Raw genomic sequence first — 262,557 nt, 5'->3', positions numbered from 1 at the left:
ATTAACTACAATGACCCCGAAATGCATTAACCTTTTATAACCGACACGATACTCGAATTGTAAATAAAGCATCTGATTTAAATTAATTGTTTTAAGTCTTCACCCATTTGAATATCAGAATTGAAACATTTAAAATAAATTTAAAGTATTTAATTTTGTTATTTTTGCTCCAAGCAATTAATTAATGAATAATTTTGTCGATTCGTACCGTTTACAACATTTATCAAAGGAACGATATCCATTTTTATCTAAACTTTTCCACCGACAAAACTACCACTCGAATTAAAAAGCCCTCTAAACCTACTGTCGAGTGAGTCTAGAAAGTAGATCAAATAACTTGTTTCTAATTGTTGTCTACATTGTGGCAAGCGAGAAATGCCGTCTCCGCAATGAAATTTTTCTGAACTGCGGTCTACCCGATCTGTAAAACGCCGTCGGCCTCTAAACGTTGTCTCTGCAATCGGCTGTGCGAATTCGGTCGTGGGTTAAGGACGGGCTGGCCACGTGGAGGTTCCCGGGTTTTCTCGACGTCTGTAACGACTAAATAGGGGCCCGGTTACCCATGAAAAGGCCTTCCGAAAAACATTCCCCTAGGTAGATCGCCCAAGTGTTGCGTTATCATAAATTAATAAAACAAACGAACAAACTCAACTCCGGTTAAATTATCATTTGGGACCTGCTTTTTATTATTACAAAATACGTTTATAAAACTGTAGATATTATTTTTTATATAAAAGAGTGGGTCCGAAAATCGGTCCGCACTTTTTGTCGGTCCCCACTAAAAACGGTATATTCGTTCATCGATCCTTATAAATCAGTTCTGCCAACACCTACGTACACACAGACACACCAACATCTATACATACAGAAATTTCCCCAGAATTTTTTTTTTAATTTATCCTAAGTCCAAAAATGTAAATGTCTGGGCGTCATTTTTTGCAGGATCTCCAAACTTTATCTCTGTTATAGCAGCCGGGAAAGTAATAACGCAAAAAACTAACATACGATAATACCGAGATCCGAGATAGTATTACTATCTTCATTGTTTTAAAATAACTTTTATTTTGAAAGTTTTTTAAATAATATACTTTTTAAAATTAAGTTATCATATTTTTTCCTAATATTAACTCTAAGAAACTCCACTATTCGCAGCCGAATATCAAACGGTAATCTGCCAATCGATCTAATTTTCGGAAAAATCAAACCAAATATTTAAACTTGGCATCCTCGGAAACCACTGAAATCATATTTGCAAACCATAAGGTCTGGAAGACTTATGGTTAGCAACTTCAAGTGTACTAAGTTATAGCCATGTAAATTTTTTAGTAAAACAAGTGTACTAAAAAGTTATAGCTATTCTGTAAAGTGAGCGGTTTCTCAAAGGCCGATCTCACATAATGTATCAAAAAACTGTGCTTTTTTATTACATTTGGACTAAATTAGTTGTCCTGTTTTGATTTTCTTTTTGGTTCTATGGACACTAAAAAGGCCTTTAAAGTCATATTTCTCATAGGTTTGGAATGTCCCATAAAGTATACAGTGTAGTAACTGACAGATATGACATAACTAGGAAACATCGCCTATGAAAATTTCTAGGAGTTCGATGCGATCCCGACTCCTACATCGGCTGGCCGAGGACATATAATTGCTTTGATTATCTATACATTTATACACTCTAATGTAAAACTATTTAAATGTTTAGTTCAAACTCTTTTTTTAAATCATATTTTCTCTAAGACGTAAAATAATTCTATACGTCGCGTGAAATCATTTCATTCTGAGTAATTGATTAGACTAGTTTGAATTACTGTGCTCGTAAACATTTACGCGTTTTAGAATTTTTAATGATTCCTTAATTTTTTAAAACGAATTCTTATACTGCGGTATTATGATTGATATATGTTCAACTACCATCATATCTTTGAAATGAATTGTATATTATATTAATGTACGCCTCTATTAAATTGTAAATATAAACAATGCATTCTATTTATTTTCAAATGTGTCTTCATAAATTAAATTTGTAAATTTACATAAACATTTTCTTTAATAATTTGTTAATTTCCTAAAATGAAATTTCAATCGAATTTATGATGAAACAAATTATTTTTAACTTTTTTCATATCGTTCAATACGCACTCGTTACTTGTGACAGTTACTGAAGATGTTCAACGTACGATTTGCAAACTGCAGTATTTGCGTTTCGGGTTTTAAAAACATTAAAACAGAAAAAGCAAATATTTTCGCTGTTCCCCGTAATGAAAGCAGTGTTAATTTTAGTGAACAATATAGACATATAAATAAATCATAATCCTTTATGTCTTTTTACAATATATCTTACGAGCTTATATAACGGAGCATTTTTCAGTCTCCAGGTGTTATACCCCGCCACACCCACTAAAAAGAACTGATGGATGGATATACGGATTTCGATTTGCAATTCAAAAGAATGTTCAATCTCATGTTGAATCATACCAATTGCTCGGTGAGCTTGACACTTTAACACGTGACACAGCTTTTCCAGTGTCACATGTCAATCAAATTGAAGGTATTTGTTCACAAAACACTCTAGCTGACAATAAATCACAAACAAATACAATGAAAAGAAACAGCTCTTGTGTTACTTATTCTTTATTTCAAAATCTCATCTAAATAATACATTGATTTAACCGCTACATTTTATTTTCTTGTGAGTAATACTTTTTGCAAAGAAAGTGTTTGGGTGTTTGATTCGTATATTTAATATATATAGATGTATGAATTAATTAATTAAAATTAAATATAGTATCGAATAATGCAATACAATTAGTATCAAAGTACAACATAAATGGCTAATATCTATGGCTATATCTAACGTTTTGATTTTCAATGAATATGATTGTTGAGCTTTTGATGAAAACATGTATGAAATAAGACAACACATCTGTAAATAGAGTGCCTCCCGGGAGGACTTTCAATGAGAAACTGGCCCCTATTTAGGTATTAGACACGTGAAGAAAACCGGAAAACTCCACGTGGCCAGCTCGTTGGTCAAGTGCAAACCAACCACAGATTAAGAACCTGAGTCCTATTGAATCTGTCGTAGTTATTGTTGTATTGACGTTGGACTTCAGATACTTGGATATATCATCTGTCTAGGTTCACTGGTTGCGTAGTGCTTCCAAAGTAGACGTAATGCTTTAAATATTTATATTACGCATATTTTACTTTTACTTGCTTCGAACTGAATGCAGTGACTGATTTTCGTAATGTCGGCATTCGTAGTCTCCTTATCCTGTATGAATCTATGACAGTCGGTTTTAGGATCATAGTGCCCTCACCAGTAACTGGCGGAATCAGGCTACTCTATTAAAAGAGTTCATTTCCTTCAAAATAACAATTCTATTAATTTTTAAACATTAAATCGATATTAAATTAGCCTTTAAATTTGATAGCGTTAATGGTTAAACTGATGTGTTTTAAGCAATCAGATAAATAATAATATTTTGCTAAATAATTCACGACTTTGTTATTTTTAGGCTCCAGTTTAAAAAAAATTGTATACCTATAAATTTCGACTACTGTTTGTCCGCCTGTTGTCTCTTAATCGCGAGAACAGGTAATACAGATGAAAGCTGACAGCATGTTTGGAGAGCATCGGGCAGATGGCCTCTTTTAAGTCTACAAGGACCTCCCATACAAACAGAAAGTGAAGTTATTTCAATTCAAAAATTTTTCCCTGTCAGGTGTTAGATAGATGACTCGCACGACTCTGTTGTTAAAGAAAAAGCATGATGTACAGGGGAAAGCCACTACTAACTTGAGGTGGAAAGCATATATTTTAAATTAAAGTTAAAATACGAATAAAAACTACAGCCCAGCATCGTGACGATGTCACAATATATAATTGCTCTTTATACAAAGTAATAACTTTGATTTTGTAAGAGTAAATAAAAAACATGCAAACTAGTATCATTAATTAATTTCAAAATAATATACAGTATACTGTAAGGAAGATAGTGTAAATATTATTTTCTGTTAATAAGCTATAAAGTAAAAGACATTGACTATTGAAAGGTCAATTATAATTATGTAATTTAATTATATTAAATTTCGAAATCCTAAAAATATGCTTTAGTTATTAATAATAAAAGTTTATTAAGATGTAAAAAGGGTATTTTTAAAATCAACATGGCGGTTTTCGCTAGTCACTACGTTCCAGAGAATAACCATATGAAATCCGATTATAAAATCATACAATGTGATTACTATCAGATTTTATGTATTTAAATACAGAAACCTGTCTACTGAGTAAGATGAGTATAAAATGAGAAAAATAAGAAATTAGTATATAGACTTTATTGAAATTTATAAGCCTATATAGTAATTTAAATTTAAAACGGATTAGTTATTTGTGTTTTATCTGCTATGGATCGTTGAATCGATCTAAAATGTTATAAAAGTTAAAGTCAATATCATATTTGTTAACAATATCTTCTATTTATAGCCTATTAACACGTCTACGATCCTTAAATGAATAAATTATGCAAAGAAATAAATTGTTCTATCTGTTACGGTGATGGCGCTACGAACACGTTTTAAGAGCCGGAAATCTAGTTCTTAATCGTTGGAACCAACTACCAATGTTAAGATATTTTGTCCACAGGGTTATTGTTGGACCAGTGTAGAACCCGAAAACTTAAAACTCTGCAAAACAATGCAAAGATTAGGATAAACACAAATTATTTTACAATTTATAAATGGACTGAAGTAACTGCAATGTGCGAAAATCGTTTCTAACTTTATTCTATAATTATTAATGTGAAAAATTCTTCATCTTGTATTGTGCCATACGCTATTTCTACTCTGATTTAAATTGTTGCTATAATTTCTTCTTCGTTTAAAATTAAAAATATATAATATTGAAAATAACCCCATTCAATAACGCATTTATTATTTCATAAATATATGTAATATAATCATGAAACCTTTGAAAGGATATTTTTCTTGTGATGTACGAATCGCAAAGACATCAGGCACATTGTTGTTTGTTTTGTTCCACGCTTCTCAAATTCAAAAGGTTCGAATATATCGAATATAGTCAAACCTGTTATGCGCATCTGTAAATAGACATAATATTTATTTTGACATCAGTTAAAAAACTAATAAATGTGTTTCTTTTATTAACGTTGCTAGGAATAAATTAATATACGGGCCTGAATTACTGCCAGCCCTTCAATAAGATTCTCACCAGCTGCCGTTCTCTGATTATCAGAGAACGGCAACTGGTGAGACTCTCATTTGATATTAGATGATAGAAAACGTCAGCTTCAAAGATATATAAATGAACAGAACTATTTAAATTAGTAATAAATAATTTAATTATTCAAATATTTCTAGAAACAAAGTCTACTGTATTATTTTACCTAGGTAAAAAATTTTAGAAAATTCAAAGTTATAATTAAATCCTTAATAAGTTTGTTTACATAATAAGCCCAGAGCCAGATTAACCCACTTTGGGCCCCTTGACATTTTCTTCTTACCAGGCCCCCTCCCTCTCCCACAAGAAATAGAGCACACAAAAAAATATAATAAATAAATAAAACGAAACTAAATAATGTGAAAAACTAAAACAAATCTTAAATATTTTTTATTAATAAAAATTTAATATACAACAATAAATTTTAGTTTTTTAGAAAAGTTTGAACAGTTAGTTAATAAATTTTAAAAAAAATTGAAATTTATTTTATTGAATGTCTAACAAAAGTTGTTATACAATAACAATATTATCTTAAAATATTGTTTAATTTAACCTTTTTGGTTAATATTGAAATAATATAATATTTTACCCATGAAAGATAAATTGAATAATGAAAAAGATAATTTAAATAAACGCCAAGACAGTTTAAAAAAAGTAAGTATATAAATATGGAAAACCTTTATTTAAAAATTCAGAAAAGTAAACTATCTTATTTACAAATCGTTTCAAAATAGACAGTTTGACCGGGCCCTTCAAAAAACCGGGTCCTAGACATTTATCTCATTTGTCTATGCGATGATCCGGCCCTGAGTAAGCCAGATTGATTTCAGCAGTTTTTCTGTATGTACAGTACATTCTATTTATATTCTACATTGAATATGTATATGTTATCGATCTAATATTATAGGATGATAAGTATTTATAATATATTATTGACTCCCGATTTCTAATGTGATGTAGATTTCAGAATTTATCAAAGTATTTTAAATTAACCGCAATTACTTGCTTTTAAGCAAATTATTAGACCGGGTTAACCAAATGGCGTCGACAAAATTCTCATAGCAGTTCAAACAACAATAACAATTACATAAGTAGAAAGACGAAATTCGTAAACTTATGTGAACTACTAACTCGAAAAAAATTTTGTAGAACGAAATAACAATATTAATTAATCAGCAGCTTAGTTTAAGTACAGTTTATAATTAATTCTCTCGAGTATTGGAAATATATATCCAATGATTACTAAGCTATAGAAAAAATAGTATTTATCACATCGCGGATATTTCTGTGAGATTTCGACCTCTTTTTGCTTTCTACTGTTGTTTTGATCAACGTTAGTTGAATATTCAAGGTTATAATTAAATATTTAAAGTAATATTCTAATCTAATTCTAATATTATACCCGAGAAAAGGGCGACCGAAAGGTCAAGCGGTAAAAAGATGACGATATGGAAAAACCCACACATCCTTTCTGTTGCGATTCTCCTATAGATAAAACCGATCAAATATTCCTCCAAGACAACAATCACTACGATGTTTAGACTTGAGTTACATCCTTAATCAAAAAATTCAATTACTAATGATAGCAACCTGTCAAACCGACGGAATTATGAGATAAGACAAGTAACAATTACAATTAATTCGTCGAAACAGCCGATTCTTGACAGCCCGTTTCAGCAAAACCCGGACCCAACTCCAACTTAAAATGCATTTAAACCAAAATAATTTGAGATCATTCTCACGCGGGACGCTTATAAAAAGGGCTCGCACCCAATCATCGGAGCAATCGTCGATAGAAATTTCTACTACGAAACCTCTACTGCGAGCCTTATCCTCTTTGTCTCGGAACTTCGTCGTACAAACAAGAGCAATTAGAGGTATTAATTAAAGTTTTATGTAAACTCTCCGTCTTGGTCAACTTAGATTTTAAATTAGACTTAGGTTTAAGGAACTAGCTATTTTCTTCGTATGCGGACGTGGCTTTGACCGCTCGAGTAGGGTACGGAACCTCTGTTATTGTTATGTTTCCTTACAGAAGTAACGTAGTTACATTGGGTTGTAATTTTTCCTTTTTTTTTGTAATCTATTTCTGTATCAAATGTGTTACGTTTACTTTAAATGAGTGTCATCCTTCGTGCGTTGCCGACATCTCATCAACGACATCGCTAATTCTCCCATCCTCCGACACCGACTTCTAACATTTCTATACAATTATATCTATATCTCTTTTCCAGAATGTTTTTCGACAGATATCAAATTTTATAATGTACAAGGCCTAACGAATACACGGCTGATGCAGTCTAAACAACAGTCGAAATTTTGCAGTGTTGTTTCTATTGTTTGCAAGCTTTTCAATTTTAAAATAATTTTGCACTTAATCATACCACTATTTGTTCTATTCGAATAACACTATATATCAATACTGTATCTATAAATTTCGAAACGAAATTATACACTAAAATTGTTAAATTGATTTAATTTTTGTAAAAATTTTTATGAATTTTATTTTTACATAAATTAGGTGCACCCAGTAAAACATTGTTAAATTACAAACAAATAAAAAAAAATATGAAGAGAGAAAAACAATTATTCATATAAAACTAATTAACGTAAAAGATATAAAATTTTACGTATGCAACATTTTTTGTGTAAATAATTTACAGTTCGGTCTCCAATTTTTGCGTGCAAATTTAGTTGATGGTCTTTAATCGAGCGTTTAAACGACATTCACGTTTCTTTTCTCCCAGTTATAATAGTTTATATTTTTTTTAGAGGTAATTTAGTCGTAAACCAAGAAATATCGAAAAGAAATTACGTTAGTCCTCCTTTACTAAAATCTAATTTACAATAACGATTAAGTTAAATACGCAGAATCAAAGATAATAATAGTAATAATCGAAAATTAAAGAAAGAGCCTGATCGTGAAAAGCGATTCTGAAGGAAATAAATTCAATAGCGCGAACGGCAGCAGGGATTAGACTGACAAGAGCGAAATTGGGCACATATTCTCTTCTATCTATTTTAAATATAACTGAACAACACAATAAATGTAATAAGTGAGGATTTTTAAATTAAAAAAATAAATATTATAATGATGTTATGCTACATTAAAACGTTTTTACCTTGATTGGAAATTTCTTAGTTATACAGAAATAGTCCTTCATAGAAATAAGTAACGAAACTTTCCCGAATCTCTTCATAAAATTCAAAATCTGTAATGAAAAAATTTATATATTTAAAAGGGGTATTTTAGTCATTACCGGAATGATTTTTGCAAAACTTAATTAATTTATGCATTTAACAGAAGAAAATATTTTTATCCGAATTCTTACTTTCAGCTTTTGTTCTAATGTCAAGTTACAATCAGCAAATCTTCGTATATCTTGGAAATTGTTCTGCATCTAAAAATGAAATAATTAATAAAGAATAATAATTAAGGAAACAAAATGTAATGATTTAATACTTACAGCAGCAGTAAATCGGGACAATAAATAAGCAGTAAGGAGGCAGGTCAAACATAAAGCGTAGGCAGTAAGTAAGAAAACAACTGTTATTTCAGAATTTATTTTTATGAATAATAAACTGTATATTGATAAACATGTATTTAGTAATAGAGAATAATAATTAAGAATATACGATAAACCGTGAGCGTTGTTTACATCACTAACGTAAGTCCAAAGTTGATGATGAGAAATTATTATAGAGTCTATTTCATAAGATAATTGTCTATTATTTCTTTGTAGTAATAAATGTTCTTTTGATAAATTAATAAATGCAGTCTTTACAATGTAAAGGATTATTGCAAAAATTAAAGAATTGTGATACAATCCTCCCATTAAATAATTTATAGTAATTTCCCATACTGTGGAGCAATAAGAAACTTCCCAAGAAGAATAATATCCTTTTTCAAATGCAGAAAATATTATGAATGCTAAAAGAGGTTGCATTGTTATAATCAAAGAGAAGTAAACAACAACCTCAAGAATGCAAATAATATTTATCATGCCGTCGAAATGCTGTTTTTCGGAATTAGAAAAATTTCTTAATCTAATTATTGGATTAAGTTTATTTCTTTTCGCAGAACTGTTCAGCGACACATACATGAATTGAAAAATAATGAAACATACTTTTACAAAAATAACTTCGTCTCCGAATACGTTGAATGCACCAAGGCAAGGGACAATCTCATTGATAATCGGTATTACAGAACTAATCAGTATAGAGAGATAGGTCCAGGAAATATATTCGACTAACCCACAATAAAAAGTTTTAAAATACTTCTTTACAAAGATGGACCTACTTCGATATTGACAGTTGCATTCAAAGAAAGGATCCACACCAAACACTAAAGCAATCGATAGACACGGTTGAAGTAAACATCTCAAGCACACTTCAGTTAATTCTTCCATTTTCTTTTCGTTTTTTTTTCCTTTTCTTTACTTTTTTTGCTGTCGGGATTTAACAAAAATTAGTTATTTCTGTAAATTAGATGACTGACAAACCTTTCGCAAAATTTCGTTCAAAGGAACTTCGTCGTTGTGTCTAGGAACAAATGCGAAACAAACGCGATTTTATAATGCTATTATTAGAAATGTGCGTTTTCTGTAACAATACTCAATGCGGCACGCATGCACATATTGAATTTATAGATATTTGTAGATATATACAAATATTTATAAATTCAATATGTGCATGATTGTTGCATTGAGTATTGTTACAGAAAACGCACATTTCTAATAATAGCGTTATAAAATCGCATTTGTTTCGCAATTGTATATATCTACAAATATCGTCTTGATTAGATCTACAAATATCGTCTTGATTAGATCTACAAAGTAACATCAAGTTATTAATAATGCTAATTTGTATTGTGGCAATATATTTTGATAAATCTGACTCTAATTGGAAAAATATTATTGAAGATAAAATTACATCCAAGTATGAATACAAACTGCTTGATATTCTGGAAAATTAAAATATTTATGGCATCTATAGAATACGAAATTGACATATTTATTATGACAGCTGTAATACGTATCAAGATGTATGTTGCTTTATATCTTGCTCTTAATTGAGACATATAATAAGAATAGATAGATAGGCGTAGTATTTGTTTCGTAAACTATACGAGATTTTGAATCAAAATTAACGAAGAATTCGACATAATATTTATTCTGTTCATTTATTTATCACGAGAAGTTTAATTAATCTTTTCCGTTTTATTTTATACTAGCAGATAAGTCCAGGCGTTGCTCGGGCAAAAAGTAACGATAGCGAAGATTAAAATTATTACATTATAGCCAATCGTACCCGTTTTCACAGAATGCAAGAATTAGGTCCCCCTGTTTCCAGACTAATTAAAGAATTTTTAGATGGGTTTAAAAATATGATCGATTTCCCGCAAAAAACAGCATCTGCGCCTGTAAATCTTGCACACCGCATTCTCTTAACACTTCCATTGTTAAGGAATAAACTTCTTTCATCCCCAGGTGGTATTCTAGTAAAATGCAGTCAAAAACAAAACATTGCATCTAAAATAGTATAGTAGAAGCTGAATTCTTCAGGATAAGCTATAATCCTGTCCCTCTCCCCGAGGGGAGGAATTTCGAAAAATCCCTTTTTAGTGTGCGTTCTCGTGACCTACCCTAACTGTGTACCAAATTTCAACTTTCAACTCTTAACCGTTTGGGCTGTGCGCTGGGTCCAGAACATTCGAGTGTGTTTTGGAAAGTTTCACTATTATATGGAATGTTGTGAAATGCTCTCGAATACTCTCGAATGTTCTGGACTATTCTAGAAATTTCTAGAGAGCGAAACTTCCAGCTTTTATATCTTCAACAGCCCTCCCTTCAGGTAAAAACGGGAACCTTCTTCATGGATGGGGGATAGAGGGCTACCACACCATATAACTCCATTGATCGTACTGGGACTCGTTTTTGAGTTTGAGCGGCACGCACATTGTACACTTACTTTTATAATATATATTGATTTTGTAACCTTACATTTAGAATGAATTTAACGGATCACTTAAATATTAAGAATAGCAAAGTATTAGAGTAGTTAATACTTAATTCTGTTTTATTAACATGGTTGAATTGAAATTTGCCTACCTAAAGTTAGCATGCTTTTGTATGATGATACGATAGTATACGTTAATATGTCGTATGCACCATTTATTCAACGACAGCTAGATAATGAGACCTGTGCTCAGGGAAGTAGAGCTAACAAGAGTAGCCATAACAATTCGATGCCGATAGGGAAGCACGGGGTTCAACTTACTTGTTAGATAATTTCTTTCTCTTTTTATTATTTGCACTGTATGTATCAGTACACGGAAAGTTTATCTCCATTCTTTTCCGACGTTCGGAGGCTAAAAATTCTAAAGTATTCTAATCTGCTTTTTTTAAAAAACAAATCCGAATAAAATCAGAAGATAAAAAAGTTGTAAGACAAACAGGTAATCTATAAGAGAGAAAAAAATTTTATTTTTTTTTTATTATCATCCATATTACCCCAAATGCATTTTGCCTTCCACGGCCTCTTCAGTAGGGCTTTTTTCTTTCACAAATAAACATAGATACAAGTTATCTAACACTAGAGACATCATCATCCATACAGTGACTACTTCGCGTACAATCTTTATAACCAATTAAGCTATTCCAGCATTCCGCTACAATCACGCCGTTATTCAAATTCATTGTGCTGGTTTGCATAATGATTGCGTAATGTTCTTTAAATTTACGTTTAGTTACATTTTTTTCCCGATGTAATATTTTAATGTTATTAGTATCAATAGAACAATTATTAGCCCGACAATGTAAAAATATTGGAGAAGTATTAATTTTAAGGCGAATCGAGGCCAGGTGTTCCAACAACCTTACTTGCAGTTTCCTTTTCGTTTCACCTACGTAAAAATTAGGAGTTTCACAGGAACACGGAAGTCTGTAAACCACACCATCTTCTTCTAATAACTCTTTTTTTACATTAGGTCTTGTCACAAGTCCAAATAACCTGTTTTTTTGGATCGGAGCCAACTTAATTAGATTATTACATAAGATTTTTTGATATTTTTCAAAGATACCTTTAACGTATGGGAAAGAGACATACTTATCTACCAGCTGTTTTTCTTCTTTTACTTGAAATCTGTTTTCTAAATATGTATTATACCACTTCTTCAAGGAGTTTTTTACATTGTCGGGCTAATAATTGTTCTATTGATACTAATAACATTAAAATATTACATCGGGAAAAAAGTGTAACTAAACGTAAATTTAAAGAACATTACGCAATCATTATGTAAACCAGCACAATGAATTTGAATAACGGCGTGATTGTAGCGGAATGCTGGAATAGCTTAATTGGTTATAAAGATTGTACGCGAAGTAGTCACTGTATGGATGATGATGTCTCTAGTGTTAGATAACTTGTATCTATGTTTATTTGTGAAAGAAAAAAGCCCTACTGAAGAGGCCGTGGAAGGCAAAATGCATTTGGGGTAATATGGATGATAATAAAAAAAAATAAAATTTTTTTCTCTCTTATAGCACTACCAGGTTGCACTACAGCACTACAGATGCAATAACATGTAATTACAGAAGATATAAAAATTAACATAAAATGAAAGAATAATGCAGTAGAACATAACGCGATAAATATAAACAGACAGCACAATGGCAAAGTACATGTACTGTACAATCTACAATAATACACATGACGAGTAACAATGCTGCCGATACATAGAAACAATGCATGTTATACAATGATTAAAAGTAGGAACCTTACATTTGTATACATTAAGAGAATCAGCGATGACCACGATGAGATACAGAGGTGAGCTTACGGTAGACCTGAATGATGATGTTAAGGTGAGAGTATAGTTCTTTATTGTTGATCACATGATGGCAGTCACACGGCCAGTTGAGTTCACTGTTCAAAACGGCACAACGGAGAAAATTCTGTTGGTGACTTAACATGGGGCAGTCAAAGATATAATGATGGCTGCTGTCAGGAACGTCATGTAATGGGCAGAGGTCAGAGTCTCCAAGGGAGAAACGATGTATGTAACTATTAAAACGTCCATGGTCGGTAAAAAACTGGGTGTTGAAGTGATTAGGGGTAAGCCAAGTTGCACGCAGAGTGTCTTTGATGGATGGGAAAAAGCAGAAGGCAGTCTTATAGTAGTTGTTGCTCCAACGTTGCTACCAGGTGTTAATTAGGTCCTCCCACAGCTTGCTGAAGTAAACAGCAAAGGGGATCTTGTCGTAGGTGATAACGAGGGTGCTATCAGCAGAAGCAGACTTGGAGAACCATGTCAAATTTTGTTTCTTACTATGTACTCCTTCCTGAGATATTAAACGAAATAGATGCCAACACACACACGCGCGCGCGCGCATAGACATTTCAAGTAACAGGTTTTTTGGCTATTTTGGGGCTCAGAGGTATCAAAACAACATGATTCCAAAAACACGGAGGATCAAATGTCACACAATTACAATGTTATATTATAACAGTTGGGACTGTAACCCATGTTACGTTAAACGGTCAGGAAGGCAGCAAGAAAGTAAACATTTGAAATGTTTCAATACTTTTCCGACTGTTATGTTATAACAGCCGGAAAAGTAAAAGCCATAGAAACAATTAGAAATAAGACAATGGGGTGGGAAAAGGTTTCTAAGGAGTTTGACGTACAGTACCTAAAACTACATCGATGAGACTCGTAAATGAAAAGTACGGGTAAAAAAAAGCAGCAAGCACAAAAATGGAAGGCTTTTTATTTTATATTCACTCTTACTAACGAACCAACTTAGATAACATTTTCACCAGAGATAGGTTTTGTCACATTTTCTAAAGAGCCTTAATTTAAAAATCTGACGGGTTGTAAGTTAAATTGAGCTGTGCTGAATATCATAAAACATATTGAAAAACTCATTTTGTTAAAATCCATATAAAATTGACATGGCATGAAACTGATACAAGTAAAAACAAAATACTTTGACTACTTTTTTTACGTTAATTTCTCTGAACTCTGAAATTGCCTGGATCTATCTCCTATTTTGTTTATGGCGCAGTAAAGCTCCAATTACGAAAAAATCGATTAAAGTTAAATGTTCTGAATTATAAAAAAATAATATATCAAAGTAGTCACCGATAATATAGTCATATTCATCTTCGAACGTTTGTCCGTTTTCCCTTTCACGATCCAGAACCGTGGAAAAAATAAACAATAGATAAAAATGTCTTTCTTAGAAGCATTACTACCTTTTTAAAAGTTAAATGAAAGGTATGAACTTTAAATAGACAAATGTGTCGATATTTATGTCAACGAGATTGAAAACACCGATAGTGTTAGGTCAGGGTAGATACATCCGCACCTAACACTATCTGTAAAGATGTAAAAATTGATTTAGTTTATCATTCCATTTAAATGAAACTCGGTTATTTTCTTCAAATTTTTCAATTCGATGCTAATAAAACTTGAGTAAATATGCAGAAATTCAATGTTTGACTAGCTTTACTATTTAAAATATTTTATAATCGGCGCTTGTAGTGGCTATAAGTAGTGGATGAATGAAGAATGACACAAAGTTAATTATTTCCTTGTTTACCGAAAGTAGTTTTAAAAATTGTTCATCGAGTTTCCTAATAGTACTTTAATATTTATCTAGGTGATTTAAATTTAAACAGAAACTTATTTTATTGTTTTCATTATTTTAGATTACACTAATAATATGTATTTATATACCGCTTTTACTCGAATCTAAGGCGCACCTTAATTTCCACATGTTCATCCTCGGTCTTATTTTTGTTTTGAAAAATACACAACTCGAGATAACAAATACTGAACAAATAGACTTTACGGTTAATATTATCTATGGTTCTAAAATGGCGGCTCGTCTCTGATTCTAGAAAATAGAAGAAAGGAAACACTGGGGACGCACGTTCTAACCTAACCTAACCTATTCTAATAAATTACCATAATTATTACCAACAAAATTATTAGAATAGGTAGGTTAGGTCCCCACTGTTTCCTTTCTTCTATTTGCTGGTATCAGAGACGAGCCGCCATTTTGGAACCATTAACCGACTTAACTTTGTTCAGTATTTATTGTAAGTAATGTATCATTGTTTTTCATAGTATCGAAGTCGGAAACTTCTTCAATTGCCGTATTAGTCTCTTCTGAATTTTAACCTTAGATACTGTTTAATGTATTTTATTATTATTTTAACATAAATATTAATATATATGGTAGCTGAAATTTATTTGCATTTAAAAATTTTATATTTTACAAATCAGTATCTTAAATTGTAAAATTAATAATTGCATATTGTAAAGTTCAAAATAAATTACGTAATACAGCTGAAGAGGGCTAGAAAATCGCCGAAATACATTCTGGAGTACTAAGTGTTAATTTAAAAAACGGAAAGCTGTGAGATCTGTCTAAAAATTGTAATAGCAATGCAAATATGTTTCTATAGTTATTATTATTCTTAATTGTTTACAGACAGAAAGCTTATATTGCAGCTTATATATACAGACAGAAAGCAATAACACGTGCAAATTAAATCTAAATATTGATCTGAATAATGTTATGCGAAGAAACTAATTAATAATCTATGAGTTACAGATTAAGTTTATTTGTTTTCAATGCTCATCTTTATCTACTTTCAGAATTACTATAAAGAATAATTAAAATTTTTTACTCATATTATTATATGAAAGTACAGTTCTATTATTGCTAAAGGTATTAACATAATTTAAATTATTTCACGTTTTATACTATTAAAATATAGAATAATACAATGTAATATTCATTCATCAATTAAATTTAACAAATCATCTTCAATCGATGAGCAAATTTTAATTAATATAATTATATAAATTGTTATGACTATCGTTTCGGTGAAATTATTATTTCTTCTGTTTATATATTTGCATTGTCTCTTAAAATCATATCTGCAGCTTTCTCTGCAATCATTATTGTTGGAGCATTGGTATTTCCTGAAACTATGTTAGGCATTATGGAAGCATCGACCACTCGTAATCCTTTAACTCCTTTCACTCTGAAATTGTAATATAAATAATTATAAGGTAAGGTGGGACATGAGTCAGTAGTTTAAATATTTTCATTCATATCTTAATTATTTAAAGCGTTATCTTACTATTTATTACACCAAAAGACAGCAATATTCTAGTATTAAGAAAGTAGGGCCTATTTAATGTAACTGTAAATCAAAGCAAGTTACACAAGAAAAATAAAAATTTAAGAGAATGCAACTGCAAATTCTTGTCTCCAGCAGAGAGCAAGAATCCTCACCTCTAACTAAGATCACATACAGTATAAATTCTCCGATTTTTTCATAATACGTGAAGAGTTCATGTCACCTCAGATACGAACATTTATCATTTGGCTTTTTATTTTTAATAATTGTTATCACATAGATGTCATTGAACCAGAAACTGATACTGATGAATGTCAGTTCTCACCTTTATCAATCTATTTCAAGTTTCTCTCAAAAGATATCTTTATTTCTAAGTGAAAAGAATAAGATACGCATGGTAAGTATGGCATAAATTGATGATATGAGAGTACAGAACCAAACTCTTTAATGCATAGCATTAAAGAGTTTGTTTCTGTACAAACTATGTTCATCTCATATTGTATATTTTTTGTGATAATTTCTTTTTAATTGTAGTTGTAATAATAACAACGTTTGAGGAAATAATATTATGAAGTGGGGTAGGAAGTATTAGTGACCAACATTAGCCTACAGGAAGATTCACTTTCGGATTACAAGAGAATTTATAAGATTCAGGGCCATTTTTAAGTCTTGTTTTAGAAAACCATTGCGTCCTCTATGCCATTAAATATGATGTATACATTTCTACAGTATATGACTAATTTAATTAACTTTTTAACATTTCAATAAATATTTGTAATTTTTTTACAATATTAGTAATATTTTTAAATCCAATCAATTAAAAATACGTACGAAAACAAGATTAATTTAAAGAAAGCAAGTTTTACATACCTTAATCGAGGATCCACAACAGTAGTCGGATCCTCGATGGCACCCATTTTGCATGTTCCCACCGGATGATACAACGTAGCAGGAAATGATCGAGCAACACATTCTAAGTACGAATCACTTAACAATAAAAATTTTTCACAGCCAGGAACGGGTGTTGTATAAAACCGAGCTGAAAACTTGTGGAATGCTTCGGATAAACCTAACTGAATGGTTGTTTTCATTCCTGGAAATTATTTTTGATTTTAATTAAACTATCATTAAAATAAATTTCAATGTTTGTAAACTAAAAAATGTTATAAAAGATGGATTAAACAGTACATTTACCCTCGATCATCGTCAAAATATCTTCATAACGTGAAAAGTAATTAGGATGAATAATAGGATGATCGTAAGGATTAACACTTTTTAATTTCACATATCCACGACTTTTAGGACGAAGTAAAACGGGATATATCGAAAAAACGTCATTATTTAATATTGGTCCATAATATAATTCCCTCACCTAAATTTTAAAATAAATCTATTTTAACATAGAAAATATAATATATAGCATAATGCAATAAATATAAACATTAACTAATGTAACTTCTGAAAGAAATTTTACAATGTAAGCATTACAGAAACTTTGCTCTCTTTCCAGATGATAGAGAGATATTCATATATTATAAAATAAATATTCCTCTTGAAACAAATATATTTTTATGAATGCTAGAGTATAAATAGCAACAAATCCAGCAACGAGTCGCTTAACTTACTCGAAAACATTTAATTAGCAGTTCAAATGCAATTAATTTCGTATTGGTGATATAGTAGAAACTCGTTAATCGGAACCCCGGTAATCGGAATCGCCGGTAAACGGAACGATTTTCAGTCGGACTGTGTCGTGCTGAATCGAACGTTTTTGATACTAGATTTACTTCTAAAGTATAATTTTCATGTTTTTATATTCTTCAATATATTTATTTTGTTTGTACAAAATGCAGAAATAATTTTTAACAATACGATAGCCTCGATTATTATTATAAAAATTTTCGTTAGGCTTAAAATCGAAGAAAATTCAACACGAAGCGACACGCAACAGAGAAAAATTCAACACGAAGCGACACGCAACGGAGAAAAATTTGAACATCGGACAGGTTAACATATTTATTCGTACATAATCGGTAATCGGAACAAATCACTAATCTGAACAACCCCAGTCCCCAATTGATTCCGATTTTCTGTTCTCTACTGTACTTCAGAACGTTAAAAAATTGTACCAAAATTCATCACTAAGGCACTTTTGGCGCTGCAAGCAAGAGAAAAGCATTATTCTTTGCATAATTGCGTATTACAGCTAGTTCTAGGTATAAGAACGTCTTTAGCTGCTGATTGTCATCACAGCGGCAATGTGTCAAGGATGAATATCATCTGGAGAAGCTTTCTACGGGAAAACGATCCTTATTTAGATGTTAGAGACATGAATAAAACCAGAAAAAATCCATCATGGTCAGCCTGTTGGTTAGGAGCGAACCCACAGCCAGTGTTTAGTAGTTTTATCTACTCGACCACCGGTAGACTCGATTACATTTAGGATGCTAAATATCTTTCAAGACAGCATTGAATAAGGATACTTTAATTACGATCGTCCGATATTATACTGTAGTTAAATTATATTAAATGTTCTGTTGAAAAATATGTTGATTAAAATAGTTTTATATGCTTCGTGTTCAGCTATTTTTTTAAAAAAACTTGAACCTAAACTATTTTGTTTGCCTATTACAGAAGTGATTCTCAAGCTAGTTGATGTGGCGGATCGGACGAAAGAGAAATTTAAAAGCTATTCGCTTCTTTATCATTAATTGCACTTGTTACAATATTACTACCCATAGCCCTAATTTTACTTATTTTCTCACAATCCATTTCTAAAAATGAGATATGCTCCTTTAAAACAAAGGAGAAATTACCGTCAAACATCTTTACACTAAATCCTCTAATGTCTCTTTCCCATGCCTATATTTTAAGCAATATATTTTTAGTTTTTTGCTTTTAAATACGTAAAAATCATCAACTTGATTTCTCATTGAAAATTTAAATAATTGTTAATAATTTTATAAATAATTTTATCAATTTTTTTCAGATTTAAGGCGTTAAAACTGCACAGAATACTGTAGCACTGTGTAAATATTGAATAAAAATTTTATATGTATTGATACTTTGCAATAATGAAATTGAAATTTAAATTCTGCGAATTGTTTTTCTAATTAAATAAATTAGAAATGATTATGCATTAAAAATTTATGTGGTGAATAACTGTGCAATTCTGAAATTACATTTAATTCAAAATTATATCTAATAAAATTTGCAATACTAACATCTTTATTTATGTTAAATGCAGGAAATAAAAACTCTCCTCCATCGGAAGTCAAGCTACCAGATATTAACAACAGCTCAATATCTGGATAATCGTCAGAAAAATTTGCATATCGAGTTTGGATGAATCCGACAGCTTCTTGTCCTCCAATTATCGTTAATGGACCTGTAATAATATGGTAAATCTATATAACTTTGTCATTTTCCAGTATGTTATATTATATAGCCTATTATAGTAGTAGGAAAACAGACCTTTTCCAAATTTAAAATACCGAACGAGGTTAAATAGATTAAATGTACGACGAAACATAATAGATACTGGTTTATCTATTATGAAATCTAATCCAAGAGGATGAATATGATCTTGAAGGTTAAGGCCTACTGGAAGGTCTGATATCACAGGAATCTATATAACAGATTCAGATTTACTTATCATTTTATAACCTATATAGAGTGGCCATAATTAAAGTTTCCCTATTCAGAGCACTCTTCAGCTGTAACCAATAAGCGAAATGACATCATAAATTGTATACAGACTATTGAAAGGATATGGAAAAGGATTATTAGCGAGGTTAAAGCCGAAGTTTTAAACGCGAAAACGTGTACGTCGGACGTTCGGCACCGCTTTCCTGTAAGTCTAGAAATTTGGCAATGGCGTTTGGAAAGTCAGTGAAATCATGCTCGCCATTGCCAAACTTCTAGGCTTACAGGAAAGCGGCACCAAACGTCCGACATACACGTTTTCGCGTCGAAAACTTCGGCCTTAATCTCGCTGTTAGTTACAGCTACAGAGTACTCTGAACTTTATGGCCACTCTGTATTTAACAATTAATAATGTAATGTCAGATTACGTTCAGTTTTTCTAAATCTTCTTTAATTCCAATTCCTGATAACATTAACAACTGAGGCGAATTGATTGAACCAGCTGAAACAATTATTTCTTTCCTAGCATAAATTTTATACTTTTGATTGAACCGATCGAAAATAACTGCTCTAGCTCTCTTGAAATCATCGAAAATGATCTAAAGCAATATTGTTATTTAAGATATTTTAGAATCAAATATTACGAATATGCATTAAGCTTATATTTTAATTATTCTTAACCGAATAAAATTAGCTTTATATATTGAAATTTTCCTACCTTAGTAACAAAAGAAAATAAAAGTATGGATAAATTAGAGCGATGTCGAATAGGATTTAAAAATGCCTTATTGGTACTGCATCTACTGCCAAATCTTGTCGTAGTTTCAGAGTAAAAAAATCCTTTGAATCACAGAATAAGTTATGTTTTATTACGCTAGTTAAAGATTATTATTTTTAGATTTAAAAGTGTGTAAACTATAATAATAGTTCTGTGTATAAAAAACAAATATAATTTATATTCTTAAAATGTCAGGCTTATTTAATATAACTTTTATGCACATTCTTAAAATATGAAAAATACCTGTTTGAGTAATACCACTAACATCTTTAATAGGATAACCAAGTAATTTTGCCGCTTCCAAAAATGCATCCCTTAAGGGTGTTGCGTATCGTGGACCAGAGACTGTTTGAAAACCACCTATGCTATGAAATCCTTCGAAAGATATGGTTACATAAATAAATAAATAGATTTACTATTATAAAAATATCAATAAAATAACAAACACTGTAATAACTGAAAAACTACAAAGTAAAAAAAATAGGATTCAGAGGAAATTAGACCATAGATTTTCTTATAATGTAATATATCGGTAATATTTTGCCTAAAGGAGTTACAAACATAGATTACACATTTAACTATAAATATTTTATGAATTTTAGATAATTATTATTGAAATATGCTCAATTTAAGTAACGGTGCTTAATAACTTTTCATTAATAAATTTTTATATAATAAAACTATGTAAATTAGCCATTTACAGATAACTTTACCATTCGATAGTACATTTATATCCGTATTATCTTCAGATTTCAGAAAATATGGAAAGACTTCTTGCCAGTTCCAACCGTAAGCACCTTGTTGAGCCCAATTATCATAATCTATAGGATTTCCTCGGGCGTATAGCATAAAATTCAATACACTGGAACCACCGAGAACTTTACCTCTTGGCCATCTTGCTCTCTAAAAGAAATATATATCGAAGTTTTATTATCTTTGATACGAAACAATATATTTTTATACTTATCGGCATCCATATAAGGTATTTTAGGCGTAGTATCGGTTGGTATTTGTTATAATGAAACAATCACATATGTTAATTCTATTAAAACAGCCCGTTAGATGAGGTTTTTACTCATCAAAAGCAATTATTTTGAAATAATGATGGAATTATGAAACAAAATATCAGCTATTCTTAAAGAAATTGATTGTTAGGTTGTCTTTGTAAGTGTCTTGTTTAATTTCTGTGATAAATCAGATTTCTTTGTTAATATTTTATATTTCTTCGTTAATATCGATTAAAAGTATGCCTCATTGCTCTTCTGTATCAAACTATAGAAATACTGACAGTATTGACAATTAAAATATCTCTATTAATTATTGTGTCTTTTATAAGTTTAACAGCGTTTTAATGTTAAGTACATTCAGAAGACCTGTTAGCTTATATAACTCATTATTACATTCTATTGCGAATGCGCTAATGTGCAAAAAAATATATATAGGCCTATATCTATATATATAATCGAGACGAGTCGATAATAATAATAATAAGATTGACATAGTTAACCTTTACTACAAACAAATACAGTCACTGCGAGAGTTTTTCTACAAAAAATAAGAAACATCACAGTTACATAAAGCAGTAACTCTAGCAGACTCAAATAACAGACCATTAAACTTACACTCACATCATACGGACACAACACAACATATAAAAAGCATAGACACCATTAAGCAATCGTGGGCTCGAAAGGCACTCTATGGCAGGTATCCTTATGATCTGGCCCAGGATTTTGTTGACAAAACTGCGTCAAACAGCTGGTTAGCTCGGGGATGCCTCTTTGGAAAGACGGAAGGATTCATGATCGCCATACAGGATCAGGTCATAAATACTAAAAACTACAGAAAACACATACTCAAAAATGCAACACTCACAAATGACACATGCAGAAAATGTCACATCATGCCAGAAACTATACAACACATCACCGCTGGTTGCAAGCTCTTGGCACAGACAGATATTTACACAGACATGATCAAGTAGCAAATATAATACACCAAGAGCTTGCAAAGAAACACAAATTAGTAGACATCCACGAACCATACTACAAATACATTCCACAGACAGTATTGGAAAACAACACGCACAAAATGTACTACGACAGAGCCATAATCACAGATAAAACAATTTACCACAACAGACCAGACATCACACTCATTGACAAACACAATAAAATCACATACATTATAGACGTATCCATTCCAAACACTCACAATATACAAAACGCATGCACTGAAAAAATTAGCAAGTACACAGAACTCGCCCAGGAAATAAGGCATCTGTGAAGGATGGATAGGGTGCTTATTAAACGTGTTGTTCTCTCCTCTACAGGTGTCATACCACACACTCTGCACAAAAGCCTGGGCACATTACAATTGAATAGAAACACATACATCACACTACAGAAGGCCACTATATTGAGTACATGTCATATTGTGAGAAAATTCCTGAATACAGACACACACACTGATACACTTCTTTAATTTCTGTTTTGGTTACTATGCCTTGACTTTGGTCCGGCATAGTACACAGCCACCGGTGTTAACCGAGTATATCTCACTTAACCCAACATAATAATAAGCGCAGAGCCCAAACACTTAGGAGTTAAAAGTTGAAATTTGGTACACAGTTAAGGTACGTCACGACAACGCACACTAAGAAGGGATTTTTCGAAATTCTTCCCCACGGGGGAGAGGGACAGGATTAAAGTTAACACTTCCATCAACAATGAAAGTGCTAGGTAACAATGGAAGTGTTGACTAACAATGGAAGTGTTACGTAACAATGGAAGTGTTAAGAGAAAGCGACGTGCAAGACGCAGATGCAGTTTTTTTCGTTTTGGCGGGAAATGGAACATATTTTTAGACCCATCTAAAAATTCTGTAATTACTCTGGAAACAGGGGGGACCCAATTCTTGCATTCTGTGAAAACGGGTAACGTTGACTATAACGTAATAATCTTAATTTTTGCTTAATTTTCGCTTAAACGGTTAGAAGTTGAAAGTTGAAATTTGGTACACAGTTAAAGTATTCAAATTTAAGTACCAAAGTGTTAAGTAACAATGGAGAACAAGAGAAAGCGACGTGCAAGATTTACGGGCGTTGAAAAAAAAAAAAAAAAAAAAAGAGTAATATATTACAACATATTCGATTTTCAAATTTAAACAGATTAGTTCGGTTTTTCTCGATTTTCTTCTTTAGAACATTGATGAAATCGAACGATATAATCAGAAGTCGTGAAAATCGAACAATATTAGAACTTCGATTTCAATCGACTTTCTTGAATACGTAGTTCGTTGATGAAATTACTCTTTTTCTTTTGTGACTATAACGTAATAATCTTAATCTTCGCTATCGTTACTTTTGCCCGAGCAACGCCGGGCCTACCTGCTAGTATATATATATATATATATATTATATATATATATATTTTGCTTAGGTTGAAAAGCAAAAAACAGGATAAAATTTTCAACGATGCTTTCATAGTGAATTGTTATTGAATTATAATTATAAATAATTAATTAATTAAAAACAGAAAATGTCTAATTTCTAATTATTGTAAAATGCGCATTTACTTGCGATTATGTTTATAGTACAGTGGGACCTCGCTTAACGAGCATAACTCGTTATAGAACCTTACTCGTAATGCGAAACACTCGTTAAGCGAAACCTTTTTTTCCGTAGAAATTAATGTAAAATACGATAATACGTTCCATGCCAAAAAAATACTCAAATATTCTACATATAACGCTTATTCAAAGAAAATAATATAGTATACATTGTTAAGGAGTGTGAATCATCTTTTCTTCTAGCGCGGAATGATCCAACCTGGAATACGAATTCGATTTGCAGAAAACAAAAAAATTCACAAATTTGTCTGATAAACACGCCAAACGATATGCCTAATTCTTGGGCTATGTAAAGGCTATAATTAAATATTAGAAATTAATTACTTTGACTAGAGGTAGGCAGTTGTGCTGCCATCTCGTATTAAATTTAATAATTATAAATAATTAATTTTTAATTTAGACATTTTAAAAATTTAATTTGGAATTGGTCATTAAATTTAATACGAGATGGCAGCATAACTGCCTATCTCTAGTCAAAGTAATTAATTTCTAATATTTAATTATAACCTTTACATAGCCCAAGAATTAGGCATATCGTTTGGCGTGTTTACTATATAACGGGCTATGATTTTCGATGTTTATACGTAATATATGTGGAAAAATGTGCGATCACAAGCGACACTAAGATGCTAGCGGAACGAGTGCTAAACCCAGACTGGTGGAGCATGCACACAATCCGGACCTCCCCTTTCTCGTCACTCGTTATGCGAAGTGCTCGTTAAGCGAGGTTCTACTGTACATAGATAACTATATTTCAAGTGAAAAATTCACAACATTAAACATTAACCATCTGGAGGATTCTAGACAAACGATGAAAGGAATGCGGACAGATTTTTGTAAATACAGTTACTAGAGCTCCCTTACCTTTCCTTCCTAAGCGTGGTTGACATAATTATTGCGAATATTGAAATATAATACAAATTATTCAACCAAAACCTGTGATAAATGATGCAATACATCATTTATCACATCGAACGTGTGTTTTAGACAGCTTTTAACGAATCGTTTAACAGGCAATTTTAAATGATTCAATGATTCAGTTCAATAACTTGTTTCTATAATTATTTTAACTGATTAATTGTTCTGGTTAAGTACTAAAAACTGAACTCTAATGTAGAATGAGACCAGCTTCATCGTATATCAAAAATTATTATAAATCGGCCACAAACCTTTCTCTGAGAAGTGCCTTGTGAGTTGTTAAAGACAAGTTTGGGGGACACATATAAAAGATACAATCAAATATTAATTTTTCCTTTATTTTTAAATAACTTAAAACATAAATCATTGTGAAATTTGCAGCTGAGTTTTCGAAAGAATGCTATCGAAATTGAGGATAATTTTTGCAGTACCCAATATTAAAATCTCCTTTAGATAATCGTTAGAGTGTGAGTGGTGTTCGATGTTTTGACTTCACATATTTTATTTTCGAAAAAGTTTTTTCTCAAAGGTACTTATAAGAATAATAATATTGATATTATAATTATTAAAAGAATAAATTAGCCTAGTCATTTATTTTCTTATCGTATTAAAATTTCATTAATCACTTACATTTTCCTCAAATCCAAAACAGGAAAATTTCTGAGGTACTGTAAAATAGCTCCAATCGAGAAAAGTCCCTTCTAAAGCAATAGGAAATAAAGGAACATCCGTAATAATATTCTCATTGCTGCCAGCTTCTAACAAGAGAACTTTATTTCTAGGATTTGCAGAAAGACGGTTTGCAAGTACTGATCCAGCTGAACCTCCACCAACTAAAATAAATAATACAAATTACAAATTTATTATAATTATTTCCAATATGTTTCTACTGGTTTAACGAAACTTCTTATTTGTATCGTCAATAATATTCGTGGTTTACATTTAAGAGTATCGTACTTTACGGCAAGTAATTTTAATTTCCCAAAATTGCAGTTTTTCTCAAGTATTTTAAAAATATTTTATTATATCTACTCTATGTGTATACATGTATATATAATACTTAGATTAAAATCATCATGACACCACTTTTTCCTTCAGGAAAAGGAAAGAAGAAAAAATAGGAAAAAGTGGCACCAATAATCCATGAAACATCATGAAATTCTCGTTATGAATAGCCTATAGGGTCTATTGGGAACAACCGGGAACGAACGTGGCCTGCCTAATTTTTTAACTGATGACAAAATTAAAATTAAAATATTTGATATTAACCGAAAATTTTTTAGAGAGTGGTGATTTTTCGGTCGAGTACCGAGGTACCACTGTATTTGATTAATGCAATTTTGATATACGCGATAGCATCGAGGGATTAACAGCGTTAATCAAAGGATACCTGTATATACTGTATACTTTATATAATATGCTGTACCGGTACTTACAATGCCCTTTTTTTATAGCTTGTACTTCCGTTTTTATAGTCTGCTTCTCTTGGATCCGACTTTGCTTTCCACTAAACCATTAACATTAATAATGTTACTAAAAATAATTTCAAAAATACAGTAGTGAAGGATATACGAGTGAAAAGTATAGGATATGTATACTTTGTGCTATTCTTGTAGAAATAGTGTATATTCTCTTATTATGGAAATTTCCTTATAACCAAAGAGTATGCGATGATAAATCTTTAAACTAATACCTTCGTATTTTACTAATAGTTACTCGTTATCTTCCTTCAAATACAATTTTAAATGATTAAGAAAGAAATCGTATACGTCTGCTAACACTTTCAGCACTACATTCTGACACAGAACATTTATAAGAGAAACAATAAATCGAAAAGTTGTTGCGCGTAATTTTCTTAACTTAATTAAATCAATTTAACCGAGTAAAAGCATTTAAATCAATTTATATTTAAACTATCAGTTTTCAACATCTTTATCTTTCTAAAAGATTTTTAGACATTGAAGCAATTAATGCTAAAATAATTAATAAATAGATCATATTTATATTTAAAATAAATTTTAATAAATATCATCGTATTACAGTTTTTCTAGTTTTCCCCAAAATTATTAATAAAACTTTCCTATAATTTTCTTCAATAGTATAACTTTCCTTTAAAATTTTCGAAACCATCAGAATAATTTAAAATTTAAATGTTTCTTCTCATTAAGTTTCGATAATAATTAAGATAATCTAATTTTTATAACATAAATTTACCTAAGAGTATTTTGACACTACAACTTTTTATTTTTATTTTCTCGGCTGTTATATATAATAGAAGAAAAGTATGGCAATATGTCAAAAAAGACACGATTTTGTCACCAACTTTGAAGCTTAATAACTCCTGTTCCTTTTGTCGAAATTTTCTGAAGTTTTGCAGAGAAGTTTTTGTATTAGGGGAATTGATGTTATTAAATTTTGATGGTTAAAGATCGAAGAGGTGGAGAGATAGAGAGGTGACTTGTGGAATCGGACTTAAGTCAATATATTGTAAACTGTATAAATTACATAAAATAATACGCTCACCAATAATGTAGTCATATTCGTCTTCAAATGTATTCTTAACTTCTCTTTTCTTATCCAAAATTCTAAAAATGCTTAACACGAATAAAATCAATTTTCGTAAACTTAGCATTTTCAAAATTGAAGTTTCGATACTTATGTAGACGTAGGATACCAGATGTAGAAATGTAAAGAATTTCGTTTCGTATGTCTACCGGTTAATCGATTGAGAGTTAGGATGCATTCAAAATTTTGATTCAATTCTGAGTAACTAAAGATAAATATTTGATGAATTATACCTTCCTTATTTATGAAATTGCTTAATCAACCTCAAATATATAAATCGTTGTTGAAGTACCGTATTAGATTTTATCTAGAAAGTTATATTTTTAGAAAACGTATCTCCACCCGAGCTTATACGAGTAGTATCTTATATCTTCGACATGAGCTAGCAAGTAACCAACTACAGTGTGACTTTGATTCACGAATACTTTATATATGAGAATTCGATACAAAACGAGTTTCCTCTTATCTTTATTCCCGATTTATGAGAAGAAATATTCGATAAAATGAGTGCCGACCGTTATTTCCAAGAAATACGATTGCATTGTTTGCCCCTTAACCTTTACTTTGTTACATTAATAGCTAAAAACGACTTTATTCTATCTCCATTTTTACTCATTTTCAGATTTTACTATTGTGCAATTTCCTTATCTTCATCTTCACTCAAATCATTACTTTTCTTTTAACAAAATTGTTTAATTGTACAACTTAATAAACCGAATGCCCTTTATTATTTCTCAACACTAATCACATCTTGCCCAAATAATCACGGATATTCAGTTTTCTCTTCATTATTTATTTAGTATTATGGATATTATGGGCCTGTTTCTCATTTATTTTTTACTAAATCTTGTTTCAATATTAGGGTATTGCTTTATCAGTTTCATTTTATTCCCTTGGTGACGTTTCGTAGTGATTTTACTGACAATTAGATACGTATATCCATGAACGTCGCAAAAAATTTTTCCAATTGTAAAGTTTGGAAACAAATAATTACATCAATAAATTTGTATCTAATTTTTGATGCTTTTTTCACACAATTATAGAATACAGTATTGCATCAAAACGTCCCATGGTTGAAGGTGTAAGGTTACGTATCTCAATTACTTTTACGATTATAATTTGTGGAATATTTTACTTCATCTCGGGGAATAAGTGCCCCGTTTGCTTCTCTCTGCTGAGGCCATGCTATGCCTGTTCTAGTTACATGCTTAGAATCACTTAACAGCCTATCTATAAATAAATTTATTGTTTTTGCTAATGGGAAAACAAATCAATCAAGCAAGTAAAATAGGTCAATATGTTTTATTATTAATATGTGTAATAATGGCAAATTCGCGAAAACAAGATAATTTGCATAGTAATAAAACTTATATCTTTACGTTATTTTTAGCGCATTTTTCCTTTTTTATAATTACAGTATATAAACAGAAAATGTAAACAAATTATCTTCCATATAAATCAATTTCCGCAATAATATAACAATGCTTTATAAAATAATTTTAGATTATTTTATACGAATTACTTGTCTACATTTAATAATAAATCTTCTATAGAATATTTATATTTAAATTAATATAAAAATCTGAACCTTTTGCCTGTCTATTCTTTCTATTGCTATATAATATCATATTATTGGTGGTATATAAACAGTAAAAATTATCTTGAGCTTTGAAACTAATTCCAGAAATCAAGTACTGTGTATACATTCTGAAATAGAATTATATTTAAAATGGATATTATAGATTATCATCCACAATTGTTCAAGCTATCTTTTCATTGATCAACATTTACTAAGAAGGAAATACGTTTTATTCGTTCTTTCATATATCTTGATATATTATCCTACATTATATAATAAAATATAAATTAGATACAGTTCACTTAATTCACTTTCCCTGAATTTATAGTTTCTACTATTAGGCTATTAGATTTTCCTATTCTGTAAACCAACAAAATTCTTCACCATTAACTATTGTTTAATGTGTATAGTAATAACATTTATTAATGACATTTCTCATTATAATCAATGGCTTGATAATAAACATAACTATTACCAGCCTGAAGTATAAATAATCGAGCTTAAATTTAATGTTTTCATTCTACACATATTTTAATATAATTTTTCAAGTTTAAGTATTTCAGTTGTTATATTCATAAATATAATTTGTTAACATATTAACTAAATATTTCAAATAAATCGTTTTTCTTTTATATGTATATATATAAATAACCTAAAAAATAAATTACTAGATTGATATTGGATAGGCTAAATTAGGCAAACTTAAAAGAAAGTTATCATTTTTAAAATAAAAGCAAATAAACATGATATAATGTTATTGATAAAGAAAATTATTGAAGCAAAAAAATTAAAAATATACGGTGTATAGACATTATTTTTATGTTTATAACTTATTCAGGTAGGTATATGTCATTAAAACATGTAGGGAATATTCTTATATAATTACGTCCACCAAAAAGAGAGTGGATAAAACTAAATACTGGTAGTGGTCGCGGGTTCGAACTTCACCAACAGGTTGTCTACGTAAAGTTTTTCTGAGGAGAAAACACAGAAAACTTCACGTGTCTAGCATATAACTAGGGACAAGAAACCTCCTTAACCCAAAAAATCAAATAAATGGGAAAAAATTCCGCGCGTTTTGTTTTATATTTCAGCATGGGGTAAAGATTAAGGAACGAAATTTGGCACGGCAACTTGTATATAAGTGGCATTGATGCTATAAATTTTGGTGAGTAAAGTTCGAGAGGGTGGGAAAAAAGGGGTCATATGTCATATCTCGGGTGGGGTCGGACTTAATAAGAATTTTAATTGTTATTGGCATTTACAATATATTTTAAAACTCATCTCTACCTTCAAAATTAAGTCTTTTGCCTTTATGTTATAATTAACGAGCAAATATTTATTGTGATATTGTCACGATGAGAGGCTACAATTCTTAATCATATTTTTAATTGATTTAATTTAAAATATATGCCCTCCACCTCAAATTAGTAGTGACTTGCTCGTGTACATCATACTTTTCCTTTAACAATAGAGTCAGGCCGTAAATCTATTAACTGCTTTTAAGGAATAAGTTTTGAATTAAAATAACATGAGTTCACATCGCAAGTTCGTATATAGTTGATTGGGACCTCCAGGCCATACGGTTCCATATCTGTTCTCGTATTTCATCTACCTCACTCCGTTCTCGCCACTCAGGAAAGACAGTCGGACGGACAGGAGAGTAAGAATTTATAGGTCTACAATCTTTCGAAATTGCAGCCCAAAAAGATCAGTTGGTAACGTACCGATAACGGTATACCGGGAAAATTGCGATAGACTGTTATATCTGTATCGGTTAGGTCAGTAAATAAAAATAGCTTGGAAAAATGACATAAATTATTGGACATTAGATGTTAATTAATTGATAAATAATATTTTCATCTATCCTTGTCAAACAGTTTAAATAAAATATCAGTGCTTTCCAATCAACGCATACTTAAAAAATATCTATATTAAGTTTTAGCAATTCTATAAAATATTCCCTATATCACGTTAGAAAATTTTACAGGAAAACTTATAAAAACGCTAGTGTGAATATTTAGTGTACCAGAACCCCTTTAGCTGCCACTCGAAATCATCGAGTGATATTTCCACTTCCCAGGACGAGGACCTGGGGATTCGATTTTGGGAAGCAATATAGGTGTTTATGTGACGATGTTGTTTATCGTAATATGTAAAGGAATGCGCTGAAGAAATAAGATAATGGTTCAATTGTGAATGTTATCATGAGGGGTGTACGTAAGGATGTGTTGTAGTGAGCTACTCTATTATTAAAGCGTCTCCGATGAGCAGTAGTCTTCTTATTCAGAAAATGGTCTTCATATTTTAATCCCCCGATCACACGCCAAATACATTCTATACGTGCTCCCGGGCACTCAATTGTCAAATTTGATAATTGAGATTTCATTTTCGTTGTTTTCGAGAAGTATTGGTTAACAATGAGGATGGAAACTATTGTTGAAATGATAAAGTTTAATTATTAAATTCAGAAGTGAAATATTTTAACTCTTTCCGCCCTATGGACACTAATAGGTCCTCTTTTAACAAGCTCATTATGGGTTCGGCCAGGCTTACAATGGGACGACCAGGTGGTGAAGGATGGGGCCCGAAATATCCGGACGGACAATCCTGAAAAATTCCTGGGGATTTTTCGAACCGTTGGGATTGGATCCCGAGTCTCGGGAGTGGTAGGCTGCCACCTTGACCGCTCGGCCATCCGGCCGTTTAAGAATACAGGGATAAAGCCTTCCTCATTGGCACAAAAATAAAAATAAATAAATAAATAAATAAATAGAATTTGTTTGTACGAACTGTTTGACGGCAACTATAGTTTATCTGGCAGTCTGCAATACAATCGTTGTGAACGTGTTAATAAAAAGTACTTATTAATTATTCAAATATTTTAAAGTTTTAATTACTTCACTTTGGGTACTTCTGAATACTACTACTACTTAATTTTAGATAATCTGTTTACTTAAGCCTCTTCGTCTTTCGAACAAACTTTGACATATTTTAAATTAAAACCGCTTCAAAAAAGCTGTTAATTCTTAATCCAATGTGCAATGGTGGAATCGTTGTAATGATTCAACCTTCGCAGATTGGAATGTCTAATTTTTGTTGTATGGTATAAAAATATGTTGGGAAGGAGACAATTTACCAGTACAAAAATATTGGGGGGGGACTTGTTTCTCATGGATCGACGCTCATGACTGAATTCTTTAAAAACCTGCTTAAACGTTAATCACTGTTTAACTATTATAACGTAGCCTACTTCAGATACTATGCTTTCTTCTATACACGATAAAGAATAACCCAGATGGATTTATAATTTAAAAAAATACGGCCATTGTTTTATTCTTCGGCTTGAATTTTCTCACCTAACGTACCCAAAACGCTAGAAATCTTGTGCCTCTAGCTTATACTTAGCACCAAAACACTTCTTATGTATATTACAAAAAATATCAAAAGCGCGATAACTCTACATTGATAAAGAAGTAGGATGCCGCAAGTAAAAGTATCAAGTAAAAAGTTAAATCAATGTTTTTCAACTAAAGTACTTCAAACAATAAGATTTATATAATATTAAATAACGCTTCTAGCCCACAACTTTAATGTAGATTGAATTAGTTAGCCTAATAAATAGGATTGTAATAAATTGAAGGGCTTATCACATTAGGAAGTGACTGGAATAAATAGACTAGATTTTACTGAAAATAGCATTTAATTAACCTCACTCAAATTTTAGTAGGAATGCATTTCGGGTACAAAGAACCGTCATCAGTCTACATACATACAGTACAAACACCAGTATCCATCAAGACAATCATAAGTAGTAAAACTAAGACTAAAACATTTTCTGTATAAATACAGTGCACTTTTTACATAATTAATACATTACAATATACTAAAAACCAAAACTAAGGCTAGGTATTAGGCTGAGGTATTAGGGTAACTAATTCAATCTAAAAAAAGGATTTATATACTTAGTAATGAAGAATACACAAAAGTTTGCGTTTTAGTTTGAAAGTTACATGATTTAGTAATAAAAATATCGTTTGTAATGAAAAATCGTACACTATTTTAATAATCCACATCTCTGTCAATGAAAAATTTATAGAAAGGATTTCGTCATAAGTAATAGCGAGGTTGAGGCCGAAGTTTTAAACGCGAAAACGTGTACGTCGGACGTTCAGCGCCGCTTTCCTTATAAGCCTAGAAGTTTGACAATGGCGTTTCGAATATCGAGCGTGATTCCACTGATTTTCCAAACACCATTGTCAAACTTCGGCCTCAACCTCGCTAATCATTCGCATTTTACGAGGGTGGAGTTATTTAAAAGAATGCTAAATGGAGGTTTGACTATACGATATAAGCTATATCGAAACTTTAGATAGTTTCCTTACTTCCGTAAATACATTTCAGTATAAAATGTTATTGAGGCCGAGTGATAAAGGACGGGATCCGACATATCCGAAACAGACTGGCCATATCACTTCATTTTCTTGTCGATTTTAACCACCTCGGTCATCCGGCCGTTATATTTATTATTATTTCTGAGATCTGAGCTAATAGTTAGCGAATTTAATATACAGGCCTTGTACAGTATTTGTACAGTCGTGGAATAAGATCCAGATGAAGTAAAATATTTCAATGAATATAATGTTAATATAAACTACAATAACAAATTTGAGGACAAACAAAAAAATTTTAACATTTTTCTATTTTAACTATGGTCAGTAACCATAAATAAAAATCGTTATTATCTTATCTTATCAATAATAAACTTTCTAGATTTGGACATTGAAAATGTTTACCATAAATCTTCCCTACATATAAAATTGAATACAGGCATCATTTGCTGTAATAATCAGGAGATATACTATAATTTCATTACCTACATGTCCCCAAATTCATGACAACTGTTCGTTTCCAAATTATCAATTTACATTATTAGGAATTAGGAATCACTATGGATCCCCAAGCTTTTTCCAGGCACAGGCAAAAATCCCCAGCTTCTCCCTCTCGACAGCCCTAGTTAAGAGGATATCCCCATATGCAGAAATAACCTTGCCAAGTTTCACACACAAAATTTTGTAAGAGTTACTTTTACATCTTCCTCCCTCTTCAAAATTTATAATACATTAATAAATATAATATTAAATATTTACAGAAAAGTTTTTTGATCTTTAACAATTATAAAAATTAAAATAATACAATATTTTTGTCACGGATCATCCATAAATTACGTAACACTACTTTTATAATTTCAACTGTAACGTTCCGTAACATTAAAGGGTATGGTAGGTTATGTAACTCGTGTTCTCAATCCACTTAATTGTACTAACAAGTAAGAAGTAGGCTAATACACAGCACGAGTAATACGAGCTTCTGAATATTATATTATTTTATTAGTTAAATGTATACTGTACAAAGCAATGACAAACAGTACATACTTTTTGAAGTGTTCGCTATGCAACACTTCAAAAAGAAAAAAAAATCCAGCAGCGAGTACGTAACTTTCCCGGCAAAATAATTTAAATTATCTGTGGCGCCATCTGTTATGATATTTTTAAAAAAAATTGTCAATGAATAAAAATCATAAGTCTGTTCCCACTCGAGATACGACAGATTTATCCCCTCGACATTTAACCACCAAAATTTAATAGCACCAATCTCCTAATACACAAACTCCTGCAAAATTCCAGAAATTTTCGATAAAAAAAGAAAGTCGTGCCCCCACACCCATACTACTATACAGGGTGACAATAATTAACCCGTACAAAGTTTGTAGCAATGCTGCACCTGAACTTTTTTACTGTCACCAATTTACATACTATTGTTTAATTCTCCATGATTTCCTGCCCGTGTAGATGTACTTTCGATGTAATAAGGGTTAGTTCTTTATTTTTTTAATGGTGTCGAACAAATGTTGTGCAATTTTGGAGCTATTCCGGCAAGGAAAGCATCAATGTGAAATTGTTCGTCTGCTCGGTGTTCCAAAAATGACAGTCTCAGATGCAGTTCGGCGATTCAAGGAGCTTGGCCACAATGGTGACCGTCCCGGACGTGGAAGAAAGCGCACTGTCAACACGTCTAGGAACCGCAAGATCATCACAAAGCGAGTTGACTGACATGCGAAGGTCTCCATGAGAAAAATTGCTCGTGAGATCAGAATCAATCGCGAATCGGTGCGGTTAATGGCGAAAAAGGAACTCGTACTCAAGCCCTACAAGTTCCAAAAGGTTCAGCTCCTCACCGATGAAAACAAGTGCGTGAGACTCCAAAGATCCCGTTAACTCAAGCGTCGGGCCGCAGGTCGACAATGGGAGTGCATTCTCTTCACAGACGAGAAGCTTTTCTCCGTACAACCATCAAAACGACAGGAACTGGTCCGCGGGGGCTCCTGGAAGCTCAGCCGTCATCGAACATCACAAAATCCAATGTCAGTCATGGTTTGGGGCGGAATTTGTGCGAGCGGCAAGACACCCCTTGTTTTCGTCGATCAAGGGGCCAAAATCAATCAAGATGTGTACCACCATGACATTCTCGAGGCTGTGGTACTTCTGTGGGCTCAGCAGCATTTTGTCAGTGCGAAATGGACGTTTCAGCAGGACTCGGCGCCGACACACAGGGCGAAGAAGACTCAGGAGTGTGCAAGACTCATTTTCCCGATTTCATCTCGTCTGCGGAATGGTTACCGTACTCGCCGAATCTGAACCCAATGGACTACAGTGTGTGGTCCATTTTGGAGGCCAGGGCCTGTTCTAAGCGCCATGAAAGTTTGGAGTCGCTGAAGCAATCCTTGCGCTGGGAGTGAGACAAACTGTCTCCAGAAGAGTGCGGCCCATCGCTGAGAATTTCAAAACGCGTTTGGGGCTCTGCATCAAAGCAAAAGGAGTCCACTTTGAAACTGGCTGAATATCTGATTAATACGTAAAGTATTGTCACTGTTATATGCTGTTGTTTTGCTAATTTTCATTTCTTTAATAAATTTACGATACAAAAAACTTGTACGGGCTAATTATTGTCACCCTGTAATAACCATGAGTAAAGAAAACATGTCAAATTTTTTGCATTTCTCGACGTTTCAAGATCTCCTGAGTTCAATATGTAAAAATCTTAAACGGGGACACTTTTTTGACCGACGCCATACTTTCCCTCTGTTATATATAACAGCAGGGAAAGTAAAATTAATTATTCTGTTACCCAAGGGTTGAACACTAGCGTTACGTAACGCTTTTTAAAAACATTGTAACGCATCGTAACGATTATCTGCCAACCCACACACCCATATTAATTTATGTACTTTACAGTCCCTAGGGTATACATCAACAGAATACATCCACAGAAATTATAAAATAATTATATTGAATTATTTCAAAAATCAGCTTCTATAAAATTATTATTTACAAAATTATTTTTTAATGACGGCTGCAATTTAAAATATTTAAATAAATATAAATATAAATGTTTATGTTTATATATTATAACCTCTTTAAAGGATTTAAACGAATTTACAACTCTTAATATGCATTGATAATTAGCTACAGTTACAATATATAGGCTAAATACATAAGCTTTTCACTTCTAATGCTGCGTTATTCAAAATCTTAAATTAAATTTCAGTTTATCTACAGTTGTTACATAGAAATTTATTTTATATATTTAATCATGATATCAGACTTGTTTAAAGTAATATACTCGATTTAATATTTTTTTAAAGTCTATTTTATTTTAAATATATATAGAAAAGGATAAACAAACGGATTTTTTCTTTGACCTATTGCACTCTTTTAATATAAACGAAAGCATAGCTCATTTGAAGGTCATTAAATCTTCGGCTTATTATTGACAGTTTTAGACGTTCTTTTGCTAGAAATATGCTAGAAGTGTACTGTACAAATGTCCTTTATTTTAAAATTTAAAGTTGAACACGTGTATATACAGAGACATTTTAAACAAATCTTGATTTTATTAACTTAAAGCATTTTGTTTTTAATTTAATCTTTATTGTTCAACTATTATATACATGTATATATAGAGTAATATAAATTACATTTTTTGTAGATTTGATATACAAAACGTTCAAGTTCTATTATGTATAAATAGCCTATATACAGATAACAAAACATAAAAAAAATAAATAATTTACTAATAAAATCTTGATAATACAAACGAAAGTGAAAATTGGTAAAAATGATTTAACGTAATGAATTTTCTTATCTAAACGCGAATGGCATTTAACTTCAAATATTTTACATATTTTATTTTAAAATAGAACACAGTCCAGCTTATCTAATTAGAGTAGCGATAGTAAGTCTGGAGATAAAACAACCTTCTATTTTAACCTTTGGAACACATGAATGGAAAATTTTCATTTGATATAATTCGCCGCGCATTAACTCGTTTAAGGACTCGCATATATTCGACTTATGTTGCAAGAGGATAAAATTTGTCTTTTTGTTTATACAATATAAGATTGCGATAAGAAAATTCGGATATAAGTGATAAAACCGTGTGTACGAAAATTAGTTTAACCCGCTAATCTTAACGTAATCAGATGATATTACCGCATCTAACGTATCAGATGATATTATATATAATATATATATATAACATATAAAAAATGAAAAATACATTCTGTAGTGTTACTAAGTAGTAAGTTCTTTATCAAATTTTAAACGCGAAAATTGAAAGTAAAAAGTAATTTTTAACGTTAATTGAGATAATTCGCGTTGGTTATATATATATATATTAAACTAATATAATTTATTTAACTTAATTATTTATAATTATTATTATTATTATTATATTATTTAAAAAATAAATTTTTATAAAATTAAAATTTTTTGACACTAGGTGGTATTCAAATTGAAAAGAGGAAAGATGTCTGCTGTTATTTTAGGGTTAAGAAAATTTTAAAAAATAAGTAAAGGAAGAGAAAAATGAAAGAAAAATTAGGACTATATCAAAAAATATGGAATAAACCGTACGGTTTTGTTACACCTTATCAATTATATGATTCTGCTAAAGGTAAGTGTGATAATACATAATTATATTATAAAATTGCCAATGCCTTATTTTTTTAATAAATTACGTCATAGAAAATTCAAATATTAAAAATTTTTACTTAATTAAAAGCGCGAGTTAAAATTGATTACTTTATGCTACAAATGAGTAAAATACTTAATAAATATATTTTATACAGTAATTTATATAAAAGAACGAATAGATTATGAGAAATAAATGAAAATATAGTTTACAATTCTCTGAATTATTAAAATGTTATTGGAAATTGTTCACTGAGGTTGGCTTCTCCGCAATGCTTCCAGATCTAGCAGGGAAAATAATTATTTCTGTTTGGTATTATAAAAGAAAAATATTATAATACTTTAATTTAAATAATGAATATCTGATGATGCAATGTTATAGTTATTATTTTTCATAAGAAATTGAATTGTTAGCAATAATTTTTCTAAGGATGACAATGTTCTATAGATTATTTAATTCATTAATTAATATTGTTAAAGGTGAAGTGATTGAATGTGTGACTTGGTCTATAGACTGATATGATTTTCAGATTTGAATTACATTAAGCATGCTAAAATTTAATTAATATGTTCCAGCCCACTAAAAAAATGTCTTTTATTTAGCCATTTGAATGTAAATTTTTATATTTAACATATGCTGTTTTGATGGAATATAACCATTCTTCAAAATTATTTTTATTCAGTACAGAAGTCAAGGTAAAATTATTATTTTCAAGAACTTTGTTTCAATAGTTAAATTTGTTAATTTGTAAAAATTTTACTACATTCATATTTCACTAAGCTGAAATTATACTGTATCCTTATGATCAATGCTTGTCTGGTAATCAGTTTATTTCAAAACTGTTGTACAACAAGTATTCAAGCTTATTTTTATCCCCTCAATAAAAAAATCAAGGGGATTAAAAAAAGCTACAAAAATGAATTTCAGCTAAAACTGAAATTTAAATCTGAAGATCTAAGAAGATTCAATCTGAAGGTGAGATGAAAAAATCTTGAAAAGCATGTAATTAAGCAAATATTCAGTCTTCTATACCTACATAGCAAGGTTTTTTTTAGTTCAAAACATAGTTATGACCATTTTATGATAGTTTATAAAATAAAATGATTACAAGACAAGAATTGATCATCAGATTTTAATCTAAAAGAGAATTCAAAAATGTTTTATTTAAATTAATTTCATTGTTGTTTTAATTTGATAATATTTTCTAAAATTTTAATTATCTTTGAACAATTGAATGTTGAAGATCCATTCTTTTCATTGTATTTTCAGATTTAGTTTATAATCCCTTAGATTTTCAATTTAGAAAAATTGTAGTTTTGAAACTAAATTAATAAAATACTTATGTTTTATGGAAATACAATGTTTAAATAAATAACACCTAAATGCAATTCCAGCAAACAACAAGTAACAGTTTACTGGTCAAACAGTTTTGGCCACAATTTATCGGCTTTCATCGGGAACAAATACAAAAATAAGTTCTATCGTTCAAATATTGCAGTGTTCCAATTTTTAAACATTCAAACAGATGTTTGATAGAGACAGCGATGCACTGTTTACATCATAAATAAAATAAGCAATTTTTTACAAGGTATAATGTTAAAAATGAAATTATTAATATTAACTTCTGTGGCAGTCTAAATAATAATTCCAGTCTTGTGATACTGGAATACAATCTGAGTTGATGGAATTTCCATTCCTGTCAGCTATATAGATTATAAACATAATGCTTCCAACACACAGGTAGATCGTTGATCAACACACTCGCTTCCAGGCATCAAGCTAAGTTATCTACCACCAGTATAAATGTTAATAAAGCAGAGAGTAATTGTGTAGTTCTATGGTATGAACTGTCCCTACATCACATTTACAATAACATTTCCAGGGATTTAAATCTATGCTTAACTTATAGGAGAGAGCCCAATGTTTTTCTACCTTTTTTCTAATGCAAAGGATAGCACAGATGATGCAAGAGCACCTGGTATGTACCATATCCCATTACAAGACAGGTAGTTTAACAGGCAACTGACATACATTGGATCCACATACAGATTCCTTCAAACCTGATTACATGACCACAAATACGATGTAGCAAAGGGGAATTTTAACATAGCTCTTGCCCATTATGCCGCCAAACCAGATGGCTCTCCCTGTTGGGACAAGGCTACCCTTTTATATAGGCTAAGGTCTCTGACCAACACGACATATGATGTTTGGAGACCTTAGAAATCTATATAGCTGACAGGAATGGAAATTCCATCAACTCAGATTGTATTCCAGTACCACAAGACTGGAATTATTATTTAGACTGCCACAGAAGTTAATATTAATAATTTCATTTTTAACATTATACCTTGTAAAAAATTGCTTATTTCATTTATGATGTAAACAGTGCATCACTGTCTCTATCAAACATCTGTTTGAATGTTTAAAAATTGGAATGTGGCAATATTTGAATGATAGAACTGTTTTTTGTATTTGTTTCTGATAAGGGTGAACAAATTGTGGCCAAAAACGCTTGACCAGTAAATTGTTACTTGTTGTTTGCTGGAATTGCACTTAGGTGTTATTTATTTGAACATTATACAGTTCCAGTTTATACGTATGCTGTTTTTTGGAAGTCCAATACATGAAGTAAACAATTCAGATATATTGTAGAAGTATGTAGATGCCTTGAAATAGAATCTAGTCAGTCAATAAACATCTGGTAAAGTATGTAAAATATGTATTGCTTAAATACCATACTTTATATGATGATAAAGCAAATAAACAGCTAAATTTATTATAACAATGCCAAGTCACTGATACTTTATATGAACAATTTTCAACTAAACTGTTTTGATTTAGTTTTAATTTTCATATTTATATCCATTTATATTCATATATTAAAATTATTTAATTAATGATGAAAACAAAACAATATTAAGTGAAAAATGTTGAATATTTGATAGCTAATTATATGTTGGCTACCAAGAATTTCTAGCATAACTTCTAATTTTGTGAAACCTACAATTGTTTTCTTTGCCAAAATTCTATTAATAAAATTCTTATAGTATCTGGTACGTTTATAGTTTTTGAATCTAAATAAAACTATTTTAAGTTATTATTTTAGAAACTGCATAATGGGAAAGTCTTATTTTCAGACTGATTTTGTTCCAATTCAAATGGTGAGAAGTCTATTAATTAATATTGAATTTTGGTCAACAAACAGAATTGTGTATTTTATAAGAAAACAAAATATAATAATATTTATATATACAGGGTGGGCCAACGAAAACGAAACGGCACAGTGTTCGTGTTCGTCCAAGCAAATCGCTCGGACAGGTCAATTTTATTCTCGAGGGGACATCTTATGCAATAAAGTTTTTGCGATTCTGAATATTAACTAAACAAACATTTTTTTTCGAAATAAATGTTTGTTTAGTTAATACAAAATAAATGAGTTTTTAAAATTTTTTGTTGTCTGTTGTATTCAGAATCGCAAAAACGTTATTTGCAAAAGATGTTCCTTCGAGAATAAAATTGACCTGTCCGAGCGATTTGCTTCGACGAACACGAACACTCTGCTGTTCGTTTTCGTTGGCCCACCCTGTATATATTTATTATTATTATTATATTTTTTATTATAAAATACTTAATTATAATGCATATATAAATTGAAAATGCAGATAATGACTAATATTTCTTATGTCTATTATAGTTCCCATAAATTAATTCTTAGATCACAAAAAATGCTGGTTTTCTTTCATAAACAACTATTAATTCTTACACTATTAATAATAATTGGCAGTCTATCATTACTTCCTAAATCATTATTACCAGTAAATAATAATAATTTTAAAAAAATTTTGTTGGAAATTATTTTTTTAATATTTAGTTTCATTTAAAACCAAGTATGATAATTATGCTGTGATTAGAAAATAACTTTTTATATAGGTCAGTATTTGATTTGTAAATCAAAGATTATCATTCTACTATCAGTGAATATTAATAATTTCACTCACTGGATAAAAATTGCAGTAAATGTTTTTAACTTATTTATTTCATAATCAATAACTTAAACTTAATAATTCAGAAATAATTTATGCAAAATATTTAAAATAATATATAATTATTATTTTAAAATAGTTTATAAATTTATACAATATTTCTCCTAATGCTTATTTAATCAGCTACATACATATTGATATCTTCTAACTAATTACTGGTTCTATTGACCACCATTACTTAACCTTTAATTCTGGTAACATGGTGTTTAATATAACATCAAACGGACTACCCAACTGAATAACAACAGAACTTGGAATCGCAACCCTAACTCTAGACGCACCATAGTAAAATACAATTAACACTTACATGCCTTATATAAGAAAATAGCAAGTAGAATGTGTACCAAGCTGGCATACAAAAGGTCCGAATCAATATATAGGCCTACGTTATTAAGAAATACAAAGGACAAACCTGATGATCTTAGAGCCCCTGGTGTGTACAGTTTTCCGATGAAGGATGACAGATTCCAGAGGGATTTGGTGTACATTGATTCCACCAAATGTTTCATTCAAAAAAGGGTGCAGGAACACAAGTATGATATTGACAACAAAAGTCATACCACTGCCCTATCCACTTACGCCACAGACCCAGAAGTGCATGCTGACCTACCTAACACCAGGCTAATAAAATGGTCTTTTCATACTGACCACATAAAGGTCCTGGTGGCCCTAGAAATATACAAGGTTGGTCTGACGGGCAAGTGTGTCAACTTTAAGGAGGGTGAACAACAACATGTCTGGCAGTACTTGCGTGATGCCTATGGGAAGATAATGATTAAACAACTCATATTATTTACAGTTATGTGGGATCCTCAAATAATAAGTACATATGGGTAGCCTTATATGTATATATTGAATTCACGTAAATGCCACTGTTAAGTTTAAGTTGGATTTATACATTCCAAATGTTTAAAATTTAATGTATTTAAAAACATTGGATTCTAATCATTCCATTTCTGGAATACATTTAGTATAATAACCTGAAGTAGATCTTGGGTAAGGTCAAAAACATTCATTCAAGTTTGTATTAAATGCCATGTTACTGGAATTAATGGTTAAGTAATGGTATACATACATATCATTGTTTGTTTTTTCTAATTAAGGTTTAGGATTGAGTGGGGTAACTGTAATGTTTGTATTGACTTCCTATGCACTGTACAATTTTTTTTCAACTTAACTGTGTGCACATCTTCTTTTAGTGGCTTTGTGACCATTCTAATACTAATCACAATATATATGCAGTTATCCTTATCTGGATGTATTAACGGACATCAGAGGCTAATACATATGGACTAATAGGGCTTCAGCCCTGCGTCCCCAAGTGTTAAGGGCCCAGAAAAATTGAATTATCATCATAAATTTTTAATACTTTTTCATAAACAATGAGCACTTATCATATAGTAAAAAATAGTTAATATTAATAATATAATAAAGATGATAATTTATAGTATTATATGTTTTATTGTAATCAATATAATGTAATTGGTTGAGTCACCAGTTGCAATTTTAAACCCCAATTTAAAGATTCTTAATCTAACAAAAAATGGGGCCCCATTGAGACTAAATAAGGTTTAATAAAGCCACAGGCCCCAAAAAACCTAGATCTGCCTCTGTTAGACATAATAAAAAAAAGTTTAAAAAATTTACTAAAACATATAAAAATATAAAAATTGTTTTACATTTGCTTTATTGACATGGAGTAAATGTTAATACTGTAGGGGTAATTATAAATCCCCTAGTTTTTGTGCTTAGGACTCATGTCTATATGAAAGAGAATTTATACATGAACATGAATCTTTGAAAAGTGAAATAAATTTTACTTTACCAAACAGATGAAAAGAGACAAGAAACTTGCAATGATATACACCAGATTATATTTAAATAAAATAATTTGATACAAAACTTCTATATTTAACTTATAAAAATTATTGCGTATTGTACTTTAAAAAAGTGCACGAAAATTTTGAGAATTTTCTTCCTTTTCTGACTTTTAAGAGGACTAAAAATTAAGAAAACTCTAAAACATTTATAAAAAATGAAATAGAATTCTCTCAAAAAGGTCAAAAAAACCAAACAAGTATATAGAGAGAAAAAGGTTTTTAATTAATGAAAAGATATAAGAAAAGAGGAGATATGGAAAATAGAAAGAATAATCCTTAAATCAGTAATTAAAAAGAAAGGTAAAATGATCAGTTCTACTCTCAAAAATATTAAAGAACTTAAGAAAAAATTAAATTATAAAGATATAGTTAAACAAACAAATAGTGGTATTAATAATAACAATAATAACGATAAATATATTAAAAATAAAAACAAAAAACTAAGTAAATTGTTTAATTATCCTTCAGAAAATGAAAAAATTAAATGGCAGAAGGGTTTGGTCATTAACTTAACTTCAGAGAAAATCCCAGAAGATTATATACAGTTCCTGTCATATGGAATTAGTATGAATTTACCTTTCTTTGACAAAACAATAGAAACTGTAGCAGATATAGAATATGCAATGTTCAGAAGCAAATATAAAAATGATGAAAGAGAAGAAATCAAAATTAAAATTGCAGACAACTTAAAAAATCTTAACACTAAAAATGGATACATTATGGACAGTAAAGCTGAAACATATATAGGTAAATATAATAGAATAAAAAAATTTTAAAAAAAATCTAATCTATGCATAATCAAAGCAGATAAATCGCAACTAATTATAATAATGACATTACAAGACTTAAATAGAAGAAAACAGGAAATTATCTCAGAAGGTAACTTCGACAAACTAAAACAGGACCTGACAAAAGATATACGAAATGTATTAATTAAAAAGTTGAAGAAATTATCAGACGAAGGTAACATTTCAACGCCTGAAAGTAAGGAAATACTACCCAATAAAAATGTAAGAACACCTAAGTTAAACATCTGTATAAAGACACATAAGCAAAATAAGAGTAGACCAATCATCGACTTTAAACTAACATTACTATATAACTTAAAAATTTTTTTAAAAAATCCTTACAGGCCATCTCAAACTCAAAATACAGCATAAAGAATGCGGACGCCTTGATATCAAAATTGGAAGGTGGAACAATCTTACCGGAATATAAACCGATGAGTCTGGACATAGTGTCAATCTACCCCTCCATCAATAAAGAAATGATAGTACAAAGCTTTAGTTCTATTAAATAGTTTGAAACATTATTTTTACTTATCATCTTTACGTTAGAAAAAATTATTTTACAGTAAATGAAAAATATTACAGCCAAAAAGATGGTATCTCTATGGGTTCCATCACTGGCCCAAAATTGGCAGAAATTTTTATGATAGACATGGACATGGCCATGTCAGAAATTATACGAATAAAATTTCTGGCAAGGTACGTGGACGATATAATTCTTATATATGACAGTAAAATAACATCACCCAACCAAATACTGGAACAAGCAAATAGTCTTAATTCAGGTATTAAATTTACTTATGAGATCAAAAAATATAAACAAATAAACTATTTAGATATAACAATTAAACGATTTAATAACCACCTAGAATATAGTAAATATGAAAAACCATGTAACTCCAAAAAGGCTATAAATTTTAAATCATATTGTCTGATAAGCCAAAAACGGAATATATATATTATGGAAATAAGAAAAATCTGTTCTAGAATGACAAAATTTAACATAAGAGAAATAGAAACAGAAATGGCAAACAAAAAGTATTTATTGAATGAATACCCAAGGAAATTATTAAAAAAGTGGTACAAGGATTTTATTTTGAATAGATTTCAAGTTAAGAAAAAACAGGAAGTTAAAAAGTATGTATCATTTCCATATATCAAAGGAATATATGAAAAATATCAAAAAGTTTTCTATAAAAACTCAATAAATTTGGCCCCTGCCCAAAAAAATTTATTATCAGAACTAATGAAAATAGACAACATTAATAAAAAAGATCCATTGGAAGAAGAAGGAGTGGTGTACAAACTGCAATGCACGTGTAAAAACCCAAGCTTCTATGTGAGAGAAACCAAAAGAAAGTTAAAAGTTTGACTATCTGAACATCTGGCTGCAATTAAACTCCAGGTTAACACTTCACCGGTATTTTTACATTGTAACACTAATAACTGTAATATGGATACTAATAATGTTAAAATAATATATAAAGAAAAAAACTGTGTGAAAAGAAAATTTAAAGAACATTTCACAATCGTCACACAAGATAATACTGTCAATTTAAATAATGGTGTGTTGCCAGCAGAATGCTGGGTAAATCTTGTGGGGTACAAAGATTGTAAACAACCAGTAGGAGATGGAAACTGAACTTGATGATTGTGCACCCTTTGTGTGGTTTTGTACTTAGGGAAGCCCTACTGAAGAGGCTGATGAGAAGGCGAAATTCATTTAGGGAAACATTAAGTAATTAAAAAACCTTTTTCTCTCTATATACTTGTTTGGTTTTTTTGACTTTGTTGAGAGAATTCTACTTCATTTTTTTTATAAATGTTTTAGAGGTGTCTTAATTTTTAGTCTTCTTAAAAGTCAGAAAAAGAAGAAAATTCTCGAAATTTTCGTGCATTTTTTTAAAGTACAATACGCAAGATTTGGAAAGTTCTGACTCCATTGGTTTTTTTTTAAATTTCTCTTTACATTATAAAAATTAGTCTAACAAGAGAAGGCCACAAGTTGTTACATGCTCTTTTTAATAAATTCAGTAATTTATCAAGATCTACCATCAACTGGATGTAAGTTCCTGGCATGCAGGGGTGGATCTAGGTTTTTCGGAGCCTAGGGCTTATTGAAGTCTAATGGGGTCTCATTTTTTGTTAATACAAATAATACTCTAAATCGGGTGGCCAACACGAGGCCCGCTGGGAGTCATGTTGCGGCCCGTGGAGCTAGGTCAAATGAACGTAAATGTTAACTTTATTGTACATATCACCAAAAGAACATTACATCATGAGTTATTCGTATCATGTATTTTTAAATTATAGCTAAGAGAAATTTGAAATATCTCTCATTTTTGGAAAAATTTATAGATTTTAGCTATTTGACACTCAATGTTACTTAGTTTTTTTTCCGACGTTAGGTGTTGATAAAATTTAATATGAGACTTCAGCTATATATGTTCTGTGGTCTTCGGCGTTTTTAGTAAGCTCGCAATGCTATCAGGCTCATACTCATAACTACTTTCAGTCCAGCCTGACAAAGTTCCATGTTATTCTGTAGTTTCGTTTTATTATTGCTTCTGCATCTGGAGAGATTTTGTGATCGACGTTAAAATACATATTTAACATATTTATAATAATAGTTCAAATTACTATAACCAAGTAGCCTGTCTACCATATCGATTCTATAAGTATATCTATTTTTTGTGTTTTTTTACATTAAACCAGGCAAGTGTTTGACCATGATCTCACCTACTGGGAAGCGTCGATGTGGTTGAAGCTGTAGCATGCTTGCTTGTTTAATGTAAATGCTTGCTTGTTTACTTTAATTAACAAAAAAAAAAAAAAAAAAAATAGGTGCGTGGCCCGGCAGGAAATATTATTTCTGAAATTTGTCCCTCCTTTTGAAAAGGTTGGCCACCCCTGCTCTAAATTATCGTTATCATTATTATTATTATATTATTAATAATAATAACTATTTTTTCTATACAATAAGTGTTCATTGTTAATGAAAAAATATGAAAAATTTATGATAATATAGTAGAGCATTGATTATCTGACTTAATTGGAGACTGGGGTTGGTCGGATAACCGAAAAGTATTTATACATTATTAGTAAAGTGTATTAGGCCTGGTTTAAATACTAGGCTCCCTTTCATGGTCGAGCCAGTGATGCCAGCTAAAACATGCAGAAATTTAACAAAAATAATATTAAAGTAGCCAAGATATAACCAAATATTGTAGCGCCACATCACTAGAGGACATTTGAATTTGCCGACTAGAGCGTGGTCAGTTAACTGATAAGTCGGTTAATCGGGGGTCGGATAATTGATGCTCTACTGTAATTTAATTTTTGTGGGCACTTGATACCTGGCGGGCTCAAGGCTTAAGCCCTATTAGTCCATATGTAGATCCACCCATGCTGTCATGCAGAGTTAACAAATATCCAGGCACACCACAATAACTGAAGACAGCTGCTGAAAAGGTTGGACCAGGTCTAAGCCATGGCCAAGCTTGCTTGGCCAGTGATACCATTTATATACTAAGAGAGCAGATGTACTGGAAAAGTAGGAAAAAGGCCTTTTGTAAGGATCTTTTTGAAAGTAGCCAATTTGTAAATTGGTGGATCATGAGATGCCAGTAGAATATAAAGTGGATTGAGAGTTACTTTCATTAAACATTAGTAGTCAGAGTGCTATCAATGAAAATGATGAGGACATCAAGGAAATGGAGTTTGCAGACATTTTGCTGTTCCCAGCACAACATTAATACTTAAAGGTATATTGTTGATTGTATCAAGGAAGCTTTGGATGAGAGGGTTACAATTTCGTAAAATCAGGATATCATCCACATATCTGGAATAAAGAAGAATGCAGTTTTCAAAGGCCAGTACATTCTGCTCTAATTATCAAACCTGAAGTTCACAAAACGTACCTGGACTATCCATGGGTATGCCTCTAGACTGAAGATACATGGAACCCTCAAAGCAGAACAAGACAAAACAGTTTTGTTTTCATTCAGCATTGATTTCTTTTGGGGAGGGCTTTAGTAGTGGTATCACTAAAATCTTTGTTTCTGTTTGAATTTGATGACTGAATTCTTCTCAGATTGAAAATACAGTCAAGTCCGCATAAGTCGATACCCCAAGAAGAAGTGGAAATGTGTCGAGTTATCTGATATGATGACTAATATAGAGAAAAGTCTTTCTTAGTGCCTACAGGACAGAGTAAAATTAAAAATAAAATTTTAACTTACATTTGAATTTTATTAGTAATTTAAAGCTGTTTTAATTAAATGTATAAAACTTCATTAAATAAAAGATTATGAATTAATATTTTACATTTATTTGTATTTCAGAACATAGACCATTTGTTCAAAAATTAAATCTTCAGACAAAACTTCCTGTTCATAATGGATGTGTAAGTTATACTTTTATTGGTTATTATAATTGCAGTTTCAAATATCAAAACTTAAAACATAGTATAATTAACCACAGTAAAATAATGTATTGTATATTTACATTAGGTTAATACAATATGTTGGAATAGCACTGGTGAATATATACTTTCTGGATCAGATGACCAACACTTATGTGTAACACATGGATATAAATATACTGTGAGATTTTATATTATTACAATATTGTAACATATATATTTTTAATTTAATATTTAAAATTTATAAAAATTAACATATAATAAATAAATGTATGATTTATGTAATGAATTAAATTATTAAAGAATTTTATAAACAAAATATTACAAAAGAATGAAAATTTTTTATATTTTTAGACTAAAAGGTTTTTTTAATGAACACAAAACAGATTTAAAAAGTTTTACTGTGAAAATTGTACATGTTAAATCAATCAAAAATTGACAAATTGCTGTCAATTCATTTGATTCTCATTGGTTTGGTATAAAGATCAGAAAATACAGGCTAAGATATGACATTTTATAGCATTCTACTCTTTTCACAATAATGTAATTGTTTGATTATTACTTTCCAACTATATACAAGTTCTGGTAGTTTCAAATTAAATATATACTGCATTAACAAATTCAAAGTTACCATTTCTAAAATTAATGTTTACATATACAAAATGCAAAAATACTAACTTGTTACAAGTGAATAAAATTTTTCATGAGTTTTATTTTTATTTAAAAAAGTCATTTTGAAATGGTAAACTTGAATATAAAATGTAGAATCTGAAATATTATGAAACTATATAAAATTTGTTTTTCTAAAAAATTACTGGTATATTCCAAAAATTGATCATAAAATTCTTAAAACATTTAGCAAAATGTTTTGTATAATATGTTTTTTTTATTTTAAAATATCTTTTTCTTATAGTTCAGTTAAATAATTAATTAACATTTAAAGTACAGTATACCATATGTAGTAATAGAACTATTGGTTGGATTGAATAAAACAATTTATTTAGAAAAATCTTGACAGAATTAAAGATGAACTGATATAACGATTTTTTCACACATGAAATAATTATTATATCAATAAATCATTTGTGTATAGTTTTTTTAAAAACTTTAAAATTTAGTTTCTCTGATCCTTAAATACATAATATTTAAAAGAATAAATTCCATAAAACTGTAAAAGGAATAGAACAACAGCTATATATTATGGTAAAACAAAATGAAAAAATAAATGCATAATTCATGTTGTTGTTAAGCTATATTATTTTAAATTATTTGTATTAAATATATATATTTAATAAATAGTTATTTATTCATTTCAGTTATATATTTTATTCCCTTAGGATGGTAAATTACTTTTTCAGTTTGTCATATTATCTCTATAAAACGTTTTTCTTTAGAATTTGACATTTTATAACCGATATAATTAATTTCCAGTTTATCCATTTTCAGGCATGATAACCTTATTTAAGATAGAATAAATTCAAATTTTGCATACTTCAAAAAAATATGGATACAATAAAATAAAACAAAAGTAAGTTTTAAATAACAAAGGCATATGTGTTAGGCCTTTTGCGGCTTGATACACAAGTAATTAAAATTATTTGGAAAAGTTCATAAAGTTAGCTAGATGGATTCATAAAAGAGTAAATACAATTATTATAGTAATTTTAATTAAATTATAACTATGGCTTAGTAAATAGAATGAATATTTATGGTTTAAGTTTCATGTATTAATTAAAAAAGCAATACATGAAAACTCAGTTTGTTAAAATTATTGATTGTTAAATAATAATTTACAATGTAAATTGTATTATAGAGAGTATATGTATTTTATGTTTCATGTATTCTTTCATGACTACATTATTATTTTTTTTACTTCATGATTTTCCAAATACTCTTTTATTATTGTATTTATCAGAATCAAATTGTGTAGCAATTATTATACAAAAGTATGAATGAATAATATAAATTTATTAGTATTTCTTAATAATTAAAAAGGACATTAGTTTTCTTATTAAACTTACTTTATGGAATAAATAATCTAAGTATTTAAAAATTTGTGAGCTGCTTAGATTTTGCTATTTTTTTCATCATGAATACAAATTCTTTTCCATAAATAGTAATAAATTTTACACATTTCAAAAATATTCCAGAAAACTTAAAAACAAACAGTTTTTCATGCATTCTACAACTCAACAGGAGCAGAATTTACTTAGAATCTTCTGGTAACTTTTACAAATTAGAGTGAATTTAAATTTAAAACTCTTGTTATTAATCATGTATTTAAATGTTTTACATAAATAAATTAAAATATAAGCTATCATAAATCAATATTTATAATTCAATTTTTAATTAAATCATTATCACTAGTTGTTGTTATCACTATTTACATTAAGAAATTAAATATCTTTACAAACATTTAACTTCTAATAAAATCAAAATTAAATTAAGAATTAAAAAAATTGAAGCATTAATCAAGATTCCACTTTTTGTAAAAAGTGTTTTATTGCTGCTTCCCTGTTTTTTCTGTTCTATAGCATTTAGAAACATAATTTCTTATTATTTTGAGATTTAATAGAGTTTGTTTGCACAGTTTAATATTTTTAATCAGAAAAATTTTGTTTGAGGATGAATTTAATCCAAGCAATTTTACTTTGAAAGCATTACATTGAATTTTTTGTATTTATTTAATGCAGGACTAAGAATAAGGTAAAACATGTTAGGCAAAAAAATTAAAAGAATGGCTCAATATAGGCATTGAGGAAAGAGTGCATCAAACAGACTTTTCAGGCTGACATATCAAAAAGACTGAAAAATTTTCAACACTAACAGAAGTGCAGAAGAAATCTGGAATGATTTGTAACAAAAAATTAAAGACACTACAATTCACACCCTCAGCAAAAAAGAGAAAAATAAAGAAGCCTTGGGTCACAGATGAGATAATAAAAATGACGGATGAAAGAAAACTATACAAAAATGCTAATAACACAAGAAAAAGAAAAATATAGAATCATTAATAAACAAATAAGAATAATGTACAAACAGGCAAAGGAAAAGTGGTTGAATCAATTATGTCTGGAAATGTAGCACCATGCAAATGGGAAGGACTTAAGATGAGTATATGAAAAGCTAAGCTTAATCTCAGGGAAGAAAAGGAAATGCAGAATTGGGCTCTTCTTCATCACCTTTTCCCATGTTTATATGGGGTCAGTGTTTCCTTCACTAATACATTTTTTCCATTTCTCCCTATCGAGGGCTGCTTCTCTCTTAAGTCCCCTCTGGTTCAAGTCTTCTCCCACCTTATCTTTCTAATGCATCTTTGGTTTTCCTCTTTTCCTCTTTCCTTTTAATACCAGTTTTCTGATCTTTCCAACATAATTGTCACTTCTTTGCTCTAAGTGGCCAAACCACCTCAACCTACATTCCTGCATCTTTTTGCTCGAGGGGCCCACCTTAACAGAACCTCTAATAAAATCATTCCTTATTCTATCCACACATCCATCTCAACATTCTCATCTCTGCCACCTCCATCCTTCTTTCTTGTGCTCTTGTTATTGCCCATGTCTCAGCTCCATATAACATTGCAGATCTAACAACTGATTTATACAATTTTCCTTTCAGATTGCAGCTAACTTTCTTGTCACATAACACACTGCTCAGCTTCCTCCAATTTATCCATCCACATTGAATCATTGAATTCTATGCTGCACCTCCAAGTTCAATCCTCCTCCCATCTTGACAAATGTCCCAAGATATTTAAAACAGAACAAAAGGGAGCGGCACATTTTGGATTTTAATACTACACTCGTCTCTACCATTCAGAGTCGTATAAGCTGTTTTAGTTCTGATAATCTTCATACTCCTTTCTTCCAAACTTCCAGTTTCTTCTCACCCTTGGTTTGGGAAAGTTCACACAGCACATTATCATCTGCAAACAGCATACTCCACAGAGCCTCACACTTCACGTCAACATGTCCATTATCAGGTCAAACAAATAAGTGCTAAGGGCCAATCCCTGATGCAAACCAACATTAAGAAAGAACCCTTCTGGAGTGCCCACACTACTCTTAACTTGGGTCTCTGCTCCCTTGTACATTTCCTTGACAAGCCTAACATATTTTTCTGGAACATTCTCTTCCTTCAAACATCTCGCCTCTTGCCTTGGTACCCTTGTGACGGTATGTCATAATTTTGTATATACGCGATAGTTATAAGCCTTATATTAATCCTTCAATTCTTTGTTCTGTCTCTCCCTTGTTTCTCGATCTTTCTATTTTCACTTTCCTTGCGGGTGGGGCAGTCCTTTCCCCAGAAGTAAGGGGGAGGACAAAAGAAGAAAAAGACCCGGAGGCAAAAGAACGGGAGTAACGGTCATTCTTGGTGTGGAGCTGGGACGGAGCAGACGTGGAGAAAGAATAGGATCGGCTTGTTCTGCGAAATAGAGATCTTGAGGACACATCGTTATTCTGGGTACTCCCTATCCCTTCTTATATATAATTCCATATATTTATCTAACTCTTCTTTCCCCTTTCTATAGCAAGTAAGTTAGTTTTAATCCTAGTTTGTAATAGTCCGGTGAATATCCTATTTGTAACTCGTTATAAATTTGTCGCGCTTATTGTGTGTGAACCACGTGTTTCCCTTTGTTATTTTTGTCTACTCCTTCGCCTACACGTGTGAGGTTTCGAGTCGGAGTTGTAAAAGAATCCTGCGTATCATCACGCGAGGTGAAAGAGTGTTTTATTGATTGTTGTTTTTTTTTTTCATTAAACTTAAAGTTTTGTTTTATTGTAAATTTGTCCTTTCGTTGGCCATACACTCGCGTGACATAACACCCTATCATGCGCCTTTTCTAGATCTATGAACACCATGTGCAAATCTTCCTGCATTTCCCTGTCCCTTTCCATCAGCTGTTTTAGAGCAAAGATAGCATCAGTCATACTCCTTCTAGCAAAAAGCCAAACTGTTCCTCTCCAATCTCAGATTCCTGCCTCATCCTTCTTTCTACAATTTTCTCCCAAATCTTCATAGTATGGAACAATAACTTTATACCTTTATAATTTTAACAATTCTGTACATCCCCTTTACCTTTAAAGATTGGCATGAGAATGCTCTTCCTTCATCATCTTGGATCTTTTCCTGCAGCCAGATTTTCTTCATAAGGTCCCAGAGGATATCAAACCTCTCCAAGCCTCAACTAGAATCCAATCATTGCCTACTGCTTTCCCCATCTTCATTTTCCTATGCACACTTTCCACTTCTTCTCTGCTAATATCTTCATTTGCCTCTCCATTCTTGTATAAAGTTCTGGGGTTTTCTTCATTCATTAGATTCCTAAAATGTACTTTCCATCTTTCCTTGACCCTTTCGTAATCTTGTAACACCTCTTGCTTTGGCAATTCTCATCAACTGTCTTTCACCACCTTTCCTTTCAAAAACTTTATAAGCCTCTTCTAAAGCTTTTGTTTTTGCAACAGCCACCACCTTTCTAGTCATTTTATTTGCCAAATGGTAAGTTTCTTTATCTTCAGTCCTTCTCATCAAATCCCATTTTTTCTTTGCCTCTTTCTTTTGTTTAACTGCAGATTATAACTCAGCATTCCATCAACAAAGTTCCTTTCCTTCTGGCAATCTCTTCCCTGAAGTTTTTCCCAAAACCTCTTCTCCAACTTTCAAAATGCAATTACTATTCAGCAACCACCATGTTTGCACATTATCCAGAAACTGGATTTCTTTTAACACTTTTTACCTTAAACTCTTTCCTTAATTCTTCCTCTTTCAATCTCCACCATTTGATCCTTTGTTCAATCTGGCTAACACAGTTCTTACAATGGCCCATAGGAAAGTCACAATCCACCAAGAGAACTCTATGTTGTGCAGCAACACTTTCTCCATTTAAAACCTTACTATTTCTCACTTCAATCAGATGTCTCCTGCAGCACAAGAAAAAATCAGTCTGGCTGGATCTACCTCCACTCATGTATGTAACCAGTTGATTTGGTTTCTTCTCAAAGTAGGTGTTAACTAGCACAAGGTCAAAAGCCACAGCATGATTGACTAGTCTTTCTCCCACATTCCACCACCCAAGAATGCTTCTTTCTACCTTCCTCTTCCCAACTTGACCATTTAAATCACCCCTATACATTAATCTCTTGTTTATAGGAACACACATTATAACTTGGTCAAGATCTGTCCAGAAGTTTGTCTATTCTTCTTCGTTATCTGGCTGAGGAGCATATACACACACACAATTGTAACGAAAATTCCACCAATGTCCAACTTAACACTCATAATTCTATCACACCTTCGTTTACCCTCACAGACTCTGTCTTTTAGAACTTTATCAATTACAATACTAACTCCATTCCTTCCTCCCATATTTGCTCCACTCACAAACAGCTTGTACCCTTCACCAAGTTCTTTAGCTTTATTTCCTTTCCATCTTGTCTCTTGGAGAGACAAAATGTTCACTCTTGTTCTTTGCATAAGATCAACCAACTCTCTACTTCTCCCATTCAGTGTTCTGATGTTTAAAGTATCTATTCTTATACTTGTCGTCTTCCTCTTCTCTTTCTGGATAAACTTCTTTATCCAAACCTGTCCTTGGTTCTGTAGCCCCAGCTCATTTGACATAGTTTTTGGGTGACATGACTAACATTGTTTCAGGAGGATGCCCTAACACAGTTATAACTTACTTGTATCCTAGCAGACATTCCATGTAGTTTTAGCAAAGGTTTTACAACCAGATGCTCTTCCTGACGCCAACCCTATTTGTGATAAGGACTAAATATATATATAATATGTATGTATGTATATGTATATATATATAATTTGTTCTAATATTCAAACCACAGTGGTTATCGAACTCTGTTCTATTCAAATTATATAATATACTTTAATGAACGTTACATCTGACAATGGAGCACCATGCAAATGGGAACGACTTAAGAGTATATGAAAAGCTAAGCTTAATCACAGGGAAGAAAAGGAAATGCAGAATTGGGACTCTGAGAGATGAAAATGGAAAAATTTTATTGTAGAAAGATGAACAAGTGCTAAGATCAGAAAGATATGTAGACAATCTCTATGAAATGAGGACGGTTTAAACCTAGAATGTATGGAGGAGAAAGAAGAGTGTGCAACCTTTCTTAAGGAAGCAATTGATGCTGCATTGAAAAAGTTGAGGGGCAAAGGCACCAGGAATAGATGAAATACAGAGATAACTCTTTAAGGCTATGGGAAAAGATGGAACAAGAATCCTAATTTTTTTAACAAAATTTTAGAAACAGATAGATTTTGTGAAATTATCTGAACTATCTTCATCTCTGTCCCTAAAACTGCAGGTACCTTAGACTGTGATAATCACAGAACTATTAGCTTGATAGGCCATGCCCCAAAGGTTTTGTTTAACATCATACAGCAAAGAATAAAAATCTACATAAATCAGGAACTAGATGAGTCACAATTTGGTTTCTGAAAAGACAGAGGGACAAGGGAGGTCATTACAATGATATGGTTTATAGGAGAAATGTTAATTTTCTTATATACAGTCAAACCTGTTTTTATGCGGGGGATAGGGACCGCATTAAAAAAGACGCATTAAAAAAAATCGCACGAAACTTCACAAATGGCTGTAAAAAATAGTTTTCGCAACACAATTAAAAAAATATTTTTTTATGCGGTCAACAGGGACCGCATAAAAAAAAAGTCTCACATAGAAAATAACTCAAAACCGTACGAAATAGAATTTATTGACAACAGATGTCAGCACTTGACTGCATCGTCTGGTCTATCGTCTGTTTTACATATTTTTGTCCAGGTGGTGTTTTGTTGACTTAAAAAGTAAATTATTTCATTTTTCGCATATTCATGCAATAATATTACTATAATAAGTGCATTTATGCTATAATAAGTTTATTTAGCTATAATAAGTCAACGTGAGACATGACGAATCGCACGAGACTAGTCGCCAACTATACCGCACAAATAAAAATCGCACAAAAAAAACGCACAAATTAAAAATTCGCATTAAAAAAATCGCACAAATAAAAATCGCACATAAAAAGAGCGCATAAAAACAGGTTTGACTGTATTATATATTTATTATTAGATTTCCCTTTCTTTATATTTTCTGTGATGTTGATTTGTGTATGTTTTATTGTTTATTATCCGATGCTATAGCAACCTATCGACGATCTATATGATACATGTTCTTTATGTTTTTTTACTATTTCTTAATAGTTTAATTTTTACACGCTTCTGCAATGTATTTTATACCTGCTTCATGTTGATGCATTGTAAATGTTTAAAAAATGGCTAATATGTCATAGCTATTAATCATTCTATTAGAACATTATAATGTATTTGTATTCTGTTGTTTGTTACCTGAAGAAGACAATTTTGAATTTGTCGAAAGTGCTTGTTATTCTTAATTTTAGATTAAAAGCTTATATAAAGCTGAAAAACAGTAAAAATTTCATTATTGTTACCATGATTAATTGTAACCATATTCCTTTTTCATATACAGTCAAACCTGTTTTTATGCGGTGGATAGGGACCGCATTAAAAAAAACGCATAAAAAAAATCGCACGAAACTTCACGAATGGCTGTAAAAAATAGTTTTCGCAACACAATTAAAAAAAAATTTTTTTATGCGGTCAACAGGGACCGCATAAAAAAAAGTCTCACATAGAAAATAACTCAAAACCATACGAAATAGAATTTATTGACAACAGATGTCAGCACTTGACTGCATCGTCTGGTCTATCGTCTGTTTTACATATTTTTGTCCAGGTGGTGTTTTGTTGACTTAAAAAGTAAATTATTTCATTTTTCGCATATTCATGCAATAATATTACTATAATAAGTGCATTTATGCTATAATAAGTTTATTTAGCTATAATAAGTCAACGTGAGACATGACGAATCGCACGAGACTAGTCGCCAACTATACCGCACAAATAAAAAATCGCACAAAAAAAAACGCACAAATTAAAAATTCGCATTAAAAAAATCGCACATAAAAAGAGAGCGCATAAAAACAGGTTTGACTGTAATTCCCAACAAAATTTGCACCTGAGTGAAGGGAATTACACAATCAATTCCTATTGAAACTGTTGGAGCAATGCCTGTGGGCATGAACTGTTGTGAACAAGAACTATACCTGAGGACAACATGCCTTGCCTCTTGTTCTGAATTGTCCTTCCAATAAATTCAAGCAATTGTTATCTAGCAAAGAGATGATGATATAATTTTTTAGGACTGTATGGGAGTGTTTCTCACAGATTTTATAGAGCCTGGACCTACCCATTACTTTGCAGATGTACAGAAACTGAAAAGCTATTCAGAACAAGAGGTGAGGCATGTTGACCATGGGCATGGTTCTTGTCCGTGACAACACATGTCCATAGATATTGCTCCAACAGTTTTGATTAGAGCTATTTTATCATTCAGCCTACAGCCTTGGCCTTGCACTGAGTGACTTTCATTTGTTCCCAAAAATGAAAGTAAGGTTGGAGATGCAGCAATTCAGATCCAATGAGGAACTGATTCATGATATTCGTAGAACTACCAGGCTGCAAGTTCCTTTGATAAGGGGATACAGAAAATGGTGCCGTGTTAAATGCCATGACAAATGCCTGAATTCTGGTGGAACTTATTTCAAAAAGTAGCTAAGATATGTACAGTACTTTTTGTGTATAATGAATATAGTTTGTTTTTATTCTTGGTTTTTTCTTCAAGCATACTGGAGATTAATTTCTGAATAGCTCCCATATAATTCAATAATAATAATAATACATTATGAAGTGTCTAATTTGAATAATTCTATAATTACTACAAAAACATATTTTTTTTATTTCTATAAACTTTAGTTATTAGAATTCATTAACATCAGTGAATAGTGACTATAAGGTATTTTATTGTTATGATTATAATTACAATGATATATGTTATAGAAAATTAATTTTCTTTAAAATGGATCATAATTATTAATGTAATTATGTTTAAATCTGTTGATACAATTTATACATAATAATATGCTTAGTCATCTTTTTATCCCAGCATAATAGACTGACTTGGCAATTTGGAAGATTATCAGATTCCATGATTGCACTTATTAAGTTTAAGTATTGTTAGATATTGAATAGTAATTGATACAATTTATCTTCTAAAGTGATAATGATATTAACAGATTTATTATAACAGATGTTTACATGACTATATTTAGTACTTTAATTTTCAGTTTGTGAATACATTTTTTTTTATAAGTAAGCAGTTTACTTTCCAGAATTAAAAAAAAAGGTAAAAATAACATTTATAGTTTCTAAGTATAACTTAAAATCACTATAATATTTTTTATTTTTTATATTTATTAAACTGAATAAACATTGCATACTAATCTCATAAACAGCATTATATAAATAGAATTTTTCTTTAATAGATCTGTTTTCCAATTATATATCTATAAGATTTATACTCCATAGTTTTCTTTACAAAAATCAAACTATTTATTATATGAAAATTTTTGTATATTTATAAGAAATAATATTAACCGTTGAAAATGTTTTTTCTTTAATATAATAAATTGTTTAAAATATGAGCTCTGGTTCAAATATTATTTGTTTCTCAACTGCATACTTTTTAAATTCCTACTATTAGTTCACACTCTCGCTATATATATATATATATATATATATATATTGTGGTGTTCGTAACAAGAGGTACACGATCCCGCGAGCGAAATGGTACAAAATAAAACTTAATACAAAGTAGTTTTATTCTCTCTGAACAGGTTCTTTACATAGGATCCCAACTTTACAACTTCTAGAATTTTATATATACAGGAATTAAAAGTTTGTCCTCAAAAAACAGTTGTCTTGCACACACGCGACAATCTGACGAGGACCGTATTCACTTACACTAACTTATACTAACTTAAAACTAAAAGAAATTGGAAGAATAGAAGAAATAAGGAAAGATAAGAAAAGAAGTAGAAATACCCGGGTTTCTTTGCGATGTGTCTTTTGGTGGGGAACAACTTCGGATCTCTCTCTTTTGTTACGTTTGTAGCCCTTTTCCTTATAGATCTTTCGTCTATAATCTTTTTCTTTCAGACTGAGTCGTCTTTCCTCGATGATCTCTCTCTGCACTTTATCCTCTTAGATCACCCTTCTCCCTTTCTGGAGCACTCCTTTTCAGCTCCTACCTCTTTGGGATTCCAACCCAGACTTCCTTCAAAGTTCTCTTATAGGAATTCCTTCCTATCGATTCCTTGGCTCCTCGTAGCCTCCAATCGTCGGACACTCGATCTGGAGCTCTACCTTCTCTCGTCAAGAGCTCGACCCAGACTGGCACTCTTTCTGTCTGTTTTGCTTCAGGGCCTCACTCCCTCTTTTGTTCTTACTATTGAGGGAAAGATAATCCTCCCCCAAGGGCAAAGAGTTAGACAAAGAGAGTTCTAGGAAGAGTTAGACAAAAGAAAGTTCTAGAAAGAGTTAGACAAAGAAAGTTCTAGAAAGAGTTAGACAAAGGAACAAAGAAAATCTAAGACTAATTCAATATAAAATATACAAAATATACAATATCATGGCCGACGGCCACATACGCCCCCCTCATAAGAGTCACACTCCGTAGTGCAATCTACGGTAGTTGACTTTACATCTACGCGTATTATAGGGGTGTTGCGGCGTTTTTTCTTTATCATCTTCAGTACACCTTTCACCGGCACCCTCGTTCTCGACCTCTTCCACATCCTGTGTGGGTGAATTTAGTACGGGTCTTCTCCTGGGTAACCATGTCCGTATGTAATCAGTGGGATCTTCATCTTCTTCCTCATCTCTTACGGGTGACTCTCTTCTCTTCACATACTGAGGGTTCCTCCTCCTACCTTCTTTATATATTGGAGCGTAACATGGTTTGATCCGGTCGGTGTGTACCACCCATCTCTCATCTTGGCGGTTACTACCAAGTTCAACAGTTACAGGACCCAACACTCGTACTATTCTATATGGGCCCAAGTACTTTGGAGAAAATTTTCCGGTGCTCTTTCTCCTCCCTTTCCGGAGTAACCATACCCGCTGCCCTTCTTCCCATAATTTTTCCTTCCTACCCTCGTTTTCTCTTCCCCTATTTTTTAGGTTACGTTGCCTTCCTAATTCATATGCAACTTTCCTGATGTCTTCCCTTCCGATATGACCCTTAAAGTTTTCCCTCGTCTTCCTTAAGAACTCTCCATCTCCTTGTGATTCCACTACTTTACTCCAGAGTTCTTTATTCTCTCTTACATTATTATTCACCTTCTCAGCCCTATTGCTATTAACGTTCATCCGTGATAAAGTATCCGCCACCTTATTGCGCTTCCCTTTTATGTGACTTATTTGAACATTACAGTCCGCTATCTTTGCTGACCACCTCATTAACCTTTTATTGTGGTTTCTCATGTTACCTATAGTATCATTTGCATAATCGTCGTACACACCTTTACTTCCCCCATTACTGCTTGCACTTTCCTCCATTGCCCTTCTCACACTACTGATTATTTCATACATTCTCCCGAGTATATCCATTCCCAAGATACCGTCGTATTCTGTGTGTCCAGGAAGCTGCATGCATGCTACGGTTATCTTGGATGCCTTATCCCTATATCCCACCTCGGTGTACAAAACTCTCTCACATTCTGTTACTTCGCCATTTATGCCTCTTATCCCTAAAAATTCACCCTCAATAGTTGCCCTAGCTATGTCTTGTCTGGAGATACGTTTCATTACCGTGGAACTCAAGACTGACCTTTCGGCTCCCGTATCTATAAGAAAGCACAGTCTAATACCCTCAACTTCACCATTAATTAGTGGAAGACCTTTTCGTGACTTAAAAGCTTTGTCGGCCAGCTTAATTCTTACACAAGGAGCGCTATGCCGGCCTGTATGGCACTCCTTTATCAGGTTAACCGATTCCCTTTTACGTTTTGGACAGTTACGGGCAAAATGGCTAGCATCACCACATACGTAACATCTTTTATCATTCACCCTCCTATCCTGATTCCCTTTATCCAATATCTTATTCACTGCTTCTACTAATGATTCGATTTTCTTTTCCAACCCCTTAATTTTTTCCTCATTTTTATTATCCTGAATTCTTGAATCTTCCCATCCTTCGGCACCCACGGCATATTGTTCCCCAATGTTCACATTTACCCCTCTTTGTTCGAACCTGCCACCACACACTATTTCTATTTTTTCCTCTCCTTCCGCTACCTCGAATGCTTCTTCCAGCGTTTTTGGCGCTCTCCTTAGTACGTTGGCCTTAAGGTTCCCCCTCAATCCCTTTATAAATCGCTCCAAGATTATATCATCACACAGTACGCTTATTTTATTATTTTCCCTGGTAGCCCGTGCCAGTAACGTCTTTGTACGGATCGTGAAGTCCGTTACGGACTCGCTATGCCCTTGCTTCAAACTTAACAACTTATCTACAAAGTCCTTTTCTGCAGCCTCTCTCTTCCCAAAACATTTTATTAAATCACATTTTATCTCCTTGTATTTTCCAGGGTATTGCTCTACCAAACATAAGAATGTGGCCAATGGTTCACCTTTTAACCGCGACTGCAGTACCGCTACCTTGACCTCGTCATTCCATCCGGCCAACTTAGCTATATTTTCTATTGTCTGGAAAAACTGCTTAATGTTGACCGTATCACCCTGCGTTCCAGAGAACATAGGGATCATGCCCAAGAATCCTGTAATGACTAACGGTGGGCTCGGATCGAAACCTTCACCAGAATTCGAGCTCCCCACTTGGTTGTTCGTGGCCATTACAATACGTATATATACAAATAAGATAGACTAAAATTACAATGGGATATTACAAGGAGAAAGATATACGACAAAATGTCTTCGTGTTACAGTTGGGATCCTGTCGCGGACGCCATTTGTGGTGTTCGTAACAAGAGGTACACGATCCCGCGAGCGAAATGGTACAAAATAAAACTTAATACAAAGTAGTTTTATTCTCTCTGAACAGGTTCTTTACATAGGATCCCAACTTTACAACTTCTAGAATTTTATATATACAGGAATTAAAAGTTTGTCCTCAAAAAACAGTTATCTTGCACACACGCGACAATCTGACGAGGACCGTATTCACTTACACTAACTTATACTAACTTAAAACTAAAAGAAATTGGAAGAATAGAAGAAATAAGGAAAGATAAGAAAAGAAGTAGAAATACCCGGGTTTCTTTGCGATGTGTCTTTAGGTGGGGAACAACTTCGGATCTCTCTCTTTTGTTACGTTTGTAGCCCTTTTCCTTATAGATCTTTCGTCTATAATCTTTTTCTTTCAGACTGAGTCGTCTTTCCTCGATGATCTCTCTCTGCACTTTATCCTCTTAGATCACCCTTCTCCCTTTCTGGAGCACTCCTTTTCAGCTCCTACCTCTTTGGGATTCCAACCCAGACTTCCTTCAAAGTTCTCTTATAGGAATTCCTTCCTATCGATTCCTTGGCTCCTCGTAGCCTCCAATCGTCGGACACTCGATCTGGAGCTCTACCTTCTCTCGTCAAGAGCTCGACCCAGACTGGCACTCTTTCTGTCTGTTTTGCTTCAGGGCCTCACTCCCTCTTTTGTTCTTACTATTGAGGGAAAGATAATCCTCCCCCAAGGGCAAAGAGTTAGACAAAGAGAGTTCTAGGAAGAGTTAGACAAAGAAAGTTCTAGAAAGAGTTAGACAAAGGAACAAAGAAAATCTAAGACTAATTCAATATAAAATATACAAAATATACAATATCATGGCCGACGGCCACAATTATATATACCTTGTTCAAATTTTCAATCGTTAATAAAATACTTTTTATTCATCCACTCAAGTTCAAATACATTTTTTTAAACTTGTAGTGGATGACACTTGATGTTAATACAGTTTTTTCAAATATTAATTCATTAATTAATTAAATTTAAACTGTGGCGCTTGTCAGCAATATGCCGATTTGGACCGACAGAGGGTGCGAGGAGAAAAAAGTGAACTTTGTAATTATTTAATAAAAAGTAACTAAAATAAAATTTTTCTTTGTTGACCTAAGTAGGAATTGACTTTAAAAAATTTATTTTATATTACTTGTTTAATCGATATGGATAAAATAAACAAACCAATCTCCAGCACTATTCTACACAAAGAAAACGTTTTTGACCATGTTAAACAGGCATCGTCAGGCTAACTGACAATGCTTTCCGTAAAATTGTGTTGAAGATTGGTTTCATTCAGATTGTTAATTAAGTATAGCCAGTTTTGAGTAGTTGAAAATATGGATAAAATTTTGAATTTCTTAATTGCATTTATAATTGTATGCAATAAAAGTAATAATAAATAATTTTTCAGATAAAGGATAATATTTAATTCAAATAGAATAATAATAGTGTGTTCAAAAATAAAAAATATGAAAATGATATTAAATTCAGGAAAATGAAGCAATTTTCAATCAGATTGGTATTTTATATTTTATTAAATATGTGCAAATTATGAGTAAAATTTAACTAATTATACATTAATACTTATTATAAGTATAATAATGTTTAGCTACATGCTTAAAATTTTAATATAATCTTATTTTTATTATGACAATTAGGTTAAAACCTATATACAAACTGGTCATAAAGCAAATATATTTAGTGCCAGATATCTTCCTAACACGAGAGATAAACATGTAAGTAAATTTTTATATTACATATATGTAATAAATATGTATTTAAAACAATAAATGCTTTCTAATTTCATATTACCTCATATAAATAAATATTTCATTAAAATCAAATCATTTATTTAAACTTTATTTTTTTAATTTTGTAAAATGTTAATATTTTATTATATATAAAATATTACAAATATATTATATTATATTATAATATTTTATTATAACATTTAATAAATGCAGACTTTCTAAGAAATGTGTTATTAGATAACAAAATAGTTTCATTTTTACACAGGAAAAAATATCATACATATTAATAGAGAGGTTGAGGCACATGTATTCAGCCCAAAACGTGAATGGCAGAGGGATGAGTGCCGCTATCTGGCAATTCTATACGGTCAATAATGGCGTTTGCTACGTCTAGAATGGCGAGTAGACGATCAGCTTAAACTTCTTCATTTTTTGTGTTTGTGGTTAAAATTATGACATATTTTATTAAAATAATGATTATTTAAGCATTTACGAATAATATTGTAAAGAAACAGACAATTTTAATCTAGAAATTATTGAATTATTCAATTTTTTAGCAAGTGATGTGAAGGGCCTATAGAATTTACATATATTTGTCTTCATAATAGCTTATCTTAAGGTAGGTTTGTTCTTCCATGGCATCTTCTACCATCAACAGCATAATATGTTTGTAAATTTTCTAAAAATTAATTTTCCGAGCTGCTTTCGAATTTACATAAGCCACTACTTTCCTCAACAAAAGTATGAGATAGTCCTAATGTCTAATTGTATGGTAGGAGACACAATGCTAATTAAAAATAATTATTTAGTGTTATTAAACATCCTATAAATATTTTTAATTTGTTTATTTACCTTTGCTGGTAACCCTCGATGTTAAATGTATCCACCATTTTTTCAACAAATTTCCCATTCCCTGAATCATGTGATGTTGTGAATAATGTCTTTTAACTGCAAAGTCTTTTACTTGGACTTAATACATCAAACGTGTACTTCTGCTTGCCGTACAAGTTTAACATTTGTACTTGCGCCTCAACCTCTCTAATCTAGGTTTTACTTGATATTTTCACAAGCCACATGATTATTATATTTTTTTCTCAATCTAAATATTTTATTCAGGTAATAATTATTATTAACCTTTTCTTATAATTTTGTTGTAACAGAAGTTTATAAATTATTCAGTATTAAAACATAAACTTACAACAGATTTGTCTGATACTATTAACTTATTTCTATACAAAACTTAAATATATAAGAATATTGTGAAAAAGATGCTTTCTAACAATTATAAGTTTTTTTTTATTAAATGTTTTGATTGAGAATTGTGTTAAAAATAAATTATTATTATTGTTATTATTATTATTAAAAGAATTTATATTGTGACAGTCACACGAATGTACAATGGTCCACGAAAGGCAGTACATGAATAAATAATGACAATTATTTATTTTTCACATGATTAGCAATACACAGGATTCTTTTAGGATTCCAACTTTGAGCATTACAAAAATATCCAAAATCAGAGCAAGGAGTCAAGTAAATATAAATCAAGGGAACCGATTTGTGACAAATAACTAAAAGACAGACTTGTACTCATACAACTAATACTTACACTAAATTATAAATTAATGGAGGAAAGAAAGGTTAACAAAAAAGGTTTTAGTATGATAGAAGAGGAGGTTATAAAGAATACCTGGGTTTTTTGTCTGGTATTGATGCTCTTCTGGTGGGGAACCACTATAAATCCTGTTTTCTGATCCCTTTGTCCTTCTATTGGGTTGTTCGGAAAGTAATTTCGTTTTTTTGGTAGAAAAATAAACGCAATATTCTTATAATAAATAAATATTTTATTGAATTATATATTGACCATTTTGGTCACATACCTGTTGTCATTGTTTCTGGTAGTAGCATTCATAAAAATTTTGATTGTTGTTTACAAAAAACTGATCCAAGTGATTTTTGACATTGTCATTTCAAGTAAATGTCTTACAGTTAAAAAAACATTATATAGACCGGAACAAGTAATAATCTCAGTGTGCTCAATCTGGCAAATATATGGTTGGTGTGATAACACATCCCATCTAAGCTATAACAGTTTCTGACCAGTTACCAAACTTGTGTGAAATTTGGCATCATCATGGTAAAACACTACACTTTGTTTGTTGATCAATTCTGGCCTTTTCTGTTTGATGATATTACTCAATTTGTTTACTCGATGGCAGTACACTTTCAAATCAATTGTTAAATTGTCTGGTAAAAACTCAAAAACAAATTTCTTTAAAATCCCACCATAGAGACAGTGCCGTAACTAGGGCGGTGCCCAGGCACAGGGCACAGATACTGGGGGGTGCAGAAATGACCTGGACCAAGTTTTGGGTCATAGTTTTGGAGTATAGTTACAGAAGCTGGCATCAGGCACATATAAGGTTAGTTACGGCACTGCATAGAGAGCATCTCTCTTTAATAACATGTGGAACCCATATATCAAGCTTTGAAAACAAAACTAATTCATTTTAAGTAATAATAAACGGTTCAATTTAACAGATTTAATCTCTTAGTGATTTCACGTGTTGTTATATGGCAGGTTGCTTCAATCGGTACCTTTATTTTGTTTTCATTGGCTTCAAATGGCCATCCAGAATGTGGTGTATCTTCGATATTAAAATTGCCAGAACGCAATTTTGTAAACCAGTTTTGGCACTGTCTTTCTCTCAACACATCTTCTCCAAACATGTACCACAATTTTTTTCTTGTTTGAACAGTATTTTGATTTTTTAGTTATAAAAAAGCAAAATATGCCAAAAATGATGCTTTCGATTTTCCATATTTGATGAGTCATCGAAAAAAAAAACAATTGTACAGAATCAAACAAAATTTTTTACAAATAAGCCTTAAAATGTCAGCTGTTGAAGTATATAATGAAAATGTGGTTTAAAATAAAATTGGCTGGTAAAAATACATCTAATTCCTCTAGTGATAAAAAACGAAATTACTTTCCGAACAACCCAATAGATGATGAGCAGGAGCGTACCTTTCACATGTCTGCCTTCGCCGAGAGTCTGACCCAAGAATGTCCCTTCTTATCCATTATAGTAGCCTCAGGGCCTTCCTTCCCATTGGTTAATGTATCAATAGTTCTTAGAAAGGGTTACCCCACCCACAGGAAGGAATGTTAATCGAAAAATTTGAGAGAAAAAACGGGGAGAACATAGTAGAAAACTTAAAACTAAACTTATACCATATTACTGTATATATTTTAGATATATCGCCACAATATATGTACAGTACATATTAATAAAATAAGCTGTAATCATGAGACAAAAATGATTTTGCTTTATCAATTAAATTAAAAATTTTATTTATTTATGAAAGTTCCAGAAATACATTTTAGATAGACAGTGAAACTTCCAATAATGATCACCTCCCAATAACAACCACTTCTAAATGGTAACCACCTCTTTAAAATATTTTTTGTGAACAAAAATTAATACAAAATAACCTCCAAATAATGGTTATTCCTAGCAATATCTTTTAATTGCCATTGCTCTCAAAATGACATGCAGAAAATAATAATATATATATATAATTAGTCATTCATAAGGTGACTAGCTTAGCTGTTGGCTATTCATGTGATTGTAATTGTAAGAAATAAATTTTTTTTTTAAATATATCAGATCTGACTACATTTTAGGTGTTTATAAAAAAAATTTTTTAGTTATTATTTCCAGCAAAGAACACACTTCTTTTTAATATATTTTAACATAGATTGTAGCCTACAATAAAAGATTGATTTATGTATATTTTTAAGAATTTTCTGCTGTCAGCATGTTAGAAGAGAATGTGTAAAATTTTTTTTTTGAACTTACTTATTTTGTTTTGTTTAAAATAGTTTTTTCATTTTAATGCTGCTAAATCCCTAACTTGCTTGATTGTCATGAGAGCTGAAAAATCTACTTCAGTTGCACTGTTTACATTGCTTCTAATGCTTAAAATACTTCACTGTGCATAGACACAGTGAAACATTTGATATGTTAGAACAGTCCTGCTTGATACAGTGAAATGTATAATGAATGCCAGTTTAATGAAATTATCAGTATAATGACGCACTTGGAACCAATTACAATGTGATAATAAAACAACGAAAACAAAAGTTTTTGAACCTCTTCAGGTTTCTGCATCAGGTTCTTAACTATTCTTAGATGATTATTTGATAATGGAATAACGTTTAATGCACTTCTTGGATATAAATATTAGAGTGGAAGGCTCGGTCATCCACACTTAGGTGTATCATAAACCAGGGTCCATGTTGTCATACAAATCAGTGGGGTCACGTGATCTGGTTTCGTATAAGATTGCGGCCTGCAAGGCCTTAATCAGAGGAGCCTTTACACATTTTTCTAACACCCAGGCTCTTGATACTGAACTAATGTCTAAAGAGTGCATAGCTGCAGTGCATGGTTATCACAAACTTGCCTGTAGGCTGATACAGCATTATCAAAGTGTACATTCAGAACACATACAGGGGGTGGACCAGCCCATCGATAACCAACTCAGTGACAAAGAATGGATCCTCATCACCTTTAATCTGTACCTAAGACCCTTATATGCCAAGGTTGCCAAGAAATGCCATGTATGTCTTGCTTTCAGGAGGTGCCCAACTATTTTTAACACCTTTACATAATGGGAAAGACTCTCCTAACCCCACCAGACTCCCTGGAGTGTATAGCGTCCCTACAAGGGATAATAGATGTGATAGGTGATAGAGACCTGATGTATATATATATAGGTTCTACTAAACATTCCATGGGCATCAGAATACAAGAAAATCAGGTTGATATTCATCATGCAAGAACTTACACGGCTCTCGCTACTTATGTAATAGATCCAGACATAGTAGCTGACTTTTCCTGGGCTAATCTCACCCTTGCTGCACCTCCCACCGAACACCTCAAATGGTTAGAGGCTATGCGCATTTTTAAATCCATCCTCACAGCTATGTGCATAAATTTTAAAGAGATGATGATTTTGTCATTGGCCTGCCAAGAGCCGATTCACAACTTGCTCTAGCTGCTCGTTTTGTCTGGACACACCAACTCATTGCGCATGAACAACATGGTTTTTTATAAATTTTTTTGAATTTATAATTGAACTTTTATTTAAACATTATTCCATTACAATTATCAAATAACCATCTAGGAACAGTTAAGAACCTGATGTGATTTGATGTAGAGTTGCCTTTAATTGCATGGTTACTAACCTATTTAGTTACCAGCAGTCACATTCTTGCATCAACCATGGGCACTGAAATTGTGCATATGCTGTTGATGTCTGAAAGGTTTATTGGGAATACTTAAATTCCAGACAAACTGTTTCACAAGAAAATCCAAGAACATTGGTCATCTTGCTGATAGAGTGACCCCTTCTTCTTACTCCAACAACCTATCCATGATCAAACAAAATAAATTCTTTACACAGCCCATTGCTAATTTAACCAAGCTCACACACAACTGATAAGTATCGTCATTCCTGTGGCATCACATGCAAATGTTCCAACTCCAAGGAAATGTTCCAACATTTTCTTTGAATAGAAGGTAACAACATTGCATGTGTTGTAGTCTCTAATTTTTTGGCATGACAGTTTTAAATGTATATTGATGTGACTGGACAGCACAGTTGAATTAGACTGTTTTATCTTTTGGATGTCTGACTATTATAAGTATCACAATGTGGATTAGTCTCTGTAAACCTTGTAGACTGGTAGACTTATCTCACAGCAGACTGGTCAGCAAACTATTTTTAGTTTTATGAACGGACTACAAATGCATTTCGGGTTGGCACAGTGTATTTGCAACCCCTCATCAGTGCTAGTTCAAATAAAACAGAATTAAAACATGACAATGGTATACATTAAACAATAATATAAAAAACACAAAACACTTACAATGTACCACAATATAAATTGTAGAGTAATGCCACGAGTAGGAGGTGGAAGGGTCAACCTTCTTCATCACAAACCTAATCCAAGTGGATACAAATAGTAAACATTATATAACAGTAAGGATGGTTGCCAGATGTCAGAGGAGAATGTGTATCCTGTATGGCTATAACCTTTAATAATATTGTATGTGTACCCCCACATTGTCAACACATGTGACCCACTCCCCCAAGTCAACTGACATCTGGCAACCATCCTTACTGTTATATAATGTTTACTATTTGTATCCACTTGGATTAGGTTTGTGATGAAGAAGGTTGACCCTTCCACCTCCTACTCGTGGCATTACTCTACAATTTATATTGTGGTACATTGTAAGTGTTTTGTGTTTTTTATATTATTGTTTAATGTATACCATTGTCATGTTTTAATTCTGTTTTTTTTGAACTAGCACTGATGAGGGGTTGCAAATACACTGTGCCAACCCGAAATGCATTTGTAGTCCGTTCATAAAAATAAAAATAGTTTGCTGACCAGTCTGCTGTGAGATAAGTCTACCAGTCTACAAGGTTTACAGAGACTAATCCACATTGTGATACTATACAGCAATCTGACTATATATATATTATAAGTATGTTTTGCAGATATATTCTGTTAAAAAAATTTTTCTTCCAAAATGCGAAATTTTTATCTTTCTTACTGCTTCTCAGCCACTGTATATACTACATGTATATCTTACTAACCAAAATTTTTTTACTTAAATTTTTAAATTTTTGGATGTCATAAAAAGATTTTCTTATAAATTTGGTTTCTATTCAATTCCATTGAATTTATTTTTCACTAGGTAATTTCTTGCTCTGGAGATGGAGCAATAGTTTTCACTAACTTAGATCGCCCAGAAACAAGTCTAAGTAATATCTTCTCTTGTCATTTTGGAACAGCTTATGAAATTCTTACTGTGTCAAATGATCCTCATACTTTTCTTTCTTGTGGAGAAGATGGTACTGTTAGATGGTTTGATTTGAGAATAAAGAATTCGTGCAATTTAGAAGAATGCAAAGAGGTTAGTACTATTAAATAATAAATCTTTTTTTTTAAATACAATAGAATATTTATTTGATTTTTAGGATATACTTATCAATTGTCATGGTGCAGTTACTGCATTAGCTGTAAGCCCTTTTACACCACATCATTTAGGTGTAGCCAGTTCAGATGGTTATGTTCGTATATTTGACCGGAGACTTTTAGGAACTAGAGCAACAGGTAATCATACTACTGTGGTATCTTGTACTTCAAATGCTGTAATTTGAAATAATTAATAAATTAATTTTTAGGTAGCTACTGTGGTGGAGGAATGCAGGCAATGATTACTAGATTTTCAGTACCAGAATTTGAAGGTCGTGGACGTAGAATTACATCATTATGCTATAGTCCTAGTGGCGAAGAAATGCTTGTTAGTTATTCATCAGATTACGTTTACTTATTTGAAATCAAGGTTAGTAAATATTCTGTTTCAAACCAACTTCTTCTATGTTGTACTTTAAAAAAGTGCACAAAAATTTCGAGAATTTTCTTCCTTTTCTGACTTTTAAGAAGACTAAAAATTAAAACAACTTTAAAACATTTATAAAAAATGAAGTAGAATTCTCTCAAAAAGGTCAAAAAAACCGAACAAGTATATAGAGAGAAAAAGGTTTTTTAATTACTTAATGTTTCCCTAAATGCATTTTGCCTTCTCATCAGCCTCTTCAGTAGGGCTTTCCTAAGTACAAAACCACACAAAGGGTGTGCAATCATCAAGTTCAGTTTCCATCTCCTACTGGTTGTTTACAATCTTTGTACCCCACAAGATTTACTCAGCATTCCGCTGGCAACACACCATTATTTAAATTAACAGTATTATCTTGTGTGACGATTGTGAAATGTTCTTTAAATTTTCTTTTTACACAATTTTTTTCTTTATATATTATTTTAACATTATTAGTATCAATATTACAATTATTAGTGTTACAATGTAAAAATACTGGTAAAGTGTTAACCTTGAGTTTAATAGCAGCCAGATGTTCAACTCATGATTAAACTCAACGTTAACACTTCACCGGTATTTTTACATTGTAACACTAATAATTGTATATTAATAAAAGGTTAAATTTCAGATACATATACTGTCATGGCGGCACTTTCTGTTGCGGCTAGCCTCACTCCCAACGCCTTCGGTTTGGAGCGATTTGTTATCACTACAACCCTACCGACCTGGATTACGTGATAAACTAAGATAACTTATACTAATATATAATAACAACTAATTATACTAAAATACCAAACGAGATACTAATACTAACAATAAAATAGATATATGTATATATAAAAAGATCCCTATGGGGTTAATATTTTACATACTGTAGCAAACGTGGCGGGGTGTCTCGTCTCTAAAAAACAGTGGGGACGCACGTTCTAACCTAACCTAACCTATTCTAATAAATTACTTCTGTTTGCTACCGTAGGTAATATTGACCATAAAAAAAATATAAAACTAAGCCGTTTATTACAAGAAAAAAATAAGCACACCCACCTTCAGTATCAGTCATTCGTTGACTTTAAAACACTTTTTTGACCGAGTATTACTACATTCGCAAACTTCGGTATTAACCCTTTTTTTTTTTTTTTTTTTTTTTTTTTTTTTTTTATTTTTCTTTTGTCGATAATTGCTTCTTTACACTGGAATGGCACTTATCCTTCTTTAGTCTCTTCACACCACTTGCACACTTCGGTATCACTTCCGGGGCTGCTGGAACAGTTTCTGGCTCCTTCCATTCGGGCACACGGCCTGCTCCTGGATAAATTCGGCTTAAATGACAACAAAAAATTTCAAAACGTTCGCCTGGCTTCAAACTATCCCATTTCAGAAACTTCCGCTTACTTACAACCGTTTCGTCAATTTCAACAGTTTTTCCGGGACCACCAATTTTTAAACTTGTTAAATTAACAAGAGAAACCATCATCGCATGCCTAATGAAATTAGCCCAATTGACACCGGTACTAGAATTCACTGCAACTGCCAAACACAAAGATTTCAACGAACTATCTATGCAAATGAGGTGCCATATGAAAGCGAACATCAACCCCCACGAAATTTTGCCAAATTTACCCTCGAAAGTTCCTTCGAATGCCGAAGTATTAACATTACAGTTATGACATCGAAAATAAACCGAATTAGTACCTATTCTATAAATAATTTTACAAATTCCATTGCACCTACCACACTTTGCATCAGTCGGTTGCAAACCCATCTTAATGGCGAATTTTACATCAGAAGAAATCCTTACATCGATACTTAACTCTGGATAATCCATTTCCAAATAATGAAAAAAATCCCTCGATGTTACATTCCAAAATTCCATTATAAAAAAAAAAAATCTTGTTTTATCGAAACCTCACAAATACAAAATCACTGCTTCAGCAAAAATCACACGTCAACGGCGGAACAAAAAACACTAGCGCCATCTGGTTCAAACTTCGCAACACTACAATCGTCTGCTTCGAGATTAAGGAAGTGCCACCATGACAGTATACAAGTGAAATTTAACCTAATAAAATAATGTAAAAGATAAAAATTACTTCGAAATAAACTCTTATCTTTTACATTAATTTATTAATATACAATTATTAGTGTTACAATGTAAAAATACTGGTGAAGTGTTAACCTTGAGTTTAATCATGAGTTGAACATCTGGCTGCTATTAAACTCAAGGTTAACACTTTACCAGTATTTTTACGTTGTAACACTAATAATTGTAATATCGATACTAATAATGTTAAAATAATATATAAAGAAAAAAATTGTGTAAAAAGAAAATTTAAAGAACATTTCACAATCGTCACACAAGATAATACTGTTAATTTAAATAATGGTGTGTTGCCAGCGGAATGCTGAGTAAATCTTGTGGGGTACAAAGATTGTAAACAACCAGTAGGAGATGGAAACTGAACTTGATGATTGCACACCCTTTGTGTGGTTTTGTACTTAGGAAAGCCCTACTGAAGAGGCTGATGAGAAGGCAAAATGCATTTAGGGAAACATTAAGTAATTAAAAAACCTTTTTCTCTCTATATACTTGTTCGGTTTTTTTGACCTTTTTGAGAGAATTCTACTTCATTTTTTATAAATGTTTTAAAGCTGTTTTAATTTTTAGTCTTCTTAAAAGTCAGAAAAGGAAGAAAATTCTCAAAATTTTCGTGCACTTTTTTAAAGTACAATACGCAAGATTTGGAAAGTTCTGACTCCATTGGTTTTTAAATTTCTCTTTACAACTTCTTCTAGTTTAATTTGAAATTTTTGTTTTGATTATTAGCAAGAAAGTTAATAATCAAAAATTACAATGTTAAACTATTTTTAATATTCATTATTTTTAGTATTCATGTAATAATTGTATTATCTTACTAGCTGTTACCCGCAACTTCTCCCGCGTGAATTTTGCAAGAAAACGCCATTTACATTCAGTATTTCAACAACCATAGTAATTGTTATACAACACTTACTGCTGAGAATGATGAGAATTGCTGAGAATCAAACAAACTGTTTTCAATTTGATCAATTTTTTGGAACGTTTACAACTGTTCTATAAGCAAACCAATATGCAATAACAAATTTGAATTTAAAACTGAAATATATAAAAAATTTTATAACAACGTCTGAAATGTTATCAATTTAATGTACCTAAGTACTCAATGAAGACTAAATGTAGTTGAAAACAAAAAATTGCATCTAAAATAGTACAGTAGAAGCCATTCTTCAGGTAAATGCTCTTCCCCCATGGGGGAATTTTGAAAAATCCCTTCTTAGTGTGCTCTTTCATGACATACCCTAACTGTGTACCAAATTTCACCTCTTTAGGTTCAGAAGTTTGCTCTCGGCGATGATGGATCAATCAGTCAGTCAGTCAGGACAAGTAATTTTATATATTTAGAGTGAATGGAGTGAAACAGAGCTCTCTTAGCAACAACTTTTACATTTGTATGATAGTTAACTGCTCCAAAACCATTTAACTAACCAATTTAAATCCTTTTTTGCAGCACGTAAAATAAAACAACATTTAATCATTGTCTTGTTATTAAACTAAGTCCAATTCTTTGTCAGCATATTGAAAATGAGTCGCCCTGTAATGATGTGAAAGAGGTGTCCAAAAGAATAAAGTACAGTGGTATCTTGCACTTCTAATGCTTCAGAGTTTCAACACAAAATATGGCAAAGGTTTAGCTTGGACTTCAAATGATGCCTCAAAGTTTGAATTGCATGCATAGTGACAGAATGGTTTAATGCATAAATGCAACCATTGTGTGTCCAAGTCATCTATTGATTTCACCCTTGTGTTAAGCTTGTATGGTTTCAGTGCTTTTTTGCTTCATTTTTGATGTTTGATTATATATGCTTTTTTGTAATAAATAGAGCAAACATGTTTTGATTTTCATGAAGATCAATTCAATTTTTGTCAAAATCAAATTTCATTCAACATTTTTACTTGTTTTTGAGCAATTATAGTGTTTGAAACTATTATATTCTCAGTTGATAAAAAGTTAAATTTAAACAAAAACAACCAATTGGGTTTCATTATGTTCTGCTATGCACATATGTAAGAAAACACATGGCAGTTATGTGATTATATTTTTACTTTGTTTTGTAACTTTGTAAAGTTGTTAAGCTCAGTTTACATTGAATGTGATTTGCTGTCAATAGTGAAAAACAGAGTGAATAACACATCAGACATAATGTCATTTCTGGTGAATTTTACCATTTTGCAAATCTTTTTAAAGTTTGGAACTGTCAAGCTTTTTTGCTAGCAAAAAATTTTAACCACCAATTATATTATCACTAGTTGTCATGTGGTTCTTGTTGTTTGCAAGGTAGCTACAGAAACTTTCTCATGCAGTAGAGTAGGTGTAATTCATAATTTTTTTTTTTTTTTGCTTATCTTTTGTAGGAGCTCTAAACACATATGGGGATCAGTGGTGAAATCATTGAATGTGAGTGGGAATCTAGTGTTACGATAAATAGAGGGAAAAGACTGTTCAGATGACTTGTGTGAATCTACCATCCAATATAGAATACAGAGGAATCTTCAGGATGGATGTGTTGGACAAATTCCCATAATTATTAATTGAGATAGGGGAGAACATGAAAATTAAAAAGAAAACTGAAGATAGTGAAATTTATCAATGTTATAGATTCAGAGAGGAAAATTGTGATAGCTTAAGAGAGATTGATTTGTCTCATTTAAGGAGTTAACAAAAGGAGCATTTTCATAGATCACCCCAGGTATTTCGCACACCAGATTGAAGAATTGGCAAAGGGAATTTGTTCACACACCTATAATTAAGAGTGACAAAGTAATTAATATGAAACAGTACAGAATCCTGCAATGTTATTTGAGTGACCTCGAGAAGTTGACAGGCTCATATCTAAAAGCTGAGATTTGCGAGGAGAGTACCTCAGAGTGGAATTTCCCTCTTCACTTGTCCTGAAAGAATCCGACAAGTTGAGGGTGACACTCAACCTAAGAAAAATAAATGAAGTAACACAGCCTCAAGAATTCCCTCTAGCCTGGTGGTTGAAATTTTAACAAAGTTCTAGGGGAGTAAGTTCTTCTCAGTAATTGATCTAAAATCAGGATACTTTCAGATCCCCATCCATAAATCTGCCGACATTTCTTTGCCTTTTCCACTCTATGGAGGAAATTCCAAATGTGCCACAAGGGAGAAAGAATATCAGGAGGTTTTTTCAGTATGCCATGTTGAGGCCTTTTGAGAGATTTATCAATATAAATTGTTTTGTCTTTCAAGACACCATTGTGCTTTTCTCCCAGTCCTTTAACGATCATGTAAAACTTCTCAAGTAGGTGATCTCTATACTAGATCAAGCCAACTTGAAGTTGCACCCAAAAAATCTAAATTTATGGTGAAGGAAGTACAATATTTGGGCACGTAATTGATAGTGAAGGTATCCAACCCAATCTGGGAAATGTGAGTGCTATCAAAGAAGTTCAACCCCCTTGTAACATAAAGGATGTCAGGAGTTTCCTTGGAAAGATTGGATTCTTCCGTAATTTTATCTCCAACTTTGCCGAGATGGCTCTCCCCTTACCTATTTGACACAAAAAATGTGAAGTTTTGTTGGGATAATCGGTGCCAATTGAGTTTTAAGAAGTTTAAGGAACTGTTATCTAATCCCCGTGTATTGTCCCATCTTGACTTTAACCTCTCTTTTTTTTATCGCACACTGATGCTTCAGATGTATGGGCTGGAACTGTCTTAGAGCAAGAAAGGGATGGGGAAGTCCTTTTCTTTGGGTACTTCAGTTGAAAATTCCGTGGGCCTGAATTAAACTACTCAGCAATTGAAAAAGAATGCTACTCAATTGTTCTAGCCCTTCACCATTTTAAACATCTCATCTTGGGTCAAAAAGTGACTGTGTTTTTGGATCACAAACCTCTAAATTACGTAAAAATATGAAAAATCCCAATCAGCGTCTCATGAGATTGATCATTTGAACTGTCTAACTTTGATTTAGTCATAGCACATGTTGAAGGAAAGATGAATCCAGTCACTGATTTACTCTCTAGGCCACATCACAGTGGAAGAAAACCTCTCTCCAATGGCATCAACATCAATTGCATCAGTGACATCTTATGGAGGAAGGTAAGAGAATCCCAGATTGGGGACAAGAAATTCGGCCCAATGAGGAAACATTTAATCAAGTTCCAACCTACCTGTGACGATCCCTTCAATAGTGGCATATTTCCCGAATACCAAGTGGTTGGTGACATCTTAATCCACGTACAACTGGGACAGTTTGGCATATGTAAATGGAGGCATATTTGCATAGGAAAAACTGCAATCAATGACGTGATAAGAGCATTTCACAAATCCTTGTTAGCCAGACACTATGATAAAGATAGGACATGCGACCTGATAAGTCATTATTATTACTTATATAAAATGCAGAAATATGTTGAAAGGTTTGTAAAATTTTGTAAGATTTGCCAACAACGTAATTTGCATCAAAGAAGAACTCCCTTTCAAGAAACCGAAGTGGCAGACTACCATTCCAAAAAGTGTCTGTCAATGTAATTGGTCCATTAAATCCCACCCATAGAGGTAATAAATACGTCCTTACCATCATCGACATGTTCACTCATTACACCAAAATCATCCCTTTAAAGGACCAATTTGCAAGTTCAGTCTCCAATGTGTTTTTCGAGTCAATAGTTTGCAGATATGGTAGTCCCAAGATTGTCATATCAGATCGGGGCACTAACTTCATGTCTTCTATCTTTAGAGAGATGTGCAACATCCTTGCTGTGAAACACAATGTTACTATCTCTTATTGCCCTTGTTCAAATTCTATATGTGAATGTGTAAATAAATCCATTAATAGCATTTTAGCTAGAATATCGAGGAGAGTAACAATAAGTGGGATACATTCTTACAATTGGCTGTATTTGCATATAATAATGCTACCCACTCATCTACAAATGAATTACCATCATTCCTTCTTTATGGGTTTGACCCTAAATTCCCTCATGCTTTCCCTGTCAAACAGACAATTGACCATCAAGTATTCAGGAGTCAAGTCTTCCTAGTATCGTATTCCTAGATATATACAAAAAATTTACAGATTTGTTCACTAGATCACATACATAGACATGTAGTACAAACCAGACAGGTTTGTCTGTACAATGAGTTGGGTATAATGTATAATACAAGTCCTTTTGGTTAACACACACTTGAGTCTCTCCCAAAACTATCTCTCAGCAAATGCCCATTACTGGTAATTGCTTAAAGTTCTAATTGTCCAGTGAGTATTCCAGCTGATGCAAACAGATTTTTCACTTCGAGTCCAATAATACAAAACTGTATGGATACCACTTCTACTGCACTATGTGATTCCTAAGGAACCTTAACACACAAAAGAAAAAAAAACATAAACTGTTTTTGTTGACTCAAGCAACTTCTCGCCAGCCAGCCAAAAAAGATAATGTTGCCAATCCATGCTACCTTAAGTATACCCCTTCTCTCTCACTGTGCTGCCAATCCCCTATACCGTAAACAAAAACAAAAAAATACAGTCGACTCAGCATAAGTCGACACCCAGATAACTCATCATCGTAGGTTAATTAGTCAATTTTCTGTGGTCCCAGCCTACTTACATAGGCAATAATGTTATTAATGTTCAAAAACTCGTTTACTCGACATCGTTTAATTCGTCACCACTGGATAAATCAACACACTTTTTCTGTTTCACACTTTTTTGACGTCTGATAAGTTGACTCCCCTCCTGAAAAAATGAGTTCACACCGTACAATAAGCTGTGTAGTGTGAACTCATTTTTCAGGGGGGGGAGTCGACTTATCAGAATTCTAAAAGTGTGAAACAGAAAAAGTATGTTGATTTATCCAGTGATGACGAATTAAATGATGTCGAGTAAACCGAGTTTTTTAAGGTTAATAACATTAATGCCTATGTACGTCAGCTGGGACCAGAAAAAATTTACTATGTAACCGACGAGTGACAAGTTATCCAGGTGTTGGCTTATGCAGAATCGACTGTATATATATGTATAGTCCAAAAACCTGCGATGACACAAAACATATAATCACATCATTATATCTGGACAAAAAAACCAACCAACACTCCTATTTGGTCTTAGTTATGGAAAAGCAGATAGCTGTCAAACTGGATGTTAGTCTGGAGAGCCATCTCTCATGATAACATAATAATATTAATGTTGTATTACAGAGAATATAATAATCAGTTTTATATTGTAATTAATAATAAATTTTTATAACTTGTAGTAGCATATTGTGCATTTATAGGGATATATTACTTTAATAATATTTCAGGATGATGGCAGGAAAGAAACTCCTTTGAAAACTGAAACAGAGCCATTAAGATTAGAAAAAAAAAATTTCAAGCAAGAGGTATCTATACTTTCTGAAATATTAATATATTTATTTATTTATTTATTTATTTTGTATTGAATTTAGCATATTTTATAACTTACAAATATAAACTATTAGAAATAAATTCTATATTAATGTTATTTTTTGTAAAGTAAATACAAGATTTTGTTGTATTAATTAAATACAGTATTGTCTTGTATTACACAGTATGTCAACAAGTACTGTACCATGTTAATCTGAACTACTGTATATATAAATTTGTTCCCTACCTCAAGAACCCCCCAGATGAATATCTAGACCAGTGGTTTCCAACATTTTTTGACTTGCCTACCCCTTGGCAGCACATTTTCCTAAGTTTTATTTTGTGTGTTCGTCAAACAATGGCATCTTGGTCAATTATATAGCACTGTACAATCACATGTAAAAAAACTTTTTTTAAATAGAAAACATTGGAGGAAGAACATAAATAATAGTTTCAAATATAATTATATTTTTATTATAAGCATTGAGTGCCATGACGTTGCCAAATGCCTCAATGCAGAATCTGAATATTCTTATAGTATACCTGACATTATTAATTTTTTTTTTGTGTACCCCTAAACCATCAAGTGGATACCCTTAGTTGGGAATAGCTAACCTAGACACTTATTTATAATCAACAGAAAATGTTAAAATGTAAATGATTTATAGTAATGAATAACATTTTAGTCTAATTCAATAATTGTAATGTTAGTAGGATATAAATCATTGCTCTTTTCATTGCTAAAAAGTGAACCCTGAGGTAGGGATGTAACTTAACTATGCACAAATTATAAAATATAAAATTAAAATTTCAATCTTATATTTTATTAATAGGCTTAGTAGTGTTGCCACCTTTTCAAACTCAACCCAGATGGCAAGTCAGGTTTGTTCGAACAAAAGTTCCTGACGCATGCGCAATGCCATTTTGCAATGCAAAGAATAACATGCATGCCGGTTCTAAATCAGTTACAGTTGGGAACTAGGGACTTACGTAGGAGTAACGTCTGTACACGTCTTGTATAGAACTGAGTTGTCGGTTCTTTCTTTCTTAATTTAGGTAACCTAAATTAAGAAAGAAAGAACCGACAACTCCGTTCTATACAAGACGTGTACAGGCGTACAAGCAAATAAAAAAAAATCGACAGGATGTATGTTGTGCACCACACGTCGGCATAAACACAGTAACACGACGGAATGGCAGATGAGTTTTAGTCAGTGTGAGGTCTTTCGCTGTTAAAATGGTGTAAATTTACAAAAACTTTGTTTCATCGTAATTTCACAATTTTTACGAAATTCCTGGACAAAATTAATAGTTGACCCGGACAGTGAGTCAATTCCCAGACTGTCCAGGTGAAAACTGGACGGGTGGTAACACTAAGGCTTAGGCAATTTTATCATGATACAAATAATATTGATTTACAGAAAATTTTAATTTAATTGAAATAAAATATTATTTTAAATATTTATTCAAATATTGGATTTCTGAAATTACTTTTAATATCATTTATCATTTCTGTATGAAAATATTTATTTTTTCTTACATCAGAGTCAAGGAAAATGTTTAAACAAGTCATTTTTAAGCAGACTGAGAGTGACAGGTGATTGGTCTGATACAGGACCAAATTCAAGAACTCAACATGAAATAAGAGGTATATATTATATTTATTTTGGAATCAAATATTCATAAATTGTATAAAATGAATTTTTTTAACAGAATCTGGAGAACCACCACCTAGATCAACACTTCATTCAAGTTTAATGCAACGTATGTGTGATGTTCTTACACGAATGTTTAACAGTTCAAATTCTTCCTCATCTCAAAGTAATCACTCAGTAGAAGATACTAATCTTCCAAGTAGTAGTGAAGAATTGAAGGGTAATTTAATTCAATTATTTTTATATAATTTTCAATAAATTAGTTAATAAAATATTATTTATTTTTAATATAGATAGCCCTGTCAATAATAATAATCCTAACAGATTGAAAGTAAAAGATTCAGCAAATGTAGCCAGAGAAAGCCAGAAGAAAGAACAAAAATTCAAAGTAAAATTGGAATCATTGTTTTTTTTCCAGTTGATATATGAAGAGTATTTAAATCAAGTACTTTACAATTATGATGTGAATTAAACTTTGATTGATGTGTTCTGTGAACATTGTGCAGTCAAAAAAAGAAGAAGGAAGACAAGATTTATGCTGTGCAACTTGTGAAGAGGAGGAGGATGATGATGATGATGATGATGATGATGATATGGAAGATGTTCCTAAGAAATATAGCTGGAATCAGAGCGTGAGAAACCTTCAAGATGAACTATCAACAAGAAGAAGAAACTTTTTAGAAAAGTCAGTTAAACTTATCAATTTATTTTTTGAATTTATATTTTGTAAGAATATTATAAATGAATATATTATTTTATGATTATTTAATTAATGCATAAAGTATTTAAAAAAGCTCATTGTCATTTCTCAAAATAAACTTTCTTAAAGTATACATAATTCACTCCCAACAACCTTTTGAAAAAACCAGTAATAGTTAATTGAAAACAAACGTTTTCGACCGTTAACTCGGTCTTCCTCAGGTTCTAACTATTGAGATTCGTTACAAGTTCAAAACTCTTTCAGAACGTATTCAAACTTTCGAATAGAACCGTTGCGCGTTCATGTTGCCATGGTATCATACGTGCTGTTGACATACGTAATACCTGTGGTGCAATAACACAATGTAATTACATTCCATATATAAACGAAGAGATAGGGATGTACATTAAATGGAGCTATGGGGAACTTCCCCTTCGTAACAAAACTTCCAAGCTTGAGAAATGTTACACGCATCTTTAGAATTGATGCAGGTTGTGTGCAGACCAGCTTTGTATATTTCCAGAGTTTCCAGGGATCGCAGATGGTCCAATCGGTGGGAGAGTTTAATCAATTCCACGTTTTGCAGATCAACACTTATGCCCGGGGTTGAGGCATACGTGGAGAGGGCAGTGGTGCCTCTGTTGCAGTCAACATCATACTTATGCTCACGTAGACGCTTGCGGAATTGATTAAACTCTCCCACCAATTGGACCATCTGCAATTCCTGGAAACTCTGGAAATATACAAAGCTGGTCTGCACACAACCTGCATCAATTCTAAAGATGCATGTAACATTTCTCAAGCTTGGAAGTTTTGTTACGAAGGGGAAGTTTCCCATAGCTCCATTTAATGTACATCCCTATCCCTTCGTTTGTATATGGAATGTAATTACATTGTGTTATTGCACCACATGTATTATGTATGTCAACAGCACGTATGATACCATGGCAACACGAACGTGCAACGGTTCTATTCGAAAGTTTGAATATGTTCTGAAAGAGTTTTGAACTTGTAACGAATCTCAATAGTTAGAACCTGAGGAAGACCGAGTTAACAGTCAAAAACGTTTGTTTTCAATTAACTATTACTGGTTTTTCAAAGGTTGTTGGGAGTGAATTATTTGATTACACCAGTACACAAGTCGATGATTAACCTTTAAAGTATACATTGTTTACTTACAATAAGTATTTTACATATAAAAATATTAAATTAAATTTAAAAGTTTAACAAATTATTTCTAATACAAGTACAGCAATAAATTTGAAAGCAATTTTTATATACAGTGGAACCTCGGTATACGACCTTAATCAGTTCGTGATGTTTGGACTTATACCGAATAGGATGTATACCAAACCAACCTTTCCCATAAGAAGTAATGTAAAAATTTGGTTTTTAAACACTATAAGGTGTGGACACACAGACACTTGGCAATGTTCATCTTAGTTGGCAATCGACTAAAATAAACTAAGATGAACATTGCCAAGTGTCTGTGTGTCCACACCTTATAGTGTTTAAGAACCAACAACAACTACTGACATGGTTTCAAAATATGTCAAAAATAATGTAAAAATGATTAATCCGTTCTCATGTAAAGAAAAACTCCTCTTGATATGGTATATTAATGGGGTTGTAAAATAATTGAAACACTGTTTGAGTACATTAATAAAAAAATAAATTTTATTATAGATTTTTAAAGTTATTACAGTAATAATTGCAAATAATTGCTTCTGATAAGTTGTCACCAGCACACTGTTTTTCAGTTATCCAAAGCAAAAGCAATTTCTCAACATGATCTAATGTCCCCGATCTCTGTTTAGAAATTGATTTAACCCCTTTTGCAATATTAGCAGATTTAATAATGTCTTTATTTTTCACGATTGTCGATATCATCGTTCTCAGAATATGGTATGCAACAATTAAATCTCGAACACGCATGACACCTTCATATTTCTCAACAATCTCTTTTTTTCAGTTCCATTGTGATTCTAGTAATTTTTTTTAGTTTTCTGTTGCTTTTCATTTGCCTTTTAGTATTCATGATTAATAAAAATAATAAAGTTTTACTTACGAATTAAAATCAGAAGAAATTTAACAAAGTTATAGACCGTGGCACCGCGAACATCTAGTCTTGTCTAGTACACCGATAGTGCTACTTGTTCATAGATGGTGCGTATAATTGTATAATTGAATTAAGTCGTATACCGAACAAAAGTCATATACCAAGCAAAATTTGTTTCATCCAAACAGGACATATTCTAAAGCAGATGTATACTGAAGTATCACTGTACTATATTAAATAAATAACTAATGTAAATGTATCAATAGGTAATTTTATCATATACTGCATATCACAATCAATTGAATAATGCATTTCAGAGCAAGTTCCTCGTCATCTGTTACATAGGATAAATTACAAAAGGAGCTGGACATCTATAAGTGATAATTTTTCATTACAAATTACAACAAAAACATTTTTTACAACATAAGAAATACAAAAATAACCAAATTTCAACCACTTTATATAAATTTCTAAAGATGGCTATAGATTCTTTGTTGCACATTTTTAAAAACTGTATGTATTGATGAATGCTTAAATATAGCTCTACACTGGACAGAAACTGTCAGAAATTTATATGAACATTTTTAACACTTCCTCGTATTGTGCTTTAACTTCACCATCTGGTGGCTAAATATGCACACCACAAATAGTGCATAAACTTTTTTATGATTCATTATTTCTAAAGCGAATGTAAGTTTGATTTTTTGTATTTCTTATGTTGTAAAAAATGTTTTTATTGTAATTTGTAATTCAAAATTATCACTTATAGATATCCACTCTTTTTTGTAACTTCTCCTGTGTAATGGCTGATGAAGGACTTGATCTGAAATGCATTCCACAATAAAATATATATATATGGAAAAGAAAAAATGAATTGATTTTCCTTTTGATCCACATGTCTCCTTGTCTCAATATAAGAAGTCTGATATGATGACTCTAAAACTGCCATTTAATAATACTTATAATGTTGAGAAACCAGGCAAGAAGCAGTTCCAAAACTTATAGTAGTTGGCATCCACTATTTACAGAATTGTATAGCAATGAAATTACTTTCAAGTGACAAATTACCAAATGGTGATAAATTTTCGGAGATACTGTGATGGATGATTAAGTTACAAAACCTTAGAAGTAAATACTATACACTGTTGAGAAACTTCAAATGGACTTGTATGTAGCCTGTGATGTAATAGAACATGCTTTACTTATCTAGGGACAAATTTATCACATTCTCTGACAAATGGCTGAGGCATTTATTAGAGCATATAACTTCAGATCTCACTGGTATACTATCTTTTTTCAAAATATTATATCACCAATATCTTTATTGTACGAGTTCTGTTCAAAAAATACGCGGACTGATGTCATAAAGCAAAATGTACTTTATGTAGAAATTACATGTCTGGGTTCCCTTCAAAGTACTCTCCTTCCCAACGCACACACTTATCCCAACGGTGTTTTCACTTGTTGAATCAGTCCTGGTATGCTTCTTTTGTAATGTCCTTCAACACCTTCTTCGTATTTGCCTTAATCTCGGGAATCCTCTCAAATCTTCTTCCTTTCAAGGGCCTTTTGAGTTTGGGAACAAGAAAAAGTCACAAGGAGCAAGATCAAGTGAGTGGGGGTGGGGGGAAGAACAGTGATCAAGTGTTTGGCCAAAAACTCATGAGTTCTGAGGGCTGAGTGGGCTGGAGCATTGTCGTAATGGAGAAACCAGTTGCCACTCCTTCACATTTCTGGCCTTTTGCAACGGATGGTGTCCCTCAGACGTTTCAGAACATCAATATAGTAAGTCTGGTTCACTGTGGAGTCTTGGGGAGGTACTCGTGATGAACAACACCCTTAACATCAAAGAAAACTGTCAGCATCACCTTGACATTGGATCGAACTTGGCGAGCTTATTTGAGTCTGGGGGATGTTTCACCCACCCACTGGGACGATTGGACCTTTGTTTCCAAGTTTAACACAAATTTCACAGCAAGTCGTTGCTCCTTCATGTCATTCATTCTGAAATCCGACAAACGAAAAAAATCACACTTCACTAAAAACCACGTAGCTAATCAACAAATAAAGATATCTGTAATCAGGAAACGGCTTTATCACCAGGAGATCTGTACAAACCTAGCAACACCAATCGGATTCCCCAGGAACCAACTGGAGCCACGCAATTCAAACAGTCCGCGTATTTTTTGAACAGACCTCGTATATTGCCAGTTATTCTAATAAAATCTTATTGTTTGATTTATGAATACTATAAACAGTCTTTATGATTAACCTTCATATTTTAAAAAATATTAATTTGATGTGCACTAATGAAATTTACAGTATTATTTACAACAAAAAACAATTCAAGCAATTTTATTTTTCTTGTATGTAAGAATTAATTCACACTTTTGTCAATAAACATCTTCATGGCTTAACATAATTCAAGGAAAGAAAATTTTGTTTTCTGGAGCTTTATTTAAGAATTGGAGATAAATTATGGAGTCTGGATTGAATCTATCATTGGCAATACAAGTCAAGACATCATTCTCCACCTCTCATCCATATTAACCAAATTTATTATAGGTAGATAACACCCATCTTTCATGGATACTATTGCAATATTAACTAATCAATCAAACATTGTTGTAAACATCTATTTTGTCACTGAAAAAACATTCTTCTTTTCTGGAAATATTAATACTGGTAGATACAATGTCTATATATAGGAGAGCAAACAGCATCATGTCAAAGTCAAACATATTTGAAATAGTCAAAAGATTAGTGTTTTTTAATATTTTGGTCAGTGATAAATGTTATAGATTTTATCTATGCAAAACATTGATGGAAATTATTTACTGTGACATTGTTGGTGTTGGTTAATGCTTGAACTAGTAGAAGACAAATTAATATTGTTATTTCAAAAACATTAGGTTTGTCTGCTAGTAATCAGTCATCAATAGTGTTGGAATGGCAACAAATTTCAGCCCAAAAATACATACCAAATATAGGCTCTTGCAACAGTGCCTACAGATTATAAAAAGGGGGACATAAGCTGTGAAGAAGGGCATCATACATTATATATCAAGCTTTAAACTATGATTGAATATTTGATCAGCACTCCCACAAGGTGGTACTGGTTACAGTTGGGCTAACTTGGTATTGAAAACAAGAAATGTTTCTTGTTTTCAAGGCCAAATTTTAGTCAACATACGACAAAGTTGCATGAGACAATGGATAAATATTGTTCATTAGTTTCTTTTATATTTGCAGAATAGGCTAGAAGTCATAAATTTTTTGTTGTTTGTTGATAATGGAATTTGCGACTACCTTTGGGATTAGTCAAAGAGCAACACAGACAAAAAGGGGGCCAAATGTCTCAATGTATGAATGCCCTTAGGCCCACATATGTGAAGTATGAGCCAGAAGGCCAAAGCAGTTAAGACATCAGCATACTACTCCAGAGTACCTGGAATTGAATCTGGACAGTGCCAAGCAATAATCCAACAAGGGCCTTATATTGACACAACTCAGGTTGGGATTGGTTATTTTCAAATTAAATCTTACAAAATGCACATTGTGATGGGTTCAATGTCAGATTGAACAGTCATGAAATTGCCCACACAATCTGAAGTGAGGCCAGTTATTTTAAAATTTCAAGTAATAGATCATGTTTACCATGACTTTAGAGTAAGACATTTTTTAAATTTAACACATTAGACAGTTAAACTAATAAAAGAATACAAGCATTGTCTACTTTTCTCAAATAAAATATAATATGTGCCCTTGTGACATGCCAATAGAGGTCAACGTGTGACGCACAATTTTGACGAGTTGAGACAACTGTCTCCCTACACTTCACTTTTACTGAGATGACCAACAAGGCAAGATGCCTATCATCCAAAGTATATACAATCACCACTTTGGTAGCTGCCAAAAAAAAGGCAGAATGGAAGCACACAATATGAATAAGAAATTTTTCTTAATCATGTACTGTACTATACATACAAATTATGGAGATGGAAGTGATATTATATATGAAAAATTTCGAGCTCCCTTCTTTTGTTGACTCTGCTAATAGTCACTATGTTAAATTTTCACAGTGAGACATGAACATTCTTATATGGGCAATTGTTCAAGTGATGATCAGCCAACGAAGTTCTTTACCTGGCTAACACAATTTCTAGATGTAATCCTTTCATCAACCTTTTGCTGTGGAGTTTTGTAAAAGATAAAGTTTATAGTTATCTAGTATTTCAGGAAAAAGAATATAACTTAAAATATTATATGAGGAAGAGATAGCAATATTGATAGTCATTTGCTCCAAAAATTTGTTTTGCTTGCATTTGAGTCATTCTTTGTTTTAAAATGATCATTTTAAAACAAAACAGAATATAATGAACTATAAGAATCAGAAATTTACTGTAATTTCATAATTACATTTTTGGACTTGCCTCTCCAATAGAACTATCAAATATCTATTAATATAAGTAACTTTAAAAAAATAACCAGTAAATAAATTTTTAAAATTACTTCCATTAGTTAGAAACTGTTGTAATCCAAATAAGAAGACGACTGATTGATAACACTAACAATTATTTTATTCACGACACACATACAGAGTAAAGAATGGAGAAGAAAGAGAGCTTCAGACAGCCCGCCAGTTGTTTTTATATAGAGCTCGTGCACTCTCTGGTGGCTCAAGCTTTACAATCCTTAACACCACCCCTCAATTTCAAAAGGTTTACATTATGAAATTGCGTTAGTTATGCATTACACAATCTGATGTCTTGAATATACCCAGATGTTTTCTAAGACAAATGAATCTCTTTGAACACAATGGTTTAGTAAAAGTATCTGCTATGTTATCACTCAAAGGAACATAGCCTAAACTTAAAAGATTTTTGGCTACTAGGTCTTTAATGAAGTGTGCCCTTATATCAATATGTTTTGACCTTTTGCTATTTTCACAGCTTTCAATCATGCTGATGACACTTTGATTATCCATGTTCATGACTGTTACAATTTTTCTTCCAGAGTTTAATTCTGATAGTATCCCATGAAGGTTGATAAGTTCAGCGGCAGTTGCTGCAGATGCTAAATATTATGACTCTGCTGTAGATAGTGCAACAGACTGTTGTTTTTTGGATGACCAGGATATAAGATTATTATTTGTTCACCAACAAGGTCTTTTACTCCTTTTTCTTCCTTTTTCTTCCAAGTCGGAGTTTCTACTCGAAATCTCCAGTTAGAAAAGTTTCCATCCCGTAATTGTGGTAAGGTGGTTGCCATATTGCTTTCCATTGTCTTGACATTTAGACTGATTCAAAAAAAAGTTTTTTATAAATACTTTCTTCCAACGTATTTGTCGAATACTTTGGTGTTCTTCTGGGCCCATAACCTGTTGTAATCCAAATAAGGAGACGACTGATTAGTAACACTAACAATTATTTTATTCATGACACACATAGAGAGTAAAGAATGGAGAAGAATGGTGGGCTCTCCGAAGCTCTCTTTCTATTGTTTTTATATAGAGCTCATGCGCCCTCTGGTGGCTCGAGCTTTACAATCCTTAACAGAAACAACTTGTATATACAGAATATTATTTACAAGGTATATATAATTTATACAAATCCAGCTTTGTGATATTTTAACTTGGTTTGTGTAAAATTTTTTAATGTAAAAGTTAATATGAAGTAATCATTAGAAAAGTCCCCATTACCAATTAGTTTTTAGCAATCAGGACAAGTTTTTAAATAAGTTTTTTCAACTTTAAGTTAAAGTTCAAGAATTTTTGTTTTAAAAATTACCAAATGTTGTCATTTTATTTTATTTTTTAATATATCTTTATTAAAAAATTTATTCATTAAAAATGTAATCACACACAAATAATAAAGACATCCATTTATTATTATTATTAAGTTAAACAAGAAAGTTAAGAAGTTAAACAAAAAAGAAATAAATATTGCTACTTCCCTCATTAACATTATCAACATTCCTTTATTAATTTAAACAAAAAATTTATTAAGAAATATCAATTTAAAATATGAGAAGAGTAAAAATAAATAATAGAATTATAATGGCTAGCAAATAATGAAATTTGAGGAAAAGACATTAATACAGAATTAATATAGGAATTTTTATCTAAAAGAAATGATTTCTTTGCTCAAAAAATCCAAAAACAGAATTAATTTTAAATTTGGTATGAGAAAATAAAATAAAATTGTAGAATTATAAAATTTACATTTTTTAGGTTCTTAGAGACTTAAATTTTGTATTCAAAAATAATATTTAATTTTAATCTTTATTTAAAAATCTTTCATTTTATAATTGAATGCTTTCCAGACACGACTTAGAACCAGTAATTAATCTTCATTACAATGGGCAGGGTGTAACAAGTGGGCTAATTACTATGGGACTCTCAGAAGATAGAGAGAGACAACAGCTTAATTTGCAAGAAAATCAAGCACAGGATGACAGCCAACCAAATGAAGGTTCTTCTTCGGTAAGAATTTCCATAATTCTAGCAGGTTTTTATTAAACTGTATCTTATATTTTCTTCTTAATAGTCAACAGCTTGTGTCAATCAAATATCAGTTCACAGTGAACTGGCATCTCATTGTAATCAAGAAAGAAGTAGATATTCACAGAATGAAGATCTTTTTTCTGATGACAGTAGTGATGAAATGACGGTTGAAAATTATGAAAGGTAAAGCATTTGAGGTACTCAAAAGGGTTAATATTGCTATGTATATTGTTATCAGATCCAGATAACAGATAAATTAGAAATTTAGTTCATTTAATGAATATAATATTCATTTGCAAATATATTTGTAAATAATTTTATGAATTTCTGAATAAAGCAATAAATTTGGATTTTATTGAAATATCTTGTGGAATTTCAAGATTTTTTGAAATTGTTGCTTTATTTGTTGCACATTCTTGGCCAATTTACAGGCCTGAAGTAGGTCTGTAAAATGATCTGGAAATAAGGATGGCAATACTCAAAATACAAGCATAAACTGTAATTTACTAATATGTCAAAAACACACATTTTATATGCAAAATAGTGAGAATTATGCAATAAATGATCTTGCCAAGAACAAACTTTAATTTGATATTCCAAAAGATGAAATAGAGAAAACATAATGTAAACAAGAAATTAAACACAAAAATAAATCAAACAAAATACAGGTATACCTCACCTTACATTGGTAATTGGTTCCAGAAGAGGCGACGTAAGTCAAATTTACTTGTCACTAAGCTAAACCACAAATTACCATTCCCAGTTCTGTATTTTACTTATAAATGAATTTTTAATAATAAAATAGATTCTTATTAACCATATAAGCTTACAAACAAATAAATTTTAGTTTTTAATATAGTACAGGAAAAAGTAATCTAAATTTACGAATACATATACATGTTTACAGTTTGGTGATGTTTACAGTACATCGCAGACTCTTTATTTGTGAATGTGGTTTCTGTAAGACATTATAAAATAAGATTATTTTTTAAGGTTAAATAACAAATACAGTTATTAAAATTATTTTGTGATAGTAGAAAATAAACTAATTTATGTTAAATTTACCAATATCGAGTGGCACTGACAACAATGCCAAATGGTAGATATTTGAACTACCATGGAAATGCCAATAATGAACACTTAAAGACCGCTAAATAAGATGACAACACAGAAACACAGGTGTTTTCATGTTTCATTCTCTAGGATTTATGATGATTATATTAACATTTACTGTAAATGTACATATTTTAATATGATTTTGTGCTTTTATGCTTTTCTAGTGATATTACGACTTCAATATTTGTGGTGGACAGATGTAAAGTCAAATAAAATGACTTAAACTTGATTTTTATTTTTTCATATACTTTTTTGACAAACGACATATAATCGAGAACGACATAACTTGTAGTGAAACAATAAAAGAGTTTATAACCTGTATAAGCTGTAGGATAGTCTACTGTTTAAAACAATTTTTCAGATTAAAGAGACTTTTGTCAGTTCATCATATTATACAGCTGTCATTACAAAATTTAATAGAAATATTATAATTATATAAAATATCATATCAATAAAATTACATGTATGTGCATGTCACAGTTCCTTACAGGGCTTAAAGTGACTCTCTTTTTTAGCTTTTTTTCATAGCTCCTCTCTTTTTTAGCTTTTTCTGAGAAAAACACACTTTTTTAGCTTTTTTCACTTCCCATGTAAAATTTTTTTTTCGTAAATGCGCTCAGGAGCGAAATAGCAACCAGCACTTCCCCGTATGCCTTATGGACCGTGCGCGACATGTTAAGGCACTGTCGTATACACATGTAGTGTACTACATTTATATAGACTAACAAAACGAGGAGCTTCCCAAAGCTTGATATTCTGCACATGCTGTAGGAATTTGCACGTGGGTTCTCTTTGCTTGTATCCTTGTGAAATACCGATCTCCGCAGCGCTTCGATATAATCACGCTGCATTAAGTCAAGTACACTTCTAGTTCGGCGTTAAGAGTGATTTTTATACAGCATTATTTTTAGCATTTGTATTTATTTAAGCGCAGTGGACAAAAGAAAGAAATAGATTTTATTTAATACTAACAGTAGAAACTCATGTTTTAGCAACAGAAAATCGTATAGAACCCAATACTTTCTGAAGTAAGTTGCTAAGCAAACTTCTTCCCAACCGCCTGCTATTCTTTAGCTTAAACGATGACATTTACTTGTTTTTGACTACTGTAGAAAAACCGAAAAAATAATTGTTGAGTGATGATAAATTTGATTTCTACTGTTATTATTAAATAAAACATTGTAGGACACTCGTTTCAAAGCTTGTATCTTTCTAGCACTCTGTAAAATTAAAGATCGAGCGAATCTCGTGCCAGGAAATACAAGATTTTAAATTAATATCGTAAATATTAATAACTTCTGTAGAGACAATCTTTAGACAAAGACAAAAGTTTGGTTTTAAGTGGGTGCTTATATATTTGGCATGCACCATGGCTTTCTGCATTCTAACGGTGTCCTTCATTTTCCATTTCAACAAACTATAAAACTCTTCATGCATGTGCGCATTCGAACAGCTGCGGTCAATCCGGCACCAAATTAAAAAATTAATTTGTAAATATTTAGCGTCGAAAAACCGCTATTTTCACTTTAATCTAGCTTTTCGATATGCTTCTAGTCGAACTCAGTCAAAAAATTAATTTAATTATAATTTATTGAAGATTTTAATATTTTAATATTAGAAAGTAATTAGCATAAATTACATGGTGTCATGTCTCATCTTCGCTCCCATTCAAGTTTATTGTCCTATACACGCGCCAATGTTTGTTTTTTACTTCTGCTGGGGTTTTATTTCAACCTCGACCATTTGGTTACGCAAAGTGGGAAGACGGACATCGTGTGATCGCATACCTGACTTTTTACAAGTTTCCTTACCTCGAAAAAAACATATTTTTTCTTGATTTTAATTATTATTAATTAACTTTTTTGATGGATTCTTATATCTTTGTATTATCTAAAGTTGTAGATATAAATGCGTAAAACTTTATTTAAAAAATTGTTTTTCTTATATTTTAAAATTCAAAAATAAATTAAATATCGGAAATGCTAAACTATAAGTACAGTGTGTTTTACATTATCATTGCGAACAGATACAGCCAATTATTTTATAAACATATTTATTATTTCAATTTTTATAAATTATTTAATTTGATGCAACGTGATCAATTAATTACTGTGGTGCGTTAACATGGGTGTAGCCAGGAAGGGGCATGGGTGGGCACGCCCTCCCCAGTTAACCTGGTGCCTCTCCCAGAAAATTACAGCCGGCCTCCCCGCAGTTAACTTGGTGCCCCTCTCCAGAAAATTACAGCCTCTACTAGGCCCCATAACAAACTCTGGCTACACCAATGCGCGTTAATTAATATGGAGGCGAGACTCGATTCAATTACTTTTTCATTTCAGACGTTAATTACAGTGTTATTTTAATGTAATTTTATACATAATATATGTTTATTATAATTAATAAATCTATATAGGAATAATATCTGTGTCTAATAAAACAAAGCGATTTATAAAAATAAAAAGCGTGCGTTCCATCTCAATCTTTTGTAAGCGAAATTTTATTATTTTAATTTTTAAAAAATTAGATTTTTATTTATAATTTCTGTAATTTGATCTATAAGAGCAAAAAACTAAACTTATCAAATATCAACTCTCTGTAAATAATTTCATCATTTACTTATTAATGTCAGATTTGTTAAATTTCATGGGATTGTATTATTTTTCAACTTGAGGGTAGTAGAAAGCTTTGTATAATAGACTCTGCCGGTTCCCCACTGTGAAGGACAACAAACTGCTAAATGTTTAATTACATTGTTTTCATAAACTCTCTTCTCTGTCAGTTGTGGGTCGAATGACTAACAAATTGTTTTATTGTATTCAGGGGAATAGATTTGGAGACTAGTATTACCAGTAATGAATGCTGTAATTTTATTTTTAATCATTTAAAAAATATTGATAAAATTATTAAATAAATGATTGAGTCACAATTACTAGTGGTATTGCTATATAACAGACATAGGCAAATGAGACTCCGAGAGCCGCATGCGGCTCTTTTTGAATTTTATGTGGCTCTTGCTGAAAGTGTTAATTTCTGCTTTTTGTTATTATTTTTACAGTTTTATTTCCACAATTTTGTGAAAATATGTTTATTAAAAAAATTCAATACTTGTTCTATATTATATAATAAAATCCAGGTACAGAACTGCAGTACAGAATAAAAAAAGTACAGAACTGCGGCTCCCATGCATTTTGCAAAACCTACATTTCGGCTCCCAACTTTTGCTTGCCCACCCCTGCTATATAATGAACATGCAACCCACTGATTCTGCCAGAAGTTGTTTTTTTTTCTTCTTTAATTACATTTTTTTTTTATGAAGAAATCAAAAAATGTACCTTGAAATAAATGGTATTTGAAATTTGACATGTTATATGGAAACACATTCTGGTAGTTATGTTATTATTCCATTTGCTTTGCTGTGTAACGGTGGGAATTCTGTACAGGGCACATGAAAACTTATGCGGGCCTATTCTAGCTTAATTCAGTCTTACTGGTCACTTTTCTGGAGTATAAACTCAGCCTAACTATTTTCATATTTAATCTTATCAGTCCACTTAATAATCAGTCTAATATCATATGCAATGTTATTGATACAAAATGTGTGTTCGTTTGTGTTTTTTTTAATAACGCCTGTTTTTGTTCATTTTAACACTATTAGCTTTTTTAGCTTTTTTTCAGGGTGAACTCTCTTTTCTCACTTTTTTTTATTGCCATGACTGCTTTAAGTCCTGCTTTATAATAATATACAGGTATCCCTTATATAACACAGCACTTCTACAACACAGTTTCACTCTAACACAGTTTGAGAATTTGGGAAATCTTATGTACAAAATTTCACAACTTGTAAGTGCAAACTCCTTTATTCGATAACTTTTATTCAAGTAATCATACATGTTGTCTCAAATTTTCCCATGGATTTTAGTATATTGAAATTTTCAATTTGTTTTGTTTTTTCATCAGGTTTAATGAAAACTGTTAGTGGAATTATTTTCCTTCCTTGTCCTAGCTTTCCTATCAACTAGGTGTCATTGTCATTGCTTTCAGATTTTAGCCTTTAAGACTAATCTATAAAAACAAAACACAGTGACAAACTTCATATTTAGGTAAGTGTTGTTAACCTTTTTAACCATATAATGTTATTACCATAGGTAAGTAATCATTTGTAAAAATGACAAACAAAATACAGTGGTATCTCAGTACTCAAACTGTTCAATATTTGAATGCAAATTCTGGAAAAAAAATTGCTTAGTCCTCAATTGACCAATTTAACCCGCTAGAACAAATTTTTGATTAATTTTTATGGTAAAAGTTAAAAAAAAAAATGAAGACATTTATGATCAAGATCAACAAAAAACTTCAGATGACGACAATACTTTATAAAAAGAAATGCCTTAATTTTAGTTAAACAAATATTAATGCATAATACAGTATTTTTAATTGTGATTGTTAGTTACATTTATTAAAGTAATCAATAATTATTTCTTGTAGTAACAAAGAAGAATAGTATACTTTTGTTAACTTTTGGGACCTAATCCCATGTTTTCTATTAGTTCTTTGTTTCATATAGCACAAATTCACATAACATGGTAGTTATGTTCTGAAAAAATGCTGTGCCATGCCATGTTATATGAGGGATACCTGTATATATAATTTACAATTAAATTTTAATTAAATGTAAAAATGTAATTAAAAACAATGATTTCAAATGAAATATTTAAATATAGAATATGATATTTATGAATCAATTTAATTTTGCTTTTATTAACTAAAATGTCTTTATGCTCTGTATAAAAAATTAATCAAATAATATAGATATTTATGTAAAATATTCTTAATCTGCAAGTACATAAAGCTACAAGAAACTAATATTAACCATTTTAACAGAACAAAAATTAACTACAGGTACTTCTCACTTTACGACCAAGTTCCATTCTGACCAGAGGCGTAGCTACCTGGAGCAAATTGCTCCAGGCGCATGAATCACGAGGGAGCCAAGTTAGAAGGGGTGAAATAAAAACTTGCAAACATTTTTTTACAAATGTTTTTACATTTAATAATTAGTCAAAACTTATTTAAGAAGCAGCATGTCACAACATTGTCTTAGTTCTTTGGCTATATCAATTGAAAAAAACAATAGCTTGTCAACTTGATCTAGAGAAAGTGATTGACCGATTTGCAAACGAAAAAGTGAGAAAACAACAATTTTGAAGTTTTTATGTATTTGTTATGAAACTAAACTTGCATACATTTTGTCAATACAGTTTATATACTGTGTAGTAGATATTATTAGGTACTCCGAACTTAATGAATTATTTTGTTTTATTATTATATAATATTATAGTATTATTACACATATATTTATTAAATTGAATATCTTATTGTTGAAATGCCTCGAATCTCAAATAAATTAAATAATTAGATATATGTTTTTAAATTAAATGTTCAAAACAAATTTTGCAAGACCTGTTCTGAGGAACAAGGGGCACACCGATTCTACTTGCTCCAGGGCGCTGAATATGTAGCTATGCCACTGGTTCTGACGACTATGTCGTTAAGCAAATTGGCCAATAAGCAAGGAGCTTGCACCGGGAATATAGGATCATTGTAAAATTATAAAAATTATGCAACAAACTTCAAATTTATTCATAAAAAGACTATTATAGTACTCTTAGTGCGCATATCACCATTTGCCACTGACCGACACTCAAGCTGAGAAAGGGGATTCCCCGAATTGCAGGTCAAAACTTGATTGGTCGTAAGTGTGAGTGGTCATTAAGCAGATAGGTCGTAAAGTGAGGAGTACCTGTATATTATTTCAACAGAATTTAAAATTAATTTATTGTCAACTTTTATTATTATAAATCATTTTTAAAATATATTTTAGCTATATAACTAAATATAGCTAAATTATATTTTAGTTAAATGTTTTTTTATTACATTTAGTTTAAAAATAAAATATGCTTAACTATGTCTTCTACTTATTACATAAGTATTCATTGATGGAGTACATTTCTTCACTATGTTAGAAAAAGTTCTAGACACACTCCACTATTTAATGATAAAGTAAAATGCCATCAGTCATCAGACAAGGATGATACATCAATGATGACAGTACCAGAACCAAGAATTAAAAGAAAATTTTCAGGTCATAGAAATTCCAGGACAATGGTAAGAATTGTTTTGAATGAATTTTGTTATTAAAATGTATATAGTCTCTCTAAGTATACAATATTTTAATATCTAGATCAAAGAAGCCACATTTTGGGGTGAAAATTTTGTTATGAGTGGGTCTGATTGTGGACACATATTCATTTGGGATCGGTACACATCACAGTTGGTAATGGTTCTAGAAGCTGACAATCATGTAGTGAATTGCTTACAGCCACATCCATTTGATCCAAGTAAATAAAATAAAATTAAAAATATATTTTTAAATATTACATAAATTACTTAAACATGTCTTATTTTAAACAGTATTAGCATCAAGTGGCATAGATCATGATATAAAAATTTGGGCTCCTTCACAACAAGAACCTATTTTTGATGAGAAAAAAGCAAAAGAAGTACGCTGAACCTTATAATTAATGAGGAAAGAACATAATTTCTTCGTATGTTTATTTTTATTTTATCAATTCCAGATTATAGGAAGAAATGAAATAATGTTAGAAGAAACAAAAGACACAATCACAGTTCCTGCTTCATTTATGATTAGAATGCTTGCATCATTAAATAATTTGCGTTCTGCTGGTAAGTAATTTATTTTATAATAGAAATTAAAGAATAAATAAAAATACTTGAAAATTATCTACTTTAGGAGGAATATCAGGATGGAGACGTTTCATGAGGGATGATCGATTATATGAACAATAAAAAGCACAAATTATTGCACCCGTTTGCACAAAGACAGCATTGTCTTCAGTTATAGATTATTGTATATCTTTCTGTGATAACAGAGTTTTCCATACTTTATTTATTAATATATACAGAATGTAATATATACAAAATATTTACTATATTAACTAATAATTCCCCATTCATTAAAATTGCACATTGGCATTTGATTTATTAAAAATAATAATCAGTAAGATTTTATAATGAAATTGTTGCAAATAGAAAATTCAAGCTCAATGAAAAATTATATACTTAAAGAATGTATTTTCCTTATACAGTGGAACCTTGCTTAACGAGCATAATTTGTTCCAGAGTCTTACTCATAATACGAAACACTCATTAAGCAAAACAATTTTTCCCATAGAAATTAATGTAAAATACAATAATGTGTTCCATGCCGAAAAAATGCTCAAATGTTTTATGTATAACATTTATTCAAAAATTGTTAAGGAGTGTGAATCATCATCTTTTCTTCTAGCACAGAATGAACCATCCTGGAATGAGAATTCGATTTGCAGAAACAAAAAAAAAACACAGCTAATATGTTTGATAAACACTCCAAACAATATGCCAAATTTTTGGGTTATGTAAAAGCTACAATTAAATATTAGAAATTAATTAATTTGACTAGAGGTAAGCAGTTATGTTTCCATCTTGTATTAAATTTAATAATTATAAATAGTTAATTTTTAATTCAGACATTTCTAAAGTAAAATTTGGAACTCGTCATTAAATTTAATATGAGATGACAGCATAACTGCTTACCTCTAGTCAAATTAATTAATTTCTAATATTTAATTGTAGCCTTTACATAACCCAAGAATTTGGCATATTGTTTGGCATGTTTATTATATAACAAGCTATGGTTGTTGATGTTTATAAGTAGTATGTGTGAACATAAAGTTTGGAAAAATATGCGATTACAAGCGACACTAATATGCTAGCGGAACAAGTGCTAAACACACACTGATGGAGAATGCACAAAATCTGGGACTTCCCCTTCTCCTTGTCACTCGTTATGCGAGGCAAATTTTTTATGCTCGTTAATTAAGCAAGATTCCATTGTACATCATAATTTTCATTAAAACTAGTCTGTAACAACATATTTGTTCATTGTTTATTGTTACCAGTACTTCAGTGCAGTAGATAATTTTGTTAGTTGACATTAAAATTTTGTTTTGAATGAGATTTTAAGTATTCTATTTTGATTACATTTCAAGAATTTTCCACTAATAATAAATGTTCATAAGTTTAATTTTAAATCGCTAACAAAAAATTTAAAACCAAATGCAAAAAACAAAGCTTTCAAATTTTATTGCATTATTATAAAAAATAAAATTCAAGAATGATCTGTTTAAGTTTTGTATGTACTGTACAGTACTTTAGATATTTAAAATTTCTTAATCATAGATTCCCTAAACTTAACATATTAATGATTATTATTTACATCCTATATTTTCTAGTGATTTTCATCTTAATTTTTAAATAATTATGAAAAAGTTAAAATCATCAAATGTTACTTTCTAGTTTGTCTTTAAGATATTAAAAAGTAAATAATTCCAAAATTTCTCCTGGAGTAATTTTAAATTAAACATGTTATTATTAGAGAAAAGATTATATATGATAATTGGATTGACATAAGCTGATTTATCATATTTTCACGGAGTTACTGGCAGTTAAACTGTAACTAATATATAAAATTAATCAGATCCAACAAAACTAGTTGTTAATTAAACATTATTTTATTGTACTTAGAAAATATTCTTTAGATTTTAAATTGGTCAAATTATAGAGTTTCCTTTACAAGAAGACAAAACAATTAATGACTTATTAACATTAGTAGTAGAAGTTAGTCAGTGTGGGCTACACTGACCATTTACAGGAGCTTTAAAATAACACCTTCCTCTCAAATTTCACACACAGCCCATGTAAATAGGTGTAAGATGAAATAATTTACTGGAAGTTTCTTAAATTTAATATGTTTATTTTTGCATTTTTGAATCAAATAATAATAAAATACACACAAAAAAGCACTTTTGGAATTTCACGAGTATTTTGTGTCATTAGAAAGAAGAGAAAATGAAGAAATTAAACATATAATTGTAGCTTTTAATGTAATGCTGACAGTTTCACAATTCAGAATAAAAACTCATTTGGTTTTTTTAATGCACCCTTTAGAGATGGATGTATAACCTCACTTAAACCATACAGAAACATCTGATTTCATGGTCTCCCCAGATAGACCAGCATGCCAGTCATTCTGCGAAAATGCAGTATATTCAATTAATATGCCTTTGTGTCCTTAACTTAATTGATAAAGTACTAGTAGACGAGATAAGTTTAAATTAACTTATTATATTGGATTTATGGATGCAGCAATTAGGTCTTACAGATCAGAAATCAGGTGATTTAAATAAACATTATTAACACATACACTTTAACATTGTGTTTCGGACCTGTTTGTCTCTCATCAGCAGGCATTTAAAAGACATTTTCTACAATTAAAATAAATTTTGTTACAATCATAAATAAACATTAAAATTCCGCAACAATAAAATTCTTACAAATTCTGAGTTTTAAACACATTCAAAATCAATATTAATCAAATAATTCCATATGTATTCCTGTTTTTTTAAAAACAAATAATTAAATAAAGTTTTTGGTTTAAAACAGCAAAACTTACATCATTGATTGTTCACATTACCCTTATACTAAATTTCAGTGTATAAGGGTAAAAACACACAAAATTCCTGTTAAGTATAGACCTCTAATAGATGTTAGAAATTATATATATTACAATTTAGAAAAATATTTAAAAGACAAATTAAACTCATTAAAAGTATCTAAATATAGCATAGAGAATGTAGATGAATTACTAAAAAGATTACAAAATATTACAATTAACGAAAATATGAATTTAATATCACTAGACATTGTAAATATGTACCCTAGCATTACAATAGAAGATATAGAAACTTCTTTAATAAGAATGAAAGTGCCAAATTGGATAATTAAATTATGTTTAATTATAATTAAAAACAAATATTTTCAGTTCAATAAAAAATTCTACACCCAAACAGAAGGAAAACCTATGGGAACATGCATAGGTCCAAAACTGGCTGAAATATCAATGAAACAAATTGATGAACAGATTAGAAATATAGAGGGCATTGAATTTTACAACAGGTACGTTGATGACTGTATAATAATTTTTGATAAAAGAAAAACCAATGAAAACATAACAATAAAAAAAAGCTAATAAGATAAAAGAAAATATTAAATTTGAACTAGAAAAAGAAAAACAGAGTAGCATAAACTATCTAGATATAACAATTGAAAGAAAAGACAATAGACTAATTTATAAAAAATATGTTAAACCTATACAAATTCCCAAAATAATTAATTACAAACCAGTCATTCTGGTTAATATGAAATATAACATATTTTATTTTCATATACATTTTAAATAAGACAAAGAACAAGCAAGACTGAAACACAAAAACAGGAAGAAATAATTAAAATGTTTATTTTAAATGATCATCCAAAATACTTACTGAATAAATGGACAGGAAAATTAGAAAATGATAAACAATTAAAATTAATGGATAAAGAGAAAAAAAAATTGTTAAATTAAGGTATGTTCCAAAGTTATTTGAAAGAATTTAAAAAGTAGTAAGAAGTAGAATTAATTTAATACCAGAAAAAATAAATTCAACTAAAAAATACCTGTTATAGAAACGAAGAAAAATACGACGTAACAGAAGAAAAGGTGTGGTGTATTCATTTAATTGTAGTTGTAACCCGAAAAAAACATTATTGGTGAAACAAGTGAACATATTAGAGCAATTAGGGGAAAATATGCAAATTCAGCAGTGGCTGAACACTAATTCAGAAGGTTACAAAATTGACTGGAATACCATGAAAATAAGGAAAAAAGAGGAAAAATAATTATAAAAGACAATTATACGAACACATCAATATAATTAAACAAACGGATAGATTAAATAACAATACCGGAAGAGAGAGACATCAATCGTGGAGAGGAATCATTGACGGAGACGTATAAAAGGAAGGATTGGGGCGAAGTTTAAGTGAATGTGAACAATCAATGATGTTAAGCGAAAATTTAAAGAACATTACACAATCATTATGCAAACCAGCACAATGAATTTGAATAATGGTGAGATTGCTGCGGAATGTTGGGATAGCTTAATCGGACATAAAGATTGTATGTGAAGTAGTCACTGTGTGGAGGATGTTTCTGTTGCTGTTGGATGACTTGCATCAAAGTTTCTTTGAAAAAAGCTCTACTGAGGCCGTTTACGGCAAAATGCATTTGGGGTAATACAATATGAATAAAAAAATTTTTTCTCTCTCAAGATTTACCTGTTTGCCTTACAATTTTTAATTTTATTCGGATTTGTTTTTAAGTAAACAGATTAGAGTACTGTAGAATTTCTAGCCTCCGTACGTCAGAAAAGAGTCGAGATTAATTTTCCGTGTTCATAAGCAGTCATTCATATATAGTACAAATAAGAAAAAGAATGATTTTATCTGACTCCATCGGTTTTAAGATAAGAGTTGTTTTGAAATAATTTTTATCCTTTACATTATTTTATTAGTCTAATAAGTTCTGATAATAGAAAATATGTACTAGTAGACGAAAATAATATCAGAAGATGAAGGTCATTGTTAGGAGCACTAGCTGCCAATGGAGCTGAAATTCAGGCTTTCAAATACACACGCAGCCTGTAGTCTCTTCTCTTCTTTTTTTGTTAAGTGGAACTGGCCCCTGAACATCCACTCCTTCAAACTGTAAATTATCTTTAAGAGCCAGCATGCATGATGCAAGGCTCCAGGTGCCATAAATTGGACCCCTCTCTGTGGGATCAAACCAAGAAAGATGATAACCAGTTCAGTGAATTCTCTGTAGTCATCTCTTGGCAAACTCAACATCATCATCTGGAAAACAGTCAGCCAACAGTGATCTTGATACTGTGTTGTTTGTAAATCCTGTTTCATATTTCTGTTGATCAATTAACTGCCAATGACGTTGAAAATGCTTAAAGAGTGGAACTTCCAGTGATGAGGTGAATCCCAGACAGACTTCTAACACCTAATCAATGATCAGTTCCATTACATGTCTACATGCCAGTGATAGCAGCTCCTTACCTACCTTCTGTTTGAGGATGCAAGCACCAGCAATTCAGCCAGTGTTAGTGTCTTTTGATACAACAAGCTCCGTCAGCAATGCCTCATTCCTCTAGGGCCATGTAGAGAGCTTCAGCTTGATTGTCATCTGTTCCACTTACTAGCTTTGTCACAGTAAGAAGGCTGTAAACTCCATTGCCAGAAACAATTATTGGAAGTCTATCAACTTGTTCTTTACTTGTAAGATCAGCAATGATTTTACCATTCCAATGGACTACAAATGGTACATTACATGCAGTTCAAAACTTGTCTTGTAAAGCTGTTGCTTGCTGTGTCCGATTCTTCTTCTGCAAATTGTATCACGATTGAGGGCAATATTGTCAATTCCGTAACTTAGGCTTTTCGCAGTTTCTGCAATAACAAAGATTGCTTTACGATCAGATAACTTCATCCTATTCAAGACAGCTGCTAGCTCTGGTGTGATAATACTTGTTCTGCCTCTCTTTCTCTTACTTGATGTCTGAGATAAGTTACCTCTAATTGCTCCCTCACTAGTACTCTGTTTCCTTTACAGCTTGCATCTTCTTCTTTAGTATCACTGTGCTGCTGCTTGAGGATATTAGTTCTGCTATTTCTTCACCACTTCTCTTCAAGTCCTCCATTCTATGTTTTCTGTTAAACATCTGTTCCTATCTTTGTGCTGATCATTTCTCCATAGCAGTTAATTTTGCATCCCCACTTTCCATTGACCGTTTAAATCCTTTCTCATGCTGAGCTAACAAGAACTTGTGATCCTCTGGAATTTTTGACGTGCTCCAAGATGAGAAATGTCAAAAAATTCAGCCTCGTTTGTTGTGTTACAGATTGCTGACAAAAAATAAAGGTCAACAAACACCATTCTTCAAATGTTTATTGGACCCATCATTGGGATTCTTGCCATTTCGTAAAATATTGCCAGCTTTTTGACTAACAGCTGACAACTGTCTGAAGTTTGTTTCAGTTGAAGATTGTGATGTAAATACAAACCAAGAGCCTGACATAAGGATGGCAACTTGTTGCTGGTTAATTCAGTTCCTGTTGAACCAAGGAGGTACACATCGGTTTTATATCTAGTTGCTGCCACCGCCATATTTATTATTTAATAACTTTGCCAAAATGAACAAAAATGTATTATGTGATTTGTTTGAACCATTTCTGGATTATATAGTCTATGCATCTGATATCATAAGCAGTCATTCAGCGACATGCTTGAACTTGTCCATACGAGCCAAATAGCCAACAGGTACTGATGTAAGCAGTATGAGTCACTGAGTCAGCCTCAACCAGAAACATGAAAAAACATTTGCAGCAAGACTTGATGATATCAGCAAAATAATGATCACGAGTCATGACAAATTAATTCTGTGGGAATGTCATGTAACTAATGTGTGATTAATTTAATGGTTTATTTATTGATATTAAAAACTGTTGTACTAAAATGGATACATTTTGGTTCAAGCTTGTGATTGCCATATGCTCATCCTTACTATTTGGAACCTATAAAACTTCAGTGACATTGAGCTAACAGTAAATATTTACCATGGAGTAGATTTTTGGCATGAATTTTTTCTATATATGTATATATATATATATATATTTGAATGGGAATAGGGTAAGTTCACATTTACAAATTGTGAAAATAAGCTCCACTAATAACTATAAGTATATTGAATAATACCCTAATTAATTTTCCAATGTGATCCCGTACAAGTAGTCCATGTGCAGGAAAAAAAAAATTATATTGAGAAGCAATGCTTTTATCATTCAATTTGAATCTAATTCCAAATTATAAGACTTAATTGCTAAGTTTTTATAAATTATGCCACTGCTTAAGTTAAGTTGTCAGTCTGATTAGAATAAATAGACCAAAAAAATCAATTTAAACATTTTTGAAACAAGACTTTACTGCATAAAATATTTCCATTTAGAATAACAGAAGCAGACATTGTCCCATTGAAATTACAAAATAATCTTTTAATTTATGATACATTCTTTAACATTATCTACATTTCCTTTTATATACGATCCTCCTCTCCTACAACAGATATTTGGATTGTTAAAATTAGAAAAATTCTTATATACATAGAGATGAAGTTAAGATTATAAACGGTTGGCATTTGTACGTAATTATCGTGAGCCGGTCCGACGCTCAGCCCGGTCGGATTTCCAGGAAGTCGCGCTCGAGAATCTGCTCGATGGACTGCAGCGTGGTCTTTGCCGTCTTGTTGTCTATCGCAGTCGGAGCGAGATAGCTGCTCGTTTCCGACGTGGTCTTTCCCAATCTTACGCATTCTACGTGATTTGTATTTTCCACAAAGTGCTGACTAGTTGTGATATCTGCCATTGTGTTAAAAAATGGCTGTAACTCTTGCAGCGATTTGATATTTGTTATATCTAATAAAGGCTTTCCCGGAGAGAAATGAAGTTTGTCCTGGCTAGGAAACTATAAAATATATTTAAGCATAATTTAAAACCGTATAAAAAAAATAAAAAGAATTGCCTGTACGCACCTTTTTGTTTAAGCGTGCCGCTATTCTCACGATGTGTGGCGTGAAGTCGGAAGGGGCGCTCGACGACGACGGCTTTTCTGTAGGCCGTTCGAATGACGAGGACGGACTGTCGCCGACAAAAGCCCACCGATACCTAAAGAGACTTTGATTAATTTTCTCCACACTGTTTTACACATTAACCAGTCTACGATCACTCACATTTGAAACTGAGGGAGCATATCCGAAGGAAGAGCCACTGCCATATCCAGTAATTTGCAGGTGGAGAGATACAGTTGCAGCCAGGCCGGATGATTGTGAGCATTCAGACCGTTACTATTGGTCACCACCCAAGTGCTATCCAATGTCGAAAGTCTACGAAGATGAGAACTGTCAAACAAAGTTAATATTTACAGAAACGAAACAATACAATGCCAGGAAGAATGCTCAAAATGTAGAAATAAGCAAAGTTTTTTACAAATATAAGCAGCATGCATTAAGCAAAGATTTACATCACTATTCCTTTATCATACCTTGGAATCTTTCTGCCCAAACATCACAGGAAGATGACAAAAGAAGCATCATATCAACCACCACCAAGACAAATCATTAGTTCATTTAATGGAAAGAAACAAAGCAGAAAGAATTTGATTATTTTAAAAGTTTCATAAATCACAAAGCATTGGTGTCGACGTGGCTACATTCTCTCTACTAAGCATTAAAAAAATATCACACAAAACAAATCCAATTCTAGTCTTCCTCTCTCAAAGAACAAGACAATTATATAGAGTCATTTGATGTCGGATAACAGTAATTAAAACGGTTTGTAACTTTATGGAGAAAAATAATTGATCAATTTTTTGTTTAATAAATATCAAATTCATATATTTATATAATGGCATAATTACATAAAAATAAATTTAAAAACATTGATAAAAATTTTAATGTTCTATATGCTGTTGTAACAATTATCCTACGGTTCATCAGAAATCATACAAAATAAATATAAAATATAACTTTTTATATTTATCTTTGATATTAACAAATTCTTAATATAAATTTGTCAATTTGGAAAACATTTCGTGTACGTATAGCAAAAATTTTTTGTTTTACATTTGAAAAAGATAATCGTTAAACTGAAATTTAAAACTTACAGCTCAAACATATGTTAATTCATTAGTTAATGGTTTGTTAGTTATCAAATTTGATTTTATTGTAAATTATTTCTAATCACAAGTTTATGATGATCACTTCCTTAAATTTGATTATCTTAATGACTTCTCATAAATAGCTTTACTTGTATATGCAAAACTATTGCAAGTGAGTAAAGACTACAAAGGAATTAAATGCCAATTCCGTTGAACTAGAATTCACTGAAAATAATAATTACATATTAATTTTATTTTTTTAATATAAGATTGCTGATAAAAGCTCATTAAATTATTTTTCATTAAACATGCAAACATATCATGAAAAAATTCTACTTGGCTGCAAAGAAAATTTATGAAGACAATATCAATGACTGTCACAATGATCAAACTTTCAATAAAAAACAAGATTTAATTGTCATCAACAGAGAAAAATCATAACATTAATCAATGCCAACCACAACAAAGCTTTTACTTATCCTTCCAGTTACTATACACGGGTTCCTACTTAAATTTTTGTTTTAATTTTCATGACTTCCCCTGACCAACTTTGTACAAATTCCCTGACTCTCACATACCTTACAGTAGGGCACATTGACAAAGTAAAACAGCATTTGACTTATTAAGCATATACAGGTATAGGACAAAATAATAGGAACACCCCTTTCGAAATGTGTTGTACTTCGACCGTCCAGTACGGCCCCACCACGTCTTGCAACATTCTGCCATCCAGTGGGAGTGAAAGGGAAGGTATCGGTCGAGCATTTGGCAATGTGACGGTTGCATGAGAAAATTCTGTTCCCAGCAAAGTGCCATTATGTCCAGCCTGTCCGATGTGCAAAGAGGCATGATTATTGGAGCTCGCCTTGCTGGAGTGTCAGTGTCAGTGTCTAGAACAGCCAACCTTATGGGTGTTTCAAGGTCCACTGTGTCAAGGGTTATGACAGCCTACACAAAACTGGGAAAGGTGTCCTCTGTGAAGCAGAACAGTGGGCAAAAGTCGAAGTTGACTGACCGGGATAGACAAGCATTGAAGAGGATAGTCACCTGAAAACATAAGACTACACTGCCACAGATAACCTCCGAGATGAACACCCATCTCCAGAACTCTGTATCCACCAAAACTATTCAACAAGAGCTGCATGCTGCAAGCATTCATGGCCGAGTAGCCATCGCAAAGCCGTTAGTGTCACCGCAGAATGCTATGAAGCGACAACAGTGGTGTTGAGACTACCGAAAATGGACACAACAGCAATGGAAACAGGTCATCTGGTCTGACGAATCATCATTTACATTATTTCAGACCACCGGACGCGTGTTCATCTGGCGAACACTAGCAGAGGCATTTCATGTTGACTGTCTGGTTCCTACCATGAAGCACGGAGGGGGCTCTGTGATGCTGTGGGGAGCGATATCGTGGTGTGGCTTGGGGCCACTCGTAGTCATGAGGGAGAAGTTCAGAGGCGAGCATTATCGCAGTATTCTTGCAGATCATTTACACCCTATGCTTCATACCCTGTTTCCTGGAGAACATCCTCTATTCCAAGATGACAACGCCCCTGTACACACAGCTTGCTGTGTTCAAACATGGTTGGATGAGCATAATGATGAAGTGGAACATCTCACATGGTGTCCTCAGTCCCCTGATCTCAACATCATTGAGCCAGTGTGGGGTTTTATAGAGAACAAAGTCCGTGCTCGGTTTCCTCCTCCATGCACACTACCTGAACTCAAGACCGCTCTGCAGGAGGAATGGCTGCGAATTCCCTTAAACTTTCTGCACAACCTTTATTTGTCAATCCCACGTCAGATACAAGCTGTAATTCAGGCCAATGGTGGGCAACTCCCTACTAATAAATATTTTTCATTCTTTCACAGGTGTTCCTATTATTTTGTCCTATACCTGTGTGTTTCACTTCTCCAATGTTTTAGTTAATTAGAAAAAAAACTAACAGTTATATATTTTTTATAATTGCTGAATTATTAAAATTCTGTTATTAATCCACAATCATAAATTCACACGGCTTTGAAAAAAGAAAAAAAAATCCATTATTTTTTATTATTCATGTACAAAAGTACATATTTTTTAAATTTATCTCTCAATAAATTTCTTGAACTTTATTAATATTTTATAAACTGAAAAAAAAAGAAAAATCAGAAATTGTTTTGTTATGCAATCAAAATTATTAAAATGAAAAACGATTAATAATACTATTTAAACTATTTATCATTTTGTGTACTTTGTAAATTTTTGTGTAAGCTTGGAAGAAATTTTGGATCCTGAAAATATTCTGCACCCCTCTTCATAAGTTGTATTGCATCACATTACTTCTTAATGCCTGCAGATGGCTACACTTGGTCAAGCATACTGTCAGCAAAAAATCACAAGGCAGCCAAGAAAGCAAATTCCCTGACTTTTTAACAATTTTTAACAAATTCCCTGACATTCCATGATTTTTTCTGAATACCGACGAAAATCCTTGATTTTCCCCGACTTTCCAGGTGTGTAGGACCCTGTATACAGTAACCGGAAAGGTAATTAAAGAATAGAAGTAATATATATAATACAGAAATTGAAGCAAACAAATGCAATATTGTGCCAATTATTTATGTAGATTGAAGAAAGAAATTTCATTATATAATTTTGTGGCATGTTCTTTCAACATGTAAATACAAAATAATTCCAGCAAAATCGAGAAAATCAATTAACAAATAATTGATCCTCGGAAAATTTAACGACAACAATTAATATCTTTTTGGCAGTTGAATTTCATCAGATATAAAGTTCAGAGAGAAAATATTAACAGAAACTATTAATAAGAGAGAAATATGTAGTACATTATAAGTCAATATTACTAAAAATTAACTAACAAACTAATACTTTGATGGCTACCAAATATAGTATTAATATTATAACATTTGATTCTGCATCAAACACTCTTTGTTTTTTACTGGAATTATTTTATGATATTTACAAGTTGAAAACAATATACAGATAAAAACAAAACAATTTCATTGCTAGACTGAATTGTGAAACAAAATTGTCACTGTATAAGCATATTTATACTGTATTTGGTTGTCTCGGTTCCTGTAATACATACCAGTCTAATTCTCCTATTTCTTTAGAAAAACTTTCCTTATTATGATACTTAAACTTAGAAAATCTCTCTCTCTAAATATCAGTTACCATATTAGCCCGAATATAACGCGATATTTTTTGACCGTTTCTTTTCTGTTAAAAAATTGACTTGCACTAAATTTGGGGTTTAAGTAATGGAATGTAATATAAACAAGGACATTTTCCTACAGAGGTTGAAACGCGACTGAACGTCCGACCAATTCCTAGCTCGACCGACCACTTCAAAACAACCGTGTGATCTAGTTAGTAGGCCTGCGCTTTTGTTTGCATAGCGCTACTATAGTAAGGCTATGTCTCCGCTTGTTAACGTCTCACGCAACTGTTTTGTTTCATTTGTTTTTTGCTCTAGTGACTAGCGACGGTTACTTTACTTTTTTCTTTATTGCCCATAAAAAATGAGTGTGAGTAATAAAGGTAGTGTTGAGAAAAAAGGCTCATCAAAGAGTCAAATAAATAAAGGTACCAGGAGAACCTACGATATGAATTTTAAAATTATGGTTGCAAATGAGACAAAAAAAACGAACAACTTGAGAGCTTCAAGGAAATACGGAGTTCCAGAAGTAAACATCCGCCTATGGAGAAAAGATTTAAGGAAATATAAGAATGCAAATTCTTCAAGAAAATCTTTTAGTGGACCTAAAAAAGGAAGGTTTAATGAAGTTGAGCAGCGAGTGTTAAAATTCGTAATAGAAAAGCGAAATGAAGGGTGCCCAATATCCCGTGAAGTCATAAGATTTAAAGCGTTAGAAGAGGCTGCTAATTTAAACATTCCTAGAAAGGACTTTAAGGCAAGTATGGGTTGGTGTAGAAGAATGATGAAAAGCAACGGTTTATCACTACGACGGCGGACAACTCTCGCGCAAAAACTTCCTGACGACTTTAATGAAAAATTGTTGGCTTATCAGCGCCATGTTATATCATTACGAAAAAAGCACAACTACAGTCTTGGAAATATGGGAAATGCAGACCAAACACCAGTCTATTTTGACATGCCTTCTGATCTTACGTTAAATAAGAAAGGTGAAAAAACGGTCTTATTGAAGTCAGCTGGTTATGAAAAGTCCAGAATCACTGTTATGTTTGCTGTTACTGCCGACGGACAAAAGCTTCGACCTTACGTTATATTGAAACGTAAAACAATGCCCAAAGAAAAGCTGTGTGCAGGAATTGTTTTTTGGGTCCAAGGAAAAGGTTGGACGACAGAGGAGTTGGTATTAAACTGGTTGAATGTGATATGGGGAAACAGCCAGGTTCTCTGAGAAATTCCCGCTCCATGCTAGTCCTTGATGCATTTCAAGGCCACCTTACGACAAGTGTTAAGGAAAAAATTGAGGCATCGAATTCCGATCTTGTAATAATACCAGGTGGTATGACTTCTCAGTTTCAGGTCTTGGATGTGGTGGTTAATAAACCATTTAAAGAGAATTTTCGAAAAAATACAACAATTGGCTATTATCGGGCAATCATTCATTGACACCTTCAGGAAAAATAAAAAAACCCTCAGTCTCTCTTTTAGGAGAATGGATTGCGACTGCCTGGCAGAAGATCGAACCTGAATCGATAGTTAAAGGTTTCAAGAAATGCTGCATTTCCAATGATTTAAATGAGATGGAAGATGACATATTGTGGGAGACTGAAAGCGTGAATGAAAATACTGATGATACCGATGTGACATCAATGAGTTCTCATTCTGAAAACAGTTCAGATTCTGAATAAACATTTCCGTTTTTTGTTGTTACTTACGTAATATTAATTTTGTTTTACATTACTTAATTTTATTGACATGAATGTAACCTGTGTTATTAGCTATAATTACCTAAATAAATGCTTATCTGATTGAATTTTACTTTCTTTGAATTCTTTTATAAGTATTATTTTTTTTCTAAATATCTTTATGAAAATTTCGAGGTTGCGTTATATTGGGGCTAATATGGTAAATCTTATTTGGAGTTCAGGAGTTTTGATATTTTCAGTGTTTTAACTGAAAATATCATATTCTTCATCAATTTTACATTAATTTTCCTTATGTATTTTTAGTGCTTAAAGGATTACAAAAATTGGTGTATGCATTTTGTGTAGAGAACAAATCATTTAAGTGAGTCAAATACTTCAATTCACTCTGCAAATCAAAAAATATTTGTTTGTTCTAGAAATTTATTTAGAAAACAGATTTGATTATATAAACATAACAGCATAAGGAACATTTACATAGACCAAATGATTATAATTTTACTTAATTTGATTTCATTTTATATAAATAATATGCACTAAATCCCAATTTGTAGATGCCAAAAAGAAAAAATTAAGAATTATACAATATTTAAAATAATTTATATCTATAATGAGTATTTCTGATTCTATAGAATTTGAAGATGGATATTTATAAAGCAAAAAGCATTAGAAATAGTCATTTGAAATATTTACTTGAGCCATAACTAATTGTACTATAACTAATAATGAATCTTTAACAGTTACAGTACATCTTATCTAATAACTATCTAAGTTAGTTATTAAATACTATTGTTAATTAAGTTCAAATATATATCCAAAAATTATCAAATAAAAATTAATAAAATTTAAATTTGAATCAATGACCATGAAAAGTTACCTAAATTCTTCCGAATCAGTCCAGAGTTCATGTTCTACCTGTAGAAATACCTGAACCTAATAAGACAAATTTTCAGCATTTAAAATACTATTAAAATTAATATAATAATTAAAAACACGAAAAGGTTTGAAAACAGTAAATGGAAATATATTCATAACTTACCATTTCTGTAATTATGACAGGCCACAGAGAAGTCACGTGCTCCGAAGAGACGCGTATCAACAATACACGAAAACACAAAAACACCTGCGCTTGAACGGAAGGCACCTGTGGTAATCTGAGACTTTCGGAAAGTCGTTCTGAAAAATTTTTTAAAACTGATTTAGTGATTTTTCATGCATGCAAAGACTAAAATGTACATTATACCTTGAATATCTGGCATAAATCTTTGATACTGATCAACTTCACTGCAGAACAGAACAAATGCTAATCTCTTCAACAATTGTGCTCTCTGTTCATACTCCTGTTCTTTGCTGCTAAACAGACTCAACGAAGCCGACTGTGCCATTGCAACTCGTGCTGGAAAGAGAGAAAGAAAGAAAGAAAAGAAAAACTTTCATTTTTGTAGTCCAGAATAATGTATACTCGTAATGCATTTCCAACTTACTCATGAAGTCTCTAAAAGTAGTCTTGTCATGCGTCATGAGATGATCGATGATCGTTTGCCAATATTTAATAGAAACAGTGTCCATTTGAAAAAATACCGAATCCAAAAGAAGTTCAAATACATCTTTTCTCCAAGCTTTGCGAGTATATTGATAAGTGCACACACTGGCCAATAACTGAGAACAAGCACGAAAACTAGGAATATTGTGGGGACTAATAGGAAAGTTTTAATTATTGTTTATAATTATAATTATTATTATTACTCATTTAATGTAAACAACTATCTTACCCATGGTTTCTTAAGTATGGAGTAACATAATACATAATACTGTTGAGAAGAGGAACTACCTTTTCTTTCTCTTCACTGGCATAAACAACATCTAATACTGGAGCAAGATACTGTGGCAAAAAACATTTTAAACTAATAAATTTAATTTAATTATATAATTTTGTTTTGATATTAAAAATTTGATTTTTCTTTTGAGAGAAAAAACTGATGATCTATTTTGAATTATTTCTTGCATTATTCTGAAAGACCACTATCATTACAAAATATTTTTGGAACGTACTGGTATCTTCTATAGATTAGTTTAATTATGCAAAGTACTTTCTATATTTGTAATCATTTTAGTAAAAAATAGCAGTTATCAAAATACCTAATATAAGCACATTCTTAATGTAAGATAATATTGATAGCAAGTCTGTGCATTGCTATTTTCTATTACACTTATAAGTTTATAAAAAGTGAAACATTATCATAAATGGCATTTGTGCAATAGTTCATTATACTTATTACTAGAAATTCTCCCATCATTCATAATAGAATACTTTTTATAAGAAAGTAGAGATTGAAGACTTGAGAATTGTAGAGACTCGAAGAGATTCAAGAAGAGTTAATATTTCTACAAATTACATAGTTTATACTAATATCTGTTGTAACATAGAGAGCAACAAAACAAAATTTCATCTGGAGTGGACAAAAAATTGTAAGAGTTATAGAGAATTCACTTACACACCCAAACAGATTTAGGCCTTTATATTAAAATCTTTCTTTATAAAATTTCTTTATACACTATATTCTGAGTAAATGCTCTGTTGTCTTTAAAAGATTTCATTGCTGTCTTTAGACATTGAATATCGTTTTGATGATTGACGTTGTGATGCTGTTTCTTCAACCCTTGACAAAGCCATTTCTTAATTCCACATTGATAAAACAAAGATAAATTGTATGTACAGTACACGAGTTAAATGAGCGATAACACTTCCTAAATAACAGGCCTGTTAGATTGTTACTTCCAAATGGATAACAGAATGTCACATGGTCACTACAGAAAGACTTAAAAAAATTTGTTACAAAAGTAACACGATAAGGCTATCTTTTTTTAAAAGTTTAAATTTAATGAAGTATGCTTCTTAACACAGAATTAATAAAGTATGTTTAAAATAAGCCATGTGCAAAAATATTTTAAAATGCAACTTAAGAGAAATTTCCTCATTAAGCATGAACTACAGTAAATGAGGTGACTGCAACATAAGTGCCGTCACCAATCCGAAATAGATAAAATGTAAATCAAACATCCTATACATTACGAATAAAGTTTCAGAGAAAGTTATTACCTTCTCTGAAAAAAAAACTGTCTTTCATTTACACATTAATTAAAAAACCACACAGACTTATTGGCCAACCATATATTACTGTTTACTATAGATAATTTACTATACTTTACTATAGCTAAGCAGCCATTGCTTGCATTCATAAAGAATATTTTAATAGTAAATATTGATTGAAAATGACTTCTTTTTTCCCTGATAAATAAGTGTGCACTCTAATTTTTCTTTTTCTTTTTTTAACCAAAATACAGTAAAAAAGTTTGGGTCAAATGCTAGGGGTACATGATGGCTTAAATACACTAAATACTTTTTCCTACATATTCAGTTCCTAAATGGAGCACATCTTATGAGTGAATACAATCAATTAAATAAGGAAACTGATAAAAATATATTTACTCATTAGATATAATTTTATCTATTTTGAAGAGATACAAAAAAATTAAGTTTCAAATATCTTTCACTATTAGTTTTAACTCTATAATCTTTTTATATCGGATATAACATTTCATACAGCAAACAAATATCCAATGGTTTTAACCACATACAATTTATTATCCAATTTTCTTTTCTATATATGCATTTGATCTGTAGAAGAGAAAACTGAATAATAAATTGTTTATGGTTAAACCATTATATATTTGTTTGCTTTATAAAATACTATACATGATATAAAAGGATTATAGAGTTAAAACTAATAAGAATACAGTTACCCTATAATTAAAGAATATTCTTTCACTGGCACTAGTCATGATTCTTAAGAACTCACCTCTGCTAATACACAAAGAGCTTGTACACTATAATATTGAGTGTTATTAGTGCCATTGCTGGATAACTGTGATATGTCTTCCTTATCTCCTGACTGATTCTTATTTTCTTCAACAGGTGGTTCTTTAATAACAACAACAACAAAATAAATTTCAAACTTGTTAATATTTATATTCTAATAAATTAATAATTTTTTTATGTAATCAATATCAGAAAAATTTTTAAAAATAATTGTTACCTTCTTCAACATCTGGATCAGAATCTGGTATGTCGTGCTGTGGACCAGGTCGAACTGCTAAATTCCTCCACAACCAAGTGGTCTGCTCTAAGCATGAACCTGCCACTGTGCTACATGCTTCAATTAATTTTTGTGCTACATCCTAGAAATATAATTTTTGTTTAATTATTTATATTAAAATATAAATTAAAATTTTAAAAATTCTATTTCCTTACTTGAAGATCTTTTTGATTCTTTTTATCTTCAATAAGTGGTGTTTTCTGTACAAATTCATGAAGTATTCTACAAAAGACGTAATTTTTTAATGTAAAATTTTAGATAAATAAATTATTTAAAAAACTAAATTCACTTACGCAAGAAGATGAAACTGTACCGGTGGCAAAGAAACAATTTGAAGACCATCTCTCCAAAGACCTAACAGAGACTGACGAGATTCATTAAGTTGTGATCCTGACGTGTTTTGAACATAAGCCAGAAAGAACTGAAGAACATTTACTTCCAATGGAACTTTTTTATTCTATTTCAAGAAAAGTACAGCATGGTTTGTATGCAATTTTAATATATAAATAAAAATTGTAAATAAAAATGACATTCAAGCAGTTTTTAATAAATAAAATGCTTGTTTGGTAAAATCCGCTGCTAGATTTTAAAGTTATTAAAGATTTTTAAGTTAAAAAAATATTTATAGATTATTTGCAGTGCTTTTCAAGCATCATCTAATAGTATGTTAAATGACTAGTCTGTAAATTTTATTCTAGAACTAAGGTTCATGTTCAAAGTTTTGTAAGGTCTGAGAATAATGCCGATCTATAAATGTTGTATGATTTTGTACAGAAGTGTAAACTGAATTCTCTGAGAATAAATTTCATTTTAAAGTATAATAAAAATTTTATGTAATGTTGTATTTGACAGTACTCGGAAAACTATAGCATAAATTGAAATAATTTATAGTAAATATCATATTATAATTAAAATTATATCATTCTGTATTCAAAAGCTACCAAATGGTATAAAAAGAATTATAATGCTTACACTTTTATTTTTATCATACGATGTTGTTGGCGGCTGACGTAAAACTTGCCTAACATTTTGGACTACTGTTTCCATGGGCAAAACTTTTATTGCACCAACAAGCTGGACAAGTAACAGTTGTTCATTAGACCATGTTAAATTTACCTGTAAAAATATTTAAGATTGAAATATATTTGTTTATTTATTAACTTTAGGTTAATTTATTAATCTTTTGTATCTAAAATACTTTTCTAGAAGAAAATGATCCTTTCAAACGATAATCAAACCATACAACTGCTACAGCTGCCATAAAATTAGATCCATAATTCAAAGATATTGGGCTTAAGAAGCTTAAAATATGCTGTTTTACTGCCTGTTAAATAAATATAAAATATAGAAACTGATAAAGAACAAAAAATGTTATTTTAAATAATAAAAGTTTTAGTTATAATGCCTTTGGTGAGCCCATAATTCTAGAAGGTTGAGGAAGATCAGGTTTCTTTTGTTCCATGATCATCAAAGACTGCCATACAGAACTGATACTGGCCAAAATACGTGGCATGTTGCTTAAAAGAACACGACGTGTCGTAAGTATTATCTCCTTTGAATTGCCATGTTCTTGATATGCTGTTATATACTAAAATTTAAAAATTTAATTTTAGTAAATATAATTTCAGATCAAACAACATTCTTATTATTACCTTTTGACCATTCGATGTAGAAAATACATGAAGAAGATTGCTAATTATTTGTGATGCATTAGCACCCGGTGCATACGGCTGAGAAGGAGTCGGCGGTAAAGGCGGGGGACTAATTGGTGTCGAAACAGGGGCCGGAGAATCTAGTAAACAATAATGGCACAAAGTCGTCAAGCCTTCAATAATTGTTAACAGATAATCTGGTGGTGTTTCGAAAAGTTCTTGGGATAATTTTTCATCCCTAATTTAAATAAACAGAAAAAATTAAACAATAATTTATATAAAGATATAGTTTATTTTTAAAGAAATCTTGAAACTGCATACTTGTCAGAATTAACATCATAACTATAAACAGATGCCACCATTTCCAGATTATGACATAACTGACTAACAACAGATATCACTAAATGAGTGAGAGAACAACCAGCAAATGGCAGAGTTGATGTTACTAATGATAGCCAATATGTATGAAGATGAGTTTTGTGTGTCTGACGAAGAGCACTGATGATGGCTGTCAATAACATCGGTTGTGATGGAATGTGAATACCTTTAAATGAAAAACATTTACATTATTTTTGTTGTTGTTGTTATATTTTAATTATAAAAATGTATTAGTTTTAAAACATACTATAAAAAATGATTTAACATTGATCTTTTTGAACAGTAATATAACTTTTCAAATATAAAAACACACTTAGAGATATGAAATGCATATCAATATCAATCTATTTAAATCAATTGTTTTCATACCTGGATGATATTTATCTGAAGACATCTGATTGGAAAATCTTGTGCGAGATGTCCTTTCTGCTCCGTCTGTCTTAATAGTTGAACCACTCCGTCCATCCTTTTCTGAACTGCACTGAGATATAATTGTATCTTCTAAAACAATTAAAGTTGCTACTAAACGTAATAAATATATCTGAAATTTAAGCATCAGCTTTTAATACAAGAAAACTATTATAAAAATGATTAAATATTGATAACAGTCAAAAACTATTTAATTATTTAATTTTAAAATATTCTTAACAATAATTAAATTTGCATGTGTTTTTATAATTTTTTCTTTAACATCTTCAGAATTTATTTTTTATATGTGTATGTAATATTATACAATAATAATTATACAAGGAGAGTTGAAAGTCCCTTGCACTCTTTTCATTCCAAAAGTATTGAAATAGTTACACACGCATGCATGAATTGAAAATTGGATGGGACCTTTAAGTTGACCGCAAAAATGATTTTCAAGGTCACTTACATTTACATTTAACACTACTTGTTAAAAAGTTACATGTAAAAGTTTTGATAACAAAGTTAAAGAGCACAATTCATTTAGTCTAAAGGCATTTTCTGGATTCAAATAAATTTATTTATGGTTGCATGAGGAATAAAGCTATTTTCAAGGTTCCTCTCTCCATGCATGAATTCCTATGTAACTACATTAAAAACGTTAATATATCTTCAATGCCTCTGAAATGAAAACGGTATGAGGGAATTTTGACTCACTCCGTATAATAATCCCAATTAAGTTAGTCTACAATATTCAAGATGAAGTGTGAAAAAGTACTTTGTCAACAAAGTTAAGAAGACAGTTCGTTTCACAAATTTTAACCAGGTGATATATAGTAATCATAGGGAGCTCTAGAAGTTTTAAAAAGAATTTACTCTAGTGACTTCTGATAACAATACAAATTTAAAAAATGATTAAAAAAAAATCTGCTTTAATAAAATTTCATAAATAACACTATCCTAAATAAAATCAAAAGTGTTTTTACAGTATAATTTAAATCATTACGTTCAATAAATAGGTCTAACCTAAAACAGAGTATATTGTACAGTTATCAGAATTTTTGGTTCTCTTGGATAACTAAAACTATACACATTATTATTACAGTAAAGTCAAAATACAATGATAATTTATAAACATTTTTCTTACTTGAAATGTATCTTGAAAATCATCTTTTTTTTCTTTATCTTGATCACCTTTAGATGGTCTTTCACTAAACTCAATAATGGTTTCCGTAAATGTCGCTTGCCTTTCAGAATAATCTTTTTGCGTTAACTGCAAATTATATACGCTTGCAATCAGGCAGTGAAGCAAAATCTTTTGCACTTTGCATCTCATCAATAGATCATTCAAATAAGAAGCAAAACTCTTGCCACTATCTTTCACAATTCCAACTAATTCAGAAAAAACAAGCGTAAGAACTTCGGTGCACAACAATCTTACATTTCTGTTCCCGACTACTTCTTCTTCAGTTAATCGAACTTGGGGAAAATTAGGATAATATCCACGAATGTAATAAAGACAAGCGGACACAATTACTTCAACAAATGTGCTGCTACGATATGCAGTTATTGATTCTGCATTTATTTCTCCGTGAAAATTGTTTCCAAACACAGACTTTCTATGTCTAGCAAGTAATATTTGTAATTCCTGTCCTCTAGAACTTAATGAACTGCTGATATTGGTTGTGGACATGTTACACAATGCAACACGAGGATTTGTTAAAATAACCGCTTTGAGTGAAGATAAAGCATACATAGTTTTTTGAGAATCATAGACTTGACAGTATAAAAGAATATATGAATGAAGTGGATGAATAGTAAGCATTTCATAATCTTGATTTTCAGACAAATCAGTGTTATCATTATCCCTAGGAATTTTATTTCTGGATAATGATATGCTTTCTAACTCTTGATAAATTTCTTCTAGTCCATAATCTGAAGGAAACCCAAAAACATTATCATTTTCTATTTTGTTTTCAGATGTAACAATATTCAGAATTTCATCTAAGATACTAGAAACTATTTCCACAGAAGACATTTCTTTCTGTTGTTCGACAGAAACAGATTTTGATTCTACTTCGTTATCATCAAAAGAATTTATTATTCTGCTTGTACTATCTAATCTTTTCACATTAGTTAGATCTGGAAGGTTTGATGTTTCATTAGTCATATCACTATTTAAAGACATGAGAGATCCAAATGGATTAACAAATAAGGAAATAGGGAGTGAAATTTCACGTTCATGTGATGATGGCAGCTCAAAATCTTGCAGCATTGAATTTGATGTGACTACTTTAGATTCTTTATTTCCCATGTTTATTATTGACGTTAGAGCAAATATTTTTTTCTCTGGACTTCCTTGATGAGATGAGGTATGACTATCATCACTTACGTGATATATAACATTTCCACTTACACTGCTAATAGCATAAATTTTTGCTTCCTTAAATTCTTCCTGTTCTGTTTCATCATCTGATTTTAATTTTGGACAGTGGACGCTGACATGTTGAATGGACACTCTAGCCGAATCAGGATGTAGTAAAATTAATAATATTGGTTCGAGTATCCTAGCAACATCACCACGTTGTAAGGAATGATTTAACCAACATTGAGAAACAGCTTTCTGAGGTCCTGTTTCTTTCCCCAAATTTTCTAACATTAGAAATAAACACCTAAAAATAACATTAATATTTCAATAATCAGTTCTGTACAATAATATATATATATATATATAACATAGAAACCATATAGATAATAGTATCACCCTGACAGAACTAATTAAAATATTTCAAATTTCTAAAAAATATTTATTACAGAGAGGAAGAGAGATCTCAAATTTATTAAAACCAATTAGAAAAAAGCGTAAAATATTTTTTTACTCTTTTTGCCCTGGGAAAACTAAGAGGGTCTTTTAATCAAACTATTGTGGTTCAATCAGGCCCCACAACAGGAAAGCCAAGTGATAAGGGATAAAACTCAACACATCCAGGATGGATCATTCTCTAAAAATCTTTGGAGTTTTCAACTTGCCTGGATTCATTCTTGTATCCCCAGAGCAGTAGGCTGACTGACACCTTAACTGTTCAGCCATCCATCCATCCATCCATAAATATAAAATATTAGCTAAGATACAATATTGTGAATATGAACAAAGACTGCCATTCTTGACAAGATAAGGGTAGAACTCACAACTTTTGACTAATTTTATAAACTCTTTTGCATTTTCTATGAAAAAAGCTATATTCTAACATATATTATACTTCAAAATTAAAAGCAAAAATAGAACTATTCATATATTGTTATTTTGCTATAATTGCTTGATTTTAAATAAATTCACAATTTTAAGTCAATTCGCAGACCTATAATAGGTGTGTAGATTAATAAGGAGTTTATAAAGAAATTATGTAATGGCTTAAACTTAATTTATAAATTAAGGATTACTTTCAGATCATTTTATTTTTAAATATAATCTTTTAATTGGAATTCTTATTATATTTCTTTTATATGGAAAATTTCTATCTTACCCTAATGTAAATATTTTATATAATTAAAATAAAACTAATAGTTTAAGTAAAAACATTAAATAGTAGTGTTTTGTAAATAACCCATTCATACATTCAATATAAATACATAAAACTTGAATTAATTTTGACTTACCTATCAAATGCTCTCATCAATCGAGTAGGAGTAGATTTCAATCTCAAATCTCGAGTCATGTGCCATAAAATGCAGAACTTTTTCTGAGCAGATACTTGTTCCTGACAAAAAAAAAATAAATTTACCTTCAATATTCTGACTTCTCAACTTTTTAAAAATAATGTTAAAAATTGTTTAAGCTGAATACAATAATAAATTTAAATTTTATGAAGTATTATCCTCTATTACTTAAAAAAAAACAACAGTTATCTGGAATCCAACATTATTCTATTACTGTATTAATCATAATATAAAAATAAACACACACACACACACACACAAAAAAAAAAGCTTCAATGTACTGTATACTCAGTGAAAATCAGCATGTGAGGAACAGTACGATACAATCAGCATGAGCTTTCTAATATAAAAGCTATTGTGGATAAAGAGACAGTTCTGAGCAAAGTTGTACTGAACAATAAAGATAACACAATGTTAACATTTTATAAATTGAAGGAGTATAAAAATGTAATTATCATGAGTTAGAATAATGGAAATGGAAATACATCACTTAATGTGTGAAATTATTCTGTTAAAGTGTAAAATAAATATTGTTAATATAGAATTTGATAAAGTTATAATTATATTTTTTTGAGACACCATAAAGTGTTGACACTACACACTGGACTTTTTACATCCACTGTCTAGTATCTAGTGTCAACACTTCACGGTGTCTCAAAAAATATAACATAAAGGAGGGCACAGTTTCAACACAGAAAAGTTATACTGTAATTCTAATCCTTGTTACAGTGATTTTCTTAATTATAGTTATAATAGAAGATTCCTGCTTTGCTGAAAGATTCTTAAGAAATAAACTCAAGTATAATTGAGAATGTAAGACTGTTGAGATTTTTGGAGAACAAAAAGAGGTAACCAGAAATGATATCTACGATAATCAAAACAAACCTGAAGTCAACTTGCTCAATCAGATGGCATGATTTTTACATGAAGTTTGTCGAGATGTTGGACTATAACGGTGTTTTCTGTCATCTTGGATTTAGCAGTTGTTAATGCAAATATATTATACAAAGAGATAACTCAAAAATGTATTCCAAGGTACAAATATCTTCAAAAGCTATCAGAACTACTACATCAACAGTATCTATAGAAAAAACAATAGCCCACTCCAACCATTCCAAACCTTGAAAAATCTAGAAATTCAGCTTTTTTACAGAAGTACAGAACAAAAGTAGAAATTGTACGGGGATCTATTGCCAAAGTAATGGCAATCGCACAATGTAATTCTGTAATTCTTGCAAAGTTCCTGTTTATGAAAAATGTACAGCAGAGATTCAGGTAGTGCTTGACGTGTAGTAAAAAGTACTGACTGAATAAATTAATTTTTAGTCATTTACAAATTTCAATAGCAAAAGAATATATTCAGAAATATGCATAATAAAAATACATGTCAAAATAAATACATCAGACTCTTTAATTGCAATTTTCCTATTCAGGTCAAAATGACTTGTAATGCTGGTTCTTCATATAAACAAATTCTGATGTTCCTAGTGTTAAACTCAAATATATTAAATGGATTTAAATTAAAATAATGCTACTGCATCTATAAATATTAACAAATAATATTGACATATAACCTCATTCTGATAAAAATATTTTTGAATATGCAATTATTTATTGTGACATCATCACAATGTTGGTCTGCAATTTCTTGTCACACTGCTCTCAATTTTAGTAGTGTCTTGCCCCTGTACATCATGCTTTTCCTGTTAACAATGAAGTCATGTCAATCATCTAACTAACTCCATTCCGAAGAAAATTTTTGAATTGAAATAATGTGACTTCTGGTACAAACTGGAAGTTCATACATAATTAATCATAGCTTTTTATATCTGGTCTCTACTTTCATCTGTCTAACTCTATTCTTTAGATTAAGGACAGACATCAGACACCTGTGGGAATTTATAGGTTACAATTTTTGAAAATTACAACCCAACTACAATAATATATTTAGCAAACTATATTTTCTCTCTGTTCTAGGAAGATAATAATTACAGGCTTCCCTCAGAAGCTTTAATGAAACTAATCTCTATTCTAATTGAGAAATGGATAAATTTCATTTCCTGATGAGAATATAATTGCTTATAGAATGATAAATCATGCTGATTAAAAAGATGTATCTTATTGAAATGGCATCTGATATTTTAATTTGGAATTCCATCCTTTCACATTTTTGATTTATCAAAATAAAAAACAGATTGTGTTTAACAGAGCTATTTATTCATCTCATAATTATTTTTGTATGCCTAACAACATTAAACAAATTCTATTAAATATACTTTATTGAATTTCAGAGATGACTTTTGAATTTTTAAATTTATCAGTGAACATTAGTTGATTATTATAATAATATATATTAGTTGTTAACTGCTTTATAGTTTAATAAGAAATTACTTTAAAATTGAACTTACCAATTCATTAGTACTGGCCATAGAGTTACATATAATTTTTTCACATACATTGCTATCTTTGGCTAAATTATGTAATTGTTGCAAAAGCTCAACACTATGAAGGTGATATTTAGGCAAACTTTCATCCAAATATTTCCATAATTTAACAACAGCAACATTAAAAAACATCATTTCATCCCAGATATATTCTAGTTCAGCAGAATTTATCATAGGAACAATGACAACAGAAACAACTGATGATGATGAATGCACAGAATTGGGAGAAGCAGGAACTGGGCTTGTCTGATTTGTTTCTGGTGCAATTTTAATAGATTGAGTGAGAGCAATTAATTCTACAATAGTTGTTATGGCAGGAAAATGAAAATCATCAACATTTACAAAACAAGATATTACTAGTAGCATCTTCAACCATTCAGGTAATGATAAACATTCGTCTGTAAAAGAGACAATCTATGATGATCATTTGAATCAAAAAGCTTATATTTAATTTATAGTACAAAATAATTAATATAAAATAATAACTCTATACATGAAAAATCATGAGTATAAGATATTTAAAGCTGTAATTAAGATAGCTATGATAAAGATAAATGAATTCACCGGGCTTTCAACTTTAAGTTATACTATTAAATTCAATTCGATCAACTTACAGGAATAACTTGAGAGATAATGAACAGCTTGGATGAGTAATTACAAAATAGTGACTCCAACTTACAATTAAAAGTCATAAAAGAATGAACAAATTTCAAACTTAATGTTCTCAACAATACACTTTATTTAAAAAGACAGTAAGGATAACATTGTAAAAATAAGAATGTGTACGTAGACTAATGAATACCTGCTCCAAAGGAAATTCTGTGTTCAATACAAAGTAGAACATAATACAAAAAAATGACTAGTAGCAACATTGAACAAATTGATTTGCTCTTGACAAAAGAAGCAATAATAATACACTATTTAAAAGTATCTTTTCCCAATCTAAGTGGGCTTCCTCAGTTGCAGCTTTGAACAGCCCTTTCAGAGAACCTAACTCTGAAACTTTGGATTTTCAAATATATCATCTTTCCATCAGCAGAAAATAAAGAGAAAATAACACAGAAGAGGAGCTATATATAAATTTAAATGATAGTGTGTGTGAAGCATCATTTTAACACTTGATAAAGACTAAATTTTCTAAGACATATGGAACATATATTAGAATATATGTCTAAATTATTATAATCTATTTAAATTTCCACATTTTTACAAAAAATTTGAGAGTGTAGAAAATAAGGTCAAATGACATCTCATATGATATGATAGGTTTGAATTTTCAGTTTTTATTCTTTCTTACTGTTACTGTTACTGTTTACTATTCAGCTATAGTAGTAAAGATTAACATTTGAAACTCAACATTGGCTCCATTCTCAGTCATTGAACAAGTATTTTATACTATAGTATTTCTATAGTATAAAATACTTGTTCAGTAAGTACTGACTAAATGCAACAGATTAAACTAAAAGCAAAACAATATATATTGTATGAATATACTTAATAAGAAAAGTAGCAAACTGTCACATGATGTGTAAGATTATTATTTTAAACTGCATCAGATACAATAGTAACTTTAATGAAAAAATATAGGTTAATGAAATTACTTTTAACTATGTCAAAGAATAACAAAACAACTTTTAAAGTTACATCAACACTTTAATTCAGAATTATATATCTCAATATGAAACCAGAATATACAGTAGAGCATCGATTATCCGACTCAATTGGGGACTGGGGTTGGTCGGATAACTGAAAAGTCGGATAACCGAAAAGTATGAAAAAATACATTATTAGTATAGTGTATTAGGCCTGGTTTAAATACCAGCTTCCCTTTCATGGTCGAGCCAGTGCTGCCAGCTAAAACATGCAAAAATTTAACAAAAATAATATTAAAGTAGCCAAGACATAACCAAATATTGTAGCGCCACATCACTAGCGGACATTCGAATTTGCCGACTAGAACGCGGTCGGTTAACCGGGGCTCTACTGTATTTCTAAAACATCTCAAAGCATCTTAATAATATGGCTTCTTTACTATACCAATTTTGCTTTCGGATTAATACTTGAACTGCAATAATTTAATGATTTACTCATTTTAAATCTATAGAGTTTGAATTAATCAAAAAATTAAATTCCATTAAAGTGTAAAAAAATTATTGGTACAGTGGAACCTGGTTAACTCAAAATAGTGTTTTCTCGAAGTAACTTTCTTTTTCCAATCATCTAGCTTAGGGATTTACATGTTAAATCAAAACGATTAACTCGAATGAGGTTTTAATACAGTATTTTCATGAATTCAGCATTTTAAGGTAAATAAACTAACTAATGTTCCTCTATCGAACAAACTAATAAGAAACTTTCTATAAAGTGCAGAAACTATTTTTTTCTCTTTTTTGGCCAACTCTTTCTGCCCTGTGGGCACTAAAAGGGCCTCTTTTTTATCAAGTCCATTACGGGTTTGACCAGGCTCAAAATAGTGGCTGGGTAGTGAGGGACAGAAGCCAATATATCTGGTTGGACCACCTCCTGAAAAATTCCTGGGGATTTTTTGACCCATCCAGATTCAATCCCAGGACCCCAGCATGGTAGGCTCTAATATTCTAATAAAGAAAGAGGTGCTATCTACTTTTGCAAACTTAGCCCATTAGGAAGAAAAAGGGGTGAATAAAAGGCTGAAGGAAAGTTTCTAAAGGGAGAAGTATAAAGGAAAAGGGGGAAAAGTAAAGGTGAAAAAGTTCTTACGACCTCAGAGCACCACGTCGGAAATTATTAATAACCAAAATTACAACAGTTGATGCTGTCACCTTGACTGGTCGGCCATCTGGCCATCAGTGAAAGAACCACGTATGACTAAAAATGTCATATCGTGTAACAGCAGGCAGGAGGTGGTGGCTTCTAGGCAGTGTGTCACAGAATCTGTAACTGCCATTCAAACTTATCTTTTTTTTTAACTTTATTTGTTTTATGTGATTGCTGATAGATTTCTCGGACTATTGCTTATTTAACCACTTGGTTAGTTATTCCAGTTTCTGGACAACAGCAAGAGATTTGACATTGACAATTCTATGTCATAAGATCCACAGAAGTATCATATGGATATTTATTATGGGTCAACATTAGACCCATAATAAATATGGTTAAGAAGAGAAAATTACTACAGGTGATATAATAAAAAAAATTTGTTTTTTCTGAACTAATTCTCATTCTTGTGTCAATATTAAAACACCAGTGTAAAGAAATTTTATTACAGCTTAATGTGAAAATTTAATTTTATGAGCAGGTTTTGTAAAAATTTATAACTTGAACATAATGCAATGAGAATCAAGCTATTGAGATTTAAATACTTAAAAAACAAAATTAAATATGGTTAAAATGTTTACTGTATAAAAAATATACAGTAAAAATATATTCTTTGATGATGATAATTTTTCAGTATACTAGCAAACTCAATATTAAAAAGTTAGGAAAATAACTATTCATCAAATTAATCAAATAATTCAAAAGAACTTTGTACTCAATAGAAAAGATCTTAACAATTAAAAAATTACTAAAAAATTAAACTGAAAAATTTTGTTTAAGGTTAATCGTATATACGTTATTTTATTTTATACTATTCCGATATTCATATATATCTCACCATGTTTCAATTTGACATCCACAAAATGTTTTGATGTTGTACAGTACATAGGGAAAGATGACAATTCAACAAAAAGATGACACAAATTCTGAAATGCTTCGGTTATATTTAATGCGTCAGATTTTAAATTAAGTTCTACTTTCTCTGATATTTCTTCGGGAGAATCTGTTAAATTGTCCTGTTCTTTCTTGGTCCTTTCTATAGTTTCATCAGAGACAGTTCCAAGGCACTTTAGAAGAAGATTTTTCAATTTCTGTTCCCTCTGCTTTTCTCCGTCTATTTTTGGAGCCAATAATTTATTAAAACAATAAATGTAGTTATCATTAGTGTCAAACAGTTTTAATTTTACAAACTTCACAAATAAATTTTGCACACTTTCAACACAGTAACCAATTGATGTAGTTGGCAAAACTGTATTCAAACTCAAATTCTGTTTCTCATTACCATCAAAAGAATCATTCGAAGTAACATGTTCAGACGATGAAACCGATGTATCAGGATTTTCAGATAAAACTTTCCTCAAACCTATAATTAATTCTACCTTTTTGTCTAAATTCTGAGAATTAAGGAAAAAATGATTTATGCTATTTTCAGTGTTGGCACAATTCTGTTCATAAGGCACATTGTGGGACTTAGAGTCTACAGTTACATCAGTACTATTATCATTTTCACTATCTGAAGAAACACTAATTACAACTGGCTGAACTTTAGATAATAATTTTGAGCATAACTGTAGAGATGATGAAAGTTCAGCCGGCGTTAATATATCACAGTATTTGGCTAATGCATTGCTTATTTTTGTCAGAAGATCCGGAAGATACTCCGTTCTTGTCTCTGGATATGTTTCCTAAATTTAAAAAAATTGGATCCATATTATTATTATAGATATATTTATTATTTATAGTTTTTGAGAAAAATTTAAGATAATGCAATTAATATTTTAAAATATTACATTAATTCTGTTAAAACTGTTGTTTCAACCAAATTGTCTTTATTAAATTAGATTAATAAAAAAAATGGAAATTGATTAAAGTTACTCTTTCTGAAGTTTTTTCTTATATTATTATAAAAATTTTGAATTCTGAACCTAAATATTAGTTTATAAAAGGCTTAAACAATTAAAAATATAATACCTATTACATATTCTAAATTATAATGGTAAATTCTAAAAGTTTAAAAATAGAAACGGACATTACAGAGCTTGTGAAGGTCACTTATTAAGTTAAATTTAAGTTCAATTTTCTTTTGAATTATTTATGCATGATTTCTTTATAACATTGAATAATTGTAAATTGTAAAATTTAATGGATTTTTAATTAATATCTCATTCCTATTCGAATTAAACTAGTTCTATTAAGTTTGCAAGTAGACTAAGTAAACTTACATATCTTACTGTTTTGTTAATTTTGTTATTTTAATCAATTATGAGTTTTTTCCATATTCAATTATACTTAGAGTTTTAGTAGTAGTACCTAAACTAAATTAAAAGTTAATTTTAAAAGCTAATTGTTTTCATATACAGTGTTCTAATTTACAACCTCCTGACTTACAACACCCAAAATTAATATATTAAAAAATATTATTTTCAAGTATCAACAATTGATATGCCATGCCATTACAACGATACTTGTAATGGCATGGCATGACAATTACTGTTAAATGTAATACCTTAGTGGGCAATTAACATACTCTATTTAACAATAGCTTGCAGTTTATTCATGTTTAACAACAATTTGTTAGAAAGTTAGTTTTCTTTTTCACAAAACTAACTTTCTACAGAGCTGTTGGGTTTAGGACTGTCATTCTAATTTAGATTTTATAAGAAAATTCAAGTGAATTAATTAATTAATTAAAATCAATTTCAAAGAAAAGTTGCAACTCCCTCAATGTGATCTTTGGTGTTTTAAACATGGTTTGTAAAATGTTTCTGTAAGTCTTTGTGTTAATAAAATGCCATAATTTATTTAACTGAATACCATCTTGGTGTTAATAACTTAATTCATACTGAGGTAAACATAAGAATGAGTCATTATATGATTACAGTATACATTATAGTACACTGTAATCTGAATCAATTTTATTCATTTTTCTGCTAAATGTTTCAACCAAACATAAAAATAAATAACACAAGCAATTATTTGTTGGGACATCATGACAATGCTAGGCTGCAATTTTAATCATCTTTTAATTAAAAAAAAATCATGCGACTTCTGATGCAGACTGGAAGTTTTTATGTAATGTTAATTGAGGTATTTGGCCCCTAAGCTTTTCATATCTAGTCTGGATTTCAGTGATGTCTTGCCCCTGTACATCATACTTCTTCTGATAACAACTGAGTCATGCTAGTAATCTAACTCTATTCTCAAGAAACTTTCTAACGGAAATCACCTATATATAGTTAATAGGTACCTCAGCCTCTAAGTTTACATAGCTGTTCTTCATTTTCATCTTTATAACTCCATTCTTGAGATTAAAAGAGGACAGATATATAGATGGAAAATAATGGGAATGCATAGGCTTGCATTTGAAACTTGCAGCCTAGTCCTACACTAATTTTTTTAAAACCTAAAAAATTTATAAAATTAATATGTACTATACATTTTAACATAAATAGATGAACCAAATATATTTAAAAAAATTTTTATTCTGTATTTGTATTTGTCTGTAGCCCTTTTTGATTTCCTTTACTTTAAGTATATAACACTGCTAATCCAAACAATCCCAAACAAGGAGTTCAGATTAATGAGAGTATAGTGTATTACATAGATTTGCAGTGTCCTGGGTATCAAACACTTTTTATTACCATTTTTTTAAGCTCAATTTGCAATCAAGTCAACTTACAGATAGTCCTTATAGCTGGTGTGTGTCAGATGAAAACTTATTGTTTATAATGATAATTACAGTCTGTATAATCTAGATAAATTGTTCTAAACTTGCAATATTTGTATAACAAATTGTTATAAAACTATAAAAATCATAAATAAATTTACACAATTAGGAAATGCCTAACAGCAAAAGATATCTACGCCCCATTTAACAAAAACCCCAACATTATAGAGTAAATAAAACCCAAGAAAAATAACAAAAAAATCATAATGAAATACATACCAATGAAACAATATTCAGCAGAAACTCTATTAAAATACAGAGTTCATGAACTGTAGGTGTTTCAGCACCAACATATTGTACAGATCTTTCCATTTCAATTGTTTGCTCACCAGATTTGATACAGGCTAGTTGAAAAATTCTTGCTAAATACTCCCATAAATAATATGGTTCAAATGTTCCAAATAATAAATTTGCTGTTTTAATTAACTCAGAATTATTTTTAGATTCCTTGGTTTTATTATTTTGGCTTGACCAATTATTGTTTTCTTTATACAAAGATCTGTAATAAAAATATTTTAATAATCATATAATAAGAAAGTTCTTACACTAATTATAACTTACCGAAACACTTCTATTAATATTTCATCCAAAATAACTGAACTAATCTCAGGTCTATCTAACAAACTAATAAGAAGACGATAACTCCATAAAACTGGAGATCCAGAAAGCGATCCAGGTAAATTTAAATGATTTTCTGGACTCTGTTAATAATATATACATAAAACTTATTAATGTCGATTATATTTATTATTTCGTTAAAAATAAACAATATGACAAAAAAATTTGAAATTACTTCCTCTGAGATTGTCATTTTATTTTATTTTAAATACATTAAAATACCGTATTTTCCAGCGTATAAGACGACTGGGTGTATAAGACAACCACCAACTTTTACAGTTAAAATATAGATTTTGGGATATACTCGCCCTATAAGACAACACCCGGCATATAAGACGACCCCCAACTTTTGAGAAGATTTTCCTGGGTTAAAAAGTCGTCTTATACACCAGAAAATACAATAAATTAAAATAACATATTTATTTAAGGTTTAAAAATATAGAATTAAAAATTATCTCCCATTTTAATAAAAATATTTGTAGCAAGTTAAAAATATCTTATAAAATTATTTTTAATGATATAAAATATTTTCTATCATTTAATCAATTAAAATTTATGTTTTTTAATCATTTTAAGTTCAAACATCACAAAGAATCATGTTTAACTGAAAGAATTTAATTTTTCTTGTCAGATAAACAAATCAAACTCACACCAGAGTGTATCTGTTTCTAATTTATCAGTAATTTTCTCGTGTAATATTAAGTAAATATACTGTAGATATACTAGATATATATTCTATACAGTTTTTTTTTCCAACAAAATAAAAATTTTAGCATTTTATAATTTTTAACTTGTAAAATTTACATTTACATCTTAATTTTGACATTATTATTTTTGTAAATTAAAGATTATCCTGATCTTAACAAATATCAATAAACATTTGAAAATACTGTCATATTTTAATAAAAATTAAGTGTGTCATTAGATATCTTATCTTTTTATACTTGATACTAAATCATTTATTACAATTTGTTATCTTTCAACCACTGATATGTTACTTGACAATTAAAATATGATTTATCATGAACAGTGTATTCTATCGTTGATACTTAGTCAGGCCATTTTAAAAAACTGAAAAACATGTAGTAATCACGAGTAAAATTTATAATCTTTCCATTAAACTATTTATTGAAAAATAATGTTTTCTAATCAATAGATTTATGAGATAATGTTAATCATAAAATTTTATAAAATACAATTTCTCAGAAAGCATTTTCATTTTTAAAAGTAACATAAAAAAATTTTTACATAATCAGAAAAACAATGATTATGTAAAAATTGCCCTATATATGAGGACATAGCCTAAAATAAAATATTGTTCAATAGCATTGCATAATATAATTGAAGTATTATATATATTTTTAGTCTTATATTCAGCAATTATCAAAAAACTTCATCCATTAAAAACAACGATAAAAATGATACATACTAATTTGAAGATTTTATCATAAAATTTTAAATATTAAATACATTACATTTGATTTGAACAAATATCTTAATACAACTGCATCCATATTAAAATACTATAATAATATAACTTAATATAGTATTATTATTAAGTTAGAATATCCGTGCCATCTTCAGAAATTTGGCAATTTATTGTCAAACTTTTTTAAAATCAGAATTATTATTTTAATTTCTAAAAATGACAGATACAGTGGGTCAAAAAATTATCCATCCATCCATCTTCTCATTTTTACTTCTAGAAGCATGTTTTGAATATTTTCTGTAACATAGCCCATAAATGTTTGATTGGATTTTGGTCTGGGGATAGTGAAACTCATCCTAATCATCTTTCACCTTTTTTCTTAAGTATGCATCCACTGATTTTGCAATATGTTTTAGATCACAGTCATGTTAGAAAATAAATTTACAACCCGACTTCAATTTTTTACAGATTTCAGCTAAAATATCTTTATAAAGATGTTGATCAAACAATGGTTTAATCAATAAAAATTATTTCACCTATTCCAGATGCTGCCATGCATCCTCAGACCAATACAATCCCATCATTACATTTAACAGTGGGCTTTATACATTCTAATTTATATTCTTCATTAGGTGGTCAACAAACTTTAATGCATCTATCTAAACCAGCGGTTCCCAACCAGTGGTCTGCAAGAGATAAAATATGGTTCGCGATATATTTAAAACTTTTATTCATTTTAAATTATTATTCCCACATTGATACAAACTGAATTTAATTTTTACCAAAAATGTCATGTTTTCTATTATAATAGTACTGTTAAAGCATGTTACTCTTGAGTTTAACAATTATTTAAACTTTAATAAAAACTTTTAACATATTTTTAGATTGACACAGTTTATTTTTCTTAAACTTCGTGGTCCCTGCTAACAACAATGAAATCAAAGTGGTCCCTGGTCAAAAAAAGGTTGGAAACCACTGATCTAAACAAATTAAGTTAAATTTACTTTCATCTGACTAAATGTTCAAAACTATTGGTCTTTCTCAATATATTTATTTGCTTAATCTATGTGCTCTTTCTAATTGATAGTAGAGATGAAAGGTTTTTCATGAAAATCAGCCTCATGTAATTGATTACATATAGTATGAGGAATAACAACCACATTTAAGTCATTTTTGACTTCTTCAGCTATTCTTACAGCTGATTGTTTTCCTGTTTTGTTTTTAATAATTACTCTGTCTTCACATTCTATTGGTTTTTATTTTTGTTGTGCCCTGATAATCTGCCAAATTATATCAAGCTATAATATAGCTCATACTGTAGCCCAATAATCATTTGACCTTAATCAAAAATCAGATTAATGGATGTTTATAGTTGTGCCTTGGTTGATTTATGACATTCTTATGCTTTTAAAATTTGCTAATTATGTATTGAACACTAATACAAGGCATTTTTAATTGTCTGAAAATTTTTGTTTGCCTTAAATTATCTTTCCAAGAACAAAAAACCTAACCTCTTAGATTCAGTTGAACATTCTTTAGATTTTATTTACTTATTTATTTACTGAACAGATTTTAGATAAATCTGTTCAGTAAATAAGAATTTATGCATTAATTGGCTACAATCTTTAACAGAGTAAGTACAATAAACCAATTTTAACTAAACTTATGTTATCATTGTCTTTTTCAATTATCTTTTAACTAGACAGATAATTTGCATAAATAATCATAATGAATTTTGTATTGTAATTTTTATATATACAAATAAACAATTTATCCAACTGGATGCAGTTCAAATAAACACACTAAAATTCAGCAAGGAAAAATACCATCCAATACCAAAGAATGAAGCTACCATCTTACAATCAACTTGGAGGTTTGCTCACCTCAAATATCTAGAAAAAATTAAAAATATACAAGGCAGCCAGAATATCAAATGGTCATTACAAGGACATGCAAACATCTCACTTTCATGGAAGTCCTTTCACATAGTACTTTAATTGGATGCTACTCCATTTCTGCAAAAGCATGGCAAATAAAGTAATTTATTTGAACTTAGATAACGCATTCATGTATTACACATAACGTAGCATCCAATAAAATTGATGTTCCTTTTATTTAAAAGTGGTATTCTAATTATGGTCTGCATTTGAAGTTAGTTAAACCTGATGATGACTGTTTAAAACAGTTAAAAACACTTGTTTTGCTTATTAGAGTATTTTTCTTTGCTAGATTTTGGTATCTATCAGAGTGTGATTTTTTAGATGTAAAAAAATTATTTATTTCTACTACTTACATCAAAACACATTTTAACAGCTTGTAACAAATAATCTTTAGAATATTAAGTAAGTATTGCTTTCATTTTCTTCAATATTTTCTATTTGTGCTGAAGTTTGATCTGATGTTGGAGAAACATTGCAAGTCACATTATTACCCAACAACCATCCAAATAATCTCCTGTAAATTATTTCAAAATTGCTTCATTAATAAAAAATGCAAAAAAAGTTCATTAAAAAATCTATAAAGTAATCAAATATGCTTTTAAATAACTACTATAAAAAATATCAATTAAATAAATGAAATGTAAATTGAAACCATTTTAAACATATGAAAATATTTAAATCAAATTAAAATTTTATTTAATTTAATCTTAAGTTTTTGCTGGATTTTATTGTTTTTTTTTACAAGATATTATATAAAACAAGTGAGAAAAAACACAAGTCTTAACTACTAACTATCATAAATAACACTATAAAAACTGTATTATATACAGTTTAATAGAAGTTTATTTATAATGCAGATCAAATTTCTGTATTCTGTTATCCATATTGTATTGGATCTACAGTGCATTAAAAATAAAAACTACCTTTTTTAATTTTGTATAACAATACTGAATATAAATACAAATTTACTTTTACTATATTATAATTAACTAATGTAATCATTTGGCATTAAATTTAATTACATAACAAGGATTAAACTAGATCAAGACTGTCAAACTTGTGGGTCACAAAAGAATTTTTGTGGTCCATGAAGATCTTTACAAAAATTCTTCAAAATATTTCATAGTTATTAGTAGACACAGAACTTGCGACTGAACAAATTTTGTCACAAACTTCTCATTAATCATTTTTAATTTATTAGTTATTAATTTTTAATTTGTATATTTATATTACTAAGAAAACCATGCAAATTTTTCATATCATGATAATTGAGGCAGAGAATTGCATTTTTGTAATTAAAAATTTTTTAATTAGTATTAATACATATAAATTATCTTTCACTCCATCTAATCTGAGCACTGACAAGTGTATGTAGGAGTGTTATGTGTGTGTATATGAGCATGCATGCATGCATGTGTTCAAATGGTTGCTGGCCGGGAAAAGGTAATCTTTACACTTGTCAGCCAAGGACAGACAATCATTGCACTTGTTGGAGAGAAGAAAAAACCATCCTTACACTTCTCAGGCAAGGACAGGAAATCCTTATATTCTCTGTGTTGAATGTTCTGTTCATTTTTGGTGTCCATTTTCCATAAGACATACACAGTACTTTATTATTTTTGCCCCCTAAACTCTGTTAGGTGTGTTCGATCGCATCAGGAAATATGGACATTGTCACTTTGATCCTACTGTATCTCAAAAATGAATGCATGAATTCCCACTTTTTTAATATTTTTTTTTTTATTCTTCATCAAAATTAATAGAAAATGGCAAAGTTTAATCAAAATCAATTGATCAAATTTTGAGAACAAGCAGAATTCTGTAATCCATAAAAGAGTATTTGTTAATACGCCACCTCAATTTTTATAATAGATTTTTATGTTATAAAAAAGTTAGTATGATCAAATAATTGTATGAATAAACATTGTTATATTTTTTAATCAACAGAAATATCATAATTTGTAATTATTTTATTCTACTATTGTTTTATTCATTGTTTTTACCTTGGCATCTAAGATTTGTTATATACAATATATTCTTATAAAACTTAGTTTTATTTGAAAGTCAACTTAATCCAATTAATACATAATATTACATTGTACCTTTTAATTCTGGCCCACTAAACTTTAGAGAAATAAAATTTGCCCCACATAAATATAGTCGTTGGACAGTCCTTTACTATATAGTACAACACCAAGAGAAAGAATCAGTTGCTAATAACAAATATGTTACCTATTTAATGACATATCCCTCCTTAGAACTACAGTAACAGCAGATGTTACAATTTTCACCATATCAGAAGAAACCAATTGACTATTATATACAGGAAAGCCTAATAAAAGTAAGTCTAAAGCACAACGCTGAACAAGTACACTGCTATCTTGTAAAGAGGAACAAATTGCATGAACCTATAATAAAAATTAAAAAATATCTTTCATTTTAATATATTTTTTATTCTTCAAGGTTATACAAAACAATTTTTTTTTACCATTGTATCTATATCTGTTCCAATTATATATAATTGATCTTCCATAGTTAATTTCTTGTTAAAATGAGATGTTATAAAACAAATTGCTGGAAGACGAATGCTTGGATTAGACATAATACACCTCCATAAGCTGCCATAAAAAAAGCTTTTTTCAACTCCATCACAAACCTTCATCAACAATTGATCTATCCTGCAATATTCATATTCAGGGAATAATAATTTTTATGAAATAAAACAGTTAATAAATGAATTATTACAGTAAAGTCATTGATATTATTAACAATAAAGTTAATAACTTTTTTAATGTGTAAAATATATGTTCAAAATATCATTATTTTATAAATTGTTTCTTATAATCTTCAATATAATTTCAGCAAATAAACCAAACGTTATATTTTATATATATAAAGTTTGGTTAATCTGTATGTGTGGTTGGTTGGAATCAAAAATAAACCAAATTTTTAATATATATATTAAAAATTTTGTTTATTTTTATACCAATAATTTTTATACCAATAATTATACCAAAAATAAACCAAATTTTTAATATATATATTAAAAATTTTGTTTATTTTTGATTCCACCACACATACAGACAAAACTGATGAATCACTAAAGTATCTTTATTCAGAGATACAATATATTGTTTTCAGTACACAAAATACTTTTGAGGATGAGCTCTATAATCCTTACAATTACAACTGTTCACAGTTCTCTAAATTCTCCATTACAATCATACCCAAAATTGAGCACAAAAAAAAAGCCAAAGTTATTCCTAAGTGGAAAGGTATACATAGAGGTGATCAGACACAACTTGAAAGAGAAGTTTAAAAAAAGGAAGAGTAGAAAAAAAACTTTTGCTAAGGAGGCATATAGTAAAATTATGTAAGTGGAGTGAAATAAGATAGCATTAGTAATAGAAATTAGAGAAAAAGAAAATATTTTAATGGCAAAAATGGTAAGTAAAGTAGGAAGAATGAAGTAATTAGTGTGAAAGAGAGATTTTCTCCAGAGTATAGAATTGTCTGCTAAAAAAATCATGCTACATAAAATTTGAATTGTCTGCTTGCTAGGAATATGGCATTTTTCAAAAATGTATTTGGATTCTAAGTGTATTCATTTTTGTGCGAGTGTTTGATTTTGGGACTGATAATAACGAAGAATTTAAAGAAATTTAATGTGAAAATTTGTAATTGTAATATAGAGAACATCTCCAAAAATACTGTTCTTATGGTGTACTGAAAACAATATATTGAAATATCTCTGAATAATACAGTCTTGTTGGATGGTGATTAGCTGAGAAAGTGCAGTAATTGATCATATATAATAATTTCATAAAATTGAAAGGTTGGTTTAAAAATGAAACTAAAAATTTTGTTATATTTTCATTATAAACAATAGCATAATTTCACTTTAATCTTTTTAAATTATAAATCATTCAAAATTGAATGAACTAGAAATCATTTATTTACTTTTCTTATTAATTCGTGGTACAGTAAGACCCCGCTTTATGCAGGGGATACATTCCTAGACGACAAAGCGCTAAACAAAACAGCATTAAATGAGGTCATTTTAACAGAGTAAATAGTATCCCTATTTACTCTGTTAAAATGACCAAAACACATGACCAAAAATAAACAAATTTTACTTTAATTTTAAGTTATTTTTATATTAATTTGTATAATAATATGTTAAATAACAAACACATGCACACAGAAGTGTTCATTTTTTGTGACAAAGATCCTTTTCTGAAATTCTTGTTTTTTTTGCAATAAAGTTGTGAAGTTTCATTTGTCACTTTTTTCTTTCCTTAAGCAAATGTCAGTAGCGGAAGATCGCATCCAAAACGCTTCGTTTTGCTTTTGCACTCCTTTCAAAATCTGGATCATTCGCTACAATTTGATCAATAATTTTGGTTATTGTTACCAAACTTTTACTAAGGAATCCTTAATCTGTAGAGAAATTTTTTGGGTTCTTCGTTTTCAGGATCTCTATTTTCCAGTTCTACATGAATTCTTTGTTCTGCCAGTTCTCAAAAGGTTGTCGTTGGTAAGGCTCTCACTAGAAACCTGCAGTAACTCCTCAATATCCTGGTCATCTACATCTCCTAGTCCTGCTGTATCGATTAGGTTGAGTTTGGTCAACCTAACAATATAGCAATAGACTCTTCTCGTTGACAATTCTTGGATACCTTCAGCCCTAACTTCTTCCACACTTCGTTCATGCATTTATCAGTTAATTCTTGCCAAGCGAAGCCGATATTGTCTATGGCATCCATGATGCTATATTTTTTCCAAAATTGCACCAAACAAACATAGATTTAAAGAAAGTACACCATTTTGCCACCTTTTTCTGATTGGTTCATGTTAGTAAATAATCGTATTATATACGAATCAATGAAATGACATGATAATTTAAATCAGCATAAATTTTGAGCTTTTTTTTAGGCTTCAGCAGACCATGTTATATTGAATCAGCATTAAGCAGGATCTTACTGTAATTCTAAATAAGGCAAGGGATGAATGATCCCAATATCAACAACAATAAAAACTACCCCATACAGTAAAACAAATACAGATAAAAATAATAACATAATAAAAATACACAAAGGAAAAAAATAGGTAAAACATCTAAAAAATAAACACACAAGAATTGGGTAAATAAAGTAAAAGATAGGTAGACAATGCATTAATGTTTGTTATAAAGAATCTTTTAAAAAAACAAGTATCACAAAATAAAAGCTTTTCCAGATCAGATATGGCATTAGCAGCACTTAGAAGGAAAGATCATCTGGAAAAATTAAGACAAAAGTGCAACATAAAGAATTCTGGTTACTCTATTTGGGCATCTAAGACTGAAAAGTTCCACATTTAAAAAGGTCAATAAATAATGTAGAAATGATTCTAACTTGAGAACCAGGGTAAAATCTACATTCTCTGGAACCTGTAACTGGCACGTAACACGTATATACTGTATATCGCGGGTGACAAACGTTTGTCACCCGCGATATACAGTATATACGTGTTACGTGCCAGTTACAGGTTCCAGAGAGTGTAGAGGTCAATAAATATTTTTAAAAATAAAACTTTGCCAAAGTAAACAATACAATGGTTAAAATTGGGGAAGCCAACTCTGGCCCTTACTACCTCACAACCCATAATTGGTCAATTGGGAAATTTATTAATAATTAGGTAAATCTTATTTCATTCTAGTTGGATTTTATAAAGAGGGGCAGCTATAAATTATAATGGCAAACAATAATCAATAATAGAGTAGAAATTGGCAAAAATATGGCTCTCAAGGTAGAACAAGTAATTAGGTGAGAATGATGCCACAGAAACCTCTATATATAGCTAATTTTTTAGCCAATCATTCTCATTTCATTCATTTGAAATAATCTAAATAACATAGATCTGATATGCTTAATAAACATATATATCAAAATAATAAAAAAATTAAAGATAACTAACTTCTAGATTTATCATTAACAAACTCTGTTTTTAGAAAAGTGTCAATACTTTATAAAATTAATTATAAGAATGTATTAAAAATGCTTAGTATATATAATTTTGTAAATACCTTTCATAATAGTCAGATCCTTCTTCTAAACCAGGCAAAACACCTGTAAGAAAGCCATTTAAACCAGGTCGCAGCCTTTGTCCAAGAGGAACAAAATGTGTTTCATAAATAGTTAATAGAACTGGTTTAACATTCATGGCAGCATGTCCCAACAAAGGAAATAAGCCAGCACTATAAATAAAAAGTTCTTGACTAAGACGGTTTAACCCAATGCATTTGAATATAATATCGTAAGTTTCTAGAGCTTTTAAGTGAACTCCACTTGGCAATGCTGGATGCATACATTGTGCTAGACGCTTGCTTATTGTTATACGTTTTGGAATGACAGAATATTTTACATTACTTAACAGTACCTGTAAAGAAAATTTATTTTATTTTATAAATAATTATACGATATATAAAATATTTTAATTTTACTGAAAATAAATTATTATTATTATATGTTAATTTCGTAATTTTGTGTACATTGCCATATTATTTATAAACAATCTTTCAAAATCAAAATAATATAGCAAATAATTTCAGATCATGTAAGAAAAACTTGATCAGATTTACTAAAAAGCAATTAAAAATAAAAATACAATATACTACATTCACAGCATAGTTAATATAGATCTTACCTATAAAAATTACAACAGTAATTTTATTTTGCTACTATAGTAATTTTGATGTGTTCAAGTTAGTTAAATCTTTTGAATATCAGAAAGCAAAACACACTATTAATAAAGTATTTTAATAATGCTGTTTTAAATAACAGTTTCTTATTAAGAATTATTGTTCCTAATAAATTAATGTAATTACGCTATCCGGACCTGCAGTCTAATCTCCTCTTCCAGCACATATAAGCTAACGTTACAACCATCGACAGTTATTACAATGCCAGCTGGGGACACATCTAGCACCCACGTCCTATAAGGCACTCAACCGGCCTTCACAAACCCCAGCAAGGCGTAATATATATAAACAACATCGCTAGACCTGATATATTATAAGCTAGTCACCAACCAAATGCCAAAATTCTATCGGGCTAGATATGGCTAATTACTAAATAAATTATGTAACCAATTTGGCGCTAGAGGGAGGTGTTAGGTGCCATCTCTTATTAACTTTAATAAGAGATTTTCTAGCCCTATAGAATTTCGGCATTTGGTTGGTGTCTAGCTTATAATATATATGGTCTAGTGATGTTATTAATGTAATTAGTAATTATCTAGTATTTTATTACTGTTTATTTTCTTACTTAGTATTTACTAATCTATTAACTTTAATAATAGATATAAATGTTGTTCATAAATAGTTATATATTTTATAATACTATGAAGCACTATTATGTATCTCTCAAGGGACTGAACAAAAGACATATACCATAATTTGGGTAAATAGAATGATTATGTAATTCCAATAATGTTAAATGATATGATTCTGTTAAGCTCTCTTAAAAGAACTTATACAGAAAGAAAACAGAGGTTTTTACAAAATACTGGAATAGAATACTATTAAAATGCTAGAAACCTGGTGATTTAAATTACAGTAAAAGTATTTGTTAACTTTAAAAATCTTGTCTAAGGTGTGTAAGATTTATATTTGAAAATTTAACCAGTTAATTCTCCTACATAATTCTTTATTACACACTAGAAAAATAAAAATTATTCTCTGATATATAATTTTGTTTTATTATTTCAATCAATTGAATTGATAAATTTAACAGGAGGAATTCATTATTTAAAATACTGTTTTTTCTGATTTCTAACATATAGTTTAAGTCAGGCCTGGCCAACCCAAATTGTTTTGCAGGCCACTTTGATCACGTGTAACATTACGGTGAGCCACAATTTAGGCAAACATGCTTTTAAAAAAGTAAAACAAATACAAAATGAATAAGATTTTATTGTTATACCAAGAGTTCGTACTCGTACCTGCACATTATAACAATGACACATGCAAATTTTCATTTATTTAATTGTTTTGGTATACACATAATGGGAAACAAAAGTTCTAATAAATATATAATATCACTTAGCAGGCCACATAATTTAACATGACGGGCTGCATGCGGCCCGCAGGCCACGGGTTGGCCAGGCCTAGTTTAAGTAAACAGATATCCTAACAGATACAGAATTTCAGAATTATCATTCTTATAGTTCTTTCAATTAAATTTCTGTTAAATAAAAATGTCTGTCATTATATTTAACAGTGCTTATTGTCATATTGTTGCCATTAAAAGTTTTCTATGAAGTGACAGTTAATAACATGGGTGTATTGACAAAGTATATAGTAACAATAAAAGGAATGTTATATACATTTTAATTCTTGTTAAATTTAAGTTTTTATATTTCTCATTTTAAAAATTTATCATATATTACATATCTCATTTGTTTTTTCATTTCAATTTTGCCTATTTAAATCTGTATTATATTTTTAGTATATTATGTATTTCATCATTTTTCTTTTATTGTATAATTTTTCTTTGATTTAAATAAATAAAACTTTCTATAAATATTTTCTTAAAATTTGTAGTATAAAATTTACAATAATATTGATTGAATGACAATACATTGATTGTTTATAATCAATAAATTAATTATTATATAATTATGTAATCAATCAATAGATTAAACCTTTACTTTTTTATTATGATTAGTACCAAGGCTGGGAAGTGGGAGTCATGGACTCTGAAGCAAATTTGTTACTAGAAGAATTGGAGTCAATAAAAATAGGTTAATTCTGATTTTTGTTTTTGTTTTTCTTTATTATGTATCTTATATAAAAGCATTTAACTGAGACATTAACCAGTTATCTTATATTATAAGAGATCCCCTACTTCATGATATTTCTTTGCATATCACTAATTACAGACAATTTTCTTTTCAGAAATTTATATTCAATGAGTAAATATTTGTGACGTCATGACAATGCCAGGCTGCAATTTTGCATATTTTTAATTTATTTACCGTATTTACTCGCATATAAGATGACCTCACATACGGGACAAGGTGTGACATTAAAGATCAAAATAAAGAAAATTAGATTAGAAATTAGATACAATTCTAATTTTATTTTGTTTAATCACAAGTAAAATATCAAATAAACATAAATGCACACATTGTCCTGCAAAAATTACTGGCATTTTAAACTTTAAAGAAAAATCTTGTAAAATTGACAATATAATTTGTTCGTGTAAAGCTGGACAATCAGGAACCTTTTTTGCCAATTCTTAACAGTCGAATCTACTCTCCGGCAATTACACTTATGAGTTTCTCCGAATTCTGATTTTTGAATAATCATCTGTTTTTATGTGGGAATGGATTAAAACTTATATCGAATTCCCGTGTGATTTTGGAATTTCAATCTGGAATTCAATTCAAAACCTTTGCTTTTCCTATTGTTATTCATCTTTACTCCTGACAATATACAAGAACAATTCAAACAACCCAGATAAAATACTTGTTTTTAAATACAAGAAAGTAAACAGTAAAAAATGTGAATATACAGTTCACAAAAATTATTTGCAAAAATGCAAAGAAACTTTTGCTCGCATGTATAGGATAACCTAGGAATTTGTAGCTGTGATAAATGAATAAAAACCTCGTCTTATATGTGAGTAAATACAGTAAGTTAAATATGCTCTCCACCTCAAATTAGTAGTGATTTGCCCCTATACATCATACTTTTCCTTTAACAACAGTCATGCCAGTCATCAATTAATTGCTGTCAGGAAAAAAGTTTCAAATTGAAATAACATGACTTCCAGTTTGCATTGGAAGTTCATATATAGTTAATTGGGGTCCTATCCCTAACTAAATATGAACTCAGATTTCATCTATCTAACTCCGTTCTCAAGATTAAGGACAGACGAATGGACAGACAACAGTGGGAATGTTTAGGTCTACAATTTTTTCAAATTGCAGCCCAAATACATTTTATGCCAGCTAATTCTAAAAATTTCTAAAATCAAAAGACCATACAAAATGGCTGAGACTAAAGTTAAATCTAGTGTTTTTGAATACTGTACTATAACCACAGATGAAAAACATCGTGTGTGTCAATGCATGGTTGAAGAAGATAATAATAAGAATGATGATAAAAAAAAGTAATTTGAGTTTCACTACAAATGCTTGACGTTTACTTGTTAGTAATGAAATTCCATTCTGGATTAAAATAATCATATTATATTTTAAATGATTATTTAAGGGTGGAAGTCATTGTCAGAGTTAGAGACTATATCTATCAACTCTACAGTCCTGATCAGTACAATAATTAAATTTATAATATACAAAAATAATTTTTAATAGCAGAAAATAACCCTTGTATTTTAAAAAATATTTATTTTTTTTTAACCTCCACTAACGCATGAAAAAAATTGGAAGCATGTGAGACAAGGACAGCGTGCACACCTAGTGAGAAGTATATTCCCTCACCACTTAGCATTGTGCCAAGCTATTTTCAAACATTTGCTACTCTGCAGTAAACACGTAAATATGATGCCGCCAATCCAGTCTCCCGCCAACTGCAAAGTACGAGCAGTAATTTGATTTCTACAGGCCGAAGGGCTGAATGGAGGCGAAATTCATCAAAGGTTGTGTAATATGTATGGTGAGAACCTAAAGAGCTACGGATGCATGCATGAATGGTGCAGGAAATTCAAACAAAGACATGACAACGTTCATGATGAGGGCAGTCAAGGGAAGAAGTGTGTGATGATCGACAATTTGGTAGACAAAGTGGATCAATTGGTGCAAAAAAGGTGTCTGTTCGTGATTTCTGAGCTCAGTGAGGAGTTTCCTCAAATTTCAAGGTCCACACTGTATACTGACAGTGTTAAAGTTTAACTGAATGGCCTGGTGGCAATGTTCTTTGACATGGGTATACAAAAGCTGGTGTCACGGTATGATGCCTGCCTGAATTGAGAAGGCAATTATGTGAAAAAATAGGTGAAGACTGTAACTACCTTCTACAAATAAAGTGGTTTTGTTCTTCATTCTTGTTTTTTTATTCTGAATCAGAGGAGATTGAAAATAAAAAAAAATCCTCGTATATTTTATAATTAACCACTTATCCCTTAAAATTTAAAAACAATGTCGAAAATCGATTTAACATTACTTCAGTTAAATTTAAAATGTTAAAATACAAATAATACAATAAGAGTTAGATAAAATAAAAAACAATTGATATTCAGGAAATGTATATGCTTACATTAATCTCATAAATTTTAATAGCATTATTATCTTTCATTACAAAATTCTAATAAAACAAGCTACATGTAACCTAATTAAAAGTATTCAAATTTTCTATGTATATATTGAAATTATTTTATTTATCAATATAAAGACAAAGACAATAAAAACAAAAATAATGAGTACATAATTTAAATTATGAATTTTAATTCAATTGGTAATTTGAATATAATTTGACATCATTTTGAATACCCAAATTTCAATATGCCTATTTCTGATCTATTAAATAAAATTTTATATATGTTAAGTGCCAATTTTATTAATGAGCAAAATACTTAGAAAAATAAATTCAATTATATAAACTTTTACGTCTGAATTGTTTGTTTTTTCTTTGGATGAAAAATAATTTAATTATTCATAAAAAAAGGAACCAAACGTGAAATTAAATGTTTTGGATCTAAACTTACATTGTTATTAACAAATGAAAGCATATTTTTCTAATAACATCTTGCCTTGTTTTTTGGGAAAATGCATCTGATATATTATATTTTATATTAATTATTTTAATGAAACTAACACAGAATTAATGCACATTTCATTTCAATCAGAAATCAAAGTGATCGAGAATATAACTTCATTTTAGAAAGATTTTTAGAATAAGATAATATTCTGATCATTTCAACATAGAAATGAGTCATTGTCTTATTATTACGCCATTACCATCATCACAACTTTGCTAAATCTCAGTGAATGTAATTAAATATGTTGTTGCAGAACAAAGATCTATAGAATAATAAAAGCTAGATTTAATTCAACCCAATAAATACTTCTATTGAAATAAATGTTAAATGTAAAAATTACAGAAATATTAAGGTCATTGATTATTTGAAAGTTATAATTTACTATTATTCACATCTGTAATGTCATCTTTTCTACCATATAATTTAATTTTTTTTTACAACAATAAATTTTTGTTTTTAAAAATGTAATCTTATATTTATTTACTTTCATTAAAGTTACCATAGAATGAAAAACTTTTACATATAATTTTAATTTTTAACAACCAAAATATATTGTACTTAAATTAAATTTGCTGTAACTTTATAATGAAACAGTGATACATCTGTAATTACAAACTATGATAATATTAACATTATTATAAATTAAATTATTTAAAAATAAATGGTTAAGAAAAATTTTTTTTTAAATATGTTGAAATTTAGAATTACAGTGAGTGATTGGTTAACGAACAAATCGATAATGAACACTTTCGCGAAAGATTTTTATGTTTGGATAACGAACATCTCACAGAACAAACACAAGAAGAAACAACGCAAAGTAACGAATACCAATTGGTCTGCCCTTGTCTTCAGGCAACAATTTGAAACTTTTCAGAGTGCGGGAGACGTCGGCATCAACACTCAACCTGGTATATACTGATCAGATAGTATTCCTCCGAACTTTGAAACTCTCTCTTGTAATTCCAGCTTTTTATTTTTCTGACAAAAACGAGACTGTCAGGCGGGCACTCATTAAGTTTTGTGTCGTTTTTATTTTCGAAAGGTGAGAGTATAATAGCAAAAGTAGAGAGTGGGCAGAAGATGTCTTTGTTGCTGGGCAGTATGGTTTCAACAGGTTTACAGGAGGCCGCAGTTCAATCTTATCTAAGAAAGATACCGTATAATCAAGAAGACTCAAGCAGCTAAAGAAGTAACAAAAATCACTGCTAAGAAATAAAGAACATTGAAGAATTCATAATGGAACCTGAAACGGATCTGACGACAGAACACCAAGAACTCTTGAATGAAGAACACCAAGAAACTCGGCGAGATACGTTTTCTTCTGAAAGAAGATGATTAATGCCAATATCTGCTATTAAAAATCTTTTGAAGAAGTGGGAGAATGTCAGAACAATGGTCTTAGAATAGAATCCAAACCAAGGTGAGGTTAATAGGCTTAGGAATCTCTATAATTACAATGCTATTAATTAATTCTGAAAAATCTCAAAGAGCAAAGCAATCGACACTGGACAGATTCTTTAACCCCACAAACAGAAAAAACATGACTAATAAAAATGCAAGACTGTATATATGTATTTTTACTATTACATATAAATAAATGTAGTAAGAAAGTATATATTTTTTAATTTTTGAAGTCTCCAAAACAAATTAATCAAATTCCCATAAAAACCTATGGTAAATCGATAATCGGTTAATGAACAATTTGGATAGGGAACAAAGGCTTGGAACGGATTGTGTTCGTTAACCGATCACCCACTGTATTATTGAAAATAGTAATAATAAAACTATAAAAATATAAAATATGTTTTTAAATAAATATTTTGAATATATTTATATTCAAATTATTATACATGTTAATTTCAATATCTTTACCCCTATTTTATTGATATTTTATTCATACCCTATTTTAATCTTTTGTTATGGGCATTATTTCAGGAGAATATCAATTGTCTTACAACATTTTCTTTTGTATATGTAATAAATAAATTAATTAAATAAATTCAATTGTAGTTCATTTATGTTAAATAATTGAATTATTTTGTTATTTTTTAATAAATGTAATCAAATGACTAAAGAATGCTTATTAATTTTATTCTACATAAATAAATTCTAAAACAACAATAGAAAGTAAAAAGCCAAATAAAATCTTTTGCTTCTAGCCCACTTCTAAACATTAAATTTTTAGATTGATAGAGTATACAACAGTCTACAGAATTCCATTTAAGATGTACCAATTAAAACAAACATTTTCAATCTATCAAAAGTTGCTAACTTTTTATTCTTGTAATAATTTTTAAAAATTGATAAAAGAAAGGAACAAAACTTATAAATATATAATATCTACAGATATTTTCCATATTAATACATTCTATAGCAAAAACTGATTCATAGTAACAAAGTCTTTCAAATATCAAATCTAAAGAAATACACAGTTGAACTAAACACGAGGGTGGATCCAGAAAAAGGTTACAAGGGTAATAAAAAATTATTTATTAATAATAGACAGAAAATACAAAAGGGAATTAAGAAGCAGACTTGCCAATCACTTTTCCACATAATCACCAAATCTATTTAGGCATTTATCTAAATGTAGGACTAACTTGTATAACCCGGATTGATAGAAATCACGTCCCTGCCCATTGAGCCAGTTCTCGGCAGCTGTTTTCACATCACTAAAGAGAACCTTGTTCTAGATAAGTGTTTCTTCATCTTTGGAAAAAGGAAATAGTCACTGGGTGCCAAATCTGGGCTGTATGGGGGGTGGCTCCCGACTTACCACTTAAACTTTTGCGGCAATTGTTGAGTTTTGCAAGCAGTATGGGACCTGACATTGTCACGTAGGAAGATGACACCATCGCTCAACATGCCAGGGCGTTTCCATCAGATGCCCATAAGAAATGAATCACAGCTGGCACCTCCAAGCGAGATCACTTCTAAACGTCTTGCCATTTCAATCACTCTGACATGTCAGCAAACTTACACTACCTACCCACACAACCGCTGTAAGACAACTAACAGATAGTAATCTGTTTCCACTCTGGGGAAAAAATATTTCCTTGTGCCTTACGTCTTTTCCTGCCCCCCTTCGCCACGTGGTGGGTCCAACTCAGTGGAGAAGAGTTGTGTAAATCTGGGTGTGTAACCTAGAGTGGGCAATTTATTGGAGGGTGTGTTTCAGGGAGAAGTTAGAATGGAAGTGGGGAGAGAAGGAACAATCAGTAGGGAAGAGTGTGGTGTGTGAAAGTGCGTGAAAAAAATAGTTGGGAAACCGGAAAGCAAAGACTGTGCAACCAGGTCAGCGGGAAGATTTCGTTTTTGAACTGTTTCCTGTCCAATAAGAAGTAAAAGAAGAGGTACACTTTAAACTCATTGTCGGTACATTTTATGTCTGCGCGTTACAGGAATTCTGTAGCATATTATTGTCGGGGGAACTGTGTGTTAAAGCTATTCGGTAGATTGGACTGTCAGGCTCCATACATTCCTGTGTGTTTCCCTGGATGTATTGTATGTTCCAAGGAAAATTAAAGGGTTATCTTGTTAATTTGGATAGTTATAGTTATCTTTGTCTAGTCTCTACTGAGATAAATGGATTCCCGCTTCTAAGCGTCTGCTCTATCAAGCATGCTTGTAATCAATTTGTCCCATCGAAGAAATCACTAAAGTTCTCAGTGTCAACTTGTTCGTACTTTATATAATTGCACATCCTCCACATAAATTACTTTTCAAATGCTGCTGCTTGTAACCTTTTTTTTTTTTTGATCTAACTATATATATAATACCAGTAAAACTAGTACTAAAACTAGTATACCATCTTAACAGAAATATATTTGTTGTTTCCCAACATAAATTTTTAACTTTATTTTAAGTCAAGAATCTTAATTAATTCTGACTATAGACAAAAAGATAGATTTATGGATAAATTTCACTTTAAATTATAACAGATATCATTTGATTATCATCTTTCTATCTTTCTACAGATAACTGAGTACAAATCTGGTCATATAGAAAAAAATTATTTTTATCTAACTCATTTCTTCATACAAATTTGTAATTTAAATAATAGTTTATTAAAACCAGACTTTTGTTTTATATAGTATTGTTTATGTAGAATTATTTTATTAGATAGTAACATAACAATTTATTTTTTTATTGCTAAAATCTTAAACATTTTATCTTGTTTAATTTTATAATTAATAATAATAGTAAAATAAAATTTACTAAATTTAACTTTTCAATTATTTTTAACAGTATTAGTTTCTAATCTCCTATCTCTCAAAACAATTCTTCTCCGTAAATTCAAGGGCATTTACATAAAGTTCCAACAAAGTAACTTTATCCAAATGCCCTTCAGCATCATGATTTCCTTACAACTTAATTTAGTAATTTAAAAAGAAGGAAATTTTGAAATGTCTGTTTTCACATATTAAATACAATTTATGAAAATTCATATAAAGTTTTTAAAATGTATGTATAAGAAATCAAATTTTAAAATTTCCAGCAAGTCTTTAAGAGAACAAATCTTGCAGATTTTTATTATCTTTTTGATTTTTTTTCATATTTTATAAACAAAGGAAGTATGCTTTTTCATTATTATGGTATATTTTTCATTATTATATATGCTTACTAGAAAGGCTTTGCTCCCACTCAACTCTCAACTCCCTTATTAACTCCGAGGGATTTGTCACTTGTTCATACATTAATTGGTTTTAACAATTTATTTTCAAACATTCTATTCAAATGTTTATAATGCATTCAAATTATATATTTCTGAACAAAAAACTATTGATTTAACATATTTCCTGTAAGAAAACATTGTATAAATAGTAAAAGTAAGGTTTCTAAGAATCAAAAACCAAGAAAATTTCATACTATCTTGGATAAATGCAACATTTACAAATTAGAATAGTCATTAAATAATTTTTAATAACTCACCTTATTTAATTTTCCAAGAGCAGAAATTAAATCTGCCCATTCACTTGTATATTCAAAACTTTTAAGTGCTTTGTCAACTGCTGTAACATAAGATCTATATCTGCTATCTGAGAATAAATCATATTCCTCTAAAGCATTGTTTGCCATTTTATAAAAGGCACTTTTATATTATACAGTGTAATCAAACACATTGAAATAAATTCTGTAAAATAAAAATTAAAAATAAGGATATTTAATAAAGTGTGAACTTTAATTCCACTAATTTTACAATTAATAATTATAAGAAGTGATTAAAACAAAATTCTTCATAAGATTAAAAAAATAAAATCTAATTATAACAATATTAAAAGTTATCAGTAAGATATTTCCTATCTTCTGATCAAAGTCGGTCAATAAAATAAAATTACCCAGTTACTATTACTATCAAGTCTTAATTAATGATCATCCAAATTATACTTACTTTTGTAATAAATAAAGAAATGTAATTTCAATATTTGCTAAAACATCATTGTAAAACAAAAATAATTTAATAGATAATAAGTAATCTAGCTTAATTTCAACAATTTATGAAAATTTGGGAACAAAAGATTATTGTATGAACAATTAAAAAGCACATAATTCACAGACAAACAATATTCTCTTTATAGATTCTATAATAATTGTAAAATTTTATCAAGTAAATTTTACACTCCCCTCCAAAAAAATAAGCACAAAAGTGAAAATTGGATGCAAATCAGAAAGTACTGAAGCAATTTATTTAAAATTTAACAGTAACATAGAATAGGACTCTGCCTATTATTAGCATACAAAAAGAGTTTTGAATATATAGTGTGACATTCGAAAAATTACCATAACAAAAAATGGACAAAATGGCATGTCAAACTTGTGAATAAGGAATGTTTGTCAATAAGGAATATGACTTCCACTTACACTATTGCAGACTGCACAACAATAATTCATGCCAGCTATCAGATGATCAATGAAGTCAGAAGGCAGAAATCCCCACTGTTGTATGAGAGCACATTGGAGCTTGAGTACTGTTTGGACGACTTTTGCAGGAAGTTAAAACCATCTCATACATATCTCAAGATCATCATACAGATCTATAAGACTCAAATCTGGTGTATACGCTAGCCATTGCATTCACTGGATTCCCTCTGCTGTTAGGTAATTGCATAATATATGAGCTCTATGTGGCTGAACATTGTTGTCCATAAGAATAAATTCAGAACCCACTGCATTATTACATAAGGCTAAACATATCAGTCAAGGCTTTTATCCCAGTATCTTTGTCCATCACAATACCACAGCGTAAGACAGAGATCAGTACATCCATCTAAAGAGATTCCAGTCCATATAAGAATGCCATCACCAGAAAAAGAATGCCACTGAACAATGTTAATTGGTTCATTCTGTATACCAGTCTCTCTCCACATAGAAATTCATTGATTTTCTGATGGTAAAACAAAGCATGACTCATTGGTAAACAGATTGTGGTGGCCGAATAATTGTAACCTGGCACTGCATCCAGGCGGTGCTTTCAGGAGAATATAAAAGCTTGTGCAGTCCACCCGCCACAGGCTTTTTCCCGCTCTTTTCTGGCTTGTTCACTTCTCTGCGAATGACTTGTACGGTTCTATCTTGTAGCCAAGATCTCTTTACTCGACAAGTGTAACGAGTATTGTAGATTACTGTAAATAAATCCATTTGGAAAAAACCTGGCTTCAGATATTTCAAATCTTAACAAACATTTAAGTGGTGAAGCTACACTGCCACACAGAACATTGCTCCAATTGTCTATAGTTCAAGTGACATGTTCCTGATATCTCTGTAAATGTGCTGCTGTATGCCTGGCAGACAATGGAAGAAAAATGTTTGGTTTTCATAAATAAAAGTGATATGCATGCAATCTCCTTATAGTAGGCAAAGATTCAGACCTCCTGTAGCTGCAACAAGGCTTGAATATAAAGCAGGTGCTATTGCCTGCCTGATGCATCTGACCAACAATGCCAAGTAACAATCAATGGAAGATGATATAACATGAGAACAACACAAGCCTGGCTTTCTGCTTACTACTTTGGTGATTTGGTATTGGTCCACATGGGTGAAATCACAGAATGGGAGACTCTGAAGAACTGAACAGCTTCTCTAATAGATTGACCAAGGGCTGTATTCTAGTCGTCATCTCTCATCTCTAAGAGACAGTCTAAGTCATTGATTGGCTAATCATTTGTTTAAGTCTTGAGAGATCATCTCTTAAGACGTGATCTCTCCAAATGTGATTCTGGATGACTTTTTCTCCCAAAGATTCTCTCGTCTCCTAGAGACCAGCAGATAGTCATCTATCGACTGATCTTTCGTCTTTTGCCTCAATTTCGTTATATCCAATATGGATGAGAGAATGCTACTCGTACTGTACAATCTCATTAGAGAACGTTGTCTATCTCGGGAAGGAATATTTTGAGAGAGATAATTCTTCCGATTTTTTCCAGTGCATACTCAGGAACACCACTAACTCTTTTTTTAATGATCCTACATCAATTATTGATCTGTTGAATATGCTGTTAATCTTATCTGTCTCTCTAAGTATTTTTCAAAATATTATCACCTAATTTCTTCTTAACTAAGTACAGTACATATGCTTTACTAAAGTTATTAAAATTTTTATTTGTTAAGAGACATTATATGACATATTTTGACATTACAATCTGTAAAAACGTTATAAAACAAAAAACATATCTTTGCCAAAATTATGTGCTTTATTTGAACTTCTGCCTTCCTTACCACGTAATCTATAATTTTGTACTCTGCATTTTCGAAAATTTTACAATTTCATTGGTTAAAATTCTATACTGTGTTGCATGCACAAATAACAAAAATATGTATAATCAACCTAATAGAATCATGACGTCAACAACAAAGAAAAGAATGTAACAAATGACCAGAATCACCTCTGTCTCTGAGAGACAAATTTTGTCTCTAGTTCTGATGTCATTCGTCTCTGAAAGAAGAGATGAGAGATAAGTGACAAGAATACAGCCCCAGATTCTAACCTACCCACAGCTTGCCATCTTTGACCATCACCAAAATGTCATCTTTGGTCTTTTGTAAATAAACTGGCTATTTTGGAATTTTACTGTCACATCCATAAGTACACAGAATGAAACACCTGTTTTTACCTATAAGTTGATTTGTGTATTTTGAACAAAACCAATCTGTATTTTATTCATGTTTCAATATTTGCATATCACACTCAAAGTATACAACAAATTCTATCCAATAAAACTCGCACATTCACTTTTCATCTGAAAATTTGCATGTCGTGCTTATTTTTTGGAGGGGAGTGAATATTAAAATTCACAAAGAGAATTGGTTGTGATTATAATCTTTATTAAAGTCTGATTTTCAAATGATAATTGAAAGAAACAGAATTTAGAAACATTTTATATACAGTGATATCTTGGTTTTCGTTGATAATGCGTCCGAAAACAATCGGTGAAATCCGAAACTGACGAAAACCGAGGCAATTATTTCCATATGAATCAATGTAAATCCAATTAATTCATTCTAGACACTCCAAAATACATACAAAAACACATCTTATAGAGAATTAATACAGTGTTAAATACAATAAGAAATTAATATAAAAGACTAATCTAAAGGAAAGCGATGGAATTGTTTGGCTAGACGCGCGGGGTAATGTCCTGTCTTGTAGAAGCTAGTTGGACATGAGCTTCTAGCCTATATCGCCCCATGGTAAAGTGTGACATAATTGTCACATAATAGTAGTTGTATGCATTTATGATGGTCATATTGCAGGGATTAATGCCTCCTGGGAGGTCTGTTTAGGGGTAACTGGCCCCTATTCAGGCGTTACAGACATGGAGAAAACCTGGAAAACTCCACGCAGCCAGCCCATCCTGGCAAAGCACGAACCCACAACCAAACGTGTTCAGGGAACGGAAACTTTGGCCAATGGTGGGCCGTCACAGGGTAATGCTCACACAACAAGAAATAACATCACACTGAGCCGGAAAACGGATGGGTTGCCCTTTGTTTTCGCAAAATTAGCAGCAATATCACTTGGGCACGCCAATAAAATCCAAGGCAATCGACAAAAACTAAGACAGATTTTTCCCAAAAAAAATCAACAAAAACCGAAACAGACAATAACCAAAGTCAACAAAAACCGAGGTATTACTGTAATCAATTTGTGTGGATTGAATAAAATTTACTTTTAATTTTAAATATACTTATTTAATTACAAAATTGCAAGTATTTTTCTATAAATTAAAATAATTTTATATACTTCTTATTGACAAAACAAGAAAATTATTGTGTATACAAGAAATATACAAGATCATTCACGTTATCACATCATTTATTAAATATTATAACAAAATATTTGATCTTTTTTTTGTCAGTTACATTTTGAGAACCTTTCATCTTGGGCCTTGCATCTGTTTCACCAGGTAGTTACACTACTGTGTTTGATGTTATATTTACTCCAATAATATTTGTTGTATAATTTGAAGTCAGGGCTTGATACTAAAGCAATCAGTTTTTATTTTAAAATAAAAATAAATATAACACACATCACATGACTTCAAAAAGATAAGATTAGGTAACTAAAATAATTATAAGATAAATGAGTAACATTCTGTGGAAAAAAAAGAAGGTTGCACAAGAGAGTCCTCTCTTGAACCTGCTTTTAGCAACACTTATTTTACTCAAAATTTTAAATAACCCACTGTTCAAAGTAATAGAATGATAAAATATTTCACTAAATACATTATGAAAATAACTGCCTAAAAATTTATTATGATAAATGAAAGAGAATAAAATAAAATTAAAATGAAATTGAATAGGTCTGTGTTTTGATTATGAAAAAATTTTTAAAATTACACTGATAGTATATTTTTGATTAAAACTGAAATTATCTTATCTCTGTTTATAAAAGAATAAACAAGATCAAACTACAAAATCATCCTTTAAAACTTAACCAAAAAATATAAATTCTTATTTCAAATCAAAAACTAAATTCAGAAGAAAACATTTCTCATAGATAAACAGTTTATCACAGTAGGCCAAACGTAACACTGAGTAATAAAATACATAAAATAATATGCTTCATTGATATAGCTTTTCCTAATATAGATAATTTACAAACACATTAAAAAATAACTAAACATATTTATGTATTAAATCTATATAACTAACGAGCAATTATTTATTGTGACATCGTCACAATGCCAAACTACAATTTTTTTGTCACAATGCACTTAGTAGTGTCTTTTCCCAGTACATAATACCTTTCCTGTTAACAATTACGTTAAGCTGATCATGCATCTAACTTCATTCAAGAGAAAATTTTTGAATTGTAATAACATGACTTCCAGCCCAAAACTGAATTTTGTATCTAGTTAATCAGGACCTCCTTCACTTAACCTTCCATATCTGGTCTTGACTTTCTTCTGTCTAACACTGTTCTCAAGATTAAAGAAGGACAGACAGACAGGCAAACAACTGTGGGAATTTATAGGTCTACAATTTTTCCAAATTGCAGCCCAACAACATAGTTGAATGCAAAATATACATTTGTGATCTCAATACTGATATATTCATTTGAAGTTATACCTTGGACACACAGAACTAGAACAATTCCAAAGGATAACAACAAACAACATTAACAAACACACAAGTCATCTATAGAAACATTGACTCTTCTTCAAAAGGGAGGATGAGGTCTCATCAACATAATAAACCTTCTATTTCTTCTTTGAAACCGTGTTTTGTTGATTGTTGGACTATGAACCCAAAGTTGAGTTTTAATTAAACACTTGGCTTTATTTCCATCTTTATTTAGTTGAAATAATAATAATAATAATAAACCTTCATTACAAGCAAATACAAACACTGCATGAATTTTTTGTAAAGAATACAAGAAACATCACAATCATTCAATTTTATACCACATACATTACAGGAGTCTCAAAACATTAGGGCTTTACAACAATATATATATTACTCTACAAAATCTGTTACACCAAACAAATACAAACACAAACAACACATAAACAAAACATTTTTTTTTCTGTAGTTATGCCTTGACTTTGGTCTGGCATAGCACTAGGCACCAATATTCCATGTAGGATACATTCCAACAACACCACAAAATAATATAAGAAATCCTCGTTAATTCAAACTTGGATAATTCAAAATCCCATTAGTTCGTAACTGCACTTTTGTCCACCTGTTGAGTAAACATGGAATTGCTTATCAATTTTTGAATGTATTGATGCTAATGTTCCGTGTAATAAAAAGAATATGAATAGTGTTCTGCGGCATCAGAAAGGTTGAGAACCACTGATTTAGATTGAAGTGCCTCCATACTATAAGAGAAGAACAAGAACAGGCCAAGAACAATTCTAATTTGGTCAATATGGATTTGCTTTTTCAGTGATGCATTTTCAGGTGTCACCTTAACCATGGAATACTCTTTTTCTCTTATCTCATAAAATACAGCTGGTTTTCAGAATTGCAAGATTGTGCTACGAGTAACAGATTGAGATATTTGTAGGACTCTAGGCAATTACATTTGGGCAACTTACTACTTTTTGGGCCACTTTAAAAATAATTTGAGCTATGTTTCGAGGAATTCTGCTTTACTTTTATAAAACTTATCTGGCAACATGTGAAATTCTCACTGAACATGTGCTGTTTACCTGCAGTTTATTTATATTATTATTGTTAATTAACAAAAATAGCATTCTGTATAAGTAGCCATATTCTGTTTTCTTAATAAATTACATCAATTATGTGACATTTGACATTTTGTACAGAAATATGTAGCCTAAATCTCGAATAATTTGAGACTCAATAATTTGAAGTCTCTTGAATTTCGAACTAATGAGGATTTCCTGTAATAAAAATGTACTATATTCTCAAAAATGCTGAATCAATTTAAAAGCATCTATAAATTGATATTATAATGATCAATTAAATATCTCTCTTATAGTTAAAAAAAATTCATCATAAATCTATATACATTCAATTAAATTCAAAATTTTCTTCTTTAAACAAATTTTACCTGGTATGTATATGCAGTTGTATTTAAAGTAGCATCTGAATCATTTCCTTGTATTCTTACTTATTTTAATGAAAACTATCCTAATAAATACTTGATAAATTTTCTGTACAGTTTACAAAACAAAAGGTATATGTATAAAATTCTTGAAATAAATTTGAATTTCAATATAAAAAAATTTATTATTTTTGGAAACCTGTTCAGAAACAGGAAATGTCTACATTAGAGAATGTATTATTAAAAATAGATCAACTATATATTAACCTATGCATATAATTTTAATTTATATTATTTAAATGTACTCACTTTCACTGTAATCCAATTTTACTTATATAAACACAAGTTTTAATTAGTATTTAAGAATTAAACTAATGTATTTTGAATAGAGAAAAAAATAACTTATGTTTTAAATATTGATTTACACAAATACACATATATACTGATAATATTGAATTCAAAATTGTGTATTTGAAATTTTAAAAATTTTATTGATAATGAATTCATGTCAGGTCTTCTAAAAGAAAAAGAAAAAAAATAATAATAATAAAAATAACCATTTAAGATGTTACTTTTTAAATGCATCTAATTTTTCAAGGACTTTATTACCACAATATGATTATGTAAATTATACTTTACAACTACAGTTAACCCACATTTTTAATTATCCATTTAGTTTAATTTTCCAATACTAACTGGTTGTAAATTAACAAAAATATATAAAATGTCACAGTCACTTGAAAAAGTTTAAGCTTTTAGCTAGATTATTATTTTTTATTTGTATCAAACACAATTTTTTATAACTTAACAACTAATATTTAGTAATTTAAATACTTTTAAGTATCATTTAAGTATCCTTTAACTTGAAAATTATAATTATAATCAAAATATAAAAGTCCAAAAAAGATCAGAATTTTATATCTAAAAAATTAAATTTTATGGGTTAATGTTACCCTTGGTGCCAAGATGGCGGCTCGTCTCTGATACCAGCAAGGAAATAGTGGGACGCACGTTCTAACCTAACCTAACCTATTCTAATCATTTGGTTGCTAATAATTATGGTAATTTATTAGAATAGGTTAGGATAGGTTAGAACTCACGTCCCACTGTTTCCTTGCTGGAATCAGAGACGAGCTGCCATCTTGGCACCAAGGGTAACATTAACCATTTTAGGATTGTCCACTAATTTTATATCATTAAACTACAGATTTTATATAATTATATCAATTTTGTAACGTTATTTTATGTATTAAATCAAAAAAATCTGATATTTGTTAAAAAATTAATCATATTGACAAATGTAAAATTTATCATTCACTTAGAAACTTTTTTTTTGCTATTCACAAATTTCATAAAACAACTAAATTATAATTAATTGTTCTAGTTGTTTAATCAGGTGGATCATATGATTAAATAACTGAATCATGTATAAAACATCTTAAAATTATATATGAAATTTTACTATTTTATCCTAATACATGAAAAATAATAAGCTTTTCATTAAATTTTATTTTTATTGACAAAATAGAGATTCAAAGGTTTCTTTTTCAATGTACTAAAGAAGTAACAGAATACCAAATAATAGTCTAATGTAAATTATAGTAATTTGTAATATAATTAAATATAGATATATTATACCATTTACAGCATAAAATTAAAAAATAATTCAAGATATGTCAACACTCTTAAACCTATTATTATTATTAATTTATTAAAATAAATCAAATTTTTAAAAACAATACTTTATTTATTTAAACAATTTTTAAATACGTCCACACAATATATTCTGAAATTTTCAAATCATCTTCCTTACCGATTCTTACATAACCTATTTTATGTAGAGTATTATTCGTATTTTATCTGCATTAAACTATACTGGAATTTCATTTACGAAGTTCATCGATTTGTGTTTTTTTATGACATTTTATCTTACCATAACGCAAAAGATTTAGTCGACATAAAAATTAATAATTAAATATTTCACAAAAATTGGATTTGCTAAAAAATCTATTTTCGGTTCCTCACTTAATGTTAATTTTTGAAGTTAATCAACTATCGCATAATTTTAAAAATTATTTTTTTAAACTTTGCTCTTTTGATTTCGATGCGATTTAATACTTAAATATCGTCTTTGAAGAAATGGCTTATATCATTTTAATTTTAGGAAGATTTAAGCTGTTAACTATTAAACAAACAAACGAATTTTTACATTAAAACAAAACATTTTTAAAAATAAAATAACTGACGACGAACGAGAACGATGCAATACCAGAAAAAGTATCAAAATTTAAAAAGTAAAAGAAATTATTATTATTCTTGACGTTTAAACTCGCCACTCCCTACATTACACATTTCGTATTAGGAAATTGCGGTTTAATAAACCGAGATTTTTGCATCTATAATTGAATGTTTACATTAAAGATTTAAATACGCGCTTTCATTACTACGAACTGAAACTGATTTAGCAACTTTAGGTGTCTATTAAATTATCTGTTCACATGTTAGCATCCTTCCTTCCTTCCTAAATATTTGTCTGATATTGGTTTATCTATGAAAAAATTTCCCAAATAAAAAAAAAGAAATAAATGTAATGTGTGGGATATGTAATGACAAATTAGCTTTGACATTTTACAGTCTTCATAACTTTATTTTCTTTTTAATGACCATTAAACTTCAAATGGATCAGTCTAATTTTGTGTGCACTTTAAATACATTTAATGTTACTTCATTAAGCTAAAGATATTCATTTATTTATTTGATTTGGTTTGGAACAATTCGCATTTCTCTATAGAACAGCCAAACAGAATTTAAATTGTGATTGTAATAAGAGCAATTCGTAATTACTTTTAACGTTCTTAATTGCCTATTAAGCTTGTTTCGCTTTCGATTTATGTTTATCATAATGCAACATGACACCGAAATTAACTTTAAAATGTTTTAAAATATTCTAATATACTAGAATTTGTACAGGAGTATGTTTAAATGAGAGAAAACACTTACAATTTTATGTTAACATGCGTGTTTTTTCTTTCAGATATTCACAAATCTAACAAGTATCCATGCCTAGTGTCAGCAATACTAATACCAGCAGGTGATATGTTCATTTCAAGTATTTCGAAATTTTTACGTAAAGTTTTATATTGGAATTTTATTTTATTATAATTTACAAAGTTTACAAAAATATTAATTTTATGGAATATTTAAGAATTTACTGTCTTTTTATTATTATTATTATTATTCTAATTGATGCTAATATGAGTCGTCTACTTGTATTATATGAAATAAATAAATTTAGTGGTTTTTAATAAAGTAAAAATTGTATTACAAATACTAGTCGTATCTTGCTAGATACGACTAGTATTTGTAATACAATTTTTACTTTATTAAATTATAATTTCCGCCAGCCCTTTTTTTACAAAAAAATTTAGTGGTTAATATACAGTGATACCTCGATATTCGTTGATAATCCGTCGGAAACAATCGGCAAAATCCGAAACAGACGAAAACCGAAGCAATTATTTCCATATGAATATATGAATTATTTCCATATGAATATGTAAATCTCTAATTAATTCGTTCTAGACCAAGGTCCTAATATTCTAGGACCTTGGTTCTAGACACCCCAAAATACATACCAAAAACACATTTTTTAGAGAATAAATATAGTGTTTAAACTAAAAATAATACGAAATTAATATAAAATGGATATAAAAGATTAATATGATGGTCTCCGAAACAGAATTGCCATCTAACTGTTTTTGATTGATCCGAATTAATAATAACTGTTCGACATCTTCAATTGTTTGCGATCTCTGCATTCACGCCTTTCGCAACATTAGTCTCGTTTATTGCTTCCTTTTTTCGCCACAATAGAACTTATCGTGAATGGCGACTTCCCGTACATGCAACCGATTTCAGCAATCTTAATGCCGCTCTCGTATTTTTCAATGATTTTCTTCCACCCGATCGTCTTCCTGGATTTGTTCTTCGAAGGGCTGTTGGCTCTGGAAACTTTCTTTGGTTCCATGATTGAGCTAAAAGGAAAGAAAAGCAATAGAATTGTTTGGTTAGACGCGCGGGGTAATGCTCACACAACGAGAAACAACACCATACTGACTTGTGAGCAGGAAAACACGTAGATCACCCTTTGTTTCGCAAAATTAGCAGCGACGTCACGTGGGCACGCCGAAGAAATCCGAGGCGACCGACGAAAACCGAAACAAATTTTTCGTGGAAAAAATCGACGAAAACCGAAACCGACGTTAACCGAAGTCAATGAAAACCGACGTATTACTGTATTTGAGTTTTTAAATTCTTTCCGTCATATGGGCACTTAACTATTTTTTTAGCAAGCCAATTATGGATTCGGTTAGATGTATTAGATAGCGGCAACGCGACACGTGGGCGATCTGCCGAAAAGGGAATGCCTCCCGGGAAATTTTTTATGGGAAACTGGCCCGTATTTTGGTGTTACTGAAGAAAACCCAGAAAATTTCACCTGCCCAGGCCGTTGGGCACTTATGGATTCGTCCCCGGTGCTTAGGTATGGGGTCCCACACATTCGGACGAACCACTCCTCGAAAAATTCCTGGGAGTTTTAGACTCGTCCAGATTTTATCCCGGATCTCTCTAAGCCAGGGGTTCTCAAAGTGGGTGTTACCGCCCCCTGTGGGCGGTGAGTAAATCTAGGGGGCGCTGGAGGCAGGGTACTGAACGGTGACCAAAGGCAAAAGTTGGGGTCACTGATAGGTTAGGGGGCGTTGGGTATAACTTTATGGAACAAAGGGGGCGGTGAATCGAAAAAGTTTGAGAACCCCTGCTCTAAGCGATAAACTGTCACCATAACAGCTCGATATCCGGCCATTTAAATGTTTGAATAAAAAAAATTACAGTTGAGAACCGAAAATCGGAATCAATTGGGGACTGGGGTTGTTCAGATTAGGGATTTGTTCCGATTACGGTCTATGTACGAAAAAATATATTAACCTGTCCGATGTTCAAATTTTTCTCCGTTGCGTGTCGCTTTGTGTTGAACTTTTCTCCGTTGCGTGTCGCTTCGTGTTGAATTTTCGTCGATTTTAAGCCTAACGAAAATTTTTATAATAATAATCGAGGCTATCGTATCGTTAAAAATTATTTCTGCATTTTGTGCAAACAAAATAAATATATTGAAGAATATAAAAACATGAAAATTATACTTTAGAAGTAAATTTAGTATCAAAAACGTTCGATTCATCACGACATAGTCCGACTGAAAATCGTGCCGATTACCGGCCATTCCGATTACCAGGGTGCCGATTTACGACTCTCTACTGTATACAGAAAATTAAATTCTATATACTGTACTGCAGAGGTCGCCAAAGTGGTGGTCCGCCAGAAAATTTCGCTGGTCCGCAGAAAAATGTGGAATATACTTACTCATCACGTTATGTTTTTAGATGCATTGAAACATAATTCAATTCATAACAATACGTGAAAAGTTATAAAAACTTTCGTCGCATGCTGTACACACTGGCCATTGGATGAGCGGTCTTCCATCCCTGTCGCGTAGAATAACGCCACGGTAAATAAGTTGTACTGCTGTAGCTACATTGTTTTAGCTTCATATTTTGTCTCGTCTCGTTTCGCAATCTTCTAATGTTTCACTCTCTTGTATGTCGCATATGTATATCAGTTGAAGCATTTAAAGGTGGGCTTACGGACCTATTTAGTTTAATATAAAATATATTCAATATATTAGTTTGGTTATTAAGGAAATTTTTGTGTATTATCTTTTGTATATTGGTGTTTTTTTCAAGACAGGTATGATCTTAAATCTTAACCATGTGCATATTTTCTTTTATTTGATATTTATTGGGATAAAATTAGTTTGACTTTTCTAAATTTCTTTTCTTTTTATTTTAGATTCAAATAAATTAAACCCATAATGAGTTTAAAAAAAGCAAAAGAATGGTCTGCATTTCTTTAGTAATTCAAAAAGTATTGAGAACGATAATAATAACATTAATAGTACTTCACCTAACCGTGAACTGATCAATAAATCAGACTCTCCACAGTCTTCATCAGGCACCATTAGGAAAAACGTTGGAACGGGAGGTGGAGAGAAGAAAAAACGCAAAGTTTCAAGAAAGTATCATTCCTACTACTAAAAATTTGAATTCATTGAAGAACCTGACAGTGAGCTGGATCCACGGCTTCTCTGTTGTATGTTCTGAAAGCTTATCTAACGATGCATTAAAATCTTTCAAACTTGAAAGACACTTGAATTCAAAACACCCGGATTTAGCAAAAAACCCGCTAGAATATTTTAAAGGAATGCATGAAAATATGCAACAACAAGATACTGTTTTAAGAAAAATGACCATGGAAGATAAATCATTACTAAAGGCTTCCTATCTCATGGCAAATCAGATATCGAAATGCAAAAAGCCGTACACGATTGGAGAAGAATTAATTAAGCCTTGCATGTTAAAAGCCTGTGAACAGATTTTGGGAATGCAGGCTGTTCAGAAATTGAAAGTAATTCCTATGTCTGCTAATACTATCAAGCGCAGAATCGAAGATATGGCCGAAGACTTGAAAATAAGATAATAAAAATGGTGAAAAATTCATCAATTTATTCAATACAACTAGACGAATCCACGGACATTACAAACAAAGCACTCCTTCTTTGTTTTTGTGAGATTTGAGTATGAAGGAGAGTTATATGAAGAACTACTATGTTCGCTTAATTTGCCGGGTAGAACAACCAGCTCTGAGATTTTTGAAGCTCTTAATAGTTATTTCCGGGAACATGAAATTGACTGGAAAAAATGTATTGGGATATGCACAGACGGTGCCGCAAATATGACGACATCTTTCAGGAATTGTTGCAAAGGTGAAGAAGGTTGATCACCCAGACATTTTATCTACACACTGCATTATACATCGAGAACAACTTGCAGCGTAAAAAATGTCCCCAGAACTACACGAAGTATTATCAAATGTCATTGAAATTATAAAGGAAATTCGACACAAAGCACTCAATTCTCGAATATTTGAGGCACTTTGTGAAGAAATGGGTTTCGAGTATACTCATCTTCTTCGTCATGCTGAGGTGAGATGGCTGTCGAGGGGCAAAATACTGACCCGACTATTCGCCTTGCGGGAAGAAGTCAAATTACTTTTCCAGGAACAAAATAATCCGAAATTGCAAAAATACTTGTCTAACAGTGAATGGCTAGCAAAGCTTGCATACCTGGCAGATATTTTTTCCCTGTTAAATGAACTAAACATATCCTTGCAAGGACAACTTAAGGACGTGTTCACACTACGAAGTAAAATGGATGCGTTTCAAAAGAAAATATTACTGTGGCAAACGCGGTTGGTTGAAGACGATCTGCAAATTTTTTCTAATTTTGATGAATACCTGAAGGAGAATGATGTTAACCAGCAAGTAGTAACTCTAGTTAAAAAGCACTTGGAATCACTTACAGAATCTTTTGCTCGTTGTTACCCAAAGAATGAAGATCGCAGACATGGTAATATGTGGATAATAGATCTGTTTGCAGTGAAAATTCAGGATAATAATTTATGCATGCATCTAAAAGAAAGCCTCATCGACCTATCGTCCGACGAAACTTTCACATTTAAATTTCATTCATCCTTATCAAGATCTCAGTTTTGGCTTTCCATAAAAAGTGAATGCCCTTTTCTTAGTGAACAGGCGATGAAAATTCTGATTTAATTCTCCACAACTTATTTATGTGAAAAGGCCTTTTCATCTGTCACAGCCATCAAAACACGGTACCGATCTCAGCTTGAAATAAATGCAGTTCTCCGTCTTGCAGTAACAACATTGGATCCAAATATCCATAATTTTATTTCAAGTAAGCAGGAACATCCATCACACTAAGGAATCTATAATGCTAAAAGTTTGATATACTTAAACCATTTCTTAATTGTTTTTTTTTTACAGATTTTGTTTATTTTGTTTATTTTTATTATGGTTTATTAATAAAGCTTTCTTAATTTGGTTACAATTAATTGTTTCATTTTATTAACTAGGTACATTTTATGTGTTCTTAGATCACAATATTTTTTATAAATATATTTAACACTTAAAAAATCCTATTAGTGGTCCGCGGGATTTAAATTATGAATTTACTGGTCCGTGAGGTCAAAAAGTTTGGCGACCTCTGCTGTACTGTACTGTACATATGACTGTTTTTACAAGTTATAATGAGTGGTTCGATTGGACCATCGTCCCTGACCCGATGCGAGTTAACCTTACCACTTAATTTTGCGACAAGCGAACTTGTGTCAGACTATACAGCATATAAAACGAAAAATAACCGTATATGTGTTGATTCCGGAATTCTTTTAAAAACTCTAAACATTAATAGTATCTTCTTTGCCGAAACCATTTTGGATTCGGCCAGGCACAACCGGGTAGTAAGGGACGGGGTCCGATATATCCGAAACAGATCAGTCATAAAAAATTTCTGGGATCCTCCCGAGGTCCTCCGGAGTAGTGAACTGGTAACTTAAACGTCTCGGCCATCCGGCTTTTCTAATTACGGAATAGAAAATGTAATATTTTTATTCGTACTGGAAGGATTAAATTAGAATTGACTTCAGTGAGACGAATTGTTTCTTCGGTTTTTACCGTTTCGGTTTAGCTTAAGTTGGAATAAATTTATCACAGTATATATCAGTTCACAATAGACTATATGATTAGAAAAATACTCTCCTACTTTTTTCATCTTTATGACAATCGATCAGCTAAATAGTTAAGTAAGATATTGTTTTGAAGACCGCGTAAGATATTGTTCTGAAAACCTAGTAAGATATCAGTCTTTTCCATGTGAGATCTGATTTCAAATTCGATCAGGCTGTCGTGTATCGTGATTAGAATGAATGAAGGATCGAAGTGTCATTCCTATCTTTCACTCATACTAACAATTTTACTGCGGTTTACGTCCATTCGTAATGGCGTAATAAAGAGAAAACGAATGGTGTACAATGTAATGATGTCTTGCGTTAATAAACCAAAACCAATTCGCAGCGAAAATTCAATTTAAGCTCTTGTGTGTAACGTCTAGCATGTAGCAAAATGACATCATTTTGTTGTACCCTAGACATTACACGCATGAACTTAATTAAATCCAATTACTGTTGTTTGAAATCCAATTTCAAATCCGATCCAAATTTTCATAATTTTTCTTGAGCTATTTTTTATCCATATTAGATTATCACATAATGTGCAAGGCCATCCTCAATAAAAAAATTGAAGTTTTATATATTCATTTTTTTCACTGGTTAAGATCACTTTACGTTCAAACGAGGCAGGACTAGATATAACGTAAATCTAATCAATCCATAATATCCGATGACCGAGAATTTCTAGTTACGGAGTTCCTAGACGAAATTTACAATATTGGCATTTGTCTGTCCAGCAACGTAAAGATAGCATTATCATCCAGAAGAATGACAACTACAATGAGGGATTCAGAACACTTGTGACCGAATTTAATTTTCATTTTTGACTGTTTCCGCCCTGTGGGCATTAAAACGGCCTTTTAAAAATCATAACCATCTTGGATTCGACCAGGTCTAAAATGGGAATGGACGGATGATTCGAGACAGTCACCACTGAAAAATGTCTATGATTGTCCGCTCGGATTCGATCCTGGGTCCCCAGTGCGATAGACTGAGGCCTTAACCACCTTGGCTATCCAGCATGCTTTTGAAGGTATTTGGACTACTATTTATCTTTCTAGACAGTGTTGAATCAGAGTACTTCAATTACAATCATCCGATAGCGTGGCCGGATGGCCGAGTGGTCAAGGTGGCAGCCTACCGCTCTGGGGAACCCGGGATCGAATCCTAACGGGTCGAACAATCCCCAGTAATTTTTCGGGGGGTGGTCCGTTCGGATATGTCGGGCCCCGTCCCTCACCACCTGGTCTCCCCATTGTGAGCCGAACCCATAATGGGCCTACTAAAAAAGGCCCTCTTAGTGCCCACAGAGCTGAAAGAGTTAAAAAAAATCATCCGATAGCTTATAAATTATCTTCTGGCAATCCTTGTTTAAGCTCACGTTATTGCTTAAGTTTTTTGACTTGTCACACACCAATGATCGAATCAGAAGACCTTTATATCGAGTCGATCATCGATGTATGAAAAGTCCAAAAACTTTAGCAATAAATTGAGTTTAAACAAGTATTACTTATTGTGAGATGTAAAGATAAAATATGGTATATTTTATGGTATTTGAATAAACTACATACAGTACGTATGTGCTCGATACTATTATTAGAAATAATATAATGAAACCAAATAAAATTTTTTAAACTCACAAACTTAGGCTATTTGGGTACAAAGAAGCTGAAATAATATTTGGCCGATATAAAAATCTTTATTAATAGATGAAATGAGTATTTTGATTGATAATCGAATATAACTGAATGCAATCTCACCATTCTTTAAACGCTTCCATTTAACTTGCTTTGTTTTGTCTTCAAATCTTCAAATTTTATCCACATCTAATAAAATAAAAGGCTAATACGTTGAAGACATACCTAAACCCGATGACAATACATTTTAATTATGTTTTAGGGAGATCCTCCCACTCCACATCTTTCCCATCCCGAAACCAAATGTACAATTTACAAATCAACGTAACCGAATGTACAATTTAAGCATGACTTCACACACGTCATGTTCAAATTACATTACCACAGTGCAGTGGCGTGACGTCATTGGAAGCGGTGGAAGCGCCGCATCCACCTTCCAATGACCTTCCTTTGTATCTTCTAAAATATAAATTTCCATATTTTAACGTACTTTGAATTAATTAAAATTAATATTTTATTATAACTGTATTATGTATCTTATTAAAAATTTCTATACTATATGTGAAAAAAACGATAAGATCGCTATTGTATATTCGAATGTCAGTGGCGGAATGGAAGCGCTTCTGAGACAGCTTTTAAGGCGAGAATAACTGAATGGTGTAAAGCAGCCAGAGGGCATTGGCGCATGCGCTTTACAGAGCACCAACCTCACCCGGTTTAGATGGTGGAAGCTACACACTTGTAACGCTTCCAACGATTCTATCCCTTAGCCACTGGGTAGGGAGCTATCTGACTAAGTCAGTGGTTTCCAACCTGTGGGGCGCGCCCCCTAGGGGGGCGCGTGACTGTTGCAAGGGGGTCATGCAGCTGTTTCCAAAATATCATTTTCGAATACAAACCAAAAAAGTCGAATAGGTGTCCAAAAAATGAATCAGCAAAATAGGTATACGTAATCCACAATCCTCGCCGCGAATTTTTCGGGTACAAATGCTAAAACATCCATCCATACTCTTGCTGGAACGAAAACATCTCGCTTTCGCGTTTGGAGCCGAGCGCCGGCGGGGCGAGGAAACAAAAGACAAGCACTCGGAACATCCCGGGTATTCTCGTGCTTACTCGCGCCAAACTTCAGTAAACAGAAGCATCTGTTTTTTTTTTCTGTTGTCTATGAACAGAATTAGTTCGTTAGTAGTGCTTGCGATAACCACGTTGATATATAGAATGAAACACTTCGCTTTGGTAACTTCTAAATTAATATTGAGGTAAATTTCATAACTGTTATAATAGTACATTATTTTTAGTACATTTAAAATTATTATTTCTTATAATAAATAATTATTTTTTTATGTATATTTTTACATAATATTGTATATTATTTTGTAGCCCATTAAATAAATTATAATATCAGTTGAGTATATATGAAATTAGATTGTTAGAAAAATTAAGGGGGCGCAACAATTTTTTTTAAAGGGGGCGCAGGTACAAAAAGGTTGGAAACCACTGGACTAAGTGAATTGTTTAAGATTTAAAAAGTAAAGAGTATTCAATGTTATTTTTATGTACGTTTTTTGCAAAATTATATTTAATTACAGTATAATTAAAAGAAAATTATAATTATATTGACAGATTTTCAGACATAAAATCTTTAGAATTTTTATCACTTTTAGATGTTTTCCATAATATTAAAATTATTAACAATTTTTCCAAGCGTGTTTTAATTCTTTAAATTAAGTAAATTTTGTGGGAAATTTTTTGATTTATCTAAATTACGTAGTGAATCGCAATATTTATATTCGTGTCCAGACTATTATATATTGACAAGTAACTCTTAAACATAAAACATATTATAATTAATGTAGATCCGAACAATACTAAAAGAATTATATGATTTAATATCATTAATTTTTATGGTACCATCTACCAGTGAGTCTGTTGAGCGCAGTTTTTCGACCACGGAGCGAATTCATACATTGGCCAGGAACACTCATTCACGGGGAAAAATTGTTGTCGCTAGCGTTGCTTTCGATAGAAAAAGTGCTTTTAAATACGTTGATGGAGTCGACGACCAGCGACTTTTATGATAAAGTAATTAACGACTTTGCGGAAAAATTGCCGAATAGAATTAGTTTATAAAAATTTTAAAAAAACGAGTTTTTCTATCGTTGTTTGTATCGTATCAATTTGTATTATGTATGTATTATTTGTATTTTAGAACTAAAATACATACATTGTTTATTTTTGTCATTTCCAGTATTTGTTTAAAACTTTTATGGAAATGCGAGGTTCCGGACAGGTCTGACCCGTCACGAAAGACGCGAAAAAACGGTTAATTTAGAGAAAAATTTATTAGTTTAAAAAAACAGGTAAAAGTCGTTTGTAGTCGGACACCCATTGTTTATATCAAACTGCCAGGCAGAAACCATAAATCGCGGAATGAAGTCGTCCTATGATCGGTGGAAGACGGAATTCGTTTTCGATTTTGACTTTTCTCCGGCTCCAGGTAAGAGTCTCGTTACATTTAGTAACCAGGGACCAACCACTCGGGAAGCGTGATTGAAAGAGAACGACCAACCAAAATGAATGAAAGAAAAAACGGAGATTGATATAATCTCCGACAATCGAGGACACCTGGCACTCGGTTAACGTTCAGAATAACCAAAACGCATTGTGTCAACGCGCAAAAAACAAGGAAAAAAAACAGTTTCTCGTCTATTGTGCCAACCTGTAACCCGTGCCACTTCGGACTTAGACCGTGTTCCCGACGCCAACGGACGAAGTCTCCCCGTGCCTTACAGACTTGTCAACGCCACTGTCCCGGGGCCACCTTCGATCGACCATCGAAGAACCACATAGACGCTCAGGACGTCCAAACGGCTGATTGTCTTAAAGCAAACTATTTTGTACATAGTATATGTTTATTTTATGTTAAAAATAAACGGTTTTTGTCAGATACTTGTCGTCTTTGTCTCTACAACCACCACCCATGTACGAATGGACCGTAGACCATTACTGACGCGCAATTAACTGATTGCCCCTGGAAGTCGGCTTCTTACAGAAACACAGCTTCCCTATCATCAAATGTCACGGCACGCCACTGCTACAGTGTATAAATTCACTGTAGTAATGTACTGTACATCCATAAGCTCGAAAAGCGTAATCAATAAAAGCAATATTTAAACGTTTTTAGTATAAACATTAAAAATATTATATTTTATTTAGATGATGAAATCATTTTTAGCCTAAAAGTTATTGTTCTCCTCCATCGACAGGGAAATGGACACCATTCACCATTTTGGCATTATCACTCAGTAAAAAAAGTACTGCATCAGCGATATCTTTAACATCTATAAAATATAAAACTATTACTATATTAAAGATTATAATGAATTCACATTTAAAATATAATACATACCGCAAAATTTCCCTAAAGGAATTTTACTTTTCAGCTGGGCTTCATTTTCAGGACTAAGTAGTTGCATTGCCATTTCAGTCAATACCCAAGTTGGATTCACAGAATTAACTCGGATCTACAAATATATGAATATAACACTAAATAAAAGTTAAAATGAATAAAGAAACTAAAATTTGTTAGTATTCATTTTAGCCTAAAATAACAAATTTTGTAACAAAAACACAATCCAGCAACGAGTTGCTTAACTTTCCCGGTAAAAATTAAAACTGTGTATGTGGCGGCATCTGTTATGATATTTTATTGTTAAAAGCATTTTATATTTAGATTAGAAAAACGTTCATAGAAAGTCATGTTGATTATACCAGTGCAACGCAGGAGAGGAAAGAACGCCATATGATGTACTGTATTGTACAGTACATGCAAGTGTTAACGACTTTTTCAATCAACTTTCAAAAATGGAGGCTCATTATTGTAGATCAAGTTTAAATAAGCTTTATCTCTAGCCTATATGGCAGAGTAAATCTGCTCTGTAGGGAATATGTAAATTTTTGTGAGAATAAGGAACTGAGTGAAGCATCTGTAAAGGTATTTCTCGGTGTTAGCAGAGCAAAATATCGCTCTGTTCTTACCAAGTATTCTTTGTTGTTCATATAAAGTAGGTAATAAACAGGAAGATCTCTATGCACTGTATAGGCCTATTAAGAGAAGCAAGAGAAGCAAAACAAATGGACAAGAACAGTGTATTAAAAGTTTTAACGATTGATCTTCAAGCAGTATTGTTAGCTCCCAATCTCAAGGCTTTATCACTAAGCAAAATCACTAAGCAAAACAAAGCAGAAAGTCCACAACATCACAGTTTACGACTTGAAGACAAAAAGTAGTTGATGCTTCATACGGAACAAATTTGAAGGAAACCTGAATGCGAATGAATTTACTAGCATTATCGTGAATTTTTTGATGTCAAAAGTCCCAACGTTAGAGAAGAAAGGTGAGCGACTCCATAGTAACGGATATTAGTTGTGTGAAGTACGATCAAACGGGATAAATTCGTTACAAGTATGTATAGTCTAATGACTGGATTCCTCTGCCAATCCGAAAAATATGGCAAATATCTCAGCTGCTGAAAAGTTGTACGTATCTCGAATTGCAATTTCAACAAACAAATTTATAGATCTCCAATGTTTAAAGGCACTAATTCCGAGGAATTACCATGCTTTTTACGATAACCTACCATACGTATACGTAACAAGTAACAAAGCCTTGTCTACACATTAAAATGGACTAAATCAGGAAGAAATGTGTGAAAGTGCTTCGTTATGTATACGTGTGAATGGTACGTGTTACATTGATTTCATTTTTACATTTCCTTCAGCATATTATTTAAAAAAAGTAATAAACATGTTTTCATAACTCCGTTCTCGAGATAAAGGGAAGACAGTGGGAATTTATAGGTCTGCAGTTTGAAAATTGCAGCCCAGTGTATTGATATATACGGAAGGGTGATCTCACCGCTACCATGTTCATCATTACAGTGTATTTACACACACATTACGATTAAATTCAACACTTGGTTATGTTTATCGGATTTCGAAGTGAGTAGGATGATGGGGATGGATCCGCCCCCAAAACATTAAAATGCATTTTCCTCGTGATTAGGTATGTCTCAGCCAATCTTAATTAGAAATTTATGAAATTTAAGTTGCAAGATTTGAAGACGTTACAAAGCAAGTTAAATAAAAGCGTTCACTAAAGAAGTCGTTAAGTATACATAATAGATTTTAAATATATTTTTAATTATCATTTGATAAAATTTAAGAAAACTTCCTCACTATATTGCATGACTATAAATACTAAACTATAGGTCTATTATTTAACCTTGAGAATAGATAAAACAATTACAGTAGAGCGTCGTTAATCGGAACACTGGTAATCGGAATCGCCGGTAATCGGCACGATTTTCAGTCGGACTATGTCGTGCTGAATCGAACGTTTTTGATACTAAATTTACTTCTAAAGTATAATGTTCATGTTTTTATATTCTTCAATATATTTATTTTGTTTGTACAAAATGCAGAAATAATTTTTAACGATACGATAGCCTCGATTATTATTATAAAAATTTTCGTTAGGCTTAAAATCGACGAAAATTCAACACGAAGCGACACGCAACAGAGAAAAATTTGAACATCGGACAGGTTAATGTATTTTTTCGTACATAATGGGTAATCGGAACAAATGACTAATCGGAACAACCCCAGTCCCCAATTGATTCCGATTTTCGACTCTCTACTGTAATCTATACTGTATTATGTATTGTTAAGCTATTTCTTAACAAGCAATTAAAACTAAAAATAATATACCAGTTTATAAATTATTCAAAAATAAATTAAACTGAAACATTAACATAATGAAAAACAAAATGAATACGAAAAATTTACCCCTGATGGTCCAAGTTCTTTTGCCATGAGTTTAGTAAGTTTATCTACAGTAGCTTTACTTAATCCGTACACAGCTTCACCGGTATAATTAAACCACGAAGAAACACTGGATATATTGACAACGGAGCCTGGTTTATTTTCATCTTTTAATTTTTTCGCTATTACCTACCAAAATATCGTTTTAAAATACCATTAAATATCTTTAAATCCGATCAAGAACAACGACACCGGCCTAAATTGTATCTAATAAAATATGTTTCTAAAATCAATTCAGCTAAAATAACAAATTTTAAATTACCTGGGAGATATTTATTATTGCTTTGACGTTGACATTAAATGTTCTGTAATCAAAAACAAAAATTAAATTATTAAACGTTGTATTAATTAAATATAAGATGTAAGTGTAGCAATTTAATGCTTATTATGAAAAATGTCGTATTAATTACTTATCAAATTGCTCTTCCGTGATCGTTTCGAAAACTGCTTCCTCCAAAACGCCTGCATTATTTACCAGTAAGTCTATAGTTTGAAGTTTCTCGACAGCTTGTCGTGTTGCCTTCCAATCACCAAGATCAACACAGATCGTTTCAATGGAAGGAAGCTACAAAAATTAAATTAATCATTACCTCTAACCTAAAAATTAGGGGGGAAAAATTAACAAAAGTACAACCTCGGATTTCAACGATTCAAGATTTTCTCGTGTTTTACTCAGAGCGATAACGTGCGCTCCATACTTGGATAATTGTTTAACTATCTCTCTTCCTATTCCTGCAATGATATGTGTTAAACGTGTTTACGGATTCCATAGAAAGCTCTTTTATTTTCGATAGTAGATAGAAGTAGTTTAAAAAATAACGTTATAATTTGTATCATTGTTTAACTATAAAAGATTAATAAACTCTACCTCTTCCTGCTCCGGTTACTAGAGCTCGTTTTCCATTAAAATCGTACATATTTTACACGTAACTGAAGGTAAAATTAAATGGCTACTTACAACGACAGTCGATAAGTATCATATAAACGAAGCACAGACGTTCAAGGACATTCATTCTCTATTACCATTTTTTATAACCGTTTTTAGATAAATCTAGAACTACTTTTTAAACGCATTAAGTTTATTCCAGAAAAGATAATGTATACATACATAATGAAAGCGTTTATAATAATTTAATACATTTTTACATTAATTATCTTTGACATTTATAAAATACACAATTCCTTATCACATGATTATTATATTTACAGTGTATAGAGAGAAGAAAAAGTTTCATTGCATTACATAATGTCTAGACGATTGCATACAGCATATCAATTATATAAATTAAAGGAAATTTCTAATCGATAGTTGTTTATCTAAAATATTTTATCCCAATTACTCTTTTGCTTTATTAAATATGTCTACTTAATAAAATAATTTTATTTATATTATATAAAATCCAGCTTTTGAAGGTCGATATATAATTTTTGCTTTATAATGCTGTAGTGATTGCGTTGAATATCTTATTATTATCATTACAGGGTAGACCATACTCAACGGTATAGAAAGACAAGAGAAGGTCGAGAGCACTGCCTATTAGTTGTAATTAGACAACATAAAGTAACGGCTTTACAAGGGACAGTAAATGAAAAAAAGGCATAAAAATGTGTCTTTTTCTCAAAAACTATTTATTAATTATGTAATAAAGTATGAAATAAAGTATACTTTAATATCGAAAATATTTTATTTTTAAAAATTTATTGAATTTAATTAATACATAAAAATTATATTCTATCGTTGATATAATATTAAAGCAAAATTTTACTGTGTTGACTATCACATCTACTGTATGAAATACACAATATCAATTTAAACCACAACCAATAAAATATAAAATTATAAAAATGTAGACATATAATTAAAATTTACTTGCATTTCATGCTTATAAATTCTATCTTTTGTGAAAAATATAATTATCATTAACATTTGCTGAAGGAAGATTATTGGTCATGCGGTGATTCCACGACTTTGAAGATTCGACCGAATGCTTTTCTTTGTCTTGATATAATTTGGCTCCAAAATCATTATGGTCAATCATTAATGTATACGAAACTGGAAAATTGTTATCAGCCTTTTTGTGATTTTTCTTGAATTCGGGTTGAATAGGATGCATATATTCCGGAGGACTAGATGTTGTTTTTGATTGCAGAAAGTCATCATTGGGCATGAATGAATTTTCCTTGTCGATCCCGTTCATAAAGTGATTAAACTGATTAAATTTCATAATTTCTATATCGGCAGGATTCATAGAAATAACACCAGGCTCATTACTATCGACTTTAGCTCGAAAACCGTTTTCATCTGCCACGTAATAAACAGTTCTCTTTCTTCCATCGGGATCAACGATTCCGTAACTACCCGTAACTCTTCCGTCTTTCTTAGTTTCTTTTTTGAACTGATGGCTATCGGCGTCGTTTATAGAGTAGTAGTAATTGTAAAAATTATCCTAGAATAATAAAGGCACGACTTAATTTAAAAGTAAATAACTTAAGGTTATATTCCAGTTAATTTTTAAAAACTTTCTCACATTACGTTCATCTTTAATTTCACTTCTGGATGATTTATGGCGAAAGGTGGCTCGAGCCATCGAAGAACACATCAAAACCAATGTAAAGACAGCGAAATACTGTAAAAATATAGGAAAATATTTATAAAAATAAAATACATAATGCGATTATAAAGAGAACTTACCTGAGCAAAAGCCATATTGAAATATACTTAATTAGAAAAATAATTCTGAATTTATACATTTTCAAACAAAGGAGTGGTGATTGTGTAGGTACAGGATGTTCGGATAGGGTTACTATCAAAATTGTTCAAACCTTTCGTGAACCATGACTTTGTTGAACTTTTGAAAGTCGAAGGTCAAATATCTTTTCACCTTTCAATATCATTATTACGAGATCGACGGACGTATAATGAGTGTCATCGATAATTAGAAGGGAAGTCTTTTTTTTTCGGTCCAGTAAAAAGGGGTCAGTGATTGTTAGTGACCACAGCTTAATTTTCGATCAATTAACAGGTGAAAGTAAAATAAACTTAATTGTTGTTTTGATACCTTCATCATTAACTTAAATTCCCACACGGAGTTTCGTCTTCATTATTAATAGTGAATCGAAAATCAGCATCTGTCATGGAAGACAAAAGACTGTTTTGTTATATTAAAGTGAATAAATCGGTCAAGGTGAGATTTTAAACAAATTAAATGAACGAAAGATCAATGCCAACATACAAACGTTTTAAAATAATATGTATTTATCGCTTAATATTCGACAATATTTATAATTTTATTACCGTGAATCTTGGATTAAAAAAAGTGCTGTCCGACTGTAGACAATTTGAAGATGTATTAATAAAAATTTAGTAAATTTTAGAAATTACACAACTAATTTAGTTAATTTTACCTGTTACGCTAACTATTATTATCCTATATATAAAGCTGTCGAAAGCTTTTATGTAGTATGAATATATAATTGAATATAATAGAAATTAGGAATAGAAATATGAAACTTCAATCGATCTTCTTTGATTATATATCAGATTTTCTTTTCCAATTTCGATATTTCTATAAAATTCACACTGTGAGTAATTTATTTTTAGAAATTAATTACAACGTGCAATTTTTAAGCTAAGACGAATAAAGAATTATTAGAATAAGAAGTAGGAAAAAAAAATCTATATAGAAAGGATCGAAATTCCTATTTGATTACTAAATGAACCGAATCTCTTTATAAATAATTTTTACCTTATAAAATTACAGTAAAACATGTTTGACTCCTCTAGTTTTTCGATATTTTTCCAGTCTTTTTACGATATTTGTTAAATAAAAACGATTGTTGTAATAATATCTTCCATTCATTGAAACTCTTACAGTTTCGTTTTCTATTCTATCAAAATATATATAAGAGCGGAGGTTACTGTAAAATAATTAGGAATTTGGTGATTAAATATGAAGCTGTTGCTGGTAAATAACGACATTTCAGTAATATTGTCTTAAAATTAAAAAATTTAAGTCTTAAATAGTGTTTATTTTTTCTAGGTATTTGCAGCTCTATTGATCGAAAATGTTAATTCTATAATTTTACATAAAAATGACGATCGAAAATCAAAATTGCGCATACAAGACGTAAGTCTTTACTTTTAAGTATTAATTAATTAAACCGGATGTATTTTTATAGATAAATGTTTATAGGATTTAGGTCATTTCAAATTTGGATACGTGGCAAATGAAGCGAACGGTGCGATCCACGCTAGAAATGACTTTGGAGAAGGCGGAGTAAATCATTCTTATAATCGAGGAAAAGTACAATATGGAGTTCAAGTAGGTCATCCGCTTCAGCATCTTGGACAAAATTACGTTAGGTATCGTCCTTCTACTAAAACGAATGCAGAAGTTAATTGGTACGTGTCTTCTGAACAAGTGCAATCTCATCATAGAGCTGCAATGGATTCACATCGTGATATATATCCAATTGCTTTTAAATACGGAGATGCTGCATTTGCTTATCATTAAAAGCAACAGAATTTGGTTATGGATTTTAAAGAATGCATTTTTCCATTTGTTTAAAGTGAAGCATTTCTCTCTTTAATTTAATCGCTTAATAATGACGGTTTAAATTAGTGTTATTTTTGCTTTTCTTTTACGTTTATTTATTGTATAAACGAAGAGACCCAATTAATTTTAGTTGTAATTCAAGCTTATTCAATTTGTGGAAATGAATGTATAAGTTACTTAAAAAACTTTAATTAGACGGTTTGTTTTCTGCTCATAATTTGTGTTTATATTAAAATATTTTAGGGATTTTTCATAATGGGGAAGAAAAGATAATAAATTATAATTAGGCTTATCTATATATTATTAACGTGTGATGCCTTCAGGATTCCCGACAATTATTTCTGAATCAGGAAGAAAATGGGTGATAAGAATTACTTAAATTAATTACGGAAATGTATAGAATTGTTAAAGAAAGATGTGTGGATTTGGAGTTTATCAAAGTTTAACTTTAGGTCCATATCTTTTTTTATTAATGTGACACGCCAAACCTCTTACTAAATGTGTTTAAAATGTTTTATTATAAAGGAAAATATGAAATAATAAAGTATATAAAATAAACGCGACAAACGAACGAATAAATAAAGCCCCAAAATCGACCAACCAAATTCGATGTCAAATTAAATATCGACGATCGAGATTTCTAGTCACCTGAATTGGTAGCATTACACATAGAAACGAAAAGGAAACTAGTCAGGAAGCGTTGAAAGGTAAATCAAACCAATCGGAATGTTCGATTCGGGACGAACTGTACATCTGGTGACTTCATAGACGAACATGTTGTTCCTTCGGCAAATGGGCGCAGTGGAATTCGTACCAACGTGTTCTTCGTGTCAGAAAAGGTAACTCGGATTTCTGTCTAACCCACTCTGCAGGAAAAAGAAATTAATAATTACATTTTGGGCAGATAATAACGACTAATTGTGTTCGAGTAGTTGCCATTAACAATTATGCAAAGAACGGTGTGGTACATATTGTGGAAAAAGTATTACCTCAACCAACTAGAACTCTGGCTGGTATCATTTCTAGTGATCCTCAGTTTAGTATTCTTAAGGGATGTGAGTAATTTTTAAAATATAAACATTTCTTTGGCGATTTGCATAAAAATTTTCACGTACATTTTTCGTTAGTGCTTAGTCAAGCTGGTTTAGTGCAAACTTTACGCGATCCGAACGGCAACTTCACCCTGTTTGCTCCGACTGATTCGGTATTTAACAACGAATCTAATCTTAAAATTCTAGAAAAAGTGATGGACGGTAGTTCTTGCTCTACAAGTAAGTCGATTTTCTATAAAACATAATTACATTTATTTATATACTTAAACAATAATGACCATACAAAAGTTTTTTGGATCAATTTAGATCCCTTTTTACATCCAGCCAGAGGCAGGCGGTATTTTATCTTCGAGTTGTATACCATCCGTCTCTGGCTAAATGTAAAAAAGGATTTAAATCGATTCAAAAAACTTTTGTATGGTCATTGTTGTTTAGATTCTACAAAATATATCTAAAACATATATAAATAAGAGACTTTAATTTCGTCTGTAAGGGAATCTGGAGCGTCATCTTTTGCCAAATGTAATTTGCACGCCCGCCTTAACTGCTCAAGCTAAAACTGTAAACATTCTTGAAAATTATCTAATGTTATCGCGAAACGAAAATGATAAACTGTATGTGGACGGTGTGCAAATTGTAGCTAGAGTCATCGTGGCTACCAATGGGGTCCTCCATATTATAGATGGAATCCTGCTACCCGACGAAGGTAATTCATTTTTTTTTGTATCAAATAAAATTTATAATTTTATCGCGTGTTAATGCTGTTTTGAAACAGTTCAAACGCTGACTGAGGCACTAAAAAGTAGCGGAATGCACCAAGTTATAGATCTTATCAAAGAGGCGGATCTTTAGGAGGAACTGGATAAATTGGATAACTTCACATTCTTCGTCCCCACTAGAAAAGCTTTAAAAGTAAACAATGAGTAAAACTACTCGTTGCTTAATCTATTTAGATATAAAAATTGAATATTGAATTTAATTAAATAGAAAATGTCATAGAAAATAGAATTTAATTAAATAGAAAATGAAATAGAAAGAGGAAGTGAGCATTTACTTCAAGAAACGGGTCTGGATCGTAAATTAAGAGAAGACAAAGGGCCTTTTACTCTCTTTGCACCCACAGACACCGCATTCTATAGTTTTTTCTGAATTTCCCATTTCCGAATTAACCGAAGATTGGAACAGAGCCGAACGATTCCTCAGGAGGCACATTCTGAACGGTAATGGCGGCCAGTGCAAAGCGCCGCACGTGATAGACTAATGGTAAACTAACACTATAATACTTTATTTGTCCAGATATGATGTGCTGCGCGGGTATATTCCACTCTCCGTTTCGACACGACCACGCGAGAACTCTAGAAGGCTCTTTGGTGCCACTGCATCGAGCGGCGTCCGGTTGGATCTGGTTCGGACGCGCTAGAATCCATCGATGCGATCTGACTGCCGAAAACGGAGTCGTACACATCGTCGATAAAGTACTTGGCATGCCAACGCTCAAGTTTTTCGATTCCATTCCGGATAATTCCTTCAGATTCTTGCCGTGATTCGCACGTCGAATTACTTAAAGAAGCTCGTTGTTTCGATGAAGACTTATGTAGCCTATTTATCGATGTACAAAACGTCAGAAGAATTGCATGCTTTGTCATCGTAAATGACGGACGGAATGGCGTTTCATCATCCGCCGTTTACCGAATTTTTCTCGTAAATAAATATTTTTAAATTTTTATATAAACCAGATCAACTGTATTCTTGTCTCTACTACAATAATTCCTAAATATTAATTATATGAAATATGCATTTTTATAATCGAGTAAAAATATAAAATTGGCGTTCATAATCTTCATTGAAGTCAGCTTATAGTTCGAAGACACCCGGAATCAAATCCAGGTGGGCGACTCCCAATCAATTTTTCTAGGGCGATCTTGTCTGGGTCCCTTCCCTCATCAGACCGCTTCCATTTTAGGCCTAGTAGAGCGTGGGTTCGAATCCAATCCTCGTTTACTTTCGACGCCGGATGGCCCAGCGGTCAAGGTGGCATCCTACCGCTGGGGGACTCGAGATCGAATCCAGGGATCGAAAGATCCCCGGAATTTTTCGGGCGGTGGTCCGTTCGGATACGTCGGACCCGTCCCTCACCATCCGGCTGTCCATTGTGGACCTGGCCGAACCCATAATGGGTTCTGCTTAAAAGAAGCCTTCTTAGTGCCCACAGAGCGTAAAGAGATTTAAAAAAAGTCCTAGCAGAATCCATGATGGGTATGCAATTAAGGCCCTTCTAGTGTTCACAGAGCCCAATACTGTACACATATAACTGCCAGGTGGGTATCATTTATATGTCTAGGCCGTGGATTTGGCTAGGCCTACAATGGAAGCTGTCAAGTGATGAGGAACAGAGGCCAACATACCACGGCCGGATGGCCGAGAGGTCAAGGTGGCAGCCTACCGCTCTGGGGGACCCGGGATCGAATCCGAACGGGTCGAAAATCCCCAGGAATTTTTCGGGGGGTGGTCCGTTCGGATATGTCGGGCCCCGTCCCTCACCACCCGGTCGCCCCATTGTGGGCCTGGCCGAATCCATAATGGGCCTTCTAAAAGAGACCCTCTTAGTGCCCACAGGGCGGAAAGAGTTAAAAAAAAAAAAAAAAAAAGAGGCCAACATACCGGGACGAAACTATCCTGTAAAATTTACGTAAATCCTTCCTCCATACCTTCCTATGTAAATACATCTCTTCGTGTATATTTTATCAAGATTTAATCAATTATCGGGACAAAATAAACATTTACAAATGTTAAATGTGACTTGTCTACTTGCTGCTGAATTTGCTTTAATAAATATTTTTAGCGAATCTGCATATTTTAAAATAATATGCGATGACAATCGTTTATCTGAAAGTATAAATTGAATATTCGTCCGGATTTCGCTTAACAACTGATAAACGATGTCTTCCTTTCTCGTCGTTCTCGCAGCTTGTTGTTTCTTGCCCCTACAAGTGAGGTGAGTAAGAATTGTCCTTATTTGTTGAATAGTCATTTGAGTGTTTAATTTGCCATTTGTAGGGCGGAAAAGAATACGGAAGAAAAATTAGTAGACGTCATTTTGACTAAACGAGATCGCTTCATTCTTGAGGAAAAGGGAAAAGATCTGAGAGAAATAAATGCTACTGGGCATTTGTTGAACAGAATGGAAACGAAACAAGGCGGTTTGCAGGTTAGTTTCTAAGTTCGAATAACTAGTAGCTTAATGTTCATCGCATTTCCTCTAAACATTAAATCCTGTTGACCAGAATTCTAATCTCACGATTTCCACTAATGAGACGGACGGAAATGTTTTATAACTCTGCGGAATAACCTGGAAATAACTCTCCCACGGATGGTGAAGCCTCTCGTAATGGACACCGATTAGTACATATCGCAAAGCTATACCTTTGTAATATAAAAGGCACTGATGGACTTTTATATCTTTGTCTTTATCTATAAAGGCAAAGATATAAAAGTCCATCAGTGGCCGAGTGGTTAATTCTTTATGTTCTGTCCCTCAATACTGTTCCCCAGCGCTTGTTTCCCTATAATCTCAGCAATATATTAAATATTATTTACATTTCTACTCATCTTTCAGATATTGATTATCGCAGTCGCTTCACAACCAGAAGGTAAATTCAAAATAAAACATAATTTTATTTTATAAATAATCTACATTCTTCAATCCACAATTTTATTACTTAGCCAAACTAAGAGGACGGGTTCAACACGCCGAAGTCAAAAGCAAATGCTTAGACCATAGAGAGCGTGCATTGGAAACCTCTGGCTCGAAGATTGTCCCGAAATGCGATGAAAACGGAGATTACGAGGCACTTCAATGTCATTCGGTCCATAGTAACATGTGCCAATGTTGGGATAAGGACGGATCAATTATCGCCGGCTTTCACCAGAAACTACTCAACTGTAAATGCATTCTACATAAAACAAATGCTATGAAGAGAAAACGTAAGTCAAGCTTTTCGTGAAAATTCGCGCCAAGAATGTCGTTCATTTGCATAATTTATTTTACAGAAGAAAACGTTTTCGTGCCACAGTGCGAAGAAAACGGAAATTACGCACCGAAACAATGTTTCGAAGATACGGGAATGTGTTGGTGCGTCGATTCGGATGGCAAAAGACTCGGAGAACCAACCAAATTCGCCACTGTTTGTCATTAGATAACGACTAAAGTGTTGCGCGAGAATGCATTATTCGGTGTTTATGTAGATTTTACGAATTAAGTAAATTAATTTGACAATTTATGGCATTAAACGCGTACATTTTCTTTGTAGAGGGCTTCAAAATCCGCTTTCGGATACTGTTACTCACGCTTTAAATCTAACAAGACTTTTCCCATTTCTATTGGGAAGACTCTTTTGACAGTTAAGGTTCCACCCGGATCTACGGTCTTTTGTGATATTCCTCGATTTAACACGAGGATGACTCTTAATTCAGTCAAAACTTTTATTTTCAACATATCTTTCGGTGTTTAAGGTGTTAAAAACCGAAATTTAGCACCGTAGCTTGTGCATAAGGGGCATTGATGAATGCGCTATTAAATTTTGGCTATGAAAGGTGGAGGGGGAGGGGAGATAAAGGGTAGTCACGTGTCATATCCCACGTGGGATTGGGCTTATTGAAGATTTTAGTTGTTAGCATTTACAGATCTTTATAAAACTTATCTCTACCCTCAAAAATAAGTTCATTATATATTTTTAATTATTATAAAATATCAAAATTTTTATAAGAAAATCTCATAATAGATGACGCCACACATAATTTATTTATTTATTATGAATAATAATTAAAAGATTATTTTTAAAATAAATTCTCATAAAAGCCGGAAAAGTTATGCAACTCGTTGCTATATTCTTTTTTCTTTTTTTGAGGACGCTAAGAAGGTCTTTTCGTACGCATTACGGGTTGGACCAGATCGAAAATGGAGGAGACCGAGTAGCGTAGACGGACCTGACATATTCAGATTAAACTGTGGCCGTCAGCCATATTGTTTTCTTGTTTATTTTTTGTTTTAGTTCATAAGTTATATATATATATTCTATCTTCCTTCTTCCTTCATTTCTATTCTCTTATTTCCGTTCCTCTTCTTTGTCTCAACGATCTAACCGTTATCGCTGGAGGGCAGGATTACTCCTTCTAAGAACTAAGGGAGAACAAAAGAAGGCGAAGAAGCCCTGAAGGCTAAGTGTTGGGACAAGGGACACTTTTTGGCTAGACCTCGAGAGGAACGGAGGTGAAAAGCAGCGTTCGAGACTCGAAAGAGAGAGAAAGAAAGGAGGCTGCAGGACCGCCGAGGCCACAGAAAAATAGGCACGAGGGCCAGAGCGCCGAGAGAATAGGAGAACATCGAGGACGAACAGCCGAATAAGGAGGAGGAAAGGCCACCATTGTGGAAGGGTACTTCCCCGAGTGTATCGATCGATTGTGAACCCGGGTACTTTCTGTCTATTTCTATATACTTTCTATCTTTCCTAAGGGTACCTTCCTAAGTCTATCCGTTTCCCTATTACATTAGTTTTAAGGTAGTTATAAGTTTAGTTTTTAAGTCGGTTGTAAAGATCTTATGTTACGCGCGTGTGTATTATCGCTTGTACGCGAATAAGTGGCGACCCCTTCCCCAGTGAGGATACTCAAGTTGGGATCAATTGTAAATAATAAAGAAAAGAACCGTGTTCCGAGAGAAATAAAGGAATATTTAATTGTATATATAAGTTTTTATGTTCCTATTTATAACGTTTGTTATCGTACGTACAAATCTCTCGATACGAACAACCACAAAACTACCGTGAAAATTTCAAGATTTAACAAAGACTCGAACTCACAAGTTCCAAAATTCGATTGGATCGGTGATATAAGACGACGCAACAGGTGGGAGTACGGCCAAGGATAAGACGTTTCTCGGAAGAGAAGTCTTTTATGGGAAGCTGGTCCCATTTGTGTTTGGACACACGAAGAAAATTCGGAAAAGTCCACGCGATAACTAGACGAAAACTGGGACCAACTCAGTGTTCTGTGGCGGTTATTGGTAGGTACTCCCGATCCTTCAGAATGGCCGATTGACATCTCTTTACCTTCATTTCTGTACAAAATTCCATTTACACAAAGTTTATAATGAAACGGGCTAACCATTTTTAGTTTAGTGTAACTTTTTCTTTTGGAAAATTAAACAAATCCTAATTTATCTCGATACATCAAAAATTGTAAATATTGCAAATGTTATAATTATAAAGTTCATTTACTTATCAAAACATAGAAGAGGAAAGTGTTTACTAAAATAACTTTAACAGAAAATTTTCTGCTGAACGTATTATAAATTATGATCAATGTGCATTAATTTAAAAAAAAAAAATAAACTATAAATGGCGAAAAATCGCTTTAATCGTGAAGAAACCATCAGTAAGAAAGGATTAATTTTAAAAGAACACGAAGTTCTTTGTCGAGATTGTCCGCAAACATCCATTCTTTTTCCAAGAGATCTTTCGCCAAAAGATCTGTGTTCTTTTCCCCAAAAAGTTCAGTCTCTTGCTTCTTTTCTCCTGCCGCTCTCTTACAAAGATCGGAGTTTCGTAGAGATCCGTTCTTCCAACTATCTGTTCATTCTACGCGCTTTTGCGCCAAAGATCGAAGTCCCAATCGACGTTTCCGGCGACTTCTGCATCACCTTCATCACCGGACATTACTGGACGACAACAGTCCCGTGGCTAGATCATCGAAGTTTCCAGGACACATCGGAGGACCTTTTCTGTGTGAGAAATCACGTTCACAAGAAGACAATTCTTGTGAAATCTATTTGCAAGACCTCGATACTTTGCAACAAACAAATTTAATTGAGGAGACTTGTTCTCGGTATCAGTCATACCCACATACGACTCCTTATCCTCGTTCGCCATCTTACTTGGATGATATTACTGAAAGATGCTACTAATCCATAAGATATAACAAAAATGGTTTTGAAAAAGAAGGTAAACATCTTTTTATTATTAAAAAATGAATATATGTGAGAGAAAACAATATTGCTGTATTAACGATTAATATACCGAATTAAAAATCTTTTTCTATAGAATGTCGCTGTAGATATTAGTGAATGGGGAGCACGATTTTGTTCACCCAATTTGAACCTTAATAACTCTTGTGCCTTTTGTCGAAAATTTCTGAAGTTTTGCAGAGAGGTTTGTTTATTAGAGGAATTGATAATATTAAATTTTGATTGTCAAATGACGAGAGAGTGAGGAGATAGAGGAGGGGTCGTTTGTCATATCTGGAGTGGGGTCGGACTTAATGAAGATTTTATTCATTATTAACATTTATAATCTTCAGTTTTTTATATAAAACTTATCTTTACTTTCATAATTAAGCTTTTGTTATTTTATAATAATTAATAATATAAAAGGTTTTAGAATAAAATGCTGAATTATAACAAATGACACCACACACAAGTTTAAATTTCTTTTGCCGGAAAAGCTACGCAACTCTTTGCTGTATTATTTTTACCGACGCAATTAATTTTCAATACTTACCATCGCGAATTTGATATAAAATTTGTCTTGTTTTAAAACGAACCATTATGCCTGGCATCTCTGATTATTTTCTTTCTCATAATCAGTGGCACAAGATGAATGTGTCCCATTTGCTAATTTTGCGACTATTCTGTCACGTTTCTCAAAGTCCATTACTACATTTGACTTTACGATACAAGGGCCTATCTAATGGATGCTTACAGTGCTGCCACGCCCTCTTGATACCAAAACAATCAGTTTTGTTACTTTAAAATAAAAATAAATATAATAACGCATATAGTATGACTTCAATTATGTAAGATAAAATAAATAAAATAATTTTTAAGTAATTAAGTAATAATCATCAAAAATCAACAGGGGGACATGCCTCTGTCTCCCGAATTTGCCTTGAGCAGCATCCGTATTCTCAAAATTTTAGATACGCCACTGTCACGATGTACACTAAAACCAAAACCAAAAGTACTTTTCCACGGGGGATACATTTACAGAAGGTCAGGCATATAACACTCATAGTATAGTGTTTGCTGGGCGTTTTAACATAGTTTAAAATGTCCGTCTGGCCACTTTAAAGAACTACAATATTAAATAAAGATATACAAAGAATTGAGCATTTCCATTTCCGAAAATGTGAGCGAAGTAAAGAGATAGTAGATAGATAATTTAGTATTTAAAATATAGTATTTTCTTATTCTTTAGATAACTTTCAGTCATTTTATAAAATTTAATCCTTCTTAATCTTTTCATATTTTTATCAACATCACTTCGACTTTTTTTATTTTTACAGCCTAATATCGTATTATACACACAAGCGTCCATTTTGCTTTACACGTAAAAGCTGCTTTATCTTCGCTGCAGCGACCCCTTGCAGCAAACGTTTAGAAACGGTTCGCTACATTATAGCGCTTCATTTAGAAACGCTTTGCTATGTAGCGCTGCATAAAGAAACGCGACCATACTAAATAGAATGGTTGTGACCATGGTTACACCGCTTTTGATGGCAACGACGGGTACTATCACTTTTACACAACGAGTTGGAATATTCTACCTCGTTGCTTTTACACAACACAAATGCCACGTACCCTTGACTAAAAGGAAAATGGCGGAAATGTATTCAATTTTCCTGGAATATGGCGTCGCTTCAGCCAGTATATGTAGTATATTCTATCTCGTTGGTACCACCTCTTCAGCGAGTAGATTTTAGAATTATGCTTCTTTTCAGCATTTGTTCTACCTCGCTCATACTATTCTTTAACCAATTATACATAGAATATCACTAATGCTGAAGAGCAAATCTGAGCTCTCGATGAATTATTTACTCTATTACAATCTCTATGGAATGGCGTCGCGAAAGGACGCTAAATGCCAGAATTGGATCCGTTTAGTATTATATTTTATTGAAAATAAAATATTTTATGAATTGCCCTTAATGTCTGAATTATTTTGTTAAATAATTCTTTAAAATATTAAATATTTTATTACAGTTTTTCTGTTTATGAATAAAAAATGAAAAACATATTATAGTATAAATTTATTCAATTGTTTTCTTACTGAAAAAAAGATGTTTTTTTATCTTTTTAAACTAAAATAAAATTTTTAAAATTTAATTTGCTTTATAATCTATTTTTATTGTGTATTAATTTACTGTTCAAGTTTTAAACTGTAAATAATCATTTAAAAAAAAATTAGTTCTAGTTTTGTATATCAGATGGCGTTACTTTACACAAAAAATTTATTTCTTAACAATACAACAATCGTTACATTTTTAAATAAATATTAAGTCTGTTGAAATAGTGCACGTTTATTACACCAATTTTACGCCAGTGTACAATAAAAAAATTCTAAAGAATAACGTGAAATGTACGCAAATATGCGCTATCTTCTTGAATATTATGAATTCTTGTATTGTTAACGAGCTGTTAAATGCATAACTCAGAAGAAAATGTAATAAAATTAAAAAAATAAGTTGATTTTAAAGAAAATTAAATTAAATATAATTTTATAAACAATTACATTGTTAGATTTATTATTGTAAACTATAATTATGTGTGTGTGTTTCTTCTTCAATTGGAAATCTTCGCAATTGTTGTTTCGATTTAAACCTTCATGAAAACAAGATAATAGTAAACAATACTGTTCTTTATCAAAGCTCTTTTGATCTTCGAAAACGTATTTTCTTCTCTTCGAATGGAATTCAATTACATCCAGATTTTGAGCCTTTACTCTTAATAAAAATAAAATAATAAAATTGTAAACCCCTTTCGGCTTGAAGTCCAAACTAAATGCCATTCTTTACTATCATCTCAATAGGTTGACTCGCAGCATAAAGTAGCACAGAATAAGAAAATATTAAAGGTTAGAAGAGACTAAAATAAAGAAATTAATAAATTTTAATAATAAAAGCTGTAAATTTGTTACTTTTTAACTAATTAATGTATGACGTTTAATTCGTAACAAGAATTAAATTTAATTGAATTTTTAATTTTAATAGTTGTCTACTTTTTCAAATCTTGATTTTATTCGATAAGAAATAAAATTTTAATTCGTTTTTTTTTATGTTTGTAATAATTTAAAAAGGTTAAATTTAAATTTAAAGTATTGTGAAGCGCGGTAGATTGACATTACGCTTAAATTCGATAAATGATTAACATTAACAATAGATGGAAATTAAAATGAGTGTCGATTAGAAGTAGCGTGGGTTGAAATTGAAAATGTTAAGAAAACATTTAAAAATGTATAAAATCCGTTAATTTCACCGCAATCGCGTAAGGAATGTTTCGGAGAGGTAACAGTAGCTACAGGTGCACGGGGATTTCATTTTTAGCACGTGTACATCCACGTGGTGCTAGCCCTGGGCTACAGGTGTATTTCCATTTGGTCAACTCTACTTACTAGTTGTACACACCTAACATTCTACTTACATCCTACCTAACTCACGGGAAAGTTTTATTGGTGGATTGCAGTACGACGCACCAATCCGATTACGGTCTGGGCGTGGAGATGTTCTCTTACTGGATCACGTGATGTAATGACGGCTGGTGTAAGATTGACAGAATTTGACGACGTTTCGACGCATCGTAGTTATGTTCCAGTTGGATTTTAACTATGGGATGATCTTTTGACGTATCCGTTGAGTCAGTATGGGGTCAGAGAATGGTGATCTGGTTATGACCCGGTGTAGTTTGAACTTTACTATTCAAAATTGGGATAATTTTAAGTGTTTTTACGTCCTATACATACGAAAAGTGTGAATCGAGGTAAATATAATCTTTTATTAGACTATATTTTCTATATTGTTTATTGAGTCGGGAATATTTAAAGTTGTGTCGTGTTACCTTTTTTAAACTCTTTACTGTTGCGATATTTCTAAATGAAATGTATAACATTCTTCTTTAGATTCTACTCCTTTTTTCATTAATTATCAAGTTAATTAATTGTGCCGAAATAAGTAATTAATTTATTTCAAAATAAATAAATATATATATTTCTGGGGTTACGAGAAGCATTTTACAGGTGTTTAGACGTTTAAATGTTTGCCGAAAGATTTATGAAGAAAGCCGAATTTCTGATGTTTGCAAAAACATTTAAGTTATGAAAAGAAAGATCCAAAATATAAACAAAACTGTAGAGGACGTAACTAGTTAAGAATCTGAATTTCCGTAACTATTGGCCTATTTACAATTTGCGAATGGGATGCATTATAGTGTAACGGTCTCTCTACCGTAGTTTGTTATGTGAGAAGAGATAGTGCTAACTTATACCCAGACACAAACCTCATAAATTACGAGCAGACAATTACTGGTCGGGTCGGCCTGACAACATCAGACAGATCTATCCAAACCTCCTATTTATCTTGTACAGTAGTCGAAAAAGTAATATTTAAAAGTGAACCCGATTGGATTAGAAGAAAAGTGGCTAACGTGTGACTAAATATGCTTTTTATCAATTCTAAGAGATCTTTTGTTTCTACAAGTAAACGAGAGAGTACTCACTTTCTGCACATAGTAAATTGGTTTGTAAACACGAGACGGCCTACGATTTCTCGTGTGTTTTGTATAGGATTTGCGGGATATCTCTCGGGAAAATCGTCTTGAGATGAAAAGAATCGATCAAAAAAATTAATTAATCGTATATTTTTAAGCTTCTATAAATTAAAATTTTGGATATTATTTCGGAAAAATGATAAATTGTTATTAAGTGAGACTGGCGAACTTATCATAAAGGAAGTGGGATCTTCAAATCTATTCTAAATTGATGTTATTTCAAGATTAAACGTTAAAAAAAATTACAAGTTCGTGATTAGATTTAAAAATTAATTTAAATCATTTTTAAAAAATGACAAAAAAGTCAGTTATGATCCAGATTTTTTTTATATTTTAGGCCTATTTGATATCGTCGATTAAGTACTTTAAGTTAATTCCTATGTGTCGTAACTATTTTACATAAATTTATACGTTTATGCTTAAGCTAAATCATGTAAATACTCGGAAACTTGTCTTAAACCAGAGCGATAAAGAAAATTTAATTAGTTATTCGGAGTTAAAAACGAGTTAAACACCGCGAGTTAGAAACGTTTTAGTATTTAAAAACTACACTATTCAATCGAAGATTTCAAATAAATTCTCATATTCAAAAGCTGAGAATTCCTTAATAGATCTCAAATCACATTGAAATTTAATTAGTGTACACGTTATTTTGCTGACGTTTCTAAAGAAGGCCTATCTTAACAATCGTGCGATTACACATAAAATGCTTATATCTGACGGAAAATTTTACTTAGAAATTAATGAAAAATGTATTATTTTTGCGATTATCTCGAATAGAGAACGGCCTACAGGCCATATTCTCCGGTTACAATTCTCCGATTTTGTGTAGTTGTATCAACAGATCATATTACATTGTTGAAAGTCCTAAACTTCTCACTGTGGATTTAAAACGTGATCTTTAGCCAGTTTTCTTAGATTGGTTTGATTTAGATAAACTCTTCTCGGAACAATTCAGCTATACGATCCTTATATCAATTGAAGGACTAAAGCTTAATCTAAATATAGAGAGAGTCCTTTATAGAAAAATATATTCAATAAATAAATCAGAATTTTGTTTTTTTTTTCCTTTGATGTATAACTACTACAGCTTACAATTCATTTGAAGTAGATACTAGAGAATTGTCTTCTGATTGATAATAATTTGAAAGAAATGACAATTGAATTCATTAGAGAATGTCTGTTTATAGTAAAATTTAATTTGAACTTCATAAATAAGAGGTCTTAAACGTGAGAGAGACTGGCGATGTACTCTTGTGTAGAAGGCAAACCCAGGTACGTGCAGCTTCTATTGTAACCGTCAGATGACTAAATCAGCAAAAGTAAGAAATTGCTGATTCGACTGATGTCAAGTCCAGATATATTCATTTTGGCGGACAAAATCAAGATTTTTTTTCGTTCTCTAGTTAGAATATATCTAAGAGATCAAAGAATTGTCTTTTGCACCATAATAATAATAATAATAATAATAATAATTGTATTTTTCGTAAGTTGAAAAGTTTAACAACACAATAGACCATCCCTCGGGATTCCAATATTCCCCCTGTGCTAAGTAAAGTAAATAGTATGATTGATAAGTCTCCGAAAGTAAATAGGGCCTTACTGACTACAAACCCTCATTTTTTGACTTCTGTCCATGGGAATATTCTGTTTTCGAATGAAAAACTCGAAAATACGGCTAAAAAACAATCGTATTTTGAGTTGGATCGCGTTAAAGTAACAGGCCTGATTTTGGTCTTATTAATTTAACACAATCACGCAATGTTATTTACTTTTTTTTTTCATTTTTGGCCCGTTAAATTAACAGGAAATACGAAAAAGTATTTGTTTCTTTGTGAGGGAATAACATAGATGTTGAAAGGACCTAACCTACATTTCATTGTCGGAGAATATTGATAAATTACTTATGTTTTATAGTTTTATCGAGAAATGTCAATATTCTCTGTCGTGTCATTATATTACTTAACAATATCGTATTTTGAATAAATATAATTATTTTTATATCATGAAATAAGATTAAAATAGGTTCAATTCCAAATTTCTTTTTTCTGTATTTCTTCAAGCGGATTTTATATCATATTATTTGAAAATAAATACGGAAATGTTTAAGTTTAGACTTATAAACAAAGATTAACTAAATTTTACCAAAAGCTTTAATTTAAATCTTGTAAAAAAATGTTTTACCGTTGGCTTATAATTACAATTTAGACTTAATTTAGGCACAATTCTGTAATGTTAAATTGGATACTTTTTAAACTTAAAGAATATGAGATTGAATCATTAATGTCTTTTTACAACAATTTATGATGGTAACTTATAAAAAAAATAAAATTTCATTATAGACCTAATGGTGTAAGTAAAACATAAGGTCTTTCTATCGAAAAGCCTCCTAACTGTATTGAAAAAGTTGCATTAACTTAACTTTTAGTAGCCCAATAAAGATCTTATTACTAAACGGAAAATGTAAACTGACAAATGAGAATGTGCGGATTTTAGGCCTAAAGCCTTATTCTTAGGCCAACATTTTCAAGTATCAAAACTCTTCGATGTAATCCGAAACCAGATTTAAATCTAGAAGAACTCCTAATTTCGCGTAAACTATAGATTTAGCATAGGTCTAGAAATCCCTAATACGATTTACAGCTCTGTAAGGAAATAAGTTTAGATTTTCAAAATAGTACAAGGCGTAAAATGAGCCGTATAAGGACAATAAAGAAGCAGAAATAAGAAGGAACATAAAGCTTAAATGCGTCATTCCAATTCGTTTCCATTTCTCTGATAGTAAGCGAAACACATTTTGGATCGTAATTTTTTTATCGCTGTTATGCCTCTACACTTACAATCTTCTCATGGGTACGTCTTCCACTATGACACCTTTAAGTCGCAAGATATAAACCGATGATTTTATCGAGCCAGAAGGAATTACTTTCTGCAAGTAGGCCTACAGACTGACTTAAAAGACATATCCCGTTTTATTTTCTGGATGTACAAGATATACTGCGTATCGTTAAATTTCCATCGATTTACTGTATTTCAGACGTTTCTAATTTTGATTTAAAGATCTTATTTTCGTAAATGAATTGATTTTTATATCATTTAATTCACTGTTTATTGCAAAAACAATTTGATGAGCGCATTGAAATTTTCTCAATTTTTAATTGTGTTTATGCTCTTTGCGGTGATTTCCGAGTGTTTACTTGTTCTCCTGAAACTATTCTGTTAATAAAGAATTTCTCTGATTTTATATTTAATTTAAATTCTTGTGTAAAAAGTAAATCAGTTAATTTAATCTTCGGGATTTTTCAGGATTAACAACTCACCGACGATTAACTTTCCGCCAGCAAAACTCTTTCTATACAGATTGATAACAGCATACAATGACGCAGAATTACGGCAGTTTTTCCATTTGCATTTTCCCTTCACAAACACAAGATCCAAGCAATTATCTGCTCATTTCTAACAGATGCTCCACTATATAGAGTGGTTGCGCTTAGCAGTAATTTCATGGTATGTTGACCACTTCCCGTTTCAACCTGTCACACAATCACCCTGTGATGGATATTCCCTCCAATGGAAATTGGAAGCCAAACTGTCCAGATGGACACCTTCGACTCCGTATGTTCTACCTTGACGAACAAAGAGCAAACGCATTGTGTAATGAGTTCGTATAGTTTTTCAATTGGGGTAACCTTAAAAAAACCGAGTTAGACTCCACTATTATTCAATTACCTCCGTAGGCAAGCACTTTTTTTTTTAATTAAGCAAAAACTCAGATTTATGCTTACGCATAGTTGTGTACACGACAACACAGTTATGCATCAAGAAATAGGCGGCGCTTTCATGGTATATTGCTTGTAGATTTATGACCGTGGCAAAAAATAAAATCCCACACAGGCGAGAATAACTCTACCATTGCGACTATCTGGTGACATATCGAAAAAGAAAAATGATCAATATAAAAGCAGTTAAGCAACATTACTCATTTTCTAAATGACGGAGTCGTGTGTCAAGTCTCTCCTGACCAAACTACCGTTTTACGCTGTCTAGCTGTTCTTTTTCAATTTATCAAAAATCTTAACTGTCAAGAACATTTGAAGTAAAGGAAAAAAAGGGGGAGGAGAACGGATGAAGTGTTTAATAATCCATTTAGTGGGTCCGAACTTTTAACAGGTACTAAAATAATCCATGAAAACGTATCTAGGAACGATAAAAAAGGGAGTAAAATTTAATAAAAACAACAATAATAACAACAACAACAAAAAGTTTACGAGCTAAGAAAAGGTCAAGTGCAAACAAGCGATAGATAGGTTTGTTACTTTTAAACCTGAACGCTAATATTTATACAAAGCTTGCTGCGATACTGTCTCAACTCGATTTTTTCTACTTATAAGACGAACTCCCTTTTTTTATAAAGTAAATAATAATAAAAAATCTGATTTTCTTTTAATAATAAACCGATACTTGATGCGATTTTTATGTATCGGCATACAAGAAAAATCGCAAAGTATCGGTTTATGAATACAAGAAAATTAAATATTAAAGTCGGCCTTTTTTATAAAGAACAAGTTAGATGTGAAGCGTGGTTCATCACACGTTATAGGCCTATTATAAGACTTTTTTTTTTTTTTTTGCTTTATTTTTAGGAAGTCAAATCGTTTTTCCGAGTATGAAAGAAAAGTCTAAGAACGCAGCCAGGTCGAGACGAGAGAAAGAGAACGCGGAATTTTTGGAATTAGCAAAGCTTTTACCTCTGCCGGCAGCCATTACGAGTCAATTAGATAAAGCTTCCATTATTAGACTTACTACTTCCTATCTGAAAATGAGAGCCGTCTTTCCTGATGGTAAGTATACGTGTGCTTATTTCGTATTCGTCTACGGCGTATGTATTTACTTCTATCGATCATTAAGTAATAAAATATATAGGCCTTCTATACAATAACTCGGGCCTATTTTTTTGAAACGAAAAGAAAAATAAATACCTCGACTCCTCAGGCCTATTTCATGCGCCATTGTGCAGAAATCTCTGCACTTGTTACGAGCTTACACTTTTTTTTAAATATTTTTCAAACGAAATATTCACTTTAAGATTTTTTTTTTTTTTTTCCTATTCTGTGACATAAAATGATCGTCCGAAATTAGATTTTTCTTATTTAAATTTTAATATAAATCAAGTTATTTTTAACTGAAGCTTCCTATTCTTTTTTAATTTTTTGTATTGAAGACTTTGCTGTTTTAAATTTAAACGTATTAAGATACTATATATACAACAATGGCGCCTATGCTAATTTTATTTAGCTTCCTTTGATAAAATTCCCCGGACTGCGCTTTATAATACGTAGGTTTTTAATACTAGACGAATGCACTTTATCGGATAATATAGTTAAACGATGTAAAACCCAACGGAGAACCTTGAAAATAGCTTAATTGAGTCATAAGAGAGTAAGGCCGCTGTGCCATTTTAAAGTTGTGATGTATTCTTTCGGTAACGTAAGTGAACGAACGTACTATAAAAATTATGTTGAAGGGGCTCTCGCTATAGAGAAGCATAAGCGAGCCATCTTAATGAGGGTGACTCGCAAAATATTTTTTACCGGACAATTCAGACAATTTGAAAAAAAACCGGGATGGAAAAATAAAGGGAAGCAAAAGAAAAATCAATCATTTCCTTTCCTAAGGGTTGAACAACTGCATAAAAGAGGCACCCGAATTTTGATAATTGAATGGATGGCGATTTTTCGGCCGGTCTTTACGATTCAAATCACAAACGGGGGTGGTTCTACTTGTCGTATTCTCCTCCCCTTGTTGTTACGTAGGCAGAGAGAAGAAAAGATTTTGATAATTGGACAGACGGCGTCCTATGGGACAAATTGGCTTCGTTTGCTGCGAGCCATTGTGAAGGTTGTCGAGGCTCCCAACCCCACCCGTGCCTTTTGTGAAGTTAGACCTGCAAAGACGAGCTATCATCGTCACTCAGTTATCTCCGTTATTCCTTCCTGGTTGAAGCGGATGTCGATGTAATCTTTGGCAGCCCAGTCGATGAGGTGCATACGGGTATCACCGGATGTGGGTCCACTTTTTGTCTTCCCCTCCAAAAAGGTGTTAAGAGGGCTCCGAAAGCACAATCTCTTTTTAAATCTCTGTATAATGTTAACAGTTTGGTTTACAAATGAAGTAAAATATAAAGGGTATTGTTGAAGATTTTCCATTTCTTTTAAAGGCGAATAATATTAATAATAATAAGGAAAACTTTAGATTTTTCTACGGTATAAATCTTACATCTCATAAAATATATTGCAGTTATTTTTAATCTTTAATCAGTAAAACGCATTCGTCAATAAATAACGGCAGCTCCTTAAATTGCTACTTTACCTCAAAACTGCACACTTAATACAGTTTCTTCAATGTTCTAACGTTAATTATATTATTAACGTTTGAAATATTTATATTTAAATATTACTTATTTATTATTCGCTTTAAAATAAAAAAAAATTAAGATTCTTGACAATTCTTTCTTACACATTACCGTAGAAAATCGAATAATAATTGTGTGCAGAATAGTCTCGAAGGATTAATACAGGCCATAATGCATTAAGATTATTTTCTATCGTCAATTAAATAGGCTATAGAAGAATAGAACTTTTAAATATAATTCTACATCCAACAAAATATTCAAGAGTTTTTTATTGTAATGAATTAGGTAACTTCTCTTGTCCTATAGTGCTTTATTGATTAAGATTTTTCCAAATTAAGGAATAAATCAATAAGGTTATAAAAAGAAAGACTCAAAGAGCCGAAATATATCGTTTAGATACACACATAGACGAAGATAAATAACATAAAATGAAAAATCTCGAGTTCCGCAGCTATTTATATAGCTTACAAATGCAAGATATTATTTATGCCTGTCTCCTTCATTTAGTTAATAACAAATCATTTATTAATTCTAAATTTAGAATATGAGAATTCGAAGAAAAGCGTAGTGTTAAACACTCTAAAAAAAGATCATTTATGAGGAATAGAAACGTGTAGATTCTGTTATGATTCATGTGTAAAATATCAATCATTACGTAGGAAAACCAAATTTAAAAATGCTATTAAATTATTATCAGCTTTTTAAATAAATTACCGAGTCGATTTTAGAAAATAAAGTTGTCAATTTTATAGATGTAATACGTTAAATTTAAACAAAAAAACCCCCCGAAATGTAGGCATCCATCTTGGTTTTTACGCCTTAGAGCAAGATCTTATAATTACTGTTCTCCATCAGCTTGAAGTCACTGGTCGATAAATGCATCCTTCTCTTCTCTCCTCTGGGCGTGGTTAAGACAAGCTTATGCATGGCTGCCTCCGTTTTCGATTTACTAGCGAATATATGGTTCGTTAGATCACCATTAACACCTCGTTCTTCCTACTCTTAATTGGCAGAATTCCTCGACGACGAGTAGAAGAAATCTTCTGACAAAAAATGCATTTTCTCTAATTCAATTAATCGGTAAAGAATCGAGTAGTTGATATGTCGTTAATTTTTTACTATTTTTAATATTATTAGCAAATATATTAGTATTTTATCGTACTTTTTTTAAATAAAAAACTTAGTAAAGGTCTAATGCGTGACGTACTTTAAGCGTAACGTTTTCATTTGCAGTTGAATTCGAAATTGTTGTTGTGAAATTATATAGGTTCGAGCCTGATTATCAAAACAACCTTTGGTTCCAATTTTGTTCTGGTATGAGGCATGAATCATTCTGTTTTGTGTTTCAGTTTTCGTGAGAAATGTGCGCGTAAAGGTACACAGTCCGAAATTATAATGCAAGGTTATATTGGATTTAAAAAAAAAACAATGAAAATTTATTGCGAAGATTAAAATTCTCCTAATGAATCCACCAGAAAAATATTTCGGATGCGTAACAAAAAGCTTCTAATTCTAACGAAAATGGTGATATTTCTTTTATCTTTCTTCTCGTTTATTTGCAAAAACACGTTATGAAAATTTATTACAATTCTTTTCTCGTAGAACAGAAAGAAACCTTCAAAAGAATGCATTTCTTCTCGTTTTAGAAAGGAGTTCGGTTGTTGTTTTTTTTACACTTAAATGGAGAAATATAAATTTTAAACTTAATTCGTTAAAGAAATACTTAACGAGAATGCAGGAAAAACTACAGTTTCATCGAAATCTTAAGACGTTTCTAAGAGAACAAGCTTCTGACCTGTTTCGGGAGCGAATTCTTTCAGGAAAAAAAAGGTGTTTCTGGAAAACTGAAAAGTGACGCTAATGGGTGTATGAGGGTGAATTATGCTTAACATTTCCTGATCAATTGTCCACACTCCATAAATAAAGTGTTTGTTGTGTTGCCTCTTCAAACCATACTTCCTGTGACAAGCGGAAAGATATCCCGCTTTTAAAGAAAAGTTGAATGGAAACGCCTACGCTTGATTCTAAAATTACGGCTTCCCGGGAGGCCAAAATGTCGTTATTTAGTTTCGTGACGTCATTTATGAGTTCTAATTCCTATTCGTTGTAAAGGAGTTCGTGCTATTCTTAGTATATACTTGCCTAAACTTGTATAAGGTTAGACAACTTACTTTGAGTTACTGCTGAGAACTTTATACAATATTTCAGTAATATCTTTAAAGATTTTATATTTTCCTAAAATTCGTAATAATACTCGAATTTAGAATTTAATTATTTTAAACGTTACATTGTTTAGTAAAGTATGGAGAATGCCAATAAAAAACACTTTACGTGGCTTTAATAATAAAGTTAAACCTTAATTCTAGTGCTTCGGGCTTTAATACCACGTTTTCGTCTGGGAAATTTAAAATTTGCAAGACATAAGCATAGCAAAATTGCTAAATTACAGCAGAAAGAGATGCATCGACATGACGTAATCCGATTCCTCATAATTCATTCGCCTTTGACATAACGGATCCCTAAAGGTCACTCTGATTTTAGCTTGTTTGGATTATTGTTACGCGATATATAAACTATAAAAAAGGCAAAACATATTTATTTAATAGCCGCCTATGCTAATGATTCAGCCGTATGATCGAAGCTCATAAATCTATAGAATTGTTAAGAAATTATATAGATTTTATAGGCCTAACACTGTGTAGATGATATTTACTGTTATTCACTTTAATATCATTGAGAGAAAGTGATGTGTAATTCAGTTTAAGTTACTAGAATTTCATTAGGCTGTAATTATATTTCCCATTAAAGGTACGATAACTATTCAGCATCCATTCAATGATTTAAAGGAGATATTATAATGAAATAGGATGTGAAAGGGTGTGCTAGAAGCGTATTTTCTTTTGTAGCAATCCATTTTGTGGTCTTATATTATGGAAAAAGTCGAATGTGTAAGCATAGGTCGAGTCGCTCTTTCACAACAGCCATAAAGATCCGCCATGTTTACCGGAGGAGGATCAGTTTTAACATTAAAAACAAAGCCCCACTCGAACGGATCGATAAGGAGAAAAACAATCTATCGGAGACGAGATGCTGCCATCTTTAAAACGTGGAGAAAATAAGCTTAACAGCTCAGAAACTGTCTTAATTATGGAGCTATCGATGATGCTGCTGCAGAAACAATTAACAAGGCGAATTCCGACGGGGGAGTCACACTCTGCAACAAAACGACAACTATTAAATTGACATACGAGTCAGACAGACCCCAGGGCGGAAAAAACAATAGCATCAAGAGAACAATACTGAAGGGATGCGGGATCTCTCCCCTGTTACTTATCGGGGTGTTCTACCTCTCCATTGAAGTGTAGCGGACCGTTGAGTCTCCCACAAATGAGTAGAACGTGATTAACAACTATTTATTCGCGACACAAATGATAGATAAGTACCCGTGGCTGACTGCATTCGAGGGCTATTGATTGACAATCGTTCCTACATGCGAGCCCTGCTCATTATCTGATCCAGTTGAGTGCACCTCCCCCGCCTCTCTCGTGCAAATTCTGCTCCAACTCGACGTAGTCCTGAAAACTCACGAAAGGCCAAACCTTACGACCCCGCTCCGGATTAAATTTTCGTCCATACATCACAGTAGCATGGCAAACAAATTGGCATCGGCACGCATTTCGTCCCTTTCAAAACTATTGGTTTTTAATGAGGGTTTCCATGTTTACTTTAACCCACCCTATCCAGCCTCATAAATTTTAAGTATCTCTATTTCCACCCATATTTTTGTTTTTCTCTTTTAGTGCATTCGTACCGTAAAACTTTTGTATTTAGCCAGGTAGGAGGATGGCAATATTTAACTCCTGTTTATCTGTTCTCAACTCTGGAGAAAATAATTAGAAAAAAATATCCGAGTCCTGATAGGGAGAATGTTTCCAGTTAATCCCCTTAACCACAATCTGGGTTTATCTGTCTGTGGTTGTCGATAAGGTAAGAGGTATAAACCAAGGTTATCCGGGAGGTGATTGGCAACAGTTAATGGATGGCCCGTCCAGGGACAGCTGATGTTGACATAACTGAGGACAATGGAAATTTTCTCGTACACTTTTCCATCCTATCGCTTCCGATGAACAAACATCGTATTTTAGGATCAATGTCAAGTCTGGATCAAACTAGCTGGTAGCAAGCGGGTCGAAATTTGCTAAAACATCCAATGAGAGTCGACACGCTCCCGAACGCCATTTTGAAGTCGGTTATGATGCAAAGTAGGCCTAAACTTGCGGTTTATAATCCCCTTTTTTCATTTCGGAATTTCTCTTAATAGAAACACATTAAAACAGATTAAATTTACCGCTAGAAAATAAAATAAATTCACAAAAATTCCTCTGCTTTTTTTTTTCCTTATTTAAGGCCTAGGCGACGGTTGGGGATCGACGCCACCTCCTCCAAATCCCAGAGAAGGTACCATCAAGGAGTTAGGATCACACCTGCTACAGGTAATTTTTCTTATTTGCAATTTTACTTTTCAGAATTTAATAATTGACTCTTCAACACCCGGGTCTGAAGTGGGGGGAAACGGTAAACAAAATAGAAAAAGACTGTAGATCGGTGATTTTGCTAAGAGATCTTATGTGCTGTAGGTTTTCCACTTTCTAAAGCAGGAAGAGGTAATTTGTCACCCGTCTTTAAAACGTGCCCCCGCATTCGATTGTTGCTGCAGGTTAAACATCGTTAAGAAACCCTTGCCTTTCAGAATGCACAGAATGGTTTATATTGGATGGCTATTGCAATGCAGATTGGAATATTTATGATTTGTCATGAGAATATTTTTGTACTAGAACTGTTTTTCTTATATATTTTTCAGCTTTGATTGATGCTGTTTAGTTTCCAACATGTACAATTTTTCCAATGAAACTTCAGATTTATTTAAATCCCGGAGAAAGTTTTTATAATTACTTTTCTTCTAACACATCGACTAAGATATAACTTCTACACTTAATCTGAATATCTTTTTACAAAAGTTATAAACGCTTGAAATGTATCGAACCGAAAATTTACAACTCTACATCACAGACTAATCTACAATTTAAATCTAAAACCACGCAAAATTATATTATTTAGTAAATTCTCTATAGGCCTAGGACTTTACAATTTCTAGAATAGCCCGAAAGTGGCACGATGCCAACCTTCTTCCTTTTCTATAAGTTCCAGTCATTCTCTAATGCAATAAACTACGTATGTGTACGTAATACTTTAAGTCTATTCTTTAATCTACTCGTATATAAATTTTCTAATATTTGACTGAAATTTGAATGCGATGGAATAGCTGCTATCTGCATCGACGCCAGCAAAAATACTAGTTTTAAGTCGGTAAAACTCGGTAGTAGTTTGCTACGGTGGTTGTCGCGTTTCACAACTGACCACACTAATAACGAAACGGTTTCGTATTACAAGAGAAAAGCAGAAGGTTGCTCGGTATTCAAGGTAAAAAGTAGACTTCGCCGTTGCTCCGCGACCAAAAATGAATGTGCATTTATCTACAAACATATCCAGTTACTATAATCTGTACAGGGTAATAAATCTAGTCGGGTCGACACGGGTTAGTTGATCACCCGTCCAATGACAATAGAGACAGAGAGGTAAAAGTTAGTCGGTGCGGCCAAAGAGCAATGACTATACGTCATCGGTGAGAGGCGTCCGTCATCTGACTGAATATTTTCTCTGACCTTTTTCCAGACGTTGGACGGTTTTGTGTTCGTGGTGGCACCGGATGGGAAGATCATGTATATTTCCGAAACGGCCTCGGTGCACCTTGGCCTCTCGCAAGTAAGTAAAAGAATTAATAAAAATGTCATCGTTTGACACACAAACACATCTTGGAAAAAGAGATTAAAAGTTTCGAGTGCTTGTTAATTATCAGGTAGAACTGACAGGCAACAGCATCTACGAGTACATCCATCCTGCAGATCACGACGAAATGACAGCGGTGCTTACTCTACAGCCACCTTTACCGCATGCTCACGTGGCACAAGGTAAATTCCACTTTTCAACTCTTCTGAGCTCTGTTGTCCGTCCTGTTCCTGAAAACATTGTCAAATATTGTAGATTTCGAAATGGAAAGATCGTTTTTCTTGAGGATGAAATGCGTCTTGGCCAAGAGAAACGCGGGCTTGACTTCTGGTGGTTATAAGGTTGGAAAAGAAATAAATCGATTCGAACCCTTTATTTGTCGCTTAGCTAATAAACCGTTTATTTTTCTTAGGTCATACACTGCAGTGGATATCTGAAGGTAAAGCATTACTCGATGGATGTCGCACCATACGATGGCTGCTATCAAAATTTGGGTTTAGTTGCAGTAGGTCATTCTCTTCCTCCAAGTGCAATCACCGAAATTAAAATGTACAATAATATGTTTATGTTTCGCGCCAGTCTCGATCTCAAATTAATCTTCTTGGATGCAAGGTATGTGCGCGGGTCTATTGTATTATAAAATTGAGTAATAATTAGTCTTGATAGGATTTATTTATCCATCAGAGTAGCGCAACTAACAGGCTACGAACCGCAGGATTTAATTGAAAAAACGCTATATCATTACATACACGGCTGTGATAGTCTGCACATGAGGTATTCTCATCACACCTGTGAGTATGTTTCTTGACAGTAATAGTAATTTAATAAAAGTTCTGCACCAGCAGACCATTATTTTTCTGATGTTCGCACGTCCCTCTAACAATGCTATTTTTGTTTCTTTTAAAAAAAATTGTGAAGGACTTTACTTCGATATAACTTCCTATTCTCAACTTAGTAAATAATTTTTTAAGATGCCGAGTTCACTTACCAGGAATATTTACGTAATGTCTTTTTTCCTTTCTTCGCTCTTAGTATTATTGAAAGGCCAAGTGACCACTAAATATTACCGATTTCTATCTAAAGACGGAGGTTGGGTTTGGATGCAGAGTTACGCCACCATCGTACATAACAGTAGGTCGTCTCGACCGCATTGTATTGTCAGTGTTAACTACGTGCTCAGGTAGGACCCATTTCTTGATATATCCGTTTGTTTGTCAAGTTCTTCTCTACTGATTTCTTGCATTTGCAGTGAACTAGAAGCTAAAGCGCTGCAATTGCAAATGGAGCAGCTGGAAAGCAGAACAGAACATATATTCCCTTCTGAGACATGTAGCCAGTCGCAGACGGGAAAAGTCAGGACCAACAGAAGTAAACCGAGAAGATCGCCATATCCATGTGTGGAATCAACAGAGCATAGTTCGGATCAGATTTTTGACGCTTCGCTGTACGACACGAACTCTCTACCGATACACTTGAATTCTTTCGGCAGCGTCCCCTATCAAGACGAAAGGTGTTTTCCCATCAATGCCAAACAATCGTATCCTGTATCCATGGGTCTTTTTACAGATGGGGGTTACATCTACTGCAATCAACAACGGTTAGCACCGTACGAGGAGCGAATCGGTTACTGCGATCCCGAGGAACGGTACATTACTCGCACCGACATGGCAAATTTTCCAGGTTATTCTAACAGTTCGACTACCCCCGAAATGGACGAGCTGAATCCCCATTTATCCTACCGTGCTCCCACGTCAGAGACATGTGTTTACAGTAGTACCATCCGCAATGCCACTAGTGACATCCTACAGAAATCCCACAATTTGTATCAAACGGGACCATTCAGCAACCAGTCGGATTCTACTCTATCCGAGTCAGATTTGGAAAGCTACCACGGGATGCAACCCCAAAGGTCCCCGTGCGACAGCCGAAGCGACAGTGTCATCGACACTTCATCGCCGGTAGCAAAGTCCAACTCTTCGACTCCCAGCATACCGATTAGAGGTAGAGAGGACCCCAAACCGGACCAACTGTGTTACACCACCAGTGCCTTACAAGTAACTACCCCAGCTACAACTTATAAGAGCGTCATCATACAGAACTCTCAAAATAATAGAAGTCCTTTGTATCGTGGTGCTGTATTCAAAGAGTGTGACGGCAAGCAATTGTCCACCGACTTATACAGTAATCCGGAATATTTTAACAATCAAAGACCTTATACGGTAGCCAATTTGGACGATAAGTACTTGATGCTTCAGGAATGTGAAAGGACATCTCTGGATTCTTACGACACCGAGAACGATAAATTGACCACCCTACAGTCCAATTTACCTTGTAACGGTTTGGAATTCGCTAGGAATCCGACATTACAGCAACCCGGTTACACTAGCGTTATTGTAGATGCACAGCAGTACCAAATCACGAACGGTTTCGTTCACTAGGAACCGAGAGGCTATGAGCCTTCTCCTGTACAGTCTCTTTTTGTATATTGCTGTGGACTGCCAAGCTGGACTCGGGGTCATTAATTCATAATTTATTGGGAGAAAAAGCATCTTCGTCTATGAAGGATCTAAAATTTTTCCTTATATATTTTTCCCTTTCTTTTTTCTAGTCTGGCGGTTTAGATTGTAATCAGACCCTAGTCCGGCGAGGATAGGTCTATTTAGAAATGAATGTATGCGGAGGGTGTTGATATTAAAAAACAGAGAAAGTTTTCATGCAGTTTGTAGCTTCTACCTATCTCTTCATTTCGCAAAAACACATACACCCGTCTTCGTTTCGACTCTCTCGTCATTAACAAATCATTTCTTTATCTTCTAAAACACGATAAAATTCGCCTGCGAAGTTGACAAAATGTTTATATCCACATTCTGTAGGGTTTACCTCGTGATAAATTCTGTTAGCACCAGTGTAACGGGGCTGACATCCAGAATTAGGTTGACAGGAAAAAGGATACCCTTAGCAATGGTGCAGGTCTTGGCATTAGGCCATATATATTGTCAGGTTACCTGGCCTCGTTCAGAGGTCGTGTGAACTGTATGCTATGAATTTGGAACCTTTTCTGCGTTTTAAACATCGGACATAAACTAATTAGAAAGAGAAACGTGTTTTAAAGAAATTCTCATTTCATTTTGGTTTACGTTTAATTATAAAAATGAGATTAGTATATTTAGCGTGCTCTTTTTGGAAGCCGTATTTGTATGTAGAATCAGAGGCTTCATCACCTCAATGAATAAACCACTATGGTCACCATAGCAGCGGCACACAGTCCTTAGAGCGGTTCTGTTAAAGTTAGTGGCAATTTAGCGCTTCAAAGGTCTCTCGTTCCTTTTTACGTTTTTAGAACTTCAATTTTGTTTCGGTTGTTTTAATCTTTCCTGTTATTGTGTCATTTTACTGAGTCAATTTTAGTTATTTGATAAATGTACTTTATATCGACAAGAGTCCGACAGTAAATGGTTTAAAGTTTAAAAAAACGCTTATAATTTCATTCCATTTTGACCGGGTGGAAAAAATATAAAGTCTTTTTTAGATAATTTTCAATTATGTTGAAAGAATAAATCTTTCATCGCTGTTTACTTAAGGGTTTTGATGTTAAACGGAAGTGTTTAATGTCGAATCGAATACGTCTAACCAATAATTTTTATGCAGCTTACGTATTATTACTTTCTAATAAGGTCCTTTTTACAATTCTGCTATCGTGGAAAGGCAGACGTTGAATATAAAAACCAAAAGCAGACGAGGACTAGATAAACATTATCCCATTATGTCACCATTTGTTAACTAACCGATACAGTCGCGTGCCTATTTTCATCCCTCGTTTCACTAACTTCTGTAATATACGCATATGATTACAAGGACCAATGTCCAGCTGTCCTAACATGACGGTCATTAACAAGATATCACTTCAAATCCCCTTCCTCTATGGGTGGTCACGGGGCCTCCTCTCCTGTTATAAAGTCGGCGAGTCTTATGTTGTCAGGGGGACTGAAAAGAGGAAACCTGTCCCCAACCGCATCCTAAAAAAAGAGACTTGAATGCAATAGAAACCCGCTTACTGTTAACCTATTGTGCTACGTACAGACGTGTTTCTGCCCAACTTGTAGCGCTCCCGATTTATAGAAGATATTATGAACTAGGAGATCCCATCGTAAATCTTAAAATTCGATTAACTCTCCAATCATGCCTTTATACGTTTAGGCCTATTAAAAGAAAAATTCAACACTTGTTGAGACCGTACTTTACCAAAATTCTTGCCGAATTTGGAAAAGTTTTTAAGACATTTTAAGAAAAAGTACCATAAATCAAGCGAGGTACTGTTAAATTATAATCTTTCTGTTTGAAAAGATAAATCCCACAGTTGTTCAACACGACTTTTAACTACAGCATTAAGATCCTTACTGCAGTTGCTCTTGTCAATCGCGTGCGTAGCTATTACATTGACAACTCCAAACAGTTTCTCTCGATAAGTGCACGGCGTAACTGCGACATTTGTCAAGCCATTTCACCCAACAAATTATGACCGAACATCTGCTAACTTTAAAGAAAATTACTAACAAAACCATCTGGGCTAATGTACGAGGGCTCAAGTAGATTTTTTTCCCCCTCTTTCTACAGAACGGGCGTTTTTAACATTACTTCTACCACTCTATAAATTTACCATCTTGCGCGGTAACACCTCCCTAGTATATAATTGATTGTATACAAGAAAGCGGAATGTTTGAAAAAATTTGTGAGACCTCCACACAGTTTAATTTTGTCAGCGCTTTGTCGGGAACAAGCACCTGTTGACTGTTTTCTACCTTTTGATCTAGCGCCTTACAACCATCTAATTCTTTGATATGTCCAATCGTTAGACACCTGCAGGGTCATTGTAAGGGGTCAAGGGAAAGAGAGGGGTGACCTTGGGAACGCAGCTGGAAGTTAGGGGTCAAGAGGTAGTGCGGTATTAGGACACGGTAGTTAGTGCACGTGTTGGGTGGGTGGCACCCCGGGGCAACCATACGCCAATTAAGTTGGCCCTATTGTTAGTTTTGATCTCGTCTAGTGCGTTTTGATAATGATTACGTTTCGATTAATAGCTAAGAAAGGCCCTCCCGAGGTGTTATTTGCTTATGGGTTTTCTATTAGAAATTTGGTGAGATTAGGGCCCCGATTACGACTCAACCCGGGGGATTCGTGTGAAAATCTCAGGATAAAAGTAACCGCTCGTAATTAGAGTCTTATAACAGGAGTGGTTCTTTTAAACAATAAAATTATTCTCGACTTCGAATAGACTACAAAACACGTTCGGTTTTAAGTACAGATTTCTTCTTGGAACGAATTTAGTAAGAACTCATCATAAACTCGCGAGTATAGTCACTATAGTGGAATTTTAACAAATAAACTTGCTTCCTCCTGCTTCAGAGAAATTGGTCACAAGATTATTTACCGATACACAACACCGGTAAACTGCAAACAGCAAAATGAACGTCAGTTAGAAAACAGATAATTTATTATAGTTCGGAGACACATTTAAGGAAAAATAGTCTGGGAACGGCCTTGACTCAGAAAATACAACTGTTTCACACTGCTCAGTAACACTTGTGCAAATACACCTGGCCAAAGACCTCCTTCTAGTGTAACAACTCGGATTGACCACCATTCCATCCCAGGTAATAAAAGACACAAAAGTTTTTCATTCTTTATTAAAAATACTGTTAGGATAACAATATCGGTTACAGTTTGGGCAATTTCTTTAAAAACATTTTGCAGATAGATGGAGAGAGAGAGAGAGAGAGTAGTGTGTGTGTGTGTGTGTGTGTGTGTGTGTGTGTGTGTGTGTGTGTGTGTCTGTGTGACGCATTTTGGAAGAGAAGCCGAAAGAACGAATTAACTATATCCCTATTCAATTTATGGTGTTTGAATAGGCAAATGTAACTGGGGGTGATGCTGTTGCAAGGCGGAGTGCTGTTTCCATCCGAGTATTAAGCTAGTTCTCAATCTCGGCCATTATTGGATCACGCGGACGTCCTCTACTAGCAAACCTTGCACATTAAGCCACACGGCTTTCATAATTATGGAATTCCATTTTACGGTATTTGCTGTAATGTACCGTCGTTCGCATTGATTAAGCTGCAAAGTAAACAAAACCCGACTGGGCTTGGTGGCAAAGTAATCGCTTCCTTGTCTCTTTGATTCACTCGTGTCGACTCTTGTTTCATTTTACAGGATTTTTCACCGCTTTAATGTCGCCTCTTGTTTCTATCTTCATCTTTTTTCCCCTTTTTTTTTAACGGACTTAACAATTTGCGCCGCGGAAAGGTTTTGGAAAGATGCGTTAATTTCTATTAAAATAATTCTCGACCAAGCTGCTTCCTTATATATTTTGTTAATTGCGGGTAGAAATTTATAAATTTTATATAATTATAACTCAATAATAGAATGTGTTTGGTCATCGCCTACCAACATCGGAAAAAAATAGAGGCTTTAAAAGCAATTCCGATAGACTTAAAGCGAGAAATCGTGACGTTCTCACTCATTAATTTTAGTCGAGAATGAAATGTTTTTGTTATTAAAAAAGAAATTCATTTTCATTACAGAATTAATTCACGATGTCTACGTCAAATATTTAAATGTTTCTTCCGTATTTAAATTATAAAATAAATTATTTAACGACGATTTTCGTTCAAATCTTAGTACGAGTGTATAAGACTTATCGTTACTGATTTTTAAAAACACGAGAACTATTTGTGTTTGTGGTGTACTGATTTTCTTCGTTATTTCGGTGGTTAGTAATTCAACCATTTAGATTCCGAGAGTTCATCGTGCTATTTATTTTATTATAAACAGTTCCATTAGTTCTAAACAAAAAAGATTAGCAATGAAACTCGCACGTTTAATCCTTCTTTCATGTGTTTACGAAGTACAAAGTCGACATAAATAGATTTAATCCTAAAGAGAGTATTATTACTCTCTCAAAAAAGGGTTATTTTGGTGATTGTTTATTTTGCAAGGCAATGCCAACGAGGTAAACCTGTTCACACCCTTTTCAAATGTGTTTCATTAGTTCTAAAACATAATCAGAAATTATATATATATTTATTAAATTAATGTATGAATTTTGAAAAATGCGTGTTTCTATAAAGTAACAAACACGACACAATTTGATATGAAGTACAATGGGATAAAGTGCAGTCACTTTACAAGAATTCCCTGAACATGTACATCTGTGGATGTTGTTGTAGTTACGTCAGGAGAGATAGGATCAGTGTTCAACCACTCAACAACACGTGACTGGTAACACAGGTGATTCATTGGGTTCTCTTGATCTCGGACCCGTTCCGTTTTTACTTGAAGTGGAACGAACTTTCAATCTGTTTTGATCCCTTAACTGTACTAGAGTGCGGCTTTATTGAGTTTTGTTTTTCTTTCAGACGGTGTGAACGTCACACCTGATCTTATTAGTTACATCAATGTTAAAATTGAAATAATAGAATTAAAATATTCATTTTTATTTATTTTATAAACATAGAAAAAATGGTAACAAAAATCAGATTATTTCTATACTACATTACTGACTAAATAAGCCATTCAGGTTGATGTGGCGGTTACTATAACCTACGTAATTGTAATCGTATTGTTTGCCCTTTAAGAAACTAACTTTATCTTCCGGTTCCGGTCTGTAAGTGGCCATACTCTCCACATAAAAATATTGAGCTAGTTTTGCAGCGATGTTAAGCGATACATCACGTATAGACTGGAGGGGAGGATATACACGACCTTCTGAAATATGCTCTTTGGTCACCTGGTTAGCCAGTGCCTAGAAGGTAGCGCCAGCTGTTAGTCGAAATACAAACTATCCTATAATACTGTAATAAAATTACTCTTACCTTAGCTGCTACCAGAAAGGATTCGTCATTAATATGATGTACGCCGCAACCTGTAACTGCAAGAGCCATTCCAGGAAATATGTAAGCGTTGTTTCCTTGTCCAGGATGATAAGTTTTACCCTGATAGGTGAAAGGAGGAAAGGGACTTCCGCTGGCAAAAACACATTTACCCTATCCAAGAAAATTATTAATTATTTTAGGTTATACTGTACAAAATTCGGTAGTTTTCTTAAACGAGAATTACTTCTGTGTAAGTGTACGCTTCCTCTGCTGTACACTCTGCTTTATCGGTCGGGTTACTCAATGCAAATACTACAGGATGATCTGACATGGAAGCCATGGCTTTCAATACGGCCGGTGTGAAAACACCTTTCTGGGCTGAAACGCCTGTTTATAAACGAAATTCTTAATACTTATATTATTATTATAAATAATAAATTGTATAATAAATGCAAAAATACCTATTAAAACGGTTGGTTTGACAAATTTAACTATTTCTTCTAAATTTTGTATTGGATGACATTCTTTGGCATATTTCCCTTTATGTGCAGTTACACCACCGCTTGGACGATTCTATGAAAGAAATAATTAAAAAAAAATTAATAAAATGTTTTCTTTTACGTAAACCTCTAGCGCCATCTGCAATCAATTTTGTGAACTATAACACAGCCAGGTAATTGTTCAATAAACGCACAAAATAACTCTCAATAAAATTAAAAAAATAAATTACGAAGTGCTGTTCGAAACTAAACGTAAAATTAGCGAGTTTATTTTGATGTAAAATGTGGTAAAAATTAATTTTCTTACATTTATGAGCAGACTTAATAAAGATTTTAATCTTCCTTGACCTATTTTGAGCAAATTTACCTTTTGGGAATTTGTCATTTAGCCAAGCGAATTTATCTTTAAACATTTGAATAATATATACAATTGAAATATTAATTAGGTATACCTTGACGATGAGACCCTTGGAATCTATCATCCAAATTCGACTAGCGGCCTCGTCTTTCGATAGACCCTCTTGATCCATAGCCATAACTAGTAGATCGGCAGTTCCCAGCGCTGCCTATTTTATAGAAATAAATAAATATATATATATATTAAATAATAACAACGTTCTTATTATTATAAATATTTAATATAATAGCCCAACGTACTTCACCAGCGCCCTGAAATAAAAATATGTTCTGTGATAATTTTTTTCCTGTTATTTTTAAACTTGCAATAATACCCGCAACAGCGACGGAAGCTGTACCTGAGAGAATTATTTAAATACATGAATCATTATTAAATAAATCTTTATACGAAATTCTTCGAATTTTGTTCTACACACCTTGAATATCATCGTTAAAGGTGCAATAATGATACTTATATTTTTCTAGTAATCTGAATGCATTACTGTTACCGAAATCTTCGAATTGTATTAAACAGAATCGACCAAATCTGTATTGAAAAACACTTATAAATATCATACATACACATATAAAAATTATAATTATAAAAAATCAAGTAATACTTTTTTACTACAGCTTCCATAAATTCTTCTATAAAGTCGTCATATTCCGGTCCCCTGACCCTTTTCTGTTTAAGACCAATATAAAAAGGATCTGCAAGTAATCCCTATTTTATAAAAAAAATAAATAAATAAAAATTCATAGCTTTTGTAATCTGGTATTTTAAATTGAAACATACAGAGTCGAATAAAAAGATATTTTCACGTTTATAGAATGGTTTAATTAATATAATAATTAGGGATATATACTAAAAATATATCTTGTAACATTATCTACAATATCTTAATATCAGACTGATGCAATCAAAAATACCTACTTCATTATTTGTACCGACGTCTAACGTTACAGGTAGTGTCAAGTATGGAGGAATACCTGCTAAAGCAGTATACAATGCCAGTTTACCGACAGATATTCCCATACCGTTCGCACCTAAATCACCAAGACCCAATATCCTCTCGCCATCGGTTACGACAATCGCCTGTAGAAAGAAACGTGTAAAATATACTCGTCATTTTAAAAAAAATTACTCTGAATTTAGCACTTACTTTAACATCTTTTTCTGGCCAATTTCCTAAAATATTATAAATATGACCCGAATCGTGCACGGAAAGATATAACCCTCTAAAAATAGAATTTAATCAAATTATAATTATTATACAAAGAATTACACTTCATTCAAGAGTAAGCCAGCTTTTACTTTTTTATCCAGCTTTATAATATTCTGTTAAATTTTATGATAAAAACTCTGTCATACATAAAAATTTTTTAAAAAATACACATAAAACTTTTCAATTTCTACATAATTTTTTATGTATGACAAAGTTTTGTTTTTATGTATGATTTAACAAAATCAAGAAGTATTTATATCTTTAAGTTTTAAATCTTTTATTTATATTTTCTAACAAGTAAACAATATTTCTTTATGATTTCTTATAAATTATAATCAGACAACAGCCTGATAATAGCCTTATAGGAAATATTGCAATGTAATTTCACACTTTATAACGATAACTATACACAAACACACTAAGTATGTGTCCTATTATGTCCTAACTTTAGAATAAAGAAGAAAATTATTAATTTATAAATTCAATTTAGAAATATTTTAAATAAAACAATTTTGATTTAGTTCATTATTTATTATTGCATATAAAACAAATCAATATTTGTACAAGGATAAAAAAAAAAGTCATTGTTAAAATTTCCTGGAGTGAAATGAAAACATTCAAGCGGATATTGAGATATAACGCTTACGCAATTATTTCGAAAATTTACGGTTAGTTATTACAATAAAGTGATAAAATCCACGACTATTTTTTTATTGTAGATTTCTAATTTTTATTATTACCTTGGTCTTTCAAACAGAACACTGTATTTTAAGCATGCCAATCCAACTGTAGGGGTATATACTATAGGCATTAACAAATCGGTATGCTCACATAAGACGCGATAAAATAATCTTTCGTTGTCATCCTAAAAAATAATAAATTTATATAATAAAAACATAAAGTCTGAAAGTGAATAGTTCAAAGTATAGTTCAAAGATTAAGTATCTTCTAAAAATATAATATCATTAAAGAGAAAACATTGATAAGAGGTGTGGTCGAATTTGTCAAGGTACATAATTATTTCTTGGCCTATTTTATTTATCTTAAAATAACACTTCCAAATAAATAATTCAGTATTTGTTAAGTATAATTCAGTACCTGAAGTTGCCTCAAATAAAGATATCGAGATAGATCATTCTCGTAACCTTTTAAGTTTTCTAAAACCGCTTTTACTTGTAATTCTGCACTTCTAACAGCTGGAGGCAGAAGTCCTCTTAATTTTAAAACTTCTCTTTCTCTTCCTGTATAAGCCAGACCCTATAAAATATAATTTATTATATAATTTATATATATATATATATATATATATATGCAATAAAAATGTTTATAAAGAAGACGAAACAGGATAAATATTTGCAGTTATGCAATACAAGAAAAGTCCCGGAATGCGTAATTTTCCGTGTAAAATCCTACAGATATAGAAAACACGTATAAATTAAAATATTGAAAGTGAAAATAGATCCTTGTTTTCAAAATCGAGTTTGACCTTCACGGTTTTATATAAACTTTAGTTTTCGATAACCTTGAATACCTTAAAAAAGAAAATGTATAGTACAATTCAATTGGGAAACTCATTATCTACCGGATACTTATAACAATTCGGTTTAAAAGTAGTTAAAACAAGTACGAGAAACATTTATATACTGACAAATTAAAAAACGACTCTATGTCTCGACAATATATCATTGTAATTGTTAAACAGTAATATATAAATATGGATTCTTATTCAAGATCAAACCACGGTGACAATAGAAGAAGGTTAATGTTAATCGATAAGAGCCCGATGAACTTATATCTGCTATGCTCCATAAACCATATCTAATCGAAGAATGCGTAAAGTATTATGAGGTCTTAATAATACTACATGCTTTATTCAATGTAACAAAAGATAAATTTTAATTCTTATAAATATTTTTACTCGAAATTATCAACAGATTATCTTAAGAAAAGCTTTACCAGACTATATAGGTTAATTGATACGGATCACGTTACTAACATCAATAAAAGTCTAACAGTTTTGTATTTATTTATGTGGAAAATAATTAAATACACCCGTCAATCAGAATGTTTTAAATTTATTTATTTACCCATCTCTATTAAAATTTTATATAAAACATTTTTAATAAGCTACCTTGAATACGTTAGTACCTGTCGATGCTTACCACTTGGTGAAACCGGTTAGTTTTATATGTTCTGTTCATGACCTATAAACGCCAAATGAAGAATTAAAATTTCCACGACATTCTGACAAATAATTACTTTCACCCGAAACACAGCAAACCAAACAGAGCATAAACTCTATAAAAATGCTCCAGATCAAAAACTCTGCATGACCGATTAAGCAAAGCTACCGACGACGGATGCGAAATATTAAATTTTTAACGTGTTTAAAAAAGTTATATAAATTCAATTTTTCTAATTATTATTTATTTATCAATTTTCTAACTTAGCCTCTTTTTTATTTTGTATTATAATCGGCGTTAGATACATAACATAAATACACAAACTTAACGAAAAAAATGAAAGAAAAACCGGTGATAAAAACTTACCTTACATACTTTCGGATCCCTGATATATATAGTCAAAGGGTGAGCGTTTTCGACAGCTTTTTTACTTTTAATCTGCGCTGATTTGCATTCGCATTGCATTTTTTGATTGTTCAGTCCCATGGCGAAGCAAGAATGACAGTCAAGTCCAAGAAACAATCCCGATATACCTTGCGAGAAGCGAGTTGCTGTTTGATTTAACTCGTGATCAAAGGAAACTCCGCTGGTGTTAAGACGACAGTTCGGATCTGATCATTAAGAGTCTTTCGCATGAAGATAACCTTACGCAGAAAAGAGGGGAAAAAAAACTCTAACTGTGTTAATGAGTCATATATAAACAGTTAATCGTATAAATATATATTATATTTATAAATTTTCTATATGATAAATTTACATAATGTTTATTTAATGAGGTTAAGGTTGTAACACTCGCTTAAGCAAACATCCAATTCTATAAATAATTACCGATGCAAAAAGTTTATTATTGTGACGTTTTATTATTATTATTATTATTTAGCCATTTAAAAACACGTATTATTTTTGGTTATTTCGCGTAAAATTATTAAATACAGTATATGTGTATAAATTAGTTAATATAATTATCGCCAGATGGTGCCACGTGTCGTCAAATTGAAAATTTAGCTAAAATTTATTCTAATTTTAATACAGAAAACATTTAATTTATTTTTTTATTATATTTCCTGTTAAATTTTGTATTTGTTTTATTACTTTTTAAAAATTTTAAAATAATAAAAGACTTAAAAAAACAACGTAAAATCTCAGTGTTCAGTGACCGGAACTATGCAATAAGAGGTCATGTGAACTGAAAATGACTTCCATCCACATTAAAAATGATCTGACATGGCTGAATCTCGAAATGTAATTTTTACAATTAACCTTATTTCTGAGGAGGAATGCACTCCCTAACAATAGACTTTCTTTGTTTTTGACACAGATATACGCCATTGATAAAAACGCATTGCTCAACCGAACACGAGCTGAATGGCGACATCACGTGACGAACAGATGATCCTCTGCTAGAAACGCTTGCTGTCTTTTATAAGCGTTATGCAACCGATTAAAAATGTTAGAAAATTATTTAATAATATTAATTTATAAAAAAAGAACTTAATATAATATGCTTTAGCATTAAAAAATATTTGACGCTTTCAATCACGTGATAAATTCATAAAGATCGACTGCTATTTTAAATATTTATTTATTATTTTTTGTATAATATTTTACATACATTCCTCAGGTACTATACCTAAGGAATTTTCTGGTACAGTACCTATGTACAGTACCTAAGGAATTTTCTGGGGCTCGACATATCCGAGGTACTGTATTTCGGGCCCCATTCCTCACCGCCAGGATCTTTTAGAGAGCTGGAGATTGTTCCCAGAAAGCTTAGGGGACTGTAGTAGTTTCTTCTATAAAATCATGTTACTTACACTAACGAAAATTAATTAGACCGCGATTTATTAATAAAGAATTGTTTTACGTATTTTATTTGATAAAAAAGGATAAGAAGAGACTAGTTAAAAGGCAAAAAGAACCCGTTATATGCAGGCCCCCATACTAATCTTACGACTCTGCTCATCTCATTTGTGGGCTTAATAGAATTCAAGACGGACCTATAACGAAAAGTTCCTTATAATACCCACAAGACGAAAGAGTTAAAGATTAAAAAAATATATATAAATTTCTTCAGAACACAATTTAAATTACCTTATATAAAATATAACTTTATATAGGGCCTATATAAATTCTGTTAATATAAAAGTAACTTTTAATTATCTCACGATTTAGCCTAATATACCAATTTTACGTTATAAATAAATAATTATTACCTTGTTTAAAGTAATAATTTGTTTCGAAATACTAAAATCCATGCCAAAAATAACTATACCATTTTTAATCGGGTTAATATACTTTTATCATTAATTTCAAATTATATAGAGCGCATTGCCAGGTGATTGAATTTAAAATTTTATTAAATGAAATATAACACTTCATTTTTTAATTGAATATTATAAATTATAATAACAAACTAATCTTAATTTATTTCACGAGAATGATTAATTATCAATTTACATATATAAATAAAACTTAAATCTTATTAAATAGCAGTTTACTTGTTTAAAAATAGACAATATTTAATCATTTGTGTTTATTTTAAATATTATTATTAATTATTATGTTTATTAGTTTACTATTTTGGTCTTAAAAATAATAAAAATTTATTGAATAAATATTTAAATTAGTGTCAACATTATTATAAGTGAAATATTATATTAAAATATTCGAAATAATTTATTTATATTAACTGATAGAAATATTTTCATCAGTACTTTTATATTAACAGAATATTTTAAATTATTTAACGATTTAAAATACAGATGGCACTTTATATAATTATATTAAACCAATTGTTTACGTAAAAAATCCTTAGATAAGATATTTAAAAATCTTTCGGAAATATATTTAATCCTACTCTTATCTAATCATATTCGAAATAAACAAGGTGTTAATGATGACGTCAAGTGTTTGAGGGCCGAAAGCTTTAGCTATACGGCCATGTATTCTGGAGAACCGAATCATTGTAAAATAATCTTCCCAAGTGACGTGGGAAAATAAAATAAAATCAGTTAATTACTTTTCATAATAACTTCGAATTCATTTTAAAGACGATAATAGCGGGGTTAAAGGCCGAAGTTTTAAACGCAAAAACGTGTACGTCGGACGTTCAGCGCCGCTTTTCCCGTAAGTTTAGAAGTTTGACAGTGGCGTTTGGAATGTCGAGCATGATTCCACTGACTTTTCAAAGGTTATTGTCAAACTTCTAGGCTTACAGGAAAGCGGCGCTGAACGTCCGACGTACACGTTTTCGCGTTTAAAACTTCGGCCTCAACCTCGCTATTGAATCTACTTCAACAGCGTAAAGTTTTCGGTGTAATTTCATCAAGCAAACTATACTGCGATTCTTAAAGTTTAATGGGATCGAAGATCCCGCTAAACACCATTTTTAGAGCCCTTACCTACCCACCGTCGCAGTGACGAAGAATGGGAAACCGGATGATATGATGCCCGCAGTTTCAAACAATACGACTAGGAGTCGGACCGGTCTGCCCAGTCGGTCATAGTGTGAAACAGCCCTAAGGCTATTACGTGTAATATACGTCGCCATTCAAATTTCGATTTTATAAACTACATAATGAATATAATTTCTACCGTACATACATTTGAGTAGTTAAAATGATAAATATGGATTCGAATATAGAAATGTTTTTGAGTTTTCAGATGTACTTGGCTTTCAAACTGAATATGAAATCAAATAATGACAGTTTTAATATTTAAGATTTTCCCATAAATGTGTATGTATCATAGAAAAACAGGTAGTAAAAAAAATCGTAATAACTAGGAATTTAAACTAGAGTTTGTTAAACAATGTATTTGAAAGGTCTTCAAAGAACTAAAGCTATTTTCATTGAAATGTAGGTTACATTGCAAATATTTTCTTATCGAGTTATTGTAAACAAATGAGAATCATCTAGCGATGCTATAAAATTAACGAAATAACTATATATCATTAGAAAGACATTTATATTGTGTAAGAAATTACTGATTTGAAGTTTCTTTGTAGTGTTTAGTCACGCGTGAAACATCTATTAATTTACGTGACTACATATGGCATCCAATTTCCTTAATAATAAAAATGTAACAAACGATATAAAAATTACTAACTAAATGCATTTAATAGAGCAGCGATTCTTAACCGGAGGGGTACGCGAAAAAATTAATAATGACGAATGTACTATAATATTCGAATTCTGCAATGAGGCCTTTGGCAACGTCTCAGCACTCAATGCTTAGTTTTAAATAAAAACAAAATTATATTTTTATTATATTTATGTGTGTCCTTCCTCCAACACTTTTCTATTAAATTAATCTTTTGCATGTAATAGTACAATGCTATATAATTGACCTAGGCGCCACTGTTTGACGAACATGCGAAATAAAACTTACTGAACATTATCTTGTCACAATTCTTGATTGTGTTGTGATGTGTTGATATTTTAACGTTCTATAATTTTGTTTTTTTTTTTTATGTTACACATTTAAAAGTAAGTTTTTAGTTATTTTTACAATATTTATTTTATATTTAATGTAATCGATTTGCAGGTATTTGCGCCGCCACACGATTATACACTTCATATTCATTAAGGTTAATGTTACCTTAGGTAGCCAAGATGGCGGCTCGTCTCTAATTCCAGCAAGGAAACAGTGGGATGCACGTTCTAACCTAACCTAACCTATTCTAATAAATTACTATAATTATTAGCAACCAAATTATTAGAATAGGTTAGGTTAGGTTAGAACGTGCGTCCCACTGTTTCCTTGCTGGAATTAGAGACGAGCCGCCATCTTGGCTACCTAAGGTAACATTAACCTTAATGAATTAATATCAATTTCTGTACGGTAATTTTTATCATTATTTTAATCCAAAATTAAAGCTAATTTATAAATTCATTTACGGTTTGATACCGATCAGTGGTTCGGCCCATTAGTGGTCAAGCGGTCCCGGCAAGGAGCGAACCCATAACCTTTTCAATATAACTTAGCATATTGTGAGATGCCAATTATTTGACATTGACATCATGTATTTATTAATTTCTGAATTAATCGTTGCAATAAACTGGAAAATCTTTGAAAATTTTACATAATATTGGACATCTGTAGTAGTAGTTTAATGCTTTGACCTAGAAATTTTTATGTAATATGCATGAGACGTCACATTTATCGAACAATTACAGTAGAGAACCGAAAATCGGAATCAATTGGGGACTGGGGTTGTTCAGATTAGTGATTTATTCCGATTACCGATTATGTACGAATAAATATATTAACCTGTCCGATGTTCAAATTTTTCTCCGTTGCGTGTCGCTTCGTGTTGAATTTTCGTCGATTTTAAGCCTAACGAAAATTTTTATAATAATAATCGAGGCTATCGTATCGTTAAAAATTATTTCTGCATTTTGTACAAACAAAATAAATATATTGAAGAATATAAAAACAAGAAAATTATACTTTAGAAGTAAATTTAGTATCAAAAACGTTCGATTCAGCACGACACAGTCCGACTGAAAATCGTTCCGATTACCGGCGATTCCGATTACCGGGTTCCGATTAACGAGTCTCTACTGTATTTCCAATTGTTTTTTCCTACTGTTGGACACTGTCTCGAAGAAGAAATCTCTCCAAAAATTCCGACTTTTCTTCATTGTATTTCGACGCCATTTTTAATCGGAACGTCTCGAGGAAGTATTACTTCTTTTCTCTGTCTGTGTGATTAAAATTGAACAACTTGCCGACTTGAAATACGATCATTTAGATTTACGTTTTTATACAAATTATTTTTGAATTAAATTAATTAGATTGATTTATAGATTTCGGTTAGATATAAACTTTTATCGTCCAAACTGCATAATAAGTCTGTACTAATTCTCAAATTATTCAATTAAGCGAATAATAATTTCTAATATTTGAAGCAAGAATATTTCACATATAAGCAGAGGACAGATGAATTGAAGAATCGGAAATCGTCAGAGGATTTGAAGTAAAGTCAGCTATATTACCAGGTTACCATTTATGTATTACGTCTATAGTTTATGGGGAGGTTGATTCATAGGGGAGGAAGGATAAACTTTTGATGAAGCAAGATTGCACTAGTTTTTATTTTTATCTCCAGTCATCACAAAATGTGGGGGATGACTCTATATTATTATAGAATTCCTTTTGAATTACATATTTTACATCACAAATCTTTCATAATCCGACGTTTATTTCGACAAAAAGTTATTTTCTAATGTATCAGTCTTCAAAATAAAGATTGCGACGATTTGCATTCAGAATTCTTGTCACCAAGCAAGCAGGCTAATTCATTACCAGCTTGTAGCTGCCACACTAAATAAAAGCAATATATATATATATTAACTCTTTCCGCCCTGTGGGCACTAAGAGGACCTCTTTTTAGCAAGCCCATATGGATTCGGGCAGGCCCACAATAGGGCGGCCGGGTGGTGGAGGACCCGACGGGACCCGACATATCCGGGTGGTAAGGGACGGAACCCGACATATCCGGACGGACCACCCTCCTGAAAAATTTCTGGGATTTTTCCGACCCGTCCGGATTCGATTCTGGGTTACCAGAGCGGCCGTCCAGCCGTCAATCTGGTTTGTGCTGCTTCAAGATAGGAACTTTTTGTCATTTCTTTGTCATAACACAAGAAGGAAGATCAAGATAAATAATTTCTAGGCCTTCAATATTTATGATAATTTACCGATAGAAATGTGATATTAAATTTTACAAAATAACCTAAGTACAGTACAGCACATAAGCTGAAATTTCAATAGTTTTTGACATTTTAATAAATCTGGAGCTATTTAAATTATATTTCCTAATAATGTTGACAAAACATGAACTTTGTTTTTCAAAATATAGAGTTTTGGACGGGAATAACTATTTGCAATATGCACTCCTCTTGTGACATCACTATATGTTAGGTTCAGGCCTGGTAGATATCTAGGTGACTATGGTTAGTATCATTCTTAATTAAAATAAATAATTAATGGAAGATTGAGAATAATATCTTGATGAAATTGCTTAATGTACCCTTTTATCATGATATGTTTAATTTCGAATGGTGTCAAATATTGTAGTCTACTATTCAAAATTAACTAATTCACTAACCTAAGTCATTCTATTCATTCTCCAATTAAGTTTACATGTGAAATGTATTGTATTTTTATGTTTAGCTAACATTATCGAAGTACAGTTCGAATATTTCATTCAAAAGGTGTTTAACTCATCTTTTATATACTATATTTGGCAGATATTTTAGTGTATCATTTTTCATTCCAAAGAGATTTTTCAATAGCCCGTTTCTTTGAGATCTTCTATGAGATTTTAAGTAGGTCAGACAAAATTGGCTTAGTTTTTTACATATTTAAAGTGATGTTTTGTCAAGTTTATGACAAAATAATAAAATTCTTAAGAATAAAACATATTATTTCACAATATATACAGTCAGTGGCGTAGCTACAGTTCTCCGGGCCCGGTGCGAAACCAGATTTGTGGCCCCCGAAAAAATTTTTCGGGTCTTTTTTCTTGTGATTTTGGGGCCCCATGGGCCTATCGCTTTCCAGGGGCCCGGTGCGGACCGCACCTACCGCACCCCCTTAGCTACGCCACTGTATACAGTTGAAGCCCGATTATCCGAGGTAATACGGACCGATCTTTTTAAGCCTCTTATTACAGCCTTAGTGAATTTAAACATATATAAGAAAAGCATTTTTACATCATTTATTATAGACTACAGCTAATATAAATTTATAAATAATATTTTATTTTATTCTTAAAATTATTTATAATAATATATATAGTTTTAAGAATAAAAATGTCTATTCTTGTTGTTACGTTTTACATGAGTTTATATGGTTTATTTCTCATTGAAGATGAACGAAAGGCGGTATCTCGGTACTCGAACTGTTCCCAATTCGAACAATTTAGTATTCGAACACAAATTCTGGAAAAAAGTCGGTCGGTACTCGACTGAACCAAAGCGACCTGCTGGAACAAATGTTCGATTAATAACATTTCTATTTTTATTTTGTCATCCATAAAAGAAAATGAAGATGTTGTTGATATTTCTGATTAAGATCAACAAAAAAAGATGAGAAAATTACGATACTTCGTAAAAAGAAAATGCTTTCGTTTAATTAAAATTAATATTAACACGTAATACAGTACTTTTAATTGTGATTGTTAATTAATTATTGATTGATTTAATAAATGTATTTCTCTTAGTAACGAAAAACAATAGTTATACTTTTGTTAACTTTTGGAATCTAACTCCATGTTTTGCGTTAGTCTCTTGTTTCGTATAGCATGGATTTGAGTAACACCGTACTAACGTAACTACTGTGTTATACCAGGGATACTTGGATATATATTTATTTTCTTTGTGAAAATTTAAATTATTGGCGAATCTATTTTAATAATAATACGGGTAAATAAAGTACAACACAAAATATTTTACTTAAATTATATTAAAAATATATAAACTCTGATAAAACTTCTATAAGATTTGAAGTTATCCTTTGTCCTTTCCGACTTTTCATCGGAGGTGAATGTTAAAATAACAATAAACTAGTATTAAAACAATTATTTTTTTTAAATCAGAGTATTTTAAATATAATTTTAGTAGTTCAATACCTGACTTTGGTACATATAAAAAGTTAAGAGTAATTTTTCTTAATCTTTTTTTAATAGATTTAACAAAATATTTTGCTACTAACATGAAAAACGAAAGAAGTGATAAGAAACAGATTCCAACAACGAGTTGTGTAACTTTCCTCTCGTGAGATTTTGTTAAAAATAACTTTTACATTATTAATTATAATGAATAAAATTGTGTATGGTGCCATCTGTTATGAGATTTTATTATAAAAATTTTTTATATTCTTAATTATCATAAAATGGCATAAAGCTTAATTTTTAGGGAAGAGATGAGTTTTATAAAACATTGTAAATGCTAATAACAAATAAATTCTTCATTAAGTCCTGCCCCTCTCCAGATATGACACATGACCTCTCTATTTCCCTACTCTTTCGACCTTTAAACACCAAAATTTAATTGAATCAATGCCCCTAATACACCAACATCCCTGCAAAATTTCGTTTCTTCATCATTACTCCAACCTGCGATATTAAACGAAATAAAATAGATGCCAAAACACACACACGTGGAGATTTGCAAAAACCCTGGAGGGTCAAAATTGATATGATTCCAATATAATACTTTCCATGTTACATACATAGCAAGGTGGGAAAACAAAAGTAAACTTTAATATCGGATTTCCTTCTGATATTTAGAAAGTAATTTTATTTATTACGTATTTAGATTCCTTTTCTTATTAATATTTAATCTTCATTAAATTCGTTTAATTACAATAAAATACATAGCATTATGCTCTTAATTCATTACAATTACTTGAACTTTTATCGCAACCCATCTTAAGTATTAAGTAATTTGCGATATATTTTGGTTTTACAATGAACGAATCAACTTTTATCTAAATATTTGAGTGATTTCTTCTACAATTTCCAAAATATATAAATATAATTAAAATGTACTGTACATCCAGTTAGTTAAATATCTTTGCCTTCATTAGACACAAGTCCATACTTGCAAATAGGGTTTGTGATGGCTCTACATTTGTCTTAAGGACACAAATGTTTTGTGGCAATTTATTAATTACAATTTACATACTTTACTACTTGAAAGATAATCATGAGTTAATACTCCTATAATTAAGCATTTCTTGATAATCATAGGCTTTACTTTCAATAAGATATTCAAATATAGATTGATATTCCAAGGGTGGCCATTCTCTCATGTCGTTGTTCTACGATTTTATAGTACTAATTGTAGAAGAAACTATACAAAAATCCTAAAATTTTGCATTAGACTTGAATATCGTAGAATTAAGTGTAATGCATTGGATGCATCATGCATCATGAATGACTAATCATGTAAGACTATTCATTCATAGCTTTTGTTTAACTATTCGAAGTTCTGTTTAAAAAGTACTACATTCTTACTTGAATTATTAAAGCATTTATTAAATTTTCTTTTTTAATAAAATTTATTAAATTTTTAAACTAAACTTTATAGGTACTGTAGAATATAATCTTTTCTTATCTTCTAATATAAAGTTAGTATCCAAATGTTTATTGTTTATATATTCTATTTAATTGAAATTTATCTTTACTTTATCTCCATTAAACTCCAATTTCCAATCTAATTTCTTAAACTTTGTGCTTAACGTAATTAGAATTTATGTCTAGTTTAATTACACTGAAATAATTAAAAGGAAATTTAATTATACTATAATTATACACTATTATAATTAAAAAAAAACTTTAAAGTATTAGAAAATAAAACATCGTAAATATAAATTTTACATTTTAAAAATTAATTTAAATGAATTGATTTAACGTATTTTCTACGCTAACTTTTACAAATAAGTCAGAATTAAGTAAACATCAGAAAACAATAAGAACAGCTGAATACAATGAGTCACGTTATTGTTTGTAGCTATTGATTTTGGAAAATACCCATTTTAAGAAATAAACTTTACACGTTTGTCATGCTCTTCCATTATCTATGTCAGAGATATTACAATAGATAACACTTAACAAAACTGTGTTATAGCGCTGTTCAACAACAGAGATAGAAAGCAGTTCCGAGAGATGTGCGACTATACTCATCAGTTTGGAGTTATCGTCATTGGTGATAGTGCTTGTGGTAAAACAGCTTTAGTTAAACGTTTTACAACTGGCACGTATAATTCGTCTTGCGATTCTACGATAGGTGTCGATTTTGCTTTAAAATCAGTAGAAGTAAATAAAGTCAAAATACGTTTACAAATATGGGATACCGCAGGCCAAGAGAGATTCAGGTAGTGTTATTCGAGCTTATAATAGTTATATGTTTTGCTTTAGCTAATGACTCCCATCAGGTTTGTTTTAAAGTCGAATATATGCACTTTTATTTAATGATGGTGTTTATCAATGGCGTAACTAGGCAGGTGAAACAGGTGCACCCGCACAGGGCCCACTTAGAAGGGGGACCCAAAATGCATGTATTTGTTTTATTATTTTCCCAAAACTAATTAATTAAGGGGACTAAATGCAAATTCTTACATAGGACACAGGAATGGCTGGTTACGGCACTGATGTTTATATTAATTAATACGTAATAATAATTTAGAGTATATCAAGAAATTTCGTTTCTATCTACCATAATCTTAAAATTTTCATTATATGTACTTTTATGTTTTTAAAAAGTTTTAATCAATACATTAAATATATTTATCTTCATAAATAAATAATTAAAATCTGTACGTGATATATTTTAAAACGCATCGATTATCATTATTATTAGGTCAATATCTCACGCTTACTATCGCAAGGCATCTGGAGTATTCCTTGCTTATGATGTCAATAATAGAGTTAGTTTCCGGCATGTTTTGGACTGGTTAAAACAAGCAAGAAAATACACAGATAATCCCATTTTTCAGGTTGAAACATCTTTTTTTTTTATAATTTAGATTTTAAATTATGTATTTAATACAGTAAATAAAACCTGTCTAAGACGAAACCTTTAACCTCAAAGCGGAAACTTTGAGGTTGAAGGTTTGTATTCGAATCCTTTACGGAAGTTCTCGGGGAACAAGAGAATAGCGAGGTTGAGGCTGAAGTTTTCAACGCAAAAACGTGTACGTCGGACGTTCAGCGCCGCCTTCCTGTAAGCCTAGAAGTTTGATAATGACGTTCGGAACGTCGAGCACGATTCCCCTGACGTTCCAAACACTATTGTCAAATTTCTAGGCTTACAGAAAGGCGGAATTTTTGCGTTGAAAACTTCGGCCTCAACCTCGCTAATGTTTTCATATCGAATACTCAATTTTTGCATTTGGCGATTTTACAATAAAAATGAGGGCAACTGTGTGCATTTACTTGGTGTAGTTTTAAAATGGTAAAAAAGGAAGAAAAGAAGGAAGGGGGGAATACTAAACTGTTCAAACGGAAGCTGCCAAAGCGGGAAAAAGTTTGGTATCGTGTGATTCCGGTTTACTCAGGTTTTACTGTGTTATGTACTAAGATAAGTATATAAAGTATATAATGAGGAAATAATATAAAAATATTGTTTGAAGTTTATTCATTTAATTTAAAATGGAATTCAACATAAATTATTATCACAAAAAAATTTAATGTTTCTATTGTGTCATATAATCAAACTGATTAGAATCTAATATGTCATCATAAGTTTAATCAGTGTCTTATAAAAAGATTAAACATGTCATGTTTAATATCTGTCTAATTATAAATCGATTATATATGGATTTAAAAAAATCAGAGGTAAAAATAATGCACATTTCGTAATTTAAATAGAATTTTTAAACTCATTTTCTTCATTTTTAGCTAATGAGAGAATCTTATTAAAAAATAATACACTAACTTTACAACAATAAAACAATATTTTATCGTGATATGGTTTTTTTTTAAAATTTTCTTTCTGGTTCTCCCCGTGTGGGCAATAAAAGAGCATTCTTTCCATACTCATCGTGGATTTGGGTCATAATGGGTGCAGTCGGGTAATAAAACGGGCCGAACATATCCGGGACTTGCCGTCCATGAAAAATTATTGCTTACCTGGATTCGATCCCAGATACCCAGAGCGGGAGGCAGGAACCTCAACTGTCTCGGACATCCGTGATATAGTATTAGATCTATTGGAACGGCCGGATGGCCGTGACGTTAAGGTGGTGGTTAAGCCAACCGTTCTGGGAACCCTGGATCGAATACAGACAATAAAAATATCCTAAGAATTTCTTCACGGATGATTTTTCTGGATATGTCGAGTCCCGTTTCTCACCATCCGGCCTCCCTATTGTGGACATAGGTCAGAAACCATAATGAGCTTACTAAAAATGCCCTCTTAGTGCCCACAGGGTGGGTGCTGAGAGGTCCTTTTTTAAAAAAATATTAGCCTAGATCTATTGAAAAATTTCAATACGATATTACAATATTCAGTATTTCCGCTGCACAACGGAAAACTGATTGTTGATTGTATGCTTTCTGATAGTTTATGCCAGTTGTGTAAATAACTTTCAAATGAATACACAAATTTATAATGACTATTTTCATCAGCGTGTGCTAATAATTTACTTAATTTTGCTCATTTAAAAGAGAATTTAGTCAGGAAATATAAATATTACGAAAGAAAAATATCAAAAATTTCTTCCAGAACGTTCTAAATTATTTAATTATTAATTTAGATAAGAGATAGCACCTGACTTATGCCTCTAGTACCAAATTACTTAGTTTCTAATTATTAACTTTAGCATAATAATAGCCTGATTAATTACGGCGAGAGTTTGGATGAGTATCATAAAATTTGTTTTACAACAAAATGAATGTAGAAAAACTTTCTGTATTACGTTATTCTGTGTATTGTCAGATTAAAATTTTACTATATTATAATTATTTGTTTTCCTGTATAAAAACAGACACTGAAAAACATTAATGAGATTTTTTAGTTTTTATTACTTGAATAATTAAATATGTTATGCTCCTGCAAACTTTTTTTTCTTCCGAATCGTTTGAAAGTCTTCAACGACTAAAAAAATTATTAATCTAGTGCAAGTTTTTTTGTTAATTAATTAAATTTATTTACGAAAGTAGATATAAAAGAAAAGTTCTGCTTGTGAAATACATTTTAAAATTTCTTTAATATTAAAAATGAATTTGTTCAAGGGATTATTCATCAAGTAAAGAAGCCATTATCTATATTAGTTTTATATTTCATCTCTGTATTAAAAAATCCATTCTGCTTAATATCTGTATAGAATTTCAGATATTTCATGTAAATATGAAACTAACTCCGAGGAAGAAACTAAAATGAAAATTGAAACTTTTAAAGTAAAAGTAAAAGAAATTATCAAGAAAGAAATTTCATTGAGTTAAAACAATATCACATCCTCTTATCGTTTAGAAGTGCTTCTTGTAGAATGAAACAATTAGAAATAATTGAAAGTGTAGGCCCTATTACTTTATATATCTTAATATTTTTTACTTTTCCGACTCTGTTATATATTGAATATAACAGAGGGAAAATATGATAATCCGTCAAAAATTGACCTCCTCAAGATTTTTATATTTTTGGACTGAGGACCTCGGTTCCCCGAATCCATAAATGTGAAAATCTTCTGGAGGAGGGTCATTTTTGACCGATCGCTGTACTTTCCCTTTGTTAAATACATTGTAATAACCTGGAAAATAAAAAAAAAGCTTTATCTTTTATTGTTCTATGCCAGTACGTACCGTACTTTCGAAATACCTTCCGGAATTTAGTATTTGCTTTCAAAACATACAAATTGTACTTGGCATTTCCATCAAAAGCAAAAATTTGGTCTCTTCCCCGATTCGCTATATTCATAAAAAATACAAAAATTCATTTTCAAATCTCTCGCGCTTTTTTCCCTCACGTGATTATCTATGTAATAGGTTATTTTAAAATACTTAGTAATTTAAAATTATTTTAAATGTATTTAAAATAGGACTAATTTTTGTACATTCGAGCACACTTAAAAAAAGAGCACCCACAAGATAGCTGTATCATGTTCCCTTATCCGGACTGCCCTTTATCCGAAGTAACAAGATCACTCAGAGGATTTTTAATCACTTCTTGTCTCTCGTCCTCTAAAGATGTGGGTGTATGTAATCCGCGCTGTTTATTAGAAAACTGACCAATGGAAGATTTCACAAAATCTCATTATTATATTAATAGCATAGAGAGCTGTTGCCATGTGCCATGACCGATCACTATACCGTAAGATTAAAGATAGAATCTTATAAATCTTCCCGAGAATAGTACTCCATTATGCGGACGGTTATCCAGTGCTCTGTTAACAGCAGTTTCACTAATGTAAAACACTGGAAAGAAAATCGGATTGTACTCTTTCCGTTCGTTATCCGGTGTTAAGCGGACTCGGCTGTATAAACTATAAGAAATTTTGTGTTCAAAATTATGAAAACTAAGTAAACACAAAATACAATAAGTTGTAATTTTATCTAAAGGAAGTTGTAAGTTGTCAAATAAAATTTTGTCAATTTAAGTACTGGTTGCATTAAATAATTCTGATTTCAGAATTATTGCAGGCAACTTAAGTAACCATATGCAACTCTAAATACAGTAGATTAATCGTTTTAAAAAATGCTTTAAATAACTGATATAACAAGCTGAAGATAAGATATAAAATAGAATAAGATGTTCGTAATATTAATAGAAAACATAGACAAGATCGATTTTAATTATACATGTAATGCAATAAGAAATATGTCAAAGTTTGCTTGCTATAATTATGTTTCCTGGTTAGAATTATATACGAATAAAGACTTACAATTTAATGTTATTTATTTCTATACTTCACTTTTAAAAGAAACAGTTAAGTATAATTTAAAGTAAAGAATATGTAACGATATTATGAAAAAGTTTATCATGTGCTGTTTTTTAATAAATCTTCAATAATTGTTCACAGGAAAGAGGTTTTCATAAGATAAATATTAATAATTAGTAATATAATAAAAAATATTGACATTTATCAATATTTTATGACGTAAAAATATTTTTTTCATTCATTAAATCTATTTGCCAAAAACAAATTTCAAAAATTCGGTTATATTTAGTATTAAAATTTTTAATTCAAAATGCTGAACTATTTAATAAAAAAAAAAAATATTATCAAAATCAAACAAGGAAACAGTTTTGTCACGATAAGACAAGCACATTGCCACTTACAATAGATTGTGTTGCACAACATTTCAGTATAGAAATTACTTTTTGCAGTTTATCATACAGTAAAACCTCATTAAACTGGAAGTTGAAGGGATTTTAAAAAAACCCCCCGACTTCGAGTTTAATACCCTATTTTCTCAAATTTTTCTATGGCTGGGAAATTTTATTCCGGTTGACGAGCCGTTTCTTAAGAATCTGTTCAAAAATTGATTACAAAATTGTAATCAGTTTACGGCGCTTTTGAGTACGTTGCCAAGGAGCTTCCTTGTATCTGATCAAAACGCCATGCGTAAGGCAATTAGACTCATTTAGGACGACACAGTTTATTTTTGTTAGGACTAAAGACAAAATTTGTTTTAATAAATGCACCTTAATAATCCATACCTCACCGTAGCGGAAACTGGATTTTTACTTCACTTCGGACTGGTGTATATACAAAATATGGGCTTATTTAGGTAAATTGCCGGACAGATGACCGATGCGATTAAGTCCAATACGACCATCGGGATATTCTCGACTTTCTAGCGGGATACACTGTATCATAGACATATCACTGAATAATTATTGTATCAGTACAATTTCTTCGCTTTTCTGAGTTCATCTTCACTGTGGTCATTAGCCTTAACTTCGCTCTTCTCATCTTCATTACCTTCGTAATATAACTAAACTAACAAAAAAAAATCTAACTCGCAATGGGAAAAAAACATCTAAATTTAAGGTAAAAATTGGTAACTGTACATATAACTGGAAGGGCCACTTTGCCGTATTAATGAAATCATGTTAACCTGATCATTGACATAGCAGTCCACTTATACTCCTAAGTGAAATAAGCAACAACATATGAGCGCTGTATGCTCTTATAAGCGAAGCAGAACACGTGTTTCAGTAACGTAAAACAAGTGATTTTCACATATAAGAGTACGGAAATACGGTAGTATATATAATAGCACCATTTTTGAATGTCTTCTTCGATGATACAACCCTAAAGTTTCCTTTCGCGACGTCTCTGCATTTTTGTAATTGAAAAGAAAAAAAATTCTTTGTAAACAATATTAGACTATATAATACTGTACATTGTTTATTTTAGATACCAAAACAATATCCTTGACGAAAGAAACGAAAACACTTAAAACTACTTTTATTTAAACATCGATTACCTCACTAGCATTCAAACGAGACTATCGTAGATTTTTATTACATTAGACGCCTCTTATTTGAGACGAATTTGGAGAATGTTTGGAAATTTATTTGATCGTCATCCATTAAAACTAAAAAATATAAAGAGAGATTAACTCAGTGGTCTAAAAATCGCACTCCTAGCAACAGTTTATTTTAAAATATTCAGAATTTATCTACACCTTTATCACTTATTACATTTATGATCGCTTGAAATACAATTGAATTGATTTAAAGTGACACTCCTATAAACTATGGAATAAAATGCTTTATCTAACAAAATAATTGATTCAAGAAATAAAAAGCGTGCAAAAAAGAAATCAATTTATCGACTAAAAACAGACCTGCATTGATGTAAAATTTAAATGCAGTTTTGAATTTAACAATTTGTAATTTATTTTTGAATTTAACAATTATAAAACACAATTTATATTTAGACTTAATGTTTTAAAAATGATCAGTCTTACATAAAAAATATAAAAAATTTTAGCCAATTTATATTTACGTAAAAATATCAATTTCATATTTAACATTGAGCGCAAAATCTTAAACACTTTCTTTTAACTCTTTCCGCCCTGTGGACATTAAAAGGCCTCTTTTTTTTAGGTAAGCCCATGGTTCGGCCAGGCTCACAATTGGGTGGCCGGGTGATGAGGGACGGGAGTCAACATATCCGGACGGACCACCTCCCGAAAAATTCCCGGGGATTTTTCGACCCGCCCGGATTCTATCCGGGGTTCCCAGAGCGGTAGGCTGTCACCTTGACCTCTCAGCCATCCGGCTGTCTTAAACATACTGTAAAATATTCTCCAGCTATTTTAAGTGATCAAACAAATTTTTCAGTTTAATTAGCTTGTTTGAAAAATGAGGATCCAATCCTATCTCACTGAGGGTATTATAAAGATGTCAGTCTGGCATTTTGGGAACACTGGTATTGGATCCTCAGAAATTTTCATGGGTAGCTTAGGCCAAGTATCTAGAGTCCCTCCCTCATCCACACACACTAGGCTTAGTTGGATAAAAAAAAAAAAAAAAACATGAAAAAGCCTCTCTTAGAGTTCAAAAGGACGAAAAAGACTTAAAAATCCATCTAGTGTGCCAACTTAAAATAAAGGCTTGTTTGGTTTATTCATATATGGCAATGCAACACGTGGGCGATCTGCCTGTCGGAGGAACGGAGAATTTATTGCTACGGAGGAAAATTTAAATTTCATTTAGTATTGCCAAATAAGGTATCAGTAATGTCTTCACACCTGTTGAAAATACTTGATGCATTGTTACACGACAGTAAAGCTCGGCTATTTGAAAATACCAGCTGAGCTGGGGTTTTTTGCAGCAAAGTCCATGTTTGAAATTAAATTGCATCTGTAATAATAATGGATACACGGTATGTCGGGTATGTTTTCATTTGATTACTATAAAAATCAAAGCATTCAAATAAAGACTACTTTAGCATTAAGCAACCGAACTATTGATATTTCTTGTAATATAAAAATTGTTTAAAGTCTATCATTTTAAAATAATAAATATATAACGACAATCATTTCTAACCAAACCTGTACGGTATAGCTTTATACTGAATTAGATGCTATTATCTTCATTTAACTTATTTTGAAAATGTTACACCATTTCTGTTTTCATACTCTTATTTAATACAAATTATTTTGTAAGTTAATATATTTTTAATGCATAAGTTTCATATATTTCACTCATAGAAAACTTGTTTATAAGAAAAACTAAGTTTCAAAAAATATTTATCATCTGATAAATTTTTATCAAAAATTGTAATCATTATGATAAAGATGTTTTCCAATATGGATAAAAAAAAATTATGCCAGTATTATTTTTTCCTCCTGATTTTTGTTCTCTTAAATTATTTTTGGAATTTTTTTAAAAAGGAAACAATTGCTAGATGCTTGAGTTTATTTTAAGTACTGTATTTATAATAATTCTTAAAAATTTCATAGGTTGTTGGGTGCAAAGCTGATTTGAATAATAGTCCTGAAGTATCTACAGAAGAAGGAAGACAGTTTGCAAAAGTTAATGGTTTTAAATTTTTTGAAACATCTGCTAAAAACAATTTGAATGTGGAGAAACCATTTGTAACAATGGCTACAGATATCTATAAAAAATTCGTACCTATTAAAAATACACCTGATGTACACTTCAGCCAAATAAATCTTAAACCTAAAAACCCACCACCAAAGAAAACATGCTCTATCTGTACTTAATTTATAAATAAATAAAATTTAATGAACTTTTATAAACTTTATTTTATAGAATATTATAGATGTGATTACACAATATTTTTATTGTGATTTTATATAAATGAGTACAGTTTGCAAACCTATCAGTAGTTTTGATTCATTAATTTATTACATCTTAAATTCTAGCAAATATTTCAATCCAAAATATAACATTTGATCAAAAATAAAGGAATGCTAACACTGGAATATTGCATATGCTTATTTTGTGATACCAATAACACCACAGGCAAGTCTTCCTCCAGCATTACCAGTTGTTTTGCTCAATTCATGTCCACCTTTACCTAAGTCGTCAGGATCAGCATGGACCTAAATTTCATCAATAAAAGTTATGATATGCAATATAATAGAAGAATAAACAAGCAAACAATAACTTACCACCATGCTGCGACCAAGAATAGAAAGTGGTCCATAGAGAGTAATCAAGCTATCAGAAATGTTTACTTTTGCTACTCCATCAGGACCAGCCTCTACATTTCCTAAATCACCAACATGTCTACAAATTCAAAATATAAATTGTTCAATATAAAATGTTATTACTCAACTCCTTCCTCCAAAAAAATAAAAAAAAATAAATAAATAAAAAAACTAGCATATTTAAAAATGAGCATTCTTTAAATGAATCTTCATTATATTTTTGTAGTATATTTATTCAATTTTTACTAACTGATATGTTATAATAATAAACATTTTCAAAATACATTTTAAGAATTTATTAAAAGAACTGAAAATAATGTATGTATAAAATGGTTTTAAAAAAAAATAAATAATATTATATATATATATATATAATTTATAAAAATATATATGTTTATAATTTAATATATTTAATATATTAAATTATAAACTATTGAATTTGTTTTTAATTGTAAAATTATGTAAAGCCATCAGAACTGAAATTAATGTAAAAAAATTATTTACTAAAGTTATTTCCAATAAAATACTTAATTCATTTTTAATAGTGTGTATTTATTGTTTTGTAATATACACTTGGCACCTATTTTATATATACTCAAAACATTTTAAATCTGAATATGTAGGTACAAACCTAATTTATTCTTTCTATGGTACTTCTGTCTAATAATTTATCATCTATTATTCATAATTTTATCCTGAGAATAATTTAAGGGCTAGAATATCTTGTACTTTAGTAAAAAAAATTTCTGACTTAGGGTCGATTTACACACAACAGTGACGTGACGGCACAGTGCAATAAGCATCAATAAATATCACACATAGCCAATCAGAGTTTTATGTACGACACTTGTATGGTTGACAGAATACAGATCACGTGTCGTACATGAAACTCTGATCGGCTATGTGTGATATTTATTGATGTTTACGCACCAAACGGTCACTGTGCCAGCACGTCACTAGTGTGAAAAATCGACCCTTATCCAAGTCAACATCATTTACATAAACTTGCTTACTACGAGGGTGAGTCAAAAAGTAAATAGCAATTGGCAAGAACTTTTTGTTTATAAATGATCCAACAACAGTTGAGGGAACTGTGTGGTGAGAAAACTTTTGAACAATAATGCTACACCTCATTCGGCAGGCATCACGAAGGCTCTACTGGAAAAATTCAAATGGATTGTATGGGGAACCTCCCTACAGTCCAGATATTGTGCCTTGTGATTTTTGTGTTTGGCCCATGAAATAGATACTTTTGAATTGCCGATATGAGTCCAATGAAGATATCACAAATGCAACACAAGAATGTTATTACGTGTTGGATGGGAATACTTCCAAGAAGAAATAGAAAAACTCGTGCCACACTACAATAAATGTTTAAGTAAACTTTGTAATTAGTTGAAAAGTAGTGCATTGTACATTCACACAAATAAAAATTTTTGACTCTTATGTTTCATACTTTTATTTTTGGAACAAGTGCAACTTACTTTTTGACTCACTCTCTTACAAAGGATAGACAAAGTACAGTACACATTAGAAATTATACAATAAGCCACATACAATATAATGAATTTTACTCAGAAATTCTGAAAAAACTCTTAATTTATTCTGATAATCAAGCAGACAAATAACATTCTATATATCTGCTAAATTTTAAAATGAATCTAAAATAATTATAAAACTACAATATTCTTCTGATTACTTCAATATCAAATGTTTGTGTTCTTTAACTTACAACACTAGAATTATGCTTATTTTAAATTGTAGAATTCAGTCTAAAGGTAAGTAGTTTAATCCAGATTAAAAATTAGTAATTTTTGAGTATAAAATTAGTTTTCTAAATTTTCCAAAATTTTTTAATTAAGAAACTGCTTAGCACAAGATGACCTTTAGTTAAAAATTCTGCAATTTAAATTTTGATATATCTGCTAATTTCAATCAGTTAATCATTGTTCTAGGTGTGTAATACACTATGTTTACATAATGTAAAACTGTATTACACACCTAATTCCTTTAACTATCAGATCATGTTTAAAAATTTACAATTTCTGGCATTTGGCATCTGGTGTAGCATTTGGCACCACATACTTTTAATGTTAAATTTTACATGTATATTGTTTTTATATATTGTATACTATATATGCATAGTTAATTAAAAATAACAAACTGAAATGAATATTTAAAATATTTTAATATACTTGAATGAAGGGGGGCAAGATTAGTGCAAAGCCATATTTTTGGTCAAATTGAACTAATCATACAAATAAAATAATTAACACTTGAGTGTTTCGGCAGACTTTTTAGATTTTAGGCATATTCGCTAGCACTTTCAATAGCTTATAGCTATCATCTTCAGGCAAAAAATCAAATACAATTATTTCTAAATGTTCAGTTTTTAAATCTAAAAAGTCACAATTTGTAATGCCACAACACTTAAGTGTTAATTATTTTATTTATTTGAACATTGGAATGAAGTGTATTTTACAATCACTAATCATACCATCTTCACAAATGCAGTAGGCTAGAATGTAGTTTCAAGACTTTCCAAAAATGCTAGTAGTTGATGGTATTATATATGCCACAGAGCCTAAACAATTCTGGAAGTTTCTGGCAGCAAGACAATGTCAAGCATCATTCATTAGATGCAGTACCACAGGCAGGCCAGATTCAAATGAATAACAAAATCAGAAAATTTGGTCAATGAAAACATGGATTCTGTTTATCAATACCAATTACTGATGCTAGTGAAACAGGTTAGAGTTGCTTGGCATTGTCTTTATCCTAAAATGTGACTTTCCATGTTTCTTCACCAGGTGATCACTTAAGTAAAATAAATTTGGTAACTCATGCCAAGTTTTAACTGGGTTCTGGTAGAGAAACTTCACTGACTTCGGCGTTAAACTATTTCTTTTTTATTATCACAAGCACTTTCGACGATTATAAACTCGTCGAAAGTGCTTGTGATAATAAAAAAGAAATAGTTTAACGCCGAAGTCAGTGAAGTTTCTCTACCAGAACCCAGGTGATCACTTTTTCACAAATGAAATTAATTTTCTATTGTGACTGAAGTAATCGTGATAGTTCTTGTGATTAGATTAATATTAACTTGTGCAAAACAAAGTGTGTAAATAGAACATACATGTTTGACAATTTTTCCCATATTTATGAAATCTAACTATTGACTTTTTCCTCAACACTAATATTTATGGTCTGCTTCTGACAGGCCTAAGTATAAAGGTTCTTATAAAGCTAAGATCATATACTTTACTCACCACACTCAATTTTTCAGGCTAATTCACAAGAAGACAAATTTCAAGTGGTGTCAAGACCACCACTTAGTTCAGTTATAATGCAACATTGTATTTAGTTTAAGTTATCTTTAGTTAATTTCTTGTATGTTCCAGTTTTTTTATTTTTGTCATTGTCCCAAAAACAATAAAGGACCTCAATCCACAGATAAGCAAGTTAAGCTGATATTCATATTTTGTATATTGTAATAGATAAAAAACAAACAAAATCATGGGCATTATTTTAATTTCCCAACAATTAATGTTTTGAAATGAAATTTATGGACTATGAACCCAAAGTTGAGTTTTAATTAAACACTTGGCTTTATTTGGCTAATAAAGATGGAAATAAAGCCAAGTGTTTAATTAAAACTCAACTTTGGGTTCATAGTCTAACAATCAACAAAACACGGTTTCAAAGAAGAAATAAAAATGAAATTTATGAATAAATGCACAAAAATACACACCATCAACATATGATTATTGTTATTCTTTAGAATAAAGATAGTGCCAAGCCACAGAATGCTGACACTGTCTTTGAAAAGACTTCAAAGTGTGCCATAATTCTTTATATAATGCAAATACCCGCTTCAAATTCAGGATATCTAAAATAATAATACAGTTGCAAATATATTCAGTTATAACGCATACCAAACATGATTTGATCAACCTTTCAAACCATATTTCTCCAGATAGTGGAAATGAGGCTTGGTACTATCTTGCCCAACCCCCTCAAATATAAAAAAAATTCAGAAACAAGATGCTAACTTTCCTGGCAACATTTAAAATTGTGTGGCGCCATCTGCTATTATAAAAGTTTAATAAAATATCATAATTAAAAATATAATATGGCAATAAGGTAAATTTTGAGGATAGGAATGGATTTTATAAAAAAATTTAAATGCTAATAAGTAAAATCATCATTAAGTCCAACCCTACTTGAGATATGACACAACCACCCTTTCTCTCTCCATCCTTTAACCATCAAAATTGAATAGCATCAATCCCTTAATACACAACTCTGCAGAGTTTGCAGTTATTAAGCTTCACAGAGTTCAACAAAAAGCACAGGAGTTAAGCTTCAAAGAGGGTGAACAAAATCATGTCCACACCGCCTGAATTTTTTTCATTTCTCTACATTTCAAGGTCCCAATTCCAAAAATATAAAAACCTTGGGGGTCCTTTTTTGACCAATTGCCATAACTTTCCCTCTGTTAAATATAACAGTCACAAAAATAAAAAAATAACATTCATAATATAAAAATGTCAGCAACAATGTAAACAATGGATTGAATTTAATGTGGTAACAGCATGTGTATTGATTACATTTTTTACATGCACTTTTAATTTTTCTACTGGTATTTTTCATATACATACAATAGGTGTATCTTCCATACTGGCTAATGGATTTCTTAGACTGATTCAGCAGATATTCCAGTGAAATCTAAACTTTGGCAAAGAATTTGAACAAAATAATTTTTTTTACTTGTTAAATTCAACACCAGGTAAATAAATTTTTAAAGATATTGGTTTTTATGAAAATCCAAAAAGGTGGAGTTTTTACAGGTAGAAGAGTGGCCATGTTAGTTTCATCTAAAACAAAAAAATTTCATATATCTAATCTTTATAGTTATCTTTCATTTAGAGCCAGTTGCACTAATTTCAATCTCAAGATTTAATACATTTTAATCTGCAGAATTTTCCTCAATGTATTCCATGAGCATAAATCTTTGGGATATACTGCTAAGTAAACTAAGTTCTTCAATACAACTTAAATTTCACACCAAATATCATATAAAAATAAAGTAAAAATATACACCGAGTGCAGCATTAACAGTTCTTTTTATTTTCACTAGCATTTTCAACTAACTTATATTCATCATCTTTAGGTGAATGAAATTAAAAATAGAACACAATATTCTAACATAAACAAAACACACAATTTAAACCAGTGACATGCATTCAGTGAAGCTGTGGAAGCACTGCTTCACTTGTATTTTCTAAAACATATATTCTGTGATTGTTTCCATAAACATATTTAAGTTCTTATATCTGTTTTGTGTCAATGTATCTATTTTTGTTATGTTAATTCTAAAATAAACAGTTTATTTATTTCCAGTATTTCTTTATAATTTTTTATGGAAACACAGCTTCCCTATCATTAAATGTCACTACACACCACTGATTTAAAATCAAAATTAAAAGTCATTATGAGCATGATCAAAATTTGATCATGCAAGATATCGAAACGTCATGCAGCGCATGTGTGGATTTATACCATGTCAAAGATGTGATGCTGGACATACTGTTCAGCCATTTATATACAGCAACCCACACACTGAGTAGGTCAAGCAGTTTGGCAGTATGTACAGCTGATTTTTCATGTGCTAAGTTCACACATGTGCATAATATGGTCAGGGAATCTATTTCCAAGCACAACACTGCATAACAAGAGAGGTGTTAATAGTTCAACTACCATTACTGTACCTTGGATCCCCCTCCATACACATTTGCCATATATTCAGGCAACATAACTTTCTCCTACCCATCCCCACTACTGAATTTATGCAGACTCGTCCGCAATGATCAGGATAAACTCTCCACCTATGAAAAAATCAAGAATCTATGTTGTGCTGTTAAAGAATCTTGTAACAGGGATGAATAAGAGGTACATTGGAGCCACAACACTAAAGCCTGGATTCCACATTACCTGAAAACAAACTCAGAAACAGAACTGAAACATAGAGTTTTCGTTTTGTTTAGTTGCACTTTCTGCCATTACGACTATCAAACTACACATGACAAATTCATGTGACTATGCATCACAAATCCTCGCGTTTTTATTGGTTGCAATACGACAGAAGCGCGGAAAGTAAACGGAAAAGTTAAATAATTTTTAACTCTGCTTTCAGTCTTGTTTCTGTCCAACTGAATGTTCCAAAACTAAAAGTTTTATCAGTTTGACTTTCAGTTTTACAATTATGTCGCAGATTCTGGTAATGTGGAGTCCAGGCTTAATGCTTGCTAGCCATCCAGCACCCAAGCACCACATGGTTAAAGGAAAGCATTCTATGGAGTTTGCAAAAAAAGGTGCTTGAACAGAACTATAACCCATTATGGGCTCAGACACTACTCAGATGCTGCAGCAACCAGAAACTCATTTCACATGGAAAAGAAAAAATAAATAAATCACTCCTTACAACCAGGGCTGTGGAGTCAGAGTCAGGAGGAATTTCTGACCAGGAGGAGGAGTCGGAAAAAATGTGCTGACTCTGGCATTTCTCTTTGTTTTTCCACAGAAAAATTTTTCAAGTTTAATATTGGAAATTGGCAAAATACAGCAATTTTATTTATTAAATATGTAGTTGTTTTCTTTGTAGTATTTGTGTTCAGTAGTTAAATTATTTTGACCTAATTGAATTTGAATATTTTTGAATCATTCTTTTATTATCCCTGCTCTAAATAAGTACTCTATCTTTCTAAATGAGCCAGATCAATTGATTAGAGTATATATTTTTCTTTTCTGAACAAGGGACTGAAGTAGCTAGATCATACATTTTTTAGTTGGACTAACTTTTCTGGAAGGGTAAAATTGAAGTGCAAATGCTGTAGAATAAAGATATGAAGATGTAGAATATCATCATCCCCATTCCTCCTCTTATTAAATTTAATATTTATTTGTATAAAAACATTTATAACAATGTAAGTTAAATATTAAAAATACTAACTATAAAAGTACTTGGGTAAATGCCCCGGGTTCCTTTCAGAGTTCAGAGTAGAGTACTCCCTATGAGTGCCTCTGCACCTCCCCCACAAAATGACTTTGTATTTAATTTTGCTAGAGTGGGAAGTCTGTCTACTAAAATTATCAGGAGTCTGAATCAACTGTTTTTTTTTACAGACTCTAAACCTCTGCTTACAACAACCTTTGATTCATGCAACACTCCCACACTTGACCACAAGAATTTTTATTCAAATGATACAATTCCTCAAGAAGTTATTTCCCATAAGTAAGTGAAAATTTTTTCAAGTATACAAACTTATGTAATTTTGGATTATTATTACTTCTACAAATGAGTCTACCGGAATTCTTTTTTTCGGATTAAAGAGACAATCTTACAGCCTTTAGGTCAGGAACATCCTTTATTGAAGATACAGGTTACATATGCATTTCGATCTTATTTTATCTTTAAGCCCCTCTTCAGTGGTGACATCGAAAAATTGTGGAAAAAAAAGTTTTCCACGATTTTTCCTTCATAAACAGCTACCATAACAGATATTAAATTATTATTAATGCTGTTCATTTCTTTATGATATATTTAATGCTCTGAACTTCTGAAAATTCCAATTGTGTATAAGGTAAACTTCACTTTTAATCATAAAGAAGAAGTCAAACTTAATTTTTTTCACATTAACCCTCTGTTTATGAAAAAAGTCATCTACAGCAATTGAACCTTACAATAAAAAAGTAAAGATCATTGTAAACATTTTATACAACATAATTGAAACATAATTGATGTTTTTATATAGGGCAACCTGCACAATGTGCAGGTTGCCCTATATAAAAACGGCTAAGCAGTAATGTGTCCACCAACATATCTTTGACATGGGTATATATCCACACATGCACCGCATGACATTTCAATATCTTACGTATTTGAATTTTGATCAGGCTCATAATGACTTAATTTCAATTTAAATATGATGTTTATTCCCTTTACTTAAGAATATTGTGATCTATTTTTAAATTGTTTGTCTGAAGATGATGAATATAAGTTTATTGAAAGAACTAGTGAAAATAAACTGTTAACACCATAGTCAGTTTAAAAAGAAAGTAAAAATATATACTGAGTTAACCAGCCGATTTCAGATGATTAAAATTTATTCCATAGATTATTAAAAATCAAGATGGCTGACCAGCTCTGATTCCGATGTGGATAACTTTTATTTAGAATATTTAAAGAAAGTTATTTCTAATATTGGTAAAATATTTTAAAGAAATATCAGATCTTATAACATTGTATAGCAACAGTTTCAACAATTGATTATGATTTAAAATTACAATTTTATGTTAATAGTCAGGATTAAAGGAATCTTATGGTACTTTATAAATGAAAAAGATTATATAATTATATATTTTATATATATATATAAAATATATAATTATAAGATGGTTATTATTCACAAGATATTGTACATGAATATTCACCAAATCTCCCAGCATATATTTTCTCATACATTCAAATCTGTCCCATGCTTTCACTTAGGCTTACTTATTTTTTTCATTCCTTTATTTGTTTACTGTTGTTTTCAGGAAAATGAGTACACAGTAAAGACTCAGCTAACTACAGTATCTAACAAACCAATGACTCATGTAGTGAATATAGCTTACTCTTTAGATTAATGAATGACAGTCAGATTTATCCCACACATAATTATTTCATAGTTTATACAATAATTCATGAAAGTGGCCCTTAGTTACTTTTTGTTAATTTAGCTAGCTGTTAATTTTTGTGACATCTTAATGCTGGGCTACAATTTTTAATCATATTTTTTAATTTATTTAATTTATCAAATTATGGTATCAAAAGGATATACTGTATTTTAAATTATCCTTTACTACTAATTGTATTGGCCTGCCCCTATACACCATACTTTTCCTGATGACAACAGCATCATGCTGGCCGTTTATGAGTGGAGTGCATTTACTTCTAAGCTAATGTTACTGTCAGCACACAACCTGTATACTTTCGTCCGAGCGCCGTGCTCGTTGGCGTTTACTTTAGAGTTATGTGACATCATTTTAAACGAAATTAGTAAGCTCAGAATACTAGCTAGTTTGCTGTTGAGCTTTGCATTAATTCAATATGGCTGCTCCCATGGAAAAAAATGACCTTGTACAAAGAAATGAAAATGGAATTATTTTTGGAAAAATATTGGTAAATTTCAATTATGTTGTATAAAATGTTTACAATGATCTTTACTTTTTTATTGTAAGGTTCAATTGCTGTAGATGACTTTTTTCATAAACAGAGGGTTAATGTGAAAAAAATTAAGTTTGACTTCTTCTTTATGATTAAAAGTGAAGTTTACCTTATACACAATTGGAATTTTCAGAAGTTCAGAGCATTAAATATATCATAAAGAAATGAACAGCATTAATAATAATTTAATATCTGTTATGGTAGCTGTTTATGAAGGAAAAATCGTGGAAAACTTTTTTTTCCACAATTTTTCGATGTCACCACTGAAGAGGGGCTTAAAGATAAAATAAGATCGAAATGCATATGTAACCTGTATCTTCAATAAAGGATGTTCCTGACCTAAAGGCTGTAAGATTGTCTCTTTAATCCGAAAAAAAGAATTCCGGTAGACTCATTTGTAGAAGTAATAATAATCCAAAATTACATAAGTTTGTATACTTGAAAAAATTTTCACTTACTTATGGGAAATAACTTCTTGAGGAATTGTATCATTTGAATAAAAATTCTTGTTTCAACTATTTGCATTTTAGTAATTTATAAAATTAAATAATGCTATGAAAATAGTAGTAGTAAGTAAATACAGTACATCATAAAAACAAATAAAAAGATTATTATAAATTACACAATAAAATTATACAGTTTTATTAAATAGTGATGATATACTATTATTTACAATATACATGTAATAATAATTGAACAAAATCATACAAAGAATCTTTTATACAAACACAGTATGAGTATTTCTACTTTTGTTCAAATAAATATATCAATGGAGATATTGAAACAAATATTTTGAATCATGTTTTGTCAGCAAGATATTGAGATGAATATTTACTCATCTCAATATTTTACTGACCAAGTGTTCTGAAATTTTTAAGATTAACAAACATTCCATTTGCAATGTCATCACACTTTGTTGTAGCTTTTCTGGCAGCAGGATGCATTGTAGTTTCTTCACTTCATTCTTTGTTCATCAAAATAATCTACTTCTATCGTATTATAAGTTTGTATACAAATATTGTGCAGAATGCACACACCAATAATTGTTTTTACAATCAAGTCCATTCGACACGTCTAAAAATGTTAGCAGTCTGAACCCTCCACAAGATGTAGAAATGAAATTGAGTATGCATTTGCACATTTTGATAATTTATTATTGTATAATTGCACACTGTTGAGATTCCCATTATTTCAATATGGAGTTAGTAAATGTTCAAATAACAGATAGATACTATTACCCCAAATACTAATCACAGCTGAAAAATCCATCAGCAGTGTTTACTCTGATGCAATGTTGATTGTTAGAAAACACAGGCATCATGCACTGACCCAGCATTACCTACACAGCAGTCTAAAATTACCATTTTCTCATTACAAACTAAACTTATTGGATAGCAGTGTAATACTTTTTTCTTTTGAAAAAAGCTGCTGCTTCTTTAGTTAATGTCCTAATAGCCATATGCTTTCCATCAATAGAGTCTATAATTCCAGAGAAACCAAATGATTGAGTGTAAAAGAAATTCCATTGTGCTTGCAGCATCCTGCTGTGATGGCCAAGAGATTTTTTTCACTGTCATTTAACACTAAGAGAATTAACAACCTTATTTAAAAATATTCCATGCAGTGTAGCTAGACATATTAAAAATGATTGCCAATACCCTTAGAGAAAAGAAAGAAAAAAAAATGTTTTGTATTTAATATCAATTATTTGTTGATTTTAAACTCACTTCAGTTACATCATAAAAGTGCAACGTCACATCTATTCACTGGGTAAAACAAATTGCATTAAATATGTATTATATATATGTACAATCTGTTATTCTCTTATACACTGCATCTGATTTCATGTATTACTTTCTATAAACCAACTGGAATGATTCTTGATTTGCCAATGTCCATAGGCAGCATAAAACCTGCTTTTGAGGAGACAGGTCATCTTCCAGGAGTGGTAATTTTTTTTGTGTTAAAAATTGGGTTTTTACTTTCAAAACATTCTCTTGTAAGTCTAAGATGCTGTTTAAAATCAGTTGGATTATAAACAGGTACAGCCTCTTCAATAAAAGTTTCTATCTTTTTTATGGATCTTGCTTTTTTTTTCCTCTTTCATTTTTTTCTACAATTATACCCATAACCAGATCATCCTCATCCAACTTGGAATCAAGTAATTCTGTCTGTAATGTAATATTTAAAACAGCAGCTTTGACAATATTATTTGCAGGAAACTGCCATATTTCTTGTTAGCAATTGCATTTAATTTTGAACTGGACATGTAAGCATGAATACACATGCTAATGACGTCACTTCCAGCGTTCAGAAGTAGCACTATTAGCTCAGAAGTAAATGCAGCCTTTGTAACTCCATCCTGGGAAAATTTTTGAACTGAAATCATACTTCTGGTCTAGACTGAAAAAGTTCCTATATAAATTAATCACAGCCTCCTGTCCCTAAGTTTTCCGTATCTGGTCGCAACTTTCATCTAACTGTTCTTGAGATTAAAGGAGGACAGACAACAGACGACAGTGGGAATTTATAGGTCTATAATTTTTTCAAATTGTAGCCCAATAATCTTTGAAAACATTATAATAGTATCAAGTAGCAAGAAATGGGGATATTTAACATCTCATACAACCCTTTCAGGGTTAAGAGCTTTGTTAGGCTTTTCTGATAGCAGATGTATCTTAGGGTATCAGATGCACAAAATAAATGAAGATTAATGTATTAGGGTAGTGGTTTATAATTATATAAAGCCTCCAAACTGCCAAATTATTATGAGGCTAATAAATAATTAGATATAAAATCAATTTGATTATAGGTAGGCAGTTATAGTACCATCTCATGGTAAATTTAATAATTAGAGATGAATTTTTAATTTAAAATGTTCTGGAATAAAACAAAATTGGCCTGGAATGGGATTAACTCAACTCCTGTTTACCATGCACACATGCTGCCAGCTATGCTATCCAGACCTCTGGCCAATCTTCACTTACAGAACTATTAACTAATTGATTTAGGTATGATCATACAGGTATGGCTGACTGTATCAACTTAGCACCCAAAGCATTCAGTCAACTTACTCTTCATTCCAGCATGGGTAAAGCATAAGTCAGCTAAGAATTATATTACAAATTATCATTGGGCATTATAATAGCCTAATAATAATTTGGCAGCTTAATATATTACATTGGTTGTTTTTAACACACAAACCCCCACACTAGGGTAAAGCATAAATGGGCTTTCATGGAGAGCAGTGGGCACTAAATTTTTCCTGTTATAACCATGCAGGGTATTCTTGGTACTGTATAAATCAATAGTTCTGGAAGCAAAAAATGGCCAGAAGTATGGATAACATAACTGGCAAGGTATGTGCATGGTAAATAGTAGTTGTGAGTTCAAGTCCTGCCCTGGACTGATTCAATTTAGAATGTTTAGAAATAAATTTTTGTTTTATTCCAATTATTAAATTTACTATGAGATAGCAGCATAACTGCTTACCTCTAGCCAAACTGATTTATATCAAATAACTTGTTAGCCTTACAATAGCCTGATAATAATTTAGTAGTTCATTTGAAGACTAAATTGAGATAAAGAATAGATTCTTTCATAGTTCAAAATTATTGATACTGAATGTAGTTTTCAGGGAAGGAACTTTGAGATATCACTTGCTGCTTGCTCATGATGCACAATGGCTCTAAAATGGTTTGCTGTAAAACAACCACAAAATGCCATTACTGCTTGCCTATTTTCATAAAAACAAATCATTTTTTGATTTCCCTGGTTCCCCAAAAACAGATACTAATGTTGGTCTTAAAAATGAAGCAGCATAAAGCAGATTTGTATATGTTTATATAAACATATTTTATTTGTCAATATTATTAAACTTCTGGTCTTGACTCTTACGCATGTCCCATTTGAGCATTATGTAAAAATATTAAAATAAAATGTATTTATAAATTATCAAAAATAAAAATTCTTCATACCTGAATATACAGATAATTACAATCACAAAAACTATTTCTTCTTGTTTTCTATATTCATATCTACTATGCTTATGTTATTTTTAAACTCTAAAAATATATTACATGATTCCACTGAACTGAATTAAAACAAAATTTATTTTGTTATATCAAAGCTGAAACAAATAATTTAAATACTAATACACATCATTCTGATTATATTATTAATCTAAACTAGTGTTGTATTTGTAAAAAGATAAATAATCATTTTTGATTTATGCAAATCTAAATGCAAAAGGAAAAAAAATAAAATAAAATGAATTATTGACTTTCAACATTATATAAAAGTCACATTATACCTTTCTTCATCACATGGTGAACCATGGGTCTTTCCATGGGGATTGAAATGTGCTCCAGCACTTGTACATCCATTAGTATTATCACCAAACTCATGAACATGAAAACCATGTAGTCCAGGTTTCAATCCTCTAACCTCACCTTCAACAGTAACAGGACAATTTGGTTTCTAAAAAAAAAAAAATAATAATAATAATAATAAGTGTCTTATGGTAAATTATAAGAAAAAGAACTAAAATTTGTAAACTGAAATGGAAAAAAATGTTTCAAACAAGCTCTTTCTTAATATAAAATCTACTTATTTGAAAATTTAGAAAAAAGGTTCTATTTTTATGTATTAAAAAAAAATCTGTTCAGTTTGTATTAATTTTAAAGAATATTTTAATGCACAGAAATTACCATATGATACAGCACATAAGATGCAACTTATGTTAAAAGTCTTCAATCTTATATATGTGAGGTTGAAATTCCCATAGTGTAATGAATTCTCCCGCCTTCACTAGACTACAGCTAATTTCTACCTTGACCAACTCTCAATAAAAAATAATGATAATAATGTTTAATTAATCAATAATAATAATAATTATTTGCTGTAGCTAAGCAGTTTTTTCATATATTCATGAAGAATATTTTAATTGTAAATGCAAACTCTGTCCTTTTTCTCTAATAAAATCAAAATGTACTTTACATTCTAATTTTACCTTTTAAATTTATTTTTTACTGCAGTTTAACAGTCAAATGCAAAAGATAAAGGATGGCTTTTAAATACACTAAAATGCTTTTTTCCTAAATATTCTATACTGAAATAAAGGTGTCTTTGCTGTAATGCAGTAAAATACAATAATTTTGGATAATACCAATAGTCATTTGTTATAGCAGAGTAAGTGTGATTGATCTTTAAAATCAAATTATTTTATCTTTTAAATGGTGCATTAGAAATTGATAATCTATTACCACCCACACACCCCTCCATATAATAAAGCTACATTGATCTGAAATAGTTGAGTAGAAGACTTCCTACAGAAAAAAAGTGAAAAGTACATTTAAAGATGTTACCAGAAAAATCTGAAAAACTGCAAGGTTATTTTAGGCCATACAATATAAAGTCCAACCTGATACCTTGTAGAACATGTCCATTGAACAATTAAGTGCCACCTGTCTACTCTACTTTTTATTAATTTACTCTGCATTATTTTAAATAGCAAGACAAAATGAAAATGCTGCTATAAATTATTCTTTATTAGATTTTGAAATATTCTAGTTAATAATATATTACACCATTAAAAAAAACTTTTAAGTAGCCTTTTTATAAGATCTATTTTATAACAGTTCTACACATTTTGAAGTCGTAATCAAAGCATGTGATTTCCACTAAAAGGATGATAGATATACTGTATGTTAGTTAGATAATTTGCTGATAAGTTTACACTTATAAAAAGGAAAAAAAAATTTCAATTATTGATAAACTATTATAGGTTTAAAATATAGTAGTATTAAACAATGAATTTAACTAGAAAATAAGTTTAATAATAATAATAATATAATCAAATCCTTTTTGGTTTTCCTTATTATTATTTTTATCATGTTTTATTAGTTCGTCTTCCTTATTTGTGATTTAATTTATACATAAAAATAAATATCTTTCTTCTTCCTATTTTCTCCCTGTGTGTTTTTCTCCCACAAGTTTTTTTCACACTGTATATTAGTATGTTAGGCTAAAAAACAAAACCGTATTATAATACAAGAACATAACAAAAAACTTAATTGCAATTAAATAAAAATACTGTATAAACACATGATATTTAGAGCATTAAATTCAGATTAAAATTTAGGACAAAACTATTGTGTAAACCATTTTTTGTTTTTGCAAATAATACCCAACATCCCTCACAAATGTACACACATTCTGTAATTTTTAAGGCCTAATTGTATTTCATATTAAGGGAAATACAATTAGGCCCAGTTTCTTTTATTGTGTTAACGTGACTACAAGGAAGAAGGAAACTCTCGTACGCTTTTCCTTAAACACATTTCTTAGATAAACAACGGAAGGAAAATTGAACACTCTCTTACAAGGAAGACAAGATGGATGGGTTTGTTAACCGTTTAAGCTATAATTAAGCTTGTATACATAGAACAACATAATCAAATCAATTATCCTTGAAAATAATTAAACCAGCATGAAATTTTTGCTAAATCATTAAATTTAATAAGGATATGACGTTTAAAATTGCTCAATCAAAGCCACCGGTTTCCTCTTACCTTGTAAACAATTACGTAAACCGATGCTAGAAGTATAGAGAAAGTAAAAAAATGTCTTACCAGTTGAGAAAAATGAACGGTACCGCTTACACTTTCTCCTACTAACACGCAAACCGCTTTTAGAGGACAAGAAGCCATGCCTTGATAACGTGAAACGCCAGCCGACACTAGAACAAACAAGATGGAGGAGACGAGCACGCGCACAGATTGCATCATGGATCGATTCCGAGGCTTTATATATGAGATAACTATGGTGCGAAACGAAACGGAATTCAATAAATAAATTTTAAAATTATTTTAACGGAATTAATCGTAAAATTTTTAAATTTATTATATATTTGAATTCATTTATAAATTTAAGATATTTAAATTAATAATATTTTAATTTTAAAAAAATATATATTATTACTAAAAACTTAATTAAACTTAATTTACATATTACGTATAATATATATTTTTTTCTATTTTTATTTTGTGCTTGTAAGAATTAAATATTACGAATTAAAATTATGAAAAAAAATAATATATATATATATTCGTTTTATGTCGTATCGGGTTTTATTAATTGACCAGGTTTGTCTCGTGCGTTTCTTATGCGCAAAATATCATTTGTTCTTTTTATTTGGGATTTCATAAGTTTTTGAAAGTGAGATTCATGCTGAATCTGTCATAATTAAAAATCAGAAGTTTTCATTAAATCAATTGTAATAGTTTGTCAAAATTAATATTGTTAAATACAGTCTTAATAGTATATCTAAATTAAGACTATAAAAAGAAGAATGATTGGTCATTACATTTGATCTAATATCAAATCTGCAAATTTGAAATTAATGATATTAATATGAAGATCATTCCAATAATTTACATAGGATTATTGGGCATAAAACATTTGAGAATAGAAAATAGCATTAAAACAAACCTGATGCAATTAATTAGATTATATATATAATACTGCATATAATATATATATATATATATAGTTTTTACATACATCTATAATATAGATGTAACGAATAGTATATTCGACCTCAGCCGAATACCGAATATTCGGCTAGGAGAGTGGCCGAATACCGAATATTCGGCCAAACTATTCGGCTTGATTAACGCACGTACAAAAATTAGCGCGCAAAAATTATGGCAAGGATCGCGCACCCTGCTCTCTATTTGCCCGCTGTCACTACGAATTTTTCTTCCAGTAGGTCTAAATTATTTAAATTTATTAATTAAATTATAATTATTAAAGTTAATATGAGATGGAGCCTAACGTCTACCTCTAGGGCCAAATTGGTTTATAATTTATGTAATAGCCGTAAATAGCCCGATATGATTCGGCAGTTGTTGGTATTTAGATGTAAGTTATAACTTATAAGTTATTTTATTTGCAATTGATCTTTTTAACTCTTTAATTAAGCACTAAAATTTTGTTTTTACTACGTATTTGTAGACTGAATAGTGTCCTAAGGATATACTTTAGTGGGGACATATGGTCTAGTTTCTGCCCAGATGTGGAACAGTTCAAATATATTATTGGGGGTTTTCTATTTGTGAAGTTTTGTGATATTTTGTTGCTATTGTTTTTGTCAATATTTTTAAAATTAACATGATTTCAAATGTTATCTTTTGCATATAATGAAAAATGCTCGTTTTTTGTTTTATATATAAAATAAATTATTAGTTACTCATCTTCTAGAAATAGAAGATGAGTAACTAATATATAAGATAGAAATAGATAAATAATTCTTTCTTTAAATACGATAAGTTTCAATAAAACGTTTCGTAAATCATTTTAAAACATCGTAAAAAATATTAAAATATACGCGAATACGAATATAACATAATTAACTAAGCAATAACACTAATGCCTGATACGTTCTAACCTACACGCCATCAATGCCATAAGATATCGGGCTAGATAAAGGCTATAATATTATTTAATTACGAAATAATTTAATACTAGAGTTAGATGCTATTTCTTATTAACTTTAATAATTATAATTTAATTTTCAGCATTAATAAAAGTTACCAAAATGATTAATTTACTGTGTTTTTGTTATTTCTTACTCCTGTTTTGAGATATTCGGCCGAATAGTGACTAAATATTCGGTATTCGGCCGAATAGTGATTTAAATATTCGGTATTCGGCCGAATAGTGAAAAATAGGCCGAATAGGCCGAATACCGGGTAGTAACCGAATATTCGTTACATCACTAATCTATATCTATTCATGTTGGACTAGTGTATAAAACAAGAACACATCTGTGTACGAAAAATGAATTTCTTTTATTTGTAAGTTCGCCGAAATGGGGGGGGGAGTTTTTATTCCCAACCGTCGGGATGGCTAAGGGCTATTCGCATGTGGGTGGCGGTTTTGAGGAGTCAGAAAAACAAGCGTTTCACATAGAAACCGTTTATTTTAGTCGAAAATGCTTACATAAATTTAGCAATGGTCCTCGAGTTCAGAGCTTTAGGTTGTTTTCGGTTTCGGTCTGGTCCTACGCTGGAGGGGCCCCGTAGCAACGTCGAGTTAAAAGTTCGAAATTCTGAAGAGACAGTGCACAAAAGATGAACGGAAACACCACTATTGGAGGTAAATGAACACAACAGGTACTCTAGAGGAAGCTCTCCTGTCCTTGACATCGGAGGCTTTATAATTTTCTCGGGATCGAATCATCGCTAATTGGCTAACTCTTTTCCTCCTCGCTTCCCAATTGGTATCCCACCTGTCTCCAGGTGTAAATGGAGCTTCGTTAGGTCGCAGGAAAGGTCGGCAAGAGAAGGTTTATCCGACACCGTCTTTTAGACTATGATCGCGTTTAATCGTTGACTATGACACCTACGCTCATTTTGATATTTTTTTCTTTCTAGTTTCGTTTTGCTTTCTAAACTACGTCTTAAATTTTTAATATTTTTCTTTCTAAATTTTCTTTACCTAAAAATTTGTTTTTTCCGTTACTCTTTATGAGCGTCGACATCAAAGTCCGGTGTCACCGACTCGACACTTATAAAAGTTATAATCTTGCGGTTTGACTTAACAAACTTGTACATTTTCCTTCTCGGGGGCTATTTCCGGAGCTCACATATTGGATGAATATTACTAGGAAAATATACTTTGATTCAAATGAAAATTGAAAATTCACAAGAACCTATTTTTACACGTATGAACAATTTCTATATAGACTAGTTTGAGTATAACGTTTCTGTCCATTATTAAATATTAATGATTTATTAACGCGGAAGCAAATTCAGCGTAAAGAGGTTGAGCAAACTGACAAATATTAAGAAATATATTAATGCAATAAAGATCAAAGTTCAAGTTTTCGGATCAGTTAAAATCATAATGCAAATCAATAATTTTCTGTTAGCAATTTAAATAACTTAAATGAAAGCGGAAAATCTAAAATATAAAATACACAAAACTGTATAGAAGTAGTTTTTTACGAAAACTATTACGTTATATCCTGTTTTATATCCTGCAATAACTATTATTATTATTACGTTATATCCTGCAATAATTGCATTTTGCTGATATTGTGTAAGAAAAAGAAAAACATAGAACCTGTCTTAATGTTACTTAATAAAATTATATCATAGAAGATTTCATATTAGATCCAGTTTACTTTCTGTATCCTCTTCGCGTCTTTTTATTGTTTAAAGTGCTGTATAATTTAGAAAACAATTTTGGTTTAATAATAATATGAAATTAAAAACACATTTTAATCAATATTTTTAAAAAGTTGAAGATCGGAAAAAGAAAAGAAGCAAGCATTGTCAATCTTTACAATTTTTCATTGGATAACTTACGTAAAGACGTCAATTTCATATAAGTGTGCACTGTTCAAACAAATCGAACAGACCCTATGTTATAAGTTAATCCTTTGTATCATAGTACCAATTTTCCTTTAACTTTAGCATGCCTGCAAGTTTAGATCAACTTCTGTCATTTAATTTTATTAGATTTTCAGTTTTCACAAGGAATTTAAATAATTCGGAGTATTTTAACCAGTTAATTTTGTCTCATAATATAAAACATCATATTAGTTGAGCGTTATAAGATTTACTGGCTATAATTGAGCATTTAACTTTTTTTTATTTGTGATTTCTTTTCTTTTCTTCATTTTCGTTTAAATGCAATCAGAATCCTATTAGTTGGATTTAAATTTCAACGAACCATTAAGTACAAGCTACAAAATCCACAATGTAAAATCATTTCGAAAATACTATTTATATGTTTGTAATACTCACTGAATTACACTCATTGCCATAAAAATTGACGTACCAAGTTGGAATCGAACGAAATTGTAGTTGTGTGAGTGTAACGGTGATATAAGTAATTGCAAAATGAAAGCAAAAGAATCGTTTATTGCAGGAAAAACTATAAATGAAGGGAAGTTCTAGTACCCTGTTGACCACCTCTAGCGTGAATATACGATGTGATACGGCGGACATGGAGGCTGCAAGCGTCCTCTAGTTTGGCTAAATTCCTAGGCTGTCCAATTTGGCGTTCCAGGTGATCCCAGACATGTTCTATTAGTGATAAATCAAAGGATTGACAGGCCAGAGAAGTATGACAATGTGGCAGTCCTGTGACACTCTTGCTGTGTGTGTGTGACCGAATATTGTCCTGTTGGAAGATAGCTCTTGGCAACCCTGTCACGAGAGGCAACACATGTAGCTGCAGGATGTCTCTCACATACCGCTGGGCTGTCATGGTCCCGTGGATCACTTCTTGGAGGTGACCGGCTATCGTGTGTGATTGCACCCCAGACCATCACACCAGCTATAGGGACAGTATGCGGCTCCGAAGCATAGGCAAGATTGATTCACCACGGAGCCTCCAGATCTAAATACGGCCGTCGTCAGTGCCCGAACTGAATCTAGATTTGTCGCTGTAGACGACCCGGTTCCATTCCGTTGTGGTCCAATCTCGTTGGGAGCGACACCACTCCAAATGGAGTCGACAGTGGGTAGTGTCAATAACAGCGCCTGGGTGAGAAACATAGGGGCCTAAAATGATGGCGCCACCTGAGTCCGGATGGCGGACAACGATAAGGTCGACTGTGTGCATGCTTGTTGGAGAACCAAGCGGTCCTCTCGGCTAGTGGTCTGAGCCTGGATCAGTGTGTGTGAGCTCTCTGTCGTCCATTGGTCACAACACCTCATCACAGTGTTGTCAGAATGGCCTAGGTGGCGGGCTATTCGGAGAGATGACCATCCGGCTTTTCCCAACTTGATGATCCTTCCCCTCTCAAACTTGGTTAGTTGTTCACATGGTCTTCGATCGCAATGTAAAGGCATCTCTAGTGATACAGCGTCCCTCTGTAACAGGTAAACTACAAATAAGATGACTCTGATCACTGTTTTTATAGGCCAAGAAGGATGCACTTTTAGTGCCCTTTGCTGGAATTACGCAACGAGCCATCGTGCTATAACTCTAATCATTTTCATATCTGCTTGAGACTTATCTGCATGTTAAGTTTTGCAGCGATACAACTTCTTGGTGCGCTAATTTTTATGGCAGTAAGTGTAATTTATAATTAATAAAAGCAACAATAATAAACAATTCCTTGCAAAGTGATTATAGTCACTTTGCAAGGAATTGTTTATTATTGTTTATTATTAATTTATTATAGTTTTAGTTTTTTTAAGAATCATAAACTTTTAAATAAATTTTTAGACTATTAATATCAATCTTTTATTTTTCGTTAAATGCCAGACAGCTTTAGAATTACAGAATTTTAATTAAATTCATAAAACTTTTTAAATTTCAACCTATAAAATTCATTTCAAATGTAGCAAATGTAAACAATTTTCCTGCGTAGTATTTTGTTAATGAATAAACAATTTATTAAATATTAAACTCGATGACTACATAATACATTCGAGTTACAAACTGAAAATATTAATTTTAAGTGTTACTGTAAATCTTATCTATAGTTTTGCTCAACTGATTAGCATCGTTACTGTCATAACGTTACTTAATTGACCTTCAATGTTTTTAGACTAGAAATTCCCCCGTCAAGCATGAAGAAACACATTTTTTTTCCCTTTTTTGACAAAATAGCGAGTCTTTTTAATTCCACGTTGATTAAACAAAGATGAATTGTGTGTACTTGTACGATGTCTGTTTTCCTGATTTATTTTAATGGTGGCATTGCTTCGGAATTCGTAAAATATGATTTTGATCACTCAGAACTGATATGCACTTATGATTTTAACTAACTTGTCCACACTTATTTGGCTGCAATTTAAAAAAAAAAAAAAAAATTAGATCTATAAATTCCCACTGTCGTCCGCCTGTCTTTCCTTAATCTCGAAAACGGTGTTAGATAAATGGAATTAAAGAGCAGGTATGGAAAGCTTAGGGGCGGGAGGACTCGATTAACTATATACGAACTTCCGATACAAACTGGAATTCATGTTATTTCAATTAAAAACTTTTTCCCTGAAAAGTGCTAGACAGATGACCGGCACGACTGTATTGTTAATGATGTACGGGGCAAGGCACTACTAATTTGAGGCGGAGGAAATATATTTTAAACTAAATAAATTAAAAATATGATTAAAAATTACAGCCCGGCATTGTGACGATGTCACAATAAATAATTGCTCGCTATCTACTTAAATGCTATTTTCAAGAATGCAATTGAAAAGGGAAAGGGATAAGCAGAATGCAACTTTCACATAAAATTCCAAAGGGAATTTCTGGTGTATGAAATTACACATTTATTAGCACAGAAGAGTATTTTACATTTTTCTAAAAGTATTACGTGAAAAATAAAAAGCTTTCACCATATAGGGGGAAATTGCACAATCTGTTAGTAAACTACTTATGTGTATTGTAGAAACTGAAAGAGCATTTACTAGACTAAGATAAACAGAAGATTTCATCTTATATCGAAATTGCGTTGTATAAGTACCGCGTTATACCTGCAAATGCATTAAACATATTCATGTTTTAAGTGGTTTAAGTGATGATTGCAAAATTCGACAACCATTCTTGGATAGAGCAGTAATTCTTAATTCGAAAGGTTACCTAACAAATCGACAAATTTTCTAAATTTTTGACTGGGGATTGACTTTAAAAAAATATAATTGTTACTTATAATTTTATATTCATCAAAATAAATCGAATAAAATAAACTAATTTAAGACACAAAATAAAATACTTTAAGTAAACATATATTTAATACAAAAATTATTTTAAAAAGAACCATTTTTATTGTTGCTATTTGTCATCGAACATCTTTTTGATTCTCCAAACTAAAATGGCCGCAAGACGTAGAACAGCACAAGTAGCTAATCGATTTCTTTGCTCACTATTAGCAATATTAAATATCTGTTTACATTAAAATAGCTATTTTCCTGTAAAGTTTCTTCCTATTATTTTATCAAAAATTTCTTTGAATACTGGGTTTTAAAACTCTTTAAAAATTCTGCATGGATCGATACCAGTTCGATGGGCTTTTTAAATGAATCTTTCTATTCTATAGAGTTTAAGAGGATGTTTATCATGCCCATCAAAGATTCAATCACTATCATAATAGTTGTTATTACGTATAAGCATGTGTACGTACAGTGTATGTGTTGTATGAAAAACAATTTCTTGTTTTCCTATTTAAAAACTAGAAAAACATATTTATCAAGTATTTGAATAGAAACAGAAATCTTAGATCAGAGAGGAAAAATTGTAATGGCCTTCGATGTCAATATTAATAAGTTTTAGTAAGCTTCCAAATTTCCGAATCGTTAAATGATTTTATCGAAGTTTGTGTGACGATGAATAATAATAAGAATTTCAGCTTTTCAGGAATTAAAATTTAAAAGGTGCAATGTTTGTGTTCTCACAGATGTATCAAGTTTACAAACAAGTTTTATATTCACAAAGTAATTAAACCCCCAAGAGGATAAAATCATTGAACACTGCGGAAACTTTTGTTGGTTATGGGTTGGAGCTTGAATAATAATAAAATCTCCACGCGGTTATACCACCGCGTGGAGATTTCGGAATATTTCCCATAAAAGCCTTCCTAGAAGACAATCCCTTGGCAAATTGCCATGCCTTGCGTTTTCTTATTCATCCATCCAATACAAAACAGGTAAACAAGTTTGTCAAAAATTTAAAAAATCAAATATAGTTATACTAATTAGTATGTATAAGTTATACTGTACACAGGTAAGTTAAAATCGGAAATACTTCAGTCATAAAATCGATGTTTATGAGTGTAATTTTATTATGTTCTTTTTCTATCT

General features: G+C 31.3%; 11 protein-coding genes and 1 pseudogene across 12 annotated transcripts; 6 read left to right on the top strand and 6 right to left on the bottom strand.

Annotated features, from left to right (window-relative positions):
- Positions 1-16,094: 16,094 nt before the first annotated feature.
- On the bottom strand, positions 16,095-28,002 carry LOC136982101 (glucose dehydrogenase [FAD, quinone]-like). The gene is made up of 11 exons (XM_067278523.1): positions 27,894-28,002; positions 26,001-26,203; positions 21,536-21,725; positions 21,066-21,197; positions 20,763-20,884; positions 20,473-20,643; positions 19,874-20,027; positions 19,624-19,787; positions 17,594-17,771; positions 17,270-17,492; positions 16,095-16,300 (listed from the first exon to the last, which is right to left on the bottom strand). Exons 1-11 carry the CDS (start codon positions 28,000-28,002, stop codon positions 16,162-16,164), a joined length of 1,785 nt encoding a protein of 594 aa, XP_067134624.1. The 3' UTR covers positions 16,095-16,161.
- A 10,353-nt stretch (positions 28,003-38,355) lies between these two features.
- LOC136982130 (DDB1- and CUL4-associated factor 6-like) lies at positions 38,356-100,497 on the top strand. The gene is made up of 19 exons (XM_067278555.1): positions 38,356-38,529; positions 49,605-49,666; positions 49,773-49,865; positions 65,303-65,380; positions 72,172-72,390; positions 72,455-72,590; positions 72,662-72,822; positions 81,224-81,301; positions 82,851-82,953; positions 83,019-83,180; positions 83,254-83,348; positions 83,467-83,645; positions 92,044-92,203; positions 92,268-92,407; positions 99,364-99,505; positions 99,582-99,738; positions 99,812-99,900; positions 99,976-100,084; positions 100,152-100,497. Exons 1-19 carry the CDS (start codon positions 38,442-38,444, stop codon positions 100,205-100,207), a joined length of 2,307 nt encoding a protein of 768 aa, XP_067134656.1. The 5' UTR covers positions 38,356-38,441; the 3' UTR covers positions 100,208-100,497.
- A 6,799-nt stretch (positions 100,498-107,296) lies between these two features.
- On the bottom strand, positions 107,297-164,062 carry LOC136982128 (protein dopey-1). The gene is given in 32 exon segments (XM_067278553.1): positions 107,297-107,861; positions 107,929-108,061; positions 108,127-108,294; positions 108,438-108,449; positions 114,800-114,855; positions 114,962-115,098; positions 115,166-115,318; positions 115,407-115,618; positions 115,695-115,804; positions 117,783-117,904; positions 118,020-118,161; positions 118,235-118,301; positions 118,373-118,536; positions 119,052-119,195; positions 119,278-119,403; positions 119,485-119,667; positions 119,732-119,969; positions 120,053-120,275; positions 120,479-120,650; positions 121,665-123,189; positions 124,175-124,275; positions 126,643-127,076; positions 130,313-131,159; positions 133,421-133,700; positions 133,763-133,902; positions 137,542-137,587; positions 137,589-137,702; positions 139,421-139,596; positions 139,677-139,866; positions 143,256-143,608; positions 153,883-154,084; positions 163,967-164,062. Coding segments are annotated over 31 exon segments (7,209 nt in total). The 5' UTR covers positions 154,030-154,084; positions 163,967-164,062; the 3' UTR covers positions 107,297-107,567.
- Positions 164,063-167,918: 3,856 nt separating this feature from the next.
- Positions 167,919-168,692, top strand: LOC136982100 (zinc finger MYM-type protein 6-like). Its single transcript, XM_067278522.1, has one exon. The coding sequence runs from the start codon at positions 167,919-167,921 to the stop codon at positions 168,690-168,692; it is 774 nt and encodes a 257-aa protein (XP_067134623.1).
- A 5,791-nt stretch (positions 168,693-174,483) lies between these two features.
- On the bottom strand, positions 174,484-178,175 carry LOC136982129 (L-xylulose reductase-like). The gene is made up of 7 exons (XM_067278554.1): positions 178,058-178,175; positions 177,824-177,921; positions 177,600-177,754; positions 177,452-177,494; positions 177,154-177,318; positions 174,716-174,830; positions 174,484-174,647 (listed from the first exon to the last, which is right to left on the bottom strand). The coding sequence occupies exons 1-7, from the start codon at positions 178,104-178,106 to the stop codon at positions 174,550-174,552; spliced, it is 723 nt and encodes a 240-aa protein (XP_067134655.1). The 5' UTR covers positions 178,107-178,175; the 3' UTR covers positions 174,484-174,549.
- Positions 178,176-178,928: 753 nt separating this feature from the next.
- LOC136982110 (uncharacterized) lies at positions 178,929-179,813 on the bottom strand. The gene is made up of 2 exons (XM_067278531.1): positions 179,718-179,813; positions 178,929-179,636 (listed from the first exon to the last, which is right to left on the bottom strand). Exons 1-2 carry the CDS (start codon positions 179,787-179,789, stop codon positions 179,082-179,084), a joined length of 627 nt encoding a protein of 208 aa, XP_067134632.1. The 5' UTR covers positions 179,790-179,813; the 3' UTR covers positions 178,929-179,081.
- A 2,245-nt stretch (positions 179,814-182,058) lies between these two features.
- LOC136982099 (transforming growth factor-beta-induced protein ig-h3-like) lies at positions 182,059-184,390 on the top strand (annotated as a pseudogene).
- Positions 184,391-185,697: 1,307 nt separating this feature from the next.
- Positions 185,698-186,993, top strand: LOC136982097 (U24-ctenitoxin-Pn1a-like). The gene is made up of 5 exons (XM_067278520.1): positions 185,698-185,792; positions 185,855-186,005; positions 186,414-186,447; positions 186,521-186,781; positions 186,848-186,993. Exons 1-5 carry the CDS (start codon positions 185,737-185,739, stop codon positions 186,991-186,993), a joined length of 648 nt encoding a protein of 215 aa, XP_067134621.1. The 5' UTR covers positions 185,698-185,736.
- A 6,131-nt stretch (positions 186,994-193,124) lies between these two features.
- LOC136982118 (single-minded homolog 2-like) lies at positions 193,125-209,365 on the top strand. 2 transcript variants are annotated; one of them, XM_067278542.1, is made up of 10 exons: positions 193,125-193,604; positions 199,034-199,231; positions 205,210-205,295; positions 206,536-206,625; positions 206,720-206,831; positions 206,905-206,990; positions 207,062-207,261; positions 207,334-207,440; positions 207,733-207,829; positions 207,899-209,365. In XM_067278542.1, exons 2-10 carry the CDS (start codon positions 199,057-199,059, stop codon positions 209,085-209,087), a joined length of 2,142 nt encoding a protein of 713 aa, XP_067134643.1. In that variant the 5' UTR covers positions 193,125-193,604; positions 199,034-199,056; the 3' UTR covers positions 209,088-209,365. The 2 variants fall into 2 exon arrangements, with proteins under 2 accessions (XP_067134643.1, XP_067134642.1); XM_067278541.1 differs by having other exon boundaries at positions 193,128-193,604; positions 207,682-207,829.
- Positions 209,366-214,123: 4,758 nt separating this feature from the next.
- LOC136982117 (NADP-dependent malic enzyme-like) lies at positions 214,124-219,599 on the bottom strand. The gene is made up of 13 exons (XM_067278540.1): positions 219,189-219,599; positions 217,738-217,896; positions 217,380-217,504; positions 216,577-216,652; positions 216,348-216,509; positions 216,034-216,137; positions 215,851-215,960; positions 215,675-215,772; positions 215,470-215,583; positions 214,979-215,090; positions 214,762-214,904; positions 214,518-214,688; positions 214,124-214,447 (listed from the first exon to the last, which is right to left on the bottom strand). The coding sequence occupies exons 1-13, from the start codon at positions 219,306-219,308 to the stop codon at positions 214,199-214,201; spliced, it is 1,743 nt and encodes a 580-aa protein (XP_067134641.1). The 5' UTR covers positions 219,309-219,599; the 3' UTR covers positions 214,124-214,198.
- A 9,809-nt stretch (positions 219,600-229,408) lies between these two features.
- Positions 229,409-238,221, top strand: LOC136982120 (uncharacterized). Its single transcript, XM_067278546.1, has 3 exons — positions 229,409-229,709; positions 230,195-230,330; positions 237,754-238,221. The coding sequence occupies exons 1-3, from the start codon at positions 229,501-229,503 to the stop codon at positions 238,015-238,017; spliced, it is 609 nt and encodes a 202-aa protein (XP_067134647.1). The 5' UTR covers positions 229,409-229,500; the 3' UTR covers positions 238,018-238,221.
- On the bottom strand, positions 238,141-254,555 carry Sod1 (Superoxide dismutase 1). The gene is made up of 4 exons (XM_067278548.1): positions 254,368-254,555; positions 252,048-252,214; positions 238,429-238,546; positions 238,141-238,359 (listed from the first exon to the last, which is right to left on the bottom strand). Exons 1-4 carry the CDS (start codon positions 254,521-254,523, stop codon positions 238,252-238,254), a joined length of 549 nt encoding a protein of 182 aa, XP_067134649.1. The 5' UTR covers positions 254,524-254,555; the 3' UTR covers positions 238,141-238,251.
- Positions 254,556-262,557: the final 8,002 nt, after the last annotated feature.

The sequence above is a fragment of the Centruroides vittatus genome, unplaced genomic scaffold, assembly GCF_030686945.1.
Source record: "Centruroides vittatus isolate TY-2023 unplaced genomic scaffold, ASM3068694v2 contig_808, whole genome shotgun sequence".
NCBI lineage: Eukaryota > Metazoa > Arthropoda > Arachnida > Scorpiones > Buthidae > Centruroides > Centruroides vittatus.
Note: the sequence above shows the minus strand (reverse complement) of the source record. Positions and strands in the feature narration are given on the sequence as shown.

Bases quoted from the DNA above. Each gene is read 5' to 3' on its own strand.
- LOC136982101 (XM_067278523.1), bottom strand. From the start codon at position 28,002: ATGCTAAGTTTACGAAAATTGATTTTATTCGTGTTAAGCATTTTTAGA. The intron at 21,726-26,000 runs GTAAGTGATTAA...TATTTCTTTTAG, and splicing joins GTTTTGGATTTGAGGAAAAT to AGAGCAAGATGGCCAAGAGG. The intron at 20,028-20,472 runs GTAATCTGACAT...TCTGTTATATAG, and splicing joins AAGATTTAGAAAAACTGAAC to ATTCCTGTGATATCAGACCT.
- LOC136982130 (XM_067278555.1), top strand. From the start codon at position 38,442: ATGAAAGAAAAATTAGGACTATATCAAAAAATATGGAATAAACCGTAC. The intron at 38,530-49,604 runs GTAAGTGTGATA...TTTGTATTTCAG, and splicing joins ATTATATGATTCTGCTAAAG to AACATAGACCATTTGTTCAA. The intron at 99,901-99,975 runs GTACGCTGAACC...TATCAATTCCAG, and splicing joins ATGAGAAAAAAGCAAAAGAA to ATTATAGGAAGAAATGAAAT.
- LOC136982100 (XM_067278522.1), top strand. From the start codon at position 167,919: ATGTCCCCAGAACTACACGAAGTATTATCAAATGTCATTGAAATTATA.
- LOC136982129 (XM_067278554.1), bottom strand. From the start codon at position 178,106: ATGTACGATTTTAATGGAAAACGAGCTCTAGTAACCGGAGCAGGAAGA. The intron at 177,922-178,057 runs GTAGAGTTTATT...ATATCATTGCAG, and splicing joins AGTAACCGGAGCAGGAAGAG to GAATAGGAAGAGAGATAGTT. The intron at 177,755-177,823 runs GTTGTACTTTTG...TAATTTTTGTAG, and splicing joins TTGAATCGTTGAAATCCGAG to CTTCCTTCCATTGAAACGAT.
- LOC136982110 (XM_067278531.1), bottom strand. From the start codon at position 179,789: ATGTGTTCTTCGATGGCTCGAGCCACCTTTCGCCATAAATCATCCAGA. The intron at 179,637-179,717 runs GTGAGAAAGTTT...TTATTATTCTAG, and splicing joins AAATTAAAGATGAACGTAAT to GATAATTTTTACAATTACTA.
- LOC136982097 (XM_067278520.1), top strand. From the start codon at position 185,737: ATGTCTTCCTTTCTCGTCGTTCTCGCAGCTTGTTGTTTCTTGCCCCTA. The intron at 186,006-186,413 runs GTTAGTTTCTAA...CTCATCTTTCAG, and splicing joins CGAAACAAGGCGGTTTGCAG to ATATTGATTATCGCAGTCGC. The intron at 186,448-186,520 runs GTAAATTCAAAA...TTTATTACTTAG, and splicing joins AGTCGCTTCACAACCAGAAG to CCAAACTAAGAGGACGGGTT.
- LOC136982118 (XM_067278541.1), top strand. From the start codon at position 199,057: ATGAAAGAAAAGTCTAAGAACGCAGCCAGGTCGAGACGAGAGAAAGAG. The intron at 206,626-206,719 runs GTAAGTAAAAGA...GTTAATTATCAG, and splicing joins TGCACCTTGGCCTCTCGCAA to GTAGAACTGACAGGCAACAG. The intron at 206,832-206,904 runs GTAAATTCCACT...CAAATATTGTAG, and splicing joins GCATGCTCACGTGGCACAAG to ATTTCGAAATGGAAAGATCG.
- LOC136982117 (XM_067278540.1), bottom strand. From the start codon at position 219,308: ATGGGACTGAACAATCAAAAAATGCAATGCGAATGCAAATCAGCGCAG. The intron at 216,138-216,347 runs GTAGGTATTTTT...TTTATAAAATAG, and splicing joins ACGTCGGTACAAATAATGAA to GGATTACTTGCAGATCCTTT. The intron at 215,961-216,033 runs GTATTACTTGAT...TTTTCAATACAG, and splicing joins ATGGAAGCTGTAGTAAAAAA to ATTTGGTCGATTCTGTTTAA.
- LOC136982120 (XM_067278546.1), top strand. From the start codon at position 229,501: ATGTGCGACTATACTCATCAGTTTGGAGTTATCGTCATTGGTGATAGT. The intron at 229,710-230,194 runs GTAGTGTTATTC...CATTATTATTAG, and splicing joins GCAGGCCAAGAGAGATTCAG to GTCAATATCTCACGCTTACT. The intron at 230,331-237,753 runs GTTGAAACATCT...AAAATTTCATAG, and splicing joins CAGATAATCCCATTTTTCAG to GTTGTTGGGTGCAAAGCTGA.
- Sod1 (XM_067278548.1), bottom strand. From the start codon at position 254,523: ATGATGCAATCTGTGCGCGTGCTCGTCTCCTCCATCTTGTTTGTTCTA. The intron at 252,215-254,367 runs GTAAGACATTTT...TTTTTTTTTTAG, and splicing joins CCGTTCATTTTTCTCAACTG to AAACCAAATTGTCCTGTTAC. The intron at 238,360-238,428 runs GTAAGTTATTGT...GATGAAATTTAG, and splicing joins TTCTTGGTCGCAGCATGGTG to GTCCATGCTGATCCTGACGA.